This window comes from Lissotriton helveticus, chromosome 4_1 (genome assembly GCF_964261635.1).
Source record: "Lissotriton helveticus chromosome 4_1, aLisHel1.1, whole genome shotgun sequence".
Taxonomy (NCBI): domain Eukaryota; kingdom Metazoa; phylum Chordata; class Amphibia; order Caudata; family Salamandridae; genus Lissotriton; species Lissotriton helveticus.
The window spans coordinates 296,928,865-297,217,222 of NC_136063.1; the positions used below are offsets into that span (position 1 = coordinate 296,928,865).

Sequence of the window (288,358 nt, forward strand, 5' to 3'; positions counted from 1 at the left end):
GGAGAGAGGGGAGTAGGGAGAGGGGGGTAGGGAGAGGGGGTAGGGAGAGGGTGGTCGAGAGGGGGCGTAGAGAGGGGGGTGTGGAGAGAGAGTGGTGCAGAGATTAAGTGGTGTAGAGAGGAGGTGTAGAGAGGGGATGTGTAGAGAGGGGGTGAAGAGGGAGGGAGTGAAGAGAGAGGAAGCAAAGAGAGAGGGGTATAGAGAGAGAGGGAGTGAAGAGAGAGGGGGTGTAGAGAGAGAGGAGTAGAGAGAGTGGTGTAGAGAGGTGTGTAGAGAGAGGGGGTGGAGAGAGAGGGGGTGGAGAGATAGGGGGTGGAGAGATAGGGGTGGAGAGATAGGGGGTGGAGAGAGGGGGGTGGAGAGAGGGGGGTGTAGAGAGAGGGGGTGTAGAGAGAGGGGGTGTAGAGAGAGGGGGTGTAGAGAGAGGGGGTGTAGAGAGAGGGGGTAGATAGAGAGGGGGTAGAGAGAGGGGTGTGGAGAGAGGGGTGTGGAGAGAGGGGTGTGGAGAGAGAGGGGTGTAAAGGGGGTGTAAAGAGGGGGTGTAGATAGAGGGGTTTAGAGAGAGGGGTGTAGAGAGAGGGGTGTAGAGAGAGGGTGGTCGAGAGGGGTTGTAGAGAGGGGGTGTAGAGAGAGAGTGGTGCAGAGATTAAGTGGTGTAGAGAGAGGGGTGTAGAGAGGGTATGTGTAGAGAGGGGGGTGTTGAGAGAAGGGGGTGTAGAGAGAGGGGGTGAAGAGGGAGGGAGTGGAGAGAGAGGAAGTGAAGAGAGAGGGGGTGTAGAGAGAGAGGGAGTGAAGAGAGAGGGGGTGTAGAGAAAGACGAGTTTAGAGAGAGGGGTTTAGAGAGAGGCGTTTAGAGAGAGGGGTTTAGAGAGAGGGGTTTAGAGAGAGTGGTGTAGAGAGAGTGGTGTAGAGAGAGTGGTGTAGAGAGAGTGGTGTAGAGAGAGTGGTGTAGAGAGAGTGGTGTAGAGAGAGTGGTGTAGAGAGAGTGGTGTAGAGAGAGTGGTGTAGAGAGAGTGGTGTAGAGAGAGTGGTGTAGAGAGAGTGGTGTGGAGAGAGTGGTGTGGAGAGAGTGGTGTGGAGAGGGGTGGGTGTGGAGAGGGGTGGGTGTAGAGAGGGGTGGGTGTAGAGAGGGGTGGGTGTAGAGAGGGGTGGGTGTAGAGAGAGAGGGGTGTAGAGAGAGAGGGGTGTAGAAAGAGAGGGTGTAGCGAGAGAGGGGTGTAGAGAGGGGCTAGTAGAGAGGGTGGATGTAGAGAGAGGAGGTGTAGAGAGGGGGTGTAGAGAGGGGGGTGTAGAGAGAGATGGGTGTAGATAGTGGGGGGTAGAGAGAGGGGTGTAGAGAGAGTTAAGGACCCTGCACCCAGTCCTGAGGCAAAATAGCCGGGAGCTGGAGGTACTCTGCTAACAGAAAATATCACTTTGATTTTAAAAAGACTTGCTTTTTTAAAACTGTTTTACTTGCACTTTTGATCTGATAAAACTGCATTTCACTTGTATATTGCTCACTCACCCCTCCCTGTGTTGAAGCGCTCCTGACAACAAATCCTCAGCGCACACAGCCGATCTGAAGGCTGCTCGCGCTCTTTGCCAAACAGCGGCCGCCATCAGCAGAAGCGTGCGCGCTGGCCACGCCCATTTAGGCCACGCCCACTTCCACTTCCTATAAACATGTGCATGCACAGGAAGCGCAGCGGACGAGCGCAGCGGGAGCGCCGGTTGCGTGCCGAAGGCGCGCCTAAGGCAAGCCCGTCTGCGCCCGTCCGCGCCAGACCGAGCCCAGAGCCCAAACCTCTGGCCGGCCCCAAAACCCCCCTGATTACATACTCACAGGAAACTCTGCACCAACTCAGAGTACCGTTAAACGCTAGATGCATCGGACCTAGCAGTCCGGAAAACGAGCATTCTAGGTGTCCGAACTGCGCCTTCAGGTTTACGCCCTCCCACCCTTCCGAACCAGCTCGCTTGGAGATGGCCCTGCTGAACTGCAGGTCACTCCCAAAGCACCAGACAGAAATTAACCTATTATTAACAGAGTCGGACATTGACGTTCTGTTCTTAACGGAAACCTGGCTTTCCACGAGTTCCAACCCGGATATTGTCCAAGCTCTACCTCCCGGGTACCTCATTGAAACCCTCAACAGACCGACAGGTACCGGAGGTGGAATTGCGATTATCTATCGAGACAGCCTTGTTTGCCAATTTAAAGACAGTCCCATCCTAGATAGCGAAAATGTTCTCTTTTCCTTACATCTGCCGCCATCTACCACACTATCAGGGGTCCTAATCTACCGCCCCCCGGGTCAGGTAGGGCGCTTCATAAACTCTCTTATGGACGCTGTCTCCTCTCTGGCCTGTGTGACTCCCAACTTTACAATCCTCGGCGACTTAAACCTCCACTTCGATAATCAAGACAATAAACCCGCCGCAGATTTAAAAACCGACCTAATCTCCCTTAACCTACAACTTCTCAGTAATGATCCCACTCATACGAAAGGACATTTACTGGATCCCGTTTTCTCTAATCTCTCCAAACTTGCTGCTCAAACTCCCCTGCCCCTTCCCTGGTCAGACCACTTCTTGGTTCCTTTTAAACTCCAACTTCCAGGGAAGATGGTAGATATCCCTCGCCCACAGGCCCCGTCACGCCCATGGAAAAAACTAGACATAACCCTCTGGGAACGCTCTCTGTCCGCCACTCTACCTACAGTAGACCCAGATCCGTCTAAAGCTGAAATCCAGCTACAGAAATGGATTAGCGACTCCCTTAATACAGTCCTGCCACTCAAAACCCTCCCTTCCGCCAGGAAATCCTCCAAACTACCGTGGTTCACCGACGAACTACGCGAATTAAGAAAGAAAGGCAAAAGGTTAGAGCGCCAATGGAGAAAGAACTGGAGCACGGAAGACAGAAGTGAATACAAAATCCACATCAGGCGCTATAAAAACGCTCTTAAATCAGCCCAGGCCTCCTATTTCGAAGAACAAATAGCCTCAGCAGCAAATTCCGCAAAAGAGACCTACAGGATAGTTAAACTCCTCACCAAAATTCAGGACCCACCATCACCACCAGACCCGGACGGCGCAAAATGTAATCAGATGGCTGATTTTTTCTCTCAAAAAATCGAAAAAATCCTGACTTCCCTCCCGCCTGCCACGATCACATTAGGAAGCCCTAACCCTCTCCCCCGCCAAAACACACCGAGGCTATCCTCCTTCCCTCAAATCACCATCTAAACGTTTCTTAACGTCCTACATAAAGTCAAAAGCGGCGCCCCATCAGATCCAGCTCCGATCAGTAAACTAAAGCTAGTTGCTTCCACCATAGCCCCTCCTCTCACCAACCTGATCAACGCCTCCTTCCAGAACGGCTCAGTCCCGGCAAACTGGAAAAAACCACAGTCAAGGCTCTCATAAAGAAACCGCATCTAGACCCCACAGACCCATCTAATTTCAGACCGATCTCACTGCTTCCGGCCATTAGTAAAATCGCCGAGCGCATTGCAAACCAACATCTCTCTGAGTTCTTAGAAACCAACCACCTTCTCCGTCAGTCCCAGACAGGATTCAGACCAGGACAAGGGACCGACACCGCACTGTTAGCCGTAGTCGAAGAAGCCAGGGGCATATTGGACGTAGGAGGATCAGTGGCAGTGATCCTCCTCGACCTGAGTGCCGCCTTCGACACGGTGGACCATGCAACCCTTGTTCACCGTCTTGGGCTGATAGGAGTGGAGGACTCCGCATTAGCCTGGATTTCATCCTTCCTTGAAGACAGGTCGTTTCAAGTAGCAGATGGGCATTCCACCTCCAAGGCTCAAGCACTCAAGTGTGGGGTCCCCCAGGGATCCTCCCTGAGCCCCACACTTTTTAATGTGTACATGGAACCTCTCGAGGATGTTGTCAAACCCTTTGGCATTAAATCAATAATGTATGCCGACGACACCCAGCTCATCGTCTCCCTCAACCAGTCTGACAACGCTCTCCCCAATCTATCCAGTTGTCTCGAAAAGGTTCACCAATGGATGTGCGATTCCCGATTAAAACTGAATGGGGAGAAATCAGAAATGCTCCTCCTGGGAAACCCTAAGAAAATCCCCACTCCCCTCCCCTGGCCACCATGCATGGGAACTCCGCCATCCCCTAAGCCCGAAGTAAAGAGCCTCAGGATATGGCTGGACCAGGAGCTCAGTTTTAGGACTCAAGCTCGGAAAACCGCGGGAACCTGCTTCGGCCTTATAAAGATGGCAAGAAAAATTCTACATCTACTCCCCCCCCATTCCAGGAAGCTCCTAATGCAGGGGCTGGTGAACTCCAGATTGGACTACGGTAATGTCCTTTATCTGGGGGCCCCAGCCTCTGTAGTCCACAGACTTCAATGTGCACAAAATGCGGCCGCCAGAATCCTCACAGGAACCGCCGCAAGGAGCTCGGCCAAACCAGCCCTTAGAAGCTTGCACTGGCTACCAGTAAAGGAACGGGTCAACTTTAAATCCCTGTGCATAGCCCATAGAATTATGCACAACGAAGGCCCTCCCATTCTGAGGCCACTTGTAACAAAACAACAGTCGAGTAGACAATTAAGATCAAACTCCCTTTCCCTCGCAAACGTTCCAAGAATCAGGAAGTCCAGAACAGGCGGTCGCCTGTTCTCGTACAATGCCCCGAGACTATGGAATGCCCTTCCTCTCCCCCTGAGGCAAGAACATAATCACCTCAGGTTCAGGAAACAACTAAAGACCCTACTCTTCCCCTGAGTCCTCCATCCTGACTCCTCACCCCACAGGACAGTGGTCACTAGCGCTGGGATGCCCTAGGGTAGCTATGCGCTCTACAAAACCCAAAATCAAATCAAATCAAATCAAGGAGGTCCTTTATCTAAGATTACTTATTCATTGCACTTCCTTAATTAACCATGCTGGGCCCCAAGTCATAAGAGCCTGTTCTGAACTGTTAAAATAAAGTGTTATGGGAAAGAGAAAACACAGTAGCTCCAGTCTACGCCACCAACTAATCATTTCAAATGCATCACCTGACATGAAAAAACACAAAATGCTAGCTTTGAAACCTATACATACATAGATTTTATAGCACAAGCACCGGTGCTGCCAAAGCGCAGGGTCTGAGGAAAAGAGTCTCTTTGGCAGTCCTAAGCATTAGTGCTTTCAGTGGGATGAAAAGTTCACGAGCCCACAGAGAGGGGGGTGGCGTTAGCAGTTTATAGCGCAGGCAGAAATGCAACGAGGTTTCATGATCTGTGCACAAGCTGTAGATACTGACTGTTCTCACTTTAAATTAAAAATAAAAGGCTGGTAAAATGTCATCAGGCAAAGGTCAACTACGGGATACATAATAGAATATTTCCAATGGTGCATTAAAAAAAAAGTTTTGCCTCATTGCCTATTAATTATATATTTTATTATTATATAAACTGACGCAGCTTGTGCTTTTCCCAGGAGTGAATATAATTTGCTAAATTCCTGTTACACAAGCAGAAAAAAAACAGGAAACAAATGCGCACACACAAACAGAATATTTAATAAGTCTTATTTTAAATGATGGTGACTCTGGAAAAGTTAAGTTGTGTCTCTGTAGGGGTACGAGGGACGGGTGAAACGTGAGCCTGGTATTGCAACAGCATGGGGGCATTGGTCTGCTTGCCGGACATGAAAGGGTGTCCGGAGAGAGGCGCTTAATTAACCATGACAGAGGAAAGGCAGATGGCTGTGCGTGCACTCAAGCTTGTAGCCAGCAAGCAAAGGCTGGGTTGCACTAAAAAGCATGAGCCAGAAAATGAGGTTAAAGGAATTAGACAGACAGAGAGAAAAAAAAACAATAGCGAGAGGGAGAAATGAATATGTATTAGCAAGAGACCTCGAAGAAAAAAGCATGAGTCAGAGAAGAAAGTAAAATGTGAGCCAGACGCCCGTTAATGAGCTCCAAATAATCGAAAACGATTTTTTGAAATACATACTAGCCCTTCCCCGAAGTGCTTCTACTTACGGTATCCATATGGAGCTTGGTTGGGAGTATCTTACTGACATCATTAGATACCAACCGATTCTCCTTTGGCATCGTATTTGGACTCAGGAGCAATGTCTCCTTACTAGGTCATTAATAACTGATTGTCTTACGTTGACCTATTGGAAAAAGATCCCCTGGCTATTATATGTTTCTAAATTCTTGAGTGATCTGAATTGTTCAACATTTTTTACTGACCCTGTCTCACTAATGGCTATATCAAGAAAAACTTTGAAGAATATGTGTGTTGCCCATTTAAGAGACTTACGCATGTGTTCCGAAATTGGCAAACAATCAAATGTTCATTTAACGACGATACAATCCTCCTACGGCATCCAACCTTATCTGTCATTTTACTTGTCAAATTATGATAGATATGTTTTAACTAGGTTCCGATTTGATTTATTCTACCGTCTTGTTTCACTTCCTGAGCCTTCTGATTGGTCACCCGAATTAGCCAGCTGCCCCTGTGATGGATGTACCTGCCAGTCTACCTTGCATGTAACCTTTTTTTGCAATTTTTATGAGACTCCGCGTAAACGCTGGTTGGTCCCTCTTCTCCGACAATTTGGTCTGAGAAGATGCAGACCTGCTCTTTTGGCTCTTCAGTATCTAGATACCCCGTCTGCCGCAAAATCTGTAGCTTGCTTCCTTAAAGCATGCTTGAAAATTCATTCCCAACTATTGCTTACTGTGTCATAAGACTCTAATCAGTTCTGTATGAACAACCTGTTATCTCATCCCTTTACAGAGTGACACTGTATAGACGATTTTTTTTTTTTTTATGATTTCCTAATGCATTGATTCATAGTGTCATGTATTCTCCAGCTAAAAATGTTTAAATTGAAACTTTTATAAATTGTTGTAATTATCTGTTCTTAATGTACTTTTATGATTGTAAATTCAATCGAAATAAAGTTTCTTTTGACTTGACTTGAGCCAGAGAAAGACAGGAAATAAGTAACGAGCCATCTAGAAAAAAAAATGCTCTTGACATTGCTGTGGCGGGGGAGTGCATTCCTTTCAAGTCTGATGCGGGGGCGGGGGGCGGCAGCCTTTTAAGTCTGATGCCGAGGCACAGACAAATGGTGGTGTGTGATGTGGCTGGAGATGATGTGCACACGCATAGCTCACATGAACTGTACGCGATCCGCTCCTAGGTAGACTTTTCTTTTCCGCTTACTATAATCTCGCCTATTCATCCCTGCGGGATAGAATAGGCGAGACCTAAAAACAGTGGTTACTTGGTGAAGAATTGGAAATGCAGAAGACCTTTCATAAGGTTACAGCTGGACTTCATATCGTTACCACCATGTAGGGGAATGAAATACGTCACATAGTGTGATGATCACCTCCCCTTGCCTGTCCAATCAGAGTTAGGAGTTTCTTGATATTGAAACATTTTTGGGAGGCACATGAATATTGTAGGGTATAATTGAGTTCCTTTTTAGTTAGTTAGAGAGCACTGAGAAGCACAGAGCCTGCGACCGGGATGCTGTCAGAGTGACAAGAGATACTGAAAAAGAATGGAATTGCAGAACCATATATCTTAAGTTAATTAATTTAGAAGATGATCGCTGAAGAATTTCAAGGAGGAAGAGAGTGTCAGAGAGGGGTGCTACGCAAGCGTCGTGACAGAGAAGCCATCTGTCCTGTCCTGAAGCCTTTGGTCACCAGATCTTTCCTTGAGGACCTTTCCTAGCCTCTTGGCCAGGGGGTTGATTTTCACGCCATACTTGGTATCTATAATTATATGTCTGTTTATGTGCCTATGTCCTTTCCTCTCGATCCTCTCCTTTCCATGCATATTCATTGCGTAGTATAAATGAATACATTTGAAAATTGATTTCATTGAATCTACCTAATGAATAGACGGAGACTGTTCTGTACTTTGTAAGTGGTTCACATGAAATTATTCTTAGATAAAGATTTTAAATTCTTCCCGACTCTGTGATTATTTAAAATTTGCAAGTTAGTTGATTTATGTCATTTCACAATCAACTAGTTCAACTAATGGTCCATTGACCAAGGAAAGAACTTTTTGACCAGTGAAAGATTAGTTAGGAGCCAGAAGTAACTAATCTTGATATGATAAGAAATTTATAAAAAACATGACCCCAGCGGTTATTGCCAGGTTGTTGTGAATGTGTGTATGGTCCCAGGTGAGTATATAGTGTTGGATTACCTGTTGCTGGTAAGCCGCTGGATCACTACTACTCAAAAGTTTCCAGATGCACTGTGACACCTGGGAACTATTCAAAAGGTGAGGAATCTGCGGTTAGATAGTCTTGAACAGACAGAATGTAACTGAAGGTAAGTAACTTATTCTTTTAGCTGTTTAAGAACAGAAAAGTCATCTTAAGTGAACGAAACAAGGATGGGTGTGTGTAAGGATGATATGAACAAGGAGTGCTGGAGAATCTGGGAACAGAGGAGTATGGCAGAGAGAAAAGAAAAGTGATCTGCACAAAGCTGCTAAAACAACCAATATGCAGATAGATGACCTGGGGAAAACCAGAAACCCAAGAAAGTATAACAATATATCAATATTTGCCAAGCCAGGGAAGGTTATAAACATGTGCAATACCGCTATCAAGACCGAGGACTATCGGATATGGAACTTGAACACTGGTGAAATTCTCACCTAGGTGTAGGGAACAGAAGAGTGAGGACTGGAAGCAGTGTAGTAAGAAGACACAAGTATTTTGTGGGGATAAGGAGCAAGAAGTTTTACAAGGGCTCAACACACTTAAAAGGTTATATGAAAAGAGTCTCTATGCCAGGGATAAAGCTCCATATACTATTAAGATGAAACTGGTGCTTACCATTGCATGTGATTTAATCTTACAGGTTGTAATTAGTTCTCATGACACCAAGTACAATGAGAGGTCTCAAACTCTCTTTTGGAAGTCATCACTTAAAGGTGTTTAATGTTTATTTTTCCTAATATACATTTGGATAGCTCTTCTATGTTTGCAGTTATATTTATGCTTGTAAGGAGGGAGATGTGTGTCATTCCTAGAACTTTTAGAGAAAGTTAGACTGGTGGGAATGCTATGCTTCAGTCCAGGTTGAGAGTTGGACACTGAAGCTGCAGACGAGCTAATAGGATGAGGTTCTTCAATCTACACTTAAACCACTACAATGTATTTTGCACCTTATTTCCTGTGGTTGGCGTCTTTTTATGGAGAGAACTTGTGAAGACACTACACACTGGCCATTTTGATACCTATGTCCGTCTCCTTAAATGTACTTCAGTGTCATACAAGTCAGAGAGAAAAAAAACATGCACCGCCGTTTAGGTATACCAAAATTTGGCAATCGCCAGTGCTGCTTAGTTGGAACATGAAGAATTACTTCAAAAATACCCTGGGCAGGTCTCCTAACTTCCACCCACCAATCACTACCCATGATCAGCATCTAATGCTTCCGATAAAATAGCCACCTCGGTTGGAAGGCGGTGGCTGTCTGGGGACATTTGAAATTGGAGCTGTTTGCGGCAAGGGACTTCACTGCACTAGAAGCGAGGCGCCCGCCATCTTGTTAAGTGCAATTATTAAATTATAAACCAGTTATGACTAATTACAGCGAAAACATTATTTCCCCCGCCCCCATAACATTTGGAAAGACGGACAGCTTAAGTTACTACACATACGTTGTCGCATTTAGCTTTACCAGGCGACAGGAAAATAAGCAAACCTTTAAAATGTAGTCGAAGAAAAAAAATGGTATATGTATATTTTTTTCTGAAAGCCTGCATCTTTTTTTTCTTTTAAATACTTTTCTGATCGTGTTACGCTGGAAATGCAGGACTGAAGATGGCTGCTAAAAATCCATACATTTGTCCGTCCTCTCTTTCAGTCCAGAGACGCTGTGGCCTACACCGTGTCCCGCCCAGCTCTCATGGTTGGCGTTACGTTGGGCTGTGTAAGATGGCTGCCAGGCGGTGAGGAGGAGTGGGCGGTGTACCAGAGGGCACTGCCAGGTAGGACCTGACTCGCCACTTCTGAAACCTCGCGCAAGTGTCTTGCGTTGGCCGCCGCACCTGGGCTTCCATGCTTTTCCTCCTTCAGACAGTTGAATGTGCCCCTTGCCGGGAATGAAACCATTCAAGCCGCCGCACCGGTAGCGCTATTCCGTGTGCTTGATTGGCTGATGGGGCGGGAGGGGTGAGAGTAGCGGGTGGCGGGCAGACTCGGGCGGGATCATCGGCGCGCCAGCGGCTGGACAGCAGCAGCATCGGATGGCCGGGCCGTGCTGTGGGTAACCTTCTCGCTCTCTGTCTTGGGGGCGGGGGCGTTATGGTGGGGGCGGTTGAAGTCCCGCGGGCTGCAAGACGCAGGGATTCCCTAACCCCTCCCTCTCCTTTGTCTGGCTCTCTACCCTCTGGGGCAGGAGGGGCGAGGATGCTGTGAATGGGCATGCATGAGCAGTGACGGGCTGCCCGCCCGGGGAGAGGCTCGCATCTAACTCGGGCGGCGCGGACATGGCAAACGGGCAACCTCGGTTTCTTCTACACGGCTGCGTGCGAACTTTCCTCTTCTGGCAGCTCTCTCAGCGGCCTTTGACTGCACTCTTTCAGAATAACGTGATTTGAACTTGTGTCCGTGTTTGCTCTGCTTGAGTGCATGGCAAAGATTGGCCCTTTAGGAGGCAGAATAAACGCTTCCGGCATTTGCTTCATGTCTTGACAGTGTGTACCGGGATATTGTAAAAATAAACTGAACCAACCCCCCCCCCCCACCTGGTGTTCCCAAGAAAATAAAGGCCTTTAATTGCATGTTTTCGATTTCTTATTGTTTTTGAGTGCTATGTAACAAAACTGTAGTGTCGCATTTCTTCCACCACTCTTACGTTTACATGCCCGCCGGACGTCAGCCAGTCATATGCGTCGGAGAGGGTTGATGACATTTAGAACCTTTAACGCGGTTGGTTGAATTTCACTGGATTTAAAAAAAAAAATCTTTCTTTTGGCCGTTTTCTAAGTTTCGTTATTATCGGCCTACGTGTAAAATTACTGGTCATGTCTGTAAAATACAAGTCAAGTTGTAACCCTGCTTTTACACAAAAAGACTTGCGTACATATCTTGCTTTGGAGTTTAACTTATGTTTGCGAAGTTGTAATATTTATTATGAAATGCTGTAGACCGGTTTGTGTATTAAAACAATATATATCCTCGCAGTCTCGAGTTACCCTGGCAGAGACTGAAATTGATTAATGGCTTGGAGAAGGCGAATACATTCTCATTTGTTGATTTTTGGACCTATTTAGGGCACATGAAAAACCTATTCACATGTTCAATAAAAACCATTGGGTTTAAGGCTTCATTGCAGAATCAACCGATCGTTTGTTTTCTACTGTAACTAGCTACTGTCACTTTTATCCAACAGTTGAAGTGTAACACTTGACAGGTACCATCTTTCCTTTACCCCGTGCTATTCGGTGGCACGTTTCAAACGGAAAAGACCTGCAAGATACTTTGTAACTGTGTGTACGTGCGTCTGTTTGTTTTGCTATTCTGGCAGGAATGCACACAAAGTATCGTGCGCCTCTTCTATTTGTAACTTTTCCGTTGCCTTTCAGTTTTTCTTGTGCTTTGTAGTAGATAATAAGTCTGTGTTCAGCTTCCATTCCTCTGTATGTGCTCTTGACTTTCTGAAATTGTGTTCCAGAGCCTGTATTCCAAACAAGGGCGTAGATGATACGACCTGTGCATGGTATGAGATGGCCCCACCCATAGGCGTCCCCCACCCTGCTCCTAACCTGCCTAAATGGCTGACCATTTCATGATGTTTCTGCTGTTGGACTCCCCCCCCCCCCCCCCCCCCCCCCCCAGCTGTTTTGCTTTTATAAAATGTCAGCCACTTAAAATGATTAATTTTGCATCTAAACCCCATTTTTTTTTGTTTCGGATTTTTGGTATATTTTTACACGCCTCCGGGTACCGCTCAACACCCCTTTGCGATTGGGATCTTCTCATGGTGATACCATGGCCGTGGAACTTATTTTCAACAGCCGAACATTTTCAATGTATTTATTTTTTCAGTCGTGATTTTCAACATGGCCAAAAAAAGAAAATATTTTTTAACCTTTCGCCAACCAGGCACATTTAATGGGAGGAACATTTAGAAAGACCGAGGTATACAAAAGTGTTAATCCTTTCGAGCCAGCTGGCAACTTGTTTTTTTTATAAAGAGTTGGGTCTCAAAAACTACTGAACAGATTTAAAACAAATCTATAAAAGCACACCTGCTTAAAGTTCCACTTTCATGCCAAGTTTGGCTTGAATCTATTCATAAATTGCAACTGGCCCTAACTACTCTGTAGTGACCACCATTGTGTAAAATGTGTGTGTACCCTAAATGTCTTATTGAGCATTTTGTTACAAAATTGGATTATGTCAACCGACTTGGCTTACTGTTGCAGTGCACTGAGTCACATGTTAGGGTGAAAGTCCCTCCTGTTGACAAACATCTTTTATTTTATAGTTTTGCAGAATGTGGCCTGGTTCTGTAGCACCCATGTGCTGTCCTTGGTTCAATTTGGAGAAATTGACCTCGTCATGACATTAGCTAAGAAAATGCTGTCCAGCTGTTTGTTGGCTGCAGGGGGTGGAACATGAATGATGCCTCTTTACTGGGTGATTTCCTCTCCCAGGGGTACATGCCCATTACAAGGCGAGGACTTTTCCATCTCAACAGTTTCTTTTTCTTTATCAGCCCTACATATAGCTTTAGCTGTGCCTACAACCTAATTTACTAATGAAGAAATAACTGCATACACTTATAAATATATAGAGGCTTTGCGTAAAACTCTTCATCCATTAGTCAGCTAATTTTCTCTTCTGCTCACTACAGCATTCGGCCAGTGGTGTAAGAAAGGCCCATGCAGTGCGGGTAAGGGGTAGGGGCGAGCTCTAGGGGGCCCCCTGAGCACATTACCCGGGAACAAGCTCTCCCGAGTCAGTCCAGAGGGAGCCCCCTCAAGTTTTTTTACGCCACTGGATTCAGCAAGGGTTAGTGGGTCAGCACACTTTGGCTATTGGCTCCTTTGCACTGTTTCTGACCACATTTTGCCTATTCATGCTCACGTCCTCCTTAAAAGAAGTACACTCGTGTTTTTTCTTTCCAGTCTTATCCTTTCTTTTTAAAAGCATGTTTTTTTTTTTTTGTAAAAACAATTTTTATTGGCAATCAGGTTTAACAAGAGATTAGTACAATCAGCAAGATAGTGCAGTGATTAATGACATTCCAGGATGATATCACTTCTCATACATGAAGCCATTTATATACCAATCCCCGAAACAGTTCCCGCCCTGTGTCCCACCCACCCCTGTCAATGTGCCTTACGTCCTTCCTCAGTGAGCTTATAACCACCAGAAATTCTCCCTCCAGTCAAATAAGTAGTCTGTTTCAATGGGGTAACCGACCTCTCAGAACCCCTGTCGTGCATGTAGTAATCGTGTGCTTCGTTGGAAGTAGGGTACCCACTAAAGTATCACTCCTATGGTGCCGCCCCTTCCTCATCCTCACTCAGTTCGCTCTCAGGCAGTTGGAGTGCTATCACCAAGGCCTCCCACGCTCTACCTACCTCCAAGGCCTTGTCGCTGTCTAGGCGCCTGGCCTGTTGCAATCGCAATGCGCTCTCAGCCCTCGCCCATCGCATCAGAGTGGCCCTCCAACGCAAGTAGCTAGGACCCTGGTTGGATTTCCAGTGCATGGTGATCTCTCTTTTGGCTAAAATCAGGCCCAAATCATAAAACTTACTAGTGACGCGAGTACGGGGGGGGTGTGAGTGATCCATAACAATAAGCAAGCGCCCATATCTGCTTCTATCTGCCTTTTAAAAGCGTGTTTAAATTGTGTCTTCAGGTTACACTAATTAAAAGTCAATAGTATCTTTTATTTGCTATACATATCAAACCAATTTGCCAAGGCCAGATCTGTTGGCTTTACCAGTGCTTGTTCTATTTCACATTTGTTACTGTAGTCCTGAGTTTATTCAATCAACTGAGAAATATGAGTTAATGCAATCTTGTTTGAGGTAGGTCAAGATCATTGACAGATTTTCAGCATACTGACTAGCTAAATAAATGAGCTGCACTTACATCTATTATGTTAATTTATCTTATACCAAAAATCTGGTGCTGTTCCAACTCACCTAGACCTACATTGAACACCCACAACAGAATATTGTTTTAGTTTATTTTTATTTGGTTTTAAAGTACGCTGGGGACAAGTTGGCACTGCGAGGTGCACTCTTTGCTCACTTTTGACCCCCTCCAGTGAAACCATATGTAAAGATAACTGATTGGAAGCACCTTTCTTTTCAACAAATGACTCCTCATTTCATCAATGTCACTAAATAAATCAGGCTATTTCTGTCGCAGGATATGCATGTTTCGCATTTTCCATGCTGCTTGTTCAAGGCTGTAACAACAAATTGAATTGGAAACTTTTTGAAACCATATGTAATCCAAATAAATCAGTTAATTCAAACTAAACAGTTAAAATGATCAACTTTTGTAATCCTCTTGAACGATAGCCCTAATGTTTTTTTCTGTGATGATGGTGGTAATCAGCCCACAGTTAGTATGTCTGATAATTTTTAGGTCTCAAATAGCACATGTGCTGTTTTTTGTTGAGAGACTTGGAGCCCGCCCTTACTTACCATTGGATGGTTTAATCGTCACTCTAATTTCCTTGCTTTTCATTACTGGTTGCTCTCCGTTATTTGGCTTTAGTTCTCCTCATTTTTATTTTTAAAATATGCATGTGCATGTGAGTGTCGCTTCAAAGGCTCTGTATTTAGTCAGAAAAAACCCTCGCACACATCAGTAGTTCACATTTATGCTGTACAATTTGATTTTGAGCAGTTAGCGGTTTACACTTTTGGGGAATAAAAGGCTGTTTAGTTTATAATGCTTCAATGCTAATGTTATTTAAACATATTACAATTCAAAATGCATTTTGAGACCGGAGCCGATAGCCAGTATAAGAAAAGATATATTTTACTACTGATTTCAAATGTATAAAAGTAATATCTTTACATCTACTAAACCACAAAAGTATTCAAGGGGGACTCTAAACTGATTACACAGCAGCACTGAATACATTTTACTTTACTGTATTGGTTCTGACTGAACTTGATGAAATTTAACTTGATCAAACATCAGAGCGACAATATCGGGCTAAGGAATCCCTTCTCACCATTTGTGTTAGAACACTAATTACTTTTCCAATGCAACTTCTTTCAAATTTTTCTTTGCCATTGTATTAGGTTTTGCCTAAATGTCACTGCACAGTGGCCAACGTACGCAAAACCTACTGATGTGGAACAGAAAAGGCATTGGCAAAGCAAATAGGTCTTGTATATAAGAGCTATTGGCTTTGTGAGGTTTTCAGGTCTTGCTATAGCCATTGCGTTAGCATAGTAAGGGGCTCTCAAAAATGCTCCCAAAGTCTGCAGGCGGATCGGGCACAGTGCATGTGTGCTTGGCGCGCGCACTACTTGTCCACCTGCAGCTTTTGGGAGGACTTTTGCGGCCACTTTGATGTTCCCAGCCACTTCACGCGCGCCCTCCGCCGCCATATGGACACGCAGTCAGATTACCTTGCCTCAGCGCACCCCGTCAACCCCCATCCCCCTTATGCTCTGCCTCCCAGACACACACACACACAGCCGCACCCATGTACTTCACAGCTCTTTACAACAGAATTGACCTGGTAATTTTTTTTTTACACATTGTTAAAGCACCTACATCTCCACTCGACATATGCTCCCTTGCCAATGTCCCTCCCACCCTTCCTTTGATCTCAGCTTTTCTTTTAACTTTAGTCGCAAGTTCTCACTGGCTCCTCTCTGCCCCCTTCCTTTAATGCCCCCCCCCCCAGCACAGAGCGCTCTTCGCTTGTTGTTTGTTTCACCAACATCCTTTTCCCGTTCTTGTGGACTGCACTCATTTTGGGGGGCGTGTAGCTCTTTACTGAAGAATGCCTCCTGTTCCTCCGCCTGCAGCATGTTGTTTGCACCTCACTATCCTGTAGGTAATGTTCCCCCCTTTTCTCTTACATGTGTCTTAGCCCACTCTCCATACTATAGCCCAAGCCATTGTTGCTGCTTATTTATCTTATGCAACTAACAACCATTGACAAAGCCAATAGACCAGACTTATTGTCAGTATGCTGCTACTCGTTGTATCATATATCTGGATGCAATGACAGAAACAGCCAAAATATAAGTGGGGCAGCACACGAAGCTAAGCACAATTTTTTTTTTGCACGTTATTTAAGCCACTCCCTTTATTACATTACCCATGCTGCTGGCGTTATCCTTTCAATCCACTTTTTGCTGCTCTACTGTCCCTCACATTTTAGCAAATTAAGTCGTTATATGGGGCTGTTAGGGCAGGATGATGGTAGGTGGTATTGCAAGTTATTTCACCCTTCACCCCCTCTCAACCCATTGTAACCTACTTCAGCGCTGTGTACCCCTTCACACACTCTCACATAGCTGACCATCGCTGTGTGCTCTCTTCAGAGAGGCGAGGTATTGGATGGGCATACATCAGCCGTGTGATGTGACTACAGGCCAGGTAATGTCCCCCAAGTGACTCGTGTTCCCACTATCTTTGCGCAGCTTGCGCCTGTTTAGTCCCCCCATGCACCCAAATGTGCTGCATTATACCGCATAATTTGGCCCTTTTAAATTTTTTTATTTTTATATACCCAACCCTGCCGCATACTATAGCCCAAGCCATCGTTGCTGCTTATTTATCTTATGCAACTAACAATCATTGACAAAGCCAGTGGACCCGACTTATTGTCAGTATGCTGCTACTCGTTGTATCATATATCTGGATGCAATGACAGAAACAGCCAAAATACAAGCGGGGCAGCACACTAAGCTAAACACGATTTATTATTATTTTTTGCACGTTATTTAAGCCACTCCCTTTATTACATTACCCACGCTGCTGGCGTTATCCTTTCAATCCACTTTTTGCTGCTGTACTGCCCCTCACATTTTAGCAAATTAAGGCGTTATGTGGGGCTGGTAGGGTAGGACGATGGGAGGTGGTATTGCAAGTTATTTCACCCTTCACCCCCTCTCAACTCATTACAACCTCCTTCAGCGCTGTGCACCCCTTCACATAGCTGACCATGCTGTGTGCTCTCTTCAGAGAGGCCATGTATTGGATGGGCGTGTCTCCTGTTAAGGGGCGTCATTCATTCCAGTTACCTTACACAAGGTGACATTCATTTTTGTTGTCCCGGGAATATTAGCTTATTCGTCCAGAATTATAGGATGTCGAGCCACCCCGTGACTCGAACCAGATTCCCAGTTCTAAAGTCAGCAGGTCTGGCCATTACACCGCATCCTGGGGTAAGGGGAGAGCGGCAGGCAATGCCACATGGAGGCTCAGCTCTTCATGGGCTTGTGGTGCCAACAGCACCTCGGGCTGAGCCACAGCCAGGCGTCTCCCCCCGCACCCTCCTCCAGTATTCAGGGAGCTGAGCCAAGCCTGCCAGGACCTCTCTACAGGCCTCTGCTCTGCTGATGTGGACAGCATTAAACGAAGAGTGTACTGTAAGGTGATGCCGGGAGTCCTCGCTTCCTTCCTTATGGCTCTGCGCACAAGGCGTCTCTTCTCCTTCTCTTTACATCTATCTCCCATAGCGCCTCGCTCTGCGCACAGCTGCTTTCTCCTAGCACTGCATGCTTCTAGCTCACTAAAGCCTCAAGCTTGACGATTAGTTCAAGCGCAGTGGAAGACCTTTAACAATAGTTGACTAGTTATCTTTCATTTGTATTTGTATTTGTATTGTATATTTGTAAAGCGCAACTATCGCTCCGAAAGGAGCATCCTGGCGCTGACAAACAGTGAGCAAACAATTACAAGTACAAAACTAGATAGCAGCCATTACATAGTCATTTGGAAGGTTGAAGATCCAGGTTTTGAGTTGCTTCCTAAACTGGCTTTCCTGATTAAGGAGTCTGAGGTTCTTGGGCATTGCATTACAGGCTTTGGAGGACAGGTAGGCTAAGGTCTTACCCCCCTTGGTTTTATAGTTGAATTTGGACAGCTTTATCAGGTTGTCACCTGAAGATCGTAATGTCCTTGAAGGGTTTTAGTGGGGGTATCGCCTGGTAAGATACTTCGGGCCTGTGCCGTTAAAAGCACAAAAGGCGATCATCAGAATTTTAAACAGTATCCTCTTATGAAGAGGTAGCCAGTGAAGGGTGTTCAAAGCAGCCGAGGCTGAAGATTTCCTCGGTAATTTTAATACGAGTCTGGCTGCTGCATGTTGCACGCTTTGGAGTTTATTCAACGTGGTCTTTTTAACACCTGCCATCAAGCCATTACAGTAATCAAGGCAGGAGAGGATTAAAGCCACTGTCGCCGCCTTTCTTGAGTCTGTGGGCAGGAAGTCAAAAAACTTCTTTAAGGATTTGATGATGCTAAAGCAACTTCCTGCCACATTCCTCACATGCTGATCAAATGATAGCTCAGCGTCAAATAGGACACCCAGATTTCTAGCTGACACCACAGCCTGTGGAGGAGCAGGGGAATCCCCCGGGCACCATTTGCTAGGGCAGAATTGGGGATTTTTTCCCCATAGGAAGAATCAGTCTTATTGGCATTGCATTTAAGATGGTTATTTTCCATCCAAAGGAAGACATCTTTAAGGCAGTTCTTTAGGTTTTGTTCGGCATTGGTGGAGTTCTTATCAAGGGGAACAATGAGTTGAGTATCATCGGCATACGATGTCACAAGTATGCCGTATGACTCAATCAGGGAAATGAGGGGAGTCATATAAATATTAAATAATAATGGGCTCAGAATGGAGCCCTGAGGAACTCCAGACAGCACCTTTTTTTCTTTGGAAAGGAAAGGACCTAATGCAATGGTTTGCGATCTATCTGTCAAAAAGAGATTATCCAAGCCAGTGCTATATCTGAAATTTCAATGTCTCTTAATCTACCTATCAGTATTGAGTGGGAGATGGTGTCGAACGCCGCTGTGAGGTCTAATAAAATCAGAACGGAGTTCTTCCCTTCATCCTGCCTTAATTTTATAGAATCGGTGAGTTCAATCAGGGCCGTTTCCGTAGATGGATGTGAATGGAAACCCGATTGCTGGGGATGAAGGACATTATAGGTTTCATAAATCTAACAAGAGGGGGGAGGGAGAGATAGTGGATTCAGTCTCCCCTGGTAATTCGTATAAACATAATGGAATCCACCTAGAGAGTGGTAGTGATCCCTAGAGTGATGGGGAGCACACAGTGTTGTTTAAATGCCCCCTTGAGGGGCATTTAAACAACACTGTGTGCTCCCCATCATTATAGGTTTCACATGGCATTTTAGCTCTTTGTAGACCATCTGTTCTTTAATCTTGCCCAGAACTGGGAGGAGTGAGATTGGACGTAAGTTGGTCAGGTCTGTGGTGGGTTTATTAAGTTTTTTCATGAGAGGCTACACAATCGCTTGTTTCCATTCCCCTGGGACTAGGCGAATGGAATGCTTGTTTATTGGTGCATTTGGATGTTAAAGAGGTACTGCTAATAAGGTGAAATCTTTGCCCAGATGATGTTACCGTGAGTAAAAAAGACAAAATAGTTAAGTAATATAACCAAATGTGTTGCATTATGCCGCATAATTTGCCTTATTTTGCCATATAATTTAGCGGCATACTTTGGTCCATCACTGCCACATAATCCCAGTGGTCCTAGATATAATGTTCTAGTTAGACCACTATTTCTATGTCAGGAGATTTTAAAAGCTCAGAAATAGACATGTGCATACTTTTGTAAACGTCTAGCGTAGGGGCAGCATGTCAGTGTCTCGCACATGACCTATTATGCATCTATTTTCTCACATTCCGGTAGTTTTTGTAAATACAGTTGGGTAATTTAGGTAGCTCCTGGACATGTCACAGCAGCTTCTTTTGGCGTCTCGGGTATAATCACCCTTGGATCTCAAGAGGCTAACTCTCGGGTCTCACCGGAGGGTCACTTTATTATCTCATGTGAAGGTCACTTTAAGAGCTAACATGAGGGTTATTTTATTAAATGCTTTAGATTCCACAGGAGTGTCTCCATCAGTCGGCCGATAAATCAATGTACTGGTACACTGCTTCTTCCCAGTGGCGAAAGATGCAAAGCGGAAGTGTGCCTGGGATTTGAGGCTTAATAGCAGTGCAAGGTATAACTCGGACCGACCGTCAAGGGGGAGCAGGGAGTCTGGAAACACATGCTCCAGAATATGAACATAAACTGTGTGCTCCTCAGAGCTGACTATATTAAGCTTATCGCCCCCCACACGCGCACACAATCCCACGCGCACACAATCCCACGCGCACACAACCCCACGCGCACACAACCCCACGCGCACACAACCCCACGCGCACACAACCCCACGCGCACACAACCCCACGCGCACACACACACCACCACCCCACACACCACCCCACACACCACCCCACATACCACCCCACACACCACCACACACACCACCACACACACCACCACACACACCACCACCACCACACACACACCACCACCACACACACACACACACCACCACCACCACACACACACCACCACCACCACCACACACACCACCACCACACACACCACCACCACACACACCACCACCACACACACCACCACCACACACACCACCACCACACCACCACCACACACACCACCACACCACCACACACACACCACCACACACACACCACACCACCACACACACCCACATACACCCACACCACCACACACACCCACACCACACACCACCACACCCACACCACCACACACACACCACCACACCCACACCACCACACACACACCACCACACGCACACCACCACACGCACACCACCACACGCACACCACCACACGCACACCACCACACGCACACCACCACACGCACACCACCACACGCACACCACCACACGCACGCCACCACACGCACGCCACCACACGCACGCCACCACACGCACGCCACCACACGCACGCCACCACGCGCACACCACCACGCGCACACCACCACGCGCACACCACCACGCGCACACCACCACGCGCACACCACCACGCACACGCACACCACCACGCACACCACCACGCACACAACCCCCCCACGCACACAACCCCCCCACGCACACAACCCCCCCACGCACACAACCCCCCCACGCACACAACCCCCCCCATGCACACAACCCCCCCATGCACACAACCCCCCCACGCACATAACCACACACACACACAACCACACACACACACACAACCACACACACAACCACACACACACACACACACACAACCACACACACACACACATAACCACACACACACACATAACCACACACACACACACAACCACACACACACACATAACCACACACACACACACAACCACACACACACACACAACCACACACACAACACACAACCACACACACACACCACACACAACCACACACACACACCACACACATAACCAACTGTCAGTGCACACTGTCACCAAGCACAGACACCATCAGTCATCAGAGCACGCTCCCACCAGGCACACACCACCTGACGTCCGTGCGCGTTTTCACCAGGCACACAGACACCACCAGCCGTCAGTGCACTCTTTCACCAGCCACACACACACCACCATCCGTTAGTCGACGCTTTCACCAGGCACACACACCACCAGCTGTCAGTGTACGCTTTCACCAGGCACACACACACCACCAGCCGTCAGTGTCACAGGTGGAGAGCGGAGTATTCTGCCCTGTTCATATCTATATCCACCAGTTGAGAACTGGTGTTAGAAAGGTGTCGCCACACTCTTGGAGCACTGGTGAGTTGGTGGATGTGCTCTAACTCTTTGATTTGTTTGGTGAGGTATTCACTTTTTTTCCCTGATGATTTTATTGTCCGCCGCTGCGATTGCTATGAATTCCCCCCTTATAACTGCCTTAAGCGTTTCCCATGTTATAGTTCAACAAGGAAACCCAATTGGATTGGTCAGGGACCTTGGGTATAGGTATATTACAAAAACAGTGGTCCCTCACAGGAAGGATATGGGAGAAGCGATAAATATAACTAACTATGAGATCTACATTGCATTGTCCAGCAGGACAAATATTTGGTCAATAAAGACAAAATATTAAAGTGGGAGCACAAACTCCGTAACAAATTAGCACACAAAGAGGAAAAGAACTCCGGCTTAATTCAATGCTTGAAAGGCAATCAACAAATTGGCAAACATAAATGACGAAAAACACCCCTGCACATTTCAGTGTTACATATGATTGGGTCAGGGTTCAGAGTGTAAAGGAGTCGATGTTTGGATCCCATACAGGAATAACGGCATCATCATCAGGATATTAAGTTACATGCCTGAGATGGATGGCAAATGTGGGGAACGTAGTTTCTGCAGTGGACCTGGACATAGAAGGCGGCAAATGAGACCTGCGCGAAAATGAACTGACTAAGACACCATAGAGAATTATTCCGATAAGGTGTCAGACTGGGCGGAAAGGATTGAATCTCAGTACTCCAGATTAAGGACCCTTCGTGCGCGGTCAGAAGCCTGTATTCCCACAACGCCACCGGCGAGGTGTCGGAGGTGTTATGTGTGAGGTAGTCGTTGATTGTTTGCAGGATCTGCCTAATAACTTCTTGACGGTAGAGCATGGTGTTGCGCAAGCACCAGTGTCTGGGTGGGGGGGGGGGTAGGGGAGGGACATCAAGATCATAACAGCTCCATGATTTGATAACGCAGCTGTTAATTTCTATATCTTTTGTAAGTGTCTGAATTCCCTGCATGCCTTAACAGTAGTCAAGCCTTGCCTACGTCTTGTGTGCATTGGAGTATAAGGAGTTTTACCTAGCCTGTGGGTGATTAATCCTCCACAGATCTACCATCCCCAGGTCTCTTAGCCATGCGTGTCCCTCGCTACATAAGGCTCTTGTCTGTCCATGTCTCTGGGCTTATCTATCCAAAGAGTTGTCAAACACCAGGTTGAGGTCTCTCCCAGCAGCACCAGGTTATCTTCGGTCCTCAATGCCCTCTCGAGTGCGTTATGTAGGAACACCTCCTATCTCTTATTAGGAGCATACACTGAGCCCACCACCAGGGATCTGCCCACAAGGGTGAAGTGGTATATGACAAGTCTGCTCTGATCTCTTCACCTTACTGTTCCACCTTTCCCCGAAAGGAGTTTGCCACCAATATGGCCACTCTGACTGTTTTTGATGAGGAGGATGAGAAAAATTGCTGGGGAAGGCCCTAGGCTTAAGCCGATGGCAGTCTACCGCGAGGAGGTGAATTTTCTGCAGGAAGCAAATATCTGCTCGTGTGGTCTCTAAATAGGTATGTACTACCCTACGCTTTATTGGATTTTTAAGGCCTCTCACGTTAAGTGTGAGGATTCTAAGAGGAGCACCTGTCATAGATTGATTTTAAGGGGGTGCTGTGTGCTCCCGACTTTGTCGCTTCTCCTCTCCCTCGGATGTGATAATGGATTGTAGTAAGACTGTTGCTGCCCGGTCGGATGTTTGGTAGTGTACCCTATGTGAAGGTGAATGGGTACCCGAAATGTAACCTAAACAATACAAATAAACAAAGATAATATACATCTTGGAACATTCTTGCGTTCAGTCCTGCAGCCGGGTGGGGCTGGATGGTCAATCCAGTGGTGTTCAAAATGTGCCCAGTGGTCCCATCTCACGCCCCTGATACTCTGTGTGGTGCTTTAAAGTGTCCCTGGTTTCAAGACTCCTCAGGTCTCGCCAGAGCAGATGGAACTGCCTCCAAAGCTGCTTGCTGGCCTTTGGCGATCTCCTCCCGATCGGGTCTGTTTGTACGTCGTTGTCCCAGTCTTCTCCAGCCTGTTACTCTCCCTCTGCGGAGGAGGGGACCCCTGCTTGTTGCTCTCCTGGAGGTTCAAGTCCCAGCACTCAACAGGTCTCAGTTAATGATTGTGGTTAATAAAGCCACCCTTCCGAAAACCAGGTGAAAAGAATGACCCCACAAGTAGGATTTGCCGTAACTGCAAAGATGTGTGGTAGGCGGGCAGAATGTTCTTCGCTTCTGTAGCGTTAGGGCTGCCAGATCCTGAAAAAGGGCCGGGGATTGACCCTGGAAAGTGATGGGATGCATGTTTCGTCCTTTGCGCAGGATCTCTTCCTTGCCTTGGAAATTGTGCACGCAGACCAGGATATCTGGAGGGCTGGTTGAGTTTGGTCAGGTTAGACCCACTCGGTGGGCCCGGTCAATTCGGATGCTGGTTTCCGAGTGGCTGCAGAGGATGTGGCGGGAAAGGTCCCTGACCAATCCAAAGATGTTGTCTCCCTGTCTTCAACGTCACATCCCTTTTTTGTATGTTGCCCCATGGGACCTATTTTCTAAGTCCTCCAGGTGAGACTGTAAGTCTGTGCTTTGCTCCAGGAGGCGGAGGACCTGCTGTTGGAGCGCCACGGTCTTCTCTTCCCGACCCCCCTCCTCCTTGTCTTCCAGTCCCACAACGTAATCTCCCAGCTCATCAACATCTCTCCGGACCTCTTTGATGTCTTGTGAGAGTTTGCGTTTTAGTGATTGGAGGTCTTCCCGGAGGGTCGTAAAGAGCTCCTCCAGAAATGTGCGTGTTACAGGCTCTTCGCTGTCTGGTCGACCCTGTTCCCTGTTTGTTCTAGTTGTGGGGCTAGGCCAATCTGCCTGGTAAAATCAAGGAAGCGTGACTAACTCCGATCACCTATGAGCCCCCCTTGTGGCCGGCGTTGCTCCTCACTTGGGTGCACGGCCTAGGTCACTCTCGCGGGTCGACCACGATGTCGGCTGGCTCCCGCTCAGCCCTGCTCTCCGCCAATTTCTCCGCCTGGCCTGAGGCGCTGTTGAGCGGGGCCCGGCCCGTGGACCCTGCCCCACCATCCGTGTTCTGTCTTGCGGTCTTGGCGCTGCTAACATCCGGAGGTCCAGACCGCCACTCTCCGGCACCGCTACAAAGCTTCTTGCCCGGCACTTGGTGCTCCCGGGCTGGACCAAGTTCCACAGAATATTTCGGCAGATCCGGAATGATATCCAGGGCCAGGGACACGGTTTTGGCCGGCGTCGGGCAGGAGAGACGACGAGGCACGTCCTACCTCGGCGCCAACTTGGCCACGCCCCCTGAAATACTTTTAAGGACAACTATATTGGCATTGTCAAAGTGTTTTCTTTTTTTTCAACCATGTTTTACTGTAGCTCAACTGCTTCGCAGTGCTATTGAGTTCTGAATATAAGGTAGCAGGAATCCATCTAAATGCAGGCATAACGCGTGTCTGATATTCATTGCACCATACCATATGACTTGTTTTATGCTGTTCATTGTCTTAACTTGTTGCAAGTCTTTAACCAAATGTCATCGTTCCGTTTTTCAAGACCTTTCTGAAATAGAGGTGATAAAGTTCCTCTCTGAAAACGAAATTCAAATAATTCCACAATGTGGATCCTGACATTCCAGTGATTTTTCTTTGTATTTATTTATTTAGTTTGAAGGTGTGTTGTTGTGTTACGCGCAGTCTTTCTAATCTTAGATTCCTGGATGGGGTGTAGTGGGTGCCAAGTTTTGAAGAAATCTGGGACCATTGTTGCAATAAGCCTTATGCACAGTACAGAATAACTTGAATGTCCGCCTCCACTCTACCAGGTGCCAGTGAAGTTGTTTTTGGACTTATTTTGCTTGGTTATGTTTCCACAGATTGATGCATAATTTGGCTGTCTGGCTTTGTACTCTTTGTAGTCTGTCACTAGATTTTCAAGTACAGAAGGCCCATTACTAAAGGTCCGGTCAGCTCTAATGGTGCTGGGTTTGTAATTGAAGGAGTAGTCTCTACTCACTACTATTGCATTGAGTTCTGGTATGAACCGTAGATTTGCTGAAAATGACCTGACTTGATCAAGTAGCCCTTCTAGCCACATGCCTAAGAAATGGAATTGTCTCAACTTTTGGCCACAACTTGTATAGCGGAGCCTACCAAGTGTGGGACATTGCACCCCGATATATTAGTCAAAGACCCTCTTTGGCTGTTTCACTGCCCTCTCTCCCAAAGTCTTGAATTTGTCTGTGCATACCACATGGTGAATTATAGCATTCTACTAAAACCCAAAATAAAAATACAATACATTTTAATGACTTTTTACGTCGAATTTGGGTTGAGACCTTTATTCATCTGTATAGGGTAAATCCAGTGAAATAACTACACAAGAAAGCATTGTTTTTTTGTAATAACAGTGTTGCAGAAGGAGATAACGAAGCAATGGATTGCCACTGACTCCTCAACTTGCAAGATGTGGTATGAAAATATCAGACGAAGAGGACAACTGGAGTCAATGACAGCTCAACACGCACATTTGAGTTTAGCTAACAGAATTTAGTGGTATTGGTGAATGAAATGTGAAATTAGATAAAATTATTGAAATTGATAAATGCTATTAAATTCATAGTCTATTATAATACAACAATATACCTCCCATACGGTGTGTCAATTATAATGCAACAAAAACTAAAACGAGAAAATCAAAATTGCAGTTTATTACTCTAGAAAAGCTAATCTTAGAAAGTTGTCCATTTAAAAGTTGTCCATGTACAGAACTGAGCAGGCAAAACTTTTCTGCAGAAGTCTAACTCTTTAAAGCCATTACTGCAAAATATATGAATTGGCATAGAACATTTTGTAAATTCAAGCATAGGACATTGTGTTACATCATACACCTCCAAGTTGCTGATGTTGAAAAGGTTACCATCGCCATCCAAAGATCTGACTAAGAATGACTACAGATCCTATCCCTAACCACAATGTATTTGTTTTTGCATCATTAGTAACATCTCATAATCGCAGCTTTTGAATCACATTTATCATTGTGATTGAGAGCACACACCAAGCTGCCGTGAGAATGCGAAGACTTCTTTGGACACTATCAGTTGCCACTAGACTGACCTTTCCTCCAAGAAAAAGATTAACTGCTAAAGTAACTTTCAGTGTGACCAATTCCTTTTACATGCCAGTAAGCCCCATCTTTTTTTCAAATAACAAACTTTTTAGAATTGTTGGCATAGTAAAACAATCCATCAGAACACCAAACTCCACCCCGTTCAGTGAGGACAGAGCAAATCCATTATGGTCTGTAATCAACAAAGCATATATCATAGTCTTGCACCCACCTGACACCTCCGAATAGTCCCACCAGGCTCCCAGACCTGCTCGTGTTTGAGGGCAGCCCCTCTCACTGTACATCGGCTCTTTTATCTAGGTGCACCAGACCATTGCCCTTAGCCACTCTGAGAGTGTTGCTAGTTGTGTACATGACCAGTGGCAGGCAGTCTCTCTTTTGGTCGGGAGTGTGGCCAGTCATACCAGATTGAGCTCCACTCGAGTGGACCCCATATTCTCTAGGATCCCGCGAATAGCCTCCTTTGGAGTTAAACTCAGAGGGGCCTCAAGGACCCCAGAAAGCTCTAATTCAATGTATCGCCAATAAGGCGCAATTACTGGGCAGGGCCACATTACGTGAAAGTAGTCTGCGTCTGTGGAGGCACATCGATGACCGCAAAGAGATTGTAAGCTGCCCGCAAGCCTAAGTCTGAGGGGTGTAATTTGAAGTTTGGAGGTAGTTCAGTTGTAAGATACAGAGCCATGAGGAAATGGCCAGGGTGCAGAGTGCCATCTGGGCATCCCTCCAGTCTGCATCCTGCACAGCTTGCACCCATCGCTCCCACTTGAGTTTGAAGCAGGAAAACTTGTCTGGTGAGTTAAGGATCAGGGATTCGTAGATTTGCGAGATCCCGCCTTTCTCTAGTGGGCTTAGTAGGAGCATGACCTCTAAAGGGCTGAATTCCAGAAAATCCTGTAGAAGGGTGGAGTAAATGGCCAGGGCATGCTTCAGTTGGAGGTATTTATGAAATTGGTGTTAGATAAGGAGAAGTTTGCAGATCCTGAAAAGACATTGTTGCCCAACCCGGCCAAACATTCCCCAATCTTGTTCCACTTGGCAAGCACTTCCACCTGGGAGACCTGATGCAGCCATGTGCATCCAGATCTTCACCTGGGCCTCCTGTACTAACCCACCATCCGAGTCGGCGTCCTCCATGTATGGAGGACTACTATTGTTGGGAGGGGGATCATCTTGGATTGATTACCCCCGTACAGTAAGTGCAGGATGCTGGCCAAGCTCAAGAGTGAGAGCTCAGCTTCGTAGGCCAGGTCTCCTCACCTGCTATTAAGCCAGTTGTTAATCACTGAAAGTTGGGAGGCCCAGTAGTATAACCTGATGTCAGCCATGCCCATCCCCCGTCATAAGTCGACTGACAACACTTATCGAAAGCTTTGCAGGGGTTGTTTCCCCATAAAAGACCCGCATGGTCGCTTTCAGACTGTGGAACCAGGTGGACGGAATGGGTAAGGGATAATTTTGTAAGGCGTATAGGATGCAGGGTAGGACTTTCATCTTCCCCAAGAGGCCATAATGGGATGGTCACCCAATGTTGAAAATCCTTTCATATACACCACAAATGGTTATAAATTGAGGTGCCAGGTTAAAGTAGGCTCCTCAGATAGCAGAAACTGAGTTGCCTCACCAGGATGTTGGCTCAGCAGGAATCCACTTCTGCGCCCCCATCCATTGTGATCATCCAGGATTTGGCCCAGTTGGCTCAGAGGCCTGAAGCATCCCCAAATAAGTGAAGGATGTGGAGCGCTCGGGCCGGACTTCTGGGGGTGGGTAAGCTAAAGGAGGGCATTGTGCTCATATAAGGCAATCCACTCTGCAAGTTCCATCGTCCAGTCCCACAGCTGGGCATCACAGTGGACAAGACAGGCCTGGGACTCAATAGCCAAAGGCAACAAGCATTGGCATAGCCAATAGGTCTCACCGTTGTAACCTCATAAGTGTATAGCCAGAGCCATTGGCTTTGCCAAGGTCCTTGAGCTATGTCTTAGAGCATTGTAGCTGCTGTGCAGCATGTTGAAAAGTAAAAAAAGTGCTCTTGCTACCAGCCTATGATGGGTGAATGCCTAATAGACAAGCGCCGTGTGAGACAGGATCAGAATCGCCATCGGGTACCCTAGCCAGGGGAATGGGGGCAGCGAGAGCCAGGCTCAACACCGGACCAAATGATGAGGCACAGTGCAGTGTGGCAGCGCTAAAAGTTTCTTGTAGGTCCATGTAGGGTACAGTGTTGGACTGCAGCCAGCAATGGAAATCACCCAGCGCGGCGTTCGTGAAGTGGGACACGAGTACCTGCTCGTTTCTGAGAAGTGCCGGTATTCTCCAATTGAACGTATTACGTTTGCACAGCATACAACCCTGAGCAAATCAGATTGGCCACTCACAAAGACACCACAGACCTCTCCCACACCATCCCGCCATACTTACATGTTCGCAAAAAAGTGCTCTTGCTACCAGCCTATGACTGGTGGAAGCTTAACAAGTGCTGTATGGGACAGGATCAGCATCTCCATCGGGTGCCCTAGCCAGGGGAATGGGGGCAATGAGAGCCAAGCTCAACACCGGACCAAATGAGCAGGCACAGTGCAATGCTTCTTTGAATAAGCATTGGCAGCGAAAGTGAAAGTAATCGCGAGCGATGAAAGTCGCTGCGAGTTTAAGGCTGGAAAGCCGGATGGCGTCTGAGGAAATCCAAATGCCGCCTGATCGCGCCCACGCGCGTAACCGCAAGCTCTTGGCCATGGCAATATTTTCGCAAAAGCGCACTTGCTAAAAGTCTCGCCAGAGCAGCGCATGCACCACCATTCAGAGTGTAGTGTCTGAATGGTGGTGCATTGAGCAGGCGGTCTGGGCGACTAGATAATTCTGGGGATTCTATTTGTTCCTACTATTTCTGGGATTGTATCGGGAGGCTTCAGAGCCATGTTCTAGTTCGATATGAGGTAAGATTTGCTGATAGCAGCAGCTTCCAGTGCGGATATGAGTCTGTGAGGTCTGTGGGACTGATGACAAGAGAGTAAAGGCCCAGAGGGTGCGATGTTAGGACGTAGGAGAAACTGCGTGGGTAGGTAATTTATGACCATCAGGAGTGTGAGAAAGGGGTAACTTGGCCTGGGTTGCAAGGTCCTATCTTAGTTGCGCTGTCATTAGCTAGGAAGTAGAGTTTTTGCTCCATTCGGTTCAGGAGCTGGGCATGTGTGGTTGATGCTTCCTGCAATGAGAGTGGGAGGGTACGTTGCAAGTCCTGAGTATTCGGGAGGAGAGAACTCTGCGCTATGGGGGTGGCCATTGTCGCTGGGATTGGGAGTGTAGACAGTCTGTGTGAGCGGAGTTGGGTCTGCATTCGAACATAGGCATTTGTCCGCTTAGAGTTCAGTTGCTAACAGTCTGTAGTTGAGGGCCACATCATCTGGCTTTGGGTATGCATCATCGTGTTTTGTTACCTTCTGACTGCAGTTTAGGGTGGAATCAAGTGAAGTCAATCTAGCGGGTATTTGTCGGTGGTGTGTTTTAATGGGGGGCGGCAGGATTGCAAAGTGTCGGGGGAGGAAGGGGGGGTCACAGCGTTGCATAGCGAATCAGTGGGGAGAAGCAGGCATGGCAGTTCGGGGTTAGTGGTCTGTTGTAGGGGGAAGGACTGGAGTTTGGGTCTGATGGCCCTGTTTGAGTGAGGTGACGAGTGATGGGAAGTGTTGATCAAAGATGGAGAGGTGAGAGTCAGTAGTTTGAATAAGAATGTTCCCTGTCCTGAAGATGGAAATAGTGATTCCCCCTCTAAAGGATGGGGAGGGGGACGTGGTGAGTTTTGTTCCATAGGGTATTTTTATTGACTCCGTAACTTGTAGGTGGAGAGGTAAGATGTTTTTCCACTTTGCAGGGTGCTTGCAATAGAAGATGAAGTCAGTTTTCTTGTTGCAGTTGGTCACACAGTAGTAGGAATCGGCGATTAGTGTTTCCAGGGGTAGTTTTGTTAGTCTGTGTTTGAAGTTTTTTTTGCAATATTAGAGTCATTTGTTTGGATACGTAAGGCTCCATGAGTTGGTGCCATCGCTCACAAATGCAGTGTCGAGGGGTTTGTGGGGGTACATAGTTTGAGACATTACAAAGTCTGGTTACAGTTGAACTGCAGGGTAGGTGAAGTAAGGGAGTGCTATAACCTGAGGTGTAAGACAGCTGGGCTGTAGGCAGTGGGGGAGAGACATTGTACAGTGAGTAATGAGTTAGGGTCTGGTTAGGTTGGTTAGCAGGCAGAGCAGGGCACTGTCAGAATGAAGTTGAACAGTGAGCAATGCGATTGGCAGTTTAGACGCTTATGTGAGCTTCAATTGTGAAAGTCGCTTATTAGCCAGTTGACTGGGAGTAGAGAAATTATGGAGGTGTACAATATGCATTTCTAAATCCTAATTGAAATATCAAAAATGTAAGGATAGTGCTCAGAAACATCATAAAACTAAGGATAAAAAAGAGATGAGATGGACATTTAGTAGATTGAGAAAAGTAATGTGCGACGTAGATCCTAGTTAAGATGTGGAGGTATACAATATGCACAACTAAAAGTCAGCTAAGTAAGGAAAATATACAAGAACTTCAGATAAGGTAAACAAGCAAATAATATGGACAATAGAAAATAAGCACAACAAGCATTAAAAAGGCAATAGGACGCACCTTTTTATTAAGTTAAAGCCATTTGCTTTGCTATACAATACCATTAGCATAGCAAATGGCTTTAACTTAATCAAAGGCGAGACCTATTGCATTTTCAATGCTTTTTTTTTTAATGTTCCGAATACAGGCTTGGAACCCAGATTAACCCCTTCGCTGCTAGGCCTTTTCCCCTCCTGTGCTAAGCCTTTTTCTGGCTATTTGGGGTAGTGCGCGCTTAGGCCCCTGTAACATTTTGACCACATAAGGTATCCACACCAATTTTGCGTCCTTTACTTCCAACATCATGAGGATTCTAAAGGTACCCAGGGTTTGTGGATTCCCTAGGAGGGGTCCCAGAAATTAAGCAAAATACAGTAACATGTTTTTTTCAGAAAAAACGGGCTGCATATGAAAGCCTCTGTGTTTTCCCCTGCAAATGTTATCAAAAAAGGGTTTGTGGGGCTGAAATCACCATTTTCCCAGTTTTTAGGGAATGACAGTCTTTTGTCAGAGAACCAACATTTTTCACACAGTTTTGGCATTTTTCTGGGACTTAGCCTATTTTTGCTATTTTTAGTGTTTTCAACCTCCTTCCAGTTAATGGTAAAAATGAGTATGAAAGCAAAAATAGATACTGGACAGCTATACATTTTAGAAAAGTAGACAAAATTCTGAATTCAGAAAGGGGTCATTTGTCTAAATCCATGAAGGTTTCTTTATAGAAACTAACAGTTAAATATTGGCAAAATTGAAAATTAGTCGAAAAAACCCAGCCTTTTGTGTCAACGTTTTCACCTGTAACTTTTTGTAATTATGACAGCTCTTTGAAAGCAATATATCGTTACATCCGCTGGACCTTCCTGGTTGTGGGGATATATAGGACCTGTAGATTCACCAAGAACCCAACAAACCCAGAGCCAAAAACTGAGCAGCTACTTGTAATGGTATTTTATTATGTACCGAGTATAGAGCAATTATTCTTGGAAAATGTATACATGGAAAAATCGGTATGAAAGACACCTATGTATTTCTGAAATGGGTACAAATTATAGAGTTTAGAAACAGTACATATTTGCATATTTTCAAAATTGGGAATACTCATACTAGCATGAGAATTATTGATCATTTTTCAAAATGACTTATTTTTTACACAGTCTTTCATTTGGAAGGGAGAAATGCATGAAAACTCAATAGGTAATAACAATTGATTTATAAATCTGAATTACCCGAAGTCTCCCGATACAAGCGCTACCTCACTTGTGTGGGTCGGCCTTGTGCCCGCGACAGGAAACGTCGCCAAACGCAACGTGGTCACACCTCAATCTCGCAGTGAAAAATGACCCTTTTTTAGCAGATTGCCTAGCTGTAGTTCTTGTACCCTAGCTCTGCCGGCACCTAGGGAAACCTAGCAAACCTATACATTTTTGAAAACTAGCCCCCCTGGGGAATCCAGGATGGGGTGACTTGACTGCCTCCCACCAGGTTCTGTTACCCAGAAACCCTTGCAAACCTCTCTCTCTCTCTCCTTTTATCCTCTTTCTCTGCTCTCTGATTGCTCCCTGTTAGAAAGGCGATTCAAGGGGAGACAGAAGATGTCTGACTGCCCGCCCCGAGAACCACCTCTCCGTATGGAATTGGCCGAGCGCCGGCGAGAGGCCTCCTTGGCGAGGCTCCTCTCCTGCTATCGTAACAGCCGAGCAATCACACCACCACAGAGAGACACCACACGAGAGTAGGTTTAAGAGTCTTTATATAAAGAATAAAGGCAAGTTTCCACAGCAATATGTACAGGGGGATCGTGAGATCCTCATAAAGTCTGTGTCCGGGGAAGGGGGTAGCGGGACAGTCTTGGTACCAACTGGTACTAGGATACCCTGCGCACAGCTCTCAATCCTCGAGCTGGGGGGTACAAGGAGTCGCGACGTCGTCAGCAGGGCTCTGAGGATGGTTCAGCTTGGTCGGGCCGCGACAGCGTCAGCAGGGCTCCGAAGGTGGTTCAGCTTGGTGGAGCCGCGACAGCGTCAGCAGGGCTCAGAGGATGGTTCAGCTTGGTGGAGCCGCGACAGCGTCATCAGGGCTCAGAGGATGGTTCAGCTTGGGGGAGCCGCGACAGCGTCAGCAGGGCTCAGAGGATGGTTCAGCTTGGTGGAGCCGCGACGGCGTCAGCAGGGCTTAGAGGATGGGTCAGCTTGTTGGAGCCGCGACAGCGTCAGCAGGGCTCAGAGGATGGTTCAGCTTGGTGGAGCCGCGTCAGCAGGGCTCAGAGGATGGTTCAGCTTGGTGGAGCCGCGACAGCGTCAGCAGGGCTCAGAGGTTCCAGGTTCCAGGCACAAAAGTTCTTATCAGGATCAGCCGCGACGAGGTCAGCAGGGCTTCGACTCCCAGATACAACTGACTTCCTGATCCAGGGCTGGCCCAGATATAGGACTGGAGTCCTTTGATGTCCGGACCCTCGCGCCTGGGGGGCAGAGGGGCCGGGATGAAGGTGTCCAGACACCCAGCAGGGGGGTGGAGCCAGCGCCCAGGGAGGCCGGAGGGCGATCGATACCAGGCGTCCGGGGACGGCTGGAGGGCCATCGAAACTCCTCTCCTCCTGGATCCGTCAAGTGGCCACTTTACCACCTGGGTTGATCTTGGTGCCACGATGTCGGGGCTTCGCTGGGGCCGCGGCCGGGCCGAGGCCACGTGCTCGGGACGCGATGGGCCCAAGATGGAGTCGGGCCTGAAAGGGTGGCCCGGGGTGGTGACCGGACCTGCAGAGTTGGGGTGAGCCGGGTTCGCCGGGTTCCAGGGGGGGAGAGCCGGCGGTTGCCAGGGGGGCAGCTCTCGTCGAGAGTTCGTTGAGGGTGGGGACCGGGGGGCGACAGCGGGTCGATGGAAGGCCGATGTCGTCCAGGGCTCGCCATGCGGGAGGGGTAGGACCACGCCACGAGGCCGGGTCCAACACTTCCCCTCTACCTTGCCCCTCCCTCTCTGTTTTGGATGTGACCAGAGGTGCAACTAGAGCCACATTTCAGAAGGGGGGGGGGGGCTAAGAAAAAAATTCGGAGGAGGGGCTGAAACTTTAAGCGATAGGCAGAGTGGACCTGCAGGGACTCTTGGAAGGGGAGAAACAACATCAAAGCCTCATTAACATGCACATGGTCTTTTAAAGACCTGTGAAATGCTCGGGTGCGGCTGTGTGTGTGTGTGCCTGGGAGCCGTCTGAGCCCGGGCCGCCACACATGAAGGGGGAGGGGGGCTGCTGAAGCCCTTTGATTCCGATGGGTGTTGCGCGCCTGGATGTGACTTACCGGCTAGAGCGGTGTGTATTTGTGTGTGTGTGTGTGTGTGTGTGTGGGGGGGGTGTGTGTGTGTGTGTGTGTGTGTGTGGCGCTCTGTGTGTGTGTGGCTCTGTGTGTGTGTGTGGCTCTGTGTGTGTGTGTGGCTCTGTGTGTGTGTGTGGCTCTGTGTGTGTGTGGCGCTCTGTGTGTGTGTGGCTCTGTGTGTGTGTGTGGCTCTGTGTGTGTGTGTGGCTCTGTGTGTGTGTGTGGCTCTGTGTGTGTGTGGGGCTCTGTGTGTGTGTGGGGCTCTGTGTGTGTGTGGGGCTCTGTGTGTGTGTGGGGCTCTGTGTGTGTGTGGGGCTCTGTGTGTGTGTGTGTGTGTGTGTGTGTGGCTCTGTGTGTGTGGCTCTGTGTGTGTGGCTCTGTGTGTGTGGCTCTGTGTGTGTGGCTCTGTGTGTGTGGCTCTGTGTGTGTGGCTCTGTGTGTGTGGCTCTGTGTGTGTGTGGCTCTGTGTGTGTGTGGCTGTGTGAGTGTGTGGGGCTCTGTGTGAGTGTGTGGGGCTCTGTGTGAGTGTGTGGGGCTCTGTGTGAGTGTGTGGGGCTCTGTGTGAGTGTGTGGGGCTCTGTGTGAGTGTGTGGGGCTCTGTGTGAGTGTGTGGGGCTCTGTGTGAGTGTGTGGGGCTCTGTGTGAGTGTGTGGGGCTCTGTGTGTGTGGCTCTGTGTGTGTGGCTCTGTGTGTGTGGCTCTGTGTGTGTGGCTCTGTGTGTGTGGCTCTGTGTGTGTGTGTGGCTCTGTGTGTGTGTGTGTGGCTCTGTAAATGTAAATGTAAATGTATTGCGACTTATATAGCGCACGTATCACCCGAAGGTATCAAGGCGCTTGCTTAGGGAACCCGTCCTGGTATTCCCCTGTGAGATACCCCAGCAGGGTATCCACAAGGTGAAAGCCAGGCATCCCGCCGCGAGGGGCCGTAGTGGAGATTAAGCAAGCTATTGCCCAGAGTCGCAGAGTGTGACCCCGTGAGTTGAGTAGGCACCAGAGCGAGAATTGTCGAGTCCATGGAATTTTTGAGCCCGAGACCCGCCGAGGCGGGGAATCGAACCCTGGTCCACGGCCAATCTCAGCTTCCGGGTCTGCCGCCTCTAACCACTGAGCCACGCTTCTCCACGTGTGTGTGTGTGTGTGTGTGTGTGGCTCTGTGTGTGTGTGTGGCTCTGTGTGTGTGTGTGGCTCTGTGTGTGTGTGTGTGGCTCTGTGTGTGTGTGTGTGGCTCTGTGTGTGTGTGTGTGGCTCTGTGTGTGTGTGTGTGGCTCTGTGTGTGTGTGTGTGGCTCTGTGTGTGGCTCTGTGTGTGTGTGTGTGTGGCTCTGTGTGTGTGGGGCTCTGTGTGAGTGTGTGGGGCTCTGTGTGAGTGTGTGGGGCTCTGTGTGAGTGTGTGGGGCTCTGTGTGAGTGTGGGGCTCTGTGTGAGTGTGTGGGGCTCTGTGTGAGTGTGTGTGGCTCTGTGTGTGGCTCTGTGTGTGTGGGGGGGGGGGCTCTGTGTGTGTGGCTCTGTGTGTGTTGCGGCTGTGTGTGTGTGCGGCTGTGTGTGCGGCTCTGTGTGTGTGTGCGGCTCTGTGTGTGTGTGCGGCTGTGTGTGCGGCTCTGTGTGCGTGTGTGGGGGGGGCTCTGTGTGTGTGTGGGGGGGGCTCTGTGTGTGTGTGGGGGGGCTCTGTGTGTGTGTGGGGGGGGCTCTGTGTGGGGGGCTCTGTGTGTGTGTGGGGGGGGGCTCTGTGTGTGTGTGGGGGGCTCTGTGTGTGTGGCTCTGTGTGTGTGTGGGGGGGGGCTCTGTGTGTGTGTGGGGGGGGCTCTGTGTGTGTGTGTGTGTGTGTCTCTGTGTGTGTGTGGGGCTCTGTGTGTGTGTGTGGGGCTCTGTGTGTGTGTGTGGGGCTCTGTGTGTGTGTGTGGGGCTCTGTGTGTGTGTGTGTGGGGCTCTGTGTGTGTGTGTGTGGGGCTCTGTGTGTGTGTGAGGGGCTCTGCGTGGGGCTCTGCGTGGGGCTCTGCGTGGGGCTCTGCGTGGGGCTCTGCGTGGGGCTCTGCGTGGGGCTCTGCGTGGGGCTCTGCGTGGGGCTCTGTGTGGGGCTCTGTGTGGGGCTCTGTGTGGGGCTCTGTGTGGGGCTCTGTGTGGGGCTCTGTGTGGGGCTCTGTGTGGGGCTGTGTGTGGGGGTGGGGCTCTGTGTGTGTGGGGCTCTGTGTGTGTGGGGGGGGCTCTGTGTGTGTGGGGGGGCTCTGTGTGTGTGGGGGGCTCTGTGTGTGTGGGGGGGCTCTGTGTGTGTGTGGGGGGGCTATGTGTGTGTGTGTGGGGCTCTGTGTGTGTGTGTGGGGCTCTGTGTGTGTGTGGGGGGCTCTGTGTGTGTGTGGGGGGCTCTGTGTGTGTGTGGGGCTCTGTGTGTGTGGGGCTCTGTGTGTGTGGGGCTCTGTGTGTGTGGGGCTCTGTGTGTGTGGGGCTCTGTGTGTGGGGCTCTGTGTGTGGGGCTCTGTGTGTGGGGCTCTGTGTGTGGGGGGGCTCTGTGTGTGTGTGGGGGCTCTGTGTGTGTGTGTGTGGGGGGCTCTGTGTGTGTGTGTGGGGGGGGGCTCTGTGTGTGTGTGTGGGGGGGGGCTCTGTGTGTGTGTGTGGGGCTCTGTGTGTGTGTGTGGGGCTCTGTGTGTGTGTGGGCTGTGTGGGGGGGGGCTGTGTGTGTGTGTGGGCTGTGTGGGGGGGGGCTGTGTGTGGGGGGCTCTGTGTGTGTGGGGGGCTCTGTGTGTGGGGGGGGGCTCTGTGTGTGTGGTGGGGCTCTGTGTGTGTGTGTGTGTGGGGCTGTGTGTGTGTGTGTGTGTGGGGCTGTGTGTGTGTGTGTGTGGGGCTCTGTGTGTGTGTGTGTGGGGCTCTGTGTGTGTGTGTGTGTGGCTCTGTGTGTGTGTGTGGCTCTGTGTGTGTGTGTGTGTGTGTGTGTGGCTCTGTGTGTGTGTGTGGCTCTGTGTGTGTGTGTGGGGCTCTGTGTGTGTGTGTGGGGCTCTGTGTGTGTGTGTGGGGCTGTGTGTGTGTGTGGGGCTCTGTGTGTGTGTGTGGGGCTGTGTGTGTGGGGCTGTGTGTGTGGGGCTGTGTGTGTGGGGCTGTGTGTGTGGGGCTGTGTGTGTGGGGCTGTGTGTGGGGCTCTGTGTGGGGCTCTGTGTGTGTGTGGGGGGGGCTCTGTGTGTGTGTGTGGGGGGGCTCTGTGTGTGTGTGTGTGGGGGGGGGCTGTGTGTGGGGGGGCTGTGTGTGGGGGGCTCTGTGTGTGTGGGGGGCTCTGTGTGTGTGGGGGGCTCTGTGTGTGTGGGGGGGCTCTGTGTGTGTGGGGGGGCTCTGTGTGTGTGGGGGGGCTCTGTGTGTGTGGGGGGGCTCTGTGTGTGTGTGTGGTGTGAGAAGTTGGCCTGATATATGATGCTCACTAATTCTAGTGATCACCTTGTATCAGTCCAAACAACCCTTATGGTGATTGGTTGTAAAGTCAACCTTATAGACCAGCTATCCTAGTAGCGTGGACAAAAGCAGTCTTTAGGCTAAACTCTGAATGGCATGTGAAGCCAGCTGTTTTACCACATATAACCCTTTGAATACCAAGTGAAAGGACACCACACAGGTTGTTATGAAAATAAACAGATATTTATTAACTAACATACACCTCTGAACTCTTTGAGGTCAGAGGGCTAAGCACATGACCATACTACAAAAGAAATACGAGTTCGCACAATATTTACACGTGTGCCTTAGGGGCACGGCAAACCATATACTCAAAACAATGGAATGCGAGGAAAGAAAGTACTGTAAGGAGATCCAGAGGCTGGAGGATCGCTGGGACTACGCTACGAACTAGGTAAGTAAGGAGCAGAAGGCCCACGGGACTCACGTGCAGAGTGGAAACTCTCACGCGGGATGCGTACCAACGTCTATGGATGCTACAGTTTAGAAAGTTACAGATTCCGGACGAACCCGGCTGGATGGAGGGAAAACAACAGTGGACCTGAACACTAGGATAGTGCACACAGACTTCAGCACCTAGGAGCTTTAGTTACCTAACCCACAGGCTGCGGGTGCATAGGGCTGAAGTTGCGTCGGGTTTGCTGCGTTGATCCCGGTGATGCCTGAAACAAGGAGTTGCTGGCAGGCAGCCAGATGGAGGAGTCCGGTGGTTCCAAGGATGGAACTGGAAGGAAGAAGTCCTGAAAGGGAAGGGGACAGAGTCTTGGTCACTAGCCAGTGACGGTGCTGGAACCAGGAGGGAACCAGATGCTGTCGCTGCAGTCAGGTGAAGGAAGGGTCGCTTCTCTCTGTAGCTGCGCGGACCAGGAGCTGCTCTTCACGACCAGGCTGGAGGCACGAGCTGTCCCGCGTAGTCTGCTGCTGTCGGCGGTGTCGGATCGTCGATCTGGACAACAGGCCTTGGCTAATGCAAGCCACGCAGTGAAACAAAGATGGCGTCTGGTGCGGACCAGGAGGGTCCGGGGTGCTTCTCGTTCACAGGGAAGCAAGGGCCAGTCTGGGGGACCAGACTAGCAGTGTTGGATTCTTCGGATCGTCGTCTTAGAGGTCACGAGCCAGCCGGCAAGTGACCAGACAACAGGAGATGCAGCAACCAGGCAAAAGGGCCCCACGCAGATCTCGTGGATGCTGGGGGGCTGGTCTTTGGTGCAGGAGCTGCGTCGGTGTAGGGCTTCTCAGACCCTGGTGCACTCACTCGAGGATACCTCGGCGGTCGTGCTGGAAGCGCTGTGCAGGTTTTCTCAAGATGTCCGTCTCCACGTTGCTCGTCGCACCCACGGGTCCCAGCTGTGCTGTGGATGTGGGTAGAGGTCAGAGAGGTCTGGAGGTCCGGGTCTTGTCGAGCTGGATCGTCGGATTCTGGGATGGAAGGACTTTGCAGCAAACCGCACAGGAGCTTGATGGTGCCTGCGAAGCAGGATGGTCACTCCCTGACCATAGGGGAGATTCTTCAGTCTTTTGATGTTCAGGAGGTCGAAGGTCAAGAGTTTCTTCGTGGAAGTTGTCAAGATTAATCTAACTGGGAATGGGACCAGCTCTTACCTTTATTCAGCTAAAGGGGGCTGCACTACGACTAGGTCCCTCCTCTGGGTGGGACCAGAAAGGGGGGTGGTTACACCCCCTATCCTTTGTCCCGTTTCCCGCCAGAGCTGGGGCTGGAGTGCCCCAGCAACTGGTTGGAACCGGTGTATGCACAGGGCACCTTGTGTGCCCCAGACATGTCTCATTCCTTTCAGCCTTGGCCTACCTAATACACAAAATCCTGTCTGGGGTGGTGCTAGCACCTCCCAAGGCAGGAAACCCTTTGTCTGAGCCTCCCTCGCTGGAAGGACTCCCAGCAGCAGGAGGTCAGACTTGTGTCTGTGGTGGCAGCATCCATCTTGTGATGCTGAGGCTCCAGTTAACTTTAACCGGGGTTTCAGCTACCAACATGTCTTCTCCCTCTAGAGGGGTGGAAGGCTACCCCCGTCGCCAGAACTGGCGAGGGGGTAGTATTCCAAAGCGTATGACACCTTACACGACATGTTTAGATAATGTCAGACCAAAGTTACCATAACCGCGAGGATTATAAGGCACTTAAAAGTATATGGTCTGACGCTATCATGGAAACGGCTAAGGGATAGATCCCGAAGGCTGCAGACAGGCTCAGCTCATGCCAGAGCACCATCTCACACGATTCCAAGCACCCTGCCTTCAGGATTGTTAAGGCCTGCCATAGGAGTGACTGATAGGAGATCTGTGTGCCCATTTTAGGTTTAGATATAGGTATACTATATCTAAAGCAAGGGTGATTACACCACCTTGCCCCAGCTGTCAAGCAGCCAGTTGTGTCTGTTTTGGATGGCCATCCAGGGGTGGCATAATACATGCTGCAGCCCCTGTTAGGCCCTGTGTGCACCTATGCCATGGGTACCTAAGGTACACTGTACAGGGGCTGATAAGGTGACTCAGTATCCAATTAGGTATGTACCTAGGGTACATGGAATCCATTTTACAGAGAGAGCAGTGGGCCTGGGGTCCTGAATAGCAGGGCCCCAGGTCAACGAAGTCGAAAAACCAGCAAAACACCAGGCAAAAAGTTGGGGGCACCCATAGTCAGATATCCACCTTCCTACATGTGGGGCTCTGTGTGTGTGTGTGTGGGGCTCTGTGTGTGTGTGTGGGGGCTCTGTGTGGGGGGCTCTGTGTGTGTGGGGGGCTCTGTGTGTGTGTGGCATTTGCGAGAGAGTAAGCTATTGGCATTGTAAATGACAATGCCATTTATTTATCTGTTTTCAAAACCAACACATAAATAAAAATGTTGACATTTACAATGCCATTAGCTCTAACTTTTGCAAAGGCAAGACCGTTGCATTGTAAATGCTTGTTTTACAAAGTGCCTAGCTGTAGCTTTTGAACCCTAGCTCTGCCGGCACCTAGGGAAACCTAGCAAACCTATACATTTTTGAAAACTGGACACCCAGTGGAATCCAGGATGGGGTGACTTGACTACCTCCCACCAGGTTCTGTTACCCAGAATCCCTTCAAACCTAAAAAAGTGACAAAAAAACAAATTTTCTCCACATTTCTGTGGTGGAAAGTTCTGGAATATGCGTGTATCCACAAATTTCCTTCCACCCTGCGTTCCTCAAAGTCTTCCGAGAAAAATGGTACCCCACTTGTGTGGGTCAGCCTAGTGCCTGCGACAGAAAACGGGTCAAAACGCAACGTGGTCACACCTCAATTTCGCAGTGAAAAAATGACCCTTTTTTGGCAAAGTGCCTAGCTGTAGTTTTTTAACCCTAGCTCTGCCGGCACCTAGGGAAACCTACCAAACCCACACAATTCTGGAAAGTAGACCCCTGAGGGCTTCCAAGGAGGTATAGCTTGCGTGGATCCCTCAACGTCCCCTTACCCAGAATCCCTTGCAAACCTCAATTGTAGCTGAAAAAAATCAGTTTTTTCACACATTTTTGTGTGGGAAAGTGTGGCATCACCGGGCTCACACAAATTTCCTACCACCCAGCGTTCCCCCAGGTGTCTCTATAATAATGGTGCCTCACTTGTGTGGGAGGACCAAGTACCCGCGACATGCAAGGGCCCCAAATTTATTTTGATAGGCAATGTCGATGTTGCATCAAAATGTTTTGGGCCCTTGCCTGTCGCGGGTACTTGGGCCTCCCACACAAGTGAGGCACCATTCTTATCGGGAGACCTGGGGGAACGCTGGGTGGTAGGACATTTGTGTGAGCCCAGTGATGCCGCACTTTCCCACACAAAAATGTGTGAAAAAACTGATTTCTATCAGCTAAAATTGAGTTTTGCAAGGGATTCTGGGTAAGGGGACATTGGGGGATCCACGCAAGCCATACCTCCTTGGAAGCCCCCCGGGTGTCTAAATTTCAGAAATGTGTGGGTTTGGTAGGTTTCCCTAGATGGCCTTCGAGCACGCGGCCAAAAACCCAGGTGACCCCCTTGCAAAAGCAGGTGGTTTTGAGATAGGCAATTTTGATGTCACCTTACTACGTTTTGGGCCCTTGCCTGTCGCGGGTACTTGGGCCTCCCACACAAGTGAGGCACCATTCTTATCGGGAGACCTGGAGGAACGCTGGGTGGTAGGACATTTGTGTGAGCCCAGTGATGCCGCACTTTCCCACACAAAAATGTGTGAAAAAACTGATTTTTATCAGCTAGAATTGAGGTTTGCAAGGGATTCTGGGTAAAGGGACGTTGGAAGATCCATGCAAGCCATACCTCCTTGGAAGCCCCCGGGTGTCTACTTTTCATAAATGTGTGTGTTTGGTAGGTTTCCTTAAATGGCCGCCGAGCACAGGGCCAAAAATCTAGGTGACCCCCCTAGCAAAACCAGATAGTTTTGACAAAATTAGTTATTTAGTGCTGCAGCGTGACAATTTTGGCACAATATTGCAAGGAAAATGTGACAGACATTGTGAGTTTTGCAGGATATTATGGATAAAATAACTTCTTAGAATTCACCAGAGAGACATCACCATGTACTCCCATGGGTTTTCAACAATCTAGACAATTGGTAGGTTATTCTTAGGTGGAATGCACACCTTGGCAGAGAGACTAAAAAGACAAAGATTCCTGCACAGTAATCTATTCCTCAAACACACACATACTGGTTGGATTTGGCACAAGGGCGAGTGATGGTTCAGTATATAAAATTTTATTAACAAGAGATTTCACAAAAATGAAATGCACTGTCAATTAAATGGACAAAGAAACCGAACCAATGACTCGCAGCTCGTAAGCTGTAAAGCCACTTAAAGGAACCAACCGCTTTACAGGCCATTCACACACCTTTCATACTTGATACACAGAAGACCATTCACATCAGCAGGCACGAAAGCAACACATCACAACATTCACAAACCAGCATTGGAAATGCAATAGGTCTCGCAATAGGAAAGTTTTGAGTTTTTGGTGTGGAATTCTTTTTTTTTTTGTTACGTTTTTTTCCCTTCTAAATAAAAGTATTAATCGTGTATTTAGATTTGTGATTATTTTAGTAAATATATAATGTAACGTGTAGCATTATTAAAGGAACATGTTTTGTTTATTTCCCTGTTTTAAAACTATTGTTCTGAGAAATCACAAAGTTTTACCAATAACACAACTGAAATATATTTACATTTGATTCTTCAATTTGTATTACATTTTTAATTTTTGCTAGATAATATTTGAACTATTTGTTGTTGAATTGTTTGACAGATTGATGCAGTGGTTGGGCTGAGTGATGTTGTGGTGTTGGTGAGTGATGTTGTTGTTGCGCTGAGTGTTGTTGTTGTTGCGTTGAGTGATGGTGTTGTTGCGTTGATTGATGGTGTGGTGGTGCTGAGTGATGCTGTGTTGGTGCTGAGTGATGCTGGGGTGGCGCTGATTGATAATGTGGTGTTGCTGAGTGATGCCGGGGTAGCGCGGAGTGATGATGTGTTGATGATGAGTGTTGCTGTGTTGGTGTGCTGTGTGATGTTGGTGTTACACCGAGTGATGCTGGTGTGATGGTGCGTTTTGATGTGGTGTTGTGGTGGTGCTGAGTGATGCTGTGGTGTTGTTGAGTGAGGCTGTGGTGTAGCAGAGTGGTTCTGTGGTGGTGCTGAGTGATGCTGGGGTGATGTTGAGTGATGATGTGGTGCTGTGGTGGTGCTGAGTGTTGATGTGGTGGTGCTGAGAGTTGCTGTGGTGGTGCTGATTGGTGCTGTGGTGGTGATGATTGATGCTGTGTTTGAGTAAATTGATGCTGTTGTTGTGCTTATTGGTGGTATTGTTGTGTTGAGTGATGCTGTGGTGTTGTAGACTGATGCTGGTGTGTTACTGAGGAGAGGGTTGAGTGAGGAGAGGGTTGAGTGAGGAGAGGGTTGAGTGAGGAGAGGGTTGAGTGAGGAGAGGGTTGAGTGAGGAGAGGGTTGAGTGAGGAGAGGGTTGAGTGAGGAGAGGGTTGAGTGAGGAGAGGGTTGAGTGAGGAGAGGGTTGAGTGAAGAGAGGGTTGAGTGAAGAGAGGGTTGAGTGAGGAGAGGGTTGAGTGAGGAGAGGGTTGAGTGAGGAGAGGGTTGAGTGAGGAGAGGGTTGAGTGAGGAGAGGGTTGAGTGAGGAGAGGGTTGAGTGAGGAGAGGGGAGAGTGAGGAGAGGGGAGAGTGAGGAGAGGGGAGAGTGAGGAGAGGGGAGAGTGAGGAGAGGGGAGAGTGAGGAGAGGGGAGAGTGAGGAGAGGGGAGAGTGAGGAGAGGGGAGAGTGAGGAGAGGGGAGAGTGAGGAGAGGGGAGAGTGAGGAGAGGGGAGAGTGAGGAGAGGGGAGAGTGAGGAGAGGGGAGAGTGAGGAGAGGGGAGAGTGAGGAGAGGGGAGAGTGAGGAGAGGGGAGAGTGAGGAGAGGGGAGAGGGGAGAGTGAGGAGAGGGGAGAGTGAGGAGAGGGGAGAGTGAGGAGAGGGGAGAGTGAGGAGAGGGGAGAGTGAGGAGAGGGGAGAGTGAGGAGAGGGGAGAGTGAGGAGAGGGGAGAGTGAGGAGAGGGGAGAGTGAGGAGAGGGGAGAGTGGGGAGAGGGGAGAGTGGGGAGAGGGGAGAGAGGGGAGAGAGGGGAGAGTGAGGAGAGGGGAGAGTGAGGAGAGGGGAGTGAGGAGAGGGGAGAGTGAGGAGAGGGGAGAGTGAGGAGAGGGGAGAGTGAGGAGAGGGGAGAGGGGAGAGTGAGGAGAGGGGAGAGTGAGGAGAGGGGAGAGTGAGGAGAGGGGAGAGTGAGGAGTGAGGAGAGTGAGGAGAGGGGAGAGTGAGGGAGGGGAGAGTGAGGGAGAGTGAGGAGAGGGGAGAGTGAGGAGAGGGGAGAGTGAGGGGAGAGTGAGGAGAGGGGAGAGGGGAGAGTGAGGAGAGGGGAGAGTGAGGAGAGGGAGAGTGAGGAGTGAGGAGAGTGAGGAGAGGGGAGAGTGAGGAGAGGGGAGAGTGAGGAGAGGGGAGAGTGAGGAGAGGGGAGAGTGAGGAGAGGGGAGAGTGAGGAGAGGGGAGAGTGAGGAGAGGGGAGAGTGAGGAGAGGGGAGAGTGGAGGAGAGGGGAGAGTGAGGAGAGGGGAGAGTGAGGAGAGGGGAGAGTGAGGAGAGGGGAGAGTGGGGAGAGGGGAGAGTGAGGAGAGGGGAGAGTGGGGAGAGTGAGGAGAGGGGAGAGTGGGGAGAGTGAGGAGAGGGGAGAGTGGGGAGAGTGAGGAGAGGGGAGAGTGGGGGAGTGAGGAGAGGGGAGAGTGGGGAGAGTGAGGAGAGGGGAGAGTGAGGAGAGGGAGAGTGAGGAGAGGGGAGAGTGAGGAGTGAGGAGTGAGGAGAGTGAGGAGTGAGGAGAGTGAGGAGAGTGAGGAGTGAGGAGAGTGGAGGAGTGAGGAGAGTGAGGAGTGAGGAGAGTGAGGAGAGTGAGGAGTGAGGAGAGTGAGGAGAGGGGAGAGTGAGGAGAGGGGAGAGTGAGGAGAGGGGAGAGTGAGGAGAGGGGAGAGTGAGGAGAGGGGAGAGTGAGGAGAGGGGAGAGTGAGGAGAGTGAGGAGAGGGGAGAGTGAGGAGAGGGGAGAGTGAGGAGAGGGGAGAGTGAGGAGAGGGGAGAGTGAGGAGAGGGGAGAGTGGAGGAGTGAGGAGAGGGGCGAGTGAGGAGAGGGGAGAGTGAGGAGAGGGGAGAGTGAGGAGAGGGGAGAGTGAGGAGAGGGGAGAGTGAGGAGAGGGGAGAGTGAGGAGAGGGGAGAGTGAGGAGAGGGGAGAGTGAGAGGGCCGAGAGTGAGGAGAGGGGAGAGTGAGGAGAGTGAGGAGAGGGGAGAGTGAGGAGAGGGGAGAGTGAGGAGAGGGGAGAGTGAGGAGAGGGGAGAGTGAGGAGAGGGGAGAGTGAGGAGAGGGGAGAGTGAGGAGAGGGGAGAGTGAGGAGAGGGGGAGAGTGAGGAGAGGGGAGAGTGAGGAGAGGGGAGAGTGAGGAGAGGGGAGAGTGAGGAGAGGGGAGAGTGAGGAGAGGGGAGAGGGGAGAGTGAGGAGAGGGGAGAGTGAGGAGAGGGGAGAGTGAGGAGAGGGGTGAGTGAGGAGAGGGTTGAGTGAGGAGGTGAGGAGAGGGTTGAGTGAGGAGAGGGTTGAGTGAGGAGAGGGTTGAGTGAGGAGAGGGTTGAGTGAGGAGAGGGTTGAGTGAGGAGAGGGTTGAGTGAGGAGAGGGTTGAGTGAGGAGAGGGTTGAGTGAGGAGAGGGTTGAGTGAGGAGAGGGTTGAGTGAGGAGAGGGTTGAGTGAGGAGAGGGTTGAGTGAGGAGAGGGTTGAGTGAGGGAGGGTTGAGTGAGGAGAGGGTTGAGTGAGGAGAGGGTTGAGTGAGGAGAGGGTGAGTGGAGAGGGTTGAGTGAGGAGAGGGTTGAGTGAGGAGAGGGTTGAGTGAGGAGAGGGTTGGGTGAGGAGAGGGTTGAGTGAGGAGAGGGTTGGGTGAGGAGAGGGTTGGGTGAGGAGAGGGTTGAGTGAGGAGAGGGTTGGGTGAGGAGAGGGTTGGGTGAGGAGAGGGTTGGGTGAGGAGAGGGTTGGGTGAGGAGAGGGTTGGGTGAGGAGAGGGTTGGGTGAGGAGAGGGTTGGGTGAGGGTGAGGGATTGGAGAGTGGTGAGAGGGGATAGTAGTGAGAGGGGAGACAAGAAGACAAGGGAAATGAAAGGAAAGCTGCGGTACTGAATGCAGAGCGCACGCTGAGAAGCTTGTGGGAGGGTGCTCGCAACCTGCCAGGTACTCAAAGAAGAGTAAAGCACAGATACACATCTCGGCAAATATTCCAGTAATGCACGGCAGATAAATGACAAAAAGTATTTATCAAAGTGTTCATTTCCAACTCAGCCCTGAAGCCTTCGAGGAGAATAAAATAAAGCAGGGCTACCACAGAACTCGAAATCAGGACACTTGTCAGGCAGAACCATCACTTTTTAAATCTAAGTTGATGCACTGAAGTGGAAGCAGCTTTCATCGGCTGCAGCTCGTGAATTGCGAGGGAAGCAGAGTAGGAGAGGGCATGGCTGAGAGGTGTGCGAGAGGCGGACGAGGAGCAGAGCAAACAACACAGGCTGGGTCAGAGAGGGGCCACGGGGGGGGGGGGGTGCGTAAAACAAGTGTAATAAAAAAAAAGTAAAAGAGACACGGAGATGCATCAAGGGCTTGCATTCCTTTGATGCAGCAGCCGGCCCGTCCTCCTCTGCCACTTCCTGACTGGTTATCCTTTTCTACTTCCATAAACTAAAATAGAGATGTTTTCACAATATTTCCTCTAGTTGGACAGCTGCACGTGCCCTGAGGGCTTGCACGATTGACCTTAGAATCGCTAGCTCTCTGTCCGCGCCACGTCGTGCACACAGTGTGGGTTGCGCTCAGGTGTGGCTAAGTAGCGCTAAATAATACTCTCAAATAAATAAGAGGGCACACACGGTTTCTCTAGGAAGCCTCTAGCTGAATCGAAAATTAAGAGCGGTGAACTTTTTGGATGTAAATCAGTTTCCCTTCTACATTTCTCACTTGTTTCCATGTTTTCATGAAATGCGACACATCTCATTTCTGCCCGTGTTCAATTAGACATGTAAATTCAATTCTTAGTCACCAGCACGCATGCGCATACATGCCTCGACTTCCGCATCGCAAAGCTGGCGTCCATTAAAGAATTGTGCATTATATATTCGTCTCCGAAGGCATTTTATGATTCAAAGCGTCAGTCCTTAAAATAAGAAGTCTTTTAGATTCGTCCTAATTTGGAGTGCCCTCTTGAACTGACTCCTGCTTTTCAAACCCTGACATAAGTATGGAATTACATGAACGGTGAAGCATTTTTACAACCAAATGGGAATCGCTTCGACATTTGTAGGCGCTGTATAAGCTTAATAGTGACTCTCTGAAGCAGCCGAAGGGTACACACAACGCTATATAAAAGTCTGAAATGAAAGATATAATTTGCAAATAAGTAAACAATTGAATTTACATATCTAGTTGAACACGGGCAGAAACGAGATGTCTCATTTCATGAAAACATGGAAACAAGTGAGAAATGTAGAAGGTAAATTGATTTACATCCAAAAAGTTCACTGCTCTTAATTTTCGATTCAGCTAGAGGACTGGCCAGTGAAAAGGGAGGAGGGGGGAGAAGCTGCCGAGTAAGGCTGTGTGCGGGGAGAGAGAGGGGAGGTGCTGGCGGCTGGGGAGGGGGAGGAGAAATGCGAGTAGGTGAGAGGACTGGAAGAATGCAGGGGGCGGAGCGGAGCGGAGCGGGAAGAGCTGCTCTTGGCAGGCTGGGGAACAGATGCTGCTACATGGAAACAAGTGAAAAATGTAGAAGGTAAACTGATTTACATCCAAAAAGTTCACCGCTCTTAATTTTCGATTCAGCTAGAGGCAGAGAGGTGGGGGGCTGCCTGGCTGGGCAGTGAAAGGGGAGGAGAAGCTGCCGAGATTTGAAGAGAGGGGAGGTGCTGGCGGCTGGGGAGGCAGGGGGCGGAGAGCAGAGGGCGGAGCGGGAAGAGCTGCTGGCGGAGCTCGGGAACAGAAATACGAGGCACAGAAAAGCGGCAATGAAATGTGCACCGAAACAGCAATGGGAGGAGCGTGGGTGTCATTCCATGAGCAAGTAAAAGTCACTGCAACGAAAACATAAATTAAAAAGTCACTGCAACGAAAACATAAATTAACAAGAAACTAAGTTCTGACGGCAAAGTTAGGGGAGGAGAAGTAAAGGCTGTGTTTGCGGGGAGAGGGAGGGGAGGTGCTGGTGTGGGAGGAGTGCTGCTACGGCCTGGGGGAAGCTGGCTGGGGAGGTGGAGGAGAAATGAAAGTAAAGGCTGTGTTTGCGGGGAGAGAGAGGGGAGGTGCTGGTGTGGGAGGAGTGCTGCTACGGCCTGGGGGAAGCACGTGCATGTGGCCACGTGAACTTAATGAAAACCGAAGCAAAAAGCCCGTGGTTTCACGAGAATTTTGAGCACTTGAATTCTCGCTCCCTCAATGCGCTTGCGCGCATTGTAGGTCACGAGACCTAAAAAGGGACAAGGGGCACCCTGCTTCAAAAATAAAAATGTACTGCACAGCCATAGATTCCTCAAACACACACACATACTGGTTGGATTTGGCACGAGGGTGAGTGGTGGTTCAGTATATATAATTGTATTAGCAAGTGATTTCACAAAAATGAAATGAACTGTTAATAATTGAAAGGACGAGAAACTGAACCATTGACTCACAGCTCGTGAGCTGTAAAGCCACGACAAGGCACCAACCTCTTTACAGGCCATTCATACACCTTTCATACACCTTTCATACGTGTGACACATACAAAACATTCACACCGCCAGCCGCGGGCCCATCACATTACAACACTTCCACCAGCAGACCGTGCCATTCAAGGGCCCATCACTTTCACACGCCCACATTCCTGACACAGCAACTACACAAACTGATGGATTGCATGGAGTGGCGCTCCGCTAGCAGTGTGTAGTGACCAGCATCAAGTCACTACTCACACACCGCCAGCCGAGCGCCAGTCCACGCACACCGCCAGCTAAGCACCAGTCCACGCACACCGCCAGCCAAGCGCCACTCCACGCACACCACCAGCCAAGCACCAGTCCATGCACACCGCCAGCCAAACGCCAGTCCACGCACACCGCCAGGCAATCGCCAGTCCACGCACACCGCCAGGCAATCGCCAGTCCACGCACACCGCCAGGCAATCACCAGTCCACGCACACCGCCAGCCAAGCGCCAGTACAAACGCACTACCAGCCAAGCGCCAGTACAAACACACTGCCAGTCAAGAGTCAGTACAAACACACCACCAGCCAAGCACCAGTCCACGCACACCGCCAGCCAAGCACCAGTCCAGGCACACCACCAGCCAAGCACCAATCCACACCACCAGCCAAGCACCAATCCAAACACACTGCCAGGCAAGCGCCAGTCCACACACACCGCCAGCCAAACACCAGTCCACTTAAACCGACATCACATTCAAGATTTTTTTAAATATAAATAAGAAAACACAAATTGCAAATTGATACAAATCTACTAACCCAACAACTAAAACTAAATACACTACACAAATGCCAACTTTGAAACTGAACAAAAATTATTAAACAATGGAGGCCAGGCAGTTCACTTTACCCCTCATGGATGCTCCTAAAAATTATTTTGCGTGTGGTACATTCTAAAACAAGCAGGCACGCACAGCCCAGGGTTATAAGGACACTCGGGGCAGTACATACGAACCTCCTTCCGCAAACCTCTTTGCCAACAGACTCTACATCTCCTACTGGGAAAGTCATTTGAGGATGTAGGAGGAATGTGTTCAGGAAAGTGGCGATCTTTCAATATAGCAACATCCTCTACCACTCCAACTCTAGGAAGACTTGCCTGTTCCACTAAAACAAGGCTGCCTATTACAGACTCCTGAAACTTTACAAAAGTCATCTTTGACTGAGGACAAGATTCCTTGAACACAACAAAAGCATTAAAGGTTGCCAAGATGGATAGCCAACTTCTTGTACCAAATGTAAGCCTTATGAAGAGCAGCATACGGTCCCAACCTCTGATCTACTCTGTCAGCACCACCCATGTGCTTCAGCAACCTCACCCCAAACAGTCACCAGTTCAGTGCTTTCATCATGGATGGTAGTCCACATGTAGACATCTCTCCTGTCTGAAAACTTCACAGCTAGAAGCTCCTCGCAAAGCAACGCAACGCAATGCACTGCACTGTCCGCGGACAAGCTTTTGACAAACCAGTTCTTTTGGGAAACCTTTACGGTTACAGCGGATTGTGCCACAAGCAACAGTGTCCACTTTGGCCAATTCCCTGAACAACCGCACACCACTGTAGAAGTTATCTACATATAAATTATGGCCTTTGTTAAATAATCCTCTATCAAGTTCCCACACAATTTTCTCAGTCGCTCCAAAAGTGGATGGACAACTAGGGGGTTAATCCTGGACTCCTTACTGGTGTACACCATGAAATTAGAGACATATCCAGTCCGACTGTCACACAGCATATACAGCTTAATTCCATTGCGTGCCCTCTTACTAGGAATGTATTGCCTAAAAACCAAGCGGCCCTTGAACAACACCAAAGACTCATCCACTGCAATTTCTTTCCCTGGAGCATAGATCTCAGAAAATCGATCAACAAAGTGATCAATGACAGGCCGAATCTTGACGGTCACAATCAGGGTGATCTCGTGGCAAAGCTAAACAATTATTGACAAAATGCATCATCCGAAGCAGAAGCAAATACCTATCATGACTCATGACTGCCGGAAATATAGCAGTTGCCATCAAGGGACTAGGAGACAAATAAGAAGCCATTGATGCCCATCAAAAAGGTTAAACCCAAGAACTTCTTCATCTCTTCCAGATTTGTGGGAGTCCACCGGGTAGCTCTAGAGTGGGGCTTAAGGCTTGCACTGTTCTCCCTCAAAAACTGTGCAGCATACAAATTAGTCTGCTCAACAATCTCTGCCAAAAACACATTATCCATAAACAACTGAAAAAAATCAATCGGCAAAAAGTTTTCAGTGTTCACCCTGGAACACCAGTAAAGTCTGACAATGCCGGCTGCTCCATGCCTGGGGAAACCCAGAGGTCAGCACTTTCAACGGGAAGCCTTGCAGCTCCAGGCTGCCGCTTGACTCATTATACCAATGGGAAGTCTTGCAGCCCCTGGCTGCAACCCAGATGCCTCTTTCTCTTACCAAACACATGCAACTACACAAACAGCAGAACCACCAGTAACGAAACCGCAACCTGCAACAGTCTAAAGAGCAAAAGCCTTGAACTAGAACAAAAAAGGGGGAAATAAAACATTACAATTCACAAGAAATAAAAACAGTACATATTATAACAGGCTACAGGCTATGTCACTACACAAATGGGGGCAGAAAGGCCAAATAAACGGGCTGAATACACATAAACAAATATATGTCTCCTTGAAGCAACCAATTTATTTATTTTTACATCCCTGGCACTCGTGGGCTTTTCTGCCCCCCCCCCCATCCCTCCTCCTCACCCGGGACCAAAAATGCCAAAAATATAGGTAATCTGTACCCAAGGGGGGTGGGGGGGGGGGGGGGGGGCAGAAAAGTCTAACAAATGAATTAGGCCCATAATGAAGTGACCGTTGCCCAAGGGGTCGCATTCCATTTCAAATTAAAAACACTCCCTGGTGTCTAGTGGGGTTTTCTGCCCTCCCCTGGGGCAGAAAGGCCAAATAAAGAAACCGATCTGCCCCGGGGAGGGCAGAATATACTGATCACTTTCAATAATAAAAAAAAAACAATTCCCTGGCTCTAGTGGGCCCCCCCGGGGGCCAGAAATGCCAAGAAATCAGGCTATCTGTCCCCAGGGGAGGCAGAATATAATTTGTTTTTAAATTGGGCCCCCTGGAAGCAACCCTTGCCCAAGGGGTCTCTTCCATTAAAAAAAAAAGAAAGAAAATAATTCCCTGGTGTCTAGTGGGGTTTTCGGGCAGAAAGGCAGAATAAAACTAGCATTTACAATGCAATAGGTCTCGCAGCATTAAAGTTTGAGCTATTGGCATTGTATATTATAATGTGTTGCATTAATTTGTTATCAAACTCTGAATTGTTGTATAAAGATGATTTGCAAACTGTCAAATGTTGCTGAATAGTAAGCAACGTTGTGAATAATATTGTTTGCTAGTCATCCTTGGGTACCAGAGTACTTCACTTGAGGCAGAGGTATTATCTTTAGACTACAGGTGCCGGTGCCGCTTGAGCTAGAAACAGGGCCAGCCACTCACTACTCTGCACTCCCTACTCTGCACTCCCTACTCTGCACTCCCTACTCTGCACTCACTACTCTGCACTCACTACTCTGCACTCACTACTCTCTGCACTCACTACTCTCTGCACTCACTACTCTCTGCACTCACTACTCTCTGCACTCACTACTCTCTGCACTCACTACTCTCTGCACTCACTACTCTCTGCACTCACTACTCTCTGCACTCACTACTCTGCACTCACTACTCTGCACTCACTACTCTGCACTCACTACTCTGCACTCACTACTCTGCACTCACTACTCACTACTCTGCACTCACTACTCACTACTCTGCACTCACTACTCTGCACTCACTACTCACTACTCTGCACTCACTACTCACTACTCTGCACTCACTACTCTGCACTCACTACTCACTACTCTGCACTCACTACTCTGCACCCACTACTCACTACTCTGCACTCACTACTCACTACTCTGCACTCACTACTCACTACTCTGCACCCACTACTCACTACTCTGCACTCACTACTCTGCACTCACTACTCTGCACTCACTACTCTGCACTCACTACTCTGCACTCACTACTCTGCACTCACTACTCTGCACTCACTACTCTGCACTCACCACTACTCTGCACTCACTACTCTGCACTCACTACTCTGCACTCACTACTCTGCACTCACTACTCACTACTCTGCACTCACTACTCTGCACTCACTACTCACTACTCTGCACTCACTACTCTGCACTCACTACTCTGCACTCACTACTCACTACTCTGCACTCACTACTCACTACTCTGCACCCACTACTCACTACTCTGCACTCACTACTCTGCACTCACTACTCTGCACTCACTACTCTGCACTCACTACTCTGCACTCACTACTCTGCACTCACTACTCTGCACTCACTACTCTGCACTCACTACTCACTACTCTGCACTCACTACTCACTACTCTGCACTCACTACTCACTACTCTGCACTCACTACTCTGCACTCACTACTCACTACTCTGCACTCACTACTCACTACTCTGCACTCACTACTCACTACTCTGCACTCACTACTCACTACTCTGCACTCACTACTCTGCACTCACTACTCACTACTCTGCACTCACTACTCACTACTCTGCACTCACTACTCTGCACTCACTACTCTGCACTCACTACTCTGCACTCACTACTCTGCACTCACTACTCTGCCCTCACTACTCTGCCCTCACTACTCTGCACTCACTACTCTGCACTCACTACTCTGCACTCACTACTCTGCACTCACTACTCTGCACTCACTACTCTGCACTCACTACTCTGCACTCACTACTCTGCACTCACTACTCTGCACTCACTACTCTGCACTCACTACTCTGCACTCACTACTCTGCACTCACTACTCTGCACTCACTACTCTGCACTCACTACTCTGCACTCACTACTCACTACTCTGCACTCACTACTCACTACTCTGCACTCACTACTCACTACTCTGCACTCACTACTCACTACTCTGCACTCACTACTCACTACTCTGCACTCACTACTCACTACTCTGCACTCACTACTCACTACTCTGCACTCACTACTCTGCACTCACTACTCACTACTCTGCACTCACTACTCACTACTCTGCACTCACTACTCTGCACACTCACTCTGCACTCACTACTCTGCACACTCACTCTGCACTCACTACTCACTACTCTGCACACTCACTCTGCACTCACTACTCACTACTCTGCACACTCACTCTGCACTCACTACTCACTACTCTGCACACTCACTCTGCACTCACTACTCTGCACACTCACTCTGCACTCACTACTCACTACTCTGCACACTCACTCTGCACTCACTACTCTGCACACTCACTCTGCACTCACTACTCACTACTCTGCACTCACTACTCTGCACTCACTACTCTGCACTCACTACTCTGCACTCACTACTCTGCACTCACTACTCTGCACTCACTACTCTGCACTCACTACTCTGCACTCACTACTCTGCACTCACTACTCACTACTATGCACTCACTACTCACTACTATGCACTCAATACTCACTACTATGCACTCAATACTCAGCACTCACTACTCACACTCACTCTGCACACTCACTCTGCACTCACTACTCTGCACTCACTACTCTGCACTCACTACTCTGCACTCACTACTCTGCACTCACTACTCTGCACTCACTACTCTGCACTCACTACTCTGCACTCACTACTCTGCACTCACTACTCTGCACTCACTACTCTGCACTCACTACTCACTACTCTGCGCACTCACTCTGCACTCACTACTCTGCACACTCACTCTGCACTCCATACTCTGCACTCACTACTCTGCACACTCACTCTGCACTCACTACTCTGCACTCACTACTCTGCACTCACTACTCTGCACTCACTACTCTGCACTCACTACTCTGCACTCACTACTCTGCACTCACTACTCTGCACTCACTACTCTGCACTCACTACTCTGCACTCACTACTTTGCACTCACTGCACACTCACAGCAGCATTGAAAAACAAGGGTTTGCCATTATTGAAATAGTTCACTGCAATAATCTACTTTTCTTAGCCTTTGACATGTACTTTACTAAGAACCGGCACGTTAATAAATATATAAATACGTGCGACGGCAATAAAGCAGCATTGAAAAACAAATAACTCTTACTGCCCCCGGAATTCCGCCGCGGCCGCACCGGAAGTCAGGCAAGGTCGCCTGTGATGGGGGCGGGGCCTCGTCCGGACCGGAAGAGGAGGCAGGCGGAGGAAATGCGTTGAGCGGCCCGGGGCTCCTGTGAGCGGTGGAGAGCCCCGGGGCCGACAACAGGATGTTGCGCACGTGTTGCGGGGCTCCCTTGACCAAGAGGGAGCCCCGGGAAAGGAGCCGCAGCGTCAACTCTGCGGAGGGGGCACGAGGCACATGCCCGCTGCCTGCCCGGCTGTGCTGAGAGCGGAGTCCCCCAGATTGCCACAGTAAGTTGAAAAGGAGGGGGGGCGCGGTGCACTCGTGTGTGTGTGTGTGTGTGCGCGCGCATGTGTATGCGTGGGGGGCGTTCTGTATGGATGTGCGTGCGTGTGCGCTTGTGTGTGTTTGTGTATGCGCATGCGTGTGTTGTGTGGGAGCTTCGCGCAGCGCTCGTACTTGTGCGCGTGCCAGTTTCGAATCGCCTGCGCGCGGCCAGGATTGTCTCCTGGAAAGCAGACACGGCAACAAAAGGTTCTCGGCGAGAACGCGCTTCCGCGCGCTTAGCCGAGACCTAAAAAACGATCTGCTCCCAGAGGGGGCAGAATATACTTAAAAAATATTTTGGGCCCAAGGAAGCGACCCTTGCCCAAGGGGTCGCTTCTGATTTTTCAAAAAACAAATTCCCTGGCTTTAGTAGGCTTTTCTGCCCCCCTGGTCCAGAATCGGCCAAAAAACGGCTGATCTGTCCCCGGGGGGGCAGAAAAGTCTGATTTTTTTTTATGTGCCCCCCTAGGAAGCGACCCTTGCCCAAGGGGTCACTTAATTTTTGCCAAAAAGTCATACCTGGTGTCTAGTGGGGGCATTCCTGGTGCACGATCGCGACGCTGTGCGCGATCGTGCACCAGGAATGCCCTGCATTGGGACATCAAGGGAGAGGAAACACTGTTCCCCCCCCCCCCCCCCGATGCCTCAAGGCACAACAAAATGCCCCACCGGAGGCCCAAACTCACCTCCTGATCCTGGACGCGCTGGAAACAAATGGTTTCCAGCGCGTCCAGCGCTTCCTGATGACGTCGGCGCGTGCTGTGCATGCTGATGTCATCAGGAAGCGTCGGGGTGGCAGCGGAAACTCTTCCGCTGCCATCCCTGTTGCTGTTGCCCCGATCGATGCCCCAGAGGGGAAGCGCCAGCGCTCCCCCCGGGGGCTCTGCTGATGACGGTGCGGTTCAGTCATCAACACAGCCCAACCGATGCTGATGACGGAACCGCTCCGTCATCAACATCGAAAGGGTTAAGAGAAGTCGAAGGACTAAAAATATACCACAAAACAAGCATAACACAAACTAACTCTAATTTACGAGACTAAAGTGTGTGTGGGCGGTTAATATAGACCTATGGTCAAACGAGAGAGACTTAAATAAATAGTTCCCTGGAAAAAGAGTACACAAAAATGCTAATATTCCACTACACAAAGAAAATCTGCCTTGAGGCAGGAAGACTGGCAATGTAATGAACAATAGGCGGTTTTGGGGCTCCGAATGTGGATAAACCTAACTGGTGCAAAAGAAAGAAGGGCCATAAAAAATACAATCTGGGCTTTACCAAACAATCAATGGGGCCTGGTGGCCGGTGCTCAGAATCGTGTAAACATGCCTACTAAAATGTATATACATGAGTTGTCTTGAAAAAAATTGCATTTCAAAAGGCTGTTGAAAGGGGAATGCACCCCATCCTTCTGGCTTTAGAAGGGAAGAATGTCATAGAAACCTCAGAGCAAGTAATAAAAAAAGACAAATTAAAATGAGCTAACCCTCACTACCTGACAAATGGTTTGCAACTTCGCCTCAAACATAGAAAATGGCTAGCATGCAGTATGTCCTGCCATGAAAAGTCGCAAGAAGCCACCTTATTTACAACAACCCTCAAAGAGAAAACAAATCTTCAGAGGCTTCTAACTTCGCTCCATCAACTAAGTCCATGGAGAAATAATCCTATGAATAAGTTAGTATCTGTTAAGCGCTTTGCATGCGTAAAGTATAGATAGCGCAATCATACATTTGCACATTTGTGATATCACCAGTATCCGTTTTGCTTATTAAAGGACTGTTTGTTTTACCTAATAATGCAAAAATATTGTCATTTCGAAATGTAGCAAAAACATTTTTTTAACTTTATACTGTAGCGAATGATGGCACCCCTTCCTACCTGTAGTGAGTCCTTTATAATGACAAAGCTTCACATAAGTTTGGTCCACTTTACCTGTGTGTGGCACACCGAATGGAGCCGCAGGCAGGAGTGAGAGTGGTCGGAGCGAGGGACTGTGGAGGAGGATCAGAGAGACACGGGGTGGGCGTGGAGAGGAAGGGTGAAACAGATGGCCGTCTTGCAAACTTTGCCTGGCTGCATGCACAGCGGCTGGCACAGGCAGGGCAAGGCGACAGGGGAGGCTATGCCCCACCCTTTATTGGCCCCTCGTGAAGAGGCTATAGAACTCTCCTAACAAAATGTTCTTTAGCACTAGCAGAAGAAAGCAAAGGATACAACACCATATTGCCTGCTTTTCTTCCTATGCTCTTTTTCCATTTGGGAACACGTGACAGTAGCTGTCTGGGAATCTGCTTGTGGGGCGCACATGTATGCCGCTGAGAAACTGTGGGCTGCATTATGGGCACGCGAGGTGAGCTCCACGCGGGGTTGCGGGGGCAGAAGTGGCGGACTCAGAGGAAACGCATGGAAAGTGTTGGTGTCAGAGTTTTACGCCACCGAGCTTTCTACTCCCACTCACGCTGCAATAAAAGTAAGATGATTTTTGGTTGTGTTGAGTTCCCATCTAAAGCAACTCATCATTGCTCGTTTAACTGAACACAACAAGCGCAGGCGGACAAGAAGTCCTTGCTCTGCATTCCCGTAATACGGCCAGGATACTACTACTGATAAGCCATAGACCTTTGTGTCACTCAATGTATCCTTCAAAATGGATTGTGTCTCGCGTACAAAAACACATACCGCCTAACATTCAGCATATGACGCAGGTCTATACATCATAAAATATTATACCATGCGCAAACACATCAAGAAGTTTTAGAATCAAATATGGCGAATGAAGGCTTGGAACGTGGTTGTGAAAACCAGCGTTTCCTGTGACAGGGTAGAAGCTTAGAATCAAGAGCTACGGACCCTATGCTAAAATCAATGTAATGACACCATTAATACACATCCTTACCGCTTGCAAAGTGCCCCTTTGATTACAGAGACATCAATATTATCAGGGTCTATTTGAGTGACGGGGCATTTATCCAGCAAACTGAGATGCCGTCTCTCATCGGAAAGGAAATATGTTCTGTATTTACATATTAACATGTGCCAGGTCCTGGGAGGGCTAAATTCATGAGCGCATGGCAGTGTGCGCTGTGCCAGAAACAAAGATGGCGTCGGCCTGTCCACATGGGCCGTCCTACAAGTGGACAAGGCGGTAACCGAGAAGCCCGCTTTCCAATCACGCGTCATCGTTTAACATGGACGATGAAGTGCACCAATCGGAAAGAGGGGCGGGCGGGCCTTTACATGAGTTTGGAAACTGTATCAATAGCAAAAGGCACTTGCATGGCGAAACAGCGCATGCGCACTGCCAACGCCAGGCGAGACCTAAAAATGAGGGATGTTGTTCATGGTTATTGCTACAAGGTGGCACTACATGCTAGCCCAGTATCGAAGACCACAGAAGTGGTTTGGTTGCAAGGAGAACGGGAAAATGAGGCGACAGCACTGAGGGTTAGTATAACAATGTTTTATATGTGCACAAATGTAGGGTTACAGGATTTACATTTTTGCAACAGCCAGGCCTCGCTCGCCCACTCGATATGGCGAGTCCGATTTTATCAGCTATATTTAGGGCCCACTCTCCCGTTCTGGCGAGCTAATAAAGAAAAGGTGTTCTGTTCGCTCAAAAGTTGAAGAGCAATAAAGATGTCTTTAAATCTTGTCACATTTGCTCTGTTTTCAGATGCAGAGGTCCGAAGTCAGTTTGTCTTCTTACAATTACTTTTCTTTCGCTGACTGCAGAATTCAAGTATTTTGTAAAGTGCATTGTCTGACATGCTGTACCAAGAGTGTGAAATGAAAATAGTCAGGTTATTTTCCTAACACAAGACTTGAAATAGCTAACAAGTCAACTGTGCGAACATTTTGAAATATATTTCAATAGTTATAAAAGCCAATTTCTTTTAATTATGTGTGATGAAAAAATGTTTTAACAGGACAAGTACAATGCAGAACACTTTACTTGGTAATTTGAAAATTCTAAATGTTTGCTGAAACCCATTTTTCACAGATTAATGTTTACATATTATACAGGTTTATCTGTAAATCTGCATATTAGTGGGAACGTTTTAGGCTATTTTAATAGGAAATTTACTGTCTGTAAATGACATTGTACGAAGACACAAACTGGCTTCTGCCCTCTGTTTCTAACCACAGAACAAATGTGACCAGACAAAAACAAGATTTAAATGCTTCTTTATTGCTCCTTCACTTTTTGAGTGAACAGAACTCTTGTTCTTTATTAGCTTGCCAGGGTGATCGTCATTATCCAACTTTTATACAGCAAGGGCATCTTAACACCGGTGAATGAATCAGGACTACTAGGGTGGAATGTGCGTGTTAAATAACACTAAGATTAGCAGAAATGTCCTCGAGGTTTCCTGAAGACAATGTGTTTTTGAAAGTAATGCATGTGGATAACAATTCCAGAGCATAGCACTTCGTTTTGAAAGAGCTTCTCTTGCCGGCGGTGAACGTTTATTGAAAGATATTTGAAAAAACAGGAGACCAACTGCAGTTAGAGGGCCAGCCTAGATGCCGAAGCAGCCATACAGGCAACATCATTTATGCCCAAAAAGGAATTCTGCACTAAGCAGAAGATTTAGTCACATCGTGGCTTCACTTGTTGCCACTCCAGATGACTGGGGTCAGGGCTGACCTGATACAATTTCTTTAATCAGACCACGTTGCGAGCTCCTTACTTTTGAAACCAGTTTATGGGCATATCTGAAAGACTGAAGTGCGAGAGGACTCGTGCAATCCCAATTTTTGGATGAACGCAAGAAGGGAAGTATGCTACCCGGTAGACTCTGCATGGGGCACCAACATCTTTAAGACAGCAGTAGATCCTAGAGGACAGACAAGAACTTCACTGTGCATGCACATACACCAGAGTTTTAACGAATTTTGCAATGTTGCTGCTTGGTATGCAATGCACGAGTGTGGCCTATGCCATTTCTGCTTGGAAAGACCGTGCAGTACAGTATACCCTAGTTTTCTCAAAGTTTCCAGCTACATTAATTGACGCCTCTATTGTGGAACAGCATGCTGATTCCATTGTTTATAAAAATGTCTAAAGCTAAAACCTTGGTCCATTCTGTCTTGTCAAAGATAGGGATCTATGAGCTAGCTTAGTTGATCCATACCTAAATATTAGTTATGCACTCCACTGCCGCGATAAGGTGATTCAGCAGAGGGACAGGAAAAGCATCTGCTGGGATACCTTTCATCTGCCTTTAAGTATTAACTTTAATTGAGCAGACGTTAGCGTATTTTTCCGGTGAATGTCCATGTTTTATACTTTTTTCCTAATTTTATAAATCTAAAATTAGCATATGCATCCCTTAAGTTTGTAATGCTAGCTTCTTATCAATTAATTTTTTTAATTTTGTTGTGCCAAACCCTGTGTCTCTCAATTTGAATTGTACTACTTCTAGCCGAATTTTGATATATTTTTTTTTTTTAATTTTTCCCAAAACCTTTATTGCACTTTGCATATTACACAGCGGAATGCCTACAACCCTGCGGGCCGGCCGCCATTGTAAGATCGTTACTCACAGCATACAACAGCAGAACGAGTATTTAAGCAAAAATCATAATAGTGTTTACCGAAACATGCTGTGTAAGAAAAGTGCAGTACTAGCAAATAAAACATTCGGAAAATGCGGTTTTGATGGTATTTTTCGCTTTTTCTGTTTGTAAAACAACAAACTAGTAACATTAACCTGTTAGGAATGACAGTACGTTCTGCCACAAAACAATACAGTTCAATCTAGAAGCGTCGTTTTGGAGGACAGTAAGTCGAACCACATTTCCTAGTGCCTAAATGTGTCCAGTATTCAATACATTCTCCCTCATTGCCTGACCCATCATGGTATACCCTGCAGGAAACCTTCACGTGTCTCTAGCCCTCCACCCCCACTATTCTCAACCCTCATCACTTCCGTCGTCGGAATCTTCCTGGTCATCCTCGGGCAAGGGCTCACAAATATCCCCTCTAAATACATTCCACTTTAACCAAATCTTGTTCCATTTCCCCGGGCAGGCTCGGCTGGAATATATTGCTCTCTCGGTCAACATTACTCTGTCCATGGTCTGGCACCACTGGGACCTAGTCGGCAGGTCTGCTGCCCCCCATCGCTGTGCTATGTCGCGTTTCGCCACCATGACCCCCGCTGTGACCCAAAGTTGTTCATACCTGGACAGGTCAGTAGGTTCCCATATATTCAGTAAGCACCTCCTCGGGTCAGGCAGTAGGGATTGGTCTAGTGTTTGTGAGAGTGTGCGGAGTATTTGTCTCCAGTACTCCTGGATTTTGGGACAGTCCCATATGGTGTGGAAGAATGTGCCCTCCTCTCCGCATCCGCGCAAACAGTAAGGATGGGGCGCACGCTGTATGCGGTGCAGCACCGTCCTTGTGTAGTAAACCCTGTGGAGGATCTTAAATTGTATTAGTCTCATGCGTGCAGAGATGCCCACTTCCCTAGGTGATCCAAGTGCCGCATTCCAGTCGTGTTCATCCATATCGTGAATGTCCCCCTCCCATTTCTCCTTCAGGTGGAGTGTCGGATCTGGGGTATTATTAAGCAATTTACGATATGTGAGGGACGTCGCTTTCTCTAGCATGTACTCAGTGAGGAGGCGGTCTTCCAGAGGAGAAGACTCTGGTAGTGGTGTGCCGGGTGGCAGGACTGTGAGCAGTGCATGGCGGATTTGAATGTATCTGTAAAGTTCCCTGTCACCGAAATCATATAGCTCTTTTAGTCAGGCAAAGGGAATTACCTCCTCCCTCTCCCACAGATCCCCTACTGTGGTGATGCCAATCGTGTCCCATTGTGCGAACCCCTTGGTGTTTCTGAGATTGCCCAATGCCCGAGAGTCCCACAGTGGAGTCATCTTGGTTATCTTCCCCTTCCAACCCAGGGCCTCCGTTGCCGTGTGCCATATTTGAACTGTTAGTTTCGTGGGGCCTAGTAGTGCCCGCATCTTGCGGCGATCGTACAATGGACCTAACAAACTATTTATGCCCAGTTGTGTCCTGTCCGAATGGAATGCCGGGTCAGTATGCGGCGCGTGGATCCACTGATTAATTGGCTTGAGGTGTGCAGCCCAGTAGTACAATTTCAGATTTGGTAGTGCGAGACCCCCGCTATACCAGTCTCTGTGTAGCTTGGACTGTGCCACTCGTGCCGGGAGGTTACCCCATAGAAGGTTGGAGACCAGAGCCGCCACTTTCTGGAAGAACTTAGGTGGCACAGGATATGGTGAGTTCTCAAGGACATATAAAAACCGCGGTAATGCCATCATCTTGTAAAGTGCCGCCCTGCCCAAGAGCGTTAACGGCAGGCCCGACCAAAATTCTACATCTCGTTTAAGCCGGCCCAGGTGTGAATTCAGGTTCTTATCCATGAATTCTGCCGGGTCCCTAGTGACATGTATTCCTAGGTATTTAAAGGACGTTCCCGCCAACTTCAGTGGGCACGCATTGTCGAGATTCGGGGCTGGACCTTGCAGAACGTACACTTCAGACTTGGCCCAGTTTAGTGTATAGCCTGAGACACTGCCGTGTGTGTCGCAGATGCGCAACAACGCTGGTATGCCTTCATCGGGGTCGGTTAGGTATACTAACATATCATCGGCGTATAAGGACAGCCGATCTTCCCAACCCCCAGGCCATGTTATGCCTTTAACGAGGGGTGAAGCTCGTATGAGGGTTGCAAGGGGTTCCAGAGAGATGGCAAACAACAAGGGCGACAGAGGGCACCCCTGCCGCGTGCCCCTTCCCAACGGGAATGCATGCGAAATATGGCCTTTAGCTACCACGTGAGCCATTGGGTCCGTGTATAGCAGCTTGACCCATGCAAGAAAGCGAGGGCCAAATCCCATATGTGTCAGCGTCTCGAACAAGTATTCCCACTCCACCAGGTCAAATGCCATTTTGGCGTCAAGCGTTAGAATCACTGCTGGCGATTTAATGGTGTCCGTTCTAGCCAGTACCCCATGTAGTCGCCGCAGGTTCAACGCCGTGTTTCTGTGCGGCATAAATCCGGACTGATCCGGATGTATGATCGATGACAGATGGGGCAGAATCCTTTGTGCTAGGAGTTTAGCCAGGATTTTCACTTCCGCGTTTAGTAGGGAAATGGGTTGATAGGAGGAACATTCCTCCGGCGGCTTACCCGGCTTGGGGATTGTTACAATAGTCGCCACTCGCTGGTCCAGCGGAAGGGAGCCCTTCTCGAGACTGTCTCTGAACATCCCCAACAAATGTACACTGAGGGTCTCCGGCATCGCCTGGTACCATTCTATGGGTATTCCATTCGGCCCCATCGCCTTGCCTGGGTTCAGTGCCCGAATGGCCAGTTGGATTTCCTCCACAGTGATATCTGCCTCTAAGTCACGAATTTTGATTTTTAAGTTCGTAGGTGCTGCAACTAGGTAAACATTCGTATCTGGTAATGCAGTATAAGGGCACCTTTCACCTCATCTGATCAAATGGGAACAGTTTATGCTGAGCCCTATTTTGTGATTTAGTGTACTTCTCCCTTAGTCCTCCAAACATTTATATCACAAAAGGTATTCAGGCCAATTATGCGTCTCCCCACCCCAACATATTGAGCATCTTAAAGGTGGATTCTCCTGAGGGATCCAAGAATATAGCTAAAATGTAGGAGAAATTTTGTTCTTCCAAAAATGGGAGAAAGGGCTGTGCAGAAAGTGCCCCCTGCACCCACACCCTAAAATGGTAAACACAAAAGGTTTACTGTGCTGAGCTCACCATCTTCCCAGCTTTCTGGTTACAAATCCATTTTTACCGCAGTTTTTGCATTTTTTTTTTGTTGAATATTTTTTACATTTTATTTTGAGTGTTTTCTACCTACTTGCACTGTGTGGTGGAAATAAGTGTGAAACCCACTGCTGAAGCCAGAAAACGAACCATTTTTGATAAGTTGACTAAATTTCAAATTGAGATAGAAGTAATTTGTGTAAGATCGCTCTTAGTTTTTCCAAAGACCTTAATCGTTAATATGAAAATAATGAACATTAGTTGGAAAAAAAAAAAAGAAATAGGTGACCTTTTTCTTTTGTAATGTTTTGCCCCAGTGCTGATTTACAAAAGTATTGTTAGTCTGTCAGACCGTTCAGGTCACTGGGATTCATTGTGTTTGTTGGGTGTCAAAAACCAGGCTATTCCCAGAGCTAGCAATTGTTCTGCAGCTTAAAATGATAATTTTATTGTGTATAGACCATGCATCAAATCATACGGTAAAACCTAACGAATGAACAATTAGAAGGGAGAAAACCCATGTATTTTTTTATGTGCCATAGATACTCAGTTTAAGAATAGCGGTTATTTGTAAAACTCAGAATTACCCATAATCTCATGATGCAGAAGACACTTTGCAAAATATTTTCTTTCTTGCACTCTGGCTGACTTTTGGAAGCCAAAAATGGAGAGATAATCAAACGTTACTAATGCCCTACTATTCTGTATTACCATGCTTCTCCTGATTGAAAACACTGACCCACTTATATGACTGAGCCTATTGCCCTTGTAAGGGAAGGGCCCAAAGGCAAAATGGAGACAGCAAAATGTTTGTCCTGCAAACTGACCCATTGAGTACAGGCCAAAATTGTTGCAGCCAGCTTCCAACTAAGTAAACCTACCAAACTATCCCTAGTTGTCTTCTTACCGAGAATATTCAGCAACTGTCCACCTTTGGCTAAAATCACACATTTCCTCACATTTATTTGTGGGAATTTTCCACAAGCATTGAGAATTCACACAAATCATACCACCCAGCATTCTCACACTTTTGGACCGAGAGACTGTTGGGGCTTTTCTGGTAGGGGTACTGCTTGATGTCAGGCCGAACGGTCCCCTAGACCTTTTTGTTTTTTCCCCCTTGGCATGCAAGTGCCTGTACAGGGGTCAAATTGGAGGTAAATCCTCTACTATTACCCACTGGGATTGTGGCAGAAAAACTGTTTGGTCTCTAGAGATGCAGGTCAGTCTCCAACCGCATTCTTTTTTTATGATATATTTTGTTTTTTACATCCTTCTTGAGTGTAGATGGGGTTCTGCTACTCCTCAGGTGGGTGGGGATAAGGGTCATGGCCCCGCATAACTATCATCTAAACTTAGGCCATATATTTCCTTCAGCGATCTCCACAGCAACAACCAGGCCCTTCACACAGATCTTAAAGTATGCCAATCCTCTTGATATGGTTGTCCTTTTTTATTACAAACTTTGAAGGCATGGCATGCCCTATTCTTGTTATGAGAATGACCTCCACATACACTAGTTCCCAGGAAAATGCAGAAAACTAGCTTGTTTGACTGGATATGTTTTGAAGGATCGGTGCAAAGAGACCCTGCCTTCTTATGCTGTAAAAAAATGCTATTCTGAGTCAGTTATTCTGCTTCTTCTTTGTTTAACTGTTATCACCTTGAGGCTACCACTTTAAACAGGGAGGCAGGCACCCCTAAGAGAGACTTTAGAAGCCCCCCACACCATATTTCTCTCTTGTACTGAGCCTTTATTCTATGTGAGACACATGCTGTATATTTGAATATCAAACGTAAGACGCCACTGTTGTCCAAAGACAAGGCTAGTTTATGAAACCTTTACTAAGTTTTCATCTGTTTCTTGCATGTCTTTAAAGGGTAGTACGCGTCCTTTTTAAAGTTGTCGGTGTCTCCATGACCCAGATCAAGAAAAAGTTGATTTGAATGCAGTTCTAGATTTCGGCAAGTGATCACCTTCACTTCATATCCCAGTTGCAATAGAGTGTGCAACACCTCATTTGTTTCAATTTCGCAGTTAACTGATGTCCAGGTCATTTTGGCGGTCCTTGTCAAGAGGTGATATGCCAGGAACTGTCCCAACTGGAACTAAAAAATGTCTTATCTTGTATTGCAGGTAATGGTTTACAATGGGTGCGATCTTTGGAAATGTGGTGGCCACAGCAGCGCTCCTGGAGATCATGGCATTGTATATTTCGTCCTGCTCTCTCTGCTTTTAGTACAGCATTTTGCTGTCACAATCAGTATAGGTCAGGATCACCAAGTCTCCTTCCTTGTATTATGGCTGCCTGTAGTTCGATGAGATCTGTCTGATTGACTTCTATGATTCTTTCTTGAGCCATATCCACCAACACACTGTGCACAACATACTCTTGCTTCGTTGCTAAATAATACAGTTCCACATTGTGTGAACCTAAGCTTCCCATCCATAAGAAATAGTAGCTTATTGAGGACCCTTGACACCGTACACCAAGTTGGATAATGAGGAATTCAGTTCCCTGAAGAAATGTATCCTCGGTATTGCAGGCATGTACTGGAAGTGACTGTAGGGGAGTTCCTTACTGCTGCCACTGCGGATAGTTATCCTTGTTCATTTAAAAAAAGGAGGTGGGCTGCCCAAGGACGTGGCGCTGCCCTGACAAACCTTCTGCCATATCGGTGCTCAACACCACAACACCCGGGGTGAGGGCTTCAGCCCCCAGGGTGAACCAGGCAACCTCCAGCTGCCGCGAGTGAGGGGGAGGCGTGGCCATCACTCTTACAGCGTCGTCTCTCCACCCACGTCGCTGGACGAAGCCCGGACCAATGGTGGGCCCGTCTGAGCCCGTCCGATACCGGCAGAAACTGGACTCGGCCACCCCCCTAAAATCCAAGTTGCAAGTATATACCAGTAGTGTTATTTATTTTGTGTTTATATACTGAACTTGATTTAACATGAACAGGCAGAAGGTGGGTTCTGGGTACTTTAGATGCGTTCCTCTCCAGGGCGGAATCTGCCCTGATTCATGAAATACAGCTTACTGAGCGCAGATTATCGTTTGAGCCACTGGCACCTTTGGTTAGTCTAGTGTCCTCAACCCCCGCTGAGAGTACCGTTAGTAACAGTGCTGCTCCATTGAGTAGCTCGATTACATTGCCCTCATTGTTATTAACGAACCCGAAAACCATTGATACGGGTAACTTATCACCAGTCCCCAGTATTCCCATGGTTAATACAAGAAGTCACAAAACGAGACAGCCTCAAAGTGGGGTGCCACCTTAAAAAAAAAAAGGAAATTGCGGGCCCCCCAAGCCCACATAACTGGCATCAGAACCCAGTATACGGAAGGTGGGTGATAACAGGCGTGAAGACTGTATTAATGAAAATACAGCCTCCAAAAATCTATGTATGACTCCTAATACTGCTGTTGTAACAGATCCCACAAACTGTATGTTTGAGGATGATTTCCTCCCTCAGATAGGTAATACACTTGCGGCCTTGATCAACCCACTATTGGATAAATTGACCCAGATAGAGGGTAGGCTGACAAAAATAGAGCAGACTATATCTAGTGTTATGATGACCAACACCAATACCAACAAAAGGGACAGGGAGAAGGATTGGTCACTCAGAATGAGAACTGACCATGCACTAGGATTCGTACTGACACCCTGCCATGCCCCAACTACAGTGTTAACCAGGACTAATCAACCCCTGAATTACATCAATAGCGGTACCAATTTCTCTTGCCCTTCTTCTGTTGGGGATAGATGTTCCAGGATGTCTCAAAGTAGGAGTACTAGCATCACCCCACACATAATTACAACCCATTGCATCTGCCCCCGGATGCAACACCATACACAGTGGTTCTGGTCAATGTTCCAGTCACCCGGCCCGCGGTACAGGAACACTGGTCTTCACTGAGGAATAGGGCACTACATCTTCTGACAGCTAGGACTGGTATTAAGCATGAGCTTTTTTCTAATTTTAAAATGGTTCGCAGGATACCATGGATTGGTAGTTCACACAAATCTCTACCAGGGGACTGTGTGGTGTTAAGTTTAGGTTCCCCAGGGCTGGTTCAACACATTTTGGACAGGGCTGGCAATCTTCAAATCAAGGAGAGGGATATTAACATCTTCCCTCTGGGTTTTTTCTACCAACCAACTATAAACCGAAGGGGAATAAATGGAGGGTTGGTGCGACAAGTGCATGGAATACCAAGCTATCCAATCCCCACATCTAACCGCTATGGGGTGCTGAACTCTTTGGAAGACATAGACTGACTTGAACGTGGTATTGATCCATCAATTCAAGGTACAAACAATTCCATGGGTATCCAAAAGAATGGGATTGCATCCCACTTTGTTTCCACCAAAATACCAACTCTAAACGGGAACAACAGACCTATAGAGGTAGAACATGTGGGGGCTATTTTAGGCAGGATGGGAAAGGGAGTAGATGGGGTGAACCTGTGTAATGAAGTAGAAGAGGACTGCTCCAACTCCTTGCCCTGTGTTAAGCCCCATGTAGGGGTTTTTGAGTCCAATGATGGAAGTATTCAAGGGGTCTATGGGTAACCCTGTCCCGCCCCCCCCAACCGCCCTGATGTATTTAGAGCACCAATACCAGGGTATGGTCAATCCAATCTTTCACTGGTAAGCTGGAATATTGCTGGTAAACCCACTCCTCTGAATGGCCAACATTCATTGATAAACATGATATCTGGGCTTTTCAAGAAACCTGGGTGCTTGATCAAATTGGTCATCCAGGCTTCCTAAATTTCTTTAAGCCTGCAATAAAGGGACAAAGGGGTAGACTAAAGGGGGACTAGTTATTTAGGTTAAACAGAATGCGGGATACACAGTGGAGGAAATTAAGATCGATAGTGGGGCCCTCTTGGCTTATAGACCTCGGATGGGTAAGGTTTTGAACATACTGTTCATTAATGTATATGTAAGAAGGACACCTGGAGGTAAAGAACCGAGTATAGTCACTATACTGGATGGGGTTTTGGATAGGTATACGAGACGCAGTAGCCTGATTATTGTCGGGGACTTTAACTGCACCTTTGAGCCCTAAGACTGTGAAGATGGTAATCTTAGTAGCGAGGAGGATGCACAATAGAACATTCCATCCCTTGATCTTCCACCTATTAAAAAATGGACTGAACTGGCACTCCAGCTGAAAGGGTTGTGCTTAGAACGGGGCATAAGGGCAGTGAACGGGAGTTCACGGTCCGATAGGCGGAGTATACACACCTTTAATAATGGCACGAGAAGTAGTAGGATTGATTATATCTTCCTTAGTTTAGAACTATGGTCGTCTTTAAGTATGGGCCCAAAATTCGTTCCGCTCGCGGAATTTGTGGATTTTCCGCAATTTCGTGATCCGCGAATCTCACGAAATTGCGGGAAAATCCGCGAGCGGGATGAATTTTTTCCAGGAAGCACTTACAGGGTTACAGCAGGTGCCCAAGTTGAAGCTAATTTCTTTGTAACGATTTACAAAATGGTTACAAAGAAATTAACTTCAACTTGGGCACCTGCTGTAACGCTGTAAGTGCTTCCTGAGTGGCGCCTCCAGAGTTCGTTGCCTACTTGCAACTATTCTCTGACCCTCGAAGCAGGGTCAGAGAATAGTTACAAGTATGGCACAACAGGAAGCACTTGCAGATAAGGAAGCAATGGTGAACCAGAGGGTGGCAGTGGTGAACCAGAGGGTGGCAGTGGTGAACCAGAGGGTGGCAGTGGTGAACCAGGGGGTGGCAGTGGTGAACCAGGGGGTGGCAGTGGTGAACCAGGGGGTGGCAGTGGTGAGCCAGAGGGTGGCAGTGGTGAGCCAGAGGGTGGCAGTGGTGAACCAGAGGGTGGCGCTGCTAAATTGGGAGCCCTGTGGGTGTGAGCCCCCGCGCTGCTGAACTGCACAGGGGTTGTGAGCCCCCGCGCTACTGAACTGCCCCAGGGCCCAGTGGGTGTGAACCCCCGTGCTGCTGAACTGCCCCGGAGCCCTCTCAGTGTGAAAATCATTCATGCTCAATTGCCTGGGAGCCCTCTGGGTGTGAGCACACATTGTGCTAAGTGCCCCCCTGTCCCCAGTACATATATACCCGTACTGCACAGCACCATTATGCTCTTGCACCATGAAGTCTGGTGCCTGGATGCTCCTGATACCACCGTCTGGTGCAGTCAAAATGTAAAGTCATAACTTGCTACACAGCACCAATAAACACGTGTCCCCCTGGCACCGGTATGCGCATGTACCAGGCGTGCAGCACCCGCATGCCACTGCACCCTACTGCCCAGCGCCAGCATATGCCTGTATGGGGCAGTTTAGTATGAGATGGGACATTGTCCAGCAGCTGCATGCGCCTGAACCCACTGAGCAGGATCAGAATAGCTTTGTACCAACACGCGCAGCAGAGCTATGCTTTCTCCTCATCTGCTGCTCTGCTCGGTCTCTGACCCTTTATAAACAAGATGCATGTGAATTCGCATAGAAGCCCCGCCCGTTTGGCCCCGTCCACCACACACTAGCGGTATGAAACGTCTTCCCGCCCGTCCCCACTATAATGGCCAGCTCACTTAAGGGACCTCGGCGCCTTTTGGCGCGCTGGCAAAGTTACAGGCACACGTGGTCATATATTTGTGCAAATGGCAAAAAAATCCGCGACTTCGCGGGTAAATTCGCAAACTCGCAGATTTGTTTTGCAATTTCGCGCGAATTCGCGGACTGCGAATTCGCAAATTTCACCCATACTTAGTCGTCTTTACAGGACATGGTACTTTATGATCGGCTTGAAAGTGACCATAACCCGTTAGTATTGACCATGCAGGTCCCAGGCCTATCCAACTATGAATGCCAGAAAACAGCAAAGGTTGTAGTAGAATTGGAGTCCTCCAACGATTCCAGGAGAGTCAAATGGGTCAGTGTGGCAACCAACGAAGGGCACATAAGACAGATGGAGTCACTGGTTGAGTGTTCCCTGGTAACTATCCAAAACTGTGACACTCAAGAGGACATGTATTCAATCATTTTGCAGGTTTACAATGACTTGTTTTCAAAACGTAAACCTTTTTTTGTAAAGAAGTTAAAAAAACTGGAAAGGAAGTTAAGCCCAAAGCAGCCCCCTGGTACACTAAATTATGTATAGAGGCTTATAGGAGATTAGCGTGAGCAATTAGACTAAGGAGTAAGGAAGATATTAGATTGGAAAGGGCTGGCTATAAGCAAGCTTTATTACGAGCTAAACAGGAATGGGACGAACACCACTGGCAAAATCTGCTCGGTGCAAGCCAAGAAAAAAACATGGCTAACATTTGGTATCTTGTTAAATGGGGTAATGGTATATCAAAACCACTCACCATCAATCACGTTGCACCTGAAGTGTGGACCTCTCACTTTGAGACCCAGTTAGCTGTCAGTAGTGATTATATAGCCCAATTTCCTAAGCCCAATTCCACTACCACCCTGCATTTTTCTATACAAGAGGTCCAAAAAGCCCTCAAGCAAATTCCAAAATGTAAGGCACCTGGACTGGACTGCATTCCAGCGGAACTGTTCATGTATAATAGTGATAAGTGGGTGAGTTATATTCAAACTCTTGCTAATGCTATAGCAAGTGGAGCCCCCACCCCGGAGACGTGGTCAGGAGCAGAGATCATCCCGAATTTTAAGAAAGGGGATCAATTGAAACCTGGCAATTATAGGCTTAGAAGCCTTTTTGATTGTAGCCAAAAGATCTTTGTCAGGCTGATCTTAAGCAGGATGCGGGACATGGATGGATGAAACAGGCATTTTATCATCCATGCAGGCTGGGTTTAGGCCACATACAGGCACCATTGACCAGGTTCTTCTGCTGGAGGGTGGTAACCCTAGGGGGTGGCTTGCTATTTGCTGCCTTTATTGACTTAAAATCGGCTTTCGATTTGGTGCCCCGAGATAAAATGTGGAGCACCTCCCATGATATGGGGAGGCTGCCTGAATTGTTGGCCGTTTTAATTACTTTGCATAATTCAAACTTTGCCCAGGTACGCTGGGGTACGAATGGGGAAGTTACGAACACGTATCCCATCGCCAAGGGGGTACGTCAGGGGTGTGTGCTTGGCCCGACCCGGTTTTCCCTTTTTATTAACAGGGTCGTGGAATACTATTCAAACCACCCAACAGATGCTCCATCTCTAGATGGCCAGAAAATACTATTAATGTTTGCGGATGAAGGAGCAGAGACTGTCCCAAACAAACTATGGGCTTTTCAGATTTAACACCCCTGATTGTAGCCCAGAACAAGTTTGTGATAACTCTACTTTCCCTTCCTCCGTCGACCCCCCCCCCCCGTTGCCTCTCTACCTTGATTTGGGTTGTTACCAGATAGAGGACATTGCTCGCTTTAGACCTGTGGCACTATGGAGAAGATTATGGGCTACTCCTGACCTGTCTCTGTATGCCCAGGCACTGCTCGAACTCAGACGGGCTGATACCTCCTGCAAGATCCCCGGGTTGAGAAGGATTAAAAGCACTTTGAGCGACACTGGGATGAGTGGTATATGGGAAAATCCCGAAGGCAACCCTCTTCCCTCTAAGAAAGAGTTTGATAGCCTATTAGAACATGGTTAGGATGAAACGTTTTTCATCCACCATGAGTCCAACCTTGATGGGGGATTTCCTGGAGAGGAAACAACAGTACCATTACGAACCCTATTGGGATTATATCACGGTATTGCTCGACAGAAAACTATCATCAATACAGAGTGGGCTCACTTCCAATTAAGACTTTTACCTGCAAATGGCATCCTCTGAATGATGATAAATGTAATACATGTCTGTTGCAGAGGGAAACTATAGCACACTGTCCAGCCTACAAAGCCCCTCATAACAGATGGCTCATACCAATCTGTCTAAATCTCGGTACCAGGGAGGACATAGAGGCATTAAGGATTTTAAAGACAGACACAAGTGAGCCCATAGTAATTGCCCTAGCGAAATTCTTGGGCTGGATGTGGGCCATTCGCAGCAAAACTGTCAAGGCTCGAAATGTAGCTAACATGTAAAGGGTCCATTCCCTCATAATCAGGCCATTGTAGTTATTAAAAATGTTCTTATGTAATCGATTTTATAAATGTTGACCTTTTTAAATGGAAATATGAATGTATAGCAGGATGAATTGATTTATGGTTTTATGTGAATTATTTATACTGGTTTCATTAATCTTAAAATCTTTGTATGATCAAACTGCTATAAATCTTAGGTTGTGGTGGAAATTAACAGTCCACAATATGAATTTATTGATGCACTGTTGTCTTTAATGATTTGATAATCGAAATAAAGGCTAAAAAAACGACATAACTGTAGGACCAGGAATTCATTTGGAGGTCCTTTGCCATCACCAGGAGGAGGAACCACACTAAAATGTGAAGGAACCTCATAAAGCTTCCAATGCCCTTGTTGCCACCAATGAGACTATCATCTCTTTCATATATCAAATTTAGAACATATTTTAAGGTGTGTAACACTGTTATTTTATTATTATTTTTTTGGGGAAAAACCTTTATTACCGTAAAATGAGGACAGATACAGACCTACAACCATCAATGCCGGTCAGTAATGCAAATCAACAAGAATAAATCAGTACACAGCTCATCAGCCGACAACCCGAGGGTCCGGCAGCATAGAAGCAGGATGAAGTTAGGAGCATCTGGCAAAGGAGGATAAATAATAGGTTTTACATTTTTATACATACGAACAACAAAAAGAAAACCCACAAGAAAAAGGTCGAGGCAAAATTATCAGTATGAGGGCTGCTACGTGCGGCATGGGGGAGACAATGAAAAGCAAGCATCAGGAAATCATGGAGGTGGGGAGCGGGGACCAGGAGCGAGCAATACTATACAAAGAACCGAAAAGCAAAATGCTGGAACGTCAAAGTCAAGGAGATCCCGTAGCATCAGGGGGTTCAGCAAGGGGAGGGTCACAAATCTCTCCACGATACGAGTTCCACTGACCCCAAATCCTATCCCACTTCCTGGGCCTACCTCGGGAGATGTACACGATTTTTTCTCGAAACATGCACCAATCCATGTTCTCCTCCCAGGCCGAGACCAGTGGTGCCCTATTAGATCCCCAGAGTTGAGCAATGTCCCTTTTTGATATTGCCCAGCGTGACCCATTGAACCTGAGCAACGGTGCAGTCATTTGGTTCCCAGACATTCAGCAAGCAGCGTCGGGCCTCAGGAAGTAGCCCGACGCCCGTCACTTCTCTCATCACCGCATGCACACGATTCCAGAAAACCACTACCGCCGGGCATTCCCATATAATATGGAGGAAGGTAGCAAGCAAACCACAGCCACGCCGACATAACCCATCCACAGAATAGCCCATATGCATCAAACGTGGACCCGTGACATAGATGCAATGAAGAATCTTTAGCTGCACCAGTCGGAGACGCGCCGGAATAGCGACTTCCTTTGGGGAGGATATTGCAGCCTGCCAGTCCTCATCGTCTAATTCCAGCCCGTCCTTAGTCCACGCCTCACGCAGCTGTATAAGAAGGTCCGAACGGGTATTAATAGGTTTTTTATATATGAGGGAAATAGTGCTGTCAGGGACATGCCATCCAGCACTCTATCCTCCAAGGGAGATGACTCAGGGATCGAGGTACCGGCGGGGAAGACCGAGTCGAGCGCGTGGCGGAGCTGAAGGTATCGAAAGTGCTCTCTATCACTCAGCTTGTATTCCCGTTTCAGCTCGTCAAAAGTTTTGACTCTATTGGTGGCCCAAAGATCCCCCACTTTGCTAATACCGATAAGGTCCCATCTATCGAATCCCTTTGAAGACCACAAGCCACCCAATCTTTCAGCTGCATATAAAGGAGTCGCCCTAGTAAGTTTACCAGTCCAGCCCGTAGCCGATGTTGCACTATCCCATACACGTATCGCCACCACAGTGGGGCCCGTCAAACACCTCCTGTCGATCTTGGAATAAAGCGCTCTATTATAATCACCTCCCGGCAGTTGCCACCTATCCATATCGTAAGCGGGATTAGGAACAGGACCATACATGGCGTGGTTGATAGCACTCAACTGGGACGCCCAATAATAGCGCTTGACGTCAGGCAATGCTATACCACCGTCATACCAGGGCAAAAACACTGTAATTTTTGAGCTGGGAATAATTTTATATCTGCAAAGCTAAAGAAAGCCCTACGCTATGTGAAAACAGTGCAATCGTTCAAGTGGTATAGATCAGTATCTTGCTAGAATGGTAATCGGAATATTTCTTTAAATGAGTGGGAAGGCCACTCGTTTGTTTGTAATATTGGTGCTATGTTAGACCCTGGAAGAGACCACTATGGATGCATGCAGCCCGGAAGTAGTCGTCCCCCCAACCCATTCCTGCACAACCGCCCAGAACACTCCAGTTAACGGTCGCAGAAGGTTTACAGCAAAGTTACCCCTTTGTTACTTGGTTGTGTATTACTTTATGTAGATTATTACTTGAGAGATTATTTCTGTACTTGACCCATAAGGCTCTCTGTTATATTATGTTGCCTGTTCTTTGAGGCGGGTTATGTATGGTCCTGGTATTGACTGTGAATGTGAAAAAAATACAAAAATGTTTAAAACGATTTTCCCCACAGCATTTCATAGTCACCAGAACATTTTCATAGGAAGGGATGTAGAAAATTCTGTGAAATATATTGCAGTGTGTGCATCATACCTATTGTGAAATCTAGATTGTTACACTGCATGTAAAATGCGCAGCATCAGCAATTTCTAAATCGCAATTCAAATAACATGCAAGTAACGTCTCAAGTCACATCTAATCTAAACCTATCTAATACCATAGCATCATCACGTTTAGAATTTCCATGAAGCCTGCATTGAAAACATAGCAACCAGATATATATTTTATAATGGCATTATGTACACTTATAACTCTGACAACTGTTGAGAATTTTCAAATTTTGGGAGACACCATATAACATTGGTAAACATTTAGATGGGAGTAGTCCATACTTGTTATTTCTTAAAGTGGTACACAGACACTGCTAAATAATGTGCATTGCTCAAAGTAATTCTAGCTCGAACTGGTAATATTGCATTGTACAAGGTAGCAAAACAAAGAAATATAAGAAGTTGTAAGTCGACTAATCGAGTCTTTTCTTTATCAAAAGCACCACATTAGGATTTGGTAGCAATGGCTCGTTTCATTGTCTTTTTCACAAATTATTGGGCTAGGCATTATATTGTGCTCATTATAGTCAATAGATGTTATCTCGATGTAGGGTTTTTAGTAAGACCGGAAGCTTGGCGCTTGGGCTGATAAGCGTAATGTATGAGATGAGGAGAGTAAGCACGGTGCTGCCAGGTCAGGGGAAATACCCTGTAACCCCAGTGGATGTGTGGGTTGTGAAACCCACCCCAGTCAGTGATTAATTTGTAAAATATTAGGTGCAGGTGCTCAAAATATTTTTAGGAGGTGACACCTACTTCCCTCTGCTCCACCTACTTCCCTCTGCTCCACCTACTTCCCTCTGCTCCACCTACTTCCTCCACTGACTGACAAAGTACAACAGTTTCCCAACTATGCAAAACTAACAGCCCTCTCTCGCCCTCTCTATCGGCCCCTCTCTCGGCCCCTCTCTCGGCCCCTCTCTCGGCCCCTCTCTCGGCCCCTCTCTCGGCCCCTCTCTCGGCCCCTCTCTCGGCCCCTCTCTCGGCCCCTCTCTCGGCCCCTCTCTCGGCCCCTCTCTCGGCCCCTCTCTCGGCCCCTCTCTCGGCCCCTCTCTCGGCCCCTCTCTCGGCCCCTCCCTTTCCCTCCCTTTCCCTCCCTCTCCCTCTCCCTCTCCCTCTCCCCCTCCCTCTCCCCCTCCCTCTCCCTCTCCCTCTCCCTCTCCCTCGTCCCTCTACCCCGTCCCTCTACCCCTCCCCTTCCCCCTCTCCCCCTCTCCCTCCCTCCCTCTCTACCTCCCTCCCTCTCTACCTCCCTCCCTCCCTCTCTACCTACCTCCCTCCCTCCCTCTCTACCTCCCTCCTTCTCTACCTCCCTCCCTCCCTCTCTACCTCCCTCCCTCCCTCCCTCCCTCTACCTCCCTCCCTCCCTCCATCTACCTCCCTCCCTCCCTCTCCCTCCCTCCCTCCCTCTCCCTCTACCTCCCTCCCTCTCCCTCTACCTCCCTCCCTCTCCCTCTACCTCCCTCCCTCTCCCTCTACCTCCCTCCTCTCCCTCTACCTCCCTCCCTCTCCCTCCCTCCCTCTCCCTCTACCTCCCTCCCTCTACCTCCCTCCCTCTACCTCCCTCTCCCTCTACCTCCCTCTACCTCCCTCTCTGTCTCCGTCCCTCTACCTCCCTCTCTGTCTCCGTCCCTCTCCCTCTCCTCTACCTCTCCCTCTGTCTCCGTCCCTCTCCCTCCCTCTGCCACCCTCTTCATGTCACCCTGCCTGTGTGTCAGCCCAGGTTGTGACAGCTTCCCGGGCGCACACACAGCCCTGGGCACTTCAAAGGTCTTTAAAAATACCATTTGCATGTTAATGAGGCTTTGTTGTATTTCACCTCTTCTTAGGCCCCTGCAGCTCCACTTTGACTATCACTGAAATCATCCGGCGGCCGGCCCCCACAGAGCAGCAGAGTCTCTTAGACTCGCGCTGCTGCAACCAGCAGTGTTTGCAGACTCTAATTAATTTTTTTTTTAAATACACTGGTACAATGACTGCAAGGTCCGCGGGCCGCCAAGGAAGGCTTGCCGGGCTGCTGGCGGCCCGCGGGCCGTACTATGAGTACATGTGGTGTAGGATCAAGTCATCCATACTGGTAGGCAGTATATTGTAAAAGTGCTCGGGAAAAGCATCATGATTTAAAATCTGCCACAGTAATTGGGGTTGTCTTTACTGATAAGAATGCATTAGTACCCAAAGTAACAGTTTTTTTTTTTAGGCCAGTGTGTGGATTACAATTGTAATTTATGAATTGCAAGTAACCAATGAATATCTGTTAAACAAGCATTTGCAATGCAATAGGTCTCGCAGTTACACAAGTTAAAGCTATTGGCATTGTAAATGACAATGCCTTTTATTTAGGTTTTTAAAACCAAACCAAATCTAAAAGGCATTGTTATTTACCATGTCAATCGTTCAAACTCACGTAAATGCGAGACCTATTGCCTTGCAAATGCTTGTTAGAATTTAAGACTGCCAAAGCGCCCCAGGCGTCAGCTCCGTCTATATAGATCATGAGCCCATCGAATAAGTTTCCAAAATCACAGATTAGTATCTTTATAAGAAAAACATGCTGCAAGCAGTTAGATTCATACTCTCAGGTAAACAACTTGAACATGAGCTACCCAATAACAGTAACCTAAAAGTTCTTAAAACAATTTATATCAGCCCACACGATCTGTCCATCCACAAAATTCCAGGGCCCCACTTAATGTTAAGAGTTAAATGAAATTCAAAGCCACTACTACACAACGATAGACCAAGGCCCCACAGTGCTAACCTGCCGTAGCCCTCTTACCTGGAAGCAGAACGAGTGTTTCTCCCTCTTGGTGTGCCAGCTAAAGTATCCTGCCACTACTACAAATATACGGGGCTCCACCCCCAACTCATTAGCGACATCCAATCTGTGACGAACATTCCAGGAAATAAAAACACTACCATCTGGGTATCAAAAAAACGGGGGAAAGAACGACCGCCATTTCTAAGAGGAATAGACTGCCCATAAATCAATCCATTTATAGACACACCCGTGTAATAGATTACATTGAAACTGAATCCGGTTATACAACGACTGCCCATATGTGAATAAGTAAGGCGATCAACATTTTGCGAAAATCAGGCAGCGGGCCATTAATCTATGGAACAGAAAAAGGGGGATTGCCACCATATGTAAGAGGCCTGACTATACCAAAAAGTGAACCCACTTCTAAGTATATATCGAAAAATGGGGAAAGAAATAGCCGCCATATCTCAGAAGTATAATCGGTCCCAAATGCAGTCAATACAAGGGCACTCCACCATTTAAGGGATAGAGTTCACACGGGATAATGTAATGTAACAATTGCACAAATATGTATTAAGTCGATCCATAATTCTCGAAACTCAGGCACCGGTCCCTAAAAGACAGCGTATGTACAGACAGAGAATATTTGCTTGGTGCACTGTGAGGAGATGTGCCCGTTTTCGGACTGGAGCAATCGTAACTAGAGCAGGCTTACGTGCTGTATGTGAAAGAAACACGCGTTTACTGCCATCAGGTTGTTATGCTTCATTCGGACCTGTGGTGTATCGTGACTTTGCCAAAATACGATTGCCGCTGTACCCGTGAGTGCCAGAAATATGAGTGGGTACGGCTCATGAGGTAATAGCAGTATCAAAAGCTCCGGTATCGGAGCGTGCCGTGATTAAATAATAAATAAAGTAATGCGGCGCAAAACAGATCTTAAGTGCTGATAATTTAAGATCTAATTAAAAAACACACACAACACACTCTCATACAGGCAGCACAAGCAGTCATCCACATGCGAGCAAATTGACAAAATCTTCTTACTCGAAGCACGCTGATTCAGGGCTTTATGAGCTCCCCCGACCCTGCTTTATCGTGCAACCACCATCTAAAACGGAGAGTGGTAGGGAAGTGAGAGGATCGGAAGGGTTCCGTCGAACCTTGACCCATCTGGTTGGGCTATATCAGGACTTACTTGTGGCTTGAGGAAGTCAGGCGGATTAGCCTAGCAGCGATTCGGTCGGGAGCTCCGTGGGAGTGAGGTACGGGCTCAATGTGTAACTAGAGCAGGCTTACGTGCTGTATGTGAAAGAAACACGCGTTGCTCCAGTCCGAAAACGGGCATATCTCCTCACAGTGCACCAAGCACATATTCTCTGTTTGTTTGCACTGGATTAATATGCCCTCACCACACCCTTTCTCCCCGCTTTTTCCACAGGTTTTTATTTGAAACTACACGGAGAACAACACTTTTTAGAAATCACCGGTTTGGGATTTCATGCACACTATTAGGCCTGGGCAGGATACACCTTAGCGTGTGTAGACCACCCAGCCTAAGATACACTGGTCCTGATGAAAACCTCTATAATCACACGAAGGTTGAAACATGTAGACCTACCCTTTTAACTTACCTTGCGTCTATTTTTTTGACACCACAGCCTACCTAACCAGGCAAAGGTGCCACATGTAAATATAATTGTATATATTTTTACTGATTGTCCAACCACTCCAGAATAAAGTCTTCGAGTGGGTAGTGTTGCGACAACTTTTAACTACACTTTTCTATTCATATCACATATAAAACAAGAATAACCAGCTCCACTGTAATCAGGTGTCACAGCACACCTGGATGGCATTCGGCCGTCCGGGTGGGGCCCTGATGATGAAGCATGTCACCAACTAGGTTGGTGAGTGAGGGGTCTTCTAAGGACAAAGGATTGTCCCAGATTGGGTCGCAGGGCATGCACCTCAATACCGTGATAACTATACAGGTACTTAGTATCCTTAGTGGCTACTCCTCCATTTGTTTAATTATAGCCCCCAGCAACCCTTCAAGAGAAGGGGAGGGCAGCACATGTCAGGAAGGTCACGGATGTTCCTTACTTGAATTTCTCCGGGGGCAGTAGCAATTCCTTGTGGCTCGGGCTGGCTGCGCTAGGAATCCGTAATGAAAACATCCTGCTTCGATCAACAGGAGTGGGCGCCTGGTGTGTAGCAAAACAGAAAGCAGCAACAAATCTACGTGAGCTGGGCCTCGCCTGCGCAGAGCAGATTCTGTCCCCGCCTCTGTGAGAATGCACCGGATCCACTTGTCCTAGAGGCTGAGGTCGGTCCACAACAAGGCAGATTTTCTCTTTTATATCCGGTGCCAGCCATTTCAAAAACAATGTGTCCAAGACACTCTTCAAATCCCCTGAAGCGGCCACCACCTTCACCTGTGATCTCCGAGGCAGCTAAATCAAGTTTATGGTTGCACAGAAGCGCTTTTCTTATTTAATTGTGTCCAGGCCGCAGGTCTTCATTGCGCATGCAATATGGCTAGATGTGAGTGCGTGACTAATACATTTTAGTGTGGTGATGAGGACACTGGCACTAAAATGCATTAGTTGATCCCTAATGGTTGTTACTTGGCAGGGCTGCCCAATGCCTAGTGAGGGGAAAATACAATAGCCCCGGCCCTATGAAATAAGTGCCGGTGCTGAGCACAGGAAAGCATCGGCACAAATTAAGCACTGACCCCAGTAAATGAGAACAGAGTCCTGGGAACACGTAATGAGGATAAAACACTGGTAGAAATGTCTAGTATTTGTATTTAAGTGGTTGACACCAGTGGATTAGTTAGAAAGTTTTAATGATGCAACAACAAAGAAATGCCCAGCTGACACGTGTTTCTTCACAAAGCGGGAAGTATCCCGTGACTCTTCAGGGCTGTGTGGCGGTGTAGGAGGATGGTGTAATCAGAGAGCCGGTGGATAAAACAGTATCAGACCACAGGAGGTAGCCCGTAAACCACAGAGAGACTGGGGCAGTAAATTATATCAAACTACGTCTCAACATGGGTACCATTTGAAGAACAAATAAAGTTAGCATCATTAATTGCAATGGATTAAATCTGAATGGGAGAAACACGGAGACATATGCATGTAAAGGTTAGCTTGTATTAGAATCAATTAAAACGTGTGAAAGAACGTTTCTGTGCTGGGGTAGTGGCACGCGATTAAATTGGCGGCAGTGCGGCGCGGACATTGGGGAAAAGGGGGCGGACGGACTTACTCCCAGTAATTTCGTCCGCCCCCTTTTTCCCAGCTGTCTGCGCCGCACTGACGCCAATTTAATCACGTACCACTACCCCACCACAGAAACGTTCTTTCACAGGTTTTGTGACCCTTTGTCTTGCTACCTTTATAGTACTGCAGCGCTATTTGTAATTATCCAGACCCCGCTAGGGCCCTTCCAGATGCCCCAGTTGTAGTCTCCACTCCCAGCTATGCGATCTTGTATCCATAAGCGCTTTTAAGAGATAAGTGCCTTCCCTCACTGCAGCCATAAGTGACTTTTGACATAAGCACATTCTTTCCCTCAACCTACTTTTCTGTCCCTCTGTGGTCCACACCACCCTGAGATAAGTTTCCTTTTACCCTTAGGACTGCCTTTAATTTGTATGTAACCAGTCCTGATGATGGCCTAGACTCCCGTAGGCCGAAACGCCGTCGACTTCAACAGCGTAACTTCTGGCGCCCCTCTACGGACATCCTACCCCTTGTCTTCTGTAATTTGTGCATCATTTACTGCTTGGATGTCTTGAATATGTAAACCTTGTATACCACTTTGTTCTTCGTCGTGCCCAACACCACTGCTGTATATACCACATCACGTGCCACCTGCACCGTCACAAACTTCACGAGCACTTGTGCACAGTACCCTGTTGGTTACATGTTTATTAATGTAACGCAGTGCTATCTTACCATGTGCTTGTAGATATGATGTTTAATTTTTCCAACATGTTTTAATTGATTCTAATACAAGCTAACATTTACATGCATATGTCTCCCTGTGTTTCTCCCCTTTCGGATTTAATGCATTGCAATTAATTATGCTAACTTTATTTCTTCTTCAAAGGGTACCCATGTTCAGACATTGTAGTTTGATATAGGTGGATAAACCAGGGCGGCCAAGGGGTCTGATGAACCCAGCGGTCAAAATCAGGAAAACAAGATTGGGATAACGTTTAGCCCAAAGAATTCAGAGTGCCTTCTGCGGGGCGGATGCAGTCGGGCGGGTCCGTGAGAGCTCCCCGGATGCTGGAGCTCTCACGAACCCGATATTTGAATCCAGCCTTCGACTGACGTGAGGTGTCCGGCGCACCCGCCTCCCACACCCTCCAGTTACTGGACTGTCAACACACGGTCCCTTCTGGCAAAGTGCTTTCCTCTGCACACGGCACACCCGCCCGACTGCATCCGCTCCGTAACACATACACTGCTCATTGGAGTCTACTACCCCACCAGGGTTTTTACCTCCTTCACTACACGTCACAGTGAGACGTTCTAATACCCTGAAAAGGCACTCTGAATTCTTTGGACTTCACCTCATCCCAATCTTCTTTTTCTGATTTTTGACTGCTGGGTTCATTAGACCCCTTTGTCGCTCTGGTTTATCCACGGCTCTCTGATTACACCATTCACCTACACCGCCACACAGCCCTGAAGAGTCACGTGATACTGCCCGCTTTGTGACGAAACACGTGGCGGCTGGTCATTTCTTTGTTGTTGCATCATTAAAACTTTCTAACTAATCCCCTGGTGTCGACCACTTAAATACAAATACGAGACATTTCTACCAGTGTTTTATCCTCATTACGTGTGCCCAGGACTTTGTTCTCCTATAGTCAATAGATGTTAATCCCGCTCACTACTAGAACTCAGTTACCTCCTTAGTCTGCATACCTTTTATGATGTGAAAGGAATCCACCAATCCCCAGGCTACGCGCAACATACTTTTTATGCCTTTGTTGAACAGAAATTTGTACTTAAGTCTGAATTTGCTGGTTGCACTACAAAGTAGAAGAATATTAGCTTGTGCTTGTTTGATGTGGAAAAGTCTGCTACTGAGACATGTTCTCTTATTTGCTTTCTTTTTTTTCAACTCAGCAGACCACTCCTACCGCCACAGTCTTCTGGATTACCTCCTAATTCTACCACTTCGTTCCTGACCCTGAGGATGCCAGACAAGGAATGGAGGGTTCGAAAAGAGCGGTGCAGAAGCTGCAATTGCAGAGGCAACCCTCTACACTCCTACGTTGAAGAGTGGTAATAAATAAACACACCAAGAAGTGCATTAAATGTAATTATATTTGCCCACAAAGATGGCAGAATCTAATATCGTTGCTAATCCTTGATAGCATTCAAAATTAATTATTTATTTATGGTTGAAATGTCCTGTGCTCGTGGTTTTTGATGAGATGCAAAGGACAATAAAAGCTTTACTACCTTGCAGGAATCTTATTGTAGGGTGGAGCACAAAGAAAATGGTGATGGGAAGAAATGCATATTTGTAATAGTATCACTCTATATTTCATCTTTAATGCATAAAAAACACAAGATGATACTGTCTCCAAAAATAAGCTGTAGTCTTCAGATATTTACATTGCATTCGTTTTGCCATATGCAACTTTTTCTGATGGGAAGAAAAGCCATTGTATTGTACATTCTAGAATTTAAACAGGCCTCCACATAAGTACTGCAAACTCTTCCTTGACTGCTTGAAAAGAGGGCTGAGAGAAGTTTGCAGGGAGTGCGCCAAAGGATGGCCGCTTCACCTGGGTCATGAAAATAAAGGAAGAGCAGCCCAGAGTATATAAAAGGAGATCCTGTGTCTAGTGGCTGCTTTTATGGAAAAGGGACTAAAAGTAAGGAAGATAAATGGAAACCCGTTGATAAGTGGTGAATGAGAATAAAAGGTTGTTATTAAGAATAACAAATACAAGAATCACAAATGAAAGAAAAAAGGTGCTACAATGAATTGCCGCAATGTACACAATTGATGTGAAACGTTTGAAACCCCCTGGGGCCTACCCAGGAATGCACATAAATAAATTGCTTTTGTTTTGTTTGTGCTCATATCCCCATCCAGCTGTATACGCTGAGACCCAGGCACATCCTTCCGACATATGTGGCATGTGCCATCACTGGCTCTTTCTTTTTTGCTTCTCCCTTTTGTGGATAGCAATATCCCCGTTTCAAGCAAAGAGACCGATATGTAATCGGTGGACAGTTGCGGTATTGTCTGCCAAACCAGAAAGGGCTTCCATCTCAGCTGAAGGTGACTTACATTCTACATCCAGTCTACTAATTTAGCTGACGGAGCACACCCATTCTGAAGCAGTTTGAGCGCTTCATATGTAATCTATTTCTTGCAGATTTCCCTTGTAGCGCGTAGTATCTGGAAAAAGACTAATCACAACTGCACCTTAGTTAAGTGGTGACCTGAAGATGGATCCACCCCAAATAAAATGAAGCAAAGTCTTACCTTAATTTCTCAACCCAAATTTTACTTACATCCCTCCAAAAAGATCAGTTACGGGCACTCCACAAACATATGCTTTTCTGTCTCTTCCTGCACTTCTTGCATTTTGGCCGATTTTATTGGGGGACGAACAGGCTCTATAGAGGTAAGCAAATAGTTCTTTCTGGTTGGTGCAGATTTTACAATAGAGTATAGTAAATGTAAAGATGCTCTCCATAATTGCTCCTTTTCCAGCTCCAGAAACTATTTTTCGCGATGTGAGTATGAGGGCTCTCATTTTTTCGTCTGCCACGGTGATAATTGTCCTGTACCATATTGCTACCTATTTCTTGAGTTGGTACTAGTTCCTATCCGTTTAAGGAAGTCCTCTTGGACCAGATAGTTCACTTCCGATAGGCGTTGAGATGTCCACCAAGAGTCAGGTTGTAGACATTTAAATTTTGCGACTCCTTTCTTCGCCAGATCAGAAAACTCCTGCCATGAAACCAGCTGATCACATTTCCAGAAGTCTACCCAGGTAGAACAGTTCCCATTCCTGAGGTGCAGACTGTTTATCCTTGAGCCCCTCCGCGGTTCCGGAGAACACTATAATGGTACTGTTTCTGTATGGTAGTGTATCCCAGGAGCTTTCCTAAAATAGACCCACACCCCTAAAGCAGTAGAGAGTACCTTCAACCTGATGTGTTTGAAGAATTTCTGAATTTTAACAGAAATTTACCAGGGCCAATGTGCTTCAGCATAGCATTTTACAGTTGGCCAATATAAGTTTACAGACAATGTCCAATCCATCCCCCGGTTCAAGAAAAAACGATCCGGAGGCCAGAAATTCTCGGTACTTGCTCCTACCTTCTGAAATTCCCCCCCCCCCCTCTCAGATCCTCCCCCCTCCTACACAGAGTTTCGTAAAGCCCTTAAGACTTTTCTGTTCCAGCAAGCTTTTAGCCTATAGCCCCCGATATCCCCCCAGTTTTGAAATCCTTTAGCGCCAAGAAACTGCCTAGTGAATGTGCGCTCTACAAATTGCTAAAAATTCAAATTCAAATCCATTAGGTTAAGGGACAGCATCTCTTTGCCAGTTCAAATTAAATTAGTCCATTCCTCCTGTCGGTTTAGCCTGGTTTTCATGATGTCCATCTTCAGAATCCATCTTAATTCTTCTTTATTAAGCAATTGTTCTATGTTCCCTCCTCCTTTCAGGTAATATGAGGACACTGATCACTTGCCATTGAGTATTATTTTTTGTCTGGCCCTCGGTTAAGTAGCGCTCTACTAAAGAGGCAGTGGGGACCTTACAGCGGCTACAGCTACAGTGTTGACCGATTCGAATATATTTTTTGTGTGGTTGTCCAGTGTAAAGTTTGCCACATGGACATGTTATTAAATACTACACATTAGAAGTGTTGCAGAAGTAAAAATGTTTAAGGGATACCACAACGTTATGTACAAAGATTTTGTATTCTACCAAAAAAGGCTTACACTACAGCTGCCACATTTGAAATGCCTTATGGTTAGGGGTAGGTCCCAATTTTTTACCAGTGTTTTGGATGATTTATCTGATGTCAAAGCTAAAAGAACAATTGATGAACAGAATGCAGAACTATGTCATACATTCGCCCCAGTACAGAGATCTTGGCTTAAATCCATCGTTGTTTTCCTCCCCATGCCATTCCAGTTTGAACCCAGCCACATGCAAATCAGTCTTGACCCTGTGCCCAATTGAAACAGTCCAGCCCGAACTACCAGGCCTGGTCCTCCCTGGACTGTAAACAAGCATCCTAGGACCGGTTTCGGGGTTTCACCCCTCATTAGCCAGGATAGAATGACTCCAGTGGCACGGAGAGCACTGGACTCACGTCTGGGCATATCCGTCCCACTCGGGGTGACAAATGGCACCTAAAAAATAGGACTTCCTGTATGGTAAGGAATCCCTTGGGTAATAAGGGTGAAAAATCTAATATTGCAATACTTTATTTCACTCTGTTGGTTTATGGTAGAGTGTTGTGTGTAATGTATTATTTTATGCTCTATTATGTTCAGGAAAGGGATTTTATTTGTATCACTTGTTAGGATAAAGGTCGGTCCATTGCTGTTTTGAATTGACAGTCTTAGAAATAGTCCCAAGGTCTCATTGGGACCTTTCCATATCAGAAAAATATTGTCAAAAAGGCTTTTCCATATTAGGATATTGATCCTTAAAGGATTTGAATCAGGAGAACTAAACGTAGACTCCAAGCTGTCCATGTACAGAATAGCAAAGCCTGCAGCAAAAACAGCCCCCGTGGAAGAACCTTTTATTTGCATGGTTGTCAATTATGAAAAAATAAATTGTTAGTGCCAAGGAGAGTAATTCTGTAATTAAAGTGGTAGGAACCTGGTGTGGTCTTGGTTTGCTACTGAGCTGGTCATGGACAACCCTAATCCCTTCCTGCTTTGGGATGTTTGTATATAAGGATGTCCATAGTGACCATGAAACATTCAGTTTGTGCAAATGGCATATTTTCATTCAGATGTATAAAGTTCATGGTATCACATATGTAGCAAGTAGTCAATAAAGTAAAGGTTCCTATATAAAACCACAGCCAGAAACTATGGACCATCTTATGAGATGGTGGGGGGGGGGGGGAGGCGGGGGAGCGGTTGTATACAATTTTGTGCAATCTGGGCAATGTGTAATATAAATCCCCAGAGTGCAGGGTTTTTTTGTGTTGGAAAAACAATGAATTCATTTTGGCTAAAGATTCTTTTACTGCTGTGGTAGGTCTAAAGATCTCCTTTTGTAAATCCCTTGTGGGATTCTTAGTAAGTTTGGTATAATGGTATGTGTTGGCTAATTGGCGGTATATTTCTGATATGCAGGTATCTATGTCCTGCAATAAATTTCACCTCCTTTTGTCTTCTGACTTAATGACTAGAGAAGTAGTCTTTTTAAGTCTGTTACGGATCTTACATTCTTTTAGTGTGATATTCTAAGGCGTGAAAATTCTCTTTTGTTGAAAATCATGAAGGGCAAGTTTCTCAAGTCAATATTTATATGGGAGTACTGCTGTTGGAGGATGAAGGCCTGTGGCATTAGTTGTTCCACAAGGTCTTTCTCATTTGTAGGTTGCTCTTAATCTTATCTTCCTGAAGAATCTCATGAGATCTGTCTGTACCAAAAGTTGATTTTCTTGATTTACAAAGGACAGCCCTCCACTTAACAAGTAAATGGCAGATAAGATGTGGGATGCTAAATTGAAAATGGGAATAACTTGGGAGTTCGTTAATCCTGTGGTGGTCTCCATTGTTAGTGCTTCCAGTGGGTCTGTCTCTCCCCTGGGGTGGGGTGTGGCGATACCATATCTGATTCCTCCTTCATCGTCTCTATACTTGTTGTGGTTAACCTAGTCCTAAAAAGTAGCCCTGCCCTTTCTTAGTAGCCCTGCCCTCTGGCATATGCTGGACCAGCTCTGTGGAACTCCCTCCCCCTCACATTAAAACAAATAACCAATCACTTATCCTTCCGCAAATCCCTTAAAACATATCTCTTTAACAGTACTTAAACCCCCTCCCTTCTTCCAGCAACTTTTTCCTAATGACTTGGCACAGTCCTTGTTTCCCTCTGAAAGGCAAAGCGCGGAGATACCCCTTCGGGGGTTTATTCACGCGCTATAGAAGCATATAAAATAAATAAAAAATAAATAAAATTAGTGGTGGCCCCACTATTGCCCCCTCCTAGGTCTGAACGATAACTGGACACCTCTGAAGTCTCTGAAATGGATACAAATTTCTTATGTTAAACCGCCCCTTCTCATGTTTCCAATTCATCAGTATATCTCGTCTGTCTAGTAATACTCCCAGCGGAACTGTGTAAGATTTCTCTATGGGCTTGCATGTATTCACTATTTCTCTTTTAAAAGGTGCCTTTATAGCTCGTTCCTGAGCAGGGTTTGTAAAGGCCTGATAGATACAAGAATGTTGTTTCAGATCCTGGGTGCATAGATAGAGAAGGTCTGCCGTCTATTTCTTTTTCTTTTTGGCACATTATTGCCTCCTGTCTGATGGTTCCTGATTGGACCTCAACACTAGTTGCAGAGTTCTGTACTCCGGCAAGAATTTTTTTTACAATAAAAGTACACCATTTCATGTTGCAAGCAAATTCCCTCCTCATGCAGGCACATTCAAATCCCTAAAGAAGGTGGATAAACTCCAAAATAGTTTGGACCATGCCACAGGAAAATGTGTGTTAATTGGAGTCCCTACCAGAGTTGCGGACCTACCTGGAGTGTGTGTAGTGGGACAGAGGTGGGTTCACTACTGGGTTCTCCTTAACAGAGACAGAAAACAGCAAACTCCTTATTTCTCCACACCCTACCATTTATGTTCTCCCCACCCCAAGTTCTCGTACAAGAGAAAATGTTTACACTTGCAGCCAGGAGTCACTGTATATAGTTCATAGTTCAGCGTTGTCAGTTTCTGGGCTGGCATAACTGTGACTGGAGGTGCTCGGTTTTTTTATGGGGGTAATGGGAGCCTTATAAAGCAAGGAGAGCTGGACCCTAAATATGCAATAAGACAAAGACTTTGCATTCCTTGCCTTTTATATTCTTAGTCCAAATAGAAACTAAAATGTGAATTTGTTTGAGAGATTCACTTTTGCGATCAAATGTTCATGTTATACAAAACGTTGTATGAGGTTACGATCAGGACAATAGAAATGTGTGTATTTAAGATCTTTTACAATAAATGTCTTTGGTATTAGTCTTTTGAAGTTTGTCATGCTCAGAATGAGCGGATTATGACAATTAAATATGTTGTTGGTAATTATTTGTGCAAGGACCGGAAATGAGAGACCATCCTCCACGTGAGCGAGCCACAGCGAGAGACGGGAAAACAAGGGGAAAGTTTATTAGAGGTACATTCGTTTCTTGAAAGATTCCCATAAAAGGCCAAGCATGGCTATTAATGCCCAGAAAGTGATGACACTGGCTCTATACAGCCCCTCCTCCTACAGCAGTCTGGTCACTGTGTGCCTTAAAGCAGGACAAGGGCAGCGTGAGCCTCTGAGCACCTTTCAAGAGGGCTATCCCAGGCCTGCGTACGGCTCCCACCACCGCATTTCTTGCACACGCAAAGCTGCAGCAGTTGTGGCTTCCATCTCTCTTTGCTGAGATGCAGGTCAGAGCAGCAAATGCTGCTACAGACGAGAGGGACTAGTAACATTCACTTCTGTACTCTCAATAAAGGATGCTCTGCTGCAGTCTTGTGGAAAACATTCCAGGTGTTATGCTTTTACTGAAAACCTCACATTTCTCTCCAGATGGTAATCCGCTATTATTTCTTGAAACCGAAAATTAGAAACCCTTGGTGTACAGCGCCCCTGGTTAGTTTTGAAAGCACACCGGGGTGATGTGGCACACAGCTTGTGAACCACGCCCCTAAGCCTCAGTGCTTCATCCAGTTGTTAAACACCGTGGTAGTCTTGTGTGTGTAGGGGCTAGTGTGTCTAGAAAGGTGCATTGATACACATTTGATGCATATATGTTTAGAAATGCAATGTCTTTCCCATCCAGTTGCCCCGCCATGCCCCGCCAGTAAGAAACCTAGTCCCTCTCGATCCATCACCTCCACGTGAGGGCGGAAGGGGACACCCAGTCTTATTCAAATGAGCACGCCCCTCGCGTATGCTCAATATGTGGTACAATACACCTTGCCTCTCCATCGTTTAAGTGTTGCCTGTGCCTTAGATAGGAGCGTCTATCCAACGCTTAATACATGTGTGTACATTGTATCTTTTACTAGGGGGAATGAAATCCCTGCACATTCCATGTTTTGACTTTTATAGACAACATCATGTACAATTTGACTGTTCTCGTAGATTTTCTTCCCCAATATGTTCCTCCTCAGGATTTGTAATGTAAACTGTAATATAGTTAACTCTGTTTCACTGTTGCCCTATAGCATCCCCAAGAACGCCTTCTCCCAGGGCTGAGAAGCTGAGACCCTATGTCCAAACAAGTAATACATGTATTTCTGGTGCCACAAAGGTGAGCCCCATCACTGCACGATGCTGGTGGGGAGCCATCTCTGTATGCAGAGGGGGGTCAGGACCAAGTGCAACCAGAAACCAGCCCTACAATCCTGATAGTCCAGGTACTCTGGAGTGTAGGCCTGCACAGCCCTGCCCCCTCCCTGTAACACTCCTATACCTGACATCTTCACAGTTACAGGTTGTGCTCCAGCCTCCAACACTAGAGGTCGTCAGTCAGGCGAGGCGTCCGAGCCAGGCTCTGCTGCTGGAGTCCATCTGAGGACCCTGACCCGCTGGTCCTCCCCTCAGAATCTGAGCCATGCTCTGGTGTTAGCAGATCAGAGGTTTTTGTGATAATTGAATACTTCAGGTATCACCTGCTCCCTGGCCCAAGCTGCCTGATCCTCTGAGGGGAGGATTTCAGGCATATCGTCATAATGTTGCCTATTGATCAATCAATCAATGGAACTAGCTTGTACCTTCAGTAGTACATTAAGCATCTTGGGCTGTGGCCACCACTTTATACATGTGGGCTTTGTACCTCGTAGGTGACTGATGTATCTTAAAGTAGAGAAATTATTCATGCTCAGTTGGATGCAATATTGAATTCTGTATTTCAGTTAACCCCGTCACTGCAAAGGAGCCCACCAAAAGCGCCAAGCTGTTCTTCAGTGACCACCGCCCTCAAATGGAAACATTGCATCAGCAGACACCTCAGTCTCTCCTGTACAGTAAGCTCCCTAAGATGGCTTTGCTATTCAATGTGCCAGTATTTTTGAGCCACCAGCTTAGTTCTGTCTCTCAGATGTTGAAAATGTACCAATAAAGTATCTTAGAATTTGCATTGACCCATCCAGAAGCAGTTCTAAAATGTGAGGTGCATTTAAGATCAATTTTGAATGTTCTAATTATTTTGTTCTGTTCACATTTTTGCAGATTTTTATAAAGGGCCAACATACTGTATAAATGATGGTTATTTTTGTTGAGAATTTACAGGATGTTGTTAACAGTGGCGTAACAAAGACCCTGCAGGCCCTGCTGTGCGAAGGTGCCCTGGCTCCAGGGGGCACCTTCATCACAGTACCCTGGTTTGACTGCTTCTGACTAAGTCAGGAGTGGGCCCCTCTATGTGGTTTGCAGGGGGGGCCACCCCTCAAGTTTCGTTATCCTAGTGGTTATGAAACACAAACAAAGCTATTTATTAAACAAGGAAGTAGCTTAATTGAAAATAAGAAATGTAATATAAATATAATAAAGTTGAATTTGGGAAAATCTATTTTTTTTAATTTCTGTAAACGGTGTGCAAACCCTTTGAACTCTGTGTTACTGCCACCGACTTGTCAATCTTAAAAATATCAAGGTACAGAGGACAGTCCAATTTTTAGGAAGGTAAAGTCTCATACCTTCTTAGCCCAAACGAAATATTAAATTATCATGTGACTGAGTGGGAGGTAAAGAAGTGTAAGAGCTTTTTTTTAGGTCTTCCCTTACCAAATTGTGGAGTTGAAGACTTATGAGCAGAACGTCAACACTTGGCACACTCCCTTGTTTTGAGTCCTCTAACAAAATACCCTGGGTGTAATTTTGAAAGTCCTTGAATCTTTCTATGATTATGATCCTTTCCTTGATTATGATCCTTTCCATGAATATGATAATTCTCCAGTTTATGATAACCATTGATCTTTTTTGCACATTAAGGAAACTATGCTTCCTCTTTCTAACCACCTAATGTGGGTTTGGGCGGGGAATGGTATAGATCAGCAGATGGTGCTATTGTTCATGAAGTCTCTCTAGTTTCCGAATGGAGTAAGACACACTGACCAAAATGGAAGATATCTGCTCCTGGCACCCTGTTGGAACATCTGGAAGCTACAAGTCAATGTCACCTGCAAATCAGCCCTGACCTCTGTGAAATATGTTGGAAACCTTCGGCAACAGCATTTTTTTTCGATCATTGATCCTAATTTACTGAGCCATTTTACCACCTGTTCATGAACCAGTGTTTGCCAATTTAGCTTCTTCTGCCAATTTGAGGCGTTGTTCAAGCTTACTAACTTATTCTGACAGTATTACCAGGACCTGTCAGTTCTTAGGATCCCTGGCATACTTAAATAAAAGTGAGCCTCCTGGGGGCTGACCTCATTGTTGAACTGATGGGGTGTCTGGTTTACTCCCCTCTGTTCCAAACGTCCTTCTCCATCATAGTCCTGAACCCATGTTTCACTTGGATCTTTTGCGTGATGCTATTGAGATGGATTTTCTTGCCCAGCGCTTTTGCATTCCTATTGGTTTTTCAGATCAGAATCGTATACTTGTATCCTGATTCAGACATTCTTGTGGCGCATCATTCCCTGGTCCAGTTTCCAATTAAATAAAGATAATGGCGTTTTTTATATTTTCTTAATGTCGGAAGGTCATTGCAATAGTTTGGATTAAGGCGCTTCTTATAATGTGCTTACGCTGTTAATAGAACTTTGTGTTTATTTATTTATTTATTTATTTTAGGAGATTTGTTAAGCGCACAAATACCCGAGGGTGTCTCGGCGCTGAGTATCCACTATACTTATCCATGAGTAGTTATTAATTGTGCAGCCAGGTTAAGTTGTTCAGGAGTGGTTATTGTTTGAACAACCAGGTCTTTATCTGTTTACGAAAAGAGAGAAGAGAGGTACATGTTTTGATGTCACTTGGAAGTCTATTCCATAGTTTAGTAGTGGTTACTATAAAGGACCTGTCTCCCCAAGAGACCTTCTTAGTCCTGGGAACCTGCATAAGACGGGCCGTAGAAGAACGAAGGGATCTAACCGGGTTGTAAGGGCAGAGTGCATCCTTTAAAAAAGCAGGGCCATGAGAGTGAATTGCCTTATAAGCAATGCAAAGTGCCTTGAATTTAGTTCTCTTCACTGGCAACCAATGAAGCTGTTGAATAGTGCCAGAGATGGAGGCGTATTTAGGGGTGGCCGTAATCAGTCTGGCCGCAGCGTTCTGCACCAGCTGTAGCTTTTTTAAGACTCCTTCCTGAGCATTGACTAAAAGTGCATTACAATAGTCTATGCGAGACATAACTAGAGTGCTAACCAAAGTTCTAGCCATGTTCATGGGGAGATAGGGTAGAAGTTTTTTAATCATTCTCATGGTGTAAAAAGAGGATGATACTACCGCATTAACATGGTGCGTAAAAATGAGTTTAGTGTCCAACAAAACTCCCAGATTTCTTGCCTTGGTCACCGGGAGAGGGGGTGGTCCCAGTGCGGCAGGCCACCAAGTGGGTGACCAGGCTGGGGAGAGGTTGCCGAACACCATCACCTCCGTTTTATCGGAGTTTAACCTCAAGCAGTTTGTAGACATCCAGTCACTTATGGCTAACATTCCCTGATTAAAATTGGAGGCCACTTCATCTCCATTTTTGTTAATGGCTAAGACAATGTGGGTGTCCTAGATCTCCTTAATAGAAATAGCTTCATGAGTGCATGAATTGGTCATGGAAAAAAATAACACATGGGGGAGTGAAGTTCTTGAATGTATTTCATTTTTCCAAGCACAAATGAATTGACATATATGACATTTGAAGCCATCAATATGAGCTCACATAGTGAAGTATACAAAGCCATATGATATCCACTCGGTTCCCCTAAGTGCACTTTTGGTCCAATTGGTATTAAGTAATACTTGCAAAGAATTACTTTTAGTGCTGTATAAATTGTTTGAAGTTCAGATACCTGGGCAACATGGCTCCCATTCGGCTTGGCAGGGATTCCACCCTGGAGCCAACTTCCACGTTACTGCACAATTCAGCTTGTCAAAATGGACACTCAAAATAGATGCACAGCTTGTCATTTTAGATAGTAAAATGTTCCCTTGCTCAGCCTTATGGGACAGGATTTCTTTATAGGTTTTTCAGGGATTCTTCTTCTTATGAAATGGTAATTAGCAGACTAGGCGACAGTAAAAGCAGACTTGCCATCAGAACGTTTCATTGACAAAAATGCTCCAATATTGGTTTTAGGAGAACACTAACTGTACTATTCAAGTTCAGGCATCCGGCACAACCATACCTGCTAGTTCCCAGATCTCCAGGAAGTACTCTTATCTTGTCCATTATTAGTGAACCAGGTACATAACGTTTAGTTTGAAATGGGTTTAAGGATATGAAAGAGCAGGTATCAAAGTACAGTGATAGTCTCAAATACTGGCTGAAACATCCCTGTTTAAATTATGTCAACTTAGTGATCACTCATCAGTTGGCTAGGTAGCATGTAAGATTAAGGCTAAAGCCTTGTAATTGACATTTAATAAATAATTTAAAGAGCTCAGTGAAGTGGTAAAATGTGAAAACCAGTTCTCTTTTAAAGATATCTTCATTAAAATTCTTAAACACTTGATGTCTGTTCAATAACAAAAAAAATCAAAATATCTATCGGCAGCCTTTTAATTTTTTATCTTTTAAAACAAACCCATCTACATAAAAACCTTGGAAAAGTTATTGCAGGATTGAAAGCACATTAAGTAAAATTTCATGTTGAGGCCTTTTTATTTTTCTTCTTTTAAAGGAGTTACAAAAGAACGTTTATAGAACCAAAAATACAGTTTTAAACCTAAGGATTTGGGAATTGCACAGCCGCAGAATGCATCGCAGTGCACCTCAAGTCTATTTTGACCATCTACTGATGGACGCAGGCAACAGGAATTCAATCTCTAATACTTGTGAGATCAGCAAATTGATTGTTATTGCATTAGGTGGCAAACCCATTTTTACAGTTCATGGGAGTGTCAGAAGTGCTGCAGTAAATGGTATATAAAAGCATGTTATTTATTAAATGCAATGTCCACGAGGGGACATGGTGTCACAGGTAAGGTTCCCCCCCCTTAGCTAGGGATCTTCATTAATATTCATTAACACTGAATAACATGGCAGGTCCATCCCTTCACAGATGAGGTGGGAGAGCATAACAAAAGAATCAGAAGAAATACATGAAGAAATAGACTATGGTGACATAAGCACACTTAACTTAATCTATTCACCTCAATACTGTGTTGCTTCGGAACAGCTTTATAGTGTAAAACAAGAATTCAAATCTCACTGTGCTGCAACACGATTGTTTTCTGGAGCAGCTCAGTTTCTGATGAATACTTCCAGTGGAGTCCTCGCCTTAGGAATATCCCCCGGGGCCAGCCAAGATCTGAAAACCTTTATCCAGGAAATAGTTTACCAGCGTTTCTAGGTGGCACCATGCTGCCTAGTCTGACACTGCCTTCCCTAGAGGTGACAACATTAAACTGTATACTGCACCACCTGGCACACTGTTAGTCAGTTCCTGTGTTTTGCACCTCATCGATGAGGGCCCGAAGCTCTTTTTGGGGTTTTACTAGTTAAACTCTTTAGATTTTCAACAGCCAGTAGATCAGATGTCTCCTCTTAAGATGTCAGTGCTTAAACCTGTTGCAGATTATGTATGAAGATGATGTTGATCCCACATGACCTCTGCATGTGGTGTCTTCAATCCGAACAAAGATACAAGGCATGCGACTCCTGTTCCTTAATGCACCCTAAAGTCCTCAAAGTAAAGGATGAAAATCAAATTTTGACCCAGCAGGGATATGCCAAAGCGTTCCCCTTATCGTTCAGTTAAGTCTCCCAACTCGAAACAGCTTCTTACCCAGACCTTCAAAGAAAGGAGTAATCCTCTTCTTCCTCTCGGAAATTATCCCGCTTCCAGAATGCTTTGGGTCTCAATACAGTTGCCTCATGCCTTGTTAATGGATCAGATTTCAACATTAAAAAAAATTAAAACAGAATGTCTGACTTAATTTGCTAATTGTGTGCTAATCAAAACTATCCAGCTAGCCATGCAGAATCTTTTCATGATGGCTCCATTACCTTCTGGGCCACTCTCCAAGGGTGAATCTGACCCTGCAAGTTTGACGACTCCACTTCTGAATTCTCCTGACAAGTGTCATTTTAGGCCATGTACTCTGTGCCTCCAAAGAAGTGGGTGTGCTTCACGATTACATTCCAAGTGTGCTCCGTGCCACATACAATGCCGGTAAGGACCTTGAAGACATACTTGGTGCTGCCATCAACACAATTGGAAATCAACTAACCTTATTCTAGTTGGAGAAAAGATGGTAAAGGACGATTTTCATGATGAGTCCAGAGATTTGCCCAGTTAAAAAAAAAAATAATAATAATAATATCTAATGCTCTTGTCCTAGCTGATGATTGCTATGGGCTTATATAGGACAGGGACATCGAAGGCTGATAACTCACCTGTTGCACACTGACATAGGACTGTACCTGCATTTACCAAATGAAAGTGCTTTGAATTCTTCTTCATTTGGGGATAACCCTTAATCCTCTTCGTTCACTTCAGTGGTGTGAAAAGCAGCATTCGGATTAGAGTGGCTTTTCCCTCCCTGGGCACCAAATGTAATGTTTTGACAAATCTTACCACCTCCATGGTGGTTTCAGAAATTCTGCTGCCCTTTAACAGATCAATTTTGTTAGCTGATGCTGGCTGTCTAGGAGAAACTGTTCTCTGGCCTGGTAGCCCATAGACAAATAGCCAAACACATGCCTGCTCTATGTAATCTAGAGTTCGTAGTCGGAACCTTCACAGAAAAAAGTCTATTGCTTTTAGCACATATCCTCCTGGCCAAGAGTCTAAGACTAGACTTAATGGGCCATAAGGTTAATTTCTTTTTACAGTTGTTCCCTCCACTGGTCTAATGCTACGTGCCTTTTGTGCTGGTGCCCTCAGTAAATTGTCAAAACTGACAGGCATTAGTCTCCTTGACAGCATGCAGAAAACATTTTCATTTCTGGCCGTTGATGGGTTTGATGCTTCCAAATATTGTGCAACCGTAGTTGTGCAGACACCGTGCCTTGGCTGTCCTGCTTGGATGCATTCCACCAGCAGTTCTGAAGATGTCTAAGTCAGGCTGAGTACAAGCCCTTTGATGACCGCTTTTCAGTGAGTTGGTTGACTTCTCCTTGGCTAACTTCAAGTTCAGCAAAGCTACAACTCACTTGCTGGTCTTAGCCTCCCTAGTGACATTATTCCAACAACAGTACAAGAAATGGCTTAGCTATTCCAGGGACGATATACAGAAAAGCGACCTCCTTTGCAACTTATCCAGATGCCCGAACATGTAATGCTTCTTTTGGGACAGGATGGATCTAGAGGACACCAGTCCTTGCAATCCTCTGTTTGCTCTGCTTCCTCAACCTCTCTCATCCTCCTCCTCTTATGTCATGAGTGACCTGAGGGGTGGAAGGTCTCACATTTTCTTGCAGTTGGGAGACTATTGCAATGGATCGGTGGGTCCTCTAGCTAATCCACAAAAGCTACCCTGTTCCCATTCTGTCCTCCCCTCTGGACTGCCCACATTACACCAGAGCATACTGCCTGGCATGTGCCTATGTTTCGAGTTTGGAGTTTGTGCCCTGCTTAACTACGGGCCGTCCAGGTTGTGCCTCTGGCAAATGGGCAGAGGATCCTCCTCCTAGTAGATGCCGGGACGTCCAAAACCATCCTGGACTTTCACCTCTTGAACCTACTCATTTGACATGGCAAGTTCAAGATGTTGTTCTTCTGCCATGTCCTTCTGAACCTCCATGTGATGCGACCTCCAGGATACCCATTTTCCACTTCTAATCCTGCCTGTCAACAGATGTTCCTTAAAATTGACCATGAGGTTCCAACAATATCAGATCACAGTCCTGCCATTTGGGCACCATCTGTTTTCCTAAAAGGGCTGGCAGTTGTGGCAAATTCATAGTGGAGTCAGTGTATTTTAGGACTTAGATGACTGACTTATGAATGTGAGAGCTCTGGCACTGGATCAGGAACATCTTCAATACACTATGATCCTCCTTCACGACTTGGGTTTGATGGTCAGTGCCTAGATATCTCATCGTACACCTGCGCGGAGGCTGACCTTCATAGGGACAGGATTGGACAAAAACCACATGAGAGCGTTTCTGCCTTCTCAGAAGATTGCAGTTATTTTGGGTAATGATTTCATGGTTTCTGACATTGACCCTGGTTCTTCAATCCTAGCCTGATGGGTTTGGATAGCCTTGGGCATCATGTTTCTGCTGCATGTCAGATGGTGAATGAGAGCCCTTCAGTGGTTCCTGATGAAGTGGTGGCTTTAAAACAAGCGGAGTCTATGGCTCGGGTGCAGATCTTAGTCCATCCAGAGCTGCAGTTGTGGATGTTTTCATACAGTTCGTCGTAGGGTCGTTCCTTCAGTCCTCTGGAGGTGCAAACACCTCCTCATCTACATGACTTGATAGCGTAGTGTCTTTGGTCCATGTCAGAGCGCCCCATGTTCTGGGACCGTGGGCGGTCCATCTTACTATGAAGGCTTTTCTCCCTTACATCTCAGGGAGCAATATTCAATTCATATATCGACAGTACCATCAACAGTGTGATGGGGGTAGAGGACAGGACGAAATTAGATTGTCGGAGAAGAACGAGCACTGTTTTTTCTTTCTTCCTAGGGGTTGAACACCATTTAGGCTCCCTCAGTGCGAGAGTGGATGCTGAGTTTTCTCTTCATAGAGACCATGTGTATGAATTTCATCTCAAAATGATGGACCTGATCGCATCCAGATTCATGCGTCTTTGCAATGGTCTTTTTGCCACTACCCAGAACAACAGATATCCTCCATTTTGTCCTGCACTTCCCTATGAATAGTTTCTTTTGGCAAATAGGGAAATATCATGCATGATTGATCTCGATTGGACCAGGTTGGGGGAGGATGAGGTGATACGCCCATTGGTTTGGACTGAGCATCCAACCCTCCCTTACTCTACTACATCTTTCCTTTCTCCTCTCTGTGACTAACTTTCCCTGCTGCCGGCTTAATGCCCACTCCTGACACCCCACACTCTTTTTTTCCTTTTAATGTTGAGCTCCCCTCTTCCTTTGTCCTCTCTTCATCCTGTGATTGTATATTATACATGCTGTGTATTTTTGCCAACTGTTTTAAGTAAGTAGGCACTTTTCAAAATGTGTTTAATATTTGCTTTTTTGTTGGATCTCATTTTTGAAGAGGTAATTACTGGTATGTTAACTTTACGAATCACTTTCAACGACATACATTTACCACACATTTTTGCATTGCATGTTCGTTGATCTACCTCCGACCATGCCAGCTCAAAACCACAACTATACACAAAATCTTATATTTGGTCAACCTGTGGAGTAACTGGTTTAGCAGCCTATATAATAAGAAATACCATACCGGGCCCTGCAGAGCTACCAGCTTACGGAGAACCATAAAGCTGCATGTCTGTCTTGCACACTTCATCATCTACCACAACACTGCTAAGCACTGCGTCCCATAACTCGCTAACCCCACCTTGGTGGTCCTCAATCATGAGTCATGACTTGGAAACATTTCCAACATAGGATCAAAACATAGACAACATCCTTCTAGCCACGTACCCTACAAGGTTTAGCCTGCTACCCGTGTAGGCAAGAGCCTGCAGTACAATACACTGCATGCATTTACATCGCATGCATTTCATATAAATATTCATTAATTATTAATTACCTTGAGAAACAGTAGATGGCAGAGTGTGATTAAAATAACATCAGTACAATGCTAAGCTAACTGTGTACAGATGTTCGCAAAATTGAGTGTTTGATTAATGTGATGCTTTAAAAAAAATGTAGTTCATTAAAAAATAAGTTAAAGGCTTACAATTACATTTTGATCTAAGCATGAATCTATTAGGAGAATAAAATATTTTAAACTAAATTTAAAATTATTTTCAGAACTGCTGAACTCGTTAACTATTTTAGAGAAAAGGTTTCAACGAATTGTTAAATTTTAAAGTTAATTTAAATTTAAAATAGTAAAAATGAGTATAATTTTGACATTTTCCAAAGCAATCTTGGATTAAGCATACTTTTTACAACGCTACTCTACAATTATTTTTTAATAAACATAAAAAATTATAAAAATATAGTCAGTTATACAAATAAAAAAATGCAATGTACACAAGTGAGTGCTACGCAAACAAATGATGAAATAAATGCTGAGTAAATCATACATTCACCCTCAGTCAAGAGGTCTGGGTTAAATCCATCGTTCTTTTGCTCACCATGCCACCCCAGTTTAGACCCAGCCATATGCAAATCAATCTTGACCCTGTGCCTCATGGAAACAGTCCAGACCGAACTGCCAAGCTGGGACCTCAATGGATCGTAAACGAGCATTCTGGGACTGGTTTCTGGATATTACCCTTCATTAGCCTGGCTAGCTTGAATCCAGAGGCACTGTGAGCAAGGGACCCACATCTGGGCTTACCCATTCCACTTAGGGTGAAAAGTGCTACCCAAACAGATGATGGTTTTCAGAAACCGGTCCCAGGGTGCTTATTTCAGGTTCAGGCAAGACCTGGCTTGGCAGGAAGGGCTGGACTGTTCCCATGAGGCACAGGGTCAAGACTGATTTGCATATAGCTGTGTCGGGGAACAACCATTACAACGCGGGTTTTACCACGCGTTGCTTTTACATCGCATGTATTACAACGCATGTGATGTTACAACGCGTGGTAGAACTACGCATACCATTACATTGCATATACCATTACATCGCATGCGCTTTTACAACGCATGCGATGTAATGTGTAATGGCGGGGGCGGCTATTCACAACGACGTGAACTCAGCAGGAAGGAGGAAGTAGGATCCATAGGCGACGTTGGAGAGGAGACAGGTAAGGGGTTTTGCGCATGGGGTGGGGGTTACTTATGTAGGGTTTAGGGCAGTTTTAAAGTAGTGTGGTAATGTTTGTTTGTGTTTTTTAAAAACGTTTTAGTGTGTGTTGTAGTGTTGTGTTTATTTAGTGTAGTGTATTAGGGAGGGTAGTGTAGTGTTTATGTAGTGTAGTGATTTATGTTTTAGTGTAGTGTTGTATGTTTATTGTAGTGTATTAGGGTTTAGGGTAGTGTAGGGGTGGGAGTAGTGTGGGTAGCGTAGTAGTGTTTTAGGGTTTAGGGTAGTGTAGGGGTGGGAGTAGTGTGGGTAGCGTAGTAGTGTGTTCGAGGCATGTGGGCTGCTAAATTCATATCTTTTGCATAGATCGCCGCCTAGTGTTGGGTCCGGATGATTGCACATTGTTGTCCTGGAAGAGTCTTCGAAGTATCACGAGATAGGTGAATCCTCCCCTGGACTACAGTGCGCATGGGCATCGACTCCTTCCCCAGATTGTTTTTTTCCGCCATTGGGTTCGGATGTGATTTCGACATCTCCTGTTCGGAATCGATAAAACAAATTTTTTAAGGCCAAAAGGCCTTCTTTACTTCGTCGGTATTGTTCGGTCTCGTGTGTACTCCAACTCTTCGAGTCTGATATCTGAGGAGTCGGGTGACTCTTCGGTCATCGAGGCCCTGTCGACGCAGCAAGACCCCGGCGACACTGCGATGGAACGAAGTCCGTTCAAGTACTGCCCCGTGTGCGGTTCGAAATACCCACACATCGACGTGCATCCTGTATGCAACAAGTGCCTGTCGCCGGACCACAACGAGGCCAACTGTATGGCCTGTTCGAAATTCAGGTCAAAGAAGACGCTCAAGCTTCGGCGCGTGGCGTGCCTCGAGGCCCAGCGATCGGCACCGGTGCCTGTCGACATCTTCGTAGACCCCGAAGCAGACGAGCAAGAGCTTCACCTGCAGATCTCACCTACATCGGCGGAGGTCGAGGCCGACTACGGGGAACCTGTCGACGGCCAAGACTTAGACGAAATCGTCGAAGAGGTAGGGGACGACGAGGAAGCTTATGGGGCCGTGGAAGATAGCTCGGAGGAAGAGCTATGCCCCGTACGTACAATTACTAAGGCTCAGGTCACGGGATCGCCACACGGCCTTACCCACGACCCTACACCTCAATCCTCGGCCCCGCCTTCTGGCCCGGCTACGGACATACTAGCGTAGCCTCCATTACCTAAATCGAAACCGAAACTAAAAACATCGGAATCGAAAACAACAAAGATGGCCGACACACCATCGAAACCGAAGACGTCTGCGACACCATCGGTGCCGTCGTCCTCGGAGACTTCGAAGCCGAAGAAGGCTGTCGAACAGGCTAAGGTCCCCAAAAGGGTCAAGGAGCCAAGCTCGAAGGAGGTCGTCGAGCAAGTGTCGAGCAAAGCGGTCGAGTCGAAGTCAAGGAAGACTGTCGAAACGCCTTCAGCTACGACTACCGCACCAACAGGCAAACGGGCAGTCGAAGCGAAGTCCGCGAAGGGCACCGAGCCGAAGTCTGGAGCCCCGACGCTAAAAGAAAAAGCTGTCGATCCGGAGCCTGCGGCGTCGACGCCTAAACCCGCTTCAGGGGGCCGGTTTGTGGTCGTCGAGGGAGAGTCTGCGTCTCCGGCGACCAAAGAAATATCGTCAACGCTCGGATCTTCCCCTGTAGGTGGACCGAGGTCATCGGTCGGATCGACAAAATCATCCGCTTCTTTCACTAAGCAGGTAGCAGACTCCCTTAAGCGGATACAGGAAAAGGGGTTGACGTCGGTGCCGAAAACGCCCTCGGTACCACAGTCGATAGCCCCACCGAAGAAGACTTCGGCGCCGATACTTTTTACTCTACCGCCGAAGGCCTTTGCACCCCGATCGGTGCCAAAGGACACAGAAGGGTCGGGGAAAACGCATCAAAGTGGACGTTTCGATCGACAAACTTCACTAGAAGAGCAGTCGGAACATTATATCGACGCCGACACGGGAAGATTGACACTCCACAAGAGGAAAATTACTTCCAAGCCTGTGGAGTCGTTTGTAATACCTCTAAAGAAGAAGAGGCCAGCGCCAGAAACACCAGAACTCGTTGAACCCATCCCTCCAAGACCTAGGAGGAGTCCAACACCTTCACCCACTTGCTCAGATGGAGATGAGGGTGAACAGGATGAAGAGTATAACTTTCCAGACAATACTGACCCTGATGAGCAGCAGGACTCATGGGTGGACTCTGGTGATCAGGGGGACCAACAAGTGGTACATGACCCACAGGTTTTTGGTGTGAAAACTTCTCCAACAGAAGACTCTGCGGCATTTAATGCCTTAATTGAAAGGGCGGCTACAAACCATAAGGTGGAACTGCATGCCATAAGGTGGAACTGCATGCCGACCCTGTGGAATTTGACTTTTTGTTTGACACTTTCTCTGCATCAGAAAAGACTGTGAAGACACTTCCTATGCTCAAAGGGGTTCTCAAGCATGCCACGGACATTTTCAAGGAACCCACAAGGGCAAGGGTGGTAAACCCCGGATAGAAAAGAAATACAGACCGGCACCTGGAGACCCAACTTATATACGGGGCCAGTTGCCTCTGGACTCTTTGGTGGTCTCCAATGCCCGCAAGAGGGCGAATTCACAGACCACGGGTGAAGCTCCTCCCCCAGACAAGGAGTCAAAAGTGCTGGAGGCATCGGGGAAAAGGGTGGCAGCACAAGCAGCCAACATCTGGCGCATAGCTAACACACAAGCCCTGTAGGCTAGATATGATAGGGCACACTATGACACTTTAGAGCAGCTATTCCAACACCTTCCAGACAAGTTTAAAGAAGGGGCTGAGATGCTAATACAGGAGGGCAAGCTCATTTCCAACGCTGCAATCAAATGTGCGCTCGATGTTGCAGATACTGCAGCAAGAGCGATAAACACTAGTGTGATGTTGAGGCGTCAAGCATGGCTCCGCATCTCAGGGTTCAAGCCAGAGATCCAGACAACCATCCTCAACCAGCCCGTTAACCCAGACAGACTGTTTGGCCCAGAGGTTGACACCACCCTCGAGAAGATCAAAAAAGATACTGAGACCGCTAAATCCATGGGTGCGCTTCAGTCTCAGCAATTCAGAGGGAACACTTTTCTTCGCTCAAGTTCACGGGGTGTTACCAGAGGACACTTGGCACAGCAGACGCAATTCAATAGAGGAGGCGCACAGTCCTCATACCCCAAACAGGGTAGAGGAGGTTACAGAGGAAACAGCGCCAAGGGCAGAGGCAGAGGCAACAACAGTTCCCGTTCCTCTGCCGCCAGCAAGCAGTGACTCTCTGTCACTGCCCCCCGACCATCTAACACCCGTCGGGGGGAGACTCCAACAGTTCCTGCCAGTCTGGAAATCCATCACCACAGACAGGTGGGTAAGGAAACTTATCCAGTTCGGCTATTGTTTGGAGTTAACGTCCACTCCACCCAACATACCCCCAAGACAACGTCCTATGTCAGCAGAGCACTTGCACTTATTGCAGCAAGAAGTCCTTGTGATGCTGCAAAAAGGCGCAATAGAGCTCGTGCCGGTGGAGGAAGAAGGCACAGGGGTTTATTCCCTGTACTTCTTAATCCCAAAGAAGGACGGCTCGCTCAGACCTATTCTGGACCTACGCCCCCTCAACCTGTACATACTCTCAGAACACTTTCACATGTTAACACTACAGCAGGTTCTTCCATTGTTAAACCAGGGAGACTTCCTCGCAACCTTGGACCTCAAGGATGCTTATTTTCACATACCACTCCACCCATCCCACAGAAAGTACCTCCGGTTCACCATACAAAACAGGCATTACCAGTTCAAGGTGCTACCCTTCGGAGTGACCACTGCCCCCAGAGTGTTCACAAAGTGTCTGGCGACCGTGGCAGCGCACCTCAGGAGACAAAACATACATGTCTACCCTTACCTGGACGACTGGCTCGTTCAAGCCAAGTCGGCACAGCAGTGCGCCGCACACATGTCCCACACCATTCACCTCCTTCACAGTCTGGGGTTTTCGTTAAACTATCCAAAGTCGCACCTTCAGCCAGCCCATGTGCGGCAGTATCTAGGCGCGACAATAAATACTCTGACTGCTACAGCTCAGCCGAACCCAGCGAGAATCGACAACATCCAGTCGCTCATCCAGAGGTTCAGACCGCAACACTCACTCCCAGCGAGAGTGTTCATGCAGTTGATAGGCATGATTGCCTCCTGCATCTTCATAGTCCCGCACGCGAGATTGCATATGCGTCCGCTCCAAGAATGCTTGGCGAATCAGTGGACACAGGCTCAAGGACAGTTAAAGGACCTAGTGTTGGTGACCGGTCGGGCACACAGCGCCGGGATGCCCCTGGGTAACTGCGCGCGATACAAATTTTGTATAATAATAATACATCTCTCTGCATTGGTGGAATCCACACAACCTTTGCAAGGGCCGACCGTTCCAAGAGCCTGTGCCACAGATCATCCTGACGACGGACTCTTCTCTCCAAGGTTGGGGAGCTCATGTGCTCCACTACACGGTGCAGGGCCTATGGACGACACAGCAAAGGAAGATGCACATCAACTATCTAGAGTTGATGGCAATCTTCATGGCACTCAAGTCCTTCAAAGTACATCTGTGCAACAAAGTCGTGTTGATCCGGACGGACAACATGACAGCCATGTACTACATCCAGAAGCAGGGAGGTACGCACTCTCCACAGCTGTCTCATCTGGCTCAGAGCATGTGGAAGTGGGCCATTCAGAGGAACATCTTCCTCATGGAGGGACACCTTCCGGGCGAGGACAATCAGATGGCGGATCTGCTCAGCAGGTACAGCCATCAAATGCATGAGTGGGAGATACATCCATCAGTACTCCACCCGTACTTCCAGCAGTGGGGTCATCCAGAGATCGACCTGTTTGCCACAAGGGAAAACGCAAAATGCCAAAGCTTTGCCGCCAGGTTCCCTCACCCACAATCGCAGGGCAATGCGATATGGATGAACTGGTCAGGCAGATTTGCGTACGCTTTTCCCCCAGCACCTCTCATTCCGCTGGTGGCAAGAAAGCTAAGGCAACACTCGCTGACGCTCATCCTGGTTGCTCCAACGTGGGCACGCCAACCGTGGTACACCACGTTTCTAGAACTCTCCGTGGTACCGCATCAAAGGTTGCGTCTCACACCCAGGCTCTTGACGCAGAACCATGGCGACATTCAGCATCCGGATCCGCACCAGCTCAATCTGGCGATCTGGCTCCTGAAGTCTTAGAGTTTGGCTACCTTAACCTGCCTCCGGAATGCATGGACATCATCAGGGAGGCAAGGAAGCCCACTACCAGAGCTTGCTATGCTGCAAAATGGAAGCGGTTTGTCATTTACTGTACAGAACATCACATAAACCCGCTAGATGCATCCATTCCTAACATCATCTGTTATTTGTTACATCTTTACAAATGCAATCTAGCGTACGCTTCCATTCGGATACACTTATCCGCCATAGCGGCTTATCTCCAGAACAGGCAGCATCTCTCTGTTTTCAGGGTGCCTGCCATTAAAGCCTTCCTGGAGGGACTAAAACGAGTCATTCCTCCCAGAACCCCACCAGCTCCTGTGTTTTATCTCAATGTGGTTCTCACTAGACTGATGGGCCCACCTTTTGAGCCGCTACATTCATGTGAGATTCAGTTCTTAACATGGAAAGTGGCTTTCCTCATTGCTATTACATCTCTCAGACGTGTTAGTGAGCTACAAGCGCTCACAATACAAGAGCCATTTATACAAATTCACTCAAACAGGGTTGTGCTCCGCACTAACCCCAAGTTCCTTCCAAAGGTGGTGTCACACTTTCATGTCAATCAGACAAATGAAATGCCCGCATTCTTTCCAAAACCGGAAACAGTAGCAGAAAGAATGCTCCATACGCTAGACGTCAAAAGGGCATTGATGTACTACATTGACAGAACACAACAATTTAGAAAGACACAGCAACTTTTTGTTGCCTTCTCAGCCCAGCACAAAGGCAACCCAATTTCCAAGGCAGGAATAGCCAGGTGGATCGTTAAATGCATTCAGATTTGTTATCAGAAAGCTAAACGCACTTTAACGGTCCCCCCCCAGAGCACACTCCACACGCAAGTTGGGAGCCTCCATGGCTTTCCTGGGGAACATTCCTTTGGAAGACATTTGCAGAGCAGCCACGTGGTCAACACCACACACGTTTACCAAACATTACTGTGTAGATGTGCATTCCAAGCAGCAGGCAGCTGTAGGACAGGCTGTTCTCAAAACTCTTTTTCAAACTTCTGCAGCTGGCACGGGCGGCCGCCGTTAATGGAGGGACTGCTATGTATTCTATGCAAAAGATATGAATTTAGCAGCCCACATGCCTCGAACTGAATATGCTACTTACCAGTATGCATCTGTTCTTGGCATGTAGGGCTGCTAACATTCATATCGAATACCCTCCTCCCCGGTGCCCGTAGCGGCTGCAGACTATTTCTTGCATTCAATCATTAGCATGGACATCAGTTACACTATTTCACTCCATCTCCGACACAATGGCTAAAAACAATCTGGGGATGGAGTCGATGCCCATGCGCACTGTAGTCCAGGGGAGGAGCCACCTATCTCGTGATACTTCGAAGACTCTTCCAGGACAACAATGTGCAATCATCCGGACCCAACACTAGGCGGCGATCTATGCAAAAGATATGAATGTTAGCAGCCCTACATGCCAAGAACAGATGCATACTGGTAAGTAGCATATTCGTTTAGGGTAGTGTAGGGGTGGGAGTAGTGTGGGTAGCGTAGTAGTGTTTTAGGGTTTAGGGTAGTGTAAGGGTGGGAGTAGTGTGGGTAGCGTAGTAGTGTTTTAGGGTTTAGGGTAGTGTAAGGGTGGGAGTAGTGTGGGTAGCGTAGTAGTGTTTTAGGGTTTAGGGTAGTGTAGGGTTGGGAGTAGTGTGGGTAGCGTAGTAGTGTTTTAGGGTTTAGGGTAGTGTAAGGTGGGAGTAGTGTGGGTAGCGTAGTAGTGTTTTAGGGTTTAGGGTAGTGTAAGGGTGGGAGTAGTGTGGGTAGCGTAGTAGTGTTTTTGGGTTGGGGTAGTGTAAGGGTGGGAGTAGTTTGTTGTGTAGGTGTAGGGATAGAGATGTAACTTACCTTGCATACTTTTACCATAAGTATAGCTTTACCACGCATGCCTTTGCGTTGTAATGGCATGCGTGGTAAAAGTATGCGATGTAATGGCATGCGATGTCATTGTCATCACGTTGTAATACCCGCGTTGTAATGGTATGCGTGGTATTAGAATGCGATGTAATGACATACATCCAGCTGTGTCTGAACTGAGGTGGCGAAATGAGCTAAAAAATGATGGATTCAACCCAAATCTGTGACTGGGGGTGAGTGTCTGAAAAGTTTCAGCACTCCGTCCATCATCTCCTTGTGTTTGCTTTGTTCGCCCTAAGTTGGCAGGGTATGCCCAGACCAGGGTCCCATGCTCACTTTGCCACTGGATTGAAGCTAGCCTGGCTAATGAAGGGTGTTACCCAGAACACCGGTCCCAGGATGCTTGTTTCCGGTTCAGGGAAGACCTAGCTTCGCAGTTCGGGCTGGACTGTTCCAATGAGGCACAGGGTCAAGACTGATTTGCATATAGCTGGTTCTGAACTGAGGTGGAGAAGTGAGCTAAAGAATGACAATGGATTCAACTCAAATCTGTGACTGGGGGCGAGTATCTGAAAAGTTTCAGTGCTCAGTCCATCATCTCCTTGTGTTTGCTATGTACACAAGTGAGGCAGTGTTGTAAACGTTGACTTAAGTTACCTTGAAATGCGTTGTCAGTTTATACGTTTTAAAAAATGTGTTGTAAAGAAATGACATATTCATAAACACCATCTCCGTAATTGTTATCTATAAAGCACACTAAAACCTCTGAAGTAGAATAAATAACTCTTTGACCCCTTTACAAGATCATTTAACATACATGTACATGTACATGTACATGTATTTATATACAGTGACCAGATATTTTAAGATGATTGGATTTGAAGATTAAAACTACCTCATAGTTTTTAGTTGTGGAGAGAAATGGCTGTATAGTTACCGCTCTAGTAGCCCCTCTTCCAGTCTATCAACGTTATTTTGCCTCCTTGCTCTAAGCTTTTAGGCGTTTCCAGACAAAATGGCAGTTGGTTATTCAAAGGGCTTTTGCAGCTACTAGTCCTAGTGTTAGAGCAGAAATATGCTTGGGTGGTCAAGTAGGAAGGTTTATTTGTTCCACCATGTATATAAAAAGGAATAAACACAAGTATACCATTGATCCAAGATAACTCCTCTTATTCAGGGCAGAAATATCGCTTTGATTTAGGTCTGAGGGTAGAATCCTCTTTTGCTGTTGCACCAGCCTGATGTAATCAAAAAAACGTCTTGAACCAATCTTCTTCAAATATTGGTCTCTTTAGTTGCAAGCCACATTCTTCTTCCACCCATCACAGCATACAGCCTAGGACAGTAGGTGAGCCCACTTCACCAATAAGCTATTTAGCACTGTCTCTCCATATTTTGTTTGATCGTATATGCAGAGCTGCCTGAAAAGAAATGCTCTTCAGTGCCAGGTTTGGTGAGCTAATACTATACTTGGTGAAAGCTTGCTTTCTTTCCATTCATTACACTCCTCTCTCATTCATCTTTGTTTGTTGAGGACTTCAGGTTATAAAGCAATTTTATTTAGAAGAGTAATATCCTTTTATTGACTGGGTGTGGAAAGATGAATGAGGGAAGCATGTTGGAGTTAGCAGTGCAGGCCAGTGAGTTAGGATGGGAAAAGCAAAAGAGCTTCCTATTCCTACTTTAGTTTAGCATGTGGGTAATGTCTCTTGCCGCTCCTTTTAAGAGGTACAGTCCAACTCGGCCACTAGTACTACAGTGGGCAGACATTGGAAAACACCTAAGCATAATATCCACATATTCCTTTTAAAAGTTATTTTTTTCTGTGCATGTTTCTAGTAACTACATCTAAGCCTTATTGCCAAATGAGCGTTGACCTTTGGTGTCCATGGCTTGCTCAGAATTGGACACATTTGTTTATTTCAGCTCATGAATGCTTCACCTTCCGCGGATCCATGTGTATGTCCCATCCTAATTTACAGTGCATTATTAAGCCCAGATGAAGGAAGTTCTCTCCCTGTGTAGGGCAGTTGAAATTTGGATGCCATTCTTGAGAAAAATTCCCTACATCAGGACCATTTGATCTCTTACAGTTTATTGCTAACTTGTTTTCATTTGTTAATCTCTGGATTGAAAGGTATGTTTTGCTGTGCTTTCAGGGATTTAGTTATTAGAACAGAATCCTCATATAAAGGGGTTACTGTCTTTCCAGTCAAATAGTCTGTACATTTCATGCATACTAAATGTGTTTTGTAGATAATTTGTATTTCGATGGCTGGTTGTCTCCAGGTAGCCCCATTTAACATGGGCAGCTGGTGAATCTCAAAAGTTCTGATTTAATGTGATCAATCTTTTTCAGTCCTCCGCCGTGAAAACTCTGGGGATCAAACTTAACAACCAACTCACTATGCACTCCCAGGTTAGCTCTGTGGTTTCTTCCTCCTTTCTCTCACTCCGCACTATCCGCAAAGTTTCACGTTTCTTTTCTTTTTCCGCCCTGAAACTCATTGTCCTGGCGATGCTAATCTCTCGCCTAGATTACGGCAACGCGTTATACTGTGGCATGCCTGCCTACAGTATGCGACGACTACAGTTGGTCCAAAACCAGGCTGCCCGCCTGGTCCACAATCAGGCCAAATTCCACCATGTCACCCCGCTCCTAAAGTCCTTGCACTGGCTCCCTATTCGTGAAAGAGTTCAGTTCAAGTTAGGATGCATTACCTTTCAGGCCCGAGCTGGCGTAGCCCCTGCCTTCATCACCTCGGAAATCAAAGCCTACGCCCCCGCCAGAGAATTGCGTTCATCCACTCAACATTTGCTGACAGTTCCCCGCTTCAGGTGCAAAACGTGGGGGGGGCACGACATTTTCCACACTTGCCCCTGCCTTTTGGAACTCTCTTCCCGCCCACCTTAAATCTTCCACTCTTTATCCTCAGTTTCGTAAGGTGCTCAAAACCTTGCTCTTTTCACAAGCCTTCCCATCATAATTGCCCTATCTCCCCCCCTCCTCCCTCCCCCTCCTACCCCCCTTGAGCTCTGCTTCTGCACAGCGCCATGAAACCGCCAGGGGTACGTGCGCTTTACAAATGTTTTAAACTCAAACTCAATATTGATTTATCTGCTAACTTCTGTTCTTGAAGCAGGTAGGTTGGCCCCCAGGGCAATACCTTAATGTAATTATGGTTTGACAGAATTTGTGTCTTTCAAAGAGATAGTCTCTTGGCTGTTGGGGTATGGCAAGGCAACGCTAAAAATTGCAGTCCCTTACCACTCTCATAATCTGCTTTATGGGTAATTCATAGTAAAGTAGAATCTTAAATTTGCCAATACTCTAGAATCAAAAGTACTTTCCTAGTCCCTGAGACCGGTTGATGAGTGGCAGAAGGGACCGCCACACCCCCTGTTTAACCGCATGCGTGCGGCGGCTTTTTTTGCGCTGTGCGGCGTTTTTGAAAACACCGCGTCACATGACGAGCTGAGCTCGTCATGAGCATGCGAGCGCCGCATCTCATGACGAGCTCAGCTCGTCATGAGCATGGAAGGGGTTAAGGATCTGGTTTCGAAATATTCAAGGTTATCCAGCTTTCAATCTTTCTCAGTCATGTCTAAAGCTGCACCTTAACTAGCTACATTTTGTTTAACAATAGGGAATGCAACAGGGCTGATCATTGCAAATCCTCACAACTAAGGCTCTTATTATGAATGGCCCGAAAATTGGTGAGTGACCGATAAAGTCCAACTCCACTGAATCAGAATTTAAAGGGTGCGATAAATACCACACAGTTGCACACTTTGGGGGTATAACATGCACATTCTGGTGCTTACTATACCAAAGTGTGTATGTTCTAATCAATTGTCATTTTTCTTCTCATACTTATTGGCAGGTTTGACCTATCCATTTCTATCTCTAAACTTATAAATGCGATATGTGTGGGAACAGCAGTTACTGCACATATCTTATTTAAATGGGCCTCTCACACTGAGGATCTAAGAGCTCTAGATTTAGAAGAAGTTAACTAATTTCACCTGTTGAATCCTACATACTAACAAGGAGGCTAAGCAGGACTTTACTGAGCCTCGCCACCCACAGTTGTCCAGCAGTATCTCCTGATATGTAGTTTCAAATGCATTTGCAAGTCCAGTTGAAATACGTGGTGCACTGGAGCTATTGCGCAGTGAATGTTGTTTCTGATGTCTAAGTAGGTTTTGTCTTGTGTCTCTTTCTGAACCTGGACTGATGCCCTGCCTCAATATTCTCTTCAACTATTCTTCCTGAAAGGTTATTTGCACAGGCTCAGTCAACACTTCAGATGGTGCATTTTGTCCGCATTACCGCGTGTAAGACATGATTCCATGAAAGGGTTGTATGAAGTACCATTTGGTCTACTTTGGGGTCAGATCTGTGTTGTCTGTGTACCACCGTTATGGCAGTGGTTTTGCATGTTTCTCACTTGTAGTCACACCAAAGAATCCTGGATTTCTTGCATTGAAAAGCTTTTCTGCTTTTTGATGTAGGTTTTTCTGTGACTAGGGTTCCCATTGAATACATATTATTTTGTGAACTTGCTGGATGCACTACTTGAGAAGACCTTTCTTTGATCATAGAGAATCGTTTCTCTCTTGAGTAGGTATTCGACTGTAGGAGTCCTCGCCCTTGTACAGGTGGTTTTTCAGATCTTCTCGGGTCATTTGCTTTCCATGCTTGTTGTTAACACTGCACTGGGACAGGGAGTGGGGATTCACAATATGTTCTGGTTACTGCCTTCAGGGAAATGATAGTCCCAGGATAGTAATTGTCTGCAAAGAACTTAGAATTTGGTGACGTTTCATTTGAGATTTTTCAGAGAGCATCCGAGAAGCCACCTTAGACCTTTCCTTTAACTTCAAGTTTTTAATTGAAGGCAATCTGTGGCACTAAAAGCTTTTTACCTTCTGTGGAAGTCAAGTTCTACTTTTTAAGCCAGCACTTAGCACCCATTTTTTACGTCAACAAGAGGTGGTTTATTAAGTCCTAAACACAACCTATTCATTAAGCAGACTGGCAAAGGGAAAAGCAATGTTTGAGTTGTACAAGACGGGCTTTTCTGCTATTCACAAGTATGTTAAAAACATCCAGACTGAATAGTTCTGTAGGCTCATACCTGCAAATCAGGGGATATTTTCATCATGATTGTCTTTCAAAGATTTGTGCCTAAATGTAGAATTGTTTGCCAACAAGAACTACTCCTAGGACTAAACTGTTTTTACCCATTTCTCAGTGGGGGTAGGGGGAATGTAAGGTGCTGGCATTCGCATCTAGATTCTTTACAATCCTGCTTTAATGGTAAAAAAAAAAATCTTTCTGATGCTGCAGTAAAATATTTTTCATGGTGGCTGTAATGCCGGAAAGCAGCAGTACAAAGTGTCTTTGTCACTGGATTGTCTCGTAAACATTGGACAATTGCACTGTTTTTGGTGGCACCACCATAGAGAATACAAATGCTCATGCAAGGATTAAATGCTCATGCAACCGGTTCAAAGTCTGTATTTTTTTCAAACTTCACACATTCAGAGGTATCTCCAGTGTTTTGCCAATGCTGCAGATTACACTTCAGCTGCAAAGCCAATCCTAATTTTGTTCAACCCATGCTGTGGAATAACCTTTGTCTTTTTTAGGTCGACCATTTGAGACCTCTTGTATATTCTTAATATATACTTATATGTGTATGTACTTTGTGGGCTCTGGAGATCAGCCCTAGGACTTGTCTGTCTTAGGGACTTTTTTTTCTCTTCAACTGCCTCGATTTAACTGTCTTGATAGAAAACGACCAGTAGAAGTCAGTAAAATACCAGAATTGCTTCCTGCTGAGGGACTTTCTTTTTATTTTTCTGGCAGCTTCCTCTATTTAACTTTCTTGATACAAAACGACCAGCAGAGGTCCGTTAAATACCAGAATCACTTTAGCACTCTCTAGATTCCAGTCATTAGAAATTGTTTTCCAAGAGCACCCATAGACAATAATAATTTTTTCAAATCTTGTACTGTCCGTGATATGACCCCCCGAAGGCCCTGATTTTATATTGAAAACAGAGCTTTGGACTATACCATTTCCTGCTGAAAGGCAATATTTCTCCTCATGTGTTCCCATACCTGGTGTGGCACGCAGTTTGGTGCTTACTTTCCCTCCATGTTAAAGAACAGTAGATGTTTTAGCACCCAGGCTAATGTGCTGCATAGCTAAATACATATAAGGTAAGGTCCCAAAGGCGAGACCGATTGCATTGAAAATGCTTGTTTATGTTGTTATTTTTCTAATAAACTGAAAGGACAGCATTCAACATTATGTTGATCATATTGCACTGTTTCTTGCAATAATACACCTTGCAGCCTTTCATCAAGTACGGATGTGCAGCAATTAATTGTACCCATGACATCTTTGCATCCCATTCTCTACTGCAGCTCATAGTCCCTCCCACAACCCACCCAATTCCTGCTGTCCATCTTACTGCAGTGACATACCTGTCCCAATTTTCCTCCTAATATGAGCCCTGGCTATCTTTCTTCTCCCTCCAGATCTATGCAAATTTTTTCAGGCAATATCTGTTTTCATACACAACCTTTTCAGCCCTCATTTACAATTCATGTTGTCACACTAAGAATCTGGCACCTCTTGGATTTCCCACAGTCTGGCAGCGTACCTCATCATTCCGACCAGCCTAGTGTCAAAGAATATATCTTTCCATTCTTCAGTGGGATGTTATCACCTAAGAGCCCCATCAATGCTAGTCGTGCTGTCAGCTCAATGGAGGGTTAATCACCTCAGATAGCCACTCCCTCACTCTGTCCCAGCATCCTTCACCTCTGTGCATTCCCTTAGCATATGTCAGAACGTTCCTTCACCTTCCCACGCCCTCTGGCTTTTGCACCCATGATACTATAAGAACACTGCAGTTATTTGCTTGTGTAATGAGCACAGTGAATGATTTTTAACTCAACCAGCTAGATTTTTTCTCGTATAGGACACCTAAATGTTTTTTCCCATCTTTCAATGCTTTTTCACAGACTTTTTCTTTATCTTCCAATGTGCCACTATTCGTCTTAACCAGGTTTCTCAATTCTATACCATAGCCATGTTTTAGAGCAACATTTTATATGCTTTGGATCTCACTTTATTCTTGCTACTTCCTTGGCCCTGAGAAGGATGGGGTGGACTCAAACCTATTCTAGACATCTGGCCATTGAATTCCTTTCTGCTTAAAGACGAATACAAAATGCTCACACTGACTCCGATGCTGTCTGCTCTGAACACAGGATACTTTATGGTGTAGTTGGTCTTCGAGGACCCGTATTTCCATATGTGTGTCCTGCAGTTCCACAGGTGTTGCCCTCATTAAAGCTCTTTGTGGTGGATTCTTTGTCTAACTTCATATTTTTCAGTGTCATCCCCCTTCCCCATTCTGTGTAGTGGTCTCTTTAGAGATGAGCACAATGTTGCCAACAAATTGTTTAACGCTGCACTTTTGCAGGCATAGAATGAGGTCGATGAATGTCATTGCACAGGGATAGCCTTATGTGTGTGTCTGCTTCTTTACTCCCTGAGCAGTATGAGGTCCACTTTGCTGCTGACCCCACCTACTGACCTGTGGGAGCCCTATTAAGATTTTTTAGATATAATCTGGCATAGTGAATGTTCTAAAGGTGAAGACTCTGCGGTTAGAGCATTCACCAAAGAGAGCATTACCGAAGGTAAGTAACTTGTTCATCTCTTGCCAACTAAATGAGTTTCTTATAGCATCTTGAGCCATAATACCATCTGTACCACGATTCCCTTCCTTATAATCTTGCCTAGCCTCTTCACATTCCAGGATAGGAATTTAAGTCTAAACCCCTCCCCACCCCCCCCCCCCCACTCCAGGTATGCTTTCAATGTAATATTTAACTGTGTCCCTGATATGGCAGAACATGCTTTGACCCTGCCCAGGCAACTCTTACATCTGTGAACCTCAATATAACCACCCACCACGCATTCTTGTGCTGCAGGCTCCAAAGTGACCCCCCCCCCCCAGTTGCCAAGATACTTGTTGCCCAAAAGCAAACACACCATGCCTCCAGTGTATAGTATGCAACAGCTCACTCACACTTCCACACTTTAATATTTACAGCCTCAAACATTCACCTCTTGCTGCTCTACCTACCTAAAATTTTGGAACGTTAGTATTCTGCCACCTTCCACCCCTAGGGGGCTGCCAGACCCCTTGCTGGTTGCAGGATTGCATGCATGTCTCATTGTGGTTAAGGATCTGTGTGATGAGGCGCTCCAGTTCTGGCATGGTGCACCATTTTGTATGTAGAAGGAAGAAAGATCCTTGTGCTGGAGTGCCTTAATGATAATGCATTCAACAAAAAGTTCTACTCAATGTTCCTTTGCTCTCACAGGGACGCCCACTGCTGTGAGTGGTGATCAGTCTGCTTCACCGCTAGTCCCCGCCAAAAACAGTGCCGGACATTTGAGCTTTCGGATGATGAAGGATTTGAAATGTTGGGCTGGGAACACACCTTCAACAGCCCTTCACCACAAACCTCCTAAATCTCTCCCCTCCACTCCCTTCTCCCATGAATAATCTTTGTTGAAGTCTTTGAGGTTTTTGGTCAGCTACATCCCAGTTTGATGCCTTTTCTTGTTTTGTAGTCAAGAGTTAGAAGTGTTGAGACATAATTGTAAAGCCCAGATTATGAAACTCAATGACTCTTGCACCCTTGGTCCTACTTCCCTCCTTCTTCTGGACACTCTAATAGCATTTAATGTTAATGGAGAAAAAATAACGAACCTGGTCAAAGGTGCAGGGGCAGTTGCAGGATGTTGCAAGGGATGTGAGCTTCAGGTTTCCATCGTTTTGTTTTCTTCTTTACTGTTTCAGTAGAGGGCAGTTGTAAACTAAGGCATGTAAGAGTATCTAAACTGAAGTGTGTAATGTGCACTTGAATTTAACATGTTTTGTTAATGCTGCAACAACTACAGTTTCCAGACTGAGAAACGGGGGATTAGGGGTGGCCCTTGTATGCAAGTGTATAATCAGCTGTTTTGGTTGCACAGCCACCCTAAGTTTACAGCCTTCACAATTCTGTATACTGAAGGAAAACACATGGCTGTATTCTACTATTAATTTAACTCTGCTTCAAGATCATTCTCCACCTCTGAGTTCATAGTACAGCTGATTTCCTGATATTTGCTCAAAATTATTAATGAGGATAGAGTTAGAGATGCTGATTAACATATCAACTTCTGTGTGGATTTAAACTTGTGTATGCAACTCAGTTTAGTACTAAAGCTAATTCTGCTTATTTTGTCATGTACTAACTTAGGTTAGAGGTGAAAAGGGATTAACAGTTGATTGATCACCAAATTTCATCGGTATATAGCAGAAAGGTTTGCTCTTTAGAGAAACTTTCTCCACAGAAAATAATTTTACAGTGTGGAGAAAATATTTCCTGCTTTGTTAGGATAGTCGTTGATGGTCATAAATGTTTGAATGGTCTCCCTCTCTCTCTTTGGATCCAGAGCACTGTACCATAGATATGATGTTCATACATGCAACACATGGCTTGAAGAATTCAGTGTCCATAGGATGAAAGAGAGCACCCTTTAGTGATCTATCAAGTCAAAAGGCTCATCCTGATAACGTTTTAAAACTACATTTTAACATCTTAGATGCAAAGGCATGTTAAAATGTGAAACGGTGTTGGTAAAATGTAAATTGATAGATATATCCTCTAAACATTAGTGAAAATAGTAATTTCCCTTTAAAAGCTCTTGTAGGTCCCTTTACCCATGATGCTTTATGAGTTTTTATATAGCGCAAACTTTACCGAAGGTGTCGGAGTGCTTTACAATAGAACCAGTTATCTTACATAAGGACTTCTGAGTACATGAATTGGGTAAAAGATACAAATAGATAAACTCTAAATTCACATAAGAACGGTAGTAAGTACATAAGCCTACTACAGATACTAGTTAGTTACATATATACAAGTTACAAATTCACTCAAGGTTCAATTTTAAGAAAAGTTGAAGCGATTAGCATTGACAAATGTATATTACATATTTACACAGCATGATCTCACCATTGCTGGTGTTCTTGCTTTAAACCCGACCTTCAGGAGGATGTTGCACTCTTGGGCGGTGATCTTGGGCCTGGAGGGATCCTCGAGCTGGTGATGACCAGATGTCCTCCATGCATACATAAGGGGAGCAAACCAGGCTGTAGTGTACGTGCCCCAGGTGGGACAAACTTCCTGGTTGTCCCCTGGCACTGCACCAGGCATCAGATGAGCATCGCAGCTGAATTGCAGAGGTGCGCAGTGACGGTCTCCTCGCCTTCAATATGGCTGCCATATTATATACTATTTATATACTATTTAGTCCACCGGGGCACTCCTCTCGATTCACTGGCCGCTCCCATACAGTCCACGGGCAACATCAGGAGCCAGTTAGCTTGTGCAAATCCCTTAAAATCACTATGGAATTGCCCTTACACTCACCTGTACAGGCCGGGCCCTCCAGGTTCCCATCATTCGGCTGTAGCCTCACCCTCTCACTCCATCACACTTCCAGTTAGTGGCATGTTTTTCACTTTCTTTGACCCCCTCAACTGTTTGGACTCCAGTTTCAAGCTTATCACCAACTTCAGTAATGAGACCACCATCTGAAACACCAGACAAAATGCTAGGAGGAGGCCTTTAATAGCACTGAATTGTCATCCTTTACCAATCAGGCTTATAAAACCAATTATTCAGTTTGAAGATCCTCTTCTCGAAAGACTTCATCCTTTATAATTATCTCCTCTCATAATTGTGTCACGGACAACTACTATGTCTCCACTATGTCTACTAAGACCTAGACGTTCACCTGAGAAAAGAGTTTGTAGAACTCTATCAAGATCTCTGTACTTTGATATGGATGATACCCACTCATACACACCAGCATCTCCAGCTCATGCTTCCTCAGTGGATGACATGAATCCATTCCATGATGACCTAGCAAGAGGTGCATCTAAACTAAATATCCCACTGGAAGCTTCTAAGCCAACAGTTTGTCATCCTCAAGAATCTGCAATCTCAAGCCGCTCTTAAACCTCTGGTCCCAGGACTTTTAGACATAGACCAAGAGAAATATGTGATGCCTTCGACAATTAAATCTGCCACTCCAAGGTTTTTAAAGAAATACAAGCCTCACAACAGGATCTAGATTTTTTTTTTAAGGTGATCTCCAATCGCTTCTGTCAAGTGGAGAAATGCTTCAGCCCAAGAACCATCTGCTCCTCCTAAAACTAGCATTGGCATTGCCAATAGGTCTCGCTTGTGGGACCTTATAAGTATTTAGTTTTGCAGCACAATATCCTTGGTGCAACAAGGATATTGTGCTGCAAAACTAAATACTTATTTTAAACTAAATACTTGTTTTAATTGTTAACTAATTACATGTGACGGAGCTTATGCGAACGAGGGTTGTCACTGTGTACATATTTTAAAATGAAGGGTTAACCATAGACTTCATTGAATGTATGACTTGATTGAATTCGTTTTCGGCGTAATATGCGCCTCAAATGTAGTTTTTAATTTGAAGAGAAGGAATAACACGTTGGCGCTACAACAAGGGCTTTTAAGGAATGAAGTGAAGGTCACATGATCGGCATCGACCGGTAGGTTAGAAGGCATGTCTGTAAGCCTGCGTTTGGTTGTTCAAATAGACTGCGAGCGCTCAGTACGGGTGAGAGCGGAGTGAGTAAGCCAGACGCTAACTAGCGAACAGTAAGCGGGAGCAACTAGCCTGGCGGGTGGCAGCGTGAGATAGATGGTATAAATGAGGATGCGAGAAGCGGCCATCTTGAGCAGGGAATAATATTTAGCGTAACCGGTAGAAGAGCGGCAGAACACAACATGGTACACATTTTAGGCATTTTAACCCCTTTCATGTTAAGACTTACTGTTTGACTGACAGGGCAGCGCCCAACTTCTAAAAAGAAACAGAGGAGTTCAAGAAAATGAATAAATAAATAAATAACTCCCCAAACAAGATCACACACGCTGGGGAGACATAAGACAAGGGAGAGAACAACACGAGTGGTGGGGGAACGCACGCACGGAGACAAAGTGAAAAAAAAAACAACACGTACCTGATAAACGCAGAGCGGCCGGGAAACTGAAAGTACGGCCGGCCTGTGGCCGGCCATGAATAATTAGGGGCGGAGAAGCCCTTTGATGTGCTGTGCTGCGTGAATGCGCGTTCGTGTTTGATCACGTGGTTCACGTGAACTTCAAGAAAACGCCAGCTGAAAGCCCTTAGTTTCACGAGGATTTTGCCGACTTGAATTCTCGCTCTGCTCAATGCGCTTGACGCGCATCGATAGGTCGCGAGACCTAAAAACGATGGCAAGAAAAGGGATTTGGCAGGCAAAAATATTTGTGGTAGAGATAAAAATGCCGGCAACCCTGCTCTCTTGGGTCATTAACCGATGGACATCATGGAGTGTATGAAGACCTTTGTATATGATTTTTGGAAGCATCATCCGCTGGATTTGTTAGAACTATCATGCTCAAGTTCACTCTTTTCAAACCAAGTTGGTAGTGCAGCAGTAGTAGACTCGGTAGATCTGGCATCTACTTCTTACTGTCATGGTGTAGCAATCAGAAGGTCTTCTTGGCTTCTCTTGGCTTTTTTAAAACCAGGCGCACAACTAAAAGTTAAGAAAAATAGGCCTTCAGATGATCAGAAATCTCAATTGCTTACTTTTCCAAGACTGACCCGATTAGGGGCTGATCTGGAAACAATAAAGCTAAAGTGTAGCCTTTGGAGGAGAGCGTATTCTCAATATAGAAGTGTGACGTAGGGGTCGGGGAAGGGAGGACTCAACCCAAAACGTGTAGTCCACAAGCTCTTTATTGCTAACTGAAAACAGAAGGGGCTTGGCCCAGGGCAAAGTCAATATACACTCAAGGGTTCCTTATCGCCTGTAGGACGTCTTCTTCAGACAAGATGCACCTCAAGGTCACTTTTCTCTCTTCCTGTGGCTCCACGGCTCCGGATGTCAACAGGGAGGAAAGAGACACAGGAGAGCCTCGTTAGTGGCGTGGACAGGGGACACGTAGGAAAGAGGGGAAGGGCAAGTGAGGGATCACCAGGTTCCACCACCGTGTGTACAGCTTCGCTATGAACAGTGCGTGCAGGGCCCCGTGGTTACCCTCGATCTATCCGGTCCCACCCCGTGCAGTAAACAACCCCTGTAGACGCCCTCGTACCTTGGTCAGCCACACTTCTCCCCTGGAAGTGTGGCAGGGCGGCTCGTGGGTCCGGTGGCCTCCTGGCTTGTCGCGTCTCTCCTCAGGTGTAACCGGCGACGTTGCTTCACTCCGTCCGTTGTCCTCTATGTCGGCGTCTTCCTCGCGGGTCGGCGTCTTCCCGTCAGGCAGCGCGCCAGGGTTCATGCCCAGCACTTCCTTATTCTCCGCAGGCCCTGCTGATAGGTCCGTTGGCGATGACGATGTTGCACCGGATAGGCTGACCGGCGGAAGAGACAGGGGACTCCCCCCTGACGTCAGAGCGGGGAGGGCCAACAGCGTAGGCAGCGAAGGAAACTCGGAGCCGCTCCAAGCCACATCACGGGGATCCTGCGGACGGGGCGGAAACGGACACAAGTTAGAAGGTATGTCCCGCCCGTCCAAGTCAGGGGACACGTCCTTGTGACACATCCCACCCCCAGGATTGACCCGATCGGGGGAAATAGGATAGCGGGACAAAAAGTCAACGTTCCCCTGCAGAGAACCCTTACGATGCCGGACATCAATCTGGAAAGGTTGCAGAGCTAGGAACCATCGAAGAATCCGATCGTTGGAACCCCTGTTACGCTGGAGCCAAGTCAAGGGGGCATGATCTGTATACAAAACAAAGGGCCTCCCCTCGAGATAGTACTTCAATTTGTCGACCCCCCACCTGACAGCCAGGCATTCCTTCTCGATGGTGGAATATGCCTGTTCCCGAGGAAATAGCTTGCGACTGATGAATAGGACAGGCCTTTCAACACCCTGCACATCCTCTTGGGAAAGGACGGCCCCTATGCCCACCCCAGAGGCATCGGTTTGAAGAATGAAGGGTTTGCTGAAGTCAGGAGACACAAGGACAGAAGAGGAAGTCAGAGCGTCCTTCAAAGCCTGGAAGGCGGACAAGTGGGCGGAAGAGGGAGGAGGCAAAGAGGAGGATCTGACCGTTTTACCGAGGAGATCTGTGAGGGGACCGGCCATGTGGGCGAACTGGGAAATGAAGCGGCGGTAATACCCCACCAACCCTAGGAAGGCCCTGAGTTCCTTTTTCGTGGAGGGGTAAGGCAAGGCCCTAATGGCTTCGAGTTTTTCTGTCTGAGGCATGATACGGCCATCCCCAAGAAGATAGCCCAGGTACTTGACTTGCTGGAACGCTACTCTGGACTTCTTCGCATTTATATGGAGATTAGCCGCTTTTAGGCTAGACAGAATGTGTCTTAGATGGGTGATGTGTTCATCCCATGACTTACTGAACACGACAATGTCGTCCAAGTAGGCAGAAGCATAAGACAAGTGCGGGGCCAGTAGGGTGTCCATAGCCCTTTGGAATGTGGAAGGTGCCCCATGTAACCCGAAAGGCAGAACAGTGAAGTGATAGTGTCCCGAAGGGGTAGAGAAGGCTGTTTTTTCCCTGTCCTGTTCTGCCAATGGTATCTGCCAATAGCCCTTGGTGAGGTCTATGGTGGTGATGTAACGAGCCTCACCAAGGCGCTCCAGCAGTTCGTCAACCCGGGGTAAGGGGTACGCGTCCTGTTTGGAAACCCTGTTCACGGCCCTAAAATCAATGCAAAAACGGATGCTCCCGTCCGGTTTTGGGACTAATACCACCGGGGAGCACCAGTTGCTATGGGAGGGCACGATTATTCCTGCGTTCAGCATGTCCTGCACTTCTTTCTGGAAGGCAAGTCGTCTCGCTTCGGGGATTCGATAGGGTTTTTGTTTAACAACCACATTAGGAAGAGTGTCAATGTGATGTTCAGCCAGGTGCGTATGTCCCGGTCGATCAGAGAATATACCTGAAAAGGACATTAGAAGAGAACTGATTTCTTCCCTTTGTTCCGTGGACAGGTGTGGGTTAATAGGGGTATCTCCAACCGTATGGGTGTTATCTAGGATCGGAGACACAACATGGACGTCCTGGGGAGGCTTGCCCAACCACTTCTTAAGGATGTTAATGTGGTACATTTGAGTCTTTCCTCTTCCCAATTGAACGAGATATGTCGTTCGCCCTATTTTTCGGATGACTTTAAAGGGTCCTTGCCATTCCTTTCTCATTTTATGTGACGAGGAGGGTAATAAGATAAGAACCCAGTCGCCAACGTCAAGTATCCTCCACTTCTTACCTCTATCATAAAAGGCCTTCTGTTTGGTTTGGGCTATGGCCAGATGTTCATGTGCTAGCGTTCTGAGCTTGTGTAACCTGGTCTGTAGCTGGCGGGTATAATCCAGCAGAGCCTCAGCTTCCTGGGCTCCCTCGGCTTCCCAGCTATCTTTTGTTATTTCCAGGAGAATCCTAGGGGCTCTTCCGAACAACATCTCGAATGGGGAAGTCCCTAGGCTAGACTGTTTCTGGCTACGGAGGACAAAGAGGGCAAGGGGTAGCAACTGATCCCAGTTCTTCCCGTCCCCAGACAGAAGTTTCTTCAGGGTGAGTTTTAGGGAGCCGTTGTATCGCTCGACCAATCCGTCTGTCTGGGGATGGTACACAGATGTTTTGATATGGGTGATGTTTAGCTGTCCACATACTTGTTGCATCAGACGGGAAACAAAAGGGGTGCCCTGGTCCGTAACGATTTCCCGGGGAAAACCCATACGGGAGAACACTTCCACGAGCCTCTGGGCTATGGTGGCTGAAGTGGCTGCCTTCAGGGGAAAGGCCTCTGGATAACGGGTTGCGTAATCAACAAGGACAAGGGCATATTGATGACCTCGGGATGATTTGGGCAAAGGGCCGATAAGGTCCATTCCTATGCGATCGAACGGAACCCCTATGATGGGCATGGGAACCAGGGGTACAGGAGGAGGGGTGTAAGGATTACGTTTTTGGCAAATCCTACACTCCTGACAATATTTCTGGACTTGGGCGTATACACCGGGCCAAAAGAAATGGCGTAAGATGGCTTGACTCGTCTTTTCAGCACCTGAGTGACCTGCCAATAGATGGGCATGGCCGAAGAACAAAATTTGATCGCGAAAGTCGCTCGGAACCAACAGTTGTGGTTCCGCACCCGCTTTGGCGATTCGGTACAGCAACCCGTTTTTCTCCACAAACGTAGGATAACTTTTGGTGGATGGATCTTTCCCGTCACGTGCTACCTGCCACGCGTTGGTGAAACTGGCATCATTCAACTGGGCTGTCCGGAAGTGGGTATCCCTAGCCCAGGGCTCGGATGCTAGGAGTGTATCTTGGGGAAGAGACAAGTGTTGGAGGACCTCAAGTAACAGAAGAGGAAAGGAGGGGTTGTCTGTTCCTATGATGATGGACTCAGGTAATCTGGACATAACCCCTAAGGTAACTTGTTGTCCCTTTCCAGATGGAGAGTATAAAGTGACTGATGCTATTGGGTATGCCTTCACGTCGCCATGTACGCAACGGATATGGACCTGTTTCCCCGGGATGAGGTCTGACGGTTCTACCAACTCTTCTCGTATCACTGACTGCTTGCACCCCGAATCCAACAAAGCCCTTATTTCTTTGCCGTTAAGGGAAACCCTTACATAGTACGTAGTGCCGGTTTCTTGTGCGTAAAGGATGGATCTGGGGGCGTAGCTCACGTCCATGGGTTCGTCTTCTTTGTCTTTCTTTCTCCTACAATACCGGGCTATATGTCCCCACTCCCCGCAGTCGTAACATTGAGGCCCTGTGTTTAGCTGTTCTGGCCTTTGGATTCGCACTCTAGGTGGTTCAGGTAGGGGCTTTATTGGTTTCTTGTCCGGTTTACTAGGAGGCATGGTTTTAGGTGGTCTCTCGGGTTCCCTCACATATGGTCTCCCTTGAGCCCTAGCATAACAGGTGGCCATCTCTATGGCATGGTCCAATGTTAGTCCTGCATGTTGTTTGAGCCACCTCTGTGTGCTGTACGGGAGCGCTTCAATAAACTGTTCAAGGTATATCTTATTCATAATGGCTTCTATGTTCCCATCCTGTGGCTTGAGCCACAGATCGGCGGCCTCTTTTAACTTGAAGAACAGTGTCTTGGGCAAATCCCCTGGGGACCCTTTTTCTTGTCGAAACCGAGTGCGATGGGTTTCCTCGTCCACGCCCAATCGGTCAAGGATATACTGCTTGACTACAGCATAGACAGCGGTGCCATCCCTGTTCACCGTTTGATAGGCCGCCTGTGCTTCCCCTATCAACAGGGGTGCTACGTAGAACGGCCACCTCTCCCCCGGCCATGCACTGGCTCTTGCTGCCCTTTCAAAGTTCAGGAAAAAAGCCAGGGGGTCTTCCCCCGGGGTGAATTTTTGCAACGGAACCACCGTGCCTGGGGGTGGTGCGGTGGCCCTTCCTTGTCCAATGACAGTCATTAGCTGGGTCTGACCCTCAGCCAGTTTCAGAATATTCTCAGACTGGTTTTGGATGGCCATCGTGAAAGCGTTCCGGTCAGCTTCCATTTGGGTCAATATGTTTTCCATCCTGTATCGAATGGGAGGTTCTTCTACAGCTCCTATCTGGCTCGCCAATTGTGACGTAGGGGTCGGGGAAGGGAGGACTCAACCCAAAACGTGTAGTCCACAAGCTCTTTATTGCTAACTGAAAACAGAAGGGGCTTGGCCCAGGGCAAAGTCAATATACACTCAAGGGTTCCTTATCGCCTGTAGGACGTCTTCTTCAGACAAGATGCACCTCAAGGTCACTTTTCTCTCTTCCTGTGGCTCCACGGCTCCGGATGTCAACAGGGAGGAAAGAGACACAGGAGAGCCTCGTTAGTGGCGTGGACAGGGGACACGTAGGAAAGAGGGGAAGGGCAAGTGAGGGATCACCAGGTTCCACCACCGTGTGTACAGCTTTGCTATGAACAGTGCGTGCAGGGCCCCGTGGTTACCCTCGATCTATCCGGTCCCACCCCGTGCAGTAAACAACCCCTGTAGACGCCCTCGTACCTTGGTCAGCCACACTTCTCCCCTGGAAGTGTGGCAGGGCGGCTCGTGGGTCCGGTGGCCTCCTGGCTTGTCGCGTCTCTCCTCAGGTGTAACCGGCGACGTTGCTTCACTCCGTCCGTTGTCCTCTATGTCGGCGTCTTCCTCGCGGGTCGGCGTCTTCCCGTCAGGCAGCGCGCCAGGGTTCATGCCCAGCACTTCCTTATTCTCCGCAGGCCCTGCTGATAGGTCCGTTGGCGATGACGATGTTGCACCGGATAGGCTGACCGGCGGAAGAGACAGGGGACTCCCCCCTGACGTCAGAGCGGGGAGGGCCAACAGCGTAGGCAGCGAAGGAAACTCGGAGCCGCTCCAAGCCACATCACGGGGATCCTGCGGACGGGGCGGAAACGGACACAAGTTAGAAGGTATGTCCCGCCCGTCCAAGTCAGGGGACACGTCCTCGTGACAAGAAGACATTAAATACTCTATTAGACGCAGCCAGTCCGACAGCAAGAGAGAACATGGTTTCTGCGGCCTATGGCATCTTGTATGTCCTGAATGCAAGATTGCTTACGAGACCTCTACAACAATGCCTAAAAGACTAATGGACCAATATAAGCACTACATTGGTGGCATGTCTGACAATCTACTACAAGGCATTCCTTTTCAAAAAACGAGAACACTAAAAACTATTGCCTACGATGCCCCTCTCTTATGATGGAGAGCTCATCTAGATCTTATCATTCATGGTGGTCCATGATCGAAAAAGGAAAACATCTTAGTGCATAAATCTGTAGCAATGAGGGCAATTCATTTAGCTCTCAAGATGTTTATTTCATCCCTGAAACCCAAACCACAATCAGAATTCAAACTGACAATATCACCTGCATGTTTTATATCAACAAGCAGGGAGGCATCCGATCGAAAACATTATCATTGGAAGCGCAGACAATCTGGCATTGAGCAAGAAAGTTGAAAATCACAGCAGTACATATACCAGGTGTAATAAACGGACAAGCAGATTTTCTAAGCTAACACTGTGAAGAAAGTCACAAGTTGATGTTGGACAAAGAAGTTATCCGCAGCATTTGTGAAGAATGGTGTACTCCATCTATAGACCTCTTCGCTATGGCTGAAAACTAAAAATGCTGAGACTTTTAATCCGGAAGACTGGTCAAAAAGGCAATGCTGTTTTAATGACTCTGTCTCAAGAATGTCTGTATTCTTTTGTTCCCCTCCCTTGATACCTCCAGTAATTCAGACACCACCCATATTGTCAGAAAATGTGATCCTGAGAGTCCCAGAAGGGCCAAGACAGTAGTGGTTCGCTGATCTCCTGTCCATGTCTACCACACAACTCAAATCCAATCTGTTATCGAGACCTCTGAGCCAAATTCTACATCCAAACCTCACATTGCTACATTTGGCAGCATGTCTCCTGAAGTCATACTGTACGGGTATTTAGGATTACCTCCTGCCTGTATGCACTTTTTAAAAGAAGCGATTACGTTATTTAGTGAAATGGAAGGGGTTTTGCTTATGATTCTAAAACAAGGCTCAGTATCCTTTTACGTGCCAAGAAGTTATGCTTCAGTATTTACTGGATTGATCCAATCAGAACGACAATTCTCTTCGATAAAAATTCATCTAGCAGCCATCACTGCCTAAAGATAATCTTTTTTGTACTTATTTTTCTTCAAAGTATAAGTAGTTGAAGATTTTCTGTAAAGCCCAAAAAAAAGTATTCCCGCCAATTTAACCGCATGCGCGCTAGCGGTTTTCCCGCTGTGCGCGGCGTTTTTAAAAAAGCCGCGTTACATGACGAGCTCAGCTCGTCATCAGCGTACGAGCGCCGTAGCGGATGACGAGCTCAGCTAGTCATCAGCATCGAAGGGGTTAAGGGCCTTCTCCTCCACAGGAACTTAATTTGGTGCTAAGAAAATTAATGGGCCCCCTTTCTTTTTTAGCCCTTTCATAAAGCTAGATTACAACCTCTTTCTTTGAAAGTAGTTTTTTTAAGTCGTTATTACCTTAACCAGACGGGTTGGTGAAATACAAGCAATCCTGTTAATAGAATCTTATACTATTTCTCACTCAAATAGAGTAGTTTTGAAGGCAAATCCCTCTTTTCTACCTATGGTAGGGTCAGATTTTCATATTTCCTAGACTTTCACTTTGCCAACTTTTTTTGCTTAAACCCTTCCACTCCAGCTAAGTAGCCCTTCGAACTCATTAGACATCAAAAGGAGACACCTAAATATACTCCGCTATTTGTTGCGTATGGTTTCATTAGGCAATGAACATTCTCCCCTAAACAGTCTGTTGCTAGGTGATCATAATATGTATCACTGCCTGCTTTCAACTAGCAAACCTACCCCTTCCAGGTGGACCAAGGGTAAGGCAGTTTCCACTGATTGCCTGCGAACGGTTCCTGTAGCAGGCATTTGTAGATCAACGACTTGGAAATCCACACATACCTTTACTCGACACTATTGCCAAGATATCAACATTCAAGCAGAATCTTGAGTGCGTTAAGGAAACTACCCCCAAAAAAATCTCTTCAAGTAAGTATAGGTTTTTAAAATACTGTTCACCTTATGTAAGCTTGTGCATAAGATGTTTAGCTGAAGAGAACTTTATTATATAAATATTTTTGCATATCCATCTATTCATACTTTTATATAAAAATATATATAATAGTTTGTTTCCTATATTGACTCCTTTAGATATTTATGGAGGAATAATTTATTACATTATTTCATTCTTTCCTTCTGCTCAACAGCCAATGGAGAAATATTAAAGCTTGCGACTCTATTTAAACGTTTATAGCCATCAATGAATATCCTATGATGCAGAAGAAAATGTTGCTTACTTTTAGGCCTAGTTCTGCATCCTAGGAATCTTAATTGAAGTTATTAATGACCGACCCATCTACCAAACTCTTAGGAGTTGGCCATAGAACAGTTAGATATTCTTGCTATTTCCATCAAAAGAACTGAGTGGGTGAGGCAAACTGCCAGTACAAAGCATTTTGGGTAGAGGGACCTACCTGAGTTTTTAAAGGAGTACTCTTTTACTGTAGAAGTCCATCCTGTTACACTTTTCCACACGTTTTCAGATTTTTACATGTCTGGAATGCACTCCCCAAGACTTCAGAACATCCACCATGAGCACACCATTCTGCAAGAAACTGAAAACCTGGCTCTTCGACTGTTGCCCCTGACCTTCCGCACAAACCCAGCACCTAGAGACCCTCACAGGTGATTAGTCCCTGCTCTGCAAATCCTTTTACATTACAATGTAGTTTTAATATGTTATCAGGATGAGCCAATTATTATTATTTTTTTGTAAATTATTTTTTATTTTAACTTTGCAATAGTGACAGACCATTGACATTGATACATTTGTTTCATATTATCAATCATAGTGACCTTTGCAGCGACCATTTATTTATTTTATAAACACTATTAATAGACTACTTGAGGGTGCTGTCTTTTATCCTGTGGACAGATGGATTTCTCCCGTTTTGTTTTGTTTTTCATGAACATAATATCATCTTTGGTACAGTGCTCTAGGTCTACACATATAGCGGGAGATCATTCAAATGTTTCTGACTTAAGTAGACATTCCTATGGTGCAGAATTGGGACTACAAATAAGTAATCTTTTCTTCTGTGCAAATGCTCAAGCTGCAGAACATAGTCTGATGACTTGCTTGACCTGGGGGCAGACAAATAAGAATGAGATTATGAAAGGGTAGTGCACGTGGAAATATACAATTTGTGTATATCTTCATCATATTGCTGCAGCCTTTTTTATGAATCTGTTGGAATCGAGACAGCTATGCAAATCATCAGCATAAGTTTATGAATTTCGGATTTCCTACTTTGTACTAAATGTGTATGAATCGGGCCATTTTTTTATGTACATACATAAAAGTGTAACATGTGCATACTTAAAAGCAAAAACAATAGCATTAAAAAATTGTATCCTGCTCATGTTTACTCGGACTTTTTGAATTTGGGATGTCATGTTTACTTTTTCAAATGTTTACAACTTAAAACTCGTTTTTTTTTTCAATTGGTAGAATTCTGAAATTGTGTAGACTACCGATGAGGACCTGGAAACCATTCAATTTAGATCTCATTGATGTTGTTTCTTTATTTCTGCAGGTGCTAGGCTCGTTCCTGATGTCTCAATAACATTTCACCCGGATTGCAATGCATCATATTTCACCTTCAACAAACCACTCTTTGAAATACTCTTAAATATAAAAAGAAAACTAAAATACACTGGAAGCACTAAAGTAAATGGCTATTTAATTGAAAGTTCAACTTCACTCATGTTAGTCACGCTTTTATTCTCCTGGCTATAAACTGTTGCTATCACAGAATGGCAAGTAAAAGAAAATCTACAACACCTTGCATGGTCCTTGCTAGTGAGCCAGACCCGGATCTGGAAGGGCCCCGTGAGTTAGATGAGGTGCCACCTCTGCTTACGCCAGCAGCGGCCATTGCATATGAGAGCATGTCAAGTGAAGAAGATGCTCCAGACAATACTACTGCAGACAATCTGGAAAATAAAGTTGAAGGTGGCTATGAATGTAAATATTGTTCTTTTCAGACTGCGGAACTCAATCTTTTTACTTTGCATGTTGACTCTGAGCATCCCACAATAGTACTAACTTCTTCCTATGCTTGTGTGGAATGTAACTTTACGACCAAAAGGTATGATGCCCTCAGTGAGCACAACATCAAGTCACATCCTGGTGAGGAGAGTTTTAAACTTGAGATGGTTAAACGTAACACCGAGACTGTCTTTGAGCAGACTGTCAGCAAACAGACTTTTGATGGTAATTTTGTTCAAGAAAATTCTGAAAAATCTGATACTGTGGTTTCTGAAGACGTATCCGGTGATGCTGCATTTTCAGGAATTTCAATTAGCAAAACCCCTATAATGAAAATGATGAAAAATAAAGTTGAGAATAAACGAATTACGGTCTCTCACAATGTAGAAGAAATTTCCGATGAAAAGGAATCTGACAGCGTCCTAAAAGAAGATTGTGTGGATTCAGTAGTGGAACCAACCCCTGTAGTTTCAGGGTCTGTACACACTTACAAGTCAGTTGTTACAAGTGCACATGATACATCTGCCTCTATAGTTACACCAGCAACTGTTTTTCCACCAGGATTAGCACAGATGCTAACTACTGTGCAAGCACAGCAGAACTGTAACTTGGTTTCAAAGGTATTAATTCCACTAAATAGCATTCCATCATATAATCTTGCGTTAGATAGCAATGCGCTCTTGCTAAACACTTATAACAAGTTTCCATACCCTACAGCTTCTGAAATATCATTGCTTGCTGCTCAGGCTAAATGTTCTGAGGAACAAACTAAAATATGGTTTTCTGCTCAGCGCCTTAAACACGGTGTAAGCTGGACTCCTGAAGAAGTGGAGGATGCAAGAAGAAAGCAGTTTAATGGCACCGTGCACACTATTCCCCAGACTATTACTGTTTTCCCTGCACACCTCTCTTCTGCAGCCAATGGTCTACCTTCCATTCTGCAGACATGCCAAATAGTTGGTCAGCCAGGATTGGTCCTCACACACGTTGCAGGCACAAGCACTCTCCCAGTAACTACGCCTATAGCTCTGACGGTATCTGGGGTTCAAAATCAGACTCAGTTGCAACAAAACAATGTTCCTTCTGCACAGCCTCGTATAGAAGCTAAAAAAATGTCACCTGTAAAGTCCCCTCCACGGTCGAAGCCTGATAATTCACATCTAAATATTGATCCTTTCGGAATGCGCTCAAAGAAAACAAAGGAGCAATTAAATGCACTGAAACTCAGTTACCTGAAAAATCAGTTTGCCTCTGATTTAGAGATTGATAGGCTCATAAACGTTACAGGTCTAACAAAAGGAGAGATTAAAAAATGGTTCAGTGACACTAGGTATAACCAAAGGAATTCAAAAAGTAATCATGGCATCCATTTCATTAATGACTCGAACAGTGCTATTCTTATTGATTCTAGTGATGAGATGACTGAGTCCCCTACAATGGTTACGCCACAGCGAAGGCAGTCTTGGAATCCTTTTCCAGATTTTACCCTACAAAAATTTAAGGAAAAGACTGCTGAACAGTTGCAGGCTCTTGAAGAGTGTTTTGTTAAAAATCCTATTCCTGGGGATGAAGAAATGAACAAATTAAGGGCATTAACCAAACTTACAAGACGAGAAATTGATGCTTGGTTTTCAGAAAAGAGGAAAGGCAAGGAAATTAAAGAGGAGGATGAAATGGAGATTAATGAAAATGACGATGGCTTGAAAGAAGATACTGAAGAAAAAACATCTGACGGTGTATCCTTATCAATTAAGTCTGAAGGTTCTATGACCAAAGTTGCTAAAAAATCCCCTGAACAGTTGCACATGCTTAAAGCTGCATTTGTTCGTTCACAGTGGCCAACCAGTGAAGAATATGACAAGATAGCACAAGAATCTGGCATTCCGAGGAGTGATATTGTGAGTTGGTTTGGTGATGCTAGGTATTCCTGGAAAAATGGAAACTTAAAATGGTACTATTACTATCAGTGTGGTGGTACAAATATTGAAAATGGACAAACCTATATTAGGAGACGGGGAAGAGGAAGACCCAGAGGTCGAGGAAGGGGAAGACCTCGAGGAAGGCCGAAAGGAACCAGAAGGACGCGCTGGGATAGATCATCCTTGGCAATAAAATTTAAGACTGGAAAAGCAATACTTAAAGATTATTACTTAAAGCACAAATTTCTTAATGAGCAGGATCTTGATGAACTTGTTGCCAAATCTCATATGGGTTATGAGCAGGTCAGAGAGTGGTTTTCAGAAAGAGTAAGAAGAGAAGAGTCTGGTATGGAGCTTTTTGAGGAAAATGAAGACCATGAGGAGGATGAAGATGATTTGATCGATGATGTTGATGAAGAGGAAGATGGTGAAGAAACAGACAGTGACACATGGGAGCCCCCAAGACATGTTAGACGTAAACTGTCAAAGTCTGATGATTGATATGTAAGTGTTGATTATTTAGCTCGCATGCTTCACAAAAACAACTTCTGAGGATAATGTTTGGTATAACTATAGCTTTATTTTTCCATTAATGAAAATGTTTTCAAGAATGTCCAGACATGGTTTCAAAGGTGTATTATGTCTCTGGTAATAACCTTGTGCCAGCAGAGATTTCTCATAAAACCCATTTGGTCTCTGCAAAGAGGGGCTATCGATATACCGGAGCAATAATTACACTGGTATAATCTAAAACACATCTTATTTGCTGATTCAATAAAATATTCTACACTTATCTAAAATGTATCAATGTAAGCTATGATTATGTACTTTTGTTTGTGCTTTCTATAGGTATGTGTTACACATTATAGAGGGCACATAACTTGTTACCATTTAACATGGTCCACTATTGCTTCCAATAGGTTCTGGTGTCATAAACCACAAAGCGGAAGTCCAAGTGCTTTGCAAGTGTCACCAGAACCCTGAAATTATAATTTGGACCATCACAAACTATAGCCAGTTTACATCTTTGTTTGTATTACATGTTTATTGTGATATACGTAGCTTGAAAATGTTTTTCTTTCCAAATAACATTTTTATTGGAAAAGGTAAGAGAAAAAAAGCACTACAGTGTTTGGCTGTCGGAGTATAATGCCTGTGTAGCTAAGAATGTAGAACATTAGAAACAATACCCTTTAAGATGTCAAAAAGATATTCTGTTTTCTGAATGAGATGTTCTAAGCAGTTCCATTCAAGGTCCAGCTAACAGTGAAACTGATTAGAATTAAAATGTTTAGGTTTTCTTTACCTTAATGGAATATATTTTTGGTGACAAATGGACAATAGTCGGAACCAGTGGAATTATGTGATTCTGTTGCTGTGGCGTTTACTGCAATATTATGGATTCACCACATTTAACTCATACATTGCTGCCTAATTTGCAGATTTTAACAAAAATAGCTTTGAGCTCAAATGGATCGAAATATGACTAGAGTATTTCCCATAAAATTCTGAAGTGTTTTTTTTTTCTTGTCGATAACCTAAATAATCCTTCCAAATAATTGCTTCTCCGATGATGCATAATTTTAGTGGCCCTGAAGAGGTTGAGGTTCTGCAGTGGTATATTCCATAGTTCATGGGTCTATGGGAAATATGGGTTTTTATACCACTGCATGTTGTGCTATAAAAGCTGTCACACATGTAAAGAGTGTGTGTGTATGTGTATATACAAATATATTGAAAAGAATCACCTACTGGCAGTCACCACTATAAATAGTTCGGACCTTGTTTTCATAGGAAAAGCATTTTTTCTTTTGCTAGTAACTTTGGCGCTGTTTGACAAATCTTCACGAAATTTTCAAAACTAGTGTGCCAGCCACTTCAGCTGCGGTCTTGAAAGTTTCAAGGTGATTTGTCAAGCAGGTCCCGAGTAAAAGTGGTGTAGGGTCCCAAAATGCTTTTCACCCATGCAATTTCTCATAGCGATTTTAGACATGACTACAGCCCGAACCGCTGAATGGAATTGCACCAAATTTGGCAGAAAGCTAGATCTTGGTCCAGGTGCTTTTTAGGTCGAGACCTGCATAAGCTGCGCTTGCGAAGTCTCGCAGGGAGAGACCTTATGTTTACAGTGTGGGGGCTTGAACCTGCCCCTCTTCGCCATTGACTTGCTTCCTAAACGGAGGCCAGCCATTGGAGGAGAGGGGTGTCACTCCATCCAAGCCCCGTCTTTTTGGGATTCGGGGGTGTGTTTTTTCGTTTCTTTCTGTTTTCTTTCTCTCCTCTCCCCATTGGCTGGAATTTTACCTTCCAGCCAATGGGAAGAGGAGAGAAAGAAAAACACTCCCCCCGAATCCCAAAATGAGGCTGCGTTTCTCCGAGGCATTTCTGCATCGCCTCAGAGAAACGTGTGGTGTCATGGCGGAGCTCGCTTTTATTTTAAATAAATGAGTTACACGCAAGCGGCGCTACAGTGTAGGCAACCTTCTGTTATGTAAATACTACAACTTCACAGAGAGAGTAGTGACTACTACAACGAGGGCCCTCGGGAGAACGCCCGATGCATTGTGATCAGCTGCCCCTCTGGCCCTGTCGCTGGGAGGCCGCGGATGCCGCTGTCACCGCTCACTGCTGCTGCAGAGCTCTGTCTGCCAGGTTCAGCCTCTTCCTGTCTCAATGGTCTCGGACAAGAGAAGCAGAAGTACCCCGGGCGCTGCTGGGCACATCACCGGCAATGCCCTGCCAGAGCCAGCCCTGCTTCCGCAATCCTCCCAGCCCGTGGCAGGGCACACCATGACCGCAGCGCCTCTGACTGAGCCGGGGGTCGCAGCGCCTCGCACAACTCCCTTCTCCTCCAGCCGCATCATGAGCTCCTCCGCGCTGGGACTGAAGTCGTCTGTCGCCGCCGACAGCACCACCCCCTCGGCCGGCTCCTCTGGCTTCCTGGAGGTGCCGGGCCAGAAGGACAGCGCACCAGGCCTCAAGCATGTCGCCTCCGAGGGAGAGATGGACTGGCAGGCAGCGAAAGCCTTCTACGAGAGCATGGGCACCAAGAAGAAGCCCCGGCCCGCGAGTGCGGGGTGGGGGCGGTATTATGTGGTAGAGACAGAGGCGGTGGGGTGGCATGGAGGGTGGAGGGTGGGTCTGGGGGGCAGTGAGGGTGGAGGGATGTGGGGCCGTGTGTTGGCAGAGAGTGAACTTAAAGTCTTTTCAAAACACGTTCTAATTTTAATGATATCACCACCATAACGTATACACTAGGCATCATTAAAACTGAAAGAAACCTGAAGGGTGTTCGTGCTATGCTGTTTTAACTTAACTACTTTTCCCGCTAAGCTTCCGGGTTAATTCTTCACAAACAGCATAAACGCCAGTATATTGTAGACTTAATTTAAATCGCTGACACGGCACAGCACCTGAATAAGAACGTGTTCGTAACCATGAGGAGCCCACAGTGAAAGGCCCAGTGAACACTGCAGCACTAAACTCGTGAAACGCAGTTAGTGCGTTAAGAGAAGAAGCAATGCGGCCAGATCACTCCCACCGAAGCAACCCTGGACCTCACAGAAATGCCAAATAACTAAGCGCACAGAGCCCAGGACGGATATCCAATCTGACAAACGGCTTCCCTTAGTCACAAAAGCCTGCTTCTTTATTTACTCTGGGTTTCCTCAATGGCCAGGAGCAGCTGTAATTAGCCAGCTGGCAGGCCCGCGTACGCCCCAGGAGCTGCATGGTCTTAGCAATGACTAATTGGAGTAACTGAGTAGGCGAGAGCCTTGCCTCCCGCCCGACCCCCAGCTCCTCCATAATGCTCCGTGTCACAATGCGGTTGACCTCGTTCACGGGTCTTTAAGTTCTCAATAGATTGCTGGGGCCCGGGGAGGTGGAGGTACTGGGAGAGACGTGTGTCATTGGGAAGCAGCTTGGGGCTAATTTGACCAATTGGAGAGACCATTTGATCCCACTGACACCTTTCTCTCTCACGCGGTATCACACCTTGGAAATGTCCCACTTCCTGCCCTTATGATTGGCTGCAGTCTAAATTTGTGATGGGGCAGGAGGTCCTGCAAACCTTCTGCTGCTTGGGTACTTTGTGGTTCACCGGTACTGAACATTTCCACTGCCTAAGCATGTGATGGTGCCTGAGCGCTGGCAGTGCAGGAGAAACTGTAAACCTTTCACTGCCTGAGCGCTGGCAGTGCAGGAGGAACTGTAAACATTCCACTGCCTGCGCATGTGGTTGACCTTGTCTACTTTACACTCAGATGTAAGTGTACCCCGTAATATTTTTGGGAGTGAGGCATGAGGGTAGCCGGAATCGATATTATTAGACGTGCGAAAGTCCGGGTGTTCACTACATGTAGGCGTAGTATTTTGTGTTTGGGTGGGTTTCTTCCTGGTGATAGCACTGTAATGTAGTGTTCCAGATAAGTCGTGGTACTTTCAAGGTCCCAGATCCTAATCTAGTCACATTAATTTTGAGAAAATGCATCGTAGTTTATTGCTGGCCATTAGGGTACCGGCGCAGTGTTAACCTGCAGTAGGTGGCTGTATTAAGTGCGGCATGAGACTCTATATGATACAGGTCTTGCCCTTCACCTGCACATCGTGTTTGTTGCCTCTGTACCCAAAGCTCCCCGACTCTTGTGTGTCCCCTACAACGTTAACGAATACGGTTTCATTGAACACTGATGGATGCGTGGCTGGTTCGTGGTCGGAACTTTACGCCATCTTGCCCCTTTACTTCTTTTTCCTCCTTGAGGCAACACCCAGCAAGTGCTCTCTGACCCTTCCGCGATCCTGGGTGTGCCTTGTGTTCGCAGGCTCCCGTCTGGATCCGGCTCTCTTAGGCAGGCAGTTGTGGGCATCTCTGTGCAATGGTGCCTTTACACTTTCGGTATTTTGAAAAAAAACTAACAGTGGGCACAGTCGATCCTTTTCGTGAGCTTGGTACAGTTCTTGTTTTCCCATTAGGCATACTGTGTTGCAGTTCCACAGCACATGCTTCTTTTCGTGCGGTCTGATTAAAATATGCTTTTATCGCACCTACCTTGCCAAAAATATGTTAAGGACTGCTGCCCAGAGACGCTTAGACATCCACATCCACCACCACATCCACCACCACCACCACATCTACCACCACTTCATCCACCACCACCACATCCACCACCACCACATCCACCACCACTTCATCCACCACCACTTCATCCACCACCACCACATCATCCACCACCACCACATCATCCACCACCACCACATCATCCACCACCACCACATCATCCACCACCACCACATCATCCACCACATCCACCACCACCACATCCACCACCACATCCACCACCACCACATCCACCACCACCACATCCACCACCACCACATCCACCACCACATCCACCACCACATCCACCACCACCACATCCACCACCACCACATCCACATCCACCATATCCACCACATCCACCATATCCACCACCACCACATCCACCACATCCACCACCACCACATCCACCACCACCACATCCACCACCACCACATCCACCACCACCATGTGTGTGTGTGACTGTGTTTGTGTGTCTCTGTGTGTGTGTGCGTGTGTGTCTCTGTGTGTGTGTGCGTGCGTGTGCGTGCGTGTGTGTGGCTCTGTGTGTGTGTGTGCGTGTGTGTGTGCGTGTGTGTGAGTGTGGCTCTGTGTGTGCGTGTGTGCAAGAGAGATTAAGCTATTGGCATTGTAAATGACAATGCCATTTATTTTCTGTTTTCAAAACCAACACATAAATAAAAAAATGGACATTTACAATGCCAATAGATCTAACTTTTGCAAAGGCAAGACCGTTGCATTGTAAATGCTTGTTGTAATTTAGTGTAAATCTGTAGAGTAGGTTTGGAATTATTAAAGAAAAAATTTATATCTAGAGATGCGGATCCACCCCGGTGGAAGCACGTGCCAAGAGCCATACCGTGATTGCCTGGCCGCAACCTGGGAGAAAAGTTGCGGCCTCCATTTTGTCAATTGGGACACGGTTCCTGAAGGGAAAACAAAGTGTGAATAGGATAAAAGAGGTAAGGATAGAGGTATCCTGAAACCCGTGGGACTGATGGAGGGGTCTGTGAGGGAAACCACATGGGCAAGAAATTGTTCAAAAATATTTTTGTCGTGGCGTGCAAGAATCTGCGGATCCACTGTGGCGCTCAGCGCGGCCCTCAGTGGGAATTTGCAACAGATGCTCAGAGCCACAACACAATAAAAAAAAAATACTCCAACTCAGACACTCCCACCCACTCAGAGATCCAGAACACAACTCGCACACCCACTTAGAGAACCACTCACACACCCACTTACACACTCATAAAGCCACTCGCACTCCCACTAAGAGACCCAGAGAACCACGCACACACTCGCATACCCATGTACACCCTATATAGCCAATCACTCACCCGCTCAGACCTACACAGTCACTCACACACCCTCTAACAGATCCATGCAGCCATTCAGACAGCCACACCTTAGAAAGTCACAAAAAATCTGATTAGGTTCAAATTTTACACACACAAAATCATAGAAAATCAGCAGTTACTTATTTTTAGAGCAAATGCTGCAGTGATATTATCAGTGATGTCATAAGTGATCAAATATGTGGGGTAATTAGCAGTGCATGGTGAAGGCGCATGTTCTAATGAATTTCTACGGTTTTTAAAATTCTGTTTCACTACTATAAAGTCCCTGTAACCTTTGGCTTTTTTCAGTGAATTTCAGTTTTTTTAACGTAAAAGCAATATTGAATTACCATTCGTTAATCCAACTGCCTCCATGCGTGCCCTGCGGCAAGCCCCCCACATTCAGCCAAACCCATGCATGCAGTCAACCCCACATCGTGTATGAGAGGGCGTTGGCTGCAGGGCCTGGCCTATAGTCAGGCCCTGCAGCCAGTCTCATGCTGTGCATGAGGGGGTTGACTGCAGGCCCTGTGTCCTACCCCACAAAGGTAGCCGACCCGGGAGGAGTCCACAAGGGCCCACCCACCCCCTCCCAGGGCCATTTTCTGGCCCAGGGACCCCAGAGCCTGCCACATTTGTTTATGCAAGAGGGCTATTTGGCCCTGGGGTTCCCATTCCTCAGGGCCCACTACTTAATTTATGGGGGAGGGGAGCACGCAGCCCTACGCCATGGGTCAATTTTGGCCCAGGGACCCTTTCCCACATGGCCCAGCAAATAAAGTGAGGGTGCCCTGGAGCCCACCCAACCCACCCTCTGCATATTTGTTGGGGGTGCCCAATGGCCCCTCAGCCCCAGCCAGCTCAAGTCCCTCCAGTGGGAGCCGGCATTGCTCCCGCTCGCAGGGAGCAGGTAAAAACGCTGCTCCCTGCAGGTGGGAGCAATTTTTTCATCTGTTTCCCTACCTGCTTCACAGCAGGCAGGAAAACATGAAAAGTCCACTCCCAGTGGGCAGGAGCGTTTTTCATGCTCCCACCCGCTGGGAACAGACTTAGTGTTTTGCTCTCGCATGGCAGAAGCTTTGAAAATGCTCCCGCCAAGCAAGAGCAAACACAGGTTTCCCCGCCTGCACCACTGTGGACAGTGAAACCGCGATGACCCAGGGATGGGCACCCTGTGACATAGCTGAAGCTGACCCTTGGGGATGAGGTGCCCAGGGCCATTAATGGCTCTGTGATGGCCCCCTCACCATTTAATGTATGGCTGGACCCTGTTGGATGGAGTCCCCGTGTGGCCCGTCCTCCCTTTGTATATATTGTTCGTGCCCCGGGCGTGGTGGTCTCCGAGGCTGAAAGCGGCCTGGGGAGGGGGAACTTGCACCCCCTCCGTCACCAATTATTTTAACATAAATTACTCCCAGGACTTGGCCCACCTGGGTGCCAAATAAAAAATGTGTGTCCCACCGCTGGGAACAGACTTAGTGTTTTGCTCTCGCATGGCAGGAGCTTTGAAAATGCTACCGCCAAGCAAGAGCAAACACAGGTTTCCCTGCACCACTGTGGACAGTGAAACCGCTATGAGCCAGGTATGGCCACCCTGGGACATAGCTGAAGCTGGCCCTTGGGGATGAGGTGCCCAGGGCCATTAATGGCTCTGTGAAGGCCCCCTCACCATTTAATGTATGGCTGGACCCTGTTGGATGGAGTCCCCGTGTGGCCCCTTCTCCCTTTGTAAATGTACAGGAATTTATATAGCGCAAATCACCGAGCGGTTTCTAAGCGCTTGCTTAGGGAACCCGTCCTGGTATTCCCCTGTGAGATAACCCCGGCAGGGTATCCGCAAGGTGAAAGCCCGGCATCCCGCCGCGAGGGGCCGTTGTGGAGATTAAGCAAGCTATTGCCCAGAGTGTGAACCCGTGAATCGAGTAGGCAACGGAGCGAGAATTGTCGAGTCCATGGACATTTTAGGACTCAAGACCCCGCCGAGCCGGGAATTGAACCCTGGTCCCGGGCTGACCTCTGCTTCCAGGTCTGCCTCCTCTAACCAGTGAGCCACACTTCTCCACTGTATATATTGTTTGTGCCCCGGGCGTGGTGGTCTCCGAGGCTGAAAGCGACCTGGGGAGGGGGAACTTGCACCCTCTCCCTCGCTAATTATATTAACATAAATTACTCCCGGGACTTGGCCCACCTGGGTGCCAAATAAAAAATGTGTGGGAGAAGGTGTTTTTTTGTTTTACATTTTTGTCACGGTTTGCGGATCCCTCATGATTTCGTGGCAAAAATGTAAAAGAAAAAAACGCTTTTGGACTCTGCGGGGTCTATGGGGGACCCGGTACCAGGCTTATGGGGTTAGGGTATTCATACCATGCCCCCTTGTCTTATTTTTTTAATCTTTTTTTCTTGGTGCTCGGAGTCCTGGTTGAAGTGCTGGCAGCCACTTGGATCTATTTTTGAGATCTGTTGGATCTGCGGCAGATTCACGCCCAAAGATATCCATAAATCTTTTTTTCTTTAATAACTGAAAAACTACTGAATAGATTTACACCAAATTACAAAAAGATCTTTCTCGACCAAGATCTAGTTTTCTGCCAAATTTGGTGTAATTCTGTTCAGCGGTTCGGACTATAGTTATGTTCAAAATCTGTATGGGAAATTGCATGGGGGAAATGCTTTTTGCTCCCTCTCCTTTTCCTCAGCCCCGGCTTGCGGAATCACCCCGAAACTTTTCAGACAGCAGCTGAATTGACTTGCACACTAGTTTTGAAAATTATGTGACGATTAGTCAAACTGCGCCAACTTTATTAGCAAAACAAAAACCCTGTGTCTATGGAAACTATGGCCTAACTATCTACTGGCGACCGCCAGTAGGTTATATATAAATGGACCTAGTTTCCGTAGATAAAGCGTTTTTGTGTCTATAAATGTATGTATATTTGTGTATAGATGTGTGTGTAGATGTGTGTGTAGATGTATGTACAGATGTGTGTACAGATGTGTGTATATATGTGTTGGTGTATATCTATGTGTGTAACAAGCCTATAGAGAGAGAAAACAGATTGGGGAACAGCATAATGCTGTCCAGTAGTCCCTAGTTTTAGGAAAGCTAGGTGGGGAGGCAGAACCTTTTCTGTTGCTGCGGCTAAACTTTGGAACTCCCTTCCTCTTTCTATTTCGGCTCTGGAATATCACTCTCTCTTCCGTAAAACCTTGAAGACCTGGCTTTTCACTTTGCCAACTCTGTAAGCATTGCACATATGCGGACCTCGGTTCTCCTGGCCTCTTTCCGCAGCGCCTTGACGCCCCTGGGCTAAGTTCGCGCTTTACAAAGTTTATATTCATTCATTCAATATTGCTATCTATGGGTTTTGGTGACATCGTAAACACAATAGAGCGGTTTGCAAATGTCACCAGAACCTCTTGATAACAATATAGGTCCATATTACGTATGTTACCTGTTATACATTTTTTATATTACATTTTAATTTTAGGATTCGTAGCTTGGAAAAGTTGTTTTCCTTTCATTACAGGTAGCATTGGCCATTGATTGAAATTAAAATCTTTTGGGCTTGCTGCCTTTCCATAAATAAATGAATAGTAAAACAATCGACATTGGTGACAGCCAGGACATTAGTGATTTTGTTGTGGTTTACCGCCTAATGGAACTACTGCATTTGTCACATAATTTGCAGCTTTTACAAAACTGTTTCCAGCTGTAATGAATGAAAACAATATGCGAGAGAATATTTTGCGTAATTTTAACTTTTTGCCACATAATTTAGATAACGTTGCAACATAATGTGTTACTAAATGCCTTCTAATAATTGTAACATTCACAATTCTAATGATCTGCAGGCATGTTATAGGGCTGTGAATTATGATGAAATCCATATTGCACAGGGAGCAATGGGATTTTCCACATAGCTAATTCATATGAAAATATAGGATGGCTTTAACCATGTATGCAGAGCCGCATTGAGTAATATTACATTGTTGAGTCTTCACCTCTCACAGCCATGTCTCACATTAAGCGATGGCTTTCAGCAAGAATGCACTAATTTGTAGCGATCCTCCAAACGTGAAATTCTTTATTTCTGCATCCGTGCAGTGGAAAAAACAACACCTTTTGACTCCCAGTTCGGAGTGTTCATCACAGTAGATGCCATCTTAGTGAGACATCAAATTTAAACACAGAACATTGAAAGTGAAGACTGGCACATCATAGACAGTGAAGATATTCTATCGAGTCACAGCATAAATACTCCACCCTTAACTTCATTTCCGTTACACTTTAATTCAGAAAAATCTGATTAATTCAAAAACCTGTATTTTCCCAAAATGTTTGGCAATGGGACACTTGTTGTCTGACTTTGTGATGGCTCTTGTATAATCCAACTGCCTCCATGCGCGGCCTGCGGCAAGCCCCCCACATTCAGCCAACCCCATGCATGCAGTCCACCCCACGTCGTGTACGAGAGGGTGTTGGCTGCAGGGCCTGGCCGGTGGTCAGGCCCTGCGGCCAGTCTCATGCTGTTCATGTACCGTTTAGGACAATGACACTTGGTTCCTCGAAGTCGGTCACTTTTGTGCTATATTTGCAGGCCTTGCAGGTTCTACATGGGAAGAAACCACATATTGTATTTCCCCCTGACCTCAAGACACTTCTAGATGACTTCTCACAGGTAGGACTCTCAATATTGTTGCCTTTCAATATGTAATCTAGGTCCCAAAAATGATTAGAAGGTGTGGTCATTCAGTGGAATGTCCCAATGTTTCAAAACGTCTTATTCTTTATCATTCTAGACTGGTCAGAGAATGTAGTGACAAACTTTTTTTTTAATTTTTTTTATTGCAGGCACATAGGATACCCGTAATCAATCTACATTCCAGTCCTTTCACCAGTAATAGTACACCTCATAGTCGATAGCACAACACACGGCCATTTAGCCCACATCCCGGAGGTCGGGCGGCAACTATCGTTAGAGTGCTGGAAATACAAATGGATAAACAGGTGTGAGCAACCAACGGGCCTCTCGAGTATCTGCATTTTCTTGTTTACCCCTTCCCACCCCCCAACAAAACCAACCAAACAATACATGAAAGAAATTTACATAAACAATGCAGTCACGTAAATAGCAGCAGGTACACTTCCAGTTCCACCCACCCCCCAGTGCCAAGAGAGTCTGTCACCGCTCGAAGCCTCAAATGTCCAGTGTCCCATGGCTCCCTTCGGGTTCATCTCGGCTCCTCCCATCCGTGATAGCAGCGCAAGTGTTCTCTTTGTATTGACCTACGCTTACCATCTATATCCCTCACATTCCGCCATCTAGCCCGTGATAGTGGCGCCACTTGGACCAAACTCTCCGGAATTTTTTGGGGCAACCCCATGCCTTATAAGTAACTCTCTCGGCGGCCATATAGAGATCCAGCCCCCTCCTCCACTCCTCCATTCCCGGAGGTTCCGGTGCCCCCCAGTATTTTGCGATGTCCCTTTTTGCCACAACCAGTGCAAGAACCAGGAATGTAAGAAGTGGGCGAGTCAGGTCCACCTCATTGGTCATGCCTAATAGTGCCAGTTTGGGCTCGCGTTGGAGTGGAACCCCCAGTACCTCCTCCAGTTCCTTAAACACCTGCGTCCAGTATTCTTGTATTGTGCCGCATGCCCAGATGGTATGATAGAAATCCCCCTCACATTGGTGGCATCTATGGCACCGTGAGTCATCTACTCTTCCCATTTTACTGAGCCGTACCCTGTCGTAATAGGTCCTATGGAGCACATTGAATTGAATGAGTCTCAGTCGTGATTTGATTGCCACTTCCCGGGGATGCATCAACACCATCTCCCAATCTAGGTCTTCCATCTCCCCCACCTCTGCCTCCCACGTACATCTGAGTTTTGCCAGGTCCCCTAGCATATTATTAGTTAAGGTCGTATAGGTTAAGGAGACCGCCTTCCCCGTTATCTGCTCTTGGAGGAGCCGCCCCTCTAGCGGTGTGTATTCTGGGATATCAGTGAGTGTGACATTTTGGGCTCGCCATGCATGTCGTAATTGGATCTATTTGAACTGCTGTGTATTATGTAAGCCGAACTCCTTTTGAAGCGCCTGAAAAGATTTCAGCTCCCCTCTGGCTATCACGTCTCCTATAGTGGAGATGCCGATATCGTCCCACCTTTGAAAACCTCGCAGTTTGTAGAGTTCTGTCAACCACCGGCAGTGCCACAGCGGTGTCTGTCGTGTAGGCTTCTTTTCCCAGCCCATGCGTCTTGTGGCCTTAGTCCACGCCTGGAGTGTGAGCGACGTTGCCGGTAGGAGCGAAGCCCTGTCAGCACCCCCATAGAGATAACACAATAGGTTCTTGGACGACATTTTAACTCTCTCTAAAGCATAAGTCGGGTGATTCGCCGGGGCATGGAGCCAATCATTGATTGGTGTCAGATGTTCCGCCCAGTAGTAGGCCTCCAGGTTTGGTAGCGATATCCCCCCACTATACTGGTGTCTCTGAAGCGTTGACAGAGCCACTCTAGCATGTTTACCTAACCAAAGAAAAGATCTCAAGTCAGCAAATGTAGTGACAAACTTGATGACTTTTTTTGTCTGGCTCAAAACTACTAATTCTTTCCCAGCTGTGCCTTTTGACTTCAGAGTAAGATCCTCCCTACTTGATTCTATGGCTCTATTTTCTGCAATTTTAAGTACTCTAAGTGGTATCCTCCTTGTTTCACTCTTACTATGAATTATTTTTAGTCGCCTCATATACTTCAGGAGTACAGGAATTCCTCTTGATTCTTACCAATTTTCCATAAAGGTTGTTCCATTTAGTGTGTGTAGGGTGACAGCTGTTTGCATGCAATATACTGTTTCTTGCTGCTGAATTCCTCTATAGTAAAGTTTGTAGTATGTTCCTTATATTCTACACTCTAAGGTCAAGGAAACTCCTAATTGTTCTCACTGTATTCCATGCTCAATTTGATGTTAAAAAAATCATTCAGCTCTGCTAGAAAATCCTCTGGTGCATAGTATGAATAAATCGTCTATTCCCAAGGCACCATGATACTTTGCTGAAGTAGTTGGAGTGTTTTTCATTGCTGGACACACTTCTCCCATCAGACCATGAAAAGGTTTGCGCAGCTTGTAGAGAATCATGAGGCCATCGCTGGCTCTTGTAGTTGCCTGTTCATCTGATTACCAAATAAACACATTTTTCATTAGACACATTTCGATCATCCATAAACTTAAGTCTACCTTTCAAAAATACTTTACATGCATCTATACCCAGTGTATGGACAATGCTGGTATATAAGCTATTCACATCTCTAAGGACTAATGGAGTGCCAGGTTCAATATATGCAATGTGTTTTCTTAATAGTCTGTTGTGTGCCTCAGATAGCTAGTAACTGGTCTATAGTTGAAGTCCTTTCAAACAGACTGTTTATAGATGAAAGCCTCCCTCCCTGGTGGTTTCTCTATATTTTTATGTATCTTTGATAGCAGATACAAAGTTGTAATTCTCGGAAACTCAGTCTTAAGAGCTGTCCTGCATGTTCCAAATTCTCCCCCATCCCTCCAATTCATGAGCATGTCATTGTGTTCAGTCACAAGGCTTTTATTTCTTTACCTTTTCATGCCATTTATCCTCTCCTTGCTGTAACATTGCCTCTAATATAATCTTGTTTGACCCAGATCACCACATTACCACCCTCATCTGAATGTTTAATGACTGTCAGGGACCTTGCTAAAATTCATAAGTGTGTGATATAGTGACCATCATAAATCATGAATTGCCACCTCCTTAACTGTTTAAGATATTTATTCATCTGTTTATGAAAAACATCTATATTATCTGATGGCATAGTGGGGACTGAAAGTGATTTCTGTTTAAATCCACATTTACTATGAGTGTGTGATCCAAAGCCCATTTTATTCAAGAAGTGTGCATTGTTACAATCATATTTGTTAGACCGTTTTTGGAAAAGTCATCCTAGCCCACATCATCTCAACAGACAAAAATTCAATCTTTTTAGGGCTCGCAAAAGAGCCCTCTTACTGGCGTTTGGAAAATTAACCTGCAAATTCTTCACATTTCTCACGCTTGTGCGTGTTTTTTTTTTGTTTTGCGGCCTGCTATTGGCCTTTGCGTGCGTGTTTGTTTTCAACCTCGCACACAATAGTCCAGAGGCTGGCGCATAGCTCCGCCCCTGGCCTATTGGTGTCTATTATGTGCATTTTTGCGCGTAATAGACACCATATGGTTCGCTGTGGCACACGGCACCACTCGTTTTCCTCTTCCCCCGCCCCCAGCCCACTCAGGCGAGTTGCTGGCTAAAAACCCCGTCTGTCTCCTGCTTCTAAATCCTTTCCTGATGCCCTTCGTATACAGCATGTGCAGACTCTCTTGTTTTCTTATTTGGTAATGGTGCTTTAAGTATTTAGCTTTGATTGCAGAATTTAAGGTTTTGGTTTCCTTGAGTTAAACTATTTGATGCAACGATTGTAAACATCCACAATTTCTGCTCAAAGAAGTGGTGTTTGTGAGAATTAAAGTTTTCTATTGTTGTTTGTCTTATGTATGTCTAGTATGCTGGGATTTGGTATGAATGTTGCGTATGGGAGTTTACAATTCTAGATGCAAGCAAGAGTGATTGGGCTGTCATGTGGGGGGTATCTTTGCATGGTTGTATTTTTGTTTTTATAGAAATGACAAAAATATATTATCATTGTGATATAATGTTTGTGTCGCAGTACATGGTAAGATTTCTTAAAATGTATGTGTAGACTAATGATATGTCGAAAATTTGAGAAAATAGAATAAAGTTGGTTTTGTAAAAATACACTATGTAGTGCAATCTCATTTGAGGAACATAACCAACAGCACTTGCATATGAGAAGAAATATAGGGCTAGTGGGTGTATATTCTTTCACATTCATCTTTGTTATCTATCAGATCAAAGGTACCAAAGAGTCCAGTTTACACATTCAGTTCATACATGTCACAGAGTTCCTCTGCATTACCCACCGTCCATGCCTCCTGTCCCGTTTCAGTATTGGATATGTCTTGATTGAATACACCCCTTAGTTCAGGAATTTTCAAAACTTTTAGTTTTTGCATAAAGCTGACATCGGTCACCTCTCCTGAAATAAAATGACATGTTAATGCGATGGAGGGATGAAGGAATTTTGGAACATGCAGAATCCCTCTTTCTTAAGACTAAGTTTCCTAGAATTCCAACTTTGTGTATTCTACCAAAGACCGTAAAAGCGAGATACTGAGATAACCAGTGAGGCTGATTGTTTCATGAATAATCAGTCTGTTTGAAAGGACACACATACATACATATCTTTCCCTTGTACTTCAACAAGCCACATTAAGATGTGCAGCCACTGTGGGGGTGTCGGGTACTGCCCCAGGCATGCAACCGAACGTTCTCCGTCAAGAAACACACATGCACTCAAAATAATGATGAAAGGAGTAATTAATCCAAGAACACCAGCCCCAGCTATGCGTTTCTGCTATTTAACCTTGTTCACACACAGGGTGGCTGTAAAACTTAACACCATAAATACAAAAATTGTGAACACAGAGAAAGGACTTGCAGTGAGCGGCTACTGGAAGTTACACAATATCTTGGATGCTTTTCACGTCTTGTGATCACTTACATCATAATTACATACCATGCTGCAAATGGAACATAAACAAAAAATATTGAAACTAATAAAGCATTTAGTAAGGGAGCACGGTTGAAAAGCAAAACAGCACTAACATTCATTTTGCAAATGGCCACGTTTTAGCTTCTATGCCTGTTGTATATTCCACATTACGATATGACCGCTTCAAAGGAAATGTGGTTTACAAAAAGCTAAATAAAATGTGTAATGAGTGCAAAGGTTATGCTTGTGCCATCACAGCATATAGAGTACACAAAGTTTGGTGCATCTGAATGGCATTTATTGAGGCACCACCCAGGCTACCAATTATTCAGTCTGACCAGTATAAGGAGGCCGTTTGAGCTGCCCTGCCTCCGTGTAAAGCAAGATACCCACAAGTTATGTGTGCATGGTTGCATCTTGCTCTGTCTCACATCATAGGACCATGTAGAGTGTGAGGAGATGCAACAGGGTTGCAACTGAAGTTAAAAGTGGTGTATTGTTAGCAAAGATCACAAATTACAAGTAAGTCTAAAATAGACTGTGCCAAAAGAACACCTTGTGAAATAACACAAAAAAAATAGGTTCTCTCCCTATATGTATGTATGTCAAATCTCCTATATATCAACACATCAGTGCAGATGTTAAATAAAAGCAGACTGAAAAGGAATGACAAAGTAAAATACAATAAAATGCATCCCTAGTGGGCATAAGTATATCTGCAAACATCTTACAAGTTATGTTGTGTATACTTTTATAGGGCCCCCGTGGGCTCATGGCATGCATAGCAAAGTAGGTAATACAGTGTCCAAGTAAAGACTGGTTTATAAAGGCCACACAGGCCAGTCCAGATTCTCATAAATAAACAAGAGTAGAAAATATGCAAATTATATCACCCCAGGTGTCCAGTCGGTCCAGAAGAAAAGGGTAGGGTGTACCAGCTGAGACCTCCTCTCGAACCCAGCGCACCAGGTGAGTGTCCCTTTCTCTCCTCCCTGAAAGATAAAAACTAAAAGAGGGGTATCACTTACTGTCATTAGATATTATAAGACCGTAAACAAAGACAGACTGGCCTGCAAGGAAAATAGCTTGCGATAAACAACATTATGTACTCGTTGAAAATCTGTAACAATACAGTGCCCAATCAGGCAGAAACTATATAGGTTTTAATCTAGATGGGCATGTAATTCCTTGTCTGAGACCATGTGGGGTATTGGTCTGCAACTCAATGATGACTTTCGATTCTCGTTTTCTCAGTGTGGATATACAATCTAGTCCCTGGGGATCTGTCTTAAATGCTTTATTCCCATGAACTTGAAAAGTTATCTATCACCATAGTGCTATGTCTCGAAATGCCTTGCTACCGGATAGTGCTTGTCATGATTAGGAATCACGCTGGCATGCTCCAAAATTCTTTTACATACCGAGTGGATTGTACTGTCCTCCTACCAGAGTCCGCAAGGACATTCTAGGAGCTAAATAGCAGAGGTAATGCTATAGGTGATAAACTGGGTTGTGGACTTGAGTTTCTCAGTGCCTGGGATTGGAATTTCTTTACAGTTGGTAGAGTGCTCACAAGCTTTGCACTTACTGCACATGTAAAAACCATCAAAGGATTACCCAGTTGGTTGTATTTATCTTCCATTGTGTGCATGTTCATTTTCACCAGCTTTCCTCGTAGTGATCTGGTTCTTAGGTTTCTCACTGACTCTGTCTCCAATTATCGGATCGCATCGCAGAAGAACCTGTTTTTTGGCCAATATGCTTCGTACCATGTTCAATTTCCTACTGAATGTGGTAATAAGCCTCATCTCATGCTCACTGGTCTCTGTTGTCCCCAATGCTCCCTCTGATGGAATTAAATAAAATCTCACTTCTAGAGTCTTTCTATTTTGTTTTCAGCTTTGTCAAGTGCCCGCTTGGGATATCCTCTTTGTGTGAAGCGCTGAATCATGTTTTCTTGCTTTACCCTAAAATGACCTTCGTCACTGCAATTTCTTTTAGCTCTTACCAATTCCCCATAGGGCATGCTCCATTTGAGCTGACTCGGGTGGCCACTCTGGGCGTGGAGCAGACTGTTGCTTGCCATGGGCTTTCTGTGCAACTTCGAGGTAACTCTGTTGTTCACTATGGCTACCTCAACATCAGTGAAGATAATCTGTTCACTGCTGGTGTTGGAGGCGAATTCCAGGTTGAGGTGATTGTTGTTGTTTAGGCGACTTACAAGCATCATAGCTTTTGGTACACTGCCTTGCCAGATCAGAAAGAGATCATCAAGAAATCTCACCCAGAGTATGATCTTGTCCGTGTCCTGTCTGTATTCTGGTGCAGTGGACACCTGCTCCTCCCACCATCCTATTAGCAGATTTACAAAGCTAGGAGCGAAGCAGGTGCTCATTGCAGTCCCCCTACAACTTTCTATACAGAGAAGTGTTAAAAGAAGTGAAGATGATGTTGGTCAAACAGAATAAATGAGCATGATTGTGTGTGAATAATAGTGGTCTTGCTCTTCAAAAGTGTTCACAAGCTTTTATGCCATCTTGATGTTGGATCCTTGTGTAGAATGCCTTGACATCCAGCGTAAGCCGAAGAAAATCAGGCTCCCAATCGATACCATCAATCCTCCTGAGGAACTCCATGGTGTCATAGATGTGCAAAGGCAATGCTTCTATGAGGCGAAGTCATAAGTGTACTTCAAGTGATTTCCAACAGGCTACCAATGAAAAACACAGGTGGTCTGCTCGGGGGATTGGTTGCGGACTTATGTACTTTCGGTAGAAGGTAACAACTTGCAGGTATCTTAGGATGGAGGGTTTTTTAAGAATTGGTACTCGGTCTTGGCCTCTAACAAGCCCGTATTCTTCCACTCACTAGGCTTGTCCCAATATTGCACTATGATTTTTTTTATATTGTCATAGTGATGCTGGTATAACGCTCAGTGTCGTTAAGCTGTCTCAATGCCTCTGTGATGTACATCTCGGTGGGCATGATCACTATGTTCACACTCTTATCTGCAGGCCTGATCACAATGCTCTTATTAGCCAAGGTTTCAGTGGCTTTTCTCTGTGACCAGGTGATGATTCCCTTGGTTCTGCCCTTTCTCAATTGTAGTTTTCACAAGTCTAAAATCGCCTTTTCATGAAGTGTCTCAATCGTTTAAAAGTTCAACATAGGTGTGAATTTAGACTTGGGCTTGAAATTAGTAGGGGCATCGTGGTCATATGCTATGTCTTGATCCAATAAAGTTTGCTCAATTTCATTAGTATTAGCACCACAGTCCTGCATTTCTATCAATGTTTTTAGAAAATCAATGTCACCAATCTCAAGTTCGTCAGCGCAGGGAGCGGCCCATCTTGGACATCTCACCTCAGTGGGGTTTAGTGTTGATCTTAAAATATTTTTGGAGTTTCGGATGCCCAAAAAATTTGAAAACATCAATCCTAGTAGAAACAAATTCAAAGTTGCCTGTAGTGATAATAATAATAATCCACATTTGTAAAGCGCACAATCACCCGTAAGGGTCTCTAGGCGCTGGGGGCCGTCGGGAAGATTAAGCAAGCTATTGCCCAGAGTCACATAGTGCTGAGCTAATCTGCCACCGGTGCCGGGGATCGATCCATGATCCCCAGAAGCCGGAGTCAGTCACCCTAGCCGCGGCGCCACACCTCTTCCACAAAAGGTGGAAAAGGATAGACCATTACCCTCTTCTCCGTTTCTGTGAGGTTCCTGCTTGACAAGTTAATGGTGTTATTGGCTGCTTTGCTTGCAAAATGTTGTAATTTTCTAACTTCTTCAGTCGCTGTTGCATTTGTCATACATTTTGCGATTTGATCCTGCTCTTTCTATGTTGTGAGCTAGGTCTCTATTTTCGCTATCTCTTAAAGAGCGTCTCACGATCGAACCATGCATATTTTTGCGGCCGGTTAGTATTGTTTTTATGCAATTTGTGAGGTTCTGCACCCATTCGTCAATCATGTCGGGATTTGGCTTTTCGTACATTGGTACAGTAAAGATTCTGAGCCCTCTGGGAACCATGTCCGTGTGTTGGTAATTTTGTAAGGGGTCCCTTCCCACAATGTACAATGAACAAGAAGAACAGTGACCCAGGCCTTCGTCAGCAGCAGGCTGGACTACGGTAACGCACTCTAGGCTGGAACCCCAGCCAAACACCTGCGACGACAACAACTCATCCAAAACGCCTCCGCCCGACTGATCCTCAACGTCCCCCGCCGCAACCACATCACCCCCCACCTAAGAGACCTGCACTGGCTCCCCGTCAACAAGAGGATCACCTGCAAGCTCCTCACCCGCGCACACAAAGCACTCCACAACACCAGACCAGCCTACCTGACCAGCAGATTCAACTTCTACACCCCGCCCGCCAACTCTGCTCCTCCAGCCTCACCCTTGCCGATGTCCCGCGCATCCAACGCAAACCTCCGGCCTAAGATCCTTCTCCTTCCTCGCCGCCAAAACCTGGAACAACCCCCCCCTTCTGCGACAGACCCAGGACCTGCTCACCTTCAGAAGGCTCCTCAAAACCTGGCTCTTCGAACAGTAGCAGCACCCTCCCTCTCCCCCCCCTCCCCCCGTCAGCGCCTTGAGACCCTCACGTGTAAGTAGCGCGCTTTACAAATGCCTGATTGATTGACAATGTACTAAGTTCCAGTTCTGACAGTTTTGCAAGTCTGCACAATCGTCTTGGAAGTGTAATGCTAGTTCTGCCATCGCCTGTATTTGTGCTTGTTTTGATATTAGCTGCTGAAAATAGTGCCTTTGAGCCAGAGTTCTTTGTGCGTCTCTCTGATGCCATCCCTTTGGGCTGGAGATGTGCCTTGAAAGTAGCAGTCTCAGGAAAGATTTCCCTTTATTTACCTGAACCACAAGCCTTTGCAGTCTCATATTCTCCCTGCATCTACACAATCTCACCAGAAGACACTGACCCTGCTGTGCACAAACAGTAATGTCTGAAGTTGTCACTTGGATGACGGACAGCTGTTTAAAATTGAATGCGAATAAAACAGAACTCATGATAGCAGGCAAGACCCCCGTCAATCTGGACTTCCGCTTGGTGGCCTGCATCTCTAGTTTTTTATGACTATTCTGTACCAGTCTTTGTTGTGGTCGCTGCCTTGTACTTTTCTCTGTTCTCTTTGCTTCTCTTTTTAATCTAGTCAACTCTGGTGTATACCCTGGGGCCCTCCATTTTGACTGAAAAGATTTACGAGGGACGGGACGGAGTACTGGAGGTTCCATGCATTGAATTATATTACATGGCATCCCAGCTCCAACATGCAGTGCATTGGCTGCGCTCAGATAATAATTGGGAGGTCAATCTATTTTTTATTAATTATTAATGCTTAGGGAAGGTGTCCCCTCCAAACTTCCGTACATCATGTGCATGTAACCGGCATATGGGAACGCGTGGGTCGCAGGGTGGTTCAACACGCCCCATATGCTATGGGTATGCCTCTATGGTCGCTGCAACTGTTTGCCCGAATTGCGTATTCATTGTCTGTGCGCAGGTGTAAGGAAGGAGAGTGCCAAACAATAGGAGATCTGTACACAGAGGGGAGGTTCATAAGGCGAGACGAAGCCATGGATCTCTTCAACCTGGGGGCTGGGCAATTTTTACAATGTGGGAAAACGTACCTGGGAAATATGGCCAGGGTTCCCTGATGAGCCTTCCAGCACCAACATACTGAAAGTAATGCTGTATATGGCAGGGGGAAGGTAACTAATATCCCACTTCTACTAATATTTGAGGGATGATTTACCAAAGGGGACCCTACCAGTGAAGCACAAATGGGATGAGGTTTTGTCGGAAACTTTTCAAGACAGAGAATGGAGAGAGTGCACAAGGAGGTGCGTACAGTACACTCCAATGCAAGATTCAAACACCTGCAATACAATATAGTTCACCAAGTGTATCTCACCCCACGTAGATTGCATAGAATTTACCCAACCCTAAGTGATGTATGTCCAAGATGTATATCACTGGCAGCAGACTTCTTCCATATGATTAGGGTGTGCCCTACATTTGGCCTCTATTGGGATGCGGTGCTAACATACCTTCAGAGAGCTACGGGGTGGGTTATACATAAAGAGATCCGACAGGTACTGCTCGGCCTAATGCCTACTCCTATAAACAAAAAATTAAGTCTGCGTTTTCTTTCCCTGGGATTGCTGCTCGCAAAGAGACAAATCATAATGGTATGGCTCTGTCGTAGACCTCTGCAGGAAGGAGAATGTATGAAGGACATTTGTGAATGGGCAACAGCGGAAAGGGTACGAATGAAGATGGTTCATAAAGATGAAAAGCTAGAAGAAGACCTCCAGGCATGGTATCAAATGCTACTGGATCTTAAGAGGGAGCAGGACACGGGGACCCTAGAGTCTACACACGGGACGGGGCTACGCCGCACAGGGAAGTTAGGATAAGGGTGCAGCACGATACAAGCCTGACATTAAGAAAGGGTGTATAACATCCATGCAAAAGCCCATTATAGCACGGATTATAGTTGGGAAGGGAGGGGAGGGGGTAGAGGGATAGGAAAGAACATATCCAAGTTAGGATTGGCATAATGTTTATAAGCCATGGAGGAGTGTATCTGAGATACAGATGACATCAATGGAGGGGATATGGATGGGAACTCTGTCTCCCCCTATTCATATCTCATGACAAATGGCGGGGGACCTATAGAATTAAAGGGTGCTTTCATAATGCCGTTTACTACTTTAGACAGTCCCTTGGAAGAGTTAGGGGCATTCTCGATTTTATCCATAATGTGCAATTTTTGCTTGTCTTATGGAACGTTTATAGTTTTTTATGACTATTCTGTACCAGTCTTTGTTGTGGTCGCTGCCTTGTACTTTTCTCCGTTCTCTTTGCTTCTCTTTTTAATCTAGTCAACTCTGGTGTATACCCTGGGGCACTCCATTTTGACTGAAAAGATTTACGAAGTCTGTAGGGAACGAGAAGGGTCAATGAATTGTTTAGCTATCTCTCTAATGCTTTGTATCTTTCCGCTGTGTTACCGCTTAAAATGAGAATAAGTATGTCTGTCCATTTCCTGACATAGAGGTTGGACCAGGGGCACCTGGGTCTTTGGGAGGGGGACTGCCTATTTGTAGTTTTAATGCAAAAAGAACAATTGATTGACAGAATGCAGAACAAGGTCATACATTCACCCCAGTACAGAGATCTGGGCCTAAATCCATTGTGTTTTTACTCACCATGCCATTCCAGTTTGGACCCAGCCATATGCAAATCAGTCTTGACCCTGCGCCCAATGAGAACAGTCCAACCCGAACTGCCAGGTCAGGTCTTCCCTGGACTGGAAACAAGCATCCTAGGACCGGTTTTCTGCCCTCATCAGCCAGGATAGATTGACTCCAGTGGCATGGAGAGCACGGGACCCACGTCTAGGCATACCCTTCCCACTCGACCTACGCTGGAACGAGGTCAACAATCCGCTAATTCTAACCCTAACCAATCTTCTTCAGGAAAACAACCTGGCCCAATTTTCCTCAGAGGAAACGCACAAGAAAGGAGCAACCTTGGATGCTATTATCGCTCAAAATGACAGTGACGATCGACCACATCCTCCCAGTGGACCAGTCCGACCACCACAACATCCTATTCCATGTCAACCAAAATGCTCTGCTCCAGCCCACTCCTCAAGACCACCCCAAATGGTCCAGAAATCTAGTGCAGATTCCCCTAGCGGACCTAGAGGAACGGATAAGCTTGCTCCTCCCCAGCTCCTCTGATCACCTCTCCACAACCGATCTCACCTCGCACTACATTTCAAATATGACCTCCATTCTGGATCAATTAGCCCCCCTGAAATAAAATAAAAATGAGCATTCCATCTAGAACATGGTTTAACACAGACATCAACTCCGAAAGGAGACAACTAAGAGCCACAGAGAGACTTTGGAGAAGCAAACCCTCCGACATCCTCCGCGAGCAACTCAAAGCAGCTGGCTGGAAGTATAAAAACACATCATGAACGAAAAACCCTAATTTTTCTGCTCTGCGCTGGATAACTCTATAAACAGGCCCAGAGAGCTCTTTAACATCATTAGACAACAAACCTCCAAAGCCGCTACCCCCTCAGTACAAGCCTGCAAAGAGCTCTGCGAAAACTTTGCAAATTTCTTTGAGGAAAAGATCAACAAGATTGAGCTCTCACTAGACATCAACATCACTCCCCTCAGCAAGATCATCTCTCCTGCATTCAAGAACATCACAGCAAAGCCCCCTTCAAAAGCCTGGAAATATTTCGTTCCTATACAGGAAGCGGAGATAGTCAACCTGATCTCCACATCCAAGCCTTCCTCACACGCTCTAGAGCCTCTTCCTCCACAACTGACCAAAAAGCTTAAATCCTCCCTTGCTCCGCTCTGGTGCAAGATCATAAACCGCTCCCTGAGTTCCGGAGTCATCCCGGACTGTCTCAAAGGGTATACAACCTTTACCACGCAACTTTTACAACGACCTACCTTTACCACGCAATTTTTACAACGCAGGATCCATTACAACGAAGTACCATTACAACGCATGTATTTACAACGTAGATACTTTTACCACGCATACCACTACAACGTAAGTATTAGTAAGTATATAATTTTATCAAAAATATTATAAGTTTGGGTTTTTGGGTAAAGGGGTATTTTTAGGGTTTAGGGTTAGTTTTGGGTTTTTGGGTAAAGGGGTATTTTTAGGGTTGAGGGTCAGTTTTCAGTTTTTGGGTAAAGGGGTATTTTTAGGGTTCAGGGTCAGTTTTCAGTTTTTGAGTAAAGTGGTATTTTTAGGTTTCAGGGTCAGTTTTCAGTTTTTGGGTAAAGGGGTATTGTTAGGGTTCAGGGTCAGTTTTCAGTTTTTGGGTAAAGGGGTATTTTTAGGGTTCAGGGTCAGTTTTCAGTTTTTGGGTAAAGGGGTATTTTTAGGGTTCAGGGTCAGTTTTGGGTTTTTGGGTAAAGGGGTATTTTTAGGGTTTAGGGTTAGTTTTAGGTTTTTGGGTAAAGGGGTATTTTTAGGGTTCAGGGTCAGTTTTGGGTTTTTGGGTAAAGGGGTATTTTTAGGGTTCAGGGTCAGTTTTGGGTTTTTAGGTAAAGGGGTATTTTTAGGGTTCAGGGTCAGTTTTCAGTTTTTTAGTAAAGGGGTACAGGATAAATTAAATTAAATAATTAAATTAAATAAAAAAAATTAATTAAATTAAATAATTAAATTAAATTTAAATTAATTGAATTAAATTAAATAATTAAATTAAATTAGAATAAATTAAATTAATTAAATTAAATTAATTAAAATAAATCAAATTAAATTAAATAATTTAATTAAATTACATTACATTAAATTAATTAAATTAAATTAAATTATTTAAATTAAATAAATTACATTAAATTACATTACATTACATTAAATTAATTAAATTAAATTAAAATAAATTAATTACATTAAATTAATTAAATTATTTAAATTAAATTAATTAAAATAAATTACATTAAATTAATTAAAGTAAATTAAATAAATTTTAATTAATTTATATTTCCAAAAATATTATATACTTACTAATACTTACGTTGTAATGGTATGCGTTGTAAAGGTATCTGCGTTGTAAATACATGCGTTGTAATGGTACTTCGTTGTAATGGATCCTGCGTTGTAAAAAATGCGTGGTAAAGGTAGTCGTTGTAAAAGTATGCGTTGTAACGTCATACATCCGTCTCAAAGTTGGGCAAGTCACGCCACTGTTAAAAAAAGCAGGCTTCGACACAAAATATCTGAACAATTTCAGACCAGTTTCTAATTTACCGCTCCTATCCAAAATCCTAGAAAGATGCATGCTCCTGCAACTAACTCAACACGTGGAGAGCATCAACCTCCTTGACGCTCACCAATCTGGTTTCAGGAAGGGCTGCAGCACGGAAACCGCGACCCTCAACATCATTGACGATATCCACAAATCACTGGATGCGGTCAAATGCTGCCTGCTCATTGTCCTAGACCTATCAGCAGCCTTCGATACGGTCGACCACAAACTCCTCCTTAAGGCACTTCAAGAAAGGGCAGGTCTAGAAGAGGTGGTCCTTCAATGGTTCTCCTCCTTCCTCCACAATCGCACCCAAAGAATACAAATCCAAAACTTTGCGTCCGACATACACCCTGTCAGCAGGGGAGTTCCCCAAGGTTCTGTGCTCTCCCCGCAACTTTTCAACATCTACATGGAACCACTCACAACCCTACTCCGAAAAGCCAACATCCCTTTCCACTTGTATGCGGACGACACACAGATCTACCTGGAAACCACCTCCAGTGATTACATTCAGAGATTAATGATGCGCTCAAAGAAATCCAACATTGGCTGTCGAGTAACCACCTAAAACTTAATCAAGACAAGACTGAAATACTCCTCATCTCAAATAAAGACGAGAATCCCCAAATTATGGAATGGCTAAATGCAATCGATGCACTCAACGGAAACATAACCTTGGTGGACTCTGTAAAATCACTTGGCTTTACTCTAGACCCGAAACTGAACATGACCAAACACATTAAAGACTCCGCCAAGAGCGCCTTCCTCAACCTGAAGCTGCTAAACAAAATAAAACCTTTCATCCCCTCCAAGGATCTTAAACTAGCGACCCAATCACTGGTTTTATCTAGATTAGACTATGGGATCGCAGCCCTCTCAGGCTCGACAAAGGCACACCTTGCTCCCCTCAGAACAACGCTAAATGCGGCAGCTAGAATGGTCACAGGAGTGAAGAAATTCGACCATATCTCACCTGCACTCCGAAAACTAAAATGGCTCCCAGTTGAACTGCGGGCCGGTTTCAGAACAGCTTGCCTTACCCACAAAGCCCTCCACACAGGCAAACCTGAATATCTGGCCTCCAAACTCAAAAAAGCTGGTCAGACCAATAACCTCCAGAGCTCGAACACTCTTCTATTCATACTGCTGAAAGCACGCAAACACAAAACCGCGGCCCGGTCCTTCGCGGGCAATGTGCCCAGAATCTGGAACGCTATCCCAACCCATATCAGAACTATCCCCTCCTTCGCAAAATTTAAAGGACAGCTCATAAACCTTTTCCTAGAACGTTCCCTAGCAAAGAGTCTTGAGCCGCAGAGGTGCTGATGGCTACTCCCTGGAGGGAGCGCGACCCAAGACTGTCACTCAGCGAAGGCCCCTCATGGCAACACTGCCCCTTGGTTATTTAACCTGCCGAATCTCATTGTTCATGTTTGATAACTTTCATTGTGTTTTGTTATTTGTACTTGCGGTCTTTGCCATGCGACTGATGTGAAGCGTTCCGATACCCTCGGGTCTGGCCAGCGCTATATAGAACTCCTAAAATAAATAAACAATTGATGGACAGAATGTAGAACAATGTCACACATTCACCCCAGTACAGAGATCTGGGCCTAAATCCATAGTTTTTTTGCTCACCATGCCATTCCAGTTTGGACCCAGCCATATGCAAATCAGTCTTGACCCTGCGCCCAATGACAACAGTCCAGCCCGAACTGCCAGGCCAGGTCCTCCCTGGACTGGAAACAAGCATCCTAGGACCTTGTAGTTTTAGGCCCTTCGAGCCAGAGGGGAACTATATAGTGGTCGGATCACAATATAGGGATTGTGTCCTTGGTGACCGGATCGGAAATGTTGGTATAAATGATTCGCCTTAATTGAAGTGCATCTAAGTTTAGAGCTAGCTCTTTAGTAGTTTCACAGCCATTTTCTTCAAAGTTTAAACTGCTAATAGGGTGAAGTTTGATATATATTGCTCTTCCACTTGTTATCGCCGTTACATGCAAAAACACTCCACGAGTTTCCAGATGCTGTCAAGACAATATATTTGGGTTTGCAGCATGATAAACAACCCAACGCGTCTCCTTGCTCACGGATCAGGGATTGTGCGATCAAATCATTCATTAATACACATGAGTTCAAACATAAACAGTAAGATATAGGACTTGGGTAACATAGTCCAATGCATTGCTTTCATAAACGTAAGAACCATTTTAACCTATAGTGAAATTGGTGCACAATTGAAGCGTGTCCCTTCTAATCTCATTATCAGACATAATGAGACCCTGTGATTTGCGAAACAGAGGGACAACTTCTGTTACACATACAATGGAGAAAACATGTTTCAGCAAGAAATTGTATTTTTACGGGCCATTGTACGCAAGGTTAACTTCACACTATGTACCAGTTCTTACAGTCCCAGATACAAAATCATGAACATTAAGCCCCAGTGGGCAAAGTCTGTGTGGATCACTCCATAAGGTCCTCATGATATATCACGCAGCGTAATGAAGAAAGAACACCTCTCAGTTCTAATGCATTGTTTCCATGCAAAAAAGGAAGGGATGCATATCCATATTTCAGCATAATTGCATCTACAGCAGAATGATTTACCCTGTAGTTCATGTAAACCGTATTATAAACCACCAAAACGACCAAAAAATAACACCAGACAACAATATCTCCTGGTGGGCTTTAAACTTATTAGTGACAAACAGAACAGTAATGTGTCCAAGTAGGCATTCCCCACTATTGCCTCATCTATAGACTTTCTTAATAGTAGATATATAGGATCTATTTGCATAGCAGACTCTCTGGACAACTGGCTATCTGATTCTACTGCACAAATAGTAATAGCTTACTGTCGGTGGAATCAACTGAACTGTATGTCTATATATTGATATCTATATAGATCACTCTCTCTCTTTTTGAAAACTAGACCATTAAGTTTTTGTGTGCACACAGACATAATAATATGGATGATCAAAATGTGTCTTAAGGAAAATGTGTTTTATTTGGCAATCGGATGACAGATAATTACATGGTAAAGCGATGGGTACCTGCTTCACCCCAGCTACATAAAACTTTTCAGGGCTAGTGTGAGAAGCAGTTGTCCAGTAATGAGACTGTCCAACTACTTCAGCAAAATATCAAGAATTTTCTAGCAGAGCTGAATGATAATTGCTTTAACATCAAAATGAGCATGGAATATAGTGAGAAAATTAGACTTTCCTTGACCTTAGAAGCGAGATTATAGGGAACAGTCTACACATGTCACTATATATGAAATCCACAGCAGAAACCATTGTATCGCATGATCGCGTGCAAATAGCTGTTATCCTACATGCTTCAAACGGAACATCTCCTGTGTGGAATTGGTAATAATTGAGAGGAATTGCGGTAAACCTGAAATATAAGGCACATAAAAATGACCTCTTGGTAAGATTGCAAGCAAACGGCTACCCACTAAGAGTTCCTACAATTTCAGAAAATAGAGCCTGCATGACGCGTTTCGGCTGTGTTGCCACAGCCTTGATCACATGACAGAGAATGACCAATGGTGGTGTATTTATACTGTGCAATAGACGAGGTTGATACAAAACACATGGTGCATGGACATGAGGACATACTATGTTTGTACAGCAAATGAATTAAAAAAGAGACTAAAAGCACAGTGCAAGTAAATACAAAAATTGACATGACTTAAAATACTCTGAGCCTAAAAACGATGCTAAAATTGATAATAAATATTCACATCTGTAATGGCTGCAGGATTGTAACAGAGTACGCCGTTAATAATTATGATAATATCGTTGTACAGCGCTACCAATGATACCATGTAAACAATAACTTTACAATTCATGGAATGCTGGCCATTGTCCTCCTTTGTCCGACTAAAGTGCACACGTGCTAAGGACAACCAAAGATAAAGTGCAAGTACATTTAACAAACGTGCGCATAATGCCTGCGAAATTTTAATTAATCTGAGTAAAAAAGATACAAAATTAAATCTATCTAAAAAACCCAGTAAGTAAAAAATCGCAAAAAAATCCTAACTATATACAGTATCTAACACCTTTTATTTTCGTAGGCGGATGACCCTTTTCTCTTCATAACTATAAATAAAGTGTCTAAATACACCAATTATCCTTTGTTTTCATACTTAAGATAAATTCAATCATGTTACAAAAATCTCTCTGTTGCCAAGTACCTCATATCTCATTTATTCAAAGTGCAAGTGCTATCATTGAAACAAATATACTCTAAGGGACTAAAGTGCTTGAAAGATAAAAGTGCGAGAACCAGTCTTAAAGAAGAAATGAAATGAAATGTAAAATATCTATCATGAAGTCCTGTCTACGGAAAGGGTCCCCTCTCTGTGACAATTTCTACCTATGAGTGGGCAATGCAGATATACAAGAGCGTGATCAGATAGACCTCTTAATTCTATTACTCAGGTATGTTGTGAGTGGGAAAAATAGAAACACAAAAGCCTAACCAAACTATACTCGGTAGGCAACAAGAGGCAACCTCTAAAGGAAACTATACAGATATTCCCCCGTGTTTAACCCATTCGGGATCCTGGTATCTAATAGCAAGATGTATTTACTTTCAAGTTGCCTCAATTGTTTCTCCCGATCACCCTTTTATGTTCATAGGGACAGCATCTATGATAAAATATTTCAAATCATTCAAGTTCTTCGCATGGACTAATTCTAAGTGGCGGGCAACTGAGTAGCTGGCATCTGAGTTAACGCTTGCCCTCAGGTGATGGAGTATACGATTAAAAGCCTGCAGTTTTGTGCTCCCTATGTATTTAAGTGCACATGTGCATTCTAGTACATATACCGCGAAATCGGTGCGGCATGTGTACAAACCTTTGATAGGCCTTGGGATGGGGTCAAATGCAGAGCAAAATTCTGTGGTATTAATCCCAAACTTACAGGCCCTGCACGAGATGCATTTGTGGAAGCCTGTCTTGTTGGATAACCAGTTCTTCTTGCTTATGACCTCCGGACTAGATCTCACCAAGGAATCTCTCATGGAAGGAGCCCTCCTAAAAATAATGGATGGCTCAGCAGGCAACATGGGAGCTAAACTGATATCAGTTTTTAATAATGGCCAATGTCTTTTTAGTATACCCCGTATTTTGCGTTCCTCAGTATTGAAGGTGGTGATGACTCATCCTCTCTCCTTCCTTCTGCTGCTCTGGGTAACCCTGTGTGTGTCCATCCTCATCTCTGGGTACCAAGCACTCCTCTCTGCTTTTACTGTTAGCTTTATCCCTGGCAAGTACAAGTTCACTTGCCGAGTACCCACGTGCCACAAATCTTTTCAGTGCCTCATTTTGACATGTTCTCAAGTCAGATTCTGAACTACAGATTCTGCGCATCCTGATAAATTCCCCATAGGGGATGCTTTTAATCAGGTGGCCTGGATGGGCACTATTGGCGTGTAAGATGGAGTTACCTGCGGTGCTTTTTCTATGCATCCTGGTTTCAAGAGCATTGCCCTGGACATAGATTTCTACATCTAGAAACTGTATGTGGGTTGGGCTAATTTGGGAGGTGAATTTAAGGTTTAAATTGTTCACATTGATTGTCTCCACAAACTCCCTAGCCGATTGTTCTGACCCTTTCCCTACCATGCATATGTCGTCTATATATCTCCAAAAGTGGATGATGCTGTCGGCGAATCTAACACTGTGCGTGCTTCTGAGGACATGCTTCTCCCACCACCCTACATGTAAACATGCATAGGTGGGGGAGAAGCATGCCCCCATAGCCACGCCTCTTTGCTGTTAATACACTTCTCTGTTGTACAAAAAATAATTGTTCATTAAACAAAGCTGTATCATCCTTATCAGCATGTCATTGTGTTTCTTGAAAACAATACTGCGTTGGCTCAAATAGAACTTGACAGCATTCAGACCATCTGCATGTTCGATGCTAGTGCACAATGTGCTAATGTCCAAGGCCACCAAAATGAATCCTGGTTGCCACTCCACCTCCCTTAATTTAGTCAAGAAGTGCCCTGTGTCTTTGATATAGGATGGAAGCTCCACAACAAAGTCCTGAAGAAAATGATCCACATATTTGGAGATTGCTTCTAGTAAACTGACCTGGGCCGAGATGATGGGTCGCCCAGGCACCGGAGATATAAGTTTATGTATTTTAGGAATAAGATAAAAAGTAGGAATTAAGGGGAAATAATTTTTCAAAAAGGCATGTCCTTGTTTGCTAAGGAGTCCCTCTCTTTTCCATAGGTTGAGTTCCTTATGCACTGTCTCTTTCAGAGTACGAATGTCACGGAAGTTTGCTTTCCTGTAACAAGAAGAGTCTTCCAGGTGTTTTTTTGCTTCATCCATGTACTGGACCCGCGGCCAAATAACAACATTACCTCCTTTCTCTGATTTATTTATTATGAGGTTAGAATTATTCCTGAGTTTTTTCATTAGATTGAAATATTGTTTTTCCATGTATTTGACTCGCTTTGCTCTCCTGGAGACATTTATCTGCAATCCCTTCAGATCTTCAATTACCATATCACTAAAGGTATCGATCGCATCTTTAGGCATGAGGGGGATGAAGGTGGAAGGTGCCTTGAAGTGAGTTGTACAAGGTTGGTTGATGTTAATCTCCATCTTATGACACCTAACTTGAGTTGAATCTTCCCCTAAATCATCCTCTAGAGCCAGTTCATGCGCCGTTTGTAGGGCTCTAATATCAGATACCTGAAATTTGGTTGAGGATTGTGACACATTGGTAATATCTCTGGCCTGATTTTGTACATTTGCCAATTTGAAATGTTTCTTCAATTTCAATTTCCTAATAAATTTAAAAACATCAATCCGGGTTTGTACATAATTGTAGGAGTTTTTCGGACAGAAAGACCGCCCTAGAGACAACCACTGAATTTCTGCTTTTGAAAGGACAGCATCAGAGAGGTTTACAACTGTGGTGTCTTCTGTGGGGTTGGCTGGTTCATCCGGTGCGCTGACCCTGACTGAGTCATCCTTACCCATGGTTCCAATAATTGTATCTACCATTTCTTTCCCCTGCCTCTCTTTGCGAACCCTCTCCCTCCGGCATTTCCTCCTTTCATTGCCTCGTTTGTTTTTGCGTTTGCGTTTGTTTTCCGCTGTTGCTGTGTCTTTGGTCGCAAAGTTTTGAATCTGTCTTCGATCAGAAAACCCAATTCCTCGGATGGTGCATAGTGGGTGGGTAACTGTGCTTGGAACGTTGCCCCAGTTAGTCCGTCATCAGAGCTGACACTGCTTGTAGTGGAGCTTAATTCTGCCCCTAATAATCCTGCTTCAATACCTTCGCTGGCGACTTGTGCTATATATATATATATATCAGGAAGTCCAGATGTGGGTGAAGATCGTTTTGTTAATTTACCAGTGTGACTTTGCTGCCACTCTTTTCTGTATGGGTGGGAATGCGAGTTATGATTTTAATACTGTGGTACACTCCTTCTATGAATGAATTTAGAAGTGTTGTCCCTCTTTGTATTTTTTTAACCCCTATCATCTCTCCAAAGGAATAAGGACATAAAAAAAACAAATGATCAGCATTATGTTGGTTGAGAGATCGCGAGGAAGTATGGATAGTATGAGATCCCTTGCTGATAAGCGAAACAATTTGGCTCACTTGAGCGATGTGATTTAATACAACAGGAATGTGTAGTTACTGCCTCTATGTGGAGTATGCAATGAAAAGATTCTACCCACTTTGGTGCCATGATGCTTTGCAGAGTGGTGTAATGAGGCCACGCCCCTTTTTACACCCATCTGCAACGCAGCCCCCTGGCGTATACTGGAGGTTCCTGGTGGGCTAGTTGGCCCCCAGGGATCCCCAGTATTCAAGGGGATTTAGTTCCCACTCTGGGAACGTGCCAGGGTGCTGCGATGCAGAGAGGTGTAATGAGGCCACGCCGCTTTTTACACCTCTCTGCAACGCAGCCCCCTGGCGCATACTGGAGGTTCCTGGTGGGCTAGTTGGCCCCAGGGACCCCCAGCATGCAAGGGGACTTAATCCCCCAACTTAGAACACGCTACGGGCGCGTTTGCACAGTGGTGAAGGTGGGGGCGGGGCTTGAGGTGATATGTGTGCAAACATGCCCTGTGGCGCGTTTTAAGTTGGGGAATTAATTCCTCTTCAATCCAGAGATCCCCTAGGGGCCAACTAGCCCACCAGGTACCTCCAGTAAGCGCCACGGAGCTGCGTTGCAGAGTGTTGTAAAAAGGGGGCTTGGCCTCTTAACACCTCTCTACAACGCAGCTCGCTGGCGCATACTGGAGGTACCTGGTGGGCTAGTTGGCCCATAGGGGACCTCAGGATTGAAGAGGAATTAAAACGCGCCACAGGGCATGTTTGCAACCATGTCACATCAGGCCCCACCCTCTTCCTTCACTATTGAGCAAAATATTCCTCTAAAATCAGCCGAACTACGAATTCCGATTTACTCACCTGTTATCACGAGAGACCTCAGTGCTGCATCTTTGAACCCAGTACGGACCCTGAAAAGTAAATCTAAGCGTACTTACAAGTAACTTGTATTTCCTTCCATAGGAATCGATTGTGTGGTTTTCACCAGAAAAGTTTCTAAGTGTCTATTTTAGAAACGTACAAATATTCCTCTAAAATCAGCCGAACTACGAATTCCGATTTACTCATCTGGTATCAGTAGAGACCTCAGTGCACCATCTTTCAACCCACTACTGATCTGAAAAGTAATTCTAACCGTACTTGCAGTAACTTGAATTTCCTTCCATAAGCTAACATTGACTGGTTTCACTTGGAAATTCTTCCAAGTGTGGAGTTTTGGAACTTTAAAATATTCACCTAAAATCATCTGAACTACGAATTCCGATTTACTCACCTGTTATCAGGAGAGAACCCAGTACTGCACCTTTTAGCCCATCACTGACCCTGAAAAGTAATTCTAACCGCACTTACCAGTAACTTGTATTTCCTTCCATAGGAATCCATTGTCTGGTTTTCACCATTAAAGTTTCTAAGTGTCTATTTTCACAAACTAAAAATATTCCTTAAAAATCGCCTGTATGACTAAATGCATTCTTTCAACTGTTTACAGGAGATGCACCAGTGCTGGATCCAGGATCCACCACTGAGTAAGAAAAAGTAATGATAACACTACTTACCTGCTAAGTGAAATTCCTCCCGTAGGATAACATTGGTGATTCTATGTGAAAAAATTTCTAAGTGTCAACTTTTAAAATACAATAATATTCCTTAACAATCACTACTGTAACTAAAACACTTTTACTCCACCGTTTAGAGGAGATGTCCAAGGACTGAATCTAGGATCCAGTCCTGTGGTTAGAAAAGTAATCCATAAAGTAACTAATTGCATTTAACTAGAAAAACACATTGAGGTGAATGTTGCATTGTGTTTGAAATTGTGTTGCCCATTGCAACAACTGTAACTATTGTACTTAAGTTTGTTGTCTATTTGCAAAGTATTTAAATTATTTCATTCTGACAAAGTATATTTTGTAATGTATAAAGTAATTACAATGTAATTTAAAAAATAAAATATCTAAAAATAAATAGTTTAAAAAAATGTAGTAAATCAGTATAAAAAAATAACAATGAATAGATTTAAAAATTGTCATTTACAAAACCTTCGAAATTCACTGAAAAAACCATAGGTTTCAGGCCTGATATAGTTAGGAATTAGCATTTAAAAAACCTTAGAAATTCACTGAAAAAAAAACGTAGGTTTTAGGCGTGTTATAGTTAACTGGACATTTCACTCGTACAAAATCATTGAAATTCCTCCGATATAGTTCGTTGTACTAACTATATCTCACGCGCCAGCAATCCACTGCTGATGTTGTCACATATTACATCATTCATGACATGGTCAGTGACATCACTGATTACATCACGTGACAATCTGATACACCTCATCATACACTAGTATAACTTTTCATCACTCACTGTAAAATACAGAGTACCATATTTGAATCCATTGACACACCAATACTGTAGTGTAGTTCCTATTTTCCCAATAGGCTCTGCGCATTGGAATAATATCTTCAATAGTATAGACGTAGGACAGAGGTTAACTAGGTCTTCTACTGACGAGATTAGACTTAAGTTTTGTGTGCCAGCTAGCTCAGAGTTCACTAGAAACTTTCTCGAATAGGCGAGGAGGATTTTAACCTCCCTGGATAGACAAGAAGGGATTTAGTTTCTGACAACCATAGAACATCACAACTTTGCTCCCCCTGATCAAGAGTATATCTCTAGAGTCGTGTGAAAACAAAAGACAGCTATTTTACTCTGTCAATACGTGCATACTTAGTTTCACCAGTTTGTAGAGAAAAGAAGAGACGGGCGTTTTCAATAAAAGGTGTTATTTATTGATCAGTCTCTTTTCTCATACAAGAGAAATGAATCGCTACAATTGCAATACTTAAGGTTAAGTAGAATGCATATAGTAAAAGCAGGATTATAAAATAATACTGTAAAAGCATTGATATGGTTTCTTAGCCATATGATACTTTAAAATGGATAAAAGATATACATACATATATACATTGACTAATCGTACTCAACTGGTGCTTCTAACTACGCCTACCCCAGTGTACCTGACCTAAGCCTAATACATGGGAGGGAGTAAGTAAGTAGCAGTTTAAGTTAAGTTTGGTTTGCCAAGAATCTGACTCAAGAATTCTCTGTAAGGGTTTAGTCAGTTCAGTACCTGGGATTTAGAAGGCAGGAGGGCTGTTATCTCTTTCTCAGGACTCGGTATCCCAGTCACCCGCGAAGGTGGGCTGGAAACGCTGGAGGCTGGATTTCTCGGCAAGAGAAAAGACAGCGTCTTCCTCAGCGCGTCAAAAGGGGAGGGGCAGCGTCCGTGGGCTCTCGCATCAGCTGGGCTCTCCGGCAAGTAGTCGCTGCTCCAGGGTCATCACCACCGTGTCTTTGCTTAGGGCAGCGTTGGTATATTTATACCTGAGAGGTGCTGGGTTTGACGTAAGGATGGACATAAGACGTCAATAAAGATGTCACTAAGAACTGATCGTTCTTGCAGTGCTTTACAGGAGTTCTCGGACTAAATCAAAACATAGCAGGCGGGGATTTCCCAGGTTGCTGGAGGCTTGGATTTGTTTAAGAACTCGGTGTGCTTTCTAGGGGGCTGGAGGAATAGTGCTTGCTTAATGTGACAGCATGCGCTATGACTAATTTATGAAACGGGTTTCTGTGCCGTTGTATGGATATTAGTGATTTATAACCGGACAAGGGTCAGGAATAGGAGTATCGATACAGGTCCCTAGATAAACATAATACACCCACTCCACGCATTCATGTCCATAGTTACTAACCTAAGCAATAGTAAACATAACTAAGAGTGCATGTGTATACCGAACCACCCCAAAATACATTTTTTTGCATTTGAAAAATGGCATATGCGAAATACACGAAAATGAGTATAGGTACTGTATGCATTCAAGCAGTGTAATCATTCAAGAAAAGATGCACATTTATATCAGCATGAATGATTTGCGAAAATAACACATGAAATGGCTCTTAATACAGAAGAAAAAGTGTGAGACCATTCCATCACATATAAATACAGATACTTGTAAATATGCTAGAGGCAGAGGTAATGTATTGTCTCTAGAGTTCCTAAAAATAGAAGCTCTGTTCTCTAAGAATAGTTCTACTTTAAGCAGAAGATAAGTGCCAAAAAAAGTAAATATTTTGGAATCGGGAAAAAAGTTTTCGTTTTCAAGGGAAGAAGAGAAAAAAAAAATAGTTCCAAATAGTCTCAGTAGCTTTGTTTTTTAAAGCTGAAGGCCAAATTCAGAGCTCAGAGAACGCTGTGTGCTCGTTTTGCTTAAAGTTATTCTTTCTGTTCGGGGGAAAACATCATATCAGACAGACTCTCAAAAAAACAGTTTACCGCCTCAGGTGAAAGTTTCGACCAAGTTGGAGAATGTCGCTATCATGCAGTCGTGCGCATGATCGCTTTCAATGATGGTTCGATCAGAATTGCTTACAGAAGGTTGTACCTGGTTGATGCTGCTCTCATCTTGTACTTCACTACCCTTTAATCGTAGTGGTGAAGTTTCCACGAATTCCGTCATCAGGATAGGTAACCGCTGGGGACAACACGATGCATGAGCCTTTACTGGACCCAACAAAGTATCTGTATCCAATGGTACTTCTGATTGTAGTGTAAGACAGGTGTCCAACACGCATTCTTCGCCGCATAGCATACATCTTAACACAGGTAAGACACAATTCTGCCATATGGGTCTGAATGAAAGAAACCAGGTCATATTCAGATCTCTTAGCTGGGCTAATCCGAGGACTTTAGTTATGCGGTCCCGATAGCGTATAGCTAGGATTGTTTCTTCCATTGTTGCTGGAGTCTTGTCTGTGACAGGGCTTGCCATAACGAAGCAGGAGTAGCAAAATTAAGATGCCTGCTACGAGTCCCAACAGGAGTGGAAGTCCGCCAAATACAGAATGGACAAAATTGGGGAAAATACCCAGGACTGCTTTGAATGGTGTTAATAGTCCCGAAAAAACAGTCTTAAATACACTCGCGATAACATTCGTATCAGAAATATTTAAGATTTCGTTTAGCATTTCTGCGAAGTGTAGGGGGCAATTTGTTGATAATAACGTATGTATCTCTGCAGTTGTCCTTGCAACTTGGAGATCATACGTTTCTTTTGATGACGTCAAGTGTACTGGCGTCTGTAGGAGCACAGTCTTCATTCTGCTTAAAGTATCAATTCGAATAGAAGAGATTTTTAAACTTGGCCAAATTTTTCCCTCCCTGTCTGGAGTGTCATTCGGAAACAATACTCGCTCACAGCAAGTGACCATGGAACTCACGCTAACTAGATAAGGTTTTCCTGGCAGCAAGCCACAACATCTGTGATCCACAATTAGAATGTAGCTCCAGTTAGAAAGCCGTCTAAAGAATGGCTCTATTCGCGTTGCAGGTGTGCCGAGCTGGTGACATGAAAGGTTATTTGAAGTCCCCTCACAGGCCCCATGTAAACTTATACCCTGACATAGAAGTATACCACTTAGTGATTTTTCACAATTATTACCACTAAGAAATACACTCTGTCCTTTATTACTATAACCTGTGTGTGTATAAGGTAGGTTCCATGTTGACTTAATGTATCCTTTACCCAACTTTTCATACTGGCCTGCCTGTATATATTTTTGGCAGTATCGAAATTGGAAAGTTGTTATCGGAATAGTTATGATTCAGTGTATTATCCATTCAATGACAGGTCGTTCTGACATTGTCCATGGTAATCTCTCAAGTTTTTCAATGCTCAGAATTCTATACTCTACACCCTTTTGTGCCAAGCTGATTTGTGTATCAGTAAGGTTAAAGATAGTGAATAATGACGTTGTGTTGATTAAACGCCAAGGCACGTAGCCTGAACGCAGATTTTGTAACGTCCAGCCAAGCTGTACAATAGAACGCAATTGAGACTGACCGTGTTGCAACATCAGTAAGTCTTGCTCTATTATATCGATTGCAGATGATACAATACTGTCCAGTGAATATATTCTGGAAGACAGTCATTAACCCATTGTCCACAACAGAAAGTGATTTTTCCAAATTAACACGGTCAATTTCCCGTATTTTCTCTGCTGTCTCAATTTGAGTTTCTTTTCAAGCTTCGTTGTAAGCTGTATATATAGAGGCCGCTATGAAACGTTTTTGACGCTGTTTGCGTGGTCCCATAATGAAATCACGCAAGTCAGCACCTTCTTTAAGTAAAGTCAAGTGTTGCTTAATTTCTGCCCGTGTGGATGTCTGTAGCCATTCGAGGCAGAGTTTTCCTACACTGTATGTGGTTACAATCCCTGGATGTTGTCTCTGGGAGTATCTAGGGTCTGGCCTGGTCAATTTGAACCCCTGTATTTTGTTCAGGAATCTATCTTGACAGTTATTTGTGTCTGTGGGCCAGATCAACCAATCAGGATGTGTTCTGTTTTGGTTTAAAATATGGGATAAGTCTATCTCAACATCTGTAGTGCTATTACTCTCATGTGTTGGCTTTGGAATAGACTGTTTGTTTAAGTCTTTAATTTTGGCTAGGCCAAGACAGGTTGTCTGTTGAATTGTATCATTCAAAAATATAATTTGTTCTGGGATCATGCAGGCTCTAAACAATGATTCTATACCTTGGACCTGCCAATCTTTTCTACCCCAGATGCTTTTAGTTTCAATATTATTGTTCCAGAAATCAAAACCGAATGTATTCATTTTTTCAAAAAATGTTTCTGAATAGATCAATTTTGTGTTCGTCAGCATGGTTTTCATTCCTGTCTTATTTAACAGTTTGAAATAAAACGTTTCTGCGTCACTTGTGTTAAACCCTGAGAAGTATGAAAATTTATCATAAAATGTTTTTGAACTGCCTTTTGGCGGAGTTGTACAATGTTCCCATTGATTATAATTAAAAACATTTCTAGGTTGAGCAGATTTATGCAGATAATGGTTACCATAGTGGTTGTAACAGTACATCTGGTCATAATTAGATGAACCTTGTAAATAATCATGTTCTTTAAGTCCCAATCATCAGAAAATGTGCTCGGTTTTACAAAGTCACTTAATGAAACCTTAAATTGATGAGGATACTTCAAGAGCTCGACCGGGCCATAGATTTCGTAATCAGTTTTGTCCCATGCTACCCCACCGGGTATAGGATTGGCTGTGAAGTTTACTGAAGAAAGTTCTCTTTTCTCGATGTGTGAAGACTTGTGTGGTTCCAGGACCAAGTTGATATTCTGACTTGCTGTGTCCATTGTAACATATTTCCCCTCAATGAAATGTCCCAAGCATAGTACCATGATGAGCCAAAGTATGAGGATAAATACACCTTGTGCCACCCAAAATTCAATCCATGGAGAAATCAGATAGGTTTCTTGTAGTTGATGAAAGAGTTCTTTTGCTTTGTCTTTAAAAGTCTTTGATGTTGTTGGTTGTTCCTCAGGTTCGCTCGGATCCTCAGAAAAATCATCGAAGTTGATGAAGTAGCCTGATGCAGTTCTGTCAATTGTTTCAATTGCTTCTGTATTCCTTTTTGCTTTTGCAATTTGCTTTGTTTCATTAGCATAGTCAGTGGTTACATCATTGTAGATTGGTGTTTCTTGATGCATTATTGCGATTTGGGTTTCAAGAGGTTTAAGTTCCATGGCTTTGTTGCATAGTCCTTGTTGCATAGTCCTTGTTGATTCACTGTAGGTTTATTCAATGTGATTAGTCTCTCAGTTTGAACCTCTGTGTTTGTAGCAAACTTTGGTGTTCTGCTACTTCTTGGGAGTCCACTTGGCCTACTACTTATTATCGGCCACATGATTGTGGTTTAACCTGCTCGATGGATACAACTCGGTTCTCCTTTTTACCAGCAAGGGGCGGTAATACAACTGATCTTGTCCCGGTAATAGCCAAGACAGGTACTGCTTTTCTGTATGAAGGCCCAAATTCCTTCTTTACCGCGATCTTCTCTCTGACCAGATCCCCGATTTTTGGGATCCAGACAGACCTTGCTGGGACAGGTGGTTCCTCTTCAGTGGTTGTTGGCTGTTGTTTCAACTTTATGTTGCTCAGGTCTTTTCTTTTTCCGTTTAATTCCTGTAAAATAGCCAAACGATCTTTGATATCAAAGCATTTTTCTTTCACCACTGAAGTTTGACTATCGAGGTCCTGGATTAACATTCTAGTCCCGAACAATAGTTCGTACGGACTGAGACCTCTCAGAGAATTTCTTGGCAGATTGTTAAGACTACGTTGGACACTTATTAAATGTTTGACCCACCCAGTCCCCGAACCTAATACCTTTGCCATTATAGATTGCTCTATGCCTTGATTTTTTCTTTACACCATCCCATTTCCCTCAGGAAGGAAGTGATAAGAGTCCCGCAATGCAATGCCCATGCTGGCCATGCCTCCCCTCCAAGCTCGAAAGCTAAAGGCAGGACACTGGTCAGAATGTAGCATGCCCCTTGCGTATATGCCATTATAGACTCGCAAATCTTTTTATAACAGTTCAGACGTCAGCCGAGAGCTGGGGTCTACATTTTAAGTGAAGATAGTCTCTATATGTTAATGTGACGCATTATTCAAACTGGGTGTTTTTATATTTATTGCTTAATCTCATTTTGAGCGAAATGCCATGGTAGTACACCGTCTCGGTCGCCACTGCGATCTCTGTTGCAGTCTGGGCAGTTTTTCGCAAAACTGTGATGTTACAGGCTCATTCCTGGCCACCAGTATATTGATTGTAATTCCTCTAGTGAATCCTTAAGCTTAAGGTGTCTAAGACCCTCACCCATATGTGCATCTGCTATTAACAAGATTCTCCTGTTCATGTTTGGAATTACTCTATCCCCCACTCCAGGGATTTGAGCAAAAGGAACGGAGTTTGCATCGATTATGTATGTATAATTGAGTGGATAGTTGATGGGTAGCGCTGAGCAGTCGCCTTTTGATGACGTTTTCACCGCCAGCATTGTTTCCCCGTCAATGTATTTTTCCGAATGCTTTTTTGTAGCTACGGAAGCCGATTTAGTTGCTTCCACTGTGGCTGTCTCAGCCAATGAATTCCCTGCAAAGAGAATGCCATCACGCAGATGACTCAGTGAGTGTATCACGTGAGTCTTTGGTAGTTCTTTCTGTAAAAGAACTACTTGTTCCCAAAGCGATTTTTGCTTGATTGTGGCACCTGTGTCATCTTTGTAACCGTTCTGAATCCATTTCTGTAAATCGTTATTGTATGATTTGACGCAGTAATACGAATCGCACACTATTAGTGTCGGGAATTCACGATCGCCATTATCTAGCGCCATTTTTAACGCTATTAGTTCAGTTTGTTGTTCTGAATTATTTTCCACTGAGTGTGTTTTCGTTAACAGAGGTCTCAATTTATCTCCACGCCACACGTTTTTTACAATCTCGCATGTGGCGTTGTAGGCTTGCTTTCCCCAAACTGAGGGTTGAGCATGTCCGTCTGTATGTATTACACAGGCGTACTGTCGTATGGGCAGAATGTCGATTGGCAGAGGGTATTCTCTTTCGTATTCTAGATTTTTTCATGTTCGGTCCAAAGTAGTAATTTACTTTGTCTGTAGCAAGGGAATTTTCCCATTGTATCCATTTTGGATTTAATGCCACGGTAGTTAGATTACACGGGCTTGCTAATGCCTCAAAGGCTGATTCTGCTGTTATAACAGTAATCCGTCTGCCTTGGGCCTGGGCTCTTTCCTTTGCTATAGCTGTTTGAACCGCATGTACAATATTTTCCTTTATACTGAATGTTTTTTCAGCTTCTGTGTACAAATGTGATTTATATGCTATTGGTACCGTTTCTCCCTCATTAGAGGTTAGGTATGTGAATCCGCATCTTCCTGGGATGACTGATTACAAGGTTGCGTGTGTTATCGCGTGTTTGCAGTTTTGTTTTAGCTAACATGTCTGTTTGTAATGATCTCAAAATTTCTGTGTGTTTTTGAGTCCAATTCATTGTTTTAAAATCTGGTCTTATTAAGTCGTAGAGAGGTTTAACCCTCTCTGCATAATTTATAATGTAAGTTCTTCCGAAATTCAGGAAACCTAGAACTGATTGTAAGTTTTTCAGCGTTCTTGGTGCTTGGATTACAGCACATTTCTCTAGGAAATTGTCAGCCAGGCTTTTGCCTTCACTTGATAATTCATATCCTAAAAACAGGACAGTTAGATGGGCAATTCTTGACTTTCTGAAGTTGAATTTGTAACCCTCTGCTGCGAACCCAAGTATTATGGTGTTCACTCGTTTCAAGTGAGTATCCAAGTCATCATCTGTTAGATAGATGTCATCGACATAAGATAATGCCTCATCATCATATATTTGTAGTAACTCTGTTACTCTCGCTGAGAATGATCCTGGGCTGTTTTTGAACCCCTGTGGCAAACGACAGACATTTTTCTGCGAGCCATTTATTGAGAACGCGGTCAAATATCTGCTTTCAGGTGCTATATTTTGACAAAAGAATCCATTAGAGATATCTAATGTTGTTTTGTATTTTTTGCGCACTATCCTATTCATTAGTGCTGCACTGTGTGAGTTTTGTACTGCAAAAGTTTTGCAACATGAGTTTAGATGTCTGTAGTCCAAAACTAGACGATATGAATCGTCTGGTTTGGAGACAGGAAACAAAGGATTGTTCATTTGTGAGGTGCAAGTTTCAATCACCCCCTGGTATTCAAGTTGATCTAAGATCTCCCTGACCTGTTTTTTAGCTTCTTGCTTAATTGGGTACTGCCTCTGTGCAGTTGGTTGAGATTTTAACTGGATTTTGTGAGGAGGAGAGTCCTCATCCCATCCCACATGGTTTTTATATAATGCAGGAGCTTGGGCTACTGCCCACTTTCTTGCTAGTGTATATTTTTTATGAATTGTAATGTGATTTGAGAAGGCAGGCATAATCATTTCTTCGCCATGAGGGCACTCCCTGACAAACTCCGGTGGCCAGTCTTTTTCAGCTAAAAGGATGTCATAGCCTTTGGAGAGATTATCCCAAAATAGACCCCTTATTTTCCTAGTCTTATCCCCCTCTATACGTAATGTTATTTCGTATATTTTTTGAGGTTTGCTAACTCTGGCATCTGCAGTTTCAACCTGAATGTATTCATTCGTGTCCACTGTCTCCAGATGATTCATCAGGATCTTGCGAGCTATGCTCACTTCTGCTGCGCTGTCTAGCATTGTCTGAGCCCATTCTCCGTTTTTCAGTTGTGTCCTCAGTATCCTCGGCATGTTTGATTACTTGGCTACCTTCTTCTTTGAGAATTGTAATTTTTTACTTTGATGAGCAGGTTCCTTGTCTTTGGACTTGACGTGCTCTTCCCTGTGTTCTGACCGTCCTGAACCTCATCAGAAGCGGTCGATCCTCACGCTGCTCCCATGCTGGTATCGTAGCGCTATACTGCCAGACTGACATTTGCATTTTTAAAACAACTGCCCATTGCTCGCATTGACCCTGCATTCATTTGTGCCTCATTTGTACCGGGTTGTAACTGCATCGTAGCGCTATATTACAAGCTGAGCTGCGCACTCATTAATTGTCATTGATTTTCGTCTGTGCATTGCTGCCTTTTACTGTTTTACTTATTTTGCTCTTTATTGCGATTTGAACCGGTGACGCTTCCCTCTCTGACCAAATATTGTGATCCCAGCCTTGTCCTGTTTGGCTTTAGGGTCGCTGCCATTTTGTTGATTGTAGTTGCCTCCCAGCACCGCCTCTCCACCCTGCTCCTGCCTCCCAGCTGACCCCCCTCCCACAGATATTATAGCCTCTTCCCTCCTAAACAAGCGCTGTGACCGTCCTGAACCTCATCAGAAGCGGTCGCTCCTCACGCTGCTCCCAAGCTGGTATCGTAGCGCTATACTGCCAGACTGACATTTGCATTTTTAAAACAACTGCCCATTGCTCGCATTGACCCTGCATTCATTTGTGCCTCATTTGTACCGGGTTGTAACTGCATCGTAGCGCTATATTACAAGCTGAGCTGCGCACTCATTAATTGTCATTGATTTTCACCTGTGCATTGCTGCCTTTTACTGTTTTACTTATTTTGCTCCTTATTGCGATTTGAACCGGTGACGCTTCCCTCTCTGACCAAATATTGTGATCCCAGCCTCGTCCTGTTTGGCTTTAGGGTCGCTGCCATTTTGTTGATTGTAGTTGCCTCCCAGCACCGCCTCTCCACCCCGCTCCCGCCTCCCAGCTGACCCCCCCCTCGCCCCGCCCCCCTCCACTCTCCATTCATGACAGATAGACCTACGCGCAGCGTCCACGCGCAGCGGTCGCGCCGAAGGTGCGCCAAAGGTAAGCCCGTCTACGCCCGTCCGCGCCTGGACCGCGCCCAGCGCCAGACCCCTTAGTCCCCGCATCACCCATCCCTCCCGCATTACATACGACGCCTCCACCCTCTTAGCACTTAACCCCGGCCAACTCCCTAACTGCGCCCAAGCAGCACCAGGACACACCCATGGACCCTTCAGCTGCCACTCCTGCAAATTCACCTGCATCAAGACCCACACCAAACCAACAAACACCAAACAGAGATCCAACACCAACCACCTTAAATGCATCCTTCTCAACACCCGCTCGGTTCACAAACACGCCATCGACCTTTGGAATCTACTCGACACCATTTCTCCGGACATCGCCTTCCTAACAGAAACCTGGATGAATGCCTCTTCAGCTCCAGACATCACCATAGCCATCCCGGACGGCTGCAAGATCATCCGTAAGGACCGCACCATTCAAACAGGAGGAGGCATCGCCATCGTCCACAAGAACACCATCCGCATCTCAACCAGCTCAGAAGACAATCTCGCTATCGCCGAACACCTTCACTTCCAGATCCACACCGACCCCAAGACCACACTCAGAGGCACCCTCCTCTACAGGCCACCAAGACCCCGTACAAAATTCAGCGAAGACATCACTGACTTCATCACCCCACACGCCCTCCCCTCGGAAGAATACATTCTACTGGGAGACCTTAATTTCCATCTGGAAAAGAGCAACGACAGTAACACTACCACCATTCTGGACAATCTCGCCAATCTCGGACTCAAACAACTTGTTAACACCCCCACACACTATGCAGGACACACACTCGACCCTATCTTCACTTCCAGCAAGCATATCTCCTTTACTCATACCACACCCCTCCACTGGACGGACCACAGTTGCATCCACTTCATTTACAATAAGACCACGATCCACAACCACCCTCAACCAACTCTGCGAAGAAATTGGAACAAAATCACCATCGACCAGATCTCCACATCGCTTCTTCAAAAACCCCCTGCCGATTCAACGAACCCTAACCAAGCCGCCATCAACCTCACACATTGGTTAACCCAAACAGCCGACAAACTAGCACCCCTGAAAAAACATCAAATCAAGCAAGGAAGCAAGAACGCCCCCTGGTTCAACGATGACCTTAAGAAATCCAAGAAGCTCTGTCGTTCCCTTGAGAAAACTTGGAAAAAAGGCCCAAACACTATCACCCAAGCCGCCTTCAAAAACGCCACCCGCAAACACCACCAACTGATCCGGACAGCCAAAAAATCAGCACTCAAAGACCGACTAGACAACAACGCCCACAACAGCAAGGAACTTTTCAACATCATCAAAGAATTCACCAACCCCACCGCCAGCTCTAACGACATCACCCCCTCTCAAGCCCTCTGCGACTCCCTCGCCTCATTCTTCCATGACAAAATCGCCGACATTCATAACAGCTTTGACAACCAACCCGTAAACCAGTCCACCCCACTCACCTCCGAACCTGTACCTCCTCCGAATAACCTTTTCGACTGGAACCCAATCACCACAGAAGACACCATTCGCCTGATGAACTCCATCCACTCTGGATCCCCTACAGACCCATGCCCCCATCACATCTTCAACAAAGCAGACTCCATTATCGCACCCCATCTCCGAGACGTCATCAACTGCTCCCTCAACTCCGCCACATTCCCAGAAAGCTGGAAACACGCCGAACTCAGCGCCCTTCTGAAGAACCCACAGCTGACCCCACCGAACTCAAAAACTACCGCCCCATCTCGCTCCTCCCATTCCCTGCCAAAGTCATTGAGAAAGCCATTAACAATCAGCTCGCCGCCTTCCTCGAAACCAACAAATCACTTGACTCCTCACAGTCTGGCTTCCGAGCCAAACACAGCACCGAGACCGCCCTCATCGCAGCAACAGACGACATTCGAACACTACTGGACAACGGAGACACAGTCGCCCTCATCCTCCTCGACCTCTCCGCAGCCTTCGACACAGTCTGCCATAGCACCCTGATACAACGCCTCAGAAACATCGGAATTCAAGGAAAAGCATTGGACTGGATCATCTCGTTCCTCGCTGGAAGAACTCAGAGAGTCCGCCTCCCCCCTTTTAAGTCAGAGGCCACCGAAGTCATCTGCGGCGTCCCGCAAGGATCATCACTCAGCCCCACCCTCTTCAACGTCTACATGAGCCCCCTCGCAACCATCGCACGTCAACACAACCTCAACATCATCTCCTACGCTGATGACACTCAGCTGATCCTATCATTCACAAAAGACCCAACCACCACCAAAACCAACCTACATGAAGGGATGAAAGAAGTAGCCGAGTGGATGAAGCACAGCCGTCTGAAACTGAACTCGGACAAAACGGAAGTCCTCATCTTAGGTTCATCCCCTTCCGCCTGGGACGACTCTTGGTGGCCAACGGCCCTAGGAAAAGCCCCCATACCGACGGACCACGCACGGAACCTGGGCATCATCCTGGACTCCTCACTCTCGATGACCAGACAAGTCAACGCCGTCTCATCATCATGCTTCAACATCCTACACATACTCCCAAAAAAATTTCGCTGGATCCCCACCGAAACAAGAAAAACGGTCACCCACGCACTGGTTACAAGCCATCTGGACTACGGAAACACCCTTTACGCCGGTACCACCGTAAAACTGCAGAAAAAACTCCAACGCATCCAAAATGCTACAGCCAGACTCATACTAGACATCCCCCGCACAGACCATATTTCCGTTCACCTGAAAGACCTTCACTGGCTCCCCGTCAACAAGAGAATAATGTTCCGTCTCCTCACCCACGCACACAAAGCCCTATACGAAATTGGACCTGATTGTCTCAACACGCGCCTTTCCTTTTACACCCCCACCCGCCAGCTGCGTTCGTCCAACCAAGCCCTCGCCGCTGTTCCGTGCATCCACAAAACCACCATGGGGGAAGATCCTTCTCCTACTTAGCGGCCAAAACCTGGAATTCCCTTCCCATCCACCTCCGACTTACTCAAAACCACCTAGCCTTCAGAAAACAGCTTAAAACCTGGATATTCGATAAGTAAACCTCCCCCCCCCCCTTCCTCAAGCGCCTTGAGACCCTCTGGGTATGTAGTGCGCTATATAAATTCTGACTTGACTTGACTTGACTCCTCTTCTTTCCGATTTCTGTGAGGAAGTCTGAAAAGATCGAGAGGGACGTGTATCAATATATTGATATCTATCAGGTCTCTTCAAATTATCCCTATTTCTAAGGTTGTATCTTTTCTCAGAGGGCTCCCTCTGGGGAGACTTGTGTCCTTGGTCCGGAGATCTCTCTCTCCGCCGAGGAGACCTTCCTCTGGACTGGAATCTTTTTTCTTTGGGAGTGGATTGTTTATTTCCATCCCAGCTCTTTTTTGGAGTGTTTAGATTATTTTTAATAAATACCTTTTCAGGATTTTCAGTTAGTTGGGGTTTCACCCGGAAGCGCTGCGAGGCCTCCGGGTAGTTTTGGCGCTATATAAATATAATTTTTCATTTCATTTCATTTCACTGGTTTCCCACCCAAACTATCTCTTCCTAGTTCTTCATAGGATTGTTCTATGATTCTGGCAAGTTCAAATGGTTGTTCTGCTATATCGGTTTCTTTCAACTTCTGGAGGAAAGTTATATCCTCAGTTGCCAATTGAACTAAGTCTCTATATGCCTGTGTTAATTCTTTTATTTTAACTAAGAGTTCTTCGCTTGACATTCTATTAATGTCAGCATGTGATGTGTAGCTGGCTAGACCCGGCCATGTTGCTCCTGGTCTACCTAGTGGACCGAGCCTGGTGATGTGATTATTATGTTTTAGGGCGCCTTTAAACCAGAGGAGATGCTCTTGGTATTTTAATGGTATTTCCACCTCCTCGAAAGGAGTGTACTCTTCCGGAGGTTCCTCTATCTTGTAATAGTGGAACTCCTTTGTTACAGCGTTTGCTGCTGGAAAGTTTATCCATGAATAGAATACCTCTGTTTGCCGATATTCATGTGCCTCAATTACGAATATGACTGTACCACCTCTCGATGTCAGTCCATTTTCTATAAGTTTTAAAGTTATAGTTTTTCTTATGTTGACCGGGATGAGTATTGCGTCCGGGTCAGTTTGTAGGAGACTTGTGTCTTCCGTTAGGAGTTGAGCTGCTATTCTAGCTGCCTCCCTTTCTCCTTCGCTGTCTGACATTTTGCTGACCGGAAGTTTTTTTTTGTTGCAGATCAGGTTTCCAGGGAAACAAAGATTAGGTGCACAATATTTTGGAACACTGTATCCTTCAACGTTGAATAAACCAAAAACCATACATAGGAGTCTCCTCCTACTAAGTTTGGCGGATTTTAACCTTTGACCCACTCCAGACGTCTTTGGAGTATTTACGGGAGAAAGGGTCTGTGTGAAAAAGCACGACTGAGTTACTCTAATGCCTTGCGTTAGATTTATCGCCTTACCAAACCGTTGGGCGCCATGTAGTGTAGTTCCTATTTTCCCAATAGGCTCTGCGCATTGGAATAATATCTTCAATTGTATAGACGTAGGACAGAGGTTAACTAGGTCTTCTACTGACGAGATTAGACTTAAGTTTTGTGTGCCAGCTAGCTCAGAGTTCACTAGAAACTTTCTCGAATAGGCGAGGAGGATTTTAACCTCCCTGGATAGACAAGAAGGGATTTAGTTTCTGACAACCATAGAACATGACAACTTTGCTCCCCCTGATCAAGAGTATATCTCTAGAGTTGTGTGAAAACAAAAGACAGCTATTTTACTCTGTCAATACGTGCATACTTAGTTTCACCAGTTTGTAGAGAAAAGAAGAGACGGGCGTTTTCAATAAAAGGTGTTATTTATTGATCAGTCTCTTTTCTCATACAAGAGAAATGAATCGCTACAATTGCAATACTTAGGGTTCAATAGAATGCATATAGTAAAAGCAGGATTATAAAATAATACTGTAAAAGCATTGATATGGTTTCTTAGCCATATGATACTTTAAAATGGATAAAAGATATACATACATATATACATTGACTAATCGTACTCAACTGGTGCTTCTAACTACGCCTACCCCGGTGTACCTGACCTAAGCCTAATACATGGGAGGGAGTAAGTAAGTAGCAGTTTAAGTTAAGTTTGGTTTGCCAAGAATCTGACTCAAGAATTCTCTGTAAGGGTTTAGTCAGTACAGTACCTGGGATTTAGAAGGCAGGAGGGCTGGTATCTCTTTCTCAGGACTCGGTATCCCAGTCACCCGCGAAGGTGGGCTGGAAACGCTGGAGGCTGGATTTCTCGGCAAGAGAAAAGACAGCGTCTTCCTCAGCGCGTCAAAAGGGGAGGGGCAGCGTCCGTGGGCTCTCGCATCAGCTGGGCTCTCCGGCAAGTAGTCGCTGCTCCAGGTTCATCACCACCGTGTCTTTGCTTAGGGCAGCGTTGGTATATTTATACCTGAGAGGTGCTGGGTTTGACGTAAGGATGGACATAAGACGGCAATAAAGATGTCACTAAGAACTGATCGTTCTTGCAGTGCTTTACAGGAGTTCTCGGACTAAATCAAAACATAGCAGGCGGGGATTTCCCAGGTTGCTGGAGGCTTGGATTTGTTTAAGAACTCGGTGTGCTTTCTAGGGGGCTGGAGGAATAGTGCTTGTTTAATGTGACAGCATGCGCTATGACTAATTTATGAAACGGGTTTCTGTGCCGTTGTATGGATATTAGTGATTTATAACCGGACAAGGGTCAGGAATAGGAGTATCGATACAGGTCCCTAGATAAACATACTACAATACAAGTTTCTAAAAACCCACTCAGTGATTCCTAGATCTATACACACATCTAATCAGTTACCCACAGATTCACTCATACATGCAGTCAATGATCAATAGAACACTATCAAATATACTTATACACCTATATCGACATTACACACCAGCACACATCCTATTCACTTATGAAGTCATCCTATCCACTTATGCAAACAACGGATCATACTTACATTTACTTAGCTATACACTTATACAAACACCACTTTATCTATTCATATAGATAGTAACTTATGCTTAGTGTGTTATAAAATCACTATCACAAGTATAGTTATCCATACAGTCACCCATACAATCACTGAGTCTTATGTATACTTATTTATATACAACAACTGTCACATACACTGCCTTTTATTTTTCTACTTTGTTGGACATGTACCATTGAGAGGGATATTTGCTCATCACCACACCCATAAAGATATTCACTCACCCAAACAACTGTTATAACATGTAGTCTTAACGTCATATACCTACTAAATCAACTATTCACACATCTTTGGGCAGTCACACACCTCCCACCGAACCACAGTCACATTCACTCTCCCATACAAATGCTCAGTTAACTAATAAATAACTAATATAGACTTTCAAATAGCTAGTAAACAACTGGAGAAGTAGTTTACACAACTGACAAAGTGATACAGATGTTGACACAGTTTAGTCACTATCCAATATCTTTAGTGAGACACTTTAAATTAGTCAAGTAAACAGTCAATCATACTGCTACTAAATCCTCCATCCAGATATTTATATTTATATATCCACTCATTCTTCAATGCAAATTGCTATATATATAATACATATTTAAATAACGAAGCAAACCACATTCACTGGATGATGTCATCAGTGATGTCATCCATGATGTCATCAGTGATGTCATTTGAGATGTCATCAGTGATGTCACAGACCATGTCATGAATGATGTAATATGTGACATCATCAGCAGTGGATTGCAGGCGTGCGAGATATAGTTAGTACAACTAACTATATCGGAGGAATTTGAATGGTTTTGTACGAGTGAAATGTCCAGCTAACTATAACACCCCTAAAACCTACGTTTTTTTCAGTGAATTTCTAAAGTTTTTTTAAATGCTAATTCCTAACTATATAAGGCCTGAAACCTATGTTTTTTTCAGTGAGAATATATATATATATATATATATATATATATATCCAAAAACTATGCAGAGCACCCCTTTGAGAAAACGGAGCCACACGAAGGTTAAGGTACAGTCCTTTTAATAATGAGAGACAGCCCGCCAGCAGGCTCGTTCAGGAAAGCAAAGTGTCCATAAGTAAAAACGCCAGACGCGTTTCAGGAAACATCCTTTCTTCAGTGGCGTGTTGTGGCACAGAGATGCTGTAGGCGCTGCTGAAGAGCACTCGTTAACCGATCACCTGCTGCAAGTGGGCGTGGCCTAATGCAAGGCCTGCTGGGTGATGTAGTGTTCTTCCTTAGTGTTGCCACAGTGGGCGCGCCTGCCTCATTTCCTTGATCGTGCCTTAATGACATGCTGTGGCAACACTAAGGAAGAACACTACATCACCCAGCAGGCCTTGCATTAGGCCACGCCCACTTGCAGCAGGTGATCGGTTAACGAGTGCTCTTCAGCAGCGCCTAAAGCATCTCTGTGCCACGACACGCCACTGAAGAAAGGATGTTTCCTGAAACGCGTCTGGCGTTTTTACTTATGGACACTTTGCTTTCCTGAACGAGCCTGCTGGCGGGCTGTCTCTCATTATTAAAAGGACTGTACCTTAACCTTCGTGTGGCTCCGTTTTCTCAAAGGGGTGCTCTGCATAGTTTTTGGATATTTAGCGGCCGTCCCGGTCGCGAGAAGGAGCCCCTCGCAACAACGAGTTCAAGGCGCCATCTTGTTCGGTGCTACCTGCCAATGAAACGAAGGGGAGCTGGAATCGTGCAGGGAGACCAGCTCCAAGTCCTGGGTGACAGTACACAAAGCAGGGCAGGTTTTATCAAGGATTTACAGCATGTCATTAAGGCACGATCAAGGAAATGAGGCAGGCGCGCCCACTGTGGCAACACTAAGGAAGAACACTACATCACCCAGCAGGCCTTGCATTAGGCCACGCCCACTTGCAGCAGGTGATCGGTTAACGAGTGCTCTTCAGCAGCGCCTACAGCATCTCTGTGCCACGACACGCCACTGAAGAAAGGATGTTTCCTGAAACGCTTCTGGCGTTTTTACTTATGGACACTTTGCTTTCCTGAACGAGCCTGCTGGCGGGCTGTCTCTCATTATTAAAAGGACTGTACCTTAACCTTCGTGTGGCTCCGTTTTCTCAAAGGGGTGCTCTGCATAGTTTTTGGAGATATATATATATATATATATCAATGCTCGAAGGTGTCCACCTTTGAGTAGCACGCGAACAGCAGCTTGGTTTATGTATAGGTGAGGACGGGCATCCACTCGTAGACGCCGCTCCATACGGGATCTGCCCGACGCGTTTCGAAGCTCCATATGCTTCTCTTCAGGGGCTTTAACGGAAGCGGTGTGCGCAACCGCCGACCCACTTCCCCAATTAATATATAACACACCCACCGATGGGAGGCTCAAATGAGACTGTGCATTCTGGGAAGTGTGGTCCGGGAAGCACACAATCAAGTCCTGTATGGACTCCACAAGTAGGCCCGTCCTCGATTCCAAGTACGACTGCTGCTTCACTTTCGTTACCCCCAGGGTACCGGGGTGGTGCATACTCCACGGCTGGACGGCCGCGTATAAATCAATGCTCGAAGGTGTCCACCTTTTGAGTAGCACGCGAACAGCAGCTTGGTTTATGTATAGGTGAGGACGGGGATCCACTCGTAGACGCCGCTCCGTACGGGATCTGCCCGACGCGTTTCGAAGCTCCATATGCTTCTCTTCAGGGGCTTTAACGGAAGCGGTGTGCGCAACCGCCGACCCACTTCCCCAATTAATATATAACACGCCCACCGATGGGAGGCTGAAATGAGACTGTGCGTTCTGGGAAGTGTGGTCCGGGAAGCACACAATCAAGTCCTGTATGGACTCCACAAGTGGGCCCGTCCTCGATTCCAAGTACGACTGCTGCTTCACTTTCGTGACCCCCAGGGTACCGGGGTGGTGCATACTCCGCGGCTGGACGGGCGCGTATAAATCAATGCTCGAAGGTGTCCACCTTTGAGTAGCACGCGAACAGCAGCTTGGTTTATGTATAGGTGAGGACGGGGATCCACTCGTAGACGCCGCTCCGTACGGGATCTGCCCGACGCGTTTCGAAGCTCCATATGCTTCTTTTCAGGGGCTTTAACGGAAGTGGTGTGCGCAACCGCCGACCCACTTCCCGAATTAATATATAACACACCCACCGATGGGAGGCTCAAATGAGACTGTGCATTCTGGGAAGTGTGGTCCTGGAAGCACACAATCAAGTCCTGTATGGACTCCACAAGTGGGCCCGTCCTCGATTCCAAGTACGACTGCTGCTTCACTTTCGTGACCCCCAGCGTACCGGGGTGGTGCATACTCCGCGGCTGGACGGCCGCGTATAAATCAATGCTCGAAGTGTCCACCTTTGAGTAGCACGCGAACAGCAGCTTGGTTTATGTATAGGTGAGGACGGGGATCCACTCGTAGACGCCGCTCCGTACGGGATCTGCCCGACGCGTTTCGAAGCTCCATATGCTTCTCTGCAGGGGCTTTAACGGAAGCGGTGTGCGCAACCGCCGACCCACTTCCCCAATTAATATATAACACACCCACCGATGGGAGGCTCAAATGAGACTGTGCATTCTGGGAAGTGTGGTCCGGGAAGCACACAATCAAGTCTTGTATGGACTCCACAAGTGGGCCCGTCCTCGATTCCAAGTACGACTGCTGCTTCACTTTCGTGACCCCCAGGGTACCGGGGTGGTGCATACTCCGCGGCTGGACGGCCGCGTATAAATCAATGCTCGAAGGTGTCCACCTTTGAGTAGCACGCGAACAGCAGCTTGGTTTATGTATAGGTGAGGACGGGGATCCACTCGTAGACGCCGCTCCGTACGGGATCTGCCCGACGCGTTTCGAAGCTCCATATGCTTCTCTGCAGTGGCTTTAACGTAAGCGGTGTGCGCAACCGCCGACCCACTTCCCCAATTAATATATAACACACCCACCGATGGGAGGCTCAAATGAGACTGTGCATTCTGGGAAGTGTGGTCCGGGAAGCACACAATCAAGTCCTGTATGGACTCCACAAGTGGGCCCGTCCTCGATTCCAAGTACGACTGCTGCTTCACTTTCGTGACCCCCAGGGTACCGGGGTGGTGCATACTCCGCGGCTATATATATACACACACACATATAATTATATTACACAGCGACTGTCTCCACTGTTTAATTATATGTGAGTCAGAATTGCCATCGGCAGTGCAATTTTTGTTTCGCTAATAACATTGCCGCTGTTTGGCAAATCTTCTCAAAACATAAAAAAAAATAAAGGTTCATCCTCCTCTCCTTCCTGTATTGTTTCGGGACGATCCGTCAAGTGGTGCCAGGATAAAGGGGGAGTCCCCAAACATTTTTTTCCACATTCATTTTCCATTGGAAAATTAAACAAGAATACAGAGAAAACAGCTGAGCAGAATTACACCATATTAGCTAGATCCTTTCCCAGAAACAGTGCTTTTTCTTATTTGGTGTAAATCTGGTCAGTAGTTTTTGAGAAATAAAAATGTTTAAAATATATAGCTAGAATGACCATTGTTCCCACAGGACTTCCACAAGAGTGCCACAGAGTACCACAGGACCGCAAATTGGAGCGATCTGATTAGTTTGGCCAGATAGTTTGCAAGGGATTGGGTGGAGAAGTGTGGCTCACTGGTTAGAGGAGGCAGACCTGGAAGCAGAGGTCAGCCCGGGACCAGGGTTCAATTCCCGGCTCGGCGGGTCTTGAGTCCTAAAATGTCCATGGACTCGACAATTCTCGCTCCGGTGCCTACTCGATTCACGGGTTCACACTCTGCGACTCTGGGCAATAGCTTGCTTAATCTCCACAACGGCCCCTCGCAGCGGGATGCCTGGCTTTTACCTTGCGGATACCCTGCCGGGGTTATCTCACAGGGGAATACCAGGACGGGTTCCCTAAGCAAGCGCTTAGAAACCGCTTGGTGATTTGCGCTATATAAATTCCTGTACATTTACATTTACATTCATGACCCTGCAGGAGTGAGCGATCTGATTGACTAGCTGCAACATGATGAAACATGTCCCCATGTCCTGAAAACTTTAAAATAAAAAAATAAAATAGGGTGGTAGGGGCAGGGTAGCAGTACCATGACCCTGTGCTCCTGTGGGACTCTGACAGGAGTCCGTCCGGACCCAAATAAATGGGTGGTTGTCTGTGGCCAGATGGCAGGAGGCCGGGCATGGCAGGGGTTGTCCGCTTGTGGGGGTTATCCAAAATTTACACTCTAGGCCAGGCCCTGCGGCCATCCCACTCCATGTGTGGCAAGGGGTTAGCTGCAAACATGTCCTAATAGAATATTAATTTGCTTTATAAAAGGAGAAATTATCTGTAAAAAACAAACGTCAAAGTACTGTTATATGTGAGGAAGCTGATAAGATTTTAAAATGAGTTTAAAAAAATCTTAGCGATTTACTGCAGAAGTACTACTGTTAAAAACCAAAAAAACAGGAAAGGTTGCCAGTTATACGTAACTGACATAGGTATGAATTATAAACTATGAAAACCATTGTAGAAACCTAATCCAATTGGATTTGTAAAGTGCGGCAAATCACCCGTATCCAGGTGAGGACAGTAATGCTAATGGGTCTTATTTGAATAACCAGATCTGGAGTTCTTTTTCCGAATACCCGCAGGGAGAATGAGGTCCCTAGGCGAAGTGGGAGGTCATTCCAAGACTTTGTGGTGAGGTGGGAGAAGGGGCGCCCTCCACTTTTGCTGCGGTTGATGCAGGGGCGTGTGGGAAAAGGTGTCTGGACAGGAGGTGGAAATCCACTTGATGGTTGATGTACGCTGGTCCTAGGTTGTGGAGGGTATTGAAAGGCGTGGATCAGCATCTTCAACTGGCATCTCTTCTTAATGGGAAGCCAGTGGAGCTTCTTGAGGTGGAGCGTGATATGGGTAGGCTTGGGAAGATCAAGAATGAGTCTGGCTGCTGAGTTCTGTATTGTCTCAACACAAAAGGGAGAGGAGGAGGTAATCCATCGTACGCCCTCCTATTGAGACACAACCACCACAATTCGGTACCACAGCTGTAGGGAGAATACAAGGTACAGTATTACTACCTGAAACTAGACTTGGCTGGTGACCAGGGCTTGCGTGACAGTGCATCTAGTGTTGATTGGAGCCACTTAAAAATCTTGTAGAGCATTCGGAGGGTGAGGAAGCAGGCAGATTATCTGTATATCAGTGGTCAGCTTACTGTCCAGGATGATGCCACGGTTGCCGGCGTAGTTGGTCGGAGCTTGTGAGTGTTCTAGTTCACTATGGTCCACCACGCGTCGTTCTATTGGATGGTGTTCCTGAAGATCAGTACTTCCGTCTTGTCTTTGTTGAGTCGTAGGCAGTCTGTTCTCATCCAGTTGGAGATGTTTGTCATGCACTTGGGTAAGTTTGTCACCATGACGGTGGGGTCTTCTGATGGTGATAGGATGAGCTGGGTATCGTCAGCGTAGGATATGAAGTTTAATCTATGAGATCTTATGTTGTTGGCCAAGGGAGTCAGGTGGGTGTTGACTGGGGAGGGTCTGAGGAACGAACCTTGAGGGACGCCGCACATGTGGGTCTTAGGTTCTGAGGTGAACGGTGGGAGATGGATTCTCTGGGTTCTACACGTGAGGAAGCAGGCGATCCACTTGAAAGTGTTTCCTCTGAATCCGATGTTGTGTAGCCTTTTGATCAAGGTGGGATACGATACTGTGTTGAACGATGCTGAGAGGTCAAGGAGACTCAAGACTGCCATTTTTCCTTGGTCAATGAGGGATCTCATGTAGTTTGTGGCTGTCACCAAGGCAGTTTCAGTGTTTTGATTGGTGCAGAATCCAGATTGGGAAATGTTGAGAAGATCATGTTTCTCCAGGTGTTCCACGAGTTTGCGGTTGATGGCCTTCTCGAGGACTTTGTAAGGAAAGGGGAGCAGAGAGATGTGAGCATTCTTAGGTTACAGGCAAGATGATCAGGAATCTGGCAGTTCTCACTAAAGGATAAACTTTACCCATCCTCATGGGCGGTGGGGTGTTAAGGAGTGAGGGCCAACAAAGGTTATGGAGAGACGGTGAGTCCTGTTATCATAATGTGCATCTCCTGGGTTACAGCAGCCCTAGGTGACCCAGAGGTCAGATTTGTTCACAAGTGGGAAAGAAAGGTAACTGAGAGACTGGCGATGCAATGGAAACTGCAATTCATTTTCACTGGTCAATACTGAAAGTTTTTCTGAACTAGTTTTCTTCAGTGTGACTTTTTGCTTCGAGCAGACAATATGTACGGACTCCTGGGGCCATGTTACAAGGTCTTTTTGTGACCACATTTTAACGAAATATCTTGATATGTTTATATTTGTTGTTGTTTGTAAAGTGCTCTGTTGCCCACAGGGCTGTCCTGGCACTGTGGAAATTGTAGTGAGCTGCATGAATAGGGGGTTTAACTAATCATCTTGCAGGGAGAGAAGCCAGGTCTTAACATGTTTGCAGAATTGGGATTTGTTCCCTTCCACCAAGAGAGATATGGGTGGCTGGTTCCTTTCTGTGAGGGCTAGAATGGAAAATGACCTGCCACCTCTGGTGGCCATCCTATATCGCAGGACTACCAGCAAATGGGCATTGGAGGAGCTAAGAAGTCTTTTTGGTATATGAGGAACAATCCTCTTCCTGAGGTAGAGTGACCCAGTCCATTTGAAGGCTTTGTGGGCCAGTTTCAAAGCATTAAATAAGATCCTCTTATGGACAGGGAGCCAATGCAGGGTCCGAAGAGCTTGCAAACTTGAGCCCCTTCTATTAAACTATAGTACTGCCCTTGCAGCAATGTTTTGGATAATCTGAAGGTGTATGATAAGTTATTTGAGCAAACCCAATAAAAGGGAATTTCTGTAATCTAGATGCGAGTGATCAGAGCTTTTAGCATTGAATTGCGAGCAGTTAGAAGTAAGAAGGAAAGACATTTTTTCAGGGTTCTTAGCAGCGCAAAACCATTTGAGACATTGAGAACATGTAGGAAAGATAGGTCTGAGTCAAACCTTACCCCCAGGATTTCCACCATGGTGGGGGGCGGAGGAGGGGGGTGGGGGATACACCTTCAGATTGTTGGCAAGAACAAGTTGGACTTACTAAATAGGATAATCGGTGTTTTCCGAGTTGCATTTTAGGTGGTTGTGATTCATGTAGTTGAGCACCTCCGTTAGACACTTTTGGAAGTTGAGCTCAGAACTGTAAAGACTGTTGCTCTAGTGAGAGAATCAACTATGTATCATCGGCATATGATATAACTGTGATCCAAAGGATTTGATAAGGTGGACCACAGGTGTCATAAAGATATTAAAGAAAGTGGGGCTGAGGGATGAACCCTGGGGACCCCTTATCTATGGGGGACTGCTCCAAATTTGAAAGGTGGTAACATGACCATCTGAGTTCTGTCTGGGAGAATAGAACAAAACCATCTCAGGACAGTCCTCACCATCCTCACTTATTCCAAGTGTCTCTGCAGCAATGAATGGGGGACTGCGTTGAATGCTGCCAACAGATCTATTTGTATCAGGACAACATTTTTCCTCTCATCCAACGTGGTCTTGATTGTCTCAGAAACCTCTAACAATGTGTATTCTGTGCTGCGTTGTGGCCTGAATCTGGGATGCAAGGCGTGAAGTAGCGTTTTCTTGTTTAAATACTGTGAGAACTGTTTATTAACTAGCTTCTCCGAGACTTCAATCGGACGGCCACAAGGGATAAAGGCCTGTAGTTGTCAAGATTTTGGGTCTACTAAAGGTTTCTTTTGGAGTGGCTTGATAAAGGCCTTCTTCCATATAGATGGAACTAGTCCCGTATAAAATGAAGTTTTGATCATGGGGTTGATTTAAAGATTCACTGTTTTAGAGATCTTGTGTATGAGCAAAAAGGGTCAAGGGTCTTCAAGGGATCGTGATTTGCAGTGCATTAGAGTCTGATGTTAATCCTGCAGAGTAATAGGAGCAAAGGTGGTGAAGGTGTAGGTCGCCTTGGCTTTTGCTACTGACTCAGAGTATGGGACTCCATGTTTGTTTGCTACTTTCTTAAGGAAGTTTTCATAGATGTTCTTGAAGAAGCTGGCTAATTCATTACAAAGCCCTTGAGATGACAGGATGACATTCTCAATGGCTTTAGGATTGAAGAATACTTTTGATATGCTAAATATTTCCCTAAAGTTTTTTGCTGATTCCGTCTTCAGTACACAGTTTTTGTGTTTTATCATTTTACAGAACATAACGCTACGTCATAAATATACCTATTAGTGTCTTAGTAATTCACTCTCCACTTTCTCTCCAGCCTTTCGCAGGCCTTCTGCCCTTGAAGCTCATTCACTGAACGAAGAGCATAGATATTTGGTACGGTAGATCAAGACAATGCCTCCTCTTCTGCCTGCCCTAGCCAACCCAGAGATAAGCATACCCTTCTGGAATGGCTAAAGCGATGTCTGTATTGGAAATATTATTGAGCGATGTTTCAGTAAAGAACATGAAATCAAAGTTCCTGTCTATGAGGAGATTATAAATATCAGATATCAGTAGATGGTTTGAGTAGAGAGTGAGTGTTTAGTAGGCCTCCCATCCAGAACTGCTCTTTCTTATTTTAGCCGAGGGATGCATGTGGGGCATCCCGAGAGAGGTGAACTTTTGTCCACAGAGACCCGAGCGATGTTAACCTCTGTTCCACACCTAGCAGGAGATGGGGCCCTCAATCTTTGCAATTGACAGCCTGTGGAAGCAGGGTTTGGAATGATTTGACGCTGATCTTGGCTTTTTTGTGGGTGACCGCTGTAGCATTAAAAGAGCTTGAGCGGCAACAGTCAAGATGGCGACTGGGCTTGGCACAATAATGGCGGTTTAATTCTGCATGTCCCTGGTTAGGTAGACCGCAGTACAACTAAATGCAGTGGTCAAGGCATTGAATAAAAATGTTAAACTGATTATAGTTCCCCCTACAGCCATTAAAACATACAGAATGTGCTGACTTGAAGCTGTTTTCCACAAAAACCTCCATGACTCTCCACGGCACTCCACTCTCCGTAACTCTTTTATGCCTTGTTATACATCAGTCATGCTGGGCCAGACTTATTGGCTTTGCCAATGCTTGTTTAGTTTGCCCATGTTGCTGCTTCTCCTCCCACCTACCACTTCTCCATGTTTCTTCCCTCTGTTCCCCTACCCCCATGCTTGCACCCACCCCTTTCCCCGTTTTATTGTTGTTGCTTCCCCCGTCGTTGGTTACCCCTACCCTTTCGTTGGTTGTTTCTTTTATTAAGCTCAGCAGTTGGCGAATATTATTGCATTTCCTCCACCACCACCTAGTGGGCGTATACAAAGGCACCCCAACTGAAAACGAACTTGTAAAAAAAGAAAACCAGCATTGGCAAAGCCAGTAGGTTTCATCTTTAGGACCTATTGGCTTTGGCAATTTCATTTGGCGGGACTGTACAGCATTGGGATACACATTGGACAGCATCTTTCAAATAATAAGAAAGACCCTGACACAGCAAATAGCATACACATAGGCACGACCTATTGGCTTTGCCAATGCTTGCTGTAAATATTGAGCCTGGATCAAACCCCTTGGTATTTGAACTTCTCTTTCAAGCTGTCCTCCCCGTCTTTCACTTGAAATGTTTTCAAAGCACAGAGCATCTGACATAGATTGAAAATCATTATTTGGTTTTCTCAAATAGTTTTTATTGATATTTTCAAAAAATGTAAACAGTGAAAAAGGACAGAAAAACAGAAATAAATAATTAGCTCAAGATACAAGGAAGGTTAAGTTCCATTATACTGACATGCTTATGAAGGAAAAATATAGAATACAAATTGGAGTCCATTAGATTTGGTATACTTTCTGCTATAAGTACACCTAGTGAAGTTGACTTCATAACATTGGAACGTGATATAATTAATGAATTAAACATGTGCATTTGTACGTTCTAAAAGGTAACATAGTTTGCAGCTTTATTATAATCTAATCGTAACACATCGTTATTTCCATCTTAAGTCCGTAGATTGAGGAGGAAAGCCATTCTTGGCATCACTTGAAGGAGACTGCTTTGGAGTTCTTACAATTATTAAGAATTTGTGTACATGCAAGTGTAAGCATTAAGTTCATGAGCAGTAGCTTTCTTTTTGTAGTTGGGGATCCAGGAAGCCCAAGAGAATATAGGAGAATTCTCTAGAGGGCTCGATATTAAGTGTTTTTATACAGCTAAATATTTAGCCTCAGTAGGTTTGTAAAGTAGGGCAATAGAATAGCATGTGGGCTAAATCTCCTTCGAGTAGATTGCAATACCAGCAGGTTGGGCTCTAAATGAGATTTGGTTTAGAAATTCTAGGCGGGGGTCCAACATATTATATTGATTATCAAGAATTTTGTTTGGGATAGTGAGGGTGAGTGCTTGTTTGAGAAAGGGGTTTTATGTATCTTAATCCAGTCAAAGCAAATATTTCTGAAATTTGGTTCTGATTCCCATTTCTGTTCTTTATGAGAATACGTTTTGCGCGGTTTTGGCAATAGCAGTTAATAGATTTTAGACACGAAGTGACTGATTTTAGGAGATGAACCAATAGTGTAAGGATTGTCGGATTTATAGGCTGTATGGAGTATGTCATTAATTTGGCTTTAAGTTTCAAAAACTTGAAAAAGTCCATGGTGTCTAGACTAAAACAAGTTTGTAAATTGGAGAAAGATTGCAGTAATTTGTCCCCACAGAGGTCTTTGACTATGTTTATACCGTTATTCGTCCATTTTTGCCAGTGTATCATTTCTCCGTCTATTTTAACGGTAACCTTGCACCATAGTGAGGACAGATTGGACTTTCTGATTTTTAAATCAGATTGGCAATATAGGCGTAGAAGGGCACATTTTGTGTTTTGTATGGTATACCTAGAATGAGGGAGGTGGGAAATGTTCATTGTTAGTAATGCGGGTATGGGGCTGTAGTTTATGAGAGATTTCTCTATATTCACCCAGGCCGGAAGATACTCTGGATCATACAAACCAGTTCAGTCCTTGTTTGCAGAGGTATGCTGTTTGTTAGTTTCTGAAGTTGGGAAGGCCTAATCCACCTTTTTCTTTAGCTAGTTTGAGTTTTTAAGACAGATTCTGGGCGTTTTCCCTTGCCAGAGGAAAGAGTCGAAGATGTGGTCTATTATTGTTAGGAATTTGTTAGAAAGGGTCATTGGTAGCATGCTGATTAGGTAGTTGACAAGAGGAGTGATTATCATTTTAATGTTTCAACTCTTCCCCTCTAAGATAAGAATTTGGGTGACCAGCCATCTAAAAGTGTGGTGATTTTTTTGATAAGGGCAATTTCTTTAGTCTGTAGGTTGGTGATTAGATCATTTGTTAATTCTAATCCTAAGTATTTGATGCAGCCTGGTTGCCATGACCGGCCCGAGTTTCCATTGAATTCTTTGTTGCAAATATTATTGAGTAGTTTGACCTCTGTTTTAACCATGTTGAGCGTGTAAGCAGATATATTGGAGAATTCTTGTATTGAGGACATTAAGGGCGGGATAGCTGTGTCTGCATTTTCCGAGCTAACCAATATGCCATCTGTGTATGCAGCGATCTTTGATGTGCATTCATTGAAACGGATAACTGAAATGTCTTTATTTTCCCTTAGCTGGTATAAGAAGGGCTCTATATCTAGCAGAAATAGGGAGGGTGAGGGAGGTCAGCCCTGTCTGGTACCTTGTTTTAGGTAGAAAGGTGAGGAAACAGTGTTGCCAGTTCTTACTCTAGCGACGGTTTGTGGTATAGGGCCATTATCACGTGTATCAGATCCTCTCCAAGATTGAATTTCTCAAGTGTTGCTCTTCGGTATGTCCAATCAACTTTGTCGAATGCTTTCTCAGCATCCAACATGATCGCTACTATGGGGGATTCTGTTAATTTGGCCTTCTCTAAAGCATGGCACAGGATTCGTGTATTGTCGCTGGAGAGCCTGTTTCTTAAAGAGCCACTTGAGAGGGGTGTATAAGTTTGGTACTGTGTTTCTGTAGTCGATTAGCAAGGTTCATAACATGTATCTTACAGTCTAAATTTATCCGCGAGATTGGTCTGTAATTCCTTTGGTATTACTGTGATGATTGCTTCTGCTGAGGTCCCTGCAACCTGGCCTGTGTCAGCAAAATTATTGAACAGGTTCAGAAGAAGAGGATTTAGAGGTGTAGCAAAGGTTTGAAAAAATGTGGCATTGAACCCATCTGTGCCACGATCTTTCCCCGTTTGAAGTTTTTTAATTTTGTCAACGATTTCTTCTGAGGTTATTGGTCCACTGATAGATATTTTATCCTCTTCGGATAGAGTGGGCAGTTTGCATTTACTCTGATAGCTTTGGCATTTAGTGGCATTCAACTCTGAATTATTTTCATATAAATGTTGATAGAATTCTTTAAATATTTCCGCTAATTTGTTCGTGCAGGTATGTGTAGCGCCGTTAGGTTCTAATAATGCATTTATTGTTTTTTTCTGGAGTTTGAATTTCAAGTAAGAGGCTAAAGCCTTCCCAGCTTTGTTAGATTCACAGTCTGATACTTTTTTGTTTCTTAATCCACAGCCCCGCTCTGGAGCTTATGATTTTATTATACTCTTATTTCTTCACTATTTCGTTTAGAAGTAGGCTGTCTCTCTGTCTTGGATGGAGGGCCACAAAACCCTTCCTTGTTTCAACTGTTTCTTTGCATTAATCCTGAGATATGAGATATGAAAAGTTTGTTACCTTTCCAGAGTATGTGACAATGTTTCCTCATAAAAGAAAAGATCAGATCTACGTGTTGGTAACGGAGAGGTTTGCAAACGATCGGTCTTGGTCTTTTGGTTAGACAGTTTCCTCTTTTGGGGCTTTGTGTGCCCTATTAAATTCTAGGGGTTTGCTGAATACCAGGTTTGTGGCTTGTGAGAATCATTTTCCATAAAAGGAGTTGCATGACACAGCTGATTCTTCCCCTCTGGAAGACCAAATTTTCGAAAGATCCATGTCTGTTCCTGTCGTCCAATTCCAAAAGTTGTTTGGTAAGTGAGATTGGGGTAATATTGAGTGCTTGAAGGGATTTGGCAATTTTAGCAGGTGAATCCTCCAGGTGACTGATCCTACTTTCTGCTTCTGCAAATCGTTGAGTTGGTTTTCTCTGATGTCTTGACGGATTGTGAAGTGTTTTCTTTCGTTGACTTGGCTAGTTCGTAGACATCCACATGTTTTTAGGTCTCGGGACCTATAAGCTGTGCAAAGCACAGCTTCCGGTCCGGAGAAATTATGTTTTGGAGTAGGGCACTTTAAACCCGCCTCTCAGCTCCGTTCGCTTCCATTGGATGGCTTCCTAAAAGGAAGCCAGCCATTGGAAGAGAAGGGAGTCACTCCAAACAAGCCCCGTCTTTTTTCAAGATAGTTTCCATGGTTGAATTGAGGTCTTGTTTGCTTTTAATAGGCGAGTCTGGGTTCGGCGGATCAGACTTGACACTTTCCAAGCTTGTTTTGTTTTCTTTGTCTGTCATTTTCGATCACGATGAATATTTTCTTGAGGCTATACTAGGGGGCAGAATGACCCTTCTGACAGCGACCGGTGGCAGCAACCGATTCAATGTTGGTCTTAGAGGCCTGTCGTTTGGTTGTAGGGTGTAACTGTCCTTTTCCTCCTGTGATGAGACCTGGATATGATTATAGAGAGTTAAATCGCGGGTTTATAAGGCAGGCAAAAACTTGAACGAGTTAAGCACGCTTTAACAGGCAATAGATCACAGAAATTACTTAGAAAGAAATTGGTAGAGGCCGCCATTTTTTGTCACACAGCAAGAAACCTTGGGTTTGCTAATATCGAGTATGCTTGTGAGATCGGTATGATAATGTGCTGGCAGAATGCTTGCAGGCTCAAATTAGCTCATTGACTCATTGCCTGATTTTGAATGGGAGATTACGTAGCAAGTGGACAGTAATGATCGCCATTTGTAATTCTTGATCCTGGCCACATGTAGCAATGGGTTTGCAGCTGAATGTGATTAACCCTATTACAGACTAGGACCGCATGACCTACATATGCATTTATCCGTTCTTCTTTTTTCAGTATAGGTTTGCATGAGGTTTGGGTCAGTAACTGTGTGTGAACCATTCGCTCTCTATCTTTTCCTGCATCCAAAGTTTTCATGAGGCTTACTTGAGGCCAGGTTAATAGAGGCGACATAAACTTCCTTCCGGTGTGTATAGCGCACGTCAAACAGTTCTTGGAGTTTAATGGAACTCATTGTCGCAGTTACCGGGTTGAAACGCACAGAGGTTGCAATGATTTTCGAAATAATTCCTCTATTATTGTCTCATCCGTAAACTGCCCCATGTTGTGTTCCACTATCGGCCACCATGTCAGAGTTGGTGAGACACCCCTGTATACGATGTACAACTGCATAGCTCCTGATTCCAGACGCAGAGTGCACCGTCTTGAGATACCCAGAATTGTGGTGATACCCAATCAATCCTCCGATGACAATGAGCGGTGTGGAGCGCTTATACCACTGCAAGCATCCGTCCCCTCAGAGACCGTGTGGGTCCGCATGTTAGGATCAGGCAGGCGGTCAGCCACATACAAGACCAACTGATTCTGGCGAGTTACGTTATTATTTTAACTAACATCAGTGGGGTAGGTGACCAGAATTTTAAAGCCAAAAACTGGGACATTTCCCAAAAATAGAAGGAACACAATTTTGCTTCAACCCAGCACACTGAATGACAGTGCTCCTTAGCAGAGAATTACAGAAGAGGAAGTAAAACGTACATAAAATACAATTTTTAAAGCCAGTAACAGGCTTGTTAATTAAATGGCTTTCTTATAACAGCTGCTAACTCTCTCCTTGCTTTGCAAAACATAAAAATATACCTCCCACCGTTTTCTGTCGACCCTCTCTAAAAACTGGGACATAAGCTTAAATTCTTGAAATCTGCCGGGACAGCTGGCGAAAAGCGTGACTGTCCTGGCAAATCTGGGAAACCTGGTCACCATCATCAGCGGTAACCTTGATGCTATCAGTAGTGGCTCTGTAACTTGTGCTTGGTGAGGCTGAAGAGGCCAATAGCTTTCAAGATCTCCATACTAGGCATCAAACGCTTGTTGTTCGGTTTGTTGAAGGAGATTAGCGCCTTACAGCAAGTGGAAGCCTCCAGCGTTGTTGTTACAGCCTATTAGATGAGCTAGCAGCATGGGTTTATCTGAGAAATGTGTCTTCCCGAGAGGAGGTGCAGCCTCTATCCGCCTTCTTCCTTGTTGTAACCCCTCCCACGCTCATGACGAGCTCAGCTCGTCATGAGCCACGGTTCTCGTGTGCTCATGACGAGCTGAGCTCGTCATGACCGTTGGAACGCTTGCACGCGGGGATAATTCCCATGCTGTGCGTTTCACAGAAACGGGTGTGGCCGTGACGAGCTCAGCTCGTCATGAGCACACGAGAACCGTGGCTCATGACGAGCTCCGGGGCGTTGTGCGTGCCCCGCCTACCTCCAGCACAGCGGGGGAATCGGGCCAGCAGCGAAAGGGTTAAAGGAAACGCCCACAGGCCACATTACTATGTTTAGCTTGCCCGCAATATTTAACACTTTTGTGATGTGTGAGAAAATATTATAATGTGGTTTTCTGTACACACAACCAAATTCTTTTGTTGCGGGGGTGGAGCTAAACAGGTCTTGGTGTCGAAATGTTTGAAAATCACTTATAGGATGACAAGTACATCATGAGGGGAGTAGTCCGGGTTGATGGAGTGGTCTGTAGGGGCCTTAAGAGAATTGTCTGATTATGCAAGAGCAGCAGAGCCGTGGAAATGAAACATCTGTAAGTAGGTGGAACCTGTTAGAGTACCGTGTTTGCTGCATCATATAATATTGGGCTACTGTAGAGGCAATTTAATTGTCCCTCAAAACTGGCGATTGGTGCCATTGTATTTAGGTTTTAATTTTAGTAACTGGGGAGCCTCTTCTACTTTTTTTGTCCATGAATACACACCATGCAGTAAACCACAAAGTTTTCATTGTTGCAAGAAAACAAGCGTTGGCATAGCCAATAGGTCTCGCTTTTGGGACATTGTAAGTGTTTAGCGATGCAACAGTCGATGGAGATTGTGTTGCATAATTAAATACTTATAAGGTCCCAAAGGCGAGGCCTATTGGCTATGCCAATGCTTGTTGCATTCTAGGTGTGCGTCAGACACCCTGGTGCACGGCCTCACATCTGTGAGTAACATAAGAGAGAGACACCTAGAAGCAAAATAAGTTCCATTAGATGCGAGTCACGAGCCGCACGCACAATTTTGCTCACTGAGTGTGTGCCCCTCAACACGGTGTATGGGATCACTTAATATATACTCACTCGGTAATGCACAGTCTCACTCGCTAGGAGTGAGTCAGACATATTGGCACGGTCTTAAGCACTGGTTGCCCGATTCACAAAGGTAAACTTAGACTTAAGAGTAAGTTTACGACTTTTTGGTATTCACAAAGGTAAGTTACAACTAATAACTTTACTACTAGTAAAATTACTAGTAGTCATTTACCTTTGTGAATACCAAAAAGTAGTAAACACACTTAAGTGTAAGTTTAACTTTATCGGGCCCTCAGTGTTTGCCTCACGCTTCGCTGTGTACCTCACTCACTGCTCGTGAGAAGAGCACCTTAAACACAATCTCAGTCATGGATATTGAGTCGACACTCAATTGGGTAAATCACGTTCTCTACCTGTGAACTTGGGTTGAGTTCTGAAAGTGGCACATGTAGTTTCAATTTTACAGGAATGAAAACCAGCGCCTAGAGGCGATTCGGCGTGAATTGTGCACGCTACATACATTTTAGGATTAGGGCAGTTTACTATTCTTCCAACAATCGTAGCCTATTTAGGGGCAAGTCCTTGTTAAAACTATTAGGTGCAAGTACAATTTTTGTTCACAGATATTTACGTGCGGTCGAGGAATGTATGTTTGTAATCTGGTCTGTTTGCTTTGTCAACAAGGATTTGAATCTGAGCTTTTGTACAATATTGTAACATATTACAAACGAGATTACCAAAAAAAACTCAATTTTAAAGGGGTACATTTTGGATTGGTTACCTGTACTAAAGTCAAACGCTTTCAGGGTGACTAATGCCAGCTGCGGTCGGGGCGTTGTGCCTGCGGTAATCTGGTCTGCTGTAGCCTAGAAGCGACCCCGGGATGTGAGGGCACCCCAAGTGAGCGCGGCCACTAAAACTAGAAACAAGCATTTACAATGCAATGGTCTCGGCATTGTTAAAGTTAGAGCTATTGGCATTGCGCATGACATTATTTTTATTTATGTTTTTAAAACATAAATAAATGGCATTGTCATTTACAATGCCAATAGCTTAATCTCTCGCAAATGCGAGACCTACTGCATTTGCACCCACACAGAGCCACACACACAGCCACCCACACACACATACAGAGCCACCCACACAGAGCCACCCACACAGACACATAGCCACCCTCACACAGACCCACCTGCACACACACAGCCACCCTCACACAGACCCACCTACACACACAAACACACACACACACACACACACACACACACACACACACACACACACACACACACACACACACACACACACACACACACACACACACACACACACAAACACACAAACACACAGAGTCACTTCCTTGAGGGACATAAAAATTGGTGTATTAGTTCTGGAAGGTTGTGTAGTGTAAGGGCCCCGCTCCAACGAAACTGGCTTCTGTACAACCAGCCGGGAAAAGCTAGGGGCCATTCCCCTCTCTTGTTTGATGCCCTACGCCCCTTGGAACACCCCTTGGCAGCAGGCTAGATAGAGAGGGCTAATGCCCCACAAGTACCTCACACAAAGAACGCCGGCCCTACAGTCACCTCACCCGCGGAGCGCTACTGCCCCACGAACACTTCACTCACATTGAGCCCCGCACCACAACAAACACTAACACGCAGAAAGCGTGGGCACCGGGGTGCTTTCTCCAAAGAGAACCCCGCCCACGCACCTCTTGCCTAGACGAGCAAGCCCCACAACCAACCCCGACCATCAGAAGGCCACATTTACAGGGGCTCTTTCTTCAAAGAGAACCCCGCCCACGCACCTCATGCAATGATGGCCATGGCAGAACCTTCACCTCAGAGGACCACAAGCACCTCTTGCCCAGAGGACCAGCCCCCACAACGAGCCCCTCCACCCTCAGAAGGCCCCGTTTACAAGGATACTTTCTTCAAAGAGAACCCCGCCTAAGCACCTCGTACTCTCACTCACTTTCCCCATGGATGACCCCGTGTCAGGAGCAACTTCTCCACAAACCATCTCGTCCCACAAGTACCGCACCCACAAAGAAGCGCCTCGAGCCCTCCTAGAGCATCGGTCCACACTTCTCCATAGTGGAGCCCGGTCCCTCCCGCCACCAGCTCAGTGGGAAACCCCGTGCCGTTGAGACTTCACAACCATTGCCCCGTGAGCACCTCCCCAACAAAGCATGGCCCGGGTTAAAAGCACCTCACACCGAGAGCACAAGAGCCAAGCAAGCCCAGATCACCCCAAGGACGCCTGCCCCACAAGCACATCAGAGAGATGTGAATCCTGTGTGGTGCGCCACCCCACGGCGACTGCAGGTAACCCCTGTGTGAAAATATGCAAAAGCTGGAGCAGCAACATGAGGAGCGCGGCGGCTGGCATCCCGGATTGAGAGCAGCGGGGGGAATCGGCCAAAGGCGTGTCTGTGACTCCCCACTCCAGGGTTATCATGTACCCCCCCAAAATACAAGACTATATGGCCACCAAACGAAAAGTGGGATGGGATACTAAACAAGTACAAGGGGGAAATGGTCTGTAGACCGGGTCGGCGAGGGAGAAAACATGACGCCGACTTACTTTTTCTGATTAGGTAGACGGCAGTCCTGGGTCAATCCATTGTTGCTAATTGCGCGGCGATGTAGCGGCTTTATGCTCGAGCGCCATCTTTAAGTAGTAGAGGGACTTCTAATGAGGCAGTCCTTGGTAATTGGTCGCACACACGTCCAGCAAATGCTGTTAAAAAGGAAAACCCCGATATGGATCTGGGTCCTGGAGGGAAGAACTTGCGGGCAGCGCGGCGGCCCCTTCAGGTCACTGCAGGCGGTGCGTCAGAGCGCTTCACAATAGGAACAGAAATGATCCATGAGAAGATTACGATACGAGTGAACACGTTACAAAAGCAGACGTTAAGTTACATGAGGCAAAAGTGACAATTGTGAGCAAACAAAATACAAGAGGAGCAAAAGGTACATTACAGGAGGAATAGACTGGGACCTCGGCGAGAGGGAGGGTGTAACGTCCACCACTAGAAAAGGGGCGGGGCTTAAAAAAAGAGAGAAAAACGCCCCCCGAATCACGTCGAGGCGGGGCATGAACTCAGTGACGCCCCTCTCCTCCAATGGCTGGCCAGCATTTATGAGGCCAGCCAATGGAAAAGAGGGGCGGGTTCAAGCCCCCATACTGCAAAAACATAAAATCTCGGACTCTGCCCACACACAGAGACCCACCCCACACACAGAGACCCGCACACACACAGAGACCCGCACACACACAGAGACCCGCACACACACAGAGACCCGCACACACACAGAGACCCGCACACACACAGAGACCCGCACACACACAGAGACCCGCACACACACAGAGACCCGCACACACACAGAGACCCGCACACACACAGAGACCCGCACACACACAGAGACCCGCACACACACAGAGACCCGCACACACACAGAGACCCGCACACACACAGAGACCCGCACACACACAGAGACCCGCACACACACAGAGACCCGCGCACACACACAGAGACCCGCACACACACAGAGACCCGCACACACACAGAGACCCGCACACACACAGAGACCCGCACACACACAGAGACCCGCACACACACAGAGACCCGCACACACACAGAGACCCGCACACACACAGAGACCCGCACACACACAGAGACCCGCACACACACAGAGACCCGCACACACAGAGACTCACACAGAGACACACACACACAGCCACACACACACAGCCCCACACACACACACACAGCCACACACACACACACACAGAGCCACACACACACACACAGCCACACACACACAGCCACACATACACACACACAGCCACAGACAGCCACACACAGCCACACATACACACACACAGCCACAGACAGCCACACACACACACAGAGAGCCACACACACAGAGCCACACACATTGAAAATGCTTGTTAAAATAATTGATTTGAGCCAGTCCTTCCATCTGTAGAGCATGGCAGGTGCATATTATGTGTGTGAACTGCTTTCTTCTGACACGTTCTGCTGGTGGAGATCTTTAAGGCAACCATATGCTATTCTGTGCATGCTTTGGCCAGAGCCCCCCACACACAGAGCCACACACACACAGCCACACACACATACATACAGAGAGACACACACACACATACACACACACACACACACACACACACACACAGAGCTGTTGCATTGAAAATGCTTGTTAAAATAATTGGTTTGAGCCAGTCCTTCCATCTGTAGAGCGTGGCAGGTGCATATTATGTGTGTGAACTGCTTTCTGCTGACACGTTCTGCTGGTGGAGATCTTTAAGGCAACCATATGCTATTCTGTGCATGCTTTGGCCTTAAGAAAGCACAAATGACCCAACGATGGCTGGTTTTATAGGACAGTCTTGCAGAATCAATTAATTTTGATAGCAGGCTGTTTAATGTTAACCTCACTTTCTCTTGTAGTTGCTGCTTTGACATTTTATTCAAGAAACCATGGGTTTGGGACTTATTGAGAATAAGTCCCAATCACTTTTATAACGTTTAATGCACATAACACGTCTGCACACTGCTAAACAGAGAGCTGGTCTGTGTCTCCCTACTCAGAAAGGAAATGGAAGCAGCACAATGAACAAATGCACGGCGCCATCAGGTGTGAGCACATATTTTACACTATAGTTGATTTTTCTATACAACATATAGGGAGAAGGAGCAGCAGGCCCCAGAAAACACATCGGACCTACATATACCACCGCAACTGGCCAAAATTCTGCTAAACAATCAGGGCGACAGAGGCAAGAAAAACGGCACAATCCGGGGGGCAGAGGCAAGAAAAATGGCACAATCAGGGGGGCAGAGGCAAGAAAAAAACGAGTGCAATCAGGGGCAGAAGGCAAGAAAAACACAATTGCAATCAGGGGGCAGAAGGCAAGAAAACCGAGTGCAATCCGGGGGCAGAAGGCAAGAAAACCGAGTGCAATCATGGGGGCAGAAGGCAACAAAACGAGCACAATCAGGGGAGCAGAGTCAAGAAAAAGGGCACAATCAGGGGGCAGAGGCAAGAAAAACGATTGCAATCAGGGGGCAGAGGCAAGAAAAATGGCACAATCAGGGGAGCAGAGTCATGAAAAAGGGCACAATCAGGGGGGCAGAGGCAAGAAAAATGGCACAATTAGGGGAGCAGAGGCAAGGAAAATGGCACAATCTGGGGAGCAGAGGCAAGAAAAACGAGTTCAATCAGGGGGCAGAAGGCAAGACAAGATGTAACACAACTCCAATCTATATTGTTGGCTAAGCATTTGCCACCTGTGGTACATTGAAATGCTGACATGCATATCACCTATGCATAGAATGACATGAAAGCCACATATTAGACACAGCTGTCTCGAAACCTAACATCCTGATGCTGAGCAAGGGCAGCTGCACCTGGTCTGCAACCTGTTTCCTTTGCTTACAGCTTCATTTGATAGGAAAGTAACCACAACGGAACCCGATTAGAACTTCTATTTTAAGGATGACTAGTACTAGTAAGGTATTTTACCTCTATTTCCCAATGTAGCAATTTTTTGGACTAGGACACTCGTTTAGGCTTTTATAATGTAGAGGCAAACCAATGTCATCAATGTATTATTAGGGCAGGCAACACAACAACTTGTAGTAATCCGGATGAGCGTTAATTACATCACCTAAAACTACTTTCTGCACCCATTACGAAGGCTACTAGGGAAAATTCTGGAACCATGCCACAGTTACAGACATTATATTTGACATTTAATGAGGCCTGGTGTTGATCGGTAGTGGCAGACACTAGATGGAATCAGTAAAAGGACTTGGTCACTTTTACCCTCTGGCATTCAAGCAAACTCCTCTTCGTTCAGATCAAATAATAATTGCAGTGCAGATGAAGTTATTGAGTCATGCGAGCCTTCCCATTCACTTACACCAGTGTGACCCAAAAATGTTAATACCTTTTTCCACAGTATTTGCCATTTGTGCTCTAAATATTCCTTTACTATACGTTTGCATATTATTTAGTTATTTGATTTATCACCTTGAGCCCAACCCCAGCGAGCAGTGGAGCACCTCCATCCTGAGCTGGTGAATGTAAAACAGCCTGCATGCAATGGGACCCTTTAAACCAGATAAGAGTAAACAAAACCGGACGTGATGGAGAAGAAGGTGGAAAAGTATCTGGGTCAGTAATTGTGCACAGTGCGGTTTTCTTTGTACATCGCACATATTAACCATTTGAGGTGCAAGTGAGAGAAAAATAAGATTGCTTGCTCACTACCCTAACTCTGCACTAGTAGCAGCAGTATAACAAACCCCGCAGCCCTCACAGAAGGGCAGGGGTCATGGGCTTTAGCTCGTTTCGATATGAAAACTTGGCAGCTGCTGGCTGCTATGTGAAGTGTCGCGCTCCGTTATAAAAAGCTTCTTTCAGGAAGTGGCATGGAGTCGCATTCGTCCAGAATCGCATGCTTTTTACAGGTACAAAGCACTCAGCTGCCGCCTCTGAGCTGGGCGTGCTGCACACAGGTAACTAACAACTTTCCTTCAGGAAGTGGGTGGGAGAGCCCTTGGAAGTCGATGGGAGTGGGGTTTACGGATATTGGACATTGTGGGACGTCTGGAGCATGGTGGCATACGCACGAGTGAAAATGAAACTAACACCATTGCAGTTGGTTTCGTTATTAAAATACCCGATGATGCAGAGGTTCTCCACAGGGATTTTCGCACCAATTCGCCGCGTGCCATTTGAGTCACTCTGTGATGATTCCACAGACTCGGGGACCTTCCCTGATCAGCCCCCCCTGCTTCAGCCGATCCATAGTCTGCCTCCAGCCTAGTGCTGCGCGTGTCCAAGCAGCGGATAAAAGGTGAGTTTGAGAGTAAGCTGAAAACCGGATTCGGCTCCTGCCTCGTGCTGCGCTTTTTATGTCGCACTGCTCGCAAGTACCATTTACAGACCCGAGAAGAACTCTAAAATAACAAATACCTACCACAGCAAACCTCCACTCCCGCGCGCACCCTTGGCAGCAGCTAGGTGAGGAAAAGGATGAGAGGAAGATAGGGCAAAGGGAAGGGAGCAGCGTGGAAATAACCCGCCCGCCCCAGCTCCATGAAAAAAACGGCGGCCGCAAACATCATGAAAAAAAAAAAAAGGAAACACCTATCTCTTCATGACGAGGCAAAGGGGGCAGAGCTTAAAAAAACACAGGAACGCCCACGAATCTGCTCCGAGAATGATTGCCACATCTCTCTTCCAATGGAATGGCTAGCCTCCATTTATGGAGCTAGCCAATGGAAGAGAGAGGCGGGTTAAAGCCCCATACTGGAGATCAAAATTTCTCGCCTGCGCGACACTGCTTGCGCAGTGAACGCCAGGCTTCGACCTAAAAACACACGCACAAGCGTGTGTTGAGCTTGGGGAGCTTTCTGAAGCCCCTTACTAAAAGTCGAGCAAGCAGCGCATGCACGCTGCTCTAGGCTTGACCTAAACAGTGCTGTAAACAACATTAAGAGTCCTCCCGAGAGATGTGCATGTTCAGAGAGCCAGTTCCAGCAGTGAGGGGAGGAAGGGGGAGAATGCTCAGCATATGCAATGCGATAAAAACATCACCGAAGTGTAAAGTTAGCCATACATTAACTTTTAAGCAAGCCCTTTTTGTCACTTTCTATCTCACACAAGCAGCAGCAATCGGGAAAGCAGGGACTGGAAAGAGGGTATCTGGGGGAGAGGAGAGGGTCTGTATATAGAAACAGAAGTTTAGTGTGGCAAACCGCGACAGATGGGAGGTGGTGGGGGGAACATCACAGGGAGATTTAGTGAGCTACAGAAGTTGCAATAAAATGCAAGCTTTGACGGGCACCGAAGCAGAAACCGCACTGAAGACAAGCAAACAGTGTAACACACGCAGGAAGCAACGAAAACAAGCATTTACAATGCAATAGGTCTCACATTTGATAAAGTTGGAGCTATTGGCATTGAAAATTATGATTTTTACTTTATTTGCAGTAGATTAATATGATTTGCATAGTGATATTGCTTTTGTTTTGACCTCGTGGCATTGGAGAACAAGCTAATGAATAATTAAAAAAGAGACAGCATCTGATGAAGGGAGGTACAGGGTAACGAGAAGAGCGGAGGGGCAGGAGGACAAGGAGGGGGGTGGGGCACCATTAGGAGAGCTGACTGGCTGAGGTGAAAGGAGGAGTCCGGCATGAAGCAGCGACTCTGGTGAAGGAACGGCCAGGATAAAAAGGTAGAGCCTGTGAAGTGCTGGTGGGGAGTGTCACAATGAGAGACTGAAAGTTGGTGATGAAATAAGTGACTGGGTGAGAAATGGAGATCCACTGGTGAAAGGAGGCACAGAATGGCGAGCCGTCTTTTGAAAGACTGTGGCAGTTATTATGTCGGGGTGTCCTCCCTACAGCCTGGCTTGGGACGAGTCAAGGGAGGTAGGGGTGTTTGCACTAGTGTGCCAAGGCCCAACAATAGCGCCACTGTGCCACCGGAAGTGGAGCGGGCTAGCAGGCGGAAGCTTGTAACACATGGGGTTAACTACGGGAGAGGGCCTGTTTACTTCAACCCACTCAGCCAACCACTTCTTGCTTGTAATGAGCATCCCTACGGTAGGCCCTTCCCAGTGCTTAATTTGTGATAGGATAAGTGCAGAGGCCCAAGGTGCTGTTCAGAAGCCAGTGCCGGGCGTTATCGCAAGTCGAGGTGCCCAAGGCTAATACCAAGGGTGCCAGGTCTTGAATCCACCTCACGCCCCGTCCCCTTTCATTCACCACTGTCACTCTGGGTCCCCATTATTTCACTCTTCCAGGGTCCTTTCCAACAGTTTTTACTTGTTCACTGTTTTCTTCATCTTTGTCTTTTTATGTTTTATCCTCACTTGCTGTGTGTGAAAGTCTGAGGAGGAAAAATAAGAACAATCCCCAAAAATGGGTGCGGTGGGGCCACTTGCCACCAGTGTTGAATTGGGATCACAGTTTGGCCCGGGCAGTCCTGAAAAATGTCCCACATTCCAAAATCGTTAATATACTTTTGTAGTTTTATATAGTGTGAACTCGCATCTGCCCTCCTCCACCACCCCCGTCCTTTCCATGAGCGGAGAGCGACACAAATAACCCAAGGAGCTCAGCTCCCATGCCAGCTCTAAACAGCCGCCAACCACCCTAACTTTCCAGAACTCCTCCAAACCTGTGTCCTCCAAAGTGAGTGCTAATGGCTTCCCATCAGCAGCACCTTGAGGCCTCTGTCGCACCTGGAGGGAGCTAGGAGACGGGGACACCTCGTGCTGTGACAGAAGGAGAATCTATTGTTCATCTTCTGCCTCTGACAATTGGCCGCCTGTATGTTTGTAAACCCTGTAATAACATCTGTTTAAGGTGTGCACTTGCAGTAGAGACCATGATTGCCCTGGCTGATTGGACTGATTAGTCCACCCTAAAACGACCCACCAACTGGCCTCTGTAACGGGCCCATCGGCCCATTTCCAATTTCCCGACTTGCCAATCTGAGCCAGCCTGTAACCCCGCCTCAAATTAAGCACTGACGCTTGCTTCCTTGGAATAATGGGAAGGAACTTTAATTCGTGAAAAAATACATCTGTTCCTTGGCACGAATGAAATAGAAGTACCAGGACTAGAGCTCACGAGAGATGGGGCACCAGAGCACAGAGGGGCAAATAGTATCGAATAACCTTTCCTAATACTATGGTGGGCAGAGTCAGCCTATTAATACGCGACTGCCCTTATTCCAAGCTGCCAAGTAGCTCGTGTCAAGTGTGACCAGATGTCACTTCAACACGACGTTTCTATTCATGGGTTTTACTTTTATTTATCCTAGTTAACAGGTGTGTAAGTCCAATTAAAATTATACTACAGCTCCTAGAATGCACCGATATTTTAAGTCAAAACCTAGAACTGGAAAAATTGTGTCAAGGTGTGGAGTCATCTGGTCACCTTACCTATGCCCTGTGATGCATTTTGGTCCGTTCTATGCTGGGTTTAACCACTGAGGTGTGTGCAGGCTTTGGTGCCCATTTGTGAGCTTTGCATTTTGCCTCCACTGACTGGCTTGCAGTAATTAGCCCCCCCCCCCCCCCCCCCCCCGGGGATGCCGCTGTGTTGCTAATCACCACTGCTGTGCATGATGTCAGTTTTACTGCTTTTCAGGTCTTTAGGTCACGGGGTGACCGGTCACTACCGACAGCTTCTCTTATCTTCCATTACGGAGGAGAGGGGTGGAGAAGGGGGGTGACGAGGCAGGACTGGAATCCTTAGTTAAACAGTGGGGGCAGGGGAAGGGCAAGTGCAGATACGGCGAGGCAGATAACCCTCACTATACCTTAATTCAAGAACGGCTCTGAAAAGCACTGATGACGTGACGCACAGGCAGGACATCCCGCTGCTGAGGAAATGTCACACTAAGGTGCTGGACACGGGCTGGCGATGCTTGTAGTCTGCACACCAGCACTCACAGGCAGTCATGCTGAGCGCACACACACTGCCGGTCTCCTCAGCTGCTCTTCTTAAGTGCTGCAGTCACTTGCCATGACACCGGGAGAAGCACTGCACACCGACCTGCTCAAAGGCACCGTCTCACCAGCCTTCCTTTCGTCAAGTTTGTTGCAGACGCCTGGCGCGAAAGGGGCGTTTGAATCTGCTCTGCGCCAACCAATGAAAAGGTGCAGTCAGCACAGCTACGGCACTGCTCCAATAGCAGCGATTCGGTAAATATGCGCCCACCCTTCCTGCAGCCACAAGGACGCATCACTCGACGCTTTCCATCGCAGCAGGTAGTAAGTTTCTATTAATTTTAGAGCAAGTTGGTTACCAGAAAATACACCTTCTTTGAGGTCACAATGGCAGCGCTTATTTTCAATACAGCGAAATGTAAGGTTTCACGGCGGCGGCCGGCTACTAGCTACCACTTTCTGAGTGACTCCCCCAGCCAATCACTGGCTAGACTCGAACCCAGTCATGGGCTGCTAGCCAATCCGAGGCCTCTGACGGGCCTCTGGCTCTCTACCAGCCTTTCTGATTGGCTGTGGGTACTCTGGGCCTGTATTACTTACGTGATTTAATGTCTACTTGTCCATCGGACAAAGGAGACAATAAATCTTCTTGCCCGTCACAAAAAACAACATGGCTCGGGCGTCGGGCGATAGGATTCCCCCACCCCTGCCTCTTGCCCGTCACAAAAAACAACATGGCTCGGGCGTCGGGCGATAGGATTCCCCCACCCCTGCCAGTGGCTGCCATTGCCCTTGCTGTATGCTGTAGTGGGTGACATCCTCAAGCAGGAATTAGTTTGGAAAGGGGGAGATTCTCCCCTTTCCAGCGATGCTACCCACAATTGTAGGGAGGCACATAGTGCATAGTATCTCCCACAAGACTTGCATGGGAGCAATATACCTGCACCTTCCTGGCTACTCCTGTGAGGATTTGACACATCAGCACGCATTGTGGCGCACTAACTTCACAGATGGTTCGGAAAGAAAAAGTCACGTCTGAAGCAGAAGTGATCCGCTTCAGCCCTGACTTAGCGTTTTTGAAAGGAAGTCTCAGATGTAAACACCAGAGGTTTCTTTTAAACCCTCCCTAGTGTCGGCCGATGGCTGCACTGGGAAGGTAGTGCGAACTAATGGGGCTAGTGAACGTAATTTGGGACACATTTTGTAGCAGTATTTTGTCACTAAAGTTTTTATGTGCTTGTATGGCCCAGTGCCAAAATAAAGATAATTGAATTTTATTTGGTCACTGTTGAAGATCACTGGGTTTTGCCTTTCTCATAACTTTTTTGTTTGGGGAATGCTGACACTTATGCTACAATGTTGCTGGTTTTTTTCAGACGCTACTGTTTGTGGCCACACTAGGTGCACCCTCTTCAAATCTATTTCTCTCAGGATTTCGATATGGACAGAAAGCAGTTTGATAAAACCTAGAAATTGGTTTCTTCTGGTTCTTCCTTTCCATTTCACACTGTAATATTGTCCCAACAGCTCTATTTTCAGAGTCCTTGCATTTATCAGCTAGAATGAGGATTTGCTCTGGCATTTGGTTCAACTTCTCCACTGACTTTTCACTGTCTTGAGTTATGTTCGCGTTTTTCTCTTCCACACTTTCAATTACCTGTCCTAGTTGATCAGTGTCTGCCCTGAGTGTACATAATGTTTCTCAAGCTTTGTTTGACTTCCACCATCTCCTAGCTGTGATCCTCATACTACACATTTTTCTCAATATGTCATTCAGGTTAACTTTGGTGATGGGAAAGACCTCCCTATCTTTCAGTCATCTCTGCGTTTGTTCTTTTTTTGGGGATACTAGTCACCAATTTCCCTGGTTCATGGGATTTTGAGTCAAAAGACCCAATGACTTTGTCCCTTTACTGCTGCTTTTGGGCTTTTGTCTGCGTTCTGTTTCGTCTCCAGAATGATTTGTGTCTGCTTGTGCGTTAATGAGCTTAGATTTTGGGGTTCGCCCAGTGCTGCCTTTCGACGCCTTAACCGGAGCACTATCCTATGACACTGCCTTTATCGTCCTACTGGACTCTATCCCCCTAACAGATTTACTTACCTGGGCTTGTTCCAATGCTTTTTTCTCGTTTTCAGAAACTTATGACTTACCTCTTCCTGCAGGGCTCATTAGGGTTTTGGCTTCTTCTTCAAGGCCTGTTTTCCCCTTACTTTCGTTTTTGCTGAACATAGATGCAGGTGGGAAATTGATTATTCAGCCCCCCCACCCCACACAATCTTTCATCTAGTAACTGTGATCTACCCAAACCTTTTGGTTCTCCAGCACTCATTGCTCGGGTCATTTGTGATCTCCTTTGTTTCCCCCTTCACTCTCCCCCTTAACTTGGTATTGTGGTCTCCTCCTCTGATCTGGAGAGACACTCGTTGCTGTGCATTGCCTGCACTTCGATTCAGCTCTGCCAGAATCTCCTTTCTCCAGTGGGCTCTGCTGCTGCAACAGTCTCCATCCTCTGTAGGCCATGCTGAGAGCTGCTGCCTCACTGAGCTGACCGTCGCAGTGCTAGCGCTCTGCTTCACTCAAAGGGAGCAGCTTCAGGTGGGGAGGGGTAGGAAAGCTGCAGAGGTTGCCAGGCCACTGCGTGTATGGCTTTTTTTTTCCTTTTCTTTTTTTAACGTTTTGGAATGAGGTGGGAGAGGGCGATTTAAAATTGACAAGGGCCCAGAGCGATATATATATATATTTTTAATACATTGTGGGATGGGGTGGTGGAGGGAATTTTTACGAGAGTGGTGTGGGTGAGCAGCAGGATACCTGGTATTATTGTTGTTTTTATTTTTTTAATTAACAATTTGAGATGGAATGGTTGAGGTTGTTACATTAGTATGATGTGGTTGGTGGGTGTAGGAGACGAGGTATTGGGTATTTGATTTAAATGTCGGCATGGGGTGGGTGTGTTTCTGAGGCATCTGTGGAAGGGTGGCAGGGTACCGGTATATTTTCCATAATTGGGAGGATGGTGTTTTGGGGCAAAGGTGTGGGGTTGGGGGACATTTCCGTTAATGCTGTTTTAAAATTATTTGTGTGGCGGGGACTGAAGGACCCGAGGCCAAGTTGTGCCTGGCTTCTCTCCGACTGCTCTTCTCCACAGCTCATTCAAATAATAATCTGTGAAGTAGAAGACGTTTGAAGGGACATGCATAACAAAACATTTAGTTGGATAGCTCTAAATAACCTAGAGTTTTCACCTCAGGATTCCACGTCACATCATAGATAACTTGATGTATACTCTATTAGCATCATTTGCAACCCCTTGGTTGAAAACAACCATGCTATTGACAGCCACCCTTCCATTTTTCTGCAAATTTACACCTCAGACATTGTCTGGAATTCATGCAGTATACAACTGCTATATATTATTTCTGACGAAGCCTTCCTTTATGGCCTGAAAGTCTTATACCATTTTAAGTAATTTACAAAAAATGAAAGTCCCGTGTTAACTAGCACAGTTACATAGATTCTCTACTTTATTTAGCTGGTGGACACATCTGTACACACCAGGCTTTTGACTTCTTTTAGCAACTGCCAGCCTTTTTCTAAACCCATGTTTTAATCACCGTGCTTCAATGGGTGAATTAGTCTGAAGCTTTTTACTCAAATGCATTTCATTTTGGAAACTCCTCGGGATATGTTTTGATTTCAGCTGACTGTCTGATTTTTAGATATAGTAAGCTGATCTTCTGACGGTGACCTTTGTTCATGAGATTTCTCAGCGCACATCAGACACGGCCCCTGCCGTGCACTGAGTGCTTCAGGTCTTATGCAAGAGACTCGAAGGCCTCCTTTCAGATCAGAGTGGACAATCCTTTCTGTAGGATCGAATAATGAATAGGATTGGTGCATTCCTCTTCCGATTATTCACTTATCGATGCCATGTTTACATTTCTTTCGATGCTGAATGTTGCTACTGCACTCTGAGAACTTTCTTCCCCCACGTATCCACGTTTTCTTCCGAGCTCCTTGCTCGGTCCTCAGTAACTCTCCCTACCCCACTCTTCAAGTGTCCCCTTCTTATCACCCAGTTCTGTATATAGATTAGAATATTTATTTTTTATTTTTTATTGTTCAAGTAAATATTATTTTTTTTATTTCCCAAATTTTATTAAACCTTTTTACATGACCATCTTGGCGGTTCTGTTACAGGGTTAGCAGTGTTGTTTCAGGCACACTTTAGACTTCGATATGTAGGGACGCGCAAGTCCCAAATGTTTAGCTAACCCCTCCTGACGTAGTTGGAGAAGAAGTGCAAGGGTGAGAAAGGGAATAGAAACACGGGCGGAAAGGAGACAGGCAGTAAGAATTACATTTCTTAACAATTCCATGTGGACTCTGTACATATGACATCCTATGGGGTGATTGGCATCCATGCAGGATGCGTGCTAACGGTACCTTATTTTCTCGGGGGTTCGTAAGTGTCCAGGTACATGTCCAGCGCATTCCACATTTTCCTGGATGCTGGTTTCCATGGTGAGTTCGGAGTGCAATGTTGTCCGCGCCTCTAAGATGCGTGATCCAGTTGAACCAGCCTTTGTATGTGGTTTTACTAGTGTCTTTCCAGTTGGCTAGGACCATTTTCGCTGCCGCAGTTAGTAACGGGTCAAGTAGGTCTTTGTCGGTGCAGTTCTTACGTCTGTACTCATAGAGGCCATGGTAAGTGTGGAAAATTCTTTAGTTAGTGTACAATGAACAAACCATTTATGAACCCAAATATCTGCTCCCAGAATGAATTGAGTGTTGAGCAGTGTAGAATGAGGTGTGCTAAGTCCCCGGTTTCTCGGTTACAATTCCAGCATATCGCGTCATCCCTGATGCCTAGTGAGAATAGCTGGGCCAGGGTCCAGAAGGCCTTGTGAAGCAGCCAAAATGTTGTTTCTGAGAGATATCGCGGGGGATATCTTGTTACATGAGGGCGAGCTCCATATTGCGGCCCACACTTGTTCGCTATGTTTGACGTTCTTTTTAGCATCCCAGTATGCAACCATCATTAAGCTTAGAGGAATTAGGGCGGAGGAGTTTGTTCAGGTGTGAGACCTGGTGTCCCAATTTATTAATGTTCAAAACAAAACTGGAGATTGATGGTTGTGAAGCGGATAATTTGGTTCTAGCGAGGGCCGTTCTAATTTGTAAGAAGTTATAGAGTTCTATGTCCTCTAGTTTGTATCTTGTTTTAAGGTCTGTGAAAGTAATAGGGTATGTTCCGTTATCAAGCTGGTAAGGGAAGTGGATACCTTTCTCAATCCATACCTCGAAGGCAAGGCTTTTCCCTTTGTACAGAAACTTGCTGTTGGACCATAGTGATTCCATTTTCGATCATTTTATGCAATCTACTTTTAGTAGTGCTATTTTTGTGTTCTTGAAAATGGATTTGGATGTGAGGGGGTGTCTATTTGCAGTTAATAGGGCCAGGGGTGTTAGGTTGTTCAGGACAGCCCTCTCTATCTGTAGCCATACCGGCCTATAGTCGGCTGGTGGTGAAATCAAGTAAGTGCCTTGTTTAGCCAGAAAGGCTAGATGGAATATTATGAAGTTTGCTAGGTTTACCCCTCCTTGGTTTTTATCCAATCTTAGCTTTTTGATGCTTATACGTGCCTTCTTCCCTCGCCATAGAATTTCGAGATCCTGTTGTCAGATTTGCGGTGGAATTCATCCCATTAGAAATAATGGGATCATGCTGATCAGGTAGTTGAGCATTGGGGTGATAATCATTTTAATGGTTTCGATTCTGCCCCACCACGTTATGAATTTCGGGGACCAGGAGTCTAGGAGTTTCTTAATCTTTTATAATGTCATTAAAAGTGTCCATCTTAAACTTTTGAACACTTGATTTGTCTGAAGCTTAATTTCATGTATATGTCAGTTTGGCATTTTAAACCTAGACTGTACAGCACGGGTTGTTATGAGTATCAAAACAAAGTTATTCTCTTATTCAGCAGCGATTATAAATTCTGATGATATACTTTAGAGTAGATGAAAAATATACCATTTGAATTGCATTTTTAAATGTGAGAATGCATTATGCTGTATCATCCCTGAAACAGCATTTACTTAAGTGAAAGTTACTTTTAGATTCACTACACTTTACTCTCCTGACACCTTGGTTGGATTCCATGTTGTCACCTAGTCATTTGTTTGCAATTATTTTGGACACGTTCAAAAGTAAGTTGCACAGTTTAGTTAGAAACTCCTCTAATGTTAGCTTGTGTGCTGTTTGTGTTTTTACTAAAGGCAACCATTTTGCCTTTCAAAAAATATTTTTGGGGGTTTGGTGATTCCCAAGGAAATATCTGAAAATGTGTAATCTGTGGTAGCTGGTTGGCTAGAAATAACTTAAATGGCCAAATACATATTCTGCTGTTGATTATGGTGGATAGAAAAGGCCATTTAGGAAGAACCTATACTTTCTGAAAAAAACATTTGAATGTCTTTTAGAAGCAGGCTCTTGTCTCATTACAAGCTTTACAAATGTTCCCCTATTTGTCTGAGGATATCTGATTTTGTTGATTTTCTTAAGTGAATTAGTCATTTAACAGGTGTATGCCAGTGTGGTCTAAACATGATCTTCCTCATTAGGGGCATAGCCCAAGATGTGTTAAAGCATCTGCCTTACTATCTGCAAAGGGTTTCTCTCAACATTCATCATGGTTCATACTCGACATATCTTCTGTTTTCAGTGTTCGTTCTGAATGTGCAATTGCTTGTGTTCCTCATTTTCCTTTTCGATATGTGGTACTCTTAGTAAGAAGTGGGTCAGGGGTGGTAAGAACCCGCTTCTTATGAATTTTGAAAGTACAACTGTGCTCAGATTGGTAGAGTTTATGCTTGCTGTATAAGCACAGAGTTGCCTGCTTTTAGGGCACAGTTGTACACTTCTGCCTGCCCAGTCTGCATTGCTTTTTTGTATTTTTGTGAACGGCCTGTTAAACATGAAGGGGGAGACATCTTCTTGGTTCAGATATTTTGTTTAATGGATTTCAATAAAAGGAGGGATGAAACCCATAAAGGTGAGAAATCTGCTGGAAATAAGTGTATAATTGTGTTAATATGTTTGGGGCATTGGGAGGTAACACTGGGAAACATCAAATAAAGACCAGGTTAATTTTTATTGAGGGTTTTATTCTGTGGGGTCGTCCATGGTTGCTCTCACCGTGCACAGCTAGTGTACGGAATCAGCTTAGTTGGATGTACACAACATACATTAGTACATGGGTGGATATAAATATAAATATGTGCTGCCCAGTAGCTTGAAGTCACCAAATACTAGTGGTCCCTTTCATTTGTTAGAATGTGGTTTTGAAACTCTGAATCCTTTCCTGCAACGTTCACCAGATCTCCGTCAGTGACGATAGGGAAACCTCACCAGTCTGGGAGATTGGTGTTCCTGGGGACCGCATGATGCAAAAGTCCCTGATTAGCCAAATCTTTTTTTTAATAAACATTAAAAACAAAACCATGCATGACCTGTCGTGGCTCAGATCTTTTAAACTTGATTCAATCTCTACTTCTGAAAGAGCTATAGTTTCTGTTCTCTCTTCTTAACTGTTTTTTGTTTGAGAATGTTATCCCACAAGTTTGGAATAGGAGAGACAAATATAAGAGTAGGTGTGTTACTCCAGGACTTAGACAATCTCCTATTATCAATAGCCATTCTCCTAATCAGTCTGTCGTCATGTGACTAACTGTTTTGGTAAAGAGGAACTTTAACGCCTGCCTAATGCATATGAGGAAACGGGGCAGATTCCTGGCACCCAACTGCAAACAGCTTTACATTTAGGAGCTTGGAAAAGTCGCATGGTTAGGAAGGGTTTTATTTCATTATTTTGATGTATCCTTAAATTTGCACTTGATGCGCTATAGGAATGTTACACTTCATAATTTACTTACAAATTATTTTTTATTTTAATGCAGTCTTAACCTGATACAATGTAAGATGCTGTAAACAATGAGTTATTTGCTGACGTTTTTCTTTTTCATTTTCTTTCAATGTTAAGGAAAACAGCTGAAACAGATGAGAATCTCTGGTGTACTGTGAATGGGCCTAGTCTGTAATGAGACCAACGCTTTCTATGAACCCACCTTCAAAATACATCTCTCCTGTCCCCTTTGGGGAAGAGTAATGGAACTTGGTGCTGTGCCAAAGTTAATTGCGAGAGGATTTGCTACACTGTAAATAAGGTTGTTGAAAAGACAACATGTAAATAAAAATAATCCTGGTTTTAATACATTTTTACTTGGACACAAGTGTGGGAAATGGCTTGTCGTGGGTATTGGAGGGAGGATTCTGTGACCACTATATTTTATGTCCTCCTATATTTTGTCCAGCATACCTTGTACTATGATAGATTTTTCTGCCTATGTATTTGATATGTGATTAAGCTTATAGCTTTGAGCGACCAAACATTTTACAAAGTAAAAGTACTGAGAAACTGTATTACATTATTTCTTTGTGTGTTATTTATTAGGCTCTGCACTAACTTTTAAAGTTGTACATACACGTGTAAAGTATCCTTATCCAATAAATTTAGCTTCTACTTTTAAAAACTTTGTTGCAGTACTGACATTTTTGTTTTAGCAGTTTTCCAGTAAGATGCTTAGAACTGTTATTTTTTTTTTGTAAGTTTCATCCTCACTGAAGAAGAAAGAGAACCTTGATATTTCAAAATAAGCACTTATTCTGCGATTATTCAGTTTTGTTCCCAGAAATGAGCCCAATATATATATAAGGATATGGTTCAAGATGTGACCAGAGGATGCCAGAAATTGCGCATTTTATTGTTGAGCCACTTTTCCATCTACAGTTCATTTAGGCTATCCCCTACCCCGAGGCTCGCAGGTTAAAACTGGCAGATTTGTATCCTAATAAAAAATAGATATCCTAATAGAAAATAGATACATTTGTTTCTAATCTGTTCATTTTAAATCAAAGGACTCCCATTGCTTAATGTTTATTAACTGCTATCTTCAGAGAAGATAAGCCGAAGTTTACATATTCGTTTATAAGGGCATTCCAGCATGACCATGTGAAACTACCCTGCCGTTTGTTCTTACTGTTTTTAATAGGATTGTAGTTGATCATGAAATACAATGTCATCTAATCCAAAGTTATTGTAGAGCCTTAAAATATGCATGCTGCTTATTAAACAAACTTTTTATAAGCAATCTTTATCAAGTTCTCCCTTTTTGTGTTGTTAAGACACTGCAGCGTGATTTATAGTGCTACAGTAAAGATGTCAAGCATTGTTCAGTTTTATTTTGTTTCACACTATTGCCAATTTTAGACGTGAGCGCAGTTTTAACCTTTGCTTAGATCTTGGGCAAAGTTGGCCAAATTTCTTAATTATTTTCCCGAAAAACTAACTTTTGGCAGTTTTCGCTCCCTGTTTTTAAAGCTTTGCTTACTTAGTGAAGTATGCAAAAGTTTTTTACAAAAATCACACATTCTTTTCACTAATTTTCGTACAATGTAAAGTTTACAGAAGTTTAGTGCGCTGCGTTTTTACATTTCATATAGAGCACAATTCTGTAATGTTAAAATGAATCTCCTTTTTGTAAACCTTGTTGATTGTGGTCAAATTTTACTTGACAGAAGGTTTTTAAACATATGTTCTCAAAGTAAATTGGTGTATCAAACTGGTTACAAAGAATCCTTTGAAGATATTTATTTGTTTCCACTGCAATAATATTGACAATTTACTGTTGTAAATAGGTATTTGCTAATTTGTTTCCTTTCATGCTTCGTGCAATGTAAATTCCAAATTTGCCAGCAGAAATGTGTATTTCTGAGTAACATCAACTACATAGCATTTGTCCTTGATTCCATAATAAAGGTCAGCATTCTAATGTAAATGCTCTATTTCCATTTCCTTTACATAAGAAATATTTATAATGAGAGCATGTCTTTATATATTCAACCGTCCTAATCTAGAGTAGTTTGTTATATGTCCATGTTTGATAAGTACTGAATTTCTTTCGGACATGTCGATTGTTTCCATTGTGGTGAGAGCATGTGCAGTTTAATTTATTTAGAAATAATTTACATTCATACAGTTTTCAGCTGTTTTTAAATATTACTCTATAACATGAAGATATACCTCTTTAAATTGATCAGGTACTTTTTTGTAGCCTATGGGTAATTATTCCTTCGTATCTTCAATATCCCTGAATGTAAGACTGATGATGTCCGTACAATAGGCCAAAGGAGTAAAGCCCTTCTCACACACCACAGAAGCTAAAGTAGTTTATGAGATTCCTGCACCCTGTGTGTTATCTAGCTGAGTCAATAACAAGCATTACCTTTGCACGTATCGCTTGCATTCTTGTTCTCCCATCTTGTAAGCGTATGCATGTATATGGCAATTTTACACTACAAATAGTGCAAATCTATAGTTAAGTCAGTAGAGCGCTGGACTGGGTCAAAGGCAAAGTTAAAATCAAGTGATTGAAGGGGAAGCTGGGTTCTTAGTGATGTAGTGTTCTTTAAAGAAGGGTGTCTTCAGCTCTTTCCCAAATTTGAGTAGGGTTGGATGATCCTGATGGATGGACTGTTGCTTTGTTTCTTTTGTTTTTTTCTGCACTTTGTCTCCAGTGGTAGATACCCTTTCCTGCGGTATGCAGAGAACCAATCAAGGGGCTAGGCTTGTCAGCCAGATGTTACATGCCAGTAGACGTTTTTTCATTTTAGGTGTAATGTGGTCCTAATTCTTCAGCCCCTTAAGGGGGGTAAGATGGGGTCAGATAGCTGTGGAGCAGGGTGTTGCCACTATGCAGATGTGAGAATATGAAGGCTCGAATTGCAACTCTTATGTCTCTTTCTGGGGAAATGATTTCAATTTGTTCAGTACAGAGAGAGCTCTTAAAAGGCTGCATTGTTCTCTCCGTAATTTATCATAGGAGGACACGGTTGGTGTCCAGAGATAATCTGAGAGACTTGGCATTGGGTGAAAGTCAAGGTTCGAATTAGTCAAGGTTCATAGGTGGTGAAAAGAAAGACCACAATAACAGCTAATGAGATGATTTCACCCACCGGTACGAGATACCATAAAGGAAGCAGAAATACGTTGTAATTACATTGATATAGATTTATTAATTTGAAACAGAATATTTTCATATTAGATTGAAGAGTTGGGTAATTCCTCAGGTGTTGGTGAAGGGTTTGCACTTGTGTGTGTATGTATGTGTGTGTGTATATATGTATGTGTATATATATATATATATATACATACACGTGTATGTGTGTGTTCAATACAAAAGAAAGTTACAGGGACGTTATAGTTAAGTCAAGTTTTACTCATACAAAAGCAGTGAAACTCAGCATCTAGCTGAGCTAACTATAACTCACGCCCCAGCAATGCACTGCTTAGGACCTCACATATTACATCACTCATGACATGGTCAGTGACATGACTGATGACATCTCAAATGACATCACTGATGACATCATCCAGTGATTGAGTGTTTTTGAAAAGTTTGTGTTAAATATATGTACCAAGGTGTATAGGTGAATCATTGGGTGATTGAGTGACTGTATCGATTATTCAGTAGTTGTGTTACTAACTATAAGTGAGTGAGTAGGTGTCTCAGTGAATGTATGGGTAAGTGACTGGCTGTGTGAATTTATCAGTCTGTCAGTTGGTGTCTAAGTGGCTATATGTGTGTGTGAGTGGGTGCGTGTATAACTGTATGGGTGTGGGAGTGGTTGTTTGAGTACCTGTATGGGTGTCTGTGTGAGTGAGTGTGGGGATGTGTGACTGCCTGTATGAATGGGTGAGGGAGTGGGTGTGTGTGTGAGGGGCGGTATGGGTGTGTGCGCATGGCAGTGTGTGTGAGTCAGTGAATGCATCAGCTGAATATGGGTGAGTAACAGGGTATGTGAAGGACAGTATAGGTGAGTGATGGGGCACATGAGTGACTTTATGGGTGAGTGAGAGTGGCGAAATGGGTAAGTGTGTGCTTCTGTCACTGACTGTATAGAGTCAGTAGGTGTTCGTTTCTCTGAGGGAGTGGCTGTGTGTAACTATATGTGTAAGTGGATGTATGGGTGAGCGAGTAGGTGTGTGAGTAGCTCTCTGGGTGACTGACTCAGTGTGTGAGTGGCTATATGAGTCTATGAATGGATATGTCCATGGCTGTATTAGTGAGTGGATGTGTGTGTAGATCTATGAATTAGTGAGTGGGTGTGCAAGTACTGGTATGTTCTGTGAATGGATTGGTGAATGTGTGGGAGTGGGTGTAGGGAAGGTTCTATGGGTTGTGAGTGGGTGTATTAGTGATGTCACTGACCAGGTCATGAGTGATGTAATATGTGGGGTCATACGCAGTGCATTTTGGTGGCACAAGTTATAGTTAGCATAGTGTTTTGAATGTGGCTTCTCACCAATAAGCCACACCCAATCCCTGCACTCCCACCTGGGAGGCAAATATACCACTGCTCCTTTAAATAATATACACTTTTGAGCATGTCTTACCACCCCTGGCACAGCAAGACTTCAACACAAAACAAACAGCACCTTTTGAAAAGGGGTTTTATTTAACAAAATGCAAAGACTATCACTTTTAGAATAAGGCTTGGGGTTTATTACATAATACTCTCTAAACAAAGGCTGTTTCAGATACCAAATGCATAAGATTCAAATATATGTAGCAAACTTATAAAGTAAAGGCATGAATCAATAACTGAGCAAACTACAATACTGATTAATAAACCAGCAATAACTGATAACATATACTGGAGATCAGAAAGATGTATATATATATATATATATATATATATATATATATATATATATATATACACATACATACACGTGGAGAAGTGTGGCTCAATGGTTAGAGCGGCAGACCCTGATGCAGAGGTCTAGTCCGGGACCAGGATTCAATTCCCCGCCTCGGTGGGTCTTGAGCTCAAAAATTCCACGGACCTGATAATTCTCGCCTCGGTGCCTACTCTAATCATGGGTCCCACTCTGCAACTCTGGGCAATAGCTTGCTTAATCTCCACAACGGCTCCCACAACGCTAAGGATGCCTGGCCTCCACCTTGGGGGTGCCCAGGAGCGGACACCTCACAGGGAAAGCCAGGATGGGTTCCACAGCGGTATTCGTACAAGCGCCTTGAGACCCTTGCGGGTGAGTAGTGCGCTATACAAATATCAATTTACAAATATCAATTTTACATACACAGTAGAGGATCAAAGTGCGAAAAACAGGAGGAAGAGCAGAACATACCCTTCCCACTTTGCAGCTACGTGGAAGCACAGAAAACAGCTTCAGTCATGAAAATGGAGTTAGTTAGGCCATGCACACGGAAAGGCCCAAAGCAAGATGGGGTTGAAAAGCAAGATGACACGAAAGCATGTCAAAGCTAATAAATAGTAAGCACTGCCATAAAGCATGGTAAAGTCCGAAAACAGAATTACATTAAACCATGGCAAAGCCAATAGTAAGAACTCCTAATTCTCACCAATGCACAATACAATACACATTCCTGCACAACTGCACGCCTTCAAATGCACATCCCACACGCTCTGCTCTTGGCAAGACTATTCTACTCTGTAACAGCTCCCATTGAAAGACCGCAAGATTACAGGACAGAAGAGAAGCAGGCATATGCAGGACCATCCTACATTAAGGCTAGGGTAAAATAATGCACTAAAGTCTGTCAAAATGGTGGTGAGGGCCATCATAGGGTGCCAAAATCTCAAGAGTGGCTATTCTATTACACACATCTAGCTATAACTGCTGAATTACACTGGTTTTGTACAAGTGAAACTTGAGCCTAACTATAACGTCCCTGTAGCCTTTGGTTTCTTCAGTAAATTGCTAATTTGTTTTATTTCATTTCCTAACTATAATGTTCCTGTTACACATTCGAAAACACCATTGCTTAGAGACACCGGATTCGCGGCCGGGCGGAACAGGAGGTCCAGGGATATTCGGACTGTTTGCGGTGCAATTACGGAGAACTACCTCATTACGAGATTTATCATGCAGAAGACTGGGCCAGCATAATAGTCCAGGGATATTCGGACTGTTTGCGGTGCAATTACAGAGAACTACTTCATTACGAGATTTATTACACGGAAGACTGAACCAGCATAATAGCATTAATCAGTGTAACATAAGAATTGTTCCTGTTCCGCTTTGCGCATAAATACGGCGCACAGAACTTGATAATTATTTCATACAGACACAAGTGAAGATCCATATTCACAGAAACCATAAAAGATACCCTTACCGGGTTGGAATTATCCCCGGTCAAGTGGAAATACAACACGCCATTATTAGAAGAAAGCCCTGAAGAGTCAGAGCGATCTGCACTCTGACGAAACACGTGTCGGCTGGCGTGATATAGCTTGATCAATAAAGAAAAAATTGCTCATACAAGAAGTGGAAAACAATAATTTTTATGAATGTACTGACCAGACTAACAACTACATTACTTTGTGCTTGAATTGATATTGTGTGTGCATAGGAAATTGTTTTCAAAGTTTAGGTGTTGTGTTGCAACATCTCTTGAGGGGTTGAGAGGGTCTCCCCTTTCCTGTGGCACCACCACCTGTAACTATTCAGCCAGACAGGCAGTCGGAAACACAGCGGAGCGCAAGTATTCCTTGAGAGTCAAAACCCTGCATCTTTGTTAATACATGAAAATGGAGTTAGTTAGGCCATGCACACGGAAAGGCCCAAAGCAAGATGGGGTTGAAAAGCAAGATGACACGAAAGCATGTCAAAGCTAATAAATAGTAAGTACTGCCATAAAGCACGGCAAAGTCCGAAAACAGAATTACATTAAACCATGGCAAAGCCAATAGTAAGAACTCCTAATTCTCACCAATGCACAATACAATACACATTCCTGCACAACTGAACGCCTTCAAATGCAAATCCCACACGCTCTGCTCTTGGCAAGACTATTCTACTCTGTAACAGCTCCCATTGAAAGACCGCAAGATTACACGACAGAAGAGAAGCAGGCATATGCAGGACCATCCTACATTAAGGCTAGGGTAAAATAATGCACTAAAGTCTGTCAAAATGGTGGTGGTTGAGGGCCATCATAGGGTGCCAAAATCTCAAGAGTGGCTATTCTATTACACACATCTAGCTATAACTGCTGAATTACACTGGTTTTGTACAAGTGAAACTTGAGCCTAACTATAACGTCCCTGTAGCCTTTAGTTTCTTCAGTAAATTGCTAATTTGTTTTATTTCATTTCCTAACTATAATGTTCCTGTAACTTCTGTTTTTTTCAGTGAATTTCTAAGGTTTTTTAAATACTGATTCAGAACTATAATGTCCTTGTAACCTTTTTTTTTTCAGGGAATTTGTTTTTTTAAAGTAGTAATCTCATTTGCAGAGTGGTGGAGAAACAGGGTGGTCCTCCGACCAGCTCTCCGGTATCTCTGTGCAAGTCTTAGAGGAGGTACCAGGAGGATGTCTTGGCCCTCAAGGTCTTTCAGGAAGAAAAGACGTCCTTGGGGACAACTACCCCTCCTGATACCTCCAGTAAATCCCACACTACAGGATTGCCGAGAGGTTGTCAGAGGCCATGCCACCTTTCTCCACAACTCTGCAAATGTGCCTCCTTGTACACTACTAGTTGGGGGGTGAAGTTCCCTTGGCTCTTGAGGGTCCTTGGGAGCCAACTACCCCTCCAGTAAGTCCCACACAGCTAGATTGCTTAGTGGTTGTCAGATGCCACGCCTCTTTTCCCTACCACTCAGCTGGTACATTACTGGTTGAGGGAAGAAGTCCACTTTAGTCCCGAGGCGTAAAGTTGAATCTATTCCCCAACCAGCAGTGCATCAAGAGGCACGTTTGCAGAGTCATGGAGAAAGGGGGCATGGCCTCTAAAGACCTCTCAACAATACTGCTGTGTGGGCCTTACTGACGGTAACAGGAGGGCTTGTTGGCCCCCACAGACCCTTTGGACCCAATGGCAATTCGTCCCTCAACCGGCAGTGTTCCAGAAGAAGCGTTTGCAGAATGGTGATGAAAGGGGCGTGGCCTCTGGCAACTTGCCAGCGTTATTTCTTTTATTTTCTTTCCGTTTTTAAGGGAGGGGGGCTGTGTGGCCCCCCTCCCCAGGCTGATTTCACCCTGGGGGCCCCATTCCCCAGGGTACTGCATTTTCATTTTTTTTGTTCAATAAAAATAAGGGGAGGGGATTGCGCAGCCCCCTTCACAGGCCAATTATGGCCCCGGGGAACCCATCCCCCAGGGCCTGGCTTTATCCAGGGCACCCATTGATTTTTGTTTGGGAATACGGGGGAGCCTCAAGGCCCCCATGGTCCCTGCCTGCTCCCTGCATCCTGTGGGAGCCAGCATTGATTTCAGAGACAGGGAGCTGCCAGATAGGCTGTTCCCTGTCTGTGAAACCAATTCTGCTCCGCTTTCAACAAGCAAAAGCATTGTTTGCTCTCACTTGTTCAAAGCGGAGCAGTGTTTGCTCTTGCTTGGCGGGAGCACCAAGGCTACAACGAACAAGCTATCTCTCTGGGGTGGGGGTAGCCCTGGACAAAACAGAGCCCGCCCTTTTCGTTTACAAATACTTTTTATTTGGGTTTTAAGAAAGTGTACAACAAAAGAAGGGCTCTAGGTGGCGCAGGAGCAGAATGGGCGCAATCTCGTGAGGCTCCCGCAGTTCGTCCACTAATCCTACATTTATCCTGTGTTTCTGTTCCTGCTGAGCGAGTTAATCACGCTTAATTGTGCATTCTGACACCTGGGGCGTGAGCAGCGCTAACTTTGATGCCCAGAGCGGAGCAGTGAAAGACTTGTGCACCACGGGAACTGCTGAGAGGACGGATCCCCGGTGAGCCCTGGAGCAGTGGCTGGGCAGCGAGAGGTATGCGAGTGCCGCGGATACCACTTGGTGTGTGGGCCGGGCGGACACGCATGGACGAGAGACCATCCTGAGAGCGAGCTTTACTGTTTGAAGTGAAGCACATTAGGGTGCTTGCACGACGCGAAAGGCACATCACGGCGCCTGAGCCTCCAATCTGCCGTCACGGTGTGAGAGCGATAAAGAGGGTGAGTGCTGCGTGCCCCCCGTGCAATATGAAAGAGAGCATGGTGGCCGTTCGCAGTGGGCTTTGGCAGGAGCATTGTTAGAGGATGGCAGTTTCCCGGATGAATAGTAGACCTGCAGCAATATAATTCAGGGCAGATACCGCACAGAGACACTGCTCATACTATAAAAAGCGTATGCAATGACACTGTGTAAGCTTCCCCCGTTTGGCATGACTGAAGGACATAATGATATGTGGCGCCAAGCAGTGACTGAGCCCCGATTTGAACTGTTGTGTGCTCTGTGAGGGGGGCCTGGCGCTCTTTTGCTGACTGCCCGTAGTGCCGCGAGGAGTGCTGCGTACCCGCTTCTGTGCTGAGTCAGGGTAGGCTATAGCTGGGCTTAGCTGAAATTTACCTGCAGGCTGGAATTTCTGGAAATCTACGATCTTGGAGTTAGACCTGTACACCTGCGGGGATATAAGGTAGTGGTGCCTGACAAGGGGACGGCCTGGAGGGGCGCTGGGCTGTGCTGTTTGTTGCTGGATATGAATTTCGCACTTTGAGGAGACACAAGACCACTGGTGTGATTGCCTTGTGGTGCAAGCGGGTCGACTATTGTTCTTGACCATGAAATGATATTAAACTGCACCCTCGCTGGCCCGGGCGTTGCATGATGGGGAGGATGAATGCGCGCCAACCGCGGCTCACATTTGAATCCAAAAAGAGCGTGCGTCAACAGGCTGCAGAGGCGGAGAATGACGCAGAGGGGGCACCCCCTGAGAAAGGTGTGATGGACCAAGTAATGACATGCACTCCATTTTGTTGGAGGTGCGCCAGGGCTTCGCAACGATGGCAGACAAGATGGATACTCTCACCATGTGCATGGATGCTATTGCCCGCAAATTAGAAGGGCATGACACACGCCTCAAGGAAGCAGAGAAAAGAATATCAGATACAGAGGATGTCCCGACGCAACTGAAAACCGCAGTATCTCAGATGGATAAAATGATGAAAATCATCAACACAAAGAATGAGGACATTGAAGCCCGAAGTAGACGTAACAATGTTTGTATTTTGGGAGTACCTGAAAGCACAAATACGGGCAGGCTGGAGGAGTATGTTGGAAAGATGCTTACCACTATGATTGGCGCAGAAGCACTCTCTCCTCACTTAATTGTGGAAAGAGCCCATCAATCCCTTGGCCCACAAATTCCTCCTGGTAGTGCTCCCAGATCCATCATAGCGCGCTTTCTAAATTATAGGGACAGGGACACTGTATGACGAGTGGCAAAAGAGAAGAAGCAGTTAAACAATGATGGTGTCTCCTTCACTCTTTTCTCTGATTTTAAGGCACATGTGCAGGAGGAAAGGCGATAGTTTAATGTAGTGAAACAGAAATTGAGACAAGCTCAGGTGGATTATGCCCTATTGTACCCGGCGCGTCTTCAAGTTTCTTACCAGGGCACCCAAACTATCTACACGAAACTGCAACAAGTGGAGGACTTCCTCAAGAAACTTAAAAGAAGCAAGGTCACGACTCCAGAGACTGCCGATATATCGGAAATACCTGTCGGACGTTGAATGAGCTCCTCCAAAGCTGGCGATGTCCTTGTTTTGTTTTTTGTTTCGGGCTCTCATTGAAAATGCAACACTGCTTGGCCTCTTTAACCCCTTCGACGCTGATGACGAGCTGGGCTCGTCATGGTGTAGCCTCCTCGCACGCTGATGACGAGCCCAGCTCGTCACGTAAAGTGCGATTTAAAAAATCTCAGCGTACGAGCGGAATTCCGCCCGCACGCATGCGGTTAATTGACTATAAGTGATACTTGTGCTTGTAGTGTGCTATGGACCTCTAGCTGGAATTGTTGCAGCTGGGCGGAACATGGATAATATGGAGAGCCGGACACCCCCACGCCTCTATGGGGACTTAACAGTTGTTTTGTGGGTCTCCTGAGTAGGTGTGAGGTACCTGTGGGCAACCTGGTAGGATTATCCCGAACGGAAGCACCCCTGTTGTATTGTTCTTCTTGGTTGTTGGGGGGGAGGGGGTGGGATTGAACGATGCTGGCATAATTGGGATGCTCCAGTGGGCGGGGGAGGTAGGGGAAGGGAAGATCACAGCTTTGATGATAGTACCATATGCTCTGTGGGTGCGATTTGTGATGTAATGTGGGGCGTTGTGATATCATACTTGCAAGCCTGCGACATGCAATAATATGACAGGGCAATATGGCAACGAAGGGGGATGATTCAGATCTGAAGGTGATGTCCTAGAATGTTAGAGGGCTGAACGATGCCAAAAAATGCAGGCAGATTTTGACTTATCTGGATCGGCAGCAGATACAGGTGGTATTGATGCAAAAGATGCATATACATCCGAAAACCCATAATACCTTTCCCAGTAAATGGGCGAGTGTACGAGCTTTTTCTTATTATTCCTCCTATGCGCGAGGCACAGCCATATTGGTTAAAGAGAGCACACCCTTTGCACTTGCTTGTACATCAACGGACCCCCAAGGGAGGTATACCATTGTGTGGAGGAGAATGGGTGGGGATTCTGTTACGATTGCGAATTGTTACACCCCAAATGAGGATACGCCTGAATTTTTCACATCCCTGCGGGGTAAAATATTGGAATCTACACATATTCTCTGGGAGGGAGATTTTAATGTTGCTATGGTTCCTGCTCAGGACAGATCTGATGCTGCAGCACATTATAACAACAGGTCCCGAGAGGTGCTGGCGGGCATTGTAGAAGAGGGTGGCCTGATAGATAGCTGGCGGCAACTGCACCCACTGAAAAGGGAGAGAACCCACTTCACATCACGCACCGAAGCATGGGCGAGGCTGGATTACTGCTTGATTTCCAAGGGGTTGGGAATTGGCATAGGTAATGCTACACATCTCGCCAGGACATATTCTGACCATTGTTCTGTACGAATCACGATCAATGTACCTGGTTATGATAGGCCCATACCAACTTGGAGAATGCAACGGAATGCTTTGCTGGACACAGTCTTTCAAACAACTTTGGGAGGAAATAAAGGATTTTTTTGTACGAAATAAAGGATCGGTAGATAGTGTGGAGGTCATACGGGAGGCTTTTAAAGTCATGATATGAGGATATTGTATTTTCAAAAGCTTTGGAGTACTGAGAGACATACAGCGCACATTGCGGAAGTTAGAACAGGACCTGAAGAGGCTGGAAGGTCAAATGCTGGGTGGGGACCCAGGGCAGGTGCAGAAGGAGTTTAGGGCCAAAACTATCTGAATATGAGGAGGAGGCTGCCAGGGAGGTTCAATTTAAGGGGCGGTACTGGGTGGCGCGTAGGTATGGGGAGGGTGAACGTCCCGGGAAGGGCTCTGGCTGAGATAACACGAAGTCCGGGGTTTAACACTCAGGTATTGGAGATAGAGAAGCCGGGGGGAGTGATTTGTCAAGACACCATGGGTATCCTTGAAACCTTCACCTCACATTATGCTGCATTATACACCACTCAAAGACAAGGGGGGTGGATCTTAATGCATTTATGGGGATGTAGTGCTGTGCTGGCTCAGTGATGATGTACATAGGGAGTTTCTCAGTACTCCATTTGAGATCGATGACATTAGGGAAGCCATCATGACCTTGAAGAACGGGAAGACGCCAGGCTTGGATGGCATATCTGCCGAGTTTTATAAATGCTACATCGATGTAATGGCGCCTGTCCTCAAGGAAGTTTTTGAAGAGTCCCATGAAGTGGGAATACTTCACCCTCAATGAGAGACGTGGTAATAACGTCCCTATTAAAACCCAGTAAATCTCCCAGGGCTTGCGATTCTTACAGACCGCTGTCGCTCATTAATTGTGATACGAAAGTTTTTAGCCAAGGTGTTGGCCACGCGATTGACTCTGCTTATGGATAAAATCATTCTTCCCGATCAGTCTGGGTTTGTCCCTGGAAGGGCTACTACTCATAACTTGCGTACTCTATTCTCCCTAATACCGACCATGTTGCCGGAATTCCCGCTTGCTGCTGTATTTTTAGACGCCTCCAAGGCATTTGATTCTGTAGAGTGGGGGTATCTCTGGTGTCCTGCAGGGAATGGGATTCCCCAAGTTATGTATCTCATGAGTGCAATTGTTGTATCACCAGCCCTCGGCTTGGGTGTTGATAAATGGTCTTCTGTCCCCCGCTCTTTCCATATCGCGGGGCACCGGGCAGGGGTGCCCGCTTTCCCCACTTCTTTTTGCTATTGCAATTGAGCCGCTGGCCTCTAGATTGCTTCAGCTCCACTGGGACAGGACGTTTCTGTGTTTCCAGAGGCAGGTCCTGATTTCATTATATGCTGCCGACGTCACATTATACATTAGAGATCCACAACAGAATATTAACCCCCTACTGCGGGAATTTCTTGTGTTCGGTCGAATGTTGGGTGTTAATATAAATTGGGGGAAGTCACAATTTTTTCCACTTACATCTGCGGTCTCCAAATTTCAGTTAGACTTTCCCCTTGAATGGTGCGACTCCGACCTTCGAAATATGGGCATACAGGTGTCTAGGGATAGGGAGAAAACGATCCGATTAAATTACGGTACAGCGATAACAAGATTGACCAATAATGTCACTCGCTGGATCTCTCTGCCCTTGTTGCTTGCAGGAAGAGCATTCTCGCATAAAAATGGTGGTTCTTCCCCAGTTTCTTTACTTATTTCTAAATGTCCCTTATTATCTTTGCGGTACAAAAGGAGGTGGTAATGGACGGAGCATCCGAACCAATCAAACACTCACACCCAGTCAAAAGATCTGGGTTTAATCCATCACCGTTCTTTAGCCCACTCTGCCACCCCAGTTCAGACATGGCTATATGCAAATCAGTCTGACCCTGTGCCTCATGGGAACAGTCCAGCCCGAACTGCCAAGCCATGCCTTCCCTGGACCGGAAACAAGCTTCCGAGGACCGGTTTCTGGCATTACAGCCATCTTCAGCCCGGCTTGCTTGAATCCAGTGGCAAAGTGAGCAAGGGACTCACGTCTGAGCATACCCTGCCACACTTATGGCGGCCAAAAGCGGTACAAAAGGAGGTGGTAATGGACGGAGCATCCGAACCAATCAAACACTCACACCCAGTCAAAAGATCTCGGTTTAATCCATCACCGTTCTTTAGCCCACTCTGCCACCCCAGTTCAGACATGGCTATATGCAAATCAGTCAGACCCTGTGCCTCATGGGAACAGTCCAGCCCGAACTGCCAAGCCATGCCTTCCCTGGACCGGAAACAAGCTTCCGAGGACCGGTTTCTGGCATTACAGCCGTCTTCAGCCCGGCTTGCTTGAATCCAGTGGCAAAGTGAGCAAGGAACTCACGTCTGAGCATACCCTGCCACACTTATGGCGGCCAAAAGCGGTACAAAAGGAGGTGGTAATGGACGGAGCATCCGAACCAATCAAACACTCACACCCAGTCAAAAGATCTGGGTTTAATCCATCACCGTTCTTTAGCCCACTCTGCCACCCCAGTTCAGACATGGCTATATGCAAATCAGTCTGACCCTGTGCCTCATGGGAACAGTCCAGCCCGAACTGCCAAGCCATGCCTTCCCTGGACCGGAAACAAGCTTCCGAGGACCGGTTCCTGGCATTACAGCCGTCTTCAGCCCGGCTTGCTTGAATCCAGTGGCAAAGTGAGCAAGGGACTCACGTCTGAGCATACCCTGCCACACTTATGGCGGCCAAAAGCGGTACAAAAGGAGGTGGTAATGGACGGAGCATCCGAACCAATCAAACACTCACACCCAGTCAAAAGATCTGGGTTTAATCCATCACCGTTCTTTAGCCCACTCTGCCACCCCAGTTCAGACATGGCTATATGCAAATCAGTCTGACCCTGTGCCTCATGGGAACAGTCCAGCCCGAACTGCCAAGCCATGCCTTCCCTGGACCGGAAACAAGCTTCCGTGGACCGGTTTCTGGCATTACAGCCGTCTTCAGCCCGGCTTGCTTGAATCCAGTGGCAAAGTGAGCAAGGGACTCACGTCTGAGCATACACTGCCACACTTATGGAGGCCAAAAGCAGTACAAAAGGAGGTGGTAATGGACGGAGCATCCGAACCAATCAAACACCCACACCCAGTCAAAAGATCTGGGTTTAATCCATCACCGTTCTTTAGCCCACTCTGCCACCCCAGTTTAGACATGGCTATATGCAAATCAGTCTGACCCTGTGCTTCATGGGAACAGTCCAGCCCAAACTGCCAAGCCATGCCTTCCCTGGACCGGAAACAAGCTTCCGAGGACCGGTTTCTGGCATTACAGCCGTCTTCAGCCCGGCTTGCTTGAATCCAGTGGCAAAGGGAGCAAGGGACTCACATCTGAGCATACCCTGCCACACTTATGGCGGCCAAAAATGGTACAAAAGGAGGTGGTAATGGACGGAGCATCCGAACCAATCAAACACTCACACCCAGTCAAAAGATCTGGGTTTAATCCATCACCGTTCTTTAGCCCACTCTGCCACCCCAGTTCAGACATGGCTATATGCAAATCAGTCTTACCCTGTGCCTCATGGGAACAGTCCAGCCCGAACTGCCAAGCCATGCCTTCTCTGGACCGGAAACAAGCTTCAGAGGACCGGTTTCTGGCATTACAGCCGTCTTCAACCCGGCTTGCTTGAATCCAGTGGCGGTTTCTGGAAGCTTGTTTCCGGTCCAGGGAAGACATGGCTTGGCAGTTCGGGCTGGTCTGTTCCCATGAGGCACAGGGTCAGACTGATTTGCACATAGCCATGTCTGAACTGGGGTGGCAGAGTGGGCTAAAGAACGGTGATGGATTAAACCCAGATCTTTTGACTGGGTGTGAGTGTTTTGATTCAGATGCTCCTTCCATCACCACCCCCTTTTGTTCCGCTTTTGGCCTCCATAAGTGTGGCACGGTATGCTCAGAAGTGAGTCCCTTGGTCACTTTGCCACTGGATTCAAGCAAGCCAGGCTGAAGACGGCTGGAATGCCAGAAACCGGTCCTCGGAACCTTGTTTCCGGTCCAGGGAAGACATGGCTTGGCAGTTCGGGCTGGACTGTTCCCATGAGGCACAGGGTCAGACTGATTTGCATATAGCCATGTCTGAACTGGGGTGGCAGAGTGGGCTAAAGAACGGTGATGGATTAAACCCAGATCTTTTGACTGGGTGTGAGTGTTTGATTGATTCAGATGCTCCTTCCATCACCACCCCCTTTTGTTCCCTTATTATCTTTGAGCATTTTTCTTTAAAACCCTTCGCACTGAATTGATTTGCTTACTATGGGGAGGTAAACAACCACAACTTAAATGGTCCAACCTCACGCAACCCTATGATAGGGGTGGATTTGACATCCCAGATTTTCAAATCTACTATGTTAGTGCGCAGGCACATTATGCATACTACTGGATGAGACCTACGCCGTACATGCCACAATTGGATACTGAGGACTGGCTGGCATATCCTCTTCCACTGAGCGGTCTTATACATGGACCTGCTCATGCTATAGAGACACCAATCACGACGGTAACTAGCACGGTGGATGCCTGGAGACGTATGGCGGATCTCCTGGAGTCCCATTTATTATACTCTCTGCGACTTCCACTAAAATGTCACCCAAATATGGTCTTACTACAGGAAGCGGGATTTCGTGCTCTGCGCAAAGGATTTCATGTCAATACCTGTGGAGACTTGTTCCAGGATGAATTGTTTCATTCCTTGGAGCAATTGTTTCAGGGGGTGCAACCCACGACTTTAGATGTCTTTTTGTATGTACGACTGAGGCAAGGGATGAGAATGGTCATTCCCGCTTTCCCCCGTGAACCGGAGACTTTTGGTCTGCTACATTACATGCTTAGCTCTCCGGATGGGAAGCATCTGGTGTCGGGGCTATATAGGTGCATACACATGCATCGACGGGGTACGAAGGGTTCGGCCCACATGCATTGGAGTGAGGATTTGGGAATGGAGGTGACAGACGACCAATGGAGATATTGCTACAAGATACCTGAACACATTTCGGCTGTCTGCAGGTTTAAAGTAATACATTATAAATTCTTGCAGCAAGTATTTTACAAACCTGCCAAGAAGTTCAGATTTCAGTTGTTGGATAACGACAGGTGCGATAGGTGTGGGAGACCTGGGGCGGGCTTCCTGCATCTAGCGTGGGAGTGTCCAGTGGTATGGGAATTTTGGACGCAGGTGCATGCGGCTCTTGAAAACATGCTGGATACCACGCTGGAGAAGGACCCATTAGGTATGATATTGGGGTACACTGCACAAATGCCCAAGCAGCATAGGAAGTTCCTTGATATTCTTCTACTAGCCAAACACAGGGATGCTTGTCGTAGGGGACGAGCCCCAAAGTTTAAGGAATGGTAAAGGGATATAATGTATTGCCAGGAGCAAACATCTGTATATGCGGAAACACAGCCGGAGGCCTCTAGACCAAGGGATGTGTGGGGGCCGCTTTAGACATTCCTCACTCATAGGAAGGAAGGGGGTTCCGACTCCTCTGTGGAGAATGGTTCATGAATGTTGGAAGATCTAGGTTATTTTTTCCTGGCATCAGGTCAGGGCCCTGCTGGGTAGATACTACTCCCGATTACTGGATAATTGGACACTTAGTACATAGGCATGCCCTATTGTTGACCAACGGTGGACTTGTATGATGGACAATTATGTATTGGTTTGCTATATTACTGATATCCCCCTGTTCATGTAACAGCACTTCTGCTAATTGATGCACTGTGCATAGAGGTATATTGTTGCCGACTATGACTAATGTGGTTAGGACATGTTATTTTGATGCACCTACGAAGAATGAAGAAAAGTAATATCATTTAATGCATATGGGTCTGTAGATGTCAAGCTGTATGGTTATATCTTTTTGTATGTTTCTGAAAAACTTTAATTAAAAAAAGTGTACAACAAAAGAAAAAAGAACGACATAGAATATTACAGTACTCATAAATTAGGAAATTCACCTGACGTTTAAGACATATGCAATTGTCCTGTGATCTGTTAGACTTAAAGAAGTTAACACTAGCAGAAATAAGATATGTATTGATGGTTTGTACATCATATTTAATCAGAGAAATTAGAGGTCTTAAGTCCAAGTCATCTTAAGGTACTACTGATCTTTATCTCGGTGATGACAGTAAGAGTCGTATTTGCTAAGGATACTGACCATGGATTCACTATAGCGAAAAATAAATAATAAGAAAACAAATGAGAGAAGAAAAGAAAGAAAATGAAAAGGGTCACTGATGGATCTTCCCCACAGTCAGATGCCGCATCAGGCATTTTATTCAGTGGTCTCCTGACTCAGTGACTGGCATCACAAGTGCATATCATTTACTAGCTGTTGATCCTGACAGTGTCAAAATTGATCATGGGGGTTTAAAGACAACTGGTGAGGAGTCAAGAGAGCGCCACATCTTTGTATTAATTGAGTGCCAAAGGGTAAGTTGTAGAGTTCAGTTGTACGGACATGGTCTCGCGTCGAACCCACTTCATTGTTTACATTTTGCCCTGGTGTTTGGCAGTCCCCAGGAGGGCATCTGGTGGGCCATGCGGCCCCCCACATTGTTTTACAATATCTAGCCCCAGGTGATGGAGGTCTTATCTTGGGGAAGGGGGCCGTCCCCAGGGCCATGCACCCCTCTCCTAACTGTTATACACTTGCCCCCGGGACCTGACCCATCTGGGGGCCAATTTCAAGCAAAGTGCAGGAGCTCACTCTTCGTTTTCTTTTTTTTAAAAAATCATTTTTGTAGGAGTCATGGATCAAGCGCGACTCCCGCGGATTTAAAAAAAAAATGCTTGTTTGACCCTGGGGGACCCCCTCTCTCCCGTATAGGCCTAGGGCGTCAGGGTGTTTCTACTCTGCCCCCTTTTCTTTTTAAAAAATCTTTTTTCTGTGACTTTTTTCGACCAAGTCACAAGATGGCTGCAAACACTTCCTGTTTTGAAGTTGTGGCAGCCAATCAAACCTCAGCACAAGATCGGAAGGGGTTCTGGATCCACCACATCCCTCTATATACAAAAGGAAGTTTCTTTACATTCCTCTGCAACTTTCTGAAAAGATTACTACCAAACCACAAAAAGGCACATCCCTGATCCAACCTCAACCTTCCTGCCAAATTTGGTGTAATTCCGTTCCGCTGTTCGGGCTATAGCGGTGTCTAAATGTCCTATGGGACTTTAAACATTGAAAACACGCTTTTAAACACCCCCTGGTTCTCAGTCCTGCCTGACGGATCACCCTGAAACTTTCAAGGTGGCAGCTGGAGTGAGCACCATATCAAGTTTGAAAATTTTGTGAATATTCGTCAAATAGCGCCAAAGTTATTGGCAAATGAAAAAATACTCTTCCTATGGAAACTGTGTCCTAACTATAACTACCTACTGGAGACCGCCAGTAGGATGGAGATATATATTTCACTGAAAAAAACAAAGGTTACAGGGAGGTTATAGTGAGGCTGAGATTTCACTCATACAAAACCAGAGAAATTCAACAGTTCTAGTTACATGAGCAAACTAGAACTCATGTCCCCACAATACACTGCTTATGACTGCACATATTACCTCGCTCATTACATGGTCAGGAACTTCCCTGATGACATCATCCAGAGAATCACTGACACATCCACTTACACTCCCATAAAACATGTCATACACCCACTTGCACACGCTCTTTCACAGAACACATACAAAAACTGACATCTCGTCACTCATCGATACATCAACTCACTCACAAAGCCACTAATAGAACCACTACCTCACATATACAGCCACTAATGCACCTACTCACCAATACAGCCCATCACAGATTCAGTTAGAGACATACACACCCGCTGAAACACCCATACAGCTACTGACACAGTAAATAAGTTACCCATACACCTACTTACTCACCCATACAGTCACTCACACAGCCACTAACTCACCCACATAATTACTCACACTGACACTCAGTTAATTATACATGTACTAATACATATACTCACTCATCTATACAGTGACTGAGACAACCACATATTTTCCCATAGAACCTGACACTCACTTTCCCATACAACCACTCAAACAAAAACCCATTCGCTTATACATAGAGCCACTCCTATACCTACCCACTCACTCATACACCCACTTATACACCCATTGATGCACCGAGACAGCCACTCATGTACCCATGTCACTCAAGCATATGGTCACATATGTATCTGCTTAAACCCCCATTCTGCCACTCACGCACCCTCTGATTCACCATTTACAATTGCTGATACACCAACTCAGTCAACTATACAGATACTCACAAAACCACTCACTCATACAGCCACAGACATACCCACTCACATGCCTATACAAAAACTCACATTCTCACTATCTTGTGTATACAGTCACTTATATACCCAGTCACTCTTCTTTATACCACTTACACTTTGCTCACCCATACTGGTTTTTCCACAGCGAGTTACCTTAGTATATATGTTGAACACTCAAACTTTTAGAAAACACTCCTAATCACTGGATGATTTCATCAGTGATGTCATTTCAAATGTAATCAGTGAGGTCACTGACCATGCTATGAGGGATGTAATATGTGAGGTTCATAAGAAGTGCATTGCAGGGGCGTGAGTTATAATTAGCTCAGGTAACTAAGACTGCTGAATTTCTCTGGTTTTGTATGAGTGAAATGTCAGTTTAACTATAACTGCCCTATAACCTTTGTTTTTTCAGTGAATTTTCAAGGTTTTTTAAATGCTAATTCCTAACTATAACGTCCCTGTAACCTTTAGTTTTTTAAGTGCATTTCAGCCACCACCACATTCAAAACTTATAACTGCAAAATGGATTATGACCAACACACTAAACACATTACTATCTAAGTGACTCTGTAATAGCTTGTATAACTCCCATAATAACTCTATAACAGTGTATAACTCTTTCAGTGGAATCTGTGACTGCATAAATCACTGTATCAGTAATCTCTCATTCAGTGGATAAGCATTTGAGTGGATCTGTGAGATGGTGCATCAGTGGTTCTGTAGCGACTTGCATGACTTGTCACAGTTCATCTATGAGCGGATGCATCAGTGTTTCAATGGGTATGTGATTGGTTGCATGAGTCTGTCGATCTGTGAGTAGGTGCATGAGTGCCTTTGTAAGTACATATATGACTGTCTGGATCTGTGAGTGGATACATGAGTGTCTAAGTGGTTGTGTGAGTAGGTGAGTGTGTGGGTGCATGAGTGTCTGAGTGGGACTGTGAGTGAGTGCATGAGTCTCTTGTGTCTATGACTGAGAGCACCAGTGTCTGAGTGGGCATGTGAGTGATTGTATGGGTGTGTGTGTCTGAGTGGGTCTGTGAGTGTGTATGAGTATCTCAATGGGTCTGTGAGTGAGCATAAGCCTGAGTGGGTGAATGAATGGGTGCTTGTGTAAGTGGGTATGTGAGTCGGAGGGTGGGTGTCTGAGTGGTTCTGTGACTGAGTGTATAATTGAGTGACTTACTGCAGAAGTCTCTAAGAGGGTCTGTGACTGAGTGTGTGAGTGACTGTATGGGTGTGCGAGTGGGTGTATGAGTCTCTCAGTGGGTCTGAGTGCCTCAGTGGGTCTGTGAGAACATGCATGAGTGTGTGAGTGGGTGCATGGGTATCTGAGTGGGTCTGGGAGTGGGTGCATGAGTGCCCAGGTGGGTCTGTGAGTGGGTGTAAGAGTCTCTAAGTGAGTATGAGACTGTGCATTAGTCTGAGTGGGTCTCTAAGTAGATGCTTGAGTCTGAGTGGGTCTGTAGGTGAGTGCATCACTGAATGGGTATGTGAGTGGGTGCATTCCTGGTGGTGTTGCGATAGTCGCGACGTCCCTGTGACGGTACACAGGGGCTGCGCTAGCAGTAGCTGCATCGGGTGTGATAAAAAAAATCAATTTTGGACCCATAACTTGTCAGAAACATCCCCATTTCTCAACCATGGGGTCAGAGTGTCTCCACCCTGCCCCCTTATGTTAGCTTTCACAGTAATTTGCAGCCCTGGGAACCGTTCCCAATCGATTAAATGGCAGCCACAACTTTCTGTTCAGGTTGAGCCAAGCCAATCACAGCATTCCCGTTGGCACGCGCATTCATGAATTACCGCAAAATTGTTGCGACATCTCCTTGACCATCGCGAAACAGCTGCAAAATATCTGCAGCCACAGATATCACTATATTGTTCGGTTTTAATTTCTCAGAAACTACTGAACGGATTGGCACCTAACAACATCTACCTTTCTTCCACATTTGGTGTAATACCGTCCAGCTGTAGGTTTGATTTTCCATGATACACAGAACCTACTTTGAAATTTTTTATGGAAAATATCATGCAGATTGTCCAAACGACAGTAGGATATATATATATATATATATATATATATATATATATATTTATTTCCAGTGCTGGTCATAAATTCTCTGGTGTGCTCTGTCGTGGGTGCTAGCGTTGGGATTACCAAACCCTCATATTCAATCCAGAGACAATGCCGCACTCTGAGTCAAAGTATGAAATTAATGTATTCAGCCTTAGTGGAAAACCTGACATCAACACGTTTAAACCTCTGTCTTTTTTTATGGCTGATAGTAGTCAGTTTTCCAGTTCTATTTATACGTGCCTACTCCTTGTGTTATGCTGCATTTGGAAGATGTAGTCCAAAAATAGTATGATGAACAGCTGCGTACTGTGCCAATTGACTACCAGCAGAATAGAAAGGCTGTTAAATGATCTACAGAAGTTGTAATCACGCTTAGAATATATTTTAGGAATCATTTTGAAATTTTTTATTTGAATATTATTTTTGGACAACATCGCCCAAAATACAGCATAATAGCATGAGTAGGAGAGTATAAATGGAAAACAGACTCCTAACCGCCTTAAAAAAGATCGAGAGGATGAAATTCATTGCTGTTAAGTTTTCTTTCTAAGCCTGAATAAATTAATTTCATACTTTGACTCTGAGTGTAGCATTATCTTTGAATTTAGAATATATATAAATATATATATATATATATATATATATATATCCAACAAAGCGCAGGTAACCGGACGTGGAGAAGAAGCCCGCTGCTTTAGCAGACCAAGTGCTGTTCCCACGGGGGGCAGCAAGGACACAAATGCTCCGGGGCCCTGCAGGGGTGGCCCCAGGGACACTCCTTCACCAGCTGAGAAGCGGGGCCGGCTGAAGGCAGAGATGTTTCTTCCCATCCACTGTGATGTCAATTTTGTTCGAGTTAAGTGAAAATGCTCCACTGAATTTTAACAGAACTTCAGATCCCACAACGCCACTGAGACTTTACACGCCCAGGTGGGCGGGGACTGTACATATTAAGGGTCGCTTTCAAGTGACTGAACCTGCGCCACTGATGAAGAGAGCTTGGCCTCTTGAAACGCGTTTGGCAGCCTTTGAAGAACACCGATGCCAGAAGCCTGCTTGCAAACTGTGTGGAATAAAGGAGATTTGAATCCATTTCGTGTGTGGCTCTCTCTGAATGGGTACCTATATGGTCGCCATCTTGGGTCTGGATCGATATGGAAGGAGCTCCTGAAAGTTGGAGAGAAGAATCGACAAAAATGTAAGAATAATCTTCAGCAAACATAGTACGGCGATTCGACGTACCGGAGTTAATGGATTATCTGGGTGTATGGGGCGGGATGTAGTCAATACAGGGGGAGAGGCTTCCTTACGTGGAAAGGCAGGACAGTGTGGTTTTGCCGGTTAAAAAGGAAGAGATTCTTCCTGACTTTGGTCTAAAAAGGGATCAAGAGGGTTATATCAAAGGGGTGAAAGATGACAAAGTTAGCCTTTTCACAATGAAGCCACTAAGCGTGACTTTGGCCAGGGCAGTTGCTTACTTGTTAATTAATTGCCGCTAAATCGCGATTGGCACTCAAGAACAGAATAAATTGGCGACACAACCTATGATTAAAAAACGATATTAGTGTTAAAAGGTGTATATATTCCTCAATTTATCATGGCACTAAAGTGAGGGGACACACAATAGTTACCAAGGCGCCGACGGTCCCGAGTGGGAGCTATGGAGGAATGGAGAGGCTTAATTAGAAAAGGGGGGGCTCTCTGTGTGCGGTGATGGACAAGACACCGTCCAAGTTTTGCCAAGATTGTCACCACAAGTACGCCCAGCAGGACCAACATCCTTTGCTTACCACTGGTGTAGATTGCAACGCGTGTTCGGCATTCACGCCCAAAATTTTGAGGGTAAGAGAGAGACGGAGAAGAGACAACTACAACATGCAGGGGCAGGGCACAGCACCATTGCTACAGTACCTGGGCCTCTCTAGCAAGGAAGAGGACAATGTTGCCGAAGGTCCAGAGGTCGACACGAACATCCAAGTCGGAGATGAAAAAAAAAAGCCTTTGACAGAGGTAAGAGAGCAGCCTACCTCAAAAACAAGACGAGTCTCGAAAGGCGGTCTCAAAGGCCTTGAAGGGAGCCTCGGCGTTGAAGCACTCTACGTCCGCAGTTGCGTCCAGAGAGAAACATTCCGTAGGATCCTTAGACAAGGACTCCGTAATGGCAAAGACCCTTGATAAATTCAAGACGTCGAGAGACGGTCAAGTAAAGGATGCTTAAACTTTGAAACAAGAGATGTCAAAACATGCGTCGACAGCGGTGAAGGCGCTGTCGACCATGAAGAGAAATGCAGAAAGTCTTGACGCCAAAACTTACGCATCAGAGATAGGGAAGAATAAAAAGAGGCTAGAAGCAGAATTTTGCAAAGAAAGAGAGAGTTCAATGAAAGCTTGAAGCAATTCAAGATACTGCCAAAAACGTCGACTGAAATAGAAAGGAGCGTCAAGAAGTTAGAGCCTCCAGCGACACCCAAACTGCTCGAGGTGCAAGAAGTAGAATTCTTTGTCAAGGAAGAAGAAGAACAGACTTACATGGGCTCTGAAACTTCGGAGGTTCAAAAGCTATAATGGCAAGACCTCCACGCCGACTCTCCAGAAGAAGCTGTTGATACCTATCCTTCAAGGCCTTCACCGACAGATAACATTGGTATGTACAACCAAGTCATCAAAAAGGCAGCAGATACCTATGCAGTACAACTAGAGGAAGAAAAACCCCAATCGTGTTTTCTACTCGCGACTTTAATGCATACACAATCAAGGAACCAATTCCTTTCTATGCTGCCAAGTGTAACTTTTGAATGTGGCTAGGTTAAATCTTGCACAATACCTTTATTATAATCAAAAAATACCAATAGTATCTGGGAGGTGCTTGTGGGAACAGCTGGGAAATGGCCACTAACGTTTCCAAAAGTCCTCCGTGGACAAAGGGACACAGAGAGCAAATTATAAATAAAAATACCATTCCCGAGTAGAGAACAAATTCATATCAAGAAGTCAGTCCAAGAAAATATCAGTCCAAATCTTATGTATTAATATTCTTCTTTATTTTCTGCTCTTGTTCAAAGCCGTAGGTATTTTACAGATGGCTCATGGCAGAATAGAGGCGTAGCTGGTATAGCCGAGATGTAGCCAACACGTGTTTTGTCTTGGGTATATTGCCCATCGACTTCCTCACTCGTCGCTGAGAGAGACCGCTCCCGCCACGGCCTGCACCAAGCAGACAGCCTGCATGTCCACCGGCGGCAAAGCTCCTCGCAAGCAGCTGGCCACCAAGGCTGCCCGCAAGAGCGCGCCTGCCACCGGCGGAGTCAAGAAGCCTCTCTTCCTCTACAACAGTAACAATAAGAAACAAACACTCAGATTATATTCAGTGTTGTTTGTCCACAAATAAATATTACTTAGATAGCGATCATCTAGACATAAAGATTGTCTAGTTCAAGCAAAGTCCATAAAGGAATTTAAGGGAGCTAGAGGAGAAGACCACCAAGAGAACCACCAAGTGAAGAGAAAGAATCTGATAAGGTGCACAAGACAATATGCGCAGACGAGCTGTCAGGTTGAGGGTTAAAGAAAAATACAGATGAAGTACAAATGGGCTTGTCAAGCAAAATATATAGTAACAGTCAAACCATATTGTGCATATACTCAGGGGAGATGTCCTAATATCATGGGGAAAGTAGATAGAGCATGGTTTGTGTGAAAGACCAACAAATCGCTCACCAAACGTGAATTCAAGAACAGGTCCACCAAAATCCAGGCAAAGCCTGTAAATAGTCCCATTCAGCATGGGTCTACAAAAGAGAAGGAGAAACAAGCATTGGAAATGCAATAGGTCTCGCAATAGAATAGTTAGACTTTTTTCTTTTTGCAAATGGAAGAGTGGCGTTGCGTGGATGAGTGGCGTTGCGTGGATGAGTGGCGTTGCATGGATGAGTGGCGTTGCGTGGATGAGTGGCGTTGCGTGGATGAGTGGCGTGTGTGAGTGGCGTTGCGTGTGTGAGTGGCGTTGCGTGTGTGAGTGGCGTAGCGTTTGTGAGTGGCGTAGCGTGTGTGAGTGGCGTAGCGTGTGTGAGTGGCGTTGCGTGTGTGAGTGGCGTTGCGTGTGTGAGTGGCGTTGCGTGTGTGAGTGGCGTTGCGTGGATGAGTGGGGTTGGAATGCAATAAGTATAGCATTAGAAAAGTTGTAGTTATTGGTGAGGGTGAGGGTGTTTGAGGGTAAGGGGGTGAGGGTGATTGAGGGTAAGGGGGTGAGGGTGAGGGGTTTAGGGTGAGTGAGGGTGAGGTGTTGAGTGGGGGTGAGTGAGGGTGAGTGAGTGTGAGGGAGGGTGAGTGAGGGCGAGGTGTTGAGGGTGGTTGAGGCGTTGAGGGTCAGAGGGTGAGTGAGGGTAAGGGTGAGGAGTTGAGTGTGAGTGAGGGTGAGAGTGATTGAGTGTGAGGTGTTGAGGGAGGGTGAGGGTGAGTGAGGGTGAGGGTGAGGTGTTGAGGGTGAGTGAGGGTGAGGAGTTGAGGGTGAGGGTTAGTGAGTGTGAGGGGTTGAGTGTGAGTGTGAGTGAGGGTGAGGGGTTGAGGGTGAGTGAGGGTGAGGGTGAGGCTGAGAGGTTGAGGGTAAGTGAGGGTGAGTGATGGTGAGACAGAGGGGGTGAGGGTAAGTGAGGGTGAGTGAGAGTGAGGGTGAGTGAGGGGTTGAGGGTGAACGGTTGAGGGTGAGTGAGGGTGAGGGTGAAGTGTTGAGGGTGAGTGAGGGTGAGGGGTTGAGAGTGAGTGAGGGTGAGGCGTTGAGGGTAAGTGAGGGTGAGGGTGAGTGAGGGGTTGAGGGTGAACGGTTGAGGGTGATTGAGGGTGAGGGTGAAGTGTTGAGGGTGAGTGAGGGTGAGGGGTTGAGAGTGAGTGAGGGTGAGGCGTTGAGGGTGAGTGAGGGTGAGTGTGGGTGAGGGTGAGTGAGGGTGGATGAGGGTGAGTGAGGGTGAGTGAGGGTGAGGGGTTGAGGGTGAGTGAGGGTGAAGGGTTGAGAGTGATTGAGGATGAGGATTTGAGGGTGAGTGGGGGGTTGAGGCTGAGTGAGGGTGAGGGTGAGTGAGGGTGAGGGGTTGAGGGTGAGTGAGGGTGAGGGTGAGGCTGAGCGGTTGAGGGTAAGTGAGGGTGAGTGATGGTGAGGCAGAGGGGGTGAGGGTAAGTGAGGGTGAGTGAGAGTGAGGGTGAGTGAGGGGTTGAGGGTGAACCGTTGAGGGTGAGTGAGGGTGAGGGTGAAGTGTTGAGGGTGAGTGAGGGTGAGGGGTTGAGAGTGAGTGAGGGTGATGCGTTGAGGGTAAGTGAGGGTGAGTGAGAGTGAGGGTGAGTGAGGGGTTGAGGGTGAACGGTTGAGGGTGAGTGAGGGTGAGGGTGAAGTGTTGAGGGTGAGTGAGGGTGAGGGGTTGAGAGTGAGTGAGGGGGAGGCGTTGAGGGTGAGTGAGGGTGAGTGTGGGTGAGGGTGAGTGAGGGTGAGTGAGGGTGAGTGAGGGTGGGTGAGGGTGAGTGAGGGTGAGTGAGGGTGAGTGAGGGTGAGTGAGGGTGAGTGAGGGTGAGGGGTTGAGGGTGATTGAGGATGAGTATTTGAGGGTGAGTGGGGGGTTGAGGCTGAGTGAGGGTGAGGGTGAGTGAGGGTGAGGGGTTGAGGGTGAGTGAGGGTGAGGGTGAGGCTGAGCGGTTGAGGGTAAGTGAGGGTGAGTGATGGTGAGGCAGAGGGGGTGAGGGTAAGTGAGGGTGAGTGAGAGTGAGGGTGAGTGAGGGGTTGAGGGTGAACGGTTGAGGGTGAGTGAGGGTGAGGGTGAAGTGTTGAGGGTGAGTGAGGGTGAGGGGTTGAGAGTGAGTGAGGGTGAGGCGTTGAGGGTAAGTGAGGGTGAGTGAGAGTGAGGGTGAGTGAGGGGTTGAGGGTGAACGGTTGAGGGTGAGTGAGGGTGAGGGTGAAGTGTTGAGGGTGAGGGGTTGAGAGTGAGTGAGGGGGAGGCGTTGAGGGTGAGTGAGGGTGAGTGTGGGTGAGGGTGAGTGAGGGTGAGTGAGGGTGGGTGAGGGTGAGTGAGGGTGAGTGAGGGTGAGTGAGGGTGAGTGAGGGTGAGTGAGGGTGAGTGAGGGTGAGTGAGGGTGAGGGGTTGAGGGTGAGTGAGGGTGAAGGGTTGAGAGTGATTGAGGATGAGGATTTGAGGGTGAGTGGGGGTTGAGGCTGAGTGAGGGTGAGGGTGATTGAGGGTAAGGGTTTGAGGCTGGGTGAGGGTGAGTGGTTGAGTGTGAGTGAGGGTGAGGTGTTGAGGGTGAGTGAGGGTGAGTGAGAGTGAGTGAGGGTGAGTGAGGGTGAGGGCTTGAGGGTGAGTGAGGGTGAGTGAGTGTGAATGAGGGTGAGTGAGGGTGAGTGAGGGTGAGTGAGGGTGATTGAGGGTGAGTGAGGGTGAGGGTGATTGAGGGTGAGTGAGGGTGAGTGAGGGTGAGGGTGAGTGTGGGTAAGTGAGGGTGAGGGTGAGTGAGGGTGATTGAGGGTGAGTGAGGGTGAGTGATGGTGATGTGTTGAGGGTGATAGAGAGTTATAGAGGGTGAGGGGTTGATGTTGTAAAAAATTTTTGTTAATAAAATGTCTGACGGAAATCGCCACCTGAACGCTACCTACATTTACCAGGTTAGCGTTCTAGTTTTTTTTTTTCTTTTCCCTCCCGTTACGTTTTTTTTTTGATGGACGTTTATTTTAGCCAATCGGAGCGCGACGTTTTTGACGTCGCGTTCCGATTAGCATACGTAATCGGTGGAATTCTCCAGAACATGGAGAATAGCCGGATGCGGAAGGCGTGTTCCTGTACGTGTGCTGTTGGTGCGTCGTCGGATAGGTAAGAGATTCCCTCGACGTGTATTTGTAATATAATGTAAAGTAGTATTGATAGTATGCATAAAATAGTTAATAATTACGAGTGTATTTATATAAATAGTGACATTTTTTGTTAGCGATTGTAATTATTTTAGTTATTTATGTAATTTATATGCAATTAGGTGTTTTATTTACTACATATAGTATATTTAAGTTAACGAATGAATAGGAGTGTATTTTTAATACTGTTGACATTGTATTTTTTTGTTTGTAATATTTCGAAATGATTATTATGTGGTGTAATTAAAGTCTTGTTTTTATTAATCGATATGTAATGTATTAATTTTCTTAAAGTGTTATGTAATGTATTATTAGCAGTTGTTTGTAATTTGACGTACAAGAGCTGTTCATTGAGTTTCTAAGTACTCTTTTCGCCATGAATATTGTACACTTAAAATGTATTAATTGTATAACGATTTCTTTTGTGAAGCTAAGAGACATATGTAATGTTTATTGATTTTTTTTTGCGCTGAATCCAAGTTGCGTAATATGTTTTTAATACTTGATGTAATTCCGTGTGATGAAGTGCTATTGTTATATGCCTACGGCTTTTTGTGTAACTCATGACAATTGTGTTTAATCCTTTCGATTTACGGGATGAATAGTGCTTGTTTATTACCCAAGTTAAAAATAGGCTGTTTTACTTTTGTGTTAGTACATCCTAGTCCTCGCATCCTGACTGATAATTCTTCGGTCTTTTGTTGGTGTTATTTTGTCCTAATAATTGTTGGTTTGGTGACCTGAAGCTTGATAAACATCATTGCGCGTATTTTTACTTTGGTTGTTATTTTCTAGGATGTCTTTCTGTTGCGTATCTTGAGTATGTATTTGTAGGGTGAATTAGGCTGTTAGTTTATTAGGGTGAATTAGGACTCAGGATTTCTATCTTGGAGTTAGAGTGTGGATTAGGATAGTTTATTTCAATTATTCCTTTTGTTGTTGTATGTGTGTGTGTGTGAGGGTGAGTGAGGGTGTGTGAAGCTGAGGGTGTGTGACGGTGTGTGAGGGAAGCTTGCACTGCTGCTGTCGGTGCTGTACCTGTTCCATGTGTAAGGGAAGCTTGCACTGCTGTTGCCTGTGCTGTACCTGCTCCGTGTGTGAGGGAAGCAAGCACTGCTGCCGCCTGTGCTGTACCTGATCTATGTGTAAGGGAAGCTTACACAGCTGCCGCCTGTGCTGTACCTGATCTATGTGTGAGGGAAGATTGCACTGCTGCCGACTATGCTGTACCTGATCTATGTGTGAGGGAAGCTTGCACTGCTGCTGCCTGTGCTGTACCTGATCTATGTCTGAGGGAAGCTTGCACTGCTGCTGTCGGTGCTGTACCTGTTCCATGTGTAAGTGAAGATTGCACTGCTGCCGCCTGTGCTGTACCTGATGTATGTGTGAGGGAAGCTTGCACTGCTGCCGCCTGTGCTGTACCTGATCTATGTTTGAGGGAAGCTTGCACTGCTGCAGCCTGTGCTGTACCTGATCTATGTGTGAGGGAAGCTTGCACTGCTGCTGTCGGTGCTGTACCTGTTCCATGTGTAAGGGAAGCTTGCACTGCTGCCGCCTGTGCTGTACCTGATGTATGTGTGAGGGAAGCTTGCACTGCTGCCGCCTGTGCTGTACCTGATCTATGTGTGAGGGAAGCTTGCACTGCTGCCGCCTGTGCTGTACCTGATCTATGTGTGAGGGAAGCTTGCAATGCTGCTGTCGGTGCTGTACCTGTTCCATGTGTAAGGGAAGCTTGCACTGCTGCCGCCTGTGCTGTACCTGATGTATGTGTGAGGGAAGCTTGCACTGCTGCCACCTGTGCTGTACCTGATCTATGTGTGAGGGAAGCTTGCACTGCTGCTGCCTGTGCTGTACCTGGTCTGTGTGTGAGGGAAGCTTGCACTGATGCTGTCGGTGCTGTACCTGTTCCATGTGTAAGGGAAGCTTGCACTGCTGTTGGCTGTGCTGTACCTGCTCCGTGTTTGAGGGAATCTTACATTGCTGTTGCCTGTGCTGTACCTGCTCCGTGTGTGATGGAAGCTTGCACTGTTGCTGCCTGTGCTGTACCTGCTCTGTGTGTGAGGTAAGCTTGCACTGTTGATGCCTGTGGTGTACCTGCTCTGTGTAAGTAATTGGAGAGGAGGGAGAGAGTTGGAAGAGAGAGTGAAAGAGGCAGAAAGGTGGAGAGTAAAAGAAAGAGCGAAGGAATATGTAAGCTGAGAGATGTGGCATAACAGAAGGATTGGTAGTGCGGGCACTGCTGCTTAGTGTTTCAGCGCGATTTGTGTAAGTAAATGGAGAGGGGGAGAGAGTTGGAAGAGAGAGTGAAAGAGGCCGAAAGGTGGAGAGTAAAAGAAAGAGCGAAGGAATATGTAAGATGAAAGATGTGGCTTAACAAAAGGATCGGTAGTGCGGGCACTGCTGCTTGGGGTATCTGCGAGATTAGTGTAAGTAAATGGAGAGGGGGGAGAGATTTGGAAGAGAGAGCGAATGAGGCTGAAACGTGGAGAGTAAAAGACAGAGCGAAGGAATCTGTAAGCTGAGAGATGTGGCATAACAGAAGGATTGGTAGTGCGGGCACTGCTGCTTGGGGTATCTGCGACATTTGTGTAAGTAAATGGAGAGGGGGGAGAGAGTTGGAAGAGAGAGTGAAAGAGGCAGACACGTTGATATGAAAAGAAAAGAAATAGCGAAGGAATCTAAGCTGCGGGAAGTGGCATAACAGAAGGATTGGTAGTGCGGGCACAGATGTTTGGGGTATCTGCGATATTTGTGTAAGTAAATGGAGAGGGGGGAGAGAGTTTGAAGAGATAGTGAAATAGGCAGAAAAGTGGAGAGTAAAAGAAAGAGCGAAGGAATGTAAGCTGCGAGATGTGGCATAACAGAAGGATTGGTAGTGCTTGCAACGCTGCTTGGGGTATCTGCGAGATTTGTGTAAGTAAATGGAGAGGGGGGAGAGATTTGGAAGAGAGAGTGAAAGAGGCAAAAATGTGGAGAGTAAAAGAAAGAGCGAATGAATGTAAGCTGCGAGATGCTGCTTGATGTATCTGCGGGATCTATCACGTTGTTGGGCCATTCACATCACTACACGGAGTTTTTTTTTCTTTAGCACAATGTTTTGATCCCCTTTACTTTTACTGTTGGCAACTGCTGATGATGATACAGTGGGGAGTCAAGCGAGTACCAGTTTGACACATCCTCCATGTTGGTTGCTCCCGTGAGGCGTTGCCAATACCCCTCCCCCTTTTGTGCACTCGAAAAATTTTGATGGACGGTGAAGTACAGCACCAGGGATTAATGGGCACACACACATATGGCTTTAGGAATGTATAGTTCAAACTAAATGTGACAATAGACACTGAAACTAGTAGTAGGAGCTAACACATCCAGTACTAGGCTTATCGCAATTTATAGAAAGAAAGGGATAGTTCACCTTGCACTAAGGTCAGGCACATTGTTCATAGCTGCCTGTGCTGTACCTGCTCCGTGTGTGAGGGAAGCTTGCACTGCTGCTGTCGGTGATGTACCTGTTCCATGTGTAAGGGAAGCTTGCACTGCTGTTGCCTGTGCTGTACCAGAATGGGTGCAAGATGCGGAGTGTGGGTGCAAGATGCAGAATGTGGGTGTAAGATGAATAGTGGGTGAAAGATGTAGAGTGGGTGAAAGATGCAGAGTGGGTGAAAGATGCACAGTGGGTGACTGAGGCAGACTGGGTGACTGAAGCCGAGTGGCTCACTGAAGCAGAGTGGGTGACTGAAGCAGAGTGGGTGACTGAAGCAGAGTGGGTGACTGAAGCAGAGTGGGTGACTGAAGCAGAGTGGGTGACTGAAGCAGAGTGGCTGAATGAAGCAGAGTGGCTGAATGAAGCAGAGTGGGTGAATGAAGCAGAGTGGGTGAATGAAGCAGAGTGGGTGAATGAAGCAGAGTGGGTGAATGAAGCAGAGTGGGTGAATGATGCAGAGTGGCTGAATGACGCAGAGTGGCGGAAGGATGCAGAGTGGCTTAAAGCATCGGAGTTCGCGCAAGGTACAGAGTGTGTGTGTTATTGCATGATAGTTCTATGTGTGTGACTATGTTGTATTAGTTGAGTGTAGTTGTAGTTGTATGTATCCTTCCTTTCCCAAAACCAGATCAAAGAATTTCAAAGTTTTTATTTCACACCTTTTATTTTTTATTAAAAACAATAATAATTACTTAGAATTTTTATACAAAAATGAGAGATAAGGGCAACATGAGATATTTACTCTGAACATATGTCTTCATCGTCTTTCTCTTTTAGAATGTTTATGATTTTCCCATTACAAAACACCACTTCACAAGTTTGTGGCAAATAATGTACAAGTGCATTTCCAATGTTGTCCACCTCATCATCCAACATAAACCATTTGATTAGTATGTCATTTTGAATTGGCATCGATTGATAAACGTCTGTGTTTGTCACCCTAATAGTTATCATACTGGTTTCATCTTTGGTGCTTTCGACGCCATAAATTTGAATGTCAATATTTTCCTGTGGTGGGGCTGTTACCTGTTGAGACAAAAGAAATGCAACAATTAGTCCTTAGATTCTTATACTTTATTTGTTTGTAAGTCCAGTCTGAAAGAGAGATTTTTAGTTTGAGAGCAAGAGTGTGTGTGTGTGATAGAGAGTGCATGAAAGGTACAGAGTGGGCGAAAGGTACAGAGTGTGTGAAAGGTACAGAGTGGGCGAAAGCTACAGAGTGGGCGAAAGGTACAGAGTGGGCGAAAGGTACAGAGTGGGCGAAAGGTTCAGAGTGGGCGAAAGGTTCAGAGTGGGCGAAAGGTTCAGAGTGGGCGAAAGGTTCAGAGTGGGCGAAAGGTTCAGAGTGGGCGAAAGGTTCAAAGTGTGCGAAAGGTTCAGAGTGGGCGAAAGGTAGAGAGTGGGCGAAAGGTAGAGAGTGGGCGAAAGGTAGAGAGTGGGCGAAAGGTAGAGAGTGGGCGAAAGGTAGAGAGTGGGCGAAAGGTAGAGAGTGGGCGAAAGGTAGAGAGTGGGCGAAAGGTACAGAGTGGGCGAAAGGTACAGAGTGGGCGAAAGGTACAGAGTGGGCGAAAGTTACAGAGTGGACGAAAGGTACAGAGTGGGCGAAAGGTACAGAGTGGGCGAAAGGTACAGAGTGGGCGAAAGGTACAGAGTGGGCGAAAGGTACAGAGTGGGCGAAAGGTACAGAGTGGGCGAAAGGTACAGAGTGGGCGAAAGGTACAGAGTGGGCGAAAGGTACAGAGTGGGCGAAAGGTACAGAGTGGGCGAAAGGTACAGAGTGGGCGAAAGGTACAGAGTGGGCGAAAGGTACAGAGTGGGCGAAAGGTACAGAGTGGGCGAAAGGTACAGAGTGGGCGAAAGGTACAGAGTGGGCGAAAGGTACAGAGTGGGCGAAAGGTACAGAGTGGGCAAAAGTTACAGAGTGGGCGAAAGGTACAGAGTGTGCGAAAGGTACAGAGTGTGCGAAAGGTACAGAGTGTGCGAAAGGTACAGAGTGGGAAAAAGGTACAGAGTGGGAACAAGGTACAGAGTGGGCGAAAGGAGCCAGAGTGTCTGAAAAGAGGCAGAGTGTCTGAAAAGAGGCAGAGTGTCTGAAAAGAGGCAGAGTGTCTGAAAAGAGGCAGAGTGTCTGAAAAGAGCCAGAGTGTCTGAAAAGAGCCAGAGTGTCTGAAAAGAGCCAGAGTGTCTGAAAAGAGCCAGAGTGTCTGAAAGAGTGTACCTGTACCTGTTCCATGTGTAAGGGAAGCTTGCACTGCTGTTGCCTGTGCTGTACCTGCTCCGTGTTTGAGGGAAGCTTGCATTGCTGTTGCCTGTGCTGTACCTGCTCCGTGTGTGATGGAAGCTTGCACTGTTGCTGCCTGTGCTGTACCTGCTCTGTGTGTGAGGGAAGGTTGCACTGTTGCTGCCTGTGCTGTACCTGTTCCATGTGTAAGGGAAGCTTGCACTGCTGCCGCAATTGCTGTACCAGATGTATGTGTGAGGGAAGCTTGCACTGCTGCCACCTGTGCTGTACCTGATCTATGTGTGAGGGAAGGTTGCACTGTTGCTGCCTGTGCTGTACCTGCTCTGTGTGTGAGGGAAGCTTGCACTGTTGCTGCCTGTGCTGTACCTGCTCCGTGTTTGAGGGAAGCTTGCATTGCTGTTGCCTGTGCTGTACCTGCTCCGTGTGTGATGGAAGCTTGCACTGTTGCTGCCTGTGCTGTACCTGCTCTGTGTGTGAGGGAAGCTTGGACTGTTGCTGCCTGTGCCTCACCAAGATTTGTCTAAGTAAATGGAGAGGGGGGAGAGAGTTGGAAGAGAGAGTGAAAGAGGCAGAAACGTGTTGAGGAATAGAAAGAGAGAAGGGATCTGTAACCTGAGAGATGTGGCATAACAGAACGCTCGCTAGTGCGGGCACTGCTGCTCGGGGTATCGGCGCGATTTGTGTAAGTGGGTGACTGAAGCAGAGTGGGTGAATATATATGTCTGATGATAATGGATGTCTGATGATTGCATGTCTGCTGGGGTGCAGGGTCAGTACAAGTCAAGCTGTAAGTTGGTGTGTGTCAGAACTGGTTGCCTCGGGGCCAACGAAGTCTGTTGCAGTCGGTTGCGAGTAGTGGGGGGCAGCCTTTGATGTGCGAGAGAGCTGCCGTGAAAGGCATGTAATTAGGGGGGAGGAGAAGTGGCGCTGGGGTGAATGGAGGGAAGGCAGAGAAGGGGAGGGGGGATGAATGTGACCCGGCGGGCAGGGGAGGGGGTGAGCGGGGAGAGCGGCATGAAGGTGTGAAAGCAGCAGGGGCCTGGAGTGGGGCTAAGATAACTGAGACGGCGGGCAGGGGAGGGGGTGAGCGGGGAGAGCGGCATGAGGGGGTGAAAGCAGCAGGGGCCTGGAGTGGGCCTAAGATAACTGAGACGGCGGGCAGGGGAGGGGGTGAGCTGGGAGAGCGGCATGAGGGTGTGAAAGCAGCAGGGGCCTGGAATGGGGCTAAGATACCTGAAGCCACTCGACACGGCAGGCAGGGGAGGGGGCGTAGCGGGGGTGTGGGAGGAGTGCGGCTGAGGGATGTTAGCGCTGAATCCAACTTGCGTAATATGTTTTCTATATTTGATGTAAATCCGTGTGATGAACTGCTATTGTTATATGCCTACGGCTTTGTGTGTAACTCGTGACAATTGTGTTTAATCCGTCCCATTTACCGGATGAATAGTGCTTGTTTATTACCCAAGTTAAAAATAGGCTGTTTTACTTTTGGGTTTGTACATCCTCGTCCTCGCATCCTGACCGAGATTTCTTCGTTCTTTTGTTGGTGTTCAGTTGTCCTAATAATTGTTAGTTTGGTGACCTGAAGTTTGAAAAACATCATTGCGCGTTTTTTTACTTAGGTTGTTATTTTCTAGGATGTCTTTCTGTTGCGTATCTTAAGGGTGTATTTGTAGGGTGAATTAGGCTGTTAGTTTATTATGGTGAATTAGGACTCAGGATTTAAATCTAGGAGTTAGAGTGTGGATTAGGATAGTTTATTTCTAGTCTTCTTTTTGTTGTTGTATGTGTGTGTGTGTGTGTGTGTGTGAGGGTGAGTGAGGGTGTGTGAAGCTGAGGGTGTGTGACGGTGTGTGAGGGAAGCTTGCACTGCTGCTGTCGGTGGTGTACCTGTTCCATGTGTAAGGGAAGCTTGCACTGCTGCCGCCTGTGCTGTACCTGATCTATGTGTGAGGGAAGATTGCACTGCTGTTGGCTGTGCTGTACCTGTTCCGTGTTTGAGTGAAGCTTGCATTGCCGTTGCCTGTGCTGTACCTGCTCCGTGTGTGATGGAACCTTGCACTGCTGCCGCCTGTGCTGTACCTGATCTATGTGTGAGGGAAGCTTGAACTGCTGCTGTCGGTGCTGTACCTGTTCCATGTGTAAGGAAAGCTTGCACTGCTGTTGCCTGTGCTGTACCTGCTCCGTGTTGGAGTGAAGCTTGCATTGCCGTTGCCTGTGCTATACCTGCTCCGTGTGTGATGGAAGCTTGCACTGCTGCTGTCGGTGCTGTACCTGTTCCATGTGTAAGGGAAGATTGCACTGCTGTTGGCTGTGCTGTACCTGCTCCGTGTGTGAGGGAAGCTTGCACTGCTGCCACCTGTGCTGTACCTGATCTATGTGTGAGGGAAGCTTGCACTGCTGCTGTCGGTGATGTACCTGTTCCATGTGTAAGGGAAGCTTGCACTGCTGTTGGCTGTGCTGTACCTGCTCCGTGTTTGAGTGAAGCTTGCATTGCCGTTGCCTGTGCTGTACCTGCTCCGTGTGTGATGGAAGCTTGCACTGCTGCCGCCTGTGCTGTACCTGATCTATGTGAAACGTGGAGAGTTAAAAGAAAGAGGGAATGAATCTAAGCTGCGAGATGTGGCATAACAGAAGGATTGGTAGTGCGTGCACCGCTGCTTGGGGTATCTGCAAGATTTGTGTAAGTAAATGGAGAGGGGGGTGAGAGTTGGAAGAGAGAGTGAAACAGGCAGAAACGTGGAGAGTTAAAAGAAAGAGGGAATGTATCTAAGCTGCGAGATGTGGCATAACAGAAGGATTTGTAGTGCGTGGACCGCTGCTTGGGGTACGACAAACAGGAGATGGTGACTAAAGTTTCAACAATGAGGTTGGAAGGCAGAAAAGTGGAGAGTTAAAAGAAAGAGGGAATGAATCTAATCTGCGAGATGTGGCATAACAGAAGGATTGGTAGTGCGTGCAACGCTGCTTGGGGTATCTGCAAGATTTGTGTAAGTAAATGGAGAGGGGGGTGAGAGTTGGAAGAGAGAGTGAACCAGGCAGAAACGTGGAGAGTTAAAAGAAAGAGGGAATGAATCTAAGCTGCGAGATGTGGCATAACAGAAGGATTGGTAGTGCGTGCACCGCTGCTTGGGGTATCTGCGAGATTTGTGTAAGTAAATGGAGAGGGGGGTGAGAGTTGGAAGAGAGAGTGAACCAGGCAGAAACGTGGAGAGTTAAAAGAAAGAGGGAATGAATCTAAGCTGCTAGATGTGGCATAACAGAAGGATTTGTAGTGCGTGCACCGCTGCTTGGGGTACGACAAACAGGAGATGGTGACTAAAGTTGGAAGAGAGAGTGAACAAGGCAGAAACGTGGAGAGTTAAAAGAAAGAGGGAATGAATCTAAGCTGCGAGATGTGGCATAACAGAAGGATTTGTAGTGCGTGCACCGCTGCTTGGGGTACGACAAACAGGAGATGGTGACTAAAGTTTCAACAATGAGGTTGGAAGGCAGAAACGTGGAGAGTTAAAAGAAAGAGGGAATGAATCTAAGCTGCGAGATGTGGCACAACAGAAGGATTGGTAGTGCGTGCAACGCTGCTTGGGGTATCTGCAAGATTTGTGTAAGTAAATGGAGAGGGGGGTGAGAGTTGGAAGAGAGAGTGAAACAGGCAGAAACGTGGAGAGTTAAAAGAAAGAGGGAATGAATCTAAGCTGCGAGATGTGGCATAACAGAAGGATTGTTAGTGCGTGCACCGCTGCTTGGGGTATCTGCGAGATTTGTGTAAGTAAATGGAGAGGGGGGTGAGAGTTGGAAGAGAGAGTGAACCAGGCAGAAACGTGGAGAGTTAAAAGAAAGAGGGAATGAATCTAAGCTGCGAGATGTGGCATAACAGAAGGATTGGTAGTGCGTGCACCGCTGCTTGGGGTACGACAAACCGGAAATGGTGACTAAAGTTTCAACAATGAGGTTGGAAGGCAGAAATGTGGAGAGTTAAAAGAAAGAGGGAATGAATCTAAGCTGCGAGATGTGGCATAACAGAAGGATTGGTAGTGCGTGCAACGACAAACAGGAGATGGTGACTAAAGTTTCAACAATGAGGTTGGAAGGCAGAAACGTGGAGAGTTTTAAAGAAAGAGGGAATGAATCTAAGCTGCGAGATGTGGCATAACAGAAGGATTGGTAGTGCGTGCAACGACAAACAGGAGATGGTGACTAAAGTTTCAACAATGAGGTTGGAAGGCAGAAACGTGGAGAGTTAAAAAAAAAGAGGGAATGAATCTAAGCTGCGAGATGTGGCATAACAGAAGGATTGGTAGTGCGTGCACCGCTGCTTGGGGTATCTGCGAGATTTGTGTAAGTAAATGGAGAGGGGGGTGAGAGTTGGAAGAGAGAGTGAAACAGGCAGAAACGTGGAGAGTTAAAAGAAAGAGGGAATGTATCTAAGCTGCGAGATGTGGCATAACAGAAGGATTTGTAGTGCGTGCACCGCTGCTTGGGGTATCTGCGAGATTTGTGTACGACAAACAGGAGATGGTGACTAAAGTTTCAACCATGAGGTTGGAAGGCAGTGAAGTGAAATGTGAGGAGGCACCTCTTCAAATTGTAAAACAGACGGAGGGCATTGCTCTGGGGAGGGGGTGTAGGAGAAATGCACATGGCGGGCAGGGGAGGGGGCGGAGCGGGGAGAGCGGCATGTGGGTGTGAAGAAGCCGGGCCTTTGAAGTGAAGCTAAGCTTCACTTCAAAGGTGTCGGAGGAATGCGGCAGAGGGAACAGAAGGCGATTGCGGCTGAGGGAACTGATGTGCACGAGCTTTTAAGCTCAATGCACATGCGCATTGAGCTTAAAAGTCACGGGCACTGCAAGGAATCGCCAGGATTCCTTGCTTCTTAGTTAAAGCTTGTTTAAGCCGCAATAGGCTCGCAAGCTCGATGCGCATGCGCATCGACAGGCGAGACCTAAAAAAGCATTGGGGAAGCGATATTATAGAGCCCGTTCAGGCTAAAACTAGCAATGACAGTGCCCTAGCACTTATGAGTATGCGGGCTAGAGAAAATCCATATTGCCATTTCGTATATCAGCATCTTAGCCTAGATGCTCCAGATAAGTGTTCCACAAGACATATGCACATATGTCATCGGTGCCATACAAATTTGCTCTACATAACATCAGAGATGAATAGATTTTACCTTAGTAGAGCTTGTATCACAGGACAAACAATCAGGCGTGTGAACAAATCTCTACAAGACACAGAGGCATACAGGAAATCAAAACGTCATCCTGTGATGATGTATAACAATCTTGTTGACCCAGTATGTAAACAAGCATTGAAAATGCAATAGGTCTCGCAATAGAAGAGTTTAACTTTTTTCGTTTTGCAAATGGATGAGTGGCGTTGCGTGGATGAGTGGCGTTGCGTGGATGAGTGGCGTTGCGTGGATGAGTGGCGTGTGAGAGTGGCGTTGCGTGTGAGAGTGGCGTTGCGTGTGAGAGTGGCGTTGCGTGTGAGAGTGGCGTTGCGTGTGTGAGTGACGTTGCGTGGGTGAGTGGGGTTGGAATGCAATAGGTTTCGCATTAGAAAAGTTGTAGTTATTGGTCTTGTAAATGACAATTTATTTATTTTTTCGTTGTTAAAATTGCTAAATTGATGGCTTTGTCATTTACAATGCCAATAGTTATAACTTTTGCGAATGTGACACCTATAGCATTTGGAATGCAACATGTTTTGTATTTATGTGACTTATATGGCAGCTCTGGTCGTTATGCTACATCTCTAGATAGTTTTATCTTTCGCAAATGTGACACCTATTGTAACACAATATGTGTTGTGAGTGAGGGTGAGGGGTTGAGGGTGAGGGGTTGAGGGTGAGTGAGGGTGAGGGGTTGAGGGTGAGTGAGGGTGAGGGTGAGGGTGAGGGTGGGTGAGGGTGAGTGAGGGTGAGTGAGGGTGAGGGGTTGAGGGTGAGTGAGGGTGAGGGGTTGAGGGTGAGTGAGGGTGAGGGGTTGAGGGTGAGGGGTTGAGGGTGAGGGGTTGAGGGTGAGGGGTTGAGGGTGAGGGGTTGAGGGTGAGGGGTTGAGGGTGAGGGTTTGAGGGTGAGTGAGGGTGAGTGAGGGTGAGTGAGGGTGAGTGAGGGTGAGTGAGGGTGAGTGAGGGTGAGTGAGGGTGAGTGAGGGTGAGTGAGGGTGAGGGTTTGAGGGTGAGTGATGGTGAGTGAGGGTGAGTGAGGGGTTGAGGGTGAGTGAGGGTGAGTGAGGGTGAGTGAGGGTGAGTGAGGGTGAGTGAGGGTGAGTGAGGGTGAGTGAGGGTGAGTGAGGGTGAGTGAGGGTGAGTGAGTGAGGGTGAGTGAGGGTGAGTGAGTGAGGGTGAGTGAGGGTGAGTGAGTGAGTGAGGGTGAGTGAGGGTGAGTGAGTGAGGGTGAGTGAGGGTGAGTGAGGGTGAGAGGGGGTGAGTGAGGCTGACTGATGAAACCCCTCTCTGATACTTGTTGATCTACTTCTGGGAAAGCTTACCTCCACCAGACAACCCAGTGTGTGCTGCACAAGAAGTGTCCTCACTCTCACACTTAATTTCCTTCCCTTGGGCCCACAACAGGGTCTTGACCTCCAAAGAAATCATCAAGTCTATTCCATTGTGTATTTGTTCCTACTGTAAAGCATAAGTATTACACACTGGTTCAGTGCTTAATTTCTATGCATTTAAATTGGGATTCCCCACTAGTGTCCATGCTCATAACGGTGGTAAAAAAATTAATTTAAAAAGAAAATAACGAGAATACAAAGTGAAAGCATCTCCAGCAGAAATTCTAGCAATGAGACTGTTGAGGGTAGCTCTCTTTTCACCTGTGAAGCCGAGATTTGTCGGTATTTGACAACTTTCCTTCACATAATTTTTCAATCACACACAAGTTCTTTCGGGAGTGATGTTGGAGAGCATTCTTTGTCCTGCTACAAATGTACCATTGGATTTAAGCCTTGGCTGGATTGGACCAGTTAAGAACATTACCTATTTCTCCCGTACCAATTTCAGTGTAGTTCTGGCAGTGTGCTTGCAATTTAGCACATATATGCAGGCCATTTAACTTGTCGGATGATTTTAAAGGTTTTGTACATCAGAGCTTTTATTTGTAATTTTATAGCACAGTCTAAAATAATTGTCACAAGTTGCGGGGTGGTAGTAGTATGTGTTAACTTAAATTATTTTGGTACATTTTAATTCTGGATCATAAGCAGCACCACTCTAATTATGCAGCAGTGAAAACATATGTTGCAATGAATGGCAAATTGCACTTCAATTCCTGCTGACTTTGTAATCGGAGCAGTGGTAGTTCAGAGAGGCACAGGCGCATGAACTGTGCAACGTAGGGGACAAAAATATCTTAACAGGCAGTTGCAATAGAAGTAGGACAACTGGCACGTACCCATTGTCAGTACAGTACATAGCGTTGCTAAGCAACGAACAGCACGAGACGGCTTGTACAAACCGCTCATCAGCTGTTTACAGTTGCAGCACAACGATCAAGCAGCCTCCCCTTTCTCTAAACGTGATCTGACATAGCAATAAATTAAACAAAGAGACAAAAAGGGGACAAAGTAAAGGACCGCAGGACAACTGTGAAAACTCCCCTAACTACACTGGTTACCTAATAAGGGTTTATTATACTGGGCAATTGGACTAGATATTAATCTAATCAGGTAAGAATGTCAGAGAATAACATGCAGGGCACAGTTGATGTCTCCCTTAGCCAAGATACCTTTTAAAAGTTACTTTGAAGGGCAGCTTAAATCTTCCCTAAAGGAGGCGGTTGAGTCTGTACTTGGTAACAAACCAAGAGATACAACAGCTGAAGAAGAACCCTCGATACCTTCACAAGAGGAAATCCCTCCGTCTAAAAGACGTGATAAGGCCTCAAGGTTCGGACACCACTCTGATGAGGCACACGGCGTTGGCCGCCTGAGCGCTGCAAGTGAACTAGAACAATCGGATAGCCGGAGCGCTACGAGTGACCATGGTGTCCGCAGCGGTACAATGAGAGAGCAGCCGTCTTGGTGCAACAAGCATGGGTGTCCCTCACAGCACAAAAGCAACGAGTAACTTTCATGGCACAAAGGACCAACGTTTTTTTTTTTATTACTGATGAGGAATATCCATTTGATATGGGCATGGGTGAAGAGGCAGATAAATATATATGACCCTGTGGAAATGTTAGACAATGATTTCCAGGATGAGGACCTAGAACCACCTTCTACTTCAAAAGTTATAAGGGACCCCTCAGGTGTCTATGTTTCACACGGCGGGCAGGGGAGGGGGCGGAGCGGGGAGAGCGAGAGCGGCATGTGGGTGTGAAGAAGCCGGGCCGGGCAGGGGAGGGGGCGGAGCGGGGAGAGCGAGAGCGGCATGTGGGTGTGAAGAAGCCGGGCCGGGCAGGGGAGGGGGCGGAGCGGGGAGAGCGAGAGCGGCATGTGGGTGTGAAGAAGCCGGGCCTTTGAAGTGAAGCTAAGCTTCACTTCAAAGGTGTCGGAGGAATGCGGGCGGCTGTGCACGCGCTTTTAAGCTCAATGCACATGCGCATTGAGCTTAAAAGTCACGGGCACTGCAAGGAATCGCCACGATTCCTTGCTTCGTAGTTAAAGGTTGTTTGAGCCGCAATAGGCTCGCAAGCTCGATGCGCATGCGCATCGACAGGCGAGACCTAAAAACTTTGTTTGATTAATTAAAATCAATACAATCGTCCGTTTATGGGATCACAGAATATTAAAAGTAGCAATGATTTTAATTAATCAAACAATAAAGTTTTTTACATACTGGGTCAATCTTGACGATTTAAACTCATAAGAAGAACAAAACAGTCTAGCTATGTAATATATAACCACGATTTAACAAATAAGAATTTAATATCTTCGGCAGGGAAATGTAATGCTAATCACCCTTACATAGAGATACATGGGAATTATACAGTGGAATATCTATTCCTCTTATCATCCTACATATATTTAATGTCTAGTAGGCAGCCCTTTCTATCCTGATGATACTTGGAAAGAAAGATTTGCACCATAGGTTGGGAAGAGATATTTGGAACAACCATATTGTTGGCTCACTGGATGATCCAGACATTGAGCCCATACTCAGTAAAGCCTTCATGGCCAGATGATACATCATCTTATGTGATCATATAGCGGGCAGCCTCACATCATGTAAAGATGCACACTGTGGAAGAGGAGGAGTTTTTCCTTTGTGAAACTCTTTTTAAAACAGGAACGTCTTTTATCTATCTACCCATGCTCAAGTGTATGAAAAAGACCACAACAGACAACTTTAAAGAGCCAGTTAAGGTGTGGGTGGTAATGCCCCACATAGGAAAGAAAACAAGCATTCGCAATGCAATAGGTCTCACATTACTGATAGTTTGAGGTATTGGCATTGCAGATAATAATGCAACACCAATAGCTCTTACTTGCAGTAATGCAAGACCTAGTGCATTGCAAATGCTTGCGTTGTGTGCCGGGAACCAGCATTGTATGTCTCAGTGCAGTAACGCAAGTTGCTCCTAGAGGTCTCTAGTGAGCAAGGCACCAGCATTGTATGTCTCGGTGCAGTACTGAAAGCTGCTCCTAGAGGTCGCTAGTGAGAAAGGCACCAGCACTGCATGCCTCGGTGCAGTACCGCAAGCTGCTCCTAGAGGTCCCTTGTGAGCAAGGCACCGCCACTGCATGTCTCGGTGCATTCCCGCAAGTTGCTCCTAGAGCTCCCTAGTGAGCAAGGCACCAGCACTGCATGTCTAGATGCTGTACTGCACACTGCTTCTAGAGGTCCCTAGTGAGCAAGGCACCAGCACTGCGGACCTCTTTTGGTCACATATGGTACTGCACCCTGCAGAAGATATAATAAATCCACCATACCCATAATGCATTGCATGCAAGACAGTACTATGAGTACATTCAAATACCTATTTTCATATATTCAATCAGTAGCTTTGAAATGTGATAAAAGAATTATTTCATCAATTTCGGATTAGGTTGTACTCTGTGTGGAGCAATGAAGGGAAATGTATGGACGGTCTCTTATAAATGTGAGATGTTCTAGTTAGTGAAGTAACCCCTGCCAGCCTAGCTTAGGACCAAATATGTCTTGCCTGGAGCCTTTTAAGAAAATAGTGCCTTGAGGCTGTAACTAAAACCTAGGGAGTAACAACACATGTAACTGGGGGTGTCCTTATGGAAGTTACAAGAAGAGACAAGGCAGTCCAGAGGAGGGACTACTAAGCCTATTGACCAATGAAAAGCCACCATTTACAAAGGATATGGACAGGAGCCAATTAAAAAGATGGGGGGTTCTTTATGCGCATAACCTGAATACAGTGTGCTTTGAAGAGACCGCGCAAGCGCTACCTATGTGAGACCTAAAAAGGTGAGCACTCCAGGATCCACTATATATCAGAATCCTCGTACTGGAGTCAATTACCATATATACAGAAGGCAAAGGGCTTCTGCACAATCAAGGGGGATGCTCCTCTTCCGGGTAAGGAGTCCAAAGTAATAGATGCTGCTGGGAAAAGAATGGCTTTTGGTGCCCTTACTCATTGGTGGATTGCCAATTCAGTTGGCCTTTTATCAAAGTGTGACAGATATTACTGGGAGGCTATAGAGAAACTCCTTAAGGACCTTCCTGAAGAACAAAAATAGGGGTGGAGTTAGTTGCTTAAGGGTTCATCCCTTAAATTGATAAAATGATAGAAAAGACACTGAAATAGCAACATCAATGGGTGCCTTACAATCCCATTCTGTAAAAACTCCTTTTTCGTAGGCCATACGATGGCAGTGGGAACAAACCAGGGAAGCCCCAGCCAACGACCCCCATTTAATCAATACCAATGCCAGTGCCTGGAGACTCAGCAGGGCAGAAGCTTCCACCGGGGTATCTACAGAGGCAACAGAAGAGTCAGAGATTGTGCTTCAAAGGCCTCCTGTGTCACCAAACAGTGACTCTGCATCACTCTCCCCACCCTCAGGCCCCTCCCGATCACAACTACACCTGTTGGGGGGACAAATTACCGGTTTCCTGCCACAATGGGAAAATATAGACCAGTGTTTCCTTTTCTTTGCTCGGACAGGATAGTGCCTAGAATTCCATACACTCCCTCCCAATATCTTGCCATGTCATGTACTGAGTTCAGACCACCATCACATTCTAGAAGAAGAGGTTCAAAACCTTCAACTAAAGAACGAAATAGAGCTAGTGCCTTAACAAGGGCTGGACTCCCTGTACTTTCTTGTTACCAAAACGGGAGGAGGAAGATGACGCCCGAGTAAGGCCTATCCGCGATCTAAGACTATTAATTCAATCAGAACATTTTCATATGGTCACCTTACAAGAAGTCATCTCATTACTTTAGAAAGGGGTCCTCATGAAGAAGTAAGACATCAAGGACCTCTATTTCCACATACTGCTTAATCTTGTCAAGTCAAAAAGTAAGTTTATTTAGACCGTTAGACTTTATCCCCTTGGCCGCGGCGGTAATTCCGCCGCGGCGCTAGGGGGCAGGGGGGCCGCGTGGCCCTGCCATGCTTGTGACGGTACCACTCCGTCACGAGCAGTGGTGGCGCTGTGCTTGTGACAAATGGTTCCGTCATGGCCCCGCCCGCTCAATAGAAGGCGCCGCGCAGGCGCGAAATCAGCGCTGCGCAGGCGTGGCGGCCAGGCCGTGACGGAACCATTCCGTCACCAGCACAGCCCCACCGTGGCTCGTGACGGAATGGTTCCATCATGAGCGCGCAAGGGGTTAAACCACGTAAAACATAATAAATACTGCTTAATCATATACACTATCGATACCTTCAGTTAATGTTAAGTGGAAAACATTACAAACACAAAGTTATCCCTTTCAGGGTAACCACATCCCCAGTGGTATTTACCTTGTGTTTGACAGTCAATACAGCTCACCTTTGCAGCCATGACATCCAGGTAATTCCTTACCTCGACAATTGACTGATAAAAACCAGCAGCAAGCAGTGCCTAGTACAAAATCAACAAAAAGTTAATTTTCTACATTAACTCAGGTTCATAATCAATATGAAAAAAACACATCTCCAACTCCAGCAACTTCAAACCTTCATTGGTCCACACTGAATGTTCACCAGGCTGGGCATACCCAAACCCACAGGATGATGGCAGTCCGGCAACTGCTGCCTCTTTTTCGTACACTTCGTCCAATTACTGTGAGTAATGTAATGAAACTTTTGAGCATAAAAGATTCTGGCATATCGATAGTGCTTTATGCCAAAGTACATATGAGTCTTCTACAGAAATGTCAAGCAAAACTGTGAGCACAAGTGAAAGGTGATTGGAAGGATCTAATGTTGATAATAGCAAGGACTCAGCATTCTGTCCACTGGTGGAATACCGACAACCTCTTATGGGGCAGGCCCTTTATGGACCCCATTCGGCAAGTACACTTTATAACAGATGTTTCTCTAACCGGGTAGGAGCCCATTATCACATGACAATCCTTGGCACGCCGCCTGCACAGTACCAGAGGCACAACATCAACTATTAACTGTTAGTTAGCAAACTAGCCCTAAAAGTTTTTATCCCAATGCTTTATACCACGAGTGTGCTCATCACAACAGACAGCAAGACGAAATTGTTCTACATTCAAAAGCAGGGAGTGACGCATTCCCCTTAGCTCTCTCAATTAGCACAGGAGATTTGACATTGGGCAGTCCGTCACAGCATTCCCCTCTTGGCAGAACGCCTTTTGAGAATGCACAATAACTTTGCTGGTCTGCTCAGCAGAACACCCCAATAAATTCACAAGTGGGAACTTCACCTACAAGTCCTTCAAAAGTATTTGCAGCAGTGGACTACTCTGTGAGGAGACCGATTTGCAACTCCCCAACCGACCGATTTGCAACCAAAAATGGCAAGCACTTGCTGCCAGGTTCCCAGACTCAATTTAAGGTCAATGCATTATGAAACAACTTTTCAAGGATATTTGCATGTGCTTTTTCACCTCTTTCACCTTTTTCCCTCATACCGTATGTAGTACTGAAAATGAGGCAGACTTCAGTGAGTTTTCTAGCCGCTCCAACCTGGGATAACAACCATAGGTATCTGATAGAGACTTCTTGCCGCAGATCCCTTATATTCGAATATTCATTCCCCAGGTGTCAGACTGGATTCAGAAACTTTGGGTGAGCAGTACCATTGCACACCGCTAGGTGGTGCTGTTTGGCTCCATGTGCGGCATCCGTGCTGGAAGTGATGTGTGCAGTGCCTATATTGGTGCCACACCAGCGCACTGACGTCTGTTCTTTTCTTTCCGTGCCAGTCCGATCCGGAGAGAGTTATCCTCCATTTGAATTTTTTACTGATCTTTTTCGACCTTTTGTCAAATAAGTTTTGAGAATTTGGCTTCTGGTCTGCAGGATGTCCCCTAGAAAGGCAGGTTTTAAACCATGTGGTGCGTGTCACAAACAGATGTTGGTGACAGACCTGCACTTAGTTTGCAAGGATTGCTGCGCCATGCATCCCAAGGCACTAAGACAGCGGTCCCTCAAGCTCCTCGCCGCCCATCGCTAGAGCATCCCCACCCAACTGAAAGACTTTTGTACGGTCATGAATTGTTTATGAAGACTGAAATATCTGATATCACTTTTCAAGGTGAGAACTTTGAAGCACAGGGTTGGGGAACTAGACGATATATACATCTTTCAGCCTTTCCTTTCTTGTTCTTTCATCCCTGTATCACTCTACTCATCATAAGCTGTATTAACACTACTCCTGCCCGGTGGACATCATAGGGCACTGGGTCATGTAGACAGTTGCTGCAAAAAGAGGGCCGCGGTTTCTCTGTTATCGAACAGGATCCTGATGTCGTCGGTGGCGGCAATGAGGGCAGTTTCAGTGCTGTGGTTGCTACGGAATCTGGATTGGGACGGATCCAGGATGCTGTTCTCTTTGAGGAAGCTGGTCAGTTGTTTGTTGACGGCCTTTTCTGCAAACACTGCAGGACCTTTTCAGCAAAAACATTGAGGGATAGAGCGGCACGTCTTCTGTTGTGGCTTCAGAAGAAGGCCACCTTCGGATTCAGAGGAAGAAGCCACTAGCCAGTCTTCAAGAAAGAGGAAGTCTTCTGCTTCAGAGGAATCAGTGGATCCTAAAAACCAAAAAACGAATGGAAAAGAAGTATCTTCTCTCCCTCAAACTCCTCTGAAGAAACCCTCAGGGTCAAGGGTAGTATCTTCAGTTCCGTCGACGAAATCTGTGGCGTCCCCGGCGCTGGTTTCTATAAAGACTTCGACACCGTCTACAACATCGTCGACCGACAATCTCGACGACGACAGCAGCGTCGACGGCAGTGACCAAGACTACACAGTCGAAGAAAGGTTCGATGACGACTCCGTTCACAGGAAGAGCATCATCCTCGTCGACGATCCCAGCGACGACGACCTCGTCGACGACAGTTCCATCGACGACCATTCGAATCTTGACGGGAGCATCGTCGACGGGAGGTCCGTCACAACGGTTTTAAATCACCGAAGTCGAAGGCTTTAATCTCTATAAGATCTATTCAATCGCCGACGGGCTAGTCGACGGTCAAGAAATCCACCGATTATAGGGCATGGACTAAGATTTCTCCCCTTCCTCCTATCAAATCTACTAGATCTACAGGAATCGGATGATCTACAGGTGTGGCTTACAGCCACTCTCAGTTGCAGATTAAGAGTCAGGAGACTGATGAGGAAGAATGCCAGGAGGTTCAAGAGGTTTACTCCTTCAAAGATCGTCCAGTAGCAGAATCTAAGAGATATGACTCATTCCAAGAATTTTATGATTATGAGGAGGAAGAAGAACAGCATACTGAGGAGAGGGAAGAATCCATCTCCATGCCTATCTCTCTGGTTACTGACTTACGTCACTGTGGCGGGGTTGCAGTAAGGGACCGGAGACTGGATCTGGATAAGTAGGGTTTTATTTTTGTAAATGTCTTTTTATTTTGCGAAGTAAGTCTTTCTCTGGTATACGCCGCGGGATCCTTGGTAACTGGTGCCCTCTGGGGAGTCTCCAGGTTCTCGCTCCTCTCCCTCCGGAATATACGTACTGCTCCTCGGTTTCCTCACCGCAGGACATGCAGTAAAAAAGATACAGAACGGTCTGTCAGGGCACGATTCTCTTTTAGTATCACCCGGGTGGTACCAGGGAGTGATGGGGTCACCGCTGAGGTCGTGTATTTACAAGAAACGCTATATACACGAGGTGTGAGGTAGTCGATTGTGAGGAGAGGGTGATAGGGAGTAACGGGAAAACGCTGCTTGAACTCCACTACACGCCAGAAACTCCTCTCCGGTGACATCACACGCCGTCCTCGGGTCTTCCTCCTTTTTAGCCAATCCTACCGACCGCACTTCATCTGGGGGCGTGCACTCTTCTTCCTCATACGCCCAGTTAAAGGAGCCTTCCCCCATTTCTTCCTCTTGTGTTGACCATAGTGGGTGCCTGTCCGTGCTCCACTCGTTCTGGTATGTTTGAAGAGAGGGAGGGGTAGTAGAATCAACAACCCACCATTCAATAATAGGGGAAGCCCCATCCACCCCCCTAGTCTCCCTGTTACACACCTCCCCCTGGTTTCTCCAGTTCGGGGAGGAAAGCAGACCTGGATAGTTAATCTGCATTACAGTTCTCCCTGCCCTCTTTATGTCTTATTTCAAAGGAGAAAGGTTATAAGAACAAGAACCACCTTAGAACTCTGGGGTTTTGTGCCTTGTTCCTATACATCCATTGAAGTGGGGCGTGGTCTGTATATAGGACAAAGGATTGTCCTTCTAAGTAATACTTAAGTTTCTCCACAGCCCATCTTATGGCCAAGCACTCCCTCTCTATGGTGGGGTATTTACATTCCTTAGGGTGTAGTTTCCTACTGATGAATAATATGGGGTGTTCCAGCCCATCATCTCCCAACTGCGACAATACCGCTCCAAGGCCTATGTTTGAGGCGTCTGTGGCTAGAGAGAATGGTCTAGTGAAATTGGGTGAGATCAATACAGGACTAGAGGTTATGGCTAATTTTAAGCTTTGAAACGCCTGTTTAGCCTTTTCAGGGGGTTATGTATGTGCAAGGTTCTAACTTCTTTCTTTAGTAGGTCGGTGAGGGGGCTAGCCATGTCTGTGAAATTATGAAGAAACCTTCTGTAATACCCTATTAACCCCAAGAATGCCCGTAATTCTCTTTTGGATGACGGGAAGGGTGTATTTACTATCGCCTTGATTTTTTCTTCTTGTGGGGCTATCACCCCGTCTCCTAACATGAAGTGTAGGTATTTGACCTTGATGAAGGCTGCCCTTGATTTTTTTGCGTTGATATGCAGTCCTGCTGCCTCCAATGCTTGTAGAATCGACTTGATGTGGTCTAGATGTTCGGACCAAGTGGTGCTGAAGATAACTAGGTCATCTAAATATACGGAACAATATGTTGTGTGTGGTTTGAGTATCTCATTCAGCAGCCGTTGGAACGTCGCCAGAGCCCCGTGGAGGCCAAATGGCAAGACATTAAATTCGAATAGCCCATCGTCAGTAGCGAAGGCGGTCTTGCGTCTGTCTTCTTCCCTTAGGGCAGAGGTCTTCAAACTTTTTTAGGTTGAGCCCCCCAGCTGAATTTTTTTAGATGTTGGGCCCCCCCACCACCTGACAGTAATTTATGGAATCTGGTACACTACATGATCGACTGCCACGCGCATATTACGGGCCATATCCGGCAAATAATGTTCAACGCAATAAGAGTGTTTAGTAAACTGCAGGTTTGTGAGCGGGTGTGGTGAAATGACAGAGGCGTATTACACAGCTCAAAACATAATTTTCCAAGATAAAATCTGCGCAAATTCTTTTTACTAGGATGCTTTGTTTTACACAGGACAAAGATTAATAATAACACCACCAACATGAATGTGACGTGTGTGCCGGTGTTTAGCCACATTTAGACTATCAGTCTGTGCGTGGACTTTTGCTACTGCCATCCTCAGGTTGTGCTACACATCCAGTCTTGAACGGTACTTAGTCTTTAATACCGCAAGCGCCGAAAACCCAATCTCACAAACGCCTTAATAAATAAATAAATTGTAAGATGTAAAGCACCATGCATAAGTGAACTAAAGGGAGGATTGCTGTGATGAACTCACTATAAGGAACACATTATGGGTGTTTCATTAAGTGGAACTTAAAATATGGAACCTGACTTTGCTTATGGGGGCTTTGCATTCAAGTAGCAGTTGGATGTCACGCAAAATGTCATATGCATGATGTATAGATCCCACACATGAGCACACATAGAATACAGAATAGTAACACATAGGCAAGGGAGTAGCCAGACAATTTAAAAACCTCCCACTCTGAACTATAGCTCTTATGGCACCAAGAAAGCAAAGTAAGTCATCACAACCCTCCCCATTTATCATGTACATTCTGTCATCTATTAATACTTTCATCCATCATTCAGTCTTTCACCATTCCGTCTGTCCTTCCATCTGTGTTCCATCCATATCCAAATCTTTTCAACCGTTTGCAAACCTATCCATCATCTATCCTTCCATCCATCATTTCACTCATCCATCCCTCTATCCACCCTTTTACTCATCCATCCATCATCCATCCATCCTTTCACCCAATCCATCCTTTCACTAATCCATCCACTCGTCCATCCATTCACTCATCCATCCAGCCATCCACCCTTTCACCCAAGCTATCCTTTCACTCATCCATCCACTCTTCCACCCATCCATTCACTCATCCATCCAACCATTTACCCTTTCACCCATCCAGCCATCCTTTCACTTACTCATCCATCCACCCAGTCACTCATCCGTCCGCAAATTCAACCTTTCACTCATCCATCCTTTCTTCCTGCTCTCCACCCTCCCTTTCACTCATCTATGCATTCTTTGACTTATCCATCTTTATGTTCTTCTTTTCACTCATCCATGCACATATTTGCCCATCCATTCTGCCAAACATTCATCCATGTTTTCACTCATCCATCTATCCATCCTCCCTTTTTCTCTCCATTCCCCTTTCACTTAGCCACCCATCCTTCTATCCACCCTTCACGCATCCACCCACTCATCCATTTACTCATCCACTCATGAATCCACCCATTGACCACTCACCCACCCTTTCACTCTTCCATCCTTTTGTCCATCTACCCTCCTCTCACTCACTCATCCATCCTTACATTCACCCTTTCACTCATCCATCTATCTATTCATTCATTCACCCTTTTACTTATCAATACATCAATCAATCCATAATTTCTCTCATCCATCCACCCATTGACTCGTCCATCATCCACCCTTTCATTAATCCATCCACCATTTCACTGAACCATCCACCCTTTTACCCATCCATCTACCCTTCCACCCATACATACATCTATTTATCCTCATCCATCCTTCCACTTGTGCATCCATCCATCCTTTCTCTCATTATCCATCCACCCTTTCACTCATCTATCCATCCTTTCACTCATCCATCCCCCCTTTTACCCATACATCCACCATTCCACCCATACATCCACCATTCCACCCACCATTCCACCCATACATCTATTTATTTACCCTTTCTCTCATCCATCCTTCCACTCATTCACTCATCTATCCATCCTTTGTCTCAACCTTCCATTCACCCCTACACTCATCCATTCATACTTTCACTAATCCATCCAGCCATTCACCCATTCCTTCACTTATTCACTCACCCCCTTTTCACATTAATTATGAGCTAAGCCTTTGTCTGCAGAGTTGCAGACAGAAGAGGCCCATCAAGAACTTAGCCCCTGCTGTATTTCCTAAAGCAAGGGGTGGGGTGAGGTGGGGGGAGGGTTCACTATGCCCCTGTACATAGGCAATCTGAAAACTTGAAAATCATGAGTCCTGCATGATGCACAATGCCAGGACCTCAGGTGACCGTGACAAGGTGTTGTTTCCAAGGCTTTAAATAGGATGAAAAAACTGGGGGTATTTCCAAGGGGCCTGTCTGATGTAATTAAGGGCGTGTCTTAAAACTGAGCATAATGTGCAGCGACTGGCATTTTGCTGTTTCTATCATTGCATCGAGGAGTATTGTGCTCATCAGTAGGTCCCTCTCAGTGAGTCTGAGAGTCAGAGTGCACGCTGCCTGCTGCCTGCACAGGAGGCAATAGTTTATCAATATATATTACCGGCGCCAGCGGGACGGCACTCGACCCATGACCTCAGGCCTTCCGAGTCACCGCGGCGAACCTGTGCAGCACTATAGGAGCAGAGCTGCAGTACTGGCATCTGAATTCACGGCACCGGGCTCAGCTGAGCTGCCACAAGAAGTAATTAGTCATCATTATTAAGTAAACACCTGAAACACTAACGGTATGTTTTAAAGGTATTAGTAAACACTTTTATGCTATATGTGATTTTAGACTACTTTTACAGCCTGCACATGACCACACTGGTGCAAGTACTCTTAGGTAGCACGGACCCCGGACAGGGAGGCCAGGCCGCTCAGCTACTTATGAATTATTACGGCTCACAATCTTTTTGAGATAATACTGCCAGACTGTGAACTACCCCTGGCCCCCTGTCCCCAGATGCCTCATTGTGTCGTATGTTAATGGCCTAGAATACCCATGTAACTTATTCTCTGCCTCAGGTTAATAATAAATTACGGGCGGCGCTGCGCGCCCTTCTGTAATCAGCTAATTAATTTTTTATTAAACTGCTATTTTTTTTAAATATATTAGTCTGTGACAGGGTTGTGACCCCTGGGCTATGTGTGTACCCTTACATTTGTGGTGCATTACAGCTGTTTTAAGGTCTTCTTAAAGTCTCTCGATGCTAAATGGGTGTGATTTCTGATATGTAAAAAGTGTTACTCATCGTTGTTGAAATGTCACTCATAATTACTTTGAAATTATAAAAATGTCACACATAGCAATCTGTAACCTTGGCAGCTATGGCAGTGGGAGGTAAGGGGTCTCTGCTAAAACAGAAAGCGTGTCTGTTTGTTTGCTTTCGTTTTTAGCAGAGGAGACTCCTTGCCTGCACTGCAGCTGAAGCTGTCACCTCCGTGAATTAACCCCCTCCTGGGAGAGTTAACAGGACAAAAGAACGGGCACCTCCTGCCCCATCGATCTCCCCTCGCACCCCCCTCCAGCCATACCAGAGTTCAACAAACAAAGGTAAGATTGGAGTGGAGTGCGCGCCCCCCCTGGGATGATGTCGGGCCCCACCAGGGGGGCGCGCCCCACAGATTGAAGAACTCTGCCTTAGGGGCACTTGCCAATAGCCCTTTGTTAGGTCGAGCGTGGTGATAAAACGGGCCTCTCCAATGTGTTCAATCAACTCATCCACCCTAGGAATGGGGTAGGCATTGAAGGACGATATATAATTGAGTGTGTGGAAATCCATGCAGAATCTGGTTGTCCCGTCAGGTTTTGGGACCATTACGATCGGCGACAACCAATTGCTTCTGGAGGAGTGTATTACTCCTAGCCGGAGCATCTCTTGTATCTCTCGCTTTATGTCTTTTCTTCTTGTGGCCGGTATTCTGCAAGGCCTCTGCTTTACATGTTTCCCCTCTTCTGTTTCGATCTTATGTTGATGAGGGTAGTTCTCCCAGGAGTATACGAAAACATTTTTGAAAACGGTCGGAGGGTTTCTAGTAATTCTTTCTTCCATTCTCCGGAGAGGTCCTCGTTCAGGGGGGAGTTGTTCCATGGTAGAGACATCCAGGGCCGTAGGCAGACCGAACTGGGAGGACTTAAGAAGAGGTCCCAGCCACTTCTTGAGCAGGTTTATATGAAAACATTGTGGTCGGGATGGTGATATTTGTACCCTATTGGTTGTGTTACCCAATGTTTTGGTGATGGGGTAGGGTCTCAGCCATTCACTCACGGACTTCTTTATAGAAGACGGTAGCAGTACCAGTGCCCAGTCTCCTTCTTATAGCTTCCTCCATCTTTTCCCTCGATCATAGTATTTCTCTTCTCGGTGTTGGCTCTTTTCCAAATTGGAATAAGCCAAGTCTCTCAGCTTTCCAAGTTTAGTCTTCAATTGCGGTGTATATTCAAGTAAAGTTTTCTGTTCGTATGAATGAATGAAATGAATGAATGAATGAATGAAATAAAACTTATAAACGTGCGACTTTGCCCGAAGGCGTCAAGGCGCCTACAAAGAAAAATGAAAAACGAAGAGGCAGAACCAAAGAGCTAGGGGTAAGCTTTGACAAAGAGCCATGTCTTCAGGGCCTTTCTGAAAGATTGTATTGATTCGTACATGTCCTCCCTTTCCCAGGCTTCTTTAGTTATTTCAAGCAGGGATCTGGGCTGCCTGCCATACAGCATTTCAAATGCTGAGCAACCGAGGCTACTTTGGACCTGAGCCCTTAGTACATAAAGGGCCAAGGGTAGTAGACGATCCCAGTCTTTGTTCTCCACTGACATCTTTTTCAGCGTGGTTTTTAGAGTGCGGTTGTACCGTTCAACCAGACCATCGGTCTGGGGATGGTAAGCCGATGTACGTAGGTGGTGCAGGTCCAGTATCTTAAAAACTTCTTTCATGAGGCGAGACACGAAGGGCGTCCCCTGGTCAGTTAGTATTTCTTTAGGGAATCCTACCCTCGAGAACAGCTCTAACAGCTTCTCGGCGATATTCTTGGTGGTAGAGGCCCGAAGGGCAAAGGCCTCAGGGAGGCGAGTTGTATAATCAACTATCACAAGCGCATAGGTGTTTCCTTTGGATGTACGGGGAAGAGGCCCTATAATCTCTATTCCCACCCTCTCTAAGGGATTCCCTATGATGGGAAGGGGTCGTAGGGGTACTGCCGGAGGTTTATAGAGGTTCCTTTTTTGGCAAATCTCACAAGTTTTACAATATTCGTTTGACTCTTTATAGATGCCAGGCCAGTAAAAGCTTTTCAATATGTTTTGAGTTGTTTTCTCCGCCCCAGAGTGTCCAGCGTTTGGATGGGTATGGGCATAAAAGAGTATCTGCTCTCTGAAGACCTGAGGTACTAGTTATTGGCGAGGTTCGTTGGCCTTTCCCTCTCTATACAGTAAATCGTTCTCTATTACAAACCGTGGGTAGGAGTTGGAGGGTGATGTCTGTGCAACGTGGGCTATTTCCCAAGCATTAAAAAGGGTGGAATCATTGGCCTGGGCGAACCTAAAACTGCGGTCCAGTAACCAGGAATCGGAGGTTATCAGGGCTGGGCGAGGGGTTTTCTTATCCCTTTCTGCCTCCTTTAACTCTGTCTGGAATAGGGACAGGAAGTCAGGATTGTCTACCCCTATGATGAGATCCTCAGGTAGTGATTCTACTGTTCCCACCCTTACCGTACATGGGGATCTACAGATGGGATGGACGGTTATTTGGGCCATGGGGTATAGCTTCATGTCACCGTGAACACATCTTAGGCGTACTATTGTATCTGGGAGTACCTGATATGGTTGTACCAGGCTCTTTTGTATAACTGATTGCCTACACCCCGAAACTATCAAAGCCCTTATACTTTTACTGTTGACATTAACACGTACATAGAATGAGGGCCCCAACTCTGCAGTATACATCACAGCCTTTGGGAGGTATCCCACCGCCATTGGTTCGGCAGCTGTCTTTCTCCTGGGACACAGGCGGGCGATATGGCCCCATTCTCCACATTCAAAACATTGTGGGCCTTTCATTGGGGGGAGTTCGATTCTGAGGGGCCTGAGTTTTGGGTGGTCCCCCCCCCCCCCCCCCGTCTTGTGCTTTTTTTCAGGCTTAAGAAAAGGAGTTGTCTTTGAGGTTTTGTTGCTGTCCCATGGAAGAGTCTGAGGTTGGGCCCTAGTATAGTTAGGCACCATTTCGATGGCTTGTGCGGCTGATAGTCCCGAATGTTGCTTTAGCCACCTTTGTGTTCCATATGGAAGAGCCTCCATGAACTGCTCAAAATAGATTCTGTTCCTTATGTCCTCCCTACTACTACTATTTGGTCTCAGCTATTTGTCCGTGGCCATTTTTAACTGAAAGAATAAGGTCTTGGGGTTCTCCCCCGGAATCCCCTTCTCCTTCTGGACTCTATAACCTTCTGCGTAAAGACCTAGATGGTCGAGTATTATTTATTTTATTTCTTGGTATGGCGTGTTCCCCATTGCATTAGCTACTTGGTAGGCTGCCTGAGCCTCTCCCGACAATGAGGGTGCCAGGAAGAAGGGCCATTTTTCCTCTGGCCATCAATACGCTCTAGCTGCTCTTTCGAAATTGGTCAGAAATGCGTCCGGGTCATCTCCAGCCACGTATTTCTGTAATGAGACCCCGGAGGGGTGGGGAGTGGGAGCCTTTCCCTCTACTACCGAAGGTGCGCCGGGTTCCTGTATCACTTTTTGTAGCCCCTCAATCTGGGCTGATATTGTGTTCATAAAAACCTCCCGGTCAGCCTGGGCTGACAACATTTGTCGTTCGATGGCCCACTCCAATGTCTCCTGCCCCTTGATAAGGTGTTTTATATCTTGATCCTTCTGGGGTTGCAGGATGGAAGTAGAAGATCCCACTTCCGACACCAGTTGTGGCGGGGTTGCAGTAAGGGACCGGAGACTGGATCTAGATAAGTAGGGTTTTATTTTCCTCACCGCAGGACATGCAGGAAAAAAGATACAGAACGGTCTGTCAGGACACGATTCTCTTTTAGTATCACCCGGGGGTACCAGGGAGTGATGGGGTCACCGCTGAGGTCGTGTATTTACAAGAAACGCTATATACACGAGGTGTGAGGTAGTCGATTGTGAGGAGAGGGTGATAGGGAGTAACGGGAAAGAGGGGGCTGGAATGAATATTTACAAAAGGAAAGGTAAGCACAAGCAGGTCGGTAGAGATTCTATCGAGATGAGTCTCCCCGCCTCCCAACCCAGCCCAATACCGGCTGCCGTACCTGCTTAAGCCACACACCTCCTGGAACGTGCCTCGGTGACTTGTGGGTATGTTGGCCTCCTGGCTCTGCAACTCCATAGGGTGATACTTTCCTTCTTCCTCTCCAAACGCTGCTCGGAATCCACTACACGCCCAAAACTCCTCTCCGGTGACATCATACGCCTTCCTCCGGTCTTCCTCCTTTTTAGCCAATCCTTACCGACCGCATGTCATCTCGGGGCGTGTCCTCTTCTTTCTCATACGCCCAGTTAAAGGAGCCTTCCCCCATTTCTTCCTCTTGTGTTGACCATAGTGGGTGCCTGTCCGTGCTCTACTCGTTCTGGGGTGTTTGAAGAGAGGGAGGGGTAGTAGAATCAACAACCCACCATTCAATAGTAGGGGAAGCCCCATCCACCCGCCGAGTCTCCCTGTTACAGTCACATGATTAACAACTATTATTGCCATTTTCCTGAAGCTAATGCTCCTGCTACAAATACTTGAGATTTTCCTACCAAAGTGCCAGTAGTTCAGTCTACACCTAAAGTGCAAAAATTGCGATCTCCTCCAATTGTCGCAGTACGGGATGATTTTGCAGAGAGTGATGGAGAAGACCAGCCAGAAGAAGGAGAACTTCTTCAAGATACTCCGGGGTGTTGAATGGGATGAGTATATTTTGCCTACAACTCCATCTCCTTCACCAGCAAACTCTCCTCCGCAAGACATTGGAGGATTGCATGACATAATGGAAAAAGTGGCAAAAAGATTTGAGCTCCCGCTGCCGGTACAGGAAACAGAATGTTTCCTATATGATTTCAAGGAAGACTCGAGGAAGTCCATAAGATCAATCCCGATCATTCAGCACATCTGGGACAAAGGTTTGAAGATTCTAAAAACACCAGCCTCTGTGGCGGCTTCGGTACCCAGATTGAAAAGAAATATCATGTGCCGGAATCTTCTCTTGCCTGTTTGATTGGACATCCACTGCCAGAACCAGTGGTGATGCAGGCAGCTCAGAGACAATCAAAGAATCCAGTCTCGACATCTGTAGCTCCCCCTGACAAAGAAGGAAGACGAATGGACGGCGCAGGGAAGCGTTTTGTAGTAATGGCAGCGTCTTCCATTAAAGCTGCAAATGCTTTGGCTTTATTAGTCGATTTAACAAACAGATGTGGTCTGATATAGCGCCACTGTTGGCTCACCTCCTGGATGATAAAAAAGAAGAAGCAACAGTTATCTTACAGGATGTAGCTAGGCCTCCTCCAAGTCCATTGATATTGCCATGGACATTTCTTCGGTGGCGTTTCGACAAATGGCGGGAGCGGTGGCTCTCAGAAGGCAAGGATGGCTGAAAGCCACTTCCTTTAGCCCGGAAGTACAGGCAAAAATTGTAGACATGCCTTTCGATGGAGAGAATCTCTTCGGTAAAAATATTGACGATGCTCTCCAGGGTATCAAGGCTGACATGGACACAGCGCGGGCGCTGGGGTCTCTTCAACAGGGCAGATTCCAGTCCTTTCGGAAGAGAGGGTCTAGAGGCCAATACAACCAAAGGTCTTCATACCAGTCCAACAGGTACCAGCCTTACTGTCCGCAAGGATACCGACAGTATTCCAGTAACCAGCAATATTGTTCCTCAAACCCCTCTAATCACCAACAATCCAGGGGAAAGAATGCTGCGAGGGGGAAAGCGCAGCAATCCAGTAGACGTCAGTGACTTCATCAAGGCGCCCGCCACTTGGTCCGACATCGGCAATGACCATTATCTCTCTCTCTTTTCACAACAATGGCTGTCGATGACAACAGACAGATGGGTACTGGATGTAATTCATCAAGGCCATACCCTGGAATTTTTGCAGAAGCCCTCAAATCAACCCCCTGTTTACAGACGGCAACATCATCTCTCAGCTCTCAAAGCAGAAGTATTATCTCTGATAGAAAAATGGGCAATAGAGGAAGTTCCGTTTCCTCAGCGAGGGAAAAGCTTTTACTCACATTTCTTTCTGATAAAGAAAAACAAACTTCAAAGTGGAGGCAGGTAATGGGCCTGAGAGGTCTAAACAATTCATCAAGAAAATTCCCTTTCGCATGCTATCCCTTCAAGAAATTCTCTTGCTCTTATGGAAAGGAGATTTCATGGCATCCCTGGACCGTTTATTTCCATATTCCGATTCATGTGCATCACAGAAAATATCTGCGTTTCATAGTGGAAGGGCGCCACTACCAATTCAAAGTGTTCCCCTTTGGACTAAAATCGGCTCCAAGGGTCCTTACAAAATGCATGGCACCGGTAGCAGCTCACCTGAGGCTACAGGGACACCAAATCTTCCCATATCTGGATGATTGGCTTATAAAAGGATCATCTTACAAGGAAGTCAAGATCTCCCTGCAATGCTGCATGGATCTCTTTCATTGCCTGGGCCTGCGAATCAACCTCAAAAAGTAGTCCCTTGTTCCATCACAATCCCTTCAATTCCTAGGAGCTACACTTCAGAAAAGCGAACTCCAAAAATCTTAAATCTGACATCAATCCTGCAGTCAAAAAAGTTTACTTCAGTGAGAGTATTCAAGTCCTTGTTGGGGATGATGTCTTCTTGTATCCCATTGATTCCTAATTGCCGACTGCACATGAGACCTTTACAGGAACTCGAAGACAAACAATGGATACAATCCCAAGGGTCCTTCGAAGATGGGATCACCGTTTCTCCTCAAATTCGAGAAGCCCTGTCATGGTGGAAGATCAGAAAACATTTAATAAAAGGCCTGCTTTTCGAGCCCCAACGCCCAGGTTATGTAATGATGTCAGATGCCTCACTTCAAGGTTGGGGGGCGCATGTTCAAGACCTCAAAATACAAAATACAAGAAGCTTAAATACATATCAACATGTTGGAGCTGATAGCAGTGTTCCTGGGTTTGTAAGCTTTCCTTCCCAGGATACACGATTCTACAGTGATGGTCAGAACGGACTGTACAACGACAATGTTCTACCTCTTAAAACAAGGCGGCACAAGATCAAAGCTTCTATCGGCACAGGAGATTTGGAAATGGCTACTACTTCACAACATCTCTCTTCAAGTGCAACACATTCCAGGGATAAGCAACACAAGGGCGAATACCCTGAGCAGATCAGTCAGTGTTTCTCACGAATGGGAGCTACCTCAATCTCAACTCTTAAGAGTGTTTCGTAGGTGGGGCATACCAACGTTGGATCTGTTTGCAAACCAGCACAACTCAAAAAGCGAACACTTCGCAAGCAGGTTCCTGCAGGCAGGATCATGGGGCAATGCGCTACATCTGCGTTGGATGAGAATGTTCGGATATGCATTTCCTCCATTCCCTCTGATATCAAGAGTACCTCAGAAAATGAGGACAGAGCCATGCCACTTAATTCTGATAGCCCCAGCTTGGCCAAGGCAAGCTTGGATCTCAGAGCTTCTTCAATTATCAATAGCCCCCCAATCCAATTTCCGATATCCCAGGATCTGATCTCTATGAACAACCGACAAATTCTCTACCCAAATTTGACATCGCTGAATTTATCAGCCTGGAACCTCACGAACATGAATTCCAATCCTTAAACATCATCCAAGAATGCTGGGATATACTTTCTCAAGCTCGTGCAATTTCAACAAACACGACATATACAGCAAAATGGAAGAGATTTTGCCATTGGTGTGCATCTCAGGCTCTACATCCTTTCACTGCCTCTCCGGAACAAAGCCTCCCATATCTCTTGCTTTTGTCCAAAGCAGGTCTCTCTCCTGCATCCTTAAAAGTACACTTGGCAGCAATTTCAAGATATAGAAGGGTTCCTAATCAACTATTGCTTTGGTCACAAAGAGTGATGAAAGAGTTTCTCAGAGGACTTTTTAGAATGTTCCCCCGATTCAGCATCCTCTGATCCCATGGCACCTCAATACAGTGCTTACACAGCTCATGAAACCACAGTTTGAACTGGTGCATAAAGCGGACTTACAGTTCATATCTTGGAAGGCGGTTTTGCTGTTGGCCCTCACGTCAGCTAGGAGGGTTAGCGAGATTTAAGCTTTTTCGATTGCAGAACCATTTCTTCCGTTTTGGCAGGACAAAGTCATACTGAGAACAAATCCAAAATTCATTCCTAAGGTTCCTACAATCTTTCATCTCAATAAACCTGTAGTGTTGCCTACATTTTTGGGAAATCCTACTACAGAAGCGGAGAGAGCCCTACACTCTCTGGACATTAAACAATGTTTGAAGTTCTACATTGACAGAACAAAGTCGTTTAGGAAAACAAAGCAGCTATTTGTAGCCTTTTCTGACCGAGGAAAGGCCTAGCTTTATCCAGATCAAGTATCTCAAGATGGATAACATCGGCCATTCTTACATGTCACAAGAAATCTGGAAAACCTCTAGGCTCCAGAGTGCACGCTCATTCTACTAGAAAGATGGCGACTTCAGCGGCTCTGTTCGCAGGAGTGTCACTTCCAGACATCTGCAGAGCAACAACATGGAAAAGCGTACACACCTTCACTAGAAGCTATTGTCTAGATACTGCATGGAAGGAGGATGCAGCAGTGGGACAAGCAGTCCTTCGACATTTTCTTTCAATAAGGTATTTTCAAACTATATGTTTCCTTAACAAAGAATAGATATATATATATAGATATGTATATACATATATAAGTTATGCACTATATTAGTCCTCTTTTGTGAATATTGTCTTTTCATATACATTGCTAGCAGGGACTATTTATTGATACTGGATGGTGTCCAAAGTTTTATATATCCCAATGTTTAGGAGCATAGCCCAGAAATATTAGGGTTCTATCCTGGAAACGCAAATGGGTATGTGTACTGCTCTCTACTCTGATACAAACATGTGAATCTATGAAAGATTCTATACTGGAGAATAAACTAGTTACTTACCTGTACTCTATGGTTCTCCAGTATTATCTTTCATAGATTCCCATGCGCCCGCCTCCCCGTTTCTCAGGTAGAACATTTTACCTCTGGATATATCCTTGTCTCTCACTTGGGACTGGAAATCTGAGGTAGGATAGCTCTGCTGGGTGGGGAGTGTGATGTCAGGGCTGGCGGTTGATTGGCTGAGTTTTGAACCAAACAATAAGGAGGTCTGGTTACCAAATAATGTGATTCCCTGCAGGATTTTCTATGCAGTTTTTAGGTTTCGCCTGGCGTCCACTGCGCAGAAGTGTTCGCGCAGGCGAAATCTTTTGTTTACCAGTACGGGGCTTTGTCCCGCCTCTCTCTTCCATTGGCTAGTTCCATAAATGGAGGCTAGCCATTGGAAGAGAGATCTGTCCGTTATTCTCCAAGCAAATTCGTAGGCGTTCCGGAGAATTTTTCTCATCCCGCCCCTTTTTGAACGTCATGCGGCGGTGGGTGTTGTCTTAATTTTTTTTCCCCAGGATGTTTGCGCCGCCATTTTTTTCTAAGAGCTAGGGCGGGCGGGTGGGTTCACGTAATGATCCTTTCTCATCAGGAACCTCCTGCAGTCTCACCCTGCCCTGCCAGAGCCGAGGACACGTACTTCTTCCCTCGACGTTGGTCGTGCCCAGGACGTCTCATACTGAGGTGAGCTGTTTTCCCCCTTCGTGCCTGCTTCCCCCATTATGGGAGTGCAGCTGGGCCGGGCGGGCTGCATAGTAGCGGGCCGCTGAAGCTGGGGCACGCATATTTCTTCGACAATGCATTATTGTGGTCCTTGTGTATGTTTTGGGGTTTTGTCTTTGGGGTTGGGCACGGCGCGGGGTTCGCCCCCTCCGGGCTACTTATGGGGCATTTTACTTTGTGTTGCGGGGGGCAATGTCACGGCAGTTTGGCGATAGTTTGGGAATTAATTTTAGCTCCCCGGGGGGCTTGTGTCGTGGGTTTATGTCATTGTTCTATGGTGTGTTTGTGTGTTCTCGGGTTTCTTTGTGATGGGCATGGCGCGGGGTCTCTTTCTCCGGGTCCAGCTGGCTTGTTTCTGACCGGGGACTGCATTTCGTCTGCCCGGGCGCTTTTATCGTGGTATCATGGCATTGTTTAATCTTTATGGCATCTTGGTTCTATCGGAGCGTGTGACTTTGGGGGATGTAATTTTCTGCTCGGGTGCTGGTGTCGCTGGAAGGATTGGTAAGTGGGGGTATGTTTGCCGGTAGGTTTGCGACACAGGCCAAGGCAGCACAGAGGAGGTGGGGGTTTCCACGCGTGTGGAGGCTGCCCGCTCGGACTTTGTCCATACACCCCCCTCCCCCTCCCGTTTTCTGTAGATGCGTCCCTGTAATTAGGTTTGCGGGGCATCGGAGCACCAACGGTTGGCCAGGCAGGGTTGCGGAACGCATTTTCTTTGTGTTCTTGCCACACACGTTACTGGGCCATCTTTCCTTCCTTCTGAGTCGAGTGTGTACGGGCCCCGGGGGCGAGCTTGACCGGGCCAAGCCCTGGGGTGTCAGATTTTGTATACGGCATGCCACTTGATGCACGTTTCGGATTGGGGTTGATGTAGGAACGCTGAGACCGAGCGCGGAAATGGTGCTGTTGTTGGGTGTTGTTTTCCAATTATGTTGAGGAGATGCCCACGTGGTAATGGCGTCCAGGTTCGGCCATTTTGAGGGGCACTATTATCCGGCGCATAAGGTTAATGGCGCCCAGCGTGGCCATTTTCAGGGGCAGCTTGGCTTTATTGTCCGACCCTCGTGGTGAATGTCGTTTGTGTGCGGCCATTTTAGAGGCTCTCTTTATTAATGGTAGGCGCGTGGATGGGAATGGCCCGGGGCGGTCTTATGCATAGGCAGCTCCTTCGGTATGTATGGAGTAGGGGGATACGGTGCACGTGTTTCCACCGTTTTCTCCTGGTGTTTATTGTTTTGGAATCACACAATCATGGAATTTTATTATGTTACTGCGGGCAGGTTGAGGCAGCTGCCTTGCGTTGTCGCATCGTTAGGTCTGCTATTAGATGGGCTAAGCGATTATTGTTCGACCTTTCACCACCCTCTGGGATAATTTTTCTTCTCCTTGTGGTGCGCCGCTCGGCCGGCGGGCCGCGATGTTCGGGCGACACCGGGAGAAGAGTGTGATGCTTGTACTTTCTTTCTCAGTACAGGTTCTGTTACTGTGCGGTTTTGCCGTGCCAC

General features: G+C 45.9%; 1 protein-coding gene across 12 annotated transcripts; it reads left to right on the forward strand.

Moving 5' to 3' along the window:
* Positions 1–9,886: 9,886 nt before the first annotated feature.
* ZHX1 (zinc fingers and homeoboxes 1) lies at positions 9,887–224,177 on the forward strand. 12 transcript variants are annotated; one of them, XM_078686810.1, is made up of 5 exons: positions 9,887–10,000; positions 84,652–84,844; positions 92,654–92,764; positions 132,280–135,157; positions 222,323–224,177. In XM_078686810.1, exon 4 carries the CDS (start codon positions 132,500–132,502, stop codon positions 135,152–135,154), a length of 2,655 nt encoding a protein of 884 aa, XP_078542936.1. In that variant the 5' UTR covers positions 9,887–10,000; positions 84,652–84,844; positions 92,654–92,764; positions 132,280–132,499; the 3' UTR covers positions 135,155–135,157; positions 222,323–224,177. The 12 variants fall into 12 exon arrangements, with proteins under 12 accessions (XP_078542936.1, XP_078542943.1, XP_078542935.1 ...); XM_078686817.1 differs by having other exon boundaries at positions 92,654–92,759; XM_078686809.1 differs by having other exon boundaries at positions 84,652–84,810.
* The last annotated feature ends 64,181 nt before the right edge of the window (positions 224,178–288,358 follow it).

Excerpts from the sequence above, each read along its gene's own strand:
- ZHX1 (XM_078686810.1), top strand. The coding sequence starts at position 132,500 with ATGGCAAGTAAAAGAAAATCTACAACACCTTGCATGGTCCTTGCTAGT.